This window comes from Geotrypetes seraphini, chromosome 2 (genome assembly GCF_902459505.1).
Source record: "Geotrypetes seraphini chromosome 2, aGeoSer1.1, whole genome shotgun sequence".
NCBI classification, from domain to species: Eukaryota; Metazoa; Chordata; class Amphibia; order Gymnophiona; family Dermophiidae; genus Geotrypetes; species Geotrypetes seraphini.
Window position 1 is genome coordinate 299,780,658 of NC_047085.1, and position 288,358 is coordinate 300,069,015.

The 288,358-nt window shown below is 43.2% G+C and overlaps 3 protein-coding genes across 5 annotated transcripts in view; 2 read left to right on the forward strand and 1 right to left on the reverse strand.

Annotated features, from left to right (window-relative positions):
• Window positions 1-1,161, forward strand: part of LOC117353678 (3-mercaptopyruvate sulfurtransferase-like) — a 9,715-nt gene extending 8,554 nt beyond the window's left edge. For all 3 annotated transcript variants that reach the window (XM_033929880.1, XM_033929883.1, XM_033929881.1), the window contains exon 3: window positions 1-1,161. This exon is cut by the window's left edge and continues 242 nt beyond it. In XM_033929880.1, coding sequence (XP_033785771.1) covers window positions 1-57 — 57 coding nt within the window. In that variant the 3' untranslated portion in view covers window positions 58-1,161.
• Window positions 1,162-56,719: 55,558 nt separating this feature from the next.
• KCTD17 (potassium channel tetramerization domain containing 17) lies at window positions 56,720-173,220 on the forward strand. The gene is made up of 7 exons (XM_033932835.1): window positions 56,720-56,941; window positions 57,050-57,158; window positions 106,642-106,733; window positions 110,785-110,880; window positions 154,625-154,712; window positions 163,266-163,294; window positions 173,113-173,220. Exons 1-7 carry the CDS (start codon window positions 56,720-56,722, stop codon window positions 173,218-173,220), a joined length of 744 nt encoding a protein of 247 aa, XP_033788726.1.
• Window positions 173,221-196,771: 23,551 nt separating this feature from the next.
• The window catches only part of TMPRSS6 (transmembrane serine protease 6), a 105,809-nt gene continuing 14,222 nt past the window's right edge, over window positions 196,772-288,358 (reverse strand). Inside the window, exons 3-18 of the mRNA XM_033932836.1 lie at window positions 288,190-288,332; window positions 283,269-283,336; window positions 275,411-275,592; window positions 266,121-266,162; window positions 265,267-265,471; window positions 254,991-255,127; window positions 251,390-251,502; window positions 241,032-241,141; window positions 228,080-228,222; window positions 226,885-226,983; window positions 219,489-219,602; window positions 218,826-218,942; window positions 212,654-212,822; window positions 206,020-206,291; window positions 203,380-203,516; window positions 196,772-197,641 (exon numbers count right to left, since the gene is read on the reverse strand). Coding sequence (XP_033788727.1) covers window positions 197,483-197,641; window positions 203,380-203,516; window positions 206,020-206,291; window positions 212,654-212,822; window positions 218,826-218,942; window positions 219,489-219,602; window positions 226,885-226,983; window positions 228,080-228,222; window positions 241,032-241,141; window positions 251,390-251,502; window positions 254,991-255,127; window positions 265,267-265,471; window positions 266,121-266,162; window positions 275,411-275,592; window positions 283,269-283,336; window positions 288,190-288,332 — 2,210 coding nt within the window. The 3' untranslated portion in view covers window positions 196,772-197,482. The remainder of the gene's footprint in view (window positions 197,642-203,379; window positions 203,517-206,019; window positions 206,292-212,653; window positions 212,823-218,825; window positions 218,943-219,488; window positions 219,603-226,884; window positions 226,984-228,079; window positions 228,223-241,031; window positions 241,142-251,389; window positions 251,503-254,990; window positions 255,128-265,266; window positions 265,472-266,120; window positions 266,163-275,410; window positions 275,593-283,268; window positions 283,337-288,189; window positions 288,333-288,358) is intronic.

The following is a 288,358-nucleotide window of genomic DNA, read 5'->3' on the forward strand; positions in this document are numbered from 1 at the left end:
TACATGCGTGCCAAGCCTGAGGATGTAGTCTCTGAGGGACGGGGAAAAACTCTGTGAAACAGGCCAGAATGATTTGTGGTTTCCCTTAATTGACCTGTTTTCCAATGATACTCTTCCAGAAAAGGATATTTTATTTGGGAAAATTTTAATTTTTTTTACACAGAATTACATTTCATAGTGTCAAATTAAAGGTGAAAGGAGGAATATATTTTCTCTCTATATATCCTGCCATCAACCTCCTCACTCCCAATTTTCTGCTGCCTCCATTTATGAATCTCCTTACTAGGGCTGCTCTAGCTCTGAATTCACTAGTGTATTGTCCCTAGCCTAGCACTGTATTTGGTCTAGGATATCAATCTATTGTGCTTTGAAAAAGGGACAATAAATATATGTAACCAAATCAAGTGGCATCTTGAGTGTGCTGTCCCTGAGCTGTGCCTTTAAATAACATCCCTTCTTCCATCCCCTCCCCAGAGAATAAAAGATATTGCTTGGCAAAAATGAAATGCAATATCTGTATATCACCTTTCATAGAAAGCAGTGGAATTCTGACCAGTTAACTCATTTTTGTATCTTTTTGCCTATATGTTAAAATAGTTTTCCTACAGATGTAAAATAAGAAAAACTCTTCAGTACAGTAGGCTCTATTTGGGTGTGAACCAATACTGTGAACTATAGTGGTGTTTCTCAAGCTGTTCCTAAAGTACCCCCTAGCCCAGTGGTAGGCAAACTCATTAGTCAAAAGAGCCAAAGATCAGCAGTACAACGATTAAGATTTCTTTGGAGAGCCAAATTTCTTTTTAAGAACCATGTTTTTAGGAGTCGGTTTAAACTAGCTATTAGCATTAAATAAAACTAGATATAATAGTAATTTTATTTATTGACAAAAAAATATTTTTCTACCTTTTATCGTTTCTGCTTTAATCATCTTGTCTTGACTCACTTCTTTCTAGCCAGCATCTGTCTTCTCTCTGTCTTCCATGCAGCATCGGCCCCTTCCATGTCTGCCCTTCACTCCATGACCTCTCTGCTACTGTACTGTCTGCCCTCTCCCCATTCCATATGGCATCTTCCTTTCTATGCTCCTTCCATAAATGTCTATCTTGTGCCCCTTCTCTCCTTTGTACATGATTCATTTCAGCTCTGCCACCTCTCCATTTTTCTCTGTCACCACCCCCTCCCCTATGCTCTGGCATCTCTCTCTTCTCCTTTCCTTCCCACGCCTTGGTCTGGCATCTGCCTCCTTCCCTTCCCTGATTACCTGGCATCTCTCTCCTTTCCTTTCATCTTTCCCTTCCCATCCATGCGCTGACATCTCCTCCTTCCTTTTCCCTTGGTCTGGCATACCTTTCTCCTTCCCTCCATGTCTTGGCATATCTCCCTCCCTCTCTTCCCCCATGCCCTGGCATCTCTTCCTCCCTCCCTCTCTTCACTCCATGACCTGGCATCTCTTCCTCCCTCTCTTCCCTCCATGCCCTGGCATTTCTTCCTCCCTCCCTTCCTCTCTTCCCTCCATGACCTGGCATCTCTTCCTCCCTCCCTCCCTCCCTCTCTTCCCTCCATGCCCTGGCATCTCCTTTCATTCCTTCCTTTCCCTCCAGTTGGGTGCAGCAATTCTCTCCCCCTCTGCTCCCTTTCCTCCTGTCACCCCGTCCCCGGTCGGCAGTGCAGCCCCTAAGCGGGTGCTCCAAGGCGTGGCATCATGAACTTCTTCAGGCAGCAGCATTCACAATTTGCTGCTGTTGCCGGCTTCGGGCCTTCTTCTCTGTTGGGTCCTGCCTTCATGGAAACAGGAAGTAAGCAGGACTCAGCAGAGAGGAAGGCCCGAAGCCGGCAACAGCAGCTAATTGTAAACACTGTTCCTATCTGAAGAAGTTAAAGATGCCAGGCCTTGGAGCACCCAGGGCAGACCGCTTCTCTCCCTGTAGTTGGGGCCCTTCTGAAAAGGAACATTTAGCTCTCCCTCCCATGCGAACCCTGCCAACCCACTGTGAGACGACCGACAAACCTCCTGCCAGCACTTCAGCCGCAGCACTCTAAACAGGCTGCTTTGCAGTTCATGGCCTTCTGCAAGTGATTCCCTCTGCTGCAACACTGATGATGTCATCAGTGACGCTGCACAGGGAATCACCAGCAGAAGGCTGCGAAGCAGCCTGTTTAGAATGCTGCGGCTGCCAACAAGTGCTGAAGGGAGGTTTGTCGGTCTTCTTGTGGTGGGGTCGATGGGGAGTGCCTGGAATGATGACGCTGGGGGGACGACCCAGGATGATGATGCTGGGGGGGGGGGGGGGGCGGGCAATGACTGCTGCAAATCCAGCGAAGGTGAGGGAGATGCCCAAAAGGCTCTAAAGCACTGCACCGGTGGGCCCCCCTGATCATTTTGGGCCCTATCCTTTTATCCGGCTCAGATGGAGCCATTCTCACAAATTGCCAGCGGCTGCCCCGAAGCTTTCCCTCTGCGGCGGTCTGCCCTGTCAGAAACGGGAAGTTGCGGCAAAGGGAAAACTTTGGGGCAGCCGTCGGTAGCTTGTGAGAACAGCTGCTGTGTCGGGGCCCTTCTGTGCAGGAACATTTTGGCTACTGACAGAGCCGCACTCAAGTGGCTAAAGAGCCGCATGCGGTTCGTGAGCCGCGGTTTGCCGACCACTTCCCTAGCCAGTTGGATTCTTAAGATAGCACAATGAATATGCTGGAGAGAGATTTGCATGCATTTTTTTTCCATTGTATGGGAATAAATTAATCTCATACATATTCATCATTGCAGTTATTTTGAAACCCTGATTACACTGCATGAATGTCAGTAGTAACCTTAGCAGAGTGCAGTATAATATTGGAACTGGAAATGCACAGCATTCCATGGACCAGTGTTTCCCAAGTCGGTCCTAGAGTACTCCCTTGCCGGTCAGGTTTGCCATAATTAACATGCATGAAAGAGATTTGTATGTAATGGAGGCAGTGTATAGAAATCAATTTCACGCATATTCATTCTGGATATCATGAAAACCTGACTGGCAAAGGGGTACCACAAAAAAGGGGAACAAAACAAATCCTACTTAAAAAGGAGAAATCTAAATACAATTTGGTGAGTAAAAAAAAGCCAGAATCTGGAATGACTCAAGATAATTTATTAATATAATATAGTTCAAATAAAAATTCAAAATGTAAAAAGTATCTGAAATAGCAAGGAGCCAAATAGCCTTCTTTAGGAGTCTTTGAAAAGAAAAACATAATTATGTTAAAATTATTAAAAACGAGTGTAGCTAAAAATATTTGAATATGAAAGTATGATGACCAAGACCCAAAATGATGAATGGATGAGTGGAATGACAAGTGAAGATTCTGGCCTTTGGCAAAGGGATACTCCAGGACTGACTTGGGAAACTGTAGACCAGCTGTATCAAATAAGTAAAAATATAACTAAAATGATGGACTTAAACTGCTAGAGTGACTGTTCTGAAAATATTTGTAAAATGCAGTATTTAAAAGTGCCAAAACAATGGTTAATGATGTTTTCTCTATGTACTTGGTCTCCTAGGCTGCAGAAAATTCAATCCCAGGCAATGTTTCCCACTTTGAGCTAGAATGTAATTCAGCACAAGTTTGGCAAACACTGCTATAGTGTACCAAAGAAAGCTGCTTCTACTGCAGACATTGATACACATGACATAAATTGTCAAGATATCATACTGCTTCCAAAGTGCAGTATATTTTACTATGCAATAGCAATAATGCAAGGGGTAATCTAAATTAGAGAGTTGTGCGGGAAAAGAAATCAAACCTGTCCTCGCTGAAATCAAATCCATCCCCTTCCATCCCTGTAAGTAATCTCTTCCATCCCCATAAACTTCAGAAGTAGTCATTTCATTTAATTATGCTACTGAATTAGAGGCTCTTGTAGAGACCTATTTACAAATAAGCAAAGACACTTTATTAATTTGGAAATATTGGGAAGAATGCATACTTTGTAAATGGCTCTCTGCCAGGCCTCTTGTAAATATAAATACTCCATCTGAAGATTTCTCTGAAGGTGGCCAAAAATTCCTTTTACCAAGCTTGGCAGGCAGCAGCTATGTCCCTAAGCCATAGATGCTGGCCCCTCTGTGGCTCAAGGATGCTGCCAACGACTTCTACATTTTGGAGGAGGTCCTAAGTTGGCGGTGTTTGGGGATCCTCACCAGCTACAGCAAGGGTCGGCAAGTACTTCAATATTGGAGAAATAAAACCAGAAATGCATTTCCTTTTCTGTTGAACACAATGCAAATACATCTGCTACATACATTTCCCAAAGCTAACATATTTCGGTCAATAAATTCCTTTTTTTTCTTTGTTGTCTGGAGATTTATTTTTCCATTAGGTTGGTTCCAGTTTCTCTTTTTTCTGCATTCCTGTCTTCTGCAAATTCTTCAAGCAGTTGCTGTTCATTGGTTGCTCCTTTCTCACTTGTACAGCATCCTTACTCCCTTCTGTCCTCTTTTTTTCCCTTTCCATCCCTACACAGCATTTCTTCTCTCTCCTCCATCACCAAGTGCAAAATGTCTCCCTCTTTCTCACTGTCCACCATCTCTCTCTCTCATTCCCTCCCTTGCTGCAAAGAAATAAGGGAAAGAGAGAGAAAAGGATCCATCCCCTCTACTGCCCCATCAACATTTCTCCCTCTCTCATCTGTCGGACTGTGTGCAGTATCTTTTGCCCCTGCCCACCAACCCCATGCCCAACATATCTATCATCCCTCTTCGGCACCATGACGTATCTCTCCATCACCATGTCCAGCATACCTTCCTCATGCATACTTTTCTATCTGTCCCGCTGTACCCTCTCCATCACCACATCAACATTTTTCTCTCTCTCATTTCTCTGTTTTCCATGCATCTCTTTATCCCAGGACAAGCAGGCAGCATATTCTTGACTGATGGGTGACGGCACCGACGGAGCCCCGGTACGGACAATTTTAGAGTGATTGCACTCTAAGAACTTTAGAAAGTTCTAGCTAGGCCGCACCGCGCGTGCGCGAGTGCCTTCCCGCCCGACAGAGGCGCGCGGTCCCCAGTTTTCTTAATTCCGCGGAGCTAAGAAGACGCGTGTTTCCAACGGCTGTTGGAAGTTTTTTTCTATTTCACTTGCCTTCCCGCTCGCGCGTAATTTTCTCTTCATATTTTATTTCTTTCCTTCTTTTTTACCTTTTGTGTAAAAAAAAAAAAAAAAAATTCTTATTTTTCCTTTTTTTGTCGAATCTGACCCGGCGGGGCCTGTTGGCACCATCGAAGCCTCGGGCTTCGATTTTGCTACAGCAGTATTTCCCTTCATGCCCCCGTCACCGGATTTCAAAAAGTGTCAGCGGTGTGCACGCCCTATCTCCCTTTCCGACCCACACAAGTGGTGCCTCCAGTGTCTGGGTCCGGACCATAGGGCTGAAACCTGCACCCGCTGTAGTTCTTTACAAAAAAGAACTTTAAAAAATAGACAAATTCAGCAGCGGATCCTTTTCGGTACTGCTATGGAAGTTGCACCGGTATCGACGTCGACGACTTCCTCCAAATCGACTCCGACTACCTCGGCACCGCCAGATCCATCGTCGGTGTCGACTCCTGTAGGTAAGCCGGCTAAGAAGCCTTCCCCTACTGTTCTAGGCCAGCCAGTCGAGCATGCAGTGAGCCAAGTCCTGCAGACTGAGCGCCGGCCCCGTAAACGCTCCGCTCCCATTGAAGTCTCGGCCTCTTCATCGGCATCGACTTCACCCGAGCGTCGAGCGGCACCGAAGGTACCGAGCAAGAAAAAACCGGTACCGGTGCCATCGGGACCAACGTTGGATGAGCGCATTGCCTCTATCCTCCAGGTCCAGCTTAAGCAGCAACTCCAACAGTTGCTCCCGGCTCTCTTGTCTCCGAACCTTCCAGTGTCGGTACCGACTGAGCCTTCGGTGCCGTCTGTCGAACAGCCTCTGTTATTGGCATCGACTGTTTCGGCACCACAAAAATCTTTGTCCATTCCTGTTCTGTCAGCAGAACCAAAACGGCGTGCTACTCCTACGGGGTCGGAACCGGTACTGTTCTCTGAACCCCGTACCGTACTACATTCCCCTGGTACCGTCTCCACTCGGTCTGGTAAATCGGTACGCAAGACTAAACATACTGATACATCGACTCCACTTTCCCAGGGCCGTTTACAATCGGTACGGGACCCTGACTTGTGGGACGATTCGGAGGATCCCCTCGGTACCAAGGAGGATTACACATCTGATGAGGAGGAACCATCGGTGCAGGATACTACTGCTAAGCCAGAGCACTCCTCCTTCACAAAATTTTTAAAGGAGATGTCAGACACCCTGTCTATTCCTTTAGAGTCTGACTCTAAAAAATCCAAGGCATTTTTGGATGCCTTGGATTTTGACCAACCTCCTAAAGAGTTTTTAAAGTTACCCCTCCATGACATCTTGAGGGAAACTTTTTATAAGAATCTTGAAACTCCTTTGACAATCCCAGGAGCCCCAAGAAAACTAGAATCTCTATATAAAGTGATTCCAATCCCTGGATTTGACAAACCCCAACTTCCCCATGAATCCCTGTTGGTAGAGTCAACCCTAAAGAAGACTGCAGGAGCCAGTATGTATGCCTCTGTCCCTCCTGGTAGGGAAGGAAAGGCCATGGACAAATTTGGAAAGCGTCTTTACCAAAATGCCATGCTGGCCAACCGTTCAAGTAATTACGCTTTCCACTTCTCGTTTTACCTGAAGCACCTCATTCAACAGGTGACCTCTTTTCAAAAGTATATTCCGGACCGTAAACTTCCTGCTTTTCAGCAATGTACCTCTAGTCTTCTGCAACTCAGGAAGTTTATGGTCCGTTCTATTTATGATACTTTTGAACTGACATCTCGTGCTACTGCTATCTCTGTAGCAATGAGAAGGTTGGCATGGCTGCGGGCCTCAGAATTGGACGTAAACCATCAGGACCGGCTGGCCAATGCACCTTGCCTAGGGGATGAGCTGTTTGGGGAGTCCATGGATACCACCACACAAAAGCTCTCCGCCCATGAAACTAGGTGGGACACCTTGTTGAAAAACAAGAAGAAACCTCCTCCTCCTCGTCCATTCAGGCAACAATCTTCATATCAAAGGAGGTTTTCTGCTCGGCCGGCCCAGCCTCATCCTCCTCAACCTCGCAGACAGCGTCAGCAGCAGCAACAGGCTCGTCAACAACAGCAGCCTACTGTCAAACCGGCTACTCAACCTAAGTCGACACAGCCCTTTTGACTCCTTTCTCCAGAACATTGCCAGTCTTCCTCCCTCATGTCCTCTACCTCAGCCCATAGGAGGTCGACTACAAGTTTTTCTATCTCGCTGGGAAGCAATCACCTCCGACCAGTGGGTACTTGCTATCATCGCCCACGGCTACGCTCTAAACTTTCAGACTCCTCCACCATTAAGTCTGCCAAAAGAGTCTGCTTCCAACAAGGCTCAGTCCCTCCTCCTCGCTCAGGAGGTTCAATCCCTCCTTCTTCTCAATGCCATCGAACCAGTTCCTCTGGACCAGCAAGGCCTGGGATTTTACTCCCGGTACTTTCTTGTACCCAAAAAGACCGGAGATCTCAGACCAATATTAGATCTCAGGGATCTCAACAAATGTCTGGTCAAGGAGAAGTTCAAGATGTTATCTCTTGCCACCCTATACCCTCTTCTCTCTCAGGAAGACTGGCTATGTTCCCTCGATCTCAAGGAGGCGTATACTCATGTTCCAATTCATCTGATGTCCAGACAATATCTTCGCTTTCTTGTCAACCAACATCATTACCAATACAAGGTGCTACCCTTCGGCCTAGCCTCCTCGCCCAGGGTATTCACCAAATGTCTAATTGTGGTCGCAGCTTATCTCCGCTCCCACAACTTTCAAGTCTTCCCTTACCTGGACGACTGGCTCATCAAGGCTCCTTCTCCTCAGTCCGTTCACAAAGCCACGGATCAGACCATTTACTTCCTTCGACTGTTGGGGTTCGAAATCAATCTACCCAAGTCGCACCTCATTCCAACTCAGCGACTTCAATTCATTGGAGCCATTCTGGATACTGTTCAGATGAGGGCTTTTCTTCCTCCTTCACACCATCCTTCATCTCTGTCAGCAGGTGTTCCAGCAACCTTCCATCTCTGCGAATCACATGATGGCGCTCTTGGGACACATGGCCTCCACAGTACATGTCACTCCCTTCGCACGTCTCCACCTGCGTACTCCTCAATGGACCCTAGCGACTCAGTGGTCACAAGCGACGGATCCTTGTTCACAACACATATCTGTGACCTCGTCTCTTCGACAGTCGCTTCTTTGGTGGTTGAAATCATCAAATCTATCCAGAGGTCTACTGTTCCATCTACCTCCTCATCAACTGGTCATCACCACGGATTCCTCCCCCTATGCATGGGGAGCTCACTTGAACGAGTTCCAAACTCAGGGATTTTGGACCACACAGGAAAAGAAACACCACATCAATTTCCTGGAACTCAGAGCGATGTTTTACGCCCTCAAAGCTTTCCAACATCTCCTGTTTCCTCAGGTTCTTCTCATTTGCACAGACAACCAAGTTGCAATGTACTACATCAACAAACAGGGAGGGACGGGATCCCATCCCTTATGTCAGGAAGCTCTAAGGATTTGGACCTGGGCGACTGCTCGTCACTTATTCCTGAAGGCAGTCTACATCCAAGGGGAACAGAATTGCTTAGCAGACAATCTCAGCAGAATTCTTCAACCTCACGAATGGACTCTCGACCCCTCGACTCTCCAGTCCATATTCTCCCAATGGGGCACACCTCAAGTGGATCTTTTTGCAGCTCCCCACAACCATCAACTGCCCCTGTTTTGCTCCAGACTTTACTCTCCTCACCGTCTGGAACCCGATGCATTTCTCCTGGATTGGACCAATCTCTTCCTTTATGCATTCCCTCCTCTTCCGCTCATGCTGCGCACCTTATTCAAGCTCAAGAGGGAACAAGCCACCATGATTCTCATCGCTCCACGGTGGCCCAGACAGCATTGGTTTTCCCTTCTACTTCAACTCAGTTCCAGGGAACCCATACCTCTTCCTCTGTTTCCTTCACTGCTTACACAGCATCAGCAAACACTGCTTCATCCCAACTTACAGTCTCTGCACCTGACAGCTTGGTATCTCTCGGGCTGACTTCGGCTCACGCTCTCCTTTCTCAGCCTGTCCGTTCTATTATTGATGCCTCCAGGAAACCGTCTACTCTTCAATGTTACCAACAAAAGTGGTCTCGGTTTTCTTCCTGGTGCCTGTTACATCACCATAATCCCATGTCTACAGCAGTGGGACTGGTTTTGGACTATCTGTTGTCCTTATCTGACTCTGGTCTTAAATCCTCTTCGATAAGGGTCCACCTTAGTGCTATTGCAGCTTTTCATGAGCCGATTCATGGAAAACCCCTCTCAGCTCATCCCTTAGTTTCAAGGTTCATGAAGGGCCTTTTCAATGTGAAGCCACCTCTTAAGGCTCCTCCTGTTGTATGGGATCTTAATGTGGTTCTTTCTGCGTTAATGAAGCCTCCTTTCGAGCCTTTGGCCACAACGCATTTTAAATTTCTAACTTAGAAAGTGGTCTTTCTTATAGCTCTCACTTCTGCCAGGAGGGTCAGTGAGCTCCATGCACTGGTGGCTGATCCACCTTTCACTGTTTTTCACCATGATAAGATCGTTCTCCGTACACATCCCAAGTTCCTTCCTAAGGTTGTGTCTGCATTTCATCTTAACCAATCCATCGTTCTACCTGTTTTTTTCCCAAAGCCTCATTCTAATCCAGGTGAACAGGCTTTGCATACCTTGGATTGTAAACGTGCTCTGGCTTACTATCTTGATCGCACCAAACCTCACAGATCATCTCCTCAACTGTTTTTGTCCTTTGATCCTAACAAGTTGGGTCATCCTGTATCTAAACGCACCCTGTCTAATTGGCTTGCCGCTTGCGTTTCCTTCTGTTATGCTCAGTCGGGCCTGACACTGGAAGGTTCTGTCACAGGCCACAAGATTAGAGCTATGGCAGCGTCTGTAGCTTTCCTCCGTTCCACTCCTATTGAGGAAATCTGCAAGGCTGCTACTTGGTCCTCAGTTCATACTTTTACATCTCACTATTGTCTGGATGCATTCTCCAGGCGGGATGGACACTTCGGCCAATCTGTTTTACAAAATTTGTTTTCCTAATGGCCAACCTTCCCTCCATCCCTCTTTTTGTTAGCTTGGAGGTCACCCATCAGTCAAGAATATGCTGCCTGCTTGTCCTGGGATAAAGCACAGTTACTTACCGTAACAGGTGTTATCCAGGGACAGCAGGCAGATATTCTTGCGTCCCACCCACCTCCCCGGGTTGGCTTCTTAGCTGGCTTATCCTAACTGGGGACCGCGTGCCTCTGTCGGGCGGGAAGGCACTCGCGCACGCGCGGTGCGGCCTAGCTAGAACTTTCTAAAGTTCTTAGAGTGCAATCACTCTAAAATTGTCCGTACCGGGGCTCCGTCGGTGCCGTCACCCATCAGTCAAGAATATCTGCCTGCTGTCCCTGGATAACACCTGTTACGGTAAGTAACTGTGCTATCTGTCCCGCTGTTTCCTCTCCACCACCACATCACCATTTTTCTCTCTCTCATTTCTCTGTTTTCTATGCATCTCTACCTCACCCCTCTCCCACCACTATTTTCAACAATTATCTGCCCCCCACCCAACAGTTCTCTTCCTTTCCCCAAGTGCACCGCTGTCTTCCTCTCACACCCATGACACAAAATTCTCCTTTTCTATTCCCTCCCCATCTCAGCATTTTTACCTCCCTCCTATCTTGTGCCAAGTTTGTGCCCCCTCTTCTATTTCTTAATGCTCCCTCCCTCCCTTCTATATCCCAAGTTCCCCCTCCTTCTTTCCAGCCTTTATCCCAAGTTCACACTCCTGTGTCCAGCGCACCCTTCTCTTTCCTTCCTTCTGTGTCTCAAGTTTGTGCCCCCTCCCATGTGTACCTGTGTTCTGGCCGGCTCTTAAGACATCCAAGTAGGCCACCCTCCCTTCTGGGTCCAATGCTCTATCCCTCCTTCCTTCTTCAGCCTTTGTCCCAAATTTGTGTCCCATACCTTTTGTCCCAATGCCCCCTCCCTCCTTTGTCCGAAGTTCATGCCTCTACCTTTCATGCCCCTTCCTTCCCCTCCATTATTTGTACTAAGTTCATGCCCCCTCCCTCCTTCCATCCTTTGTCTAAAGTTTGTACTCTTTACAACACTCCTCTTCCCCTCCCTCCCTTTTGTATCCCAAGTTCTTGCCCCCGTCCGCGGGTGTGTATCTGTGTTCTGGCCAGCTCTAAGATGTCTAATTAGGCCTACTTCTTTCCAGCTTCACTTGTTTCTTCACAAGGCACAGGCAGCAGTTCTTACACGCTGCTTGCAGCTTTGTGAAGAAGTAAGTGTGGCTGGAAGGAAGGAGGAGGCCTAATTGGACGCCTGATGCAGGAGACTGGTACACCATGGGAGCCCCGCAAGAGGTGCTTCCATCCCTGTGGGATCCCCACAGACCCAGGGGGGACCCCTGCGGGATTCCCATTGGCCTCGTTCCCGTACAGCTCTCTAATCTAAATGCAATCTGACCACCAGTGATGGGGAAATGCTACAGAAACACACTAGGGCAGAGCTGTACGTTGTATAGTGAAATGCTGATTCACTCCTTCTGAGTGTGATGGGGTGCAAGGAGTTATGGATACTATTGATTTCTGTTAATTTCTTGCTATTCTGTGATGGTATCCGTGATTAATGCTTTATAAAGGTAAAATTTGTGCAAGTGACGCGTGTCAAGCAGTTGTTTTGAGAGTTGTTGCTTTAATCAGTTACTGCAACTTGGGTTAAGTGACAGTGTGAGTAGCTGCTGTTTTGGGGGGGCAGTATTAAATCAGTTTCCGCCCTGTGGGTGGAAGCAATGAGAGGAGGAGGTGGAGGAAAAATTTGGTTTATATACTGGGTCATCTCCCAGTGGAGTTCGACTCAGTTCACATACAATTAAGACTAGAGCACATAGCAGAAAACATAGGAGAAGGAAGAACTAATTAGAAACTAAAGTACATAAGAAAAGCATAAGAAAAATAACTATAATATTATCATTTCATTGAGGCTGTAGTTAAACCATTTAAAAATTGCAAGAACAACAAAGTTTTCAGGAATTTACGAAATAATTGCAGCTGGCCTAAAAGCCTAATGGAGTCAGGAAGTTCATTCCAAATCTCTACAAACTTTAAAACAAAAGATCGACTGAGCTTCCCAGCAGATTTTATTCACTTAAAGGAAGGGAAGGCTAACTTATATCTTTGTGTGTTTCTCAAATGGCAAAGTCTAAGGGTATTCCAACCTAAGGGGACAAAAGGATCAAATATTCCATAGAAAAGCTGAAGATTATGCATGTGCATTTAAACTGAATCCTAAAATGAACTGGGAGCCAGTGAAGCTTTATCAACAAAGGGGAAACATGATCATACTTTCGTTTCCCCAAAAATGAGCTTAGCTGCAGTATTCTGTATTAACTGAAGTCGTTTTAGACTGCTCTGCTTAATGCTCAGATAAACTGAGTTACAATAATCTAGCTGAGAGCTCAGTCGATTGTACCAATACTGAGAAATGTTCATGATGGAATAGTGATATGACCATCCTCAACATGCGCAGATTAAAAAAAACACTTTTTTTGTCAAGGAATTTATCTGTTCATGAAATGTAAGTGATGAGTCCGAGATGACACCCAGGACACTAGATGAAAAATCTATATGTAATGCAATATTTGTTTTTAATGTAGCAGAGGAAGGGAGGTTTTCTAGTTTTGACCCAATCCAAAGGAATTTGGCTTTGGCAGCGCTCAGTTTCATTTGAATAGACAAAGCCCACAGTTGAAGTTTAGAAATGCAGCAGTCTATACTAGGGACCAAGTTGTTAAGATCAGGATCACCTTCTAATAAACAAAAATATCGTCTGCATAGGTATATATATTATCCCAGGACAAGCAGGCAGAATATTCTCTATGTGGGTAATGTCATCAACGGAGCCCTGATCGGACACTCTCGCAAGCAAACTTGCTTGAAGATCTTCAAGCTTGCGAGTGTACCGCACATGCGCTTGTGCCTTCCCGCCCGAGTCAGGGCGCACATCTCCTCAGCGTGGCCTCAGTTCTTTGTTGTCCACGGAGCTAGAAGCACTGTTCCTCTGCTCTGCGCGATCGGAGTGCCTCTTGCACCTCAGCTTGCTTCATTTTTTGTTATTCTTCCTGGCGAAGTGGCGCTGCATTCTCTTGATTGTAAGAGGGTGTTGGCTTTCTACTTGCAATGCACTCAAGCTCATCATACAGTTCCCCAACTCTTCATTTCTTTCGATCTGAATCGGTTGGGGCGTTTCATATCTAAGCACAACTTATCCTACTGGTTAGCTGCGTGTATTTTTGCTATGCTCAGGCTGGTCTCCCCTGCAGGGTCGGGTCACGGGACACAAGGTCAGAGCGATGGCGGTGTCTGTTGCTTTCCTCGGGTCCACTCCTATCGAGGAGATCTGCAAGGCCGCCACTTGGTCCTCGGTTCATACCTTCACCTTGCACTATTGTCTGGATACCTTTTCCAGACAAGATGGCCAGTTTGGCCAGTCTATTTTGTGTAATCTGTTCTCCTAAATTGCCAACTCTTCCTCCATCCCTTTTTGAAGGTTTAGTTTGGAGGTCACCCACATGTAGAGAATATGCTGCCTGCTTGTCCTGGGATAAAGCACAGTTACTTACCGTAGCAGATGTTATCCAGGGACAGCAGGCAGATATTCTCGCAACCCACCCACCTCCCCGGGTTGGCTTCTTTGCTAGCTATCTGAACTGAGGCCCCGCTGAGGAGATGCGCACCCTGACTTGGGCGGGAAGGCACACGTGCATGCGCAGTACACTCGCAAGCTTGAAGATCTTCAAGCAAGTTTGCTTGCGAGAGTGTCCGATTGGGGCTCCGTCACCCACATGTAGAGAATATCTGCCTGCTGTCCTTGGATGACACCTGTTACGGTTAGTAACTGTGCTGTCTCTGCTGATGAAAGGAAAAAAATTTTCAGAGAAGTCATATACATTAAACAAGATTGGCGACAGCGGAGAGCCCTGTGGCACCCCACAGCTGGATTTCCAAATGGAGGAAGTCTCACCCTCATAAGATCACAATGAGAGGAATTTTACTAAACCAATTCAGTACAACTTGGTTTAAACCAATATCTGATAACATATGACTCAGGATGTCATGATGAACAACATCAAATGCAGCCGACAGATCAAATTGCAACAATACCTCACATTTATTTTGTATCTGTAAATTTTGAATCTTTGAGATTAACGATAATAGGAGAGTCTCCGTACTAAAGTTTAGTCTAAACCAGGGGTCTCAAAGTCCCTCCTTGAGGGCCGCAATCCAGTCGGGTTTTCATGATTTCCTCAATGAATATGCATGAGATCTATGTGCATGCACTGCTCTCAATGCATATTCATTGGGAAAATCCTGAAAACTCGACTGGATTGCGGCCCTCAAGGAGGGACTTTGAGATCCCTGGTCTAAACCCATGTTGAAATGGTAACAAAATAGAAAATTTCTCCAAGTAGTTGGAAAGTTGGCTTGAAATAATTGACTCCATTTTTGTCAAAAGGGGTATATTTGCGATCGGACGATAATGAGAGGGAACTGTAGGGTCCAGATCTGTGCTTTTTAATAACGGTGTCAAAATTATGTTTCCCATACTCAACGAAAAGTAATCATTTTCTTTTTTTTTTTTAATATATTCTTTATTCATTTTCAAGATTACATTAAGTGTTAAAATATATTCAATCACATAAACAATAAATACATCACTTAGAAATAATCATTAACACATCTCACAAATTCTTATCCCCATCCCTATCCCAACCCACCCTCCCATATATTCCATTATCATATAAAACATGTAATAATAAAATCCCCCCCTCCCTGCACCTTAAATTAACAAATAAATATAAGGGAACCAATTTTGAATTAATCTTTACAATACTTCGTTAATGGTTTCCACACATCCTGAAACTTTTTAAAATAACCCCGCTGTACTGCAATAAACCTTTCCATTTTATATATATGGCATAGAGAGTTCCACCAGAAGCTATAATTTAATCTCCTCCAATCCTTCCAATTAAATGTGATCTGCTGAATGGCAACTCCAGTCATTATAAGTAATAATTTATTGTTATTTGCAGAAATCTGACTTTTTGCTCTCATTTCCATACCAAATATCACAGTATCATAGGATAATGCCACCGGATTATCTAATAAATTATTAATTTGGTCCCAAATTGATTTCCAAAAATTCATAATAAATGGGCAATGAAACAATAAATGATCTAAAGTTCCTGCTTCTAAATGCCAATGCCAACATCTATTAGACAAAGAACTATCTATTTTTTGTAATCTAACAGGGGTCCATAACGCTCTGTGCAACAGAAAAAAACAAGTTTGTCTCATAGATGCTGACACCGTACATTTCATCCTCCAAGACCAAATTCATGGCCATTGAGATGCAGTAATTTCATGCTTAATCTCAATACTCCAAATATCTCTTAGACCAGTTTTTAAATTCTTTTTATTAAATCTACTTAATATTTTGTACCACTGGGCGGCCTGGTGACCCAAGAAGTCTGTCTGAAAACACATAAACTCAAGTTCAAGTTCAGGTTTATTTTGATTAATCGCCTATATAAAGCTTTCTAGGCGATGTACAATAAAATACAAGTTAAAAGAAAACAAAACATAATATCACATTAGTATTACAAAACATCCGATACATAATCACAAATAATTATTAATTAATTAAATAAAATAGAGAAAATTTCTCTTTAACCTAACAATTAACAAAAACATAAGACATAACAGGGAGGAAGGGGGGGAAAAGGGTTACTATACTCCATACTATTATGATTATTAAGGTTTTTCCAATCAGGGAACCCCGCCTGAATGGCATGCTTCAGCTGCATCCATCTAAAGTTTTCTGAGTTTTTAAGACCAAATTTATGTTGCAACTGTGAAAACTCAAGTATAGTACCATTAGCAATAACATCATCCAATATTCGTATTCCTGCTATCATCCATTGCTTCCAGACTAGTCTCTCCCCGCCAATTTGGATCTTGGTGTTTACCCATATAGACTGTTTTGTAGATTTATAAATTGGAATAGTTGTTAGGTTGCTTACATATCGCAATGTTTTCCATGTATCTACTAGTATACTATTATCTTTACTATAGCTGGGCATTTTGATACTGAGTACATGGCACAGACGCAAAGGAGACATGAGTTGCCATTCTAACCACAACCAGTCAGGGAGTTTTTCCATGAGTTCTGAGAGGACCCAATACATACCTTGGCGCAAAATATAGGCTTGATGATACCTATAAAAATTTGGAAAATTTACCCCTCCCTCTGAAATGATCTTTGTAAGGATACCAAAGCCACTCTAGGAGTTTTACCCAGCCAAATAAATTTTAAAAGAATGCTATTTAATTTTTTATAAAAGGACCCTTGAAAATATACCGGCAACATTCCCATCTGATAACAAACCACAGGTAAAATCATCATTTTAATAGTTTGGACTCTCCCCCACCATGAAAGGTGTAACGGATTCCATTGCTCACACATCTCCGTAACCTTCTGTAATAACGATTTTTCATTTATTTTCATTGTTTCATCCAATTTATTTTTAATCCAAATGCCTAAATCCCTCCTATTTCCAAAGAAAGGGAAAAGAATCAAACAAACCTTTTGAATAATGAACATTGAGTGGAAGAATTTCTGATTTATTCCAATTTATCTTATATTCTGAAAATTTTCCAAAATTCTCAATAATTTCAAGTAAGCAAGGAACGGTTTTCTCAGGATTTCTCAAATAGAGCAATATATCATCCGCATAAGCCGAGATCTTATATTCCCTATCTTTATGAGGAATACCCTGTATCTCCTCTGTTTGCTGAATGGCTAATAACAAGGGTTCCAATACAATATCAAAAAGCAAAGGAGATAAGGGACAACCTTGTCTAACCCCCCTTTGCAGCCTAAAATCTTCTGAGAAATTATTATTAATATATAATTTAGCAATAGGGGAGCTATACAATGCTTGAACCATTTGTATAAATCCCGAGCCAATACCAAACCATTCCATCGCTTGATACATAAAGGTCCATTCAACACGATCAAAAGCCTTTTCTGCATCAAGTGATACAGAAAAAACTGGATCTTTTAAGGCTTTGGATAAATTCAACATATGTAATGCAAGCCTAGTGTTGTTAGAAGAATGTCTTTGAGCAACAAAACCTGTTTGATGCATACCAATCATAAAAGGGAGAGCTTTAGCCAAACGTATAGCCAAAATCTTAGCTAAAATTTTCCCATCAACATTAATTAAAGAAATAGGCCTGTAATTTGAAACCAGTGTGGGATCTTTATTTGGCTTTGGCAAAACTATAGTTAATGATTCAGCCATGGTACCCATAATACAACCTTTAGTAAGTTGAGTCCGATATAAATTTAATAAATATGGTAACAGGGTAATTTGAAATGATTTATAAAACTCTACAGTATAACCATCTCCACCTGGAGCGGATCCAACTCTAAGGGATTTCAATGCTGCTTGCAATTCATTAACTAATATTGGCTTTTCTAAACTTTCTTTTATATGCTCAGGAATTTTCGGTCCCGTAATTAACTTTAAAAATTCCAAACCATCCTTTTCTTTATCTAAATAAGGCTCAGAAGAATATAGGTTTTTGTAAAAGTTTAAAAATTGTCTTAAGATTGGTCCAATTTGAGAATAACTATTCCCCTTTTCATCTTTAATCATCACTATTTTTGTTTTTCGTTTTTTTACTTTTAGATAATTTGCCAATAATCTTCCCGCCTTATTTGAATTTCCATAATACAATGCCTGTTGAGAAAATATATCTTTTCTAATCAATTTTGAAGAAATCTCATTATATTTCCCTTTCACTTTCATGAGGTCTTGTAATATAGACTAATCCCATTTCTCAACTAATTTTGATTCTAATATCTTTATATCTTGTTCTAAACTCTGAAATTGTTTTTTAATTTGTTTTTTAAGATATGCCGAAAAAGAAATAATTTGACCTCTCATGGTTGCCTTAAAAGCATCCCATAATGTTTCTATAGAAATATCCTTCGTATTATTAATTTGAAAATAATCATTTATTTTTAATTGTATTTCCTCAATAAAATTTGGTTCCACCAGCAATGCATTATCAAATCTCCATATAGGTCTACTATCCTCTTGATCAATTACTTTAAGTTTAATCCACACCCCATCATGATCAGACAAAATAATTGGATCTATGGAGGCTTGTGTTACTTGTTGAACTAATGTATTTGACACAAATATATAATCAATTCTTGAAAAAGATTTATGAACATGGGAACAAAATGAAAATTCCCGATCATTAAAATGAAATATTCGCCATATATCCTTCAAATCACAATTTTGTACCAAATTATCTAATCCTAATGATTTCATAATTCTACTAGGTTTTTTGTCCATTATAGTATCTATAACAGCATTAAAATCCCCAGCCACAACTAAATTAGAAGTAGCCAGTGGTAATAACAATTGTTGTAGGTTTTTAAAGAATTCAATTTGATTGATATTAGGTGCATAGACATTGAAAAGCGCCATTGTAGTATTTCCCAGTGTCATGTCCACATGTATCCACCTTCCTAAAGGATCACCGGATATAAATTTGAAGGTAACATTACATCTTTTATTTACCAATATTGCAACACCTGCTTTCTTCTTTACAGCTGGGGCATAAAAGCAATGTTTTATCCAATTTTCTTTCAGTTTTTGAGACTCTAAAGCTGACAAGTGAGTCTCTTGAATGTAACAAATATCTATATTTTGTTGTTTTAAAAACAAAAGTGTTTTTTTCCTTTTTATTGGATGATTTAAACCATTAACGTTTAGTGAAAGAATTTTAAGCTCCATTAATCAAATTAATTCTTTCACATATGATATTCACCAAATACTTCAACATATAATTTTTCTGCTCAAATCTTAATTCCCTTAATTTATTATAAGGTGCAACCCTCCCTTCCCTTAATTCCTTAAAACTTATATTTCTAAAGACCCAAAACCCCTTCCCTAGTCCCTCCCACAACCCTCCCTTTCTTATTATACAGTAACTTGAAGGCAAAAGATCAGACCAGCACCCATCCCCTCCCAAGCATTTTACTTCATTATTTCCCCCATATTATAAAAAATTGAACATTCCAAATAATTAAATCCCCTAATTTCCACTCTATATATATCCCCAATCTATTACATAGATCTCTACTCATAAATCATACCAAAAAGAACTGTATAATTTAATATTTTATACTAATTGTTTCAAACTAAATGTTTAGACTCTTATAATTTTCTGTAACAATTCCCTTACCAACATTTAATTCAGCTTTAACATGTAAATGCAATATAAATTTCATATACGTCAAAATTAATTAAATTAAAAATTCAATTAGTTCACTTACAAAATATTCAATTTAAAGATTTTCTAAATGAAACACTCCATTTATCTGGATCCCAGTTCCACCTTTTAATCCCCATGTGAAAGGCCATTCACTATTACAAATGGCCTTCATCATTCAATACATAAAAATTAAAAGAAACACTGTAACAGAAAAAATAATACAAACTATTTATGTAAATGTAAACCAAATCCCACATGCCTTTGCACAGAACTGAAATGCCAAGCAAAGTAAAATCCACTATAATATAGAATAGCTGCAAAAGGGAGGAACCATTAAATAAAAGAATTCTGAAGAAATTTAAAATTATAGAAATAAAACCAAAATAAAACAAGTAAATAAAACACTGAATGAGATTAAAAATAACTCAAACATCCCAGTTCCCAATCTTAGATACATAGAATGGTTTTGGGTTTTTTTTGTTTTTTTTTCCTTTTTTCCCATGAGGAAAAAAAATTCCCCAAAGAAAACATTTGAAGATGGTCATCAAAGATTTTTAATTCTAGAATCCAAAATGTGTTAAACTTAGACAAAATTAAATAATATACTAAATACTTATACTCTAAGCCAGGCACTACATTGATCTGTCCACTATCCCTGGAATTAGATGTGCTGGAGACAAGCAGAAGCGGCGAGAAGGGCTGCACCAACTCAAAACTGAAGCCGGGTAATGTGAGGAGAGGCGAAATCATCCAAGGCCAGGGAACTAGCATAATGTTTTGCTGTGAATAGATATATTGGCCTTACTGAAGTTGTAAAACAATAAATGAAAGAAAACCTGGTGATTACCTATCTAACGCGGTCTGAGCAGGAGGAACTAGCAGGAGTATGTCTACAGCCCAGATAAGCGTAAACCACTTAACACTGCAGACCGGATTTAGATGTGCTAAAGACAAGCAGAAGCAGCGAGAACGGCTGTTCCCACACGAGAACTGAAGCCGGATATTGGAGGGGGTGAGGCGGAGTCATCCAAGACCAGGAAACCAGTCATTTCTTAATTCTTCAAACCGCTGAATCATCTAGCGTTTCTCAAGTCCCCGCCTCCACAGCTCATCATGTGATTTCCGGAAGACCTCCTAACAACTTTGTGCTTGACCTGCAGATAGGGAATTGCATTTTAGAATGACGATGGCGACGATCCAACATCCTCCATGCCAGAGAGCTCCTCGATCATACCCAACAGCATCCTGCCATGACCACTCATCACCCGCCTGCCTTTGTATTCGGATCTGGCCAGTATTCACTTTGTTTCAGGTTGCTAAAGTTCCACAACTGCTATTTTCATCACAAAAATGATCCTTCTCCAATCCTCTTCACCGCCATCCTCCAGCTCAGACCACAGGATAAAATCACCACAATCATGCAGGCCCGACTCAACATTCCTCTTACCATCCCTCCTTTGACGTCAGGTAAGTTTGAATATTAACTGCATGTTTACCTTCTCCATTCTTTTGTAGAATTTTAATCATTTTTATTTGAAACTATTCCAGTCATTCCAAAACAGTTAACATATTAATGCCAGCTGCCATCTTTGAATTTAATAAAGTATATGAAAATAATTAAAATTCCTCTTTATATTCCCTCAAAAACAAACTTATCTTCTCAAATTAAACTTATGTAAATAAAATTTTAAAACCCCAATTCCAATCCTCCAAAATCAGTTGATCTTAATTCATAGGAACTTCTAGAGATGACAAAAATTCTTTAAGTTTTCCAGGATCATCAAACTGATGAAATTTCCCCTTGTACGTTACTCTCATTGATGCAGGGTAATATAGTCCATATTTAGCACCTATTTCTCTCAGTGGTTGTCTCAGTTGTAAAAATTGCTTTCTAATTTGAACAGTTTCTTTAGCAAAATCCTGAAGGAAAAACAACTTAGAATCTTTATATGCAAGATTTTTAACTTCCTTTGCAGCTTGTATAATATCCAGTACCTGTTGGAATTTTAGTAGTCTGAATATTATAGTTCTTGGTTTTTCTCCGTTTTGATCTTTCCTCATTCCAACCCTATGTGCTTTTTCAATTTCCAGTGATCCTTCTATTTTTAATGGAAGAATTTTTGGTATTAACTCTTCTAGGAAAGAGATCATGTTTTTCCCTTCAATTCCCTCTTTTAGTCCAACAATTCTTAAATTCTGATTCCTAGATCTGTTCTCCATGTCAATCATTTTTTTATTCATATCCATTAACATTTTATGATCTTCTTTGTATTTCTGTTGAATGTTTTCCACTTTATTTTCAATCTTATCCATTCTGTTGTTCAAAAGATCAAATTTGCTGTTCATGAGATTCATCTCTTGTTTCACTTCCATTATATTTGTGTTAATTTTCCTCAATTCCTCCATAACTTCAATAAAATCCAATGCGTCCATAGGTAAGGGAACCTCACTGGAAGATTGTGAGTCTTCTTTCAGCCTTTTGGTTTTTCCTGTAGATTTTGAAGAAGCTTCTTGCAGCTTTTGTTTATTTGAAGCCATTCCCAGGAATTTAATTTTAAATTCAGAAGAAAATTAGTATTTAAGTTTAATTACAAACTGCCTTCAGGAGGAGCTCAGCAGTTAGCCAGCCATTCTCTCTGGCTTCAAGTTCCGGAATCAATGTCTAAAAGTAACCATTTTCAAGAAAATGATTTTATAATGAAGTCAGCCATTTAATAGTTTGTAAAGGAGTATCCCCGAAAAGATGATAAGGAAATGGGTCCAATTTACAACTGCATTTTTTCAACTTTTCACATAATTTTGAAACATAAGTTTCTGAGACAGGATCAAAGGTGTTACAAAAATGATCCACTGGAATTACCGTCGGCCTATTGAAGCTTAAAAGGAAGTCATCGGGGTTTAGAACCGGAAATGTATCTCTAATGAGTGTAATTTTACTATTAAAATTTTTGCTAACTCCTCTGCAGTTAGAATACAGTTTTGTTTTGAATTTGTGCTCACTAAGGTTAATGAACGCCAGAGCTTAAAAAGGGTATTACTTTGATTATCTGAACTAACTATCCTAACCCCATAGTAATTTTTTCTTGCAATTCTAATTTCTAAATTATATTTCTTGATGTTAACTCTCCAAATCTTCTTGTCAAATTCTGAATTATTTTTTTCCACTTCCGTTCCAATCTTCTATATTCCTGTTTTAACTCTCGATGATAAGATGAAAACCAGGGTGCCTTCCGTGCATAACTCACTGATTTGGTTGTTAAAGGGGAGAACTTAACTCATAAATTGTACATAACTCCTGTGCCTTTCTTGTGCTGCCTGATTACCAGAGTTCAGATAGCAGGACTGAAGCCTAGGGCTATAATTACATCTCACTCTGGTCATGAGTTCACTCTGTTCACAGAGATAATTCCGTGCAAACAGATTTATTGATGTAACAAAAGTTGCAGGTAACAGCAATAAAGTTAGTTATATGTTCTCAGTAATAGTTTCATTAAAAGATTTTACATAAGAGTTGCCTTATTGGGTTGGAGCAAGGGTCAATCTAGCCCAGTAATCCTGCTTCTATCAAGCACCTGGTAGTGTCCTAAAAAGTGGCAAAATTCCATACTGTTTAACCCCAGGGATAAGCAGAGGCTTCCCCAGGTCTACTTTAAGAATGGATTATGGACTTTCCTCCAGGAATTTAGTCAAACTTTTTTGTTAACCATCTATATTAACTGTTTTTACCACTTGATCCAGCAATGAGTTCAAGCTGAGCAGAAGGCATCGTATACTTTTCCTTCAGTTCTTCCTTCCTCAGTGGGATGTAATGCCTCAGTGGTGGCCCTTGACCAAGGGGTTGGACCCAATTGTAGGCTGTCTTTTTCAAGTCAACATCGTTGCTGGAGATTATTATGGATTCACTGTGGGAATAAAATTTTGAAGCCCTGCAGACCTCGGCTACACAGTGCTATGAGCAGCTCTCAGAATACACATTTTTCCTTTGGATCCTGACATTACTATGTTAGTCATGGAGCATTGGGAGACCCTGGAGGGCTCTTTATGGGTTACTAAGACAAAGTCAAAGGTCTATCCCATGGCTTCTGCATTTCAGCTGCTGTTTGTTCAGCTTAATGGCATGCAGTTGCCATACCAGATTATGTCAGACTCCCAGTTGATGACAGGTTGATTATGTAGCAGATGCTTTTTATGACATAATTAGAGTCATGAACAAAGTTTCTGCTTATGCTGTTTGCACTCGCAGAATGCTCTGGATCAAACAATGGCCTGGAAATTTAGCTTCTAAAGCAACATTGAGTAGGCTTCCCTTATAAGGGAGAAATGCTATTTGGTAAGAGACTGGATGATCTTATGGCCACTGTGGTGGATCGTTGCCCTAAAGCTTTGCCAGACAGACCACGAGCCCCTAGAGCAGAGGTGTCTAAGTCCCTCCTCGAGGGCCGCAATCCAATCGGGGTTTCAGGATTTCCCCAATGAATATGCATGAGATCTATTAGCATACAATGAAAGCAGTGCATGCAAATAGATCTCATGCATATTCATTGGGGAAATCCTGAAAACCCAACTGGATTGTGGCCCTCGAGGAGGGACTTTGACACCCCTGCCCTAGAGGGTTGGGTCAAGCTCATTTTTGAGGCTCTCGGCAATTTCGTCAGTACTCTGGAAGATCCTCTGCCCAGAGATCGTATCGGGGATCTTGACAGAACTATGGAAGAGCTGGCAGCCTCAGTCCTCTGGTTCTTGCACCACAGCAGCCTCCAAGAAATCCCAGTGCCACTAGGTCCATAGCTGTGCCTCCACAGATAGGTGGGAGGTTGTTGGCTTATGGGGCAGCCTCTGTGCAGAACTGCTCAGACCGCTGGGTAATGGATATCATTTGAGAGACATACAACCTCAAATTCTGTCACGAACTCCTGGATCTTTTTGTGGACTCTATGGACAGGCGACCAGAGAAAGTGGTTAAAGTTCAAGTGATGGTGATGAGGCAGTTAGATATTCAAGGCATAGAGCCCATACCTCCCGAAGAATTGGACTTGGGCAGGTACTCTATATACTTCATAGTACCCAAAAAAGACTTAGATGACCGGAGACCAATCCTGGATCTAAAGTCTGTCAATGCAGCATTGAAAGTGCCGTGGTTTCGAATGGAGACAATTTGGTCAGTCATTGCGGCAGTAGCACCAGGAGAATTCTTAGCCTCCATAGATTTGATGGAGGCCTATGTTCATATTCCCGGAGCACAGGAAGTACTTAAAGATCCCATATGCTGGAGAGACATTTCCAGTTTGCACTCTCCGGTCTGGCAACAGCACCACACACCTTTATCAAGGTGATGGTTGTGATAACAGTGCATCTCCGCAAGGTGGGTATACAGGTGCATCGTTGGACAATCAGTTGGTCAGAACTCTGTCCAAGTCATAGGCGAGAAAAAGCAGTAGCGAAATTGATCTGACTTGCAGAATCTGGGTAGGATTATCAACTTGGTGTCATCCCAATCCCTGGAGTATTTGGGAATTTGTTTCAGTGTGGCTGAAGGCTGAGTTTTTCTTCCCAAGCCATGCAAACAAAAGATATGGAGACAAGTTTAAGACATCTTGAAGATGCCAACACCTACAGTGTTCTATATTCTTATGGCACTATCAGCAATAACTCTCTCAAGTCCCTTCAGATATATATCACAATCACTACTATAGGACTTGTATATATCACAAGTTTTTCTTAACTATAAAGGACGCCTCAGCCCCACCACTCCACCGCTATATTAATTCTTGTTTGCGGGAAGAATTATGTGGCACTTCATCATTGGCTGTACCTTTATATTTTTATCATTTTTCATGCTATGTATTTGTTCATTATTATTATTTTTTCTTAATAAATAAGTGCTCTACAAAATTTTTTCTTTTGTGTACTTAGCTCTTCCTTCAGCCAACACCTGAAAAAATAATAATAATGAACAAATACATAGCATGAAAAATGATAAAAATATAAAGGTACAGCCAATGATGAAGTGCCACATAATTCTTCCCGCAAACAAGAATTAATACAGCGGTGGAGTGGTGGGGCTGAGGCGTCCTTTATAGTTAAGAAAAACTTGTGATATATACAAGTCCTATAGTAGTGATTGTGATATATATCTGAAGGGACTTGAGAGAGTTATTGCTGATAGTGCCATAAGAATATAGAGCTTTGAGTGAAGTTATATTATGGCCCAAGAAACATTAGACTTTGGTGAACACCTACAGTGTGGCACTTTCATTGCCAACAGTGTGCCTGATTTCAAGAATAAGTGGGATGCCCACGTCGGATCACTACGAGGGCAGTGTAAGGGTATCGCCACCTGAGTGTGATCTAGGAGGGTAGTTAGGGAGGGTTAATAGAGTGGGCAGACTTGATGGGCTATATCCCTTTTCTACTGTCATTTTCTATGTTTCTTTCTATGTTTCTCCAGGTGTTGGGGTCCATGGCAACAACCATAGAGGTGGTTCCTTGGGCAAATACTCATATACGCCCGCTCCAGGACACACTATTGTCTTGCTGATTCCTGCAGACTCATCCCTTTCAGATGCCATTGACCTGGACAGAGGAAGCATGGTACAGCTTGTGTTGGTGGCTCCAGCCAAAATCTCTCCGGATAGCCTTGTAGACAATACTTACCATAGATGCCAGCCTTTACGTATGGATGGCTCATTGCGTGCTTTAAAGCCTTTGTGACAATTTCACTGGTTTATTGTCCAAATATAGCCAGGTTCTTGAAGGGGGCACTCAGGTTGCATCCTTTGGTGAGCCAACTTTTTCCATCATGGAACCTTAACATTATTTTGCAGGGTCTTAGGCTCCATTTGAGCCTTTTCAAGATGCGTCTCTACTGGATCTTATGGTTAAGATAGTCTTTCTAGTGGCTATCCCCTCAGTGAGATGAGTCTCGGAGTTACAGGCACTTTTGTGCAGAGAGCAGTTCCTCAAGGTTACAGAAGGTAGTTTTGGCATTTTACATCAATCGAGGTTCGGCTGCCCGTGTTCCAATTCACGGTTTGAAGAACTAAAACAACGTGTTAAGTTACTGGATGTGCAAAGAGATCTCCTTTGTTATCTTGAAGTGACTAATGACTCGGCTCTCCAATCATCTTTTGTACTAACTAGGATGGCTCGGCTGGCCAGTATCTAAGGTATCTATTTTCAGATGAATTTGCATATTGATTTTGTCAGCTTACATTGACTATAGTAAACAGCTGCCATTATCTTTGAGAGTACATTCCACGAAAAATGCAGTTTCATTGGCAGAGGTCCAGGTGATCCCACCCGAGGAGATTTGTAAAACGGCTACATGGTCCACACTTCATACCTTCACAAAGTTTTAGAGTGGACATAGCTGAAAAGGATACCAATTTTGGGTCCTCGATGTTAAGGGTAGGCTCATCTGTCCCGCCCTAGATTCAAAGGACTACTGTGATAACGTCCCTCTTGTCAGGACTTGTATGCTCTTTTTGGTAATGGGCATACGAGTCCTTACACCCCACCCTATCAGTTAATTATTCACCTGGTCACTATCTCAGACAAGTATGTCAGTCGAGATATCTAAATCTTCTCTTGCCAGTTAGGCATTAGAAGAGCAAAACCATATTATCATTACAAATGCAATTGAGTATACAGTACAAACTCCATAAATGTTAGTGCTAGTTGCACTCTGATAGGCGACCTGGTCGTTCCACTCTGTTTTGTTTGATATGCTTTTATTAACATTATTCATTGTACAGTACTCCCCCGATATTCGTGGGGGTTCTGTTCCAGGAACCCCCGCAAATCTTGAAAACCCGCGAATACGGTTTTTCATAGAGGAGCCTGAAGAGGGCAGCAGGAGAGCAGCCGGAGTGCCGCGAGTGCAGAAAATCACTCGTGGTATGCTCTGACCGCCTCTTCCTGCACTAAGTCGGGCCTTATTCAATCTGGATCTGCTTTGACACGCAGCTCCTAATTGGGTAAGGCCCGACTTAGTGCAGGAAGAGGTGGTCGAAGTGTACCACGAGTGATTTCCTGCACTCGCAGCGCTCCGGCTGCTCTTTCCTGCCTCTCCCGCTGCCCTCTCCTTGTCTGCAGTTCACGGTCGGAAAATACCGCGAATGACCAGGATCCGCGAACCGCCGTCCGCGAATGACCGGGGGAACACTTTACTTGTAACAGAAGTGTATTATTGGGGAAGTTCCCCATATCTCTCCTAATATTTTACATTGTAGTAGATATCAACTGCTTTGGTACAAATTGAAGAGAGGTGGTACAGTCTACTGAGGAAGGAGGCGGAGCTGAAAAAAAAGTATAATTCCTTCTGCACAGCTCACAGTTAAGGGAATTTAACCACTCATCAGGACTCGTATGTCCTGTTACCAGAAAGATTATCAAGGTAAGAAATTAATCTTCCCATACAATGAGTGAAAAATATTTTCTCCTTATTTGTTTGAAATGGAATGTATGTAATTTCATGGAGTATCCCCTGTCTTTGTACTTTAAAAAAGAAGAAATGATCATATCTCATTTTGTCAACCTCTATCTTATCTTTTCTCAGCTGTCTCTTCTCCATACTGAAGAGTCTTAATCTCAAGCTAATATGAGTGGTGTTCTATCCCCTTAATCAATTTCGTTACACTTCGTACTTTTTGGGTTTAACTATTCCTTTATTCAATATGCAGCAACCAGACTTACACTAATAAATTATCCCTATCTAAACCAAGACAAAAGTATCAGTGTGACCCACACTTCATGTCTAACACCAATACTCTGAAAGTGGCAGTTGCTTCTCATTGAGGTAGTTTTTATCCTTCCCACACCAGCTTGAAATAAGAGCTACAGAAAAAAAAGAGACAAAAAAAAGACAAGATAATGTCCAGTGTAGTTGACGAGTCTCAACTGTGTTGACCTGATAGTTTCTGAGTCCTTAACTTTAGAATTAAATATTACATTCTTGTTGAGCTGCCAAGTTACTCATCTTCAAGAGGGGAGATTTTTTGGCCAGTGTTAATTTTAAACTGACATCTTAAAGCAATGTGGTATTTGGAGCCCTTAATTCTAACCATCAAAATCAATGCAGTGGTTCTTAGTACACCAGGTTGAGGCTGTCAGCAATTCGGGACTTATGTTCCCTCTAGCGTGAGCAATTGCTCATAGTTTTTGCAAATGTCACTCACAGATTTCAAACATTTGCTTACATGTGGGGCTGCTCTGCTGTGGCACTCTTTCGACTGTGCCAGTCCTCTGCCCTGGACTAGGAATTGACGTCAGAAGGGACAGAGGAACCGGCACAGCCAAAAGTGCTCTAGAACAGAGCCACCCCGTATGCAAGTGACTGAAATCTGCACAGCAGCCCAATGCAGGTAGGCTGCTTTTAAACTTAGTTTCTGCAGTGGGGTCAAACCCCAGATGACCCAGCATGACCCTTATGAACTGCAGTCATTTAATAAGCCTCTTCTCCAAATATGTTTTCCATGTCCAAGAGAGTTGTCCTCTCAGAAAAAAAAATGAGAGCATGCAATCAGGTGATAGAAATCTATTATTATAAACAGTCTGTAGAGGAGTTAAGAAGCTTGGCTTTTATGAGGAAAACAGCTCTTGCAACAATCAGAAATGACCAAACGCTAGCAATTAAGATCTAAAAAAAAAAAAAAAAGAATAAAAGTGAAGCTTTTCAAGAGGAACCAGACTTTTAATCTAGCTATTGAGAGAAATGTTCTGAGGTACAGCTTCTAGGACAGAGCACAGGATATGACTTAAGGTGACCATACGTCCGTTTTGAATGGGACCATTCTGTTTTTGGATCCCCTGTCCCTTTGTCCCCACACACAGCTTCGAGACACCAAAATGGCCCGTTTTCAGGGACAACGTCCCAAAGCTGTGCGTGGGGACAATGGGACAGGCGATCGCTTTCTGTCCCTCCCTGCTGCACAAAAAAAAAAAAGCCTCCCTCCAGACCCGATTTAGCCTCCCCCCCCCCCTCGGTCCGCTGCTGCTCTGCTTACCTCCCTGCTGCTAATCGCGCCCAGAAGCCTTCTTTCTGACTTCAGAGAGGACGTTCCGGGCCAACCAGTCCTCTCCGACGTCAGAATTAATGTCGGGAAGAAGGCTTCTGGGTGCGATTAGCAGCAGGGAGGTAAGCAGAGCGGCAGCGGACCATGGGGGTTTTAAATGAGGCTTGGAGGGAGGCTTTTATGTGCGCAGCACGGAGGTAAGGAGGTAGGCAGGCAAGCTGCCTGGCTTTGGTGCAGCAGGGAGGGAGGCAGGCTGGCTTCGGGGGTGGGGGTGGGACAAAGTCTGGAAGGCAGTGGAGTCCCGGTACCAATCTAATCCCGGATGTAGCCCCCAGCTGAAAAGGTTCTGGTCCCAATACAGCCTCGCCCAAACTCTGCCGTCTCAGGATGGATGCATCCGGAGACACTCTTTAGAAAGAAAACACACACTCCCATGCAATCAGTTGTGTATCTAAAGAGGTGTCTGTTTATTTAGTAGGCAAGCACATATATTTATAATCCCCCTTTTGTGCATGCACATTCACAAGCTAGTTATGGGGGTCGTTTCTGAAGAAAATTAAGTTTTGTTTCCTAGAAAAACTAAGTTTTATTTCTTATACATGACATCATCTTAAAGGCAAGCAGGGGAGGGGGGAATTCCAAAGCCAGCACAAGCAGACATAGCTACAGATGACAAAGAGAAAAAAAGGTTTTGTGACTTCTTTCAGTACAACAGTATATGTAGCAAAATAAGCTTGCAAAGAATATACAGTATAATCCTACAAGAGGGACATAGGAAGAAGGCTCAGCGGCTGGAGTGTCAGTGAGGGGCGGAGTGCTCTCCCACTCCCGAGGGGATCCTCAGTTGCTCCAGTCAACGCAAAGAAAAATGGCAGAGCCAAAGGGGGAAACTTTTCAAACAGAGGTTTCCCACTGAGCCCTCCAACTGGCTCAGCGGCTGGAGTGTCAGTGAGGGGCGGAGCGTTCTCTCATGCCCAAGGGGATCCTCAGTTGCTCTGGTTAGCGGGAAGAAAAATGGCAGAGCCAAAGTAAAGGGGGAAACTTTTCAAACAAGGGAGATTTCCCGCTGAGCCCTCCAACTGGCTCAGCGGCTGGAGTGTTGGTGAGGGGCAGAGTGCTCTCCCATGCCCGATGGGATCCTCAGTCTCTCCGGTCAGCGGGAAGAAAAATGGCAGAGCCAAAGGAAAGGGGGAAACTTTTCAAACGGGGAAGGTTTCCTGCTGAGCCCTCCAACTGTCCCAGCGGCGGTGAGGGGCGAAGTGCTCTCCCATGCCAGAGTAGACAATAGTACAAGATGCAGGCTAAATTTATTATTTTAACTATTTAATGTGGTTAATGTTACCACCTTTTAACAAACCAAGGGACTCGACACGGTCCGTGTTTCGGTTAACACGCCTTCATCAGGGGTCTTTTTTTTTTGTTACGTAGTGAATTTATACAGAGACTTTTGGTCAACATTTTTCTCAAGATTCACACAGGCTCATGTTTATTCTTTTTGCGGTTTAATTTGATACCTGGTCAACATTTTTCTCAGATTCACACAGGCTCATGTTTATTCTTTTTGCGGTTTAATTTGATACCTTGTCAACCTTGGACCCCTGATGAAGGCTTGTTAACCAAAATACGGACCATGTCGGGTCCATTGGTTTGTTAAAAGGTGGTAACATTAACCGCATCAAATAGTTAAAATAATAAACTTAGCCTGCATCTTGTACGTTTGTCTGCAGTTTTTATTTTGTTCTTTGTGCAACATTTCCAAGGAAACCATCTTTAAGGCAGTAGTATTTCTCTGGGGGGAGAGGAAGATCTACATATTGTGTGTTAGCTTAAGTAACATAGACATGGCCCATTCATGTTCCAAAGATTATGAAAAAAGTAGTGAGTGCATAAAAAGTCACCAGATGGCAGAATTGGTTGAGTATGGACCTGGCCTGATTTTTCTTCTCAGTACATGGCTGAAATAATGTAAAAAGTAGATATGGCCTGCTTTTGCTCATGAACCTGCTTCTTTGGAACAGAAGTGTTCAAACCATTTGGTCATTTTGCAGGCCTCGAGTTTGTTGTAATGGATCATACGTTTTGTAGAAGAAATGGTGAATTACTCTTACCTGTTTAATTTCATTTCTTGATAGATCCGTCCATACCAGTATCTCTCTTCTTTCCAAAAAATGTTCAGGTTGTACAGGTGGACCAAGATAGGCCTGACTCCATAGGCATCTGAGAGAAATCTGCTGGATAAGCTCAGGATCATGAAGGACAACACTGCTCTGAGCTCAGCAGGAGCAAGGTTTGTGAACTAATTAATCCCCAGCATCACCAGCTACAGACTCTACCTCAGGACCACTGGCCTTGTAGGGAGTCAGGCCTAGTCTCATCCTGCTCGATCTGCTTGAGGCAGAGAAGTACTGGTCTGGTCAGGTCTAGCAGAATCATAGGAAGCTCTGATTTATTTTGAATCAAGTTGCAGAACTGATGTACATAACTAAAAAGAGAAAAGAAAAGCTGTCTAGTTCCAGTTGCTAAAGTTGTTTCCACTTTAAGCTACTTTCCTTTTGCAAAGACCTTTACATACTACGTATCAATAACTATACTGTATACCTCCAGGGACCAGTGGGAGTAGATTGGAGTAAAAGGAGACTCAGGCAAAAAGTTGAGAATATACAATAAATCATGTACAGGTGGTGGTACTTTGAAGTGTAATGTAATGTAATTTATTTCTTATATACCGCTAAATCCATTAAGTTCTAAGCGGTTTACAGAGAAATATACATTGAAGAGTATAATAAAATAAGATAAATGAATAAAGAATTGGTACTTTGAAATTTCCTTACTGTCCCGAAGGCTCACAATCTAACTAAAGTACTAAGGACTGCGCCTCACTCTGCCAGCCCTCGCTCCCGTAGACACCGCCTCTCATCACACCACTCCCATGATTGGTGAGGAATCAGGTGTGGTGAAACTTCATCAGGATGAAACAACTCTGCAGACCTCCTATCCCGCTGATGTCTCACTGCAGGCAGAATATAAGGAGCTGCATCCCTGTCGGCTTCAGAGCTTACGCTGAGCACCTCAAACATGGCGCTTTCAGGTCCCAACAGCAACCGCTCCACGATGTTTCAGTACCTCTCATCGACTTCGGCACTGATACTCTCTCGACTCTCGACTACCAGTGTCACTTGCCATGGCTCAATCGTCAGGCACAGCCCGACACTCTTCAGAAGTGCAAGGAAAATGTCCGGTAGGAAGAAGGCTTTTCAACTGTTAGACCAGAAACTAACGGTCAAATCAGTAGCTGTCAGTCCATTTTCACGAATAGAGGCTCAATTCAATAATAATAATCAAAATAAGATTAATAAGGATAAATTAAATAAAGTGAGCTACTAAATGAAATGAAATTAAAATAAACAAAGCAACAGACAAAAAACCAAAAATAAAAAGTAGAGGGAGACAGTGCAATTGATGACTTAATCGGCCGCCATCTTGTTAGAAGTGCATTAATCTAGGCTGGTATTGTGCATTAGTTAAAAGTAATTTAGTCATATTTATTAATGTATACTGGGATCCTAAAAGGGCCTTCTCTTGAGTACTGTAGTTCAGGACTGAGTGCTATTCTCCCTTTTGCTGTCCCCCACAGGCCTTTGGTAATCTGAGTTGCAATGCAGCCAGGGCCAGAGAAACATTTTAAAATGCTAATAATGAATGGCAGGCATATATAGAAAATTTATATATCTGCTGTTGGGAATATCTGTTTTATAAAACTGTTTTCTCACACGAGATTTGCAAGATTTGAGTAAACTACCTGAAAGGCATCTAGCTACGCTTCTTATGAATTTACTGACAAGTCAATAAAAATAATTTATTTCTTATACTAACTCCAAGCTCTAGGAAAGACCTGTTTGTCAGTGATAAATCTGAAACTGAGCTGTGCTGTGTGATAGTGATGGAAAATTACAGCATGACAATAATGCAGACTCTAGGATCTTCAGAGAGACAACAGAATTCTGGAAGATTGAATGTTTTTAACAGCACATCTCAGTCTCTTCTCATTACCCCCCCCCCCCTCCCCCAAGATATTTTGTCTGATTTTAAATTTTATGATTATTTTAATTTTTCAGCCATGGTGTCTTCCATTAATATTTGGGACAACCATGCTGCTAATTGAATTTCTACCTAGTCGCAGCTAAAATATTGCTAGGCTTCTCTTTGTGCTCCCTCCCTCTTACTACTCAGTTAATGGAAGTGCACATCCCATAATACAGTAAGGGAGGTTGGAAAATAAAATGAGATTGTCCCAGGTTATATTTTAAGTTATTTTACCAATAATACTGAAAAACACAATAGCAGATAGGTCTGATCGATTGATTAGTCTGAAGATTAGATCACTTTGTATGCTTCAAAATTAATTTAAGCCCATAGTATAAATATTTTTTGTTTCATATATATCCTCTATAAAAAAAAAAAAAAAAGATGCCTGGCCCCGCCCTGTTTCGTCCCCAGTTCCACCCTGTTCCTCCTCCACCCACACATGAACCTCCTCGAGCTTGAAGGCCACATTTGGAAGCATACATGGATGTCAATGCAATGGCATTACACGTGTGCGCATATGACAATCATTATGGTGATGGCCGCATATGCGCAAAGGTTTCCAGATGTGGCCTCCGAGCTCAAGACTTCTAAAACCTGGACAAACTGCCGGGTTTTGGAAATACCTTCAGGCACCCGGACAGTCCTCTAAAAAGAGAATATGTCCGGGTTTTCCCAGACGTCTGGTAACCCCATACATATGTATATATCATATATAATAAAACCCTAAGCGCGCATGCGCACTCTTGCCGGCATGTTCCATGATCCGTATGTCCGTGGCCGGCAAGAGTGCGCATGCAAGCTTACAACGGCCCGCACTCACGGTCTGGCTGTCGGTGGCAGCTCCTCAATCTCAGCTCTGCAGTCGGGAGACAGGGAAGGCAGCCGCTGCTCCCGGAATCCACTGTTGTTGCCGTTGCCGCCACCGCCTCCTCCCTGGTCTGGGTGTGCAGCGTGGGGAGGGGGCCCGGCGACAGATGCAGCAGTAGTGGCGGCTCAGGGGGGCGGTGATAGCGGCGACACCGGCAGCGATTCCCCCCGCGCGGGGAGTCTCCGGGTAGGTTCAGGGTTGGGCGGGTATGCTCACTAATCACCCATACCCCTAAACTCACACGCAGCTGACCAGCACGGAAGCCCCGCCCCGACCAACTCCTCCAGGCGAACGACGCTCACAGGCCTAAGTTGGCCGGCCAAAGCAACGGATCTGATGCAGCAAAAATGGCAGATCCCCTACTGCGCAAGTAGCCTGCATGCCGCTCCCGAAGCTCTAACCCAGGTTATTTCAGTGAAAGTGTGAAGGAGAAAAGTTGGAAAGAGGAAGGGAAAGATAAAAAGCAGAGAAGCTGCAGAAATCTCTCTCTCTATCAATTTCTCTATTATTAAACAACCTTCAAGATAGAAAGCAGGGAAGCTGCAGAATTTTATGACTTTTAAAATCCTGAACTTTAGTTAAGTCCTTTCTTTGCAGTTTCCAAGTATCTGATCATTTTAATTGGATTATTTTAAGTTTCCTTTTCAGTAGCGAAAGGGGGCCAGGGAGTGAACTTGCTTTGCTTTGAGGGGAGGGGTGTGCTGGGGGCATGGAGCAATCTTTATTTGCTTTGGGGAGGATACAGAAGGGGGCCATAGAGAAAGACAAAGAAAGGCAGGCAGGCAGGGGGCCACAGAGAGATAAAGCCAGAAAGCGCACGATAACAAAAGACAGCGGGCAGGGAGAGAGACAGACAGGGGGCCAGATGGAGAGAGACAGACAGAAAGAAAGATAGACAGAGGGAAGGAAAGAGACAGAAAGAAAGGAAGAAAGAGATAGGGGCAGGGAGAAAGACCGACAGATATATATTCTATACACACATACACATAAAGCATGAAACAAAACATCCTTTTGTAGCATTTCATCATAGAGGTCTTTTTACGAAGCTGCGGTACAAAGTGTCCCTTGTCTACTCTTGGGGCCTGATTCTATAAATGGCACCTAAATTGGCATTCAAAGTTATGAACTGTTTATAGAATTGTGCCTACTGGCACCTAACACATTCCATGCCCAAACTCTGCCCTTATCCACACCTACTTTTCGGGTAGGTGCCTTGGTGTAGATGTCTACATGGGTCCTACCCAAAACTTAATTTTTGTTAAATTGGTTTTTAATGGAGCTGTTCAATTAATAGCGCCAAATGAACTAATTGAAAAATGAAGTTAGGTGCTTAGATCAGCTAGGCACCTAATGACAGGCGCTTCCTATAGAATCAAGGCCTTGGTTGCTTTTTCCCAAATGCTAAGGCCATTTTAACTGCAGTAAAATGGACAATATTTTTTTTTTTTTTTTGCATTAATGATCATGTGTTAATGTCACCATTAGCATGCAGCTATTAAAATATATCACTCCCCCCCCCTTTATGAAGCAGTGTTAGCATTTTTTATCGTCGGCTGTGGCGGTAAAAGTTTTGACACTCAGGAATTTTATGCATGTCGGAGCTTTTACCGCCACAGCCGGCATTAAAAAAACACTATGGTGACTTCATAAAAGGAGGGGGGGGGTTGTTAGCTTACCAATGTCTATTTTGTAAGTGGTAAGGGCACTAGTGTGCGGTAATGTAGATGCACTGATTAACACAGAAACACCAACTCCGAGTCTAGCCTTATCCAGGGCAGGATTAATTATTCGAGGGCCCCAAAGCACACAAGTACAATGGGCCCCCTGGCCATGCCCCACCCACACCCCATGCCCCGCCTACCACCAGCCCCATTTATTTACCTGTTTTATTTGTTTTTATGCTTTTATATTGTACATAATCTAGAAATCGCGATAGGCAATCCAAATTTTAATAAACTTTAAATTATTTCTTTATTTCCATTTGTATTTCTTTTATTTTAAAATTCAAAACAATAGACAAATATAGTACAAAATATAGACAGCAGATATAAATTCTCAAAACTGACACATTTTGATCACTAAATTAAAAATAAAATAATTATTCCTACCTTTGTTGTCTGGTGATTTCATGAGTCTCTGGTTCCACTTCCTTCTGACTATGCATCCAATTCGTCTTTCTTTCTGCCTCCTGCATGCTTCCACTCCTCCAGGCCTCATTCCATTCCCCAACAATATCTCTCTCTGTCCTCCCATGAGTCCAATTTTTCTTCCTCTCTCATCCCCCAGATCATTTTTCACTACTGCCCACCAACCCCATGCCATTTCTCCTATCACCCCTCTCCAACACCATGCCACATCTCTCCCTCCATCACTATGCCTAACATTCCTCCCCCTTACATCCCCTTCAATCTATGCCTCTTTTCCCTCAGCACCATCATATCCAACATTTCTCACTCTCATCCTTCTATTCCCCATGCATCTCTACCTCACTCCTCTCTATGCCCAACTTTCCTCTTCCTTTTTCCCCATGTGCACCATCTCTTTCCCTCTCATTCACATACTCAGGCCCAACAATTGTCCCTTTCTGTTCTAATTTCCTCCCTCCTTCCTATGTCCTAAGTTAGTGCCCCCTTCCTCCCTCCCTCCCTCCCTCCTTCCTTCCTCCCTATGTCCCCAGTCCGTGCCATCTCCCCCTCACTGTCTTCTAGCCTTTGTCCTTCATCCTCCCACCATGACTGCCTGCCTTCCTCCCTCCCTCCCTACCGAGCCGAAGCCTGCCCGATTCCTCCTCCTCTGCCCTCGGTCCTCCGCCGCTCGCTGCATCTTCAAGAAAGTAAGGTAAGGGCCAACGTGCTGCGATTGCACGCCACCGGCCCACAAGCCTCCCCATAATATCAGTTCTGACATCGGGGGAAGGCTTGTGGGTCGGTGGCATGCAATCGCTGCACGCTGGCCCTTACCTTTTTGGAGTTGCAGCGGCAGCAGGTAGCAGCGGGCGGGCAGACGTGGAGCAGTGGCCACAGGTGGGCGGGAACCAATGGAATCATCCGAGAGTGATGACGTACCCAACAAGCCCCCTTGGTATTGGCCTCCCCACACACAGCTTGCAGTGGGCATGCATGCAAACTTTTTCTAGGGCTTAGCGTGGGATGGTGTGATCGCGTCTTGTGCAGGATGCCGCTGGTTACTCTAGTTTTCCGGGGGGGGGGGAGGCCCACTTTGCCAATTTTCCCGGGGAGGGGGGGCATCGCCATTTGAAACCCCAAAAATTCAGAGTTGTCTATTACTTGTTTCTTCAGCGGGCCGCTGACAAGTTCAGGCCCTAGGCACGTGCCTACTGGGCCTATCTGTTAATCCGGCCCTGGCCTTATCCCCTCCATGCAAAAATAAATTTTTTGCACATGGATAATGTGCACAGATTAGGAAATTACTGTAGGCTGTCTGAGTGCGTCCCACAGTAAGACATTTTAAGCTGTGGTAAGTGCATGCTAGTGCTTACTGCAGTTTAGCAGAAGGACACCAGAACATTTCATGGTGTTAACATCAGTTTGAATTTTGAGCAGTAATTTGATAGACTTGATTTTCCAGGCCAGTGTTGTCACTATTAACATGTATAGATTGCATAGGCAGGTCAGTGGTGATTTTAGAAAGCAGCTGTGTGTTTGGAGAGACTACTGGGATGCAGAGATTTCAAAAGGGCCTAGATTAGGCATACTTGGGTGCAGGACAAAAATCTGCATGTGTATTCCCCCATTTTATATGGGGAAATTTTTTTTTTGGTAACAATCCCTATCCGTACACCAACAATTTTTTTTAAGTGCTTGCTTTTTACCAGAATATTAACCCCTGCTTTATTAACGTGCAGCGCGGGTTTAACGCTGGCAGTGGCGGTAACTGCTCCGATGCTCATAGAATTCCTATGAGCATCAGAGCAGTTACTGCCGGTGCTAAAACCCGTGCTATGCATTAGTAAAGGAGGGGGTATATTAGGGATTGAAGGAGTAATTCTTAATCTGCTATTTAGGTCTACTTTAAAAAAAAATCCAAAAAATTAATGGCCTCACTACTTAATTGCCAGTGTATACATACAAAAGTTTGTAAAATAATAATAATAACTTTATTTTTGTATACCGCTATACCAAAAACAGTTCAAACCAGGACAGGCTGCACATATATCAACAGTTACTGTATATACATGGTGAGCTGATGTTGCTGTTTTTTGCACATGTAAATTTGTAAAATGACTTGCTCCCTCTGCATATGCTGGCACATACACTCATTCACTTATTTGTATGTATTTTATAAAAGGCTTCATATTCTGCTGAACCTTTTGTAAATACCACTGAATTTAAGCATGAATCAACCTGGATGTCTGAATTCAGGATAAATCATTAGATTGTGAGGTACCTCAAGGGTCAGCTTTATCACCAGTTCTATTTAATATATTTCTGAGTCCCTTGGCACGATAAATTCAGGAACTAGGAAGTAGTACATATATTTATGCAGACAACATCTTATTAGTCTATAGACTATCACCTGCAACTTTAGATTTAGGTCCTCTTATAGTTGGCTTAAATAGAATAGAAGAATGGTTGAGTGATCATAAATTGATTTTAAATATGTCCAAGGCTTTAGCATGTTGTATCTCAGGAGATAAGACAACACTTCAAATAGATATTTCTTTGAATAATCATAATATAAAGCTAGTAAATAGCTTCAGGTACTTAGGGATTATAATCGATTGTCATCTAACTTTTGAGGAGCAGGTTTCAACCGTTGTTGCTAAAGAATTTAGGGTATTAAGACAGCTTAGAACTATTAGAGATTTTCTGGATGAGAAATCATTGCATACATTAATTCATGCCTTTGTATTGTTGAAGTTAGATTATGGTAATTTAGTATATGCGGGTATTGGGTCAGGACAGTTGAAGCATTTACAAACAGTGCAAAATGCTGCGATTAGATTATTAGGCCGTGCATATATTTGTGATCATGTGACACTTCTGTATTTAAAATTTCATTGGTTACCAATGGAATTTAGGATCAAATTTAAGACCTTGATGTTGGCACATAGAGCGCTATTTCAGCTACAGCCTTCATATCTTTCTAACTTGGTGTTATTATTATTATTATTTTATGCCCCAAGAAGTTTATTACGATCTTTGAATGACAGCGTAGTCGTTCCTCATAGATCAAAGGCACATCTTGCTTCAACTAGAGATTGTGCATTCTTTTATTTAGTTCTGCGGTTATGGTATAATTTGCCCATAGATTTGAGAAAAGAAGAATCATATATAAATTTTAAAAGACACCTAAAAGCACATTTTTCTCAATTGGCTTTCTCAAATTGAATAATTAAGGGCTCCTTTTACTAAGCTGCCTTAGGGCATTAACACGCGGAATAGCGCGTGCTACACGCTAACGGCAGCATTGGGTTGGCGTTAGTTATAGTCGTGAAGCACGGAGTTAGCATGCACTAATCTGCTTTGTGCGCTAAAAATGCTAGCGCACCTTAGTAAAAGGAGCCCTAAGTCTGGGACTGTAATGTGTATTTATATAATGATTAGTTTTTGATATGGAAAATTTTTAATTGTATGTATTAATTATGGTTTTTTGAGATTTGATTGTTTTTTTATTAGAATTGTTATTAGAATTATTATGGAGATGTTAACTGTTTAGTATTTTAGGAAAAAAAAATTTTAACGTTTGCTTTTATTCTTTTCTATCCTATTATTAAATGGAGTTCCCTTCTTAATGAATTTGGATAATATATTATACACCGCTTGGATCCTTTTTTTAGGCTGTTATGAGGTATAGAAAGTTTTTACTAAACATTCTAATTTCACTGTTCTGTGTAACTGTAGTTTTTTCCATGTGCCCATTGGCTAAAGTCCTATTCCTTTCTTACTGTGATATGAACATGGCAGAGGAACAGCTTTTACTTTCCAGGACATGATGCTTGTTTGCTGCCTATTTGCTAGTGACAGAATATTGGTGAATGGCTGTTTTCCCAATAGGATTATGCAGAAAGTTGTCACCGGTGACATAAAACACATAAGCCTATAACAAATAATCTTCTATTCCAGTTGGGGGATCCCCAGCCAGGATATCTCTAATGAATATGCATGAGATTTCTTAGTAGCCAACCTAACTACTCAGATAATTTGGATAAAATATGATTCACTTAATAGCTCCAAACAATGTCTATATCCAAATCTTAAAGAAGCTATTACATATGAGTTCTCATTATTTGCACTTCTTTATTAATAAAAAATTCATATAAATCATCATATATCACTTTTTTTGATATATGATTTATTTCTGTGAATTTTTTTATTAATAAAAGTGTAAATAATGAGAACTCATAATAGCTTCTTCAAGATTTAGATAATGAATATGCGTGAGATAGATTTGTATATAATGGAGGAAACAGGTGTGCAAATATCTGTCATGCATATTTATTAGGGATATCCTGAAAATCCGATTGACTGCGGGTCCCCCAAGACAGAGTTAAGAACCACAAGTTCCTTTTTCTGAAAACTGTTACAGGGGAAAAAGGAATTTGGACCATATTATATTGTCTATAAAAGCACCTAATATCTGAAAGTACTGAATTATACAATAAACAATAGAGTCCCTATTCAAAGCAATTTAAACGGCAAGGAGGGGCTCATGGCTAGTTAAATTGCTTGGGCGATGCTGCCTCTTGATATTCAACAGCACTTAACCGGTTAGTGCCACTGAATATCAGCACTGACCACTACACTGAAATCTGGCTATTTTATGGGCGGTGGGAACAGAGTTAACACTGTTTGGTTAAGTGCCAGTATTCAGCCCTTAACTGCCTAAGTTAAACAGCCAAATCGGACCGCAAAAAGCACAGTCCTATCTGTATGTCACTTTGGTGGCTAATTGCTGAATCACACACTTAACCGCCTAAGAGAGAGCCAGCCACATTATTTTTTTATGTTGTGTCAGTGCCCGGACATGGCCTGGCATTGAATTTTGGGGCATAAAGCTATTGATGGCTAAAAGAAAAAAGCTCACTGACATCTTGATACTTAATGTAGTGGGGCTCAATCATGTAGATAGATTTGGAAATGTTTCTATTGCCATTTTGAAGAGGCATCCACATGAAGAAAACACGTTAAAAAAGGGTGGGATATGCATATTGATGCTCCAGCTTTGCCCAGATACTGCCATGGAGATGAGGCGTGTCAGGGATTAGTATGGGCAGTGCTGAGCTCTAGATATGGATACCCAATTTTGCAATGTGATTTGGACTTATAAACTACCTTTTTTGTAGTTATACAACCACACTCAACGTGGTTTACATACAGGTACTTCAAGCATTTTCCTTATCTGTCCAATGGATCTATCTAATGTACCTGGAGCAGTGGAGGATTAAGTGACTTGCCCAGGGTCACAAGGAGCAGCACAGGGTTTGAACCCACAACCTCAAGGTGCTGAGGCTTTAGCAGTAACCACTATGTCCTCCTAGGACACTGAGGTACAGAGTGGAACATTTAAACCTGACATTTACAGCTGCAAAAAGCATAAACAAATACAGACCTTGCCTGTTTTCTGGGATTGTGAATCATGGGACTAATTGCCTCTCTGTCCACATAGGTGTGTCTTTTGTTAAACTTTTACATTTTCCTGTGTTTTATTCCTCTCAATACTTATCTACCACTCTCCTACGCACATCATTCCCCAAAGCTCTCCCCTCCACCTATGCCCCTCTAAACTTCCATCTGTGTGTTTCTCTGCCCCATTGTATCTTTCTACGTGTGCCTTACTACCTTGTAATCCTTATGTCGGTATGATTGAGTATGTCGGTGTTTGGGTCCCTGCATCTATGGCCAAGTGTACATGCATGTGTTCTAGTGTTAATGGTGAGTCTCGCAGGGTCCTGGAGGAGGGAGCCAAAAGCAGCTGTATAGTAAGGGAGGAAAGGTCTGCCTCGGGCACCGTCTTGATGGGGGTGCCGGCACATCTCCTTCTCTCTGACCACCTGCCCATGTGTGCCTTCCTTTCCCTCGTACCTACTTAGGGCCAGATGCACAAAGTTCTGACACCACAGTAAAAAGTACCATGGAGGAAGCAATTTTTCTTTTACCTGCGATGCTCAGCACAATAGCAGGCAAATTATATTGAGTAAAGAGCCTTGTTATTGCAAGAAAAAACAGAGAAGCCAAATGAGGAAAACTTGGTATTTGTGATGTCATATTCAGAGGCTTCTAAAGTAATAATCTCCTCTGTTAAGAAATTTGTGGTATATTTTACATCTACATAGAGGGTTTGCTGAACTCCCTATGTTTGCCTTAAACGGGGTAGAACTATTAGTCAAATGTTACAACAAAGAGGGAGAGACACACAAGAAAGAGGTACACATGAGGCATGTCAACATTGTCAATGGTATGTTTCCACAACTGAGGGGAATGATTGGAAGGATCCCAAACAGGACGGATTAATAATAATAATAATAATAACAGTTTATATACCGCAATACCATTAAGTTCTATGCGGTTTACAATAGATTAAGCGAGGTACAAATTGATTGAATTTAAGAGGGGGGAAGAGGAGAGTTAATAGGACCGGAAATGCGTTGTTGAGGAGAAAGAGATTAATAGGATAGAGGAATCACTATGGAGGAGAAAGAAGATGAGTGGGTCAGTTGTCTAGATACTTTAGATATTAGGGCTAAAACTAATACAAACTGTAAATCAGCTAAAATAGTTTATATTATAATGTGTCCCTGTAATCTTGTCTATGTAGGATGTACTAAATGTCCTATCCATATTCGATTGAACGAACATCAGTCTCGTATACAGACTGGTGCTTTGCAGGCTCCTTTGGTCCAACATTGGACAGAAAAACACCATTCGATTGCCCAGATATGGTGGAGGGTGATAGAATACAAGTTGGGAGGGAGGGAGGTAATTGGGAAGATAGGCATAACTATTTGGAACTGTAGCAAGAGTTATGGTATACTAATCAGTTACATAAACAAATTACGTGCCTGTTAGTTTTGTCTAGGGAAAACCATAAACGCTGTCAGGTCCAAATTTCTTGGTCTATTTAAATGACACAAGACCCAGGCTAATGAGAAATACTTTTATTATGAAAATAGAAAAATATAATTCACAAGCCAGCTGCAATATCTAAATATTGTTCACAAAATATCTGATTACATAAATGAAACTCAGTACATAATTATCACAATACACTTGTTAGATAACTAAGTAAAACTAATTGTTCACACACTAAACAATTCCTTATAATAATAATAATCCCTGATTATAAGCAAATGATTACAGTCATCACCAAGGTAGCTTTACAAACCTTGTCCTGTATCACAATCGGATATACTTATCTAACCCCAGCTGATAAGATAGTAAGTTCCGTATACTCACCCTCTGATGAGGCCTCTGGCGAAAATTAGGGGAAATGGAAAACTTTCTTGTTAGCTTCAGGAGACGTAAGAAATCCCTTGTTACAGGTACACGTGTTCGTCAGCCCCGGGTAAGGCTATAATTCATTGGCAGTCAAGTTTCCTTTTAGTGCTGGGATTCAGAGCTGTTTAGAGTCCGATTCACTCTCTCTTAGGCAAAGAGTCACACTAGGTAACTGTTCAGGTTTTATTGTTGAAGAAAAGGTTGCGTGCAGAACACCTGTGGTAAGATGTGAGCTTCCTCGCATCCCAACACAGTCTAAAACTAATTAGCACCTTTTCACTTGGATCTCGTCAGATGACTTCCTCGGACCAATCCAGAAACAGAACTTAGATGAATAGCCTTTCTGTGTAAGGTCTCATACAGGCTGGTAGACCCAGGCGCCGTTAGACAGATAAGAACAGGATAGGAGTATAACTCCCCCAAGAATCACACAGTCTAATTATGAAGACACAGATGGATGTCCTTGAGTAGAATACCATTCTGGTACATACCCAAAATGCATCAGGCAGAAACAGCAAAGATGTGTTCTCTCTCTCTTCTGCAAAGTTCATGCTGGAAAGATTTCTTGCAGACAATGGTTCAGGCTTGATGATGTCAGAGAGGCTTAACCTTCAGGTGCACATACGGAAACACCCCTACAGAACAGAGATTGATATACAGTACTCCCCCGAGATTCGTGGGGGTTCCATTCCAGGAACCCCTGCAAATCTCGAAAAACCGCAAATACGGTTTTTCATGGGGGAGCCTTAAGAGGGCAGCGGACAAGGGCAGCAATAGAGCAGCTGGAGCGCCAAAAGTGCAGGAAATCACTCACGGTACACTCCGACCGCCTCTTCCTGCACTAAGTCAGGCCTTATCCAATCAGGAGCTGCTTTGACATGGGTCTGAACTTAGAATTAGAATGGTCCACCTTGCTGTGATTTTCTGGAAGGGAGTCCTCTTGTTTATCAGTCGTGCTATATCTGGATATAGTCCTTTAAAAAGGTCGAGTCTCCAGGTCGGCTCCAGCAAGGCTGATGATGTCATTTTTTACATAATCACCAGCTGGCTCTGAAGCGGGATACTTAAGCAGCAATAAGCACGCTGCCATCTTTGGATGATGACTGTGGTCTTAAATAGTTGCTATAAGCAGAAAGGTGAGGGTATTTTTAAGTAAAATTCTTGAATTTTCTAAATGTTTTAGATTAATTGTAGTACTTTTCAAGGGTAAAGGATACTAAAGCTATATTTTATGTTTTAGGGATTACTGCCTTGAGAAAATTGTAATAGGTGAAACATGTTGGTTTAATATTCCTGCATTTCGACCACTAAGCTAAGTACTTCTATATTCTATATATAGTTGAACAATTAAGTTAAAATAAATTTAAAAAGTAAAAAATAAAGTTAAAAAGGGTCCGATGAAGAGAGGACACTTAAAGCCACGGACTATGAAAGTATTGAGTCCCTGGTGCTATTGCTGAGGACTGTTAGTGATTGGTACTAAGAAATGTAATGGATACTGTTTTAATTTATTAGCACTTATTAGTTAAAGCATGATAAGGGGAGGGGGGAATGCATCAAGGGGCATTAACTGATTTGAAACACGCTAAATGATAAGACATCCGTAATGGACGTCTTAGCATTTAATGTGTGCTAAATCAGCGTGTGCTAAATTGGTTAGCGCCTCTCAATGAATTCCCCCCTAAATCTTTTAGCACACTTGAATAAAAGGACTCCTAAGAAAGGTACACCCTTTTTACACATCTCCACTCCCACCTCCAAATTCTATAAAAAGTGCTAAAAATTGCACACACATATTTGGGCACATGACCAATTTCTGTGCACAATTTAGCTGAATAATGAACCAATTAGCACTGATAGTTGGGATCTTAATGAGCAGTTATTGGCCCTAACTGGTTTTAATTAAGAGTTATGCATGTAGATTTAGGTGTGAGTCCAAAAAGGGGGCACGGAAATGGAAGGGTCATGGGCAGATTGGGGGCATCCCTTCAAGTTATGCACATAGTTATAGATTAATGGGGATCTGCACTTAATTTAGGCACAAGAATTCGCACCACATTTCCATTGGTGCAAATGACTGCATTTAAAGTTAGGTGTGTTTCCTGGTGCTAATCACCATTCTATAAACAGTGTATAAGTGGAGGAGATGAGAGCATTCCAGGGACAGGAAAGACCAAAGCTTGAACTCCCCAAAGTTTCGAGATCCATGACCAATTGGAGGCATAAGGTAGTAGTAGTTGGTGATTCCCTTCTGAGGGGTACAGAGGTGTCCATGTTCAGACCAAACATGATGTTCTGTGAGGTATGCCGTCTGCCAGGATGTTACGGAGAGCTTGCCAAGGCTTATCAAGCCTAGTGACTATTATACAGTGCTGATCATTCATGTTGGTACTAATGACACTGCTAGATACCCCTCCAAACGTATCAAAAGTGACTGTGTTTATGGAAGAGAAAGTGAAGCAGTCAGGTGCACAGATGGTATTCCCATTGATCCTCCCTGTTGAGGATAAAAACCCGGAAAGAGAAGCTCACAACCTGGAGATAAATGCGTGACCGTGTGGATGGTGGTGTTGAGTGCATTTCGGCTTCCTGGACCATGAGATGATTTTCCAAAGGCTGCTGCGCAGGGATGGAATGCATCTATTAAAAAAGGTAAGAAGTTTTTCAGCAGCAGACTGGCTAATCTGCAGAAGAGAACTAGAATCGTTGGGGCAGGGTGAACAAAGCCCCCAGGTGAGTATAAGCCCTTAAATATATGAATCATAAAATATCTCCACACAAAAGGAAAAGGGGCAATATCTGAAAGCAGGATATATTGATGCTTGAAGTGTGGGAAGCAAAGTTCTGGATCTAGAGGCTGTAATAAAGGAGGCTGGGTTGGATTTAGTGGCAAGCACAGAAATGTGGTTCACGGAGAACCATGACTGGGATATAGTTATACCGGGTTATACACTGTAATCTGTTTAGTAAAGACAGAGTAGGAAGAAAGGAGGGGAATGGTGTTATTTGTGAAAGATCATATTAAAGCTACACAATTGCAGAATCTGCAGAGTAAGGAAGAGGCACTGTGGGTCAATCTGGAACGAGGAAATGGAAAATGTATTTACATTGGTGTGATATACAGCAGTAGTTCCCAACCCTGTCCTGGAGGACCACCAGGCCAATCGGGTTTTCAGGATAGCCCTAATGAATATGCATGGAGCAGATTTGCATGCCTCTCACTTCCATTATATGCAAATCTCTCTCATGCATATTCATTAGGGCTAGCCTGAAAACCCAATTGGCCTGGTGATCCTCCAGGACAGGGTTGGGAACCACTGATATACAGGCCTCTTTCACAGACAGTAGATTTAATAGTAGACATTCAGAATATAGCTGTAAAGGTTCATAGACAAAATCGCGCGAGACAACGGCACGCAGACAACTGAGCGCAAGGTTGATGGCGCGCTGAAGAAAAGCACTATTTTAAAGGGTTCCGACGGGGGGTGTTGGTGGGGAACCCCCCTAATTTACTTAACAGACATCGCGCTGGGGTTGTGGGAGGTTTGAGGGGGTTGTAACCCCCCTCATTATACTTGAAACCAAACTTTTTGCCTGTTTTTAGGGAAAAAGTTCAGTTTTAAGTATAATGTGGGGATTTACAACCCCCAAACCCAAACCCCCCACAACACCAGCGCAATGTCTGTTAAGTAAAGTGGGGGGTTCCCCCCCACGTCCCCCGTTGGAGCCCTTTAAAATAGTGCTTTTCTTCGGCGCGCCGTCAACCTTATGCTCAGTTGTCGGCGTGCCGTTGTCTCGCGTGATTTAATCCCGTCACCAGCTGTAAAAGGGGAAGTATTACTAATAGGTGATTTTAAAACCAAAGCAGCTTATTGTTGGATCTTCTAGAAGTAAGGAAATCCTGGATTCTCTTTAAGAAGAGCTGTTCCAGCAGTTAATGGAACCCATGCCAGATGGGTCATACAGGACTTAGTACTTACAAAAGAAAAAAGTATTTCTGATGTTACAGTGGATGTTCACCTGGCATCCAGTAATCAAGCATGGTATGGTTTAATATTAAGACAGGTGTAGAAAATGCTTGTTCAAAAGTGAAAGTTCAAGACTTAAAAAAAAAAAAAAAAAAAAAAGCTGTTCAGATGGAGAATTTTGTCAAGGAATTGTGGTCTGGATGGGAACATCTGGAAGAAGTAGGAAAGAAGTGGGCAAAACTGAAAGGAGCTATTGTAAGGGCAACAAACCATTTTGTCAGGAGAGTAAGTAAAAGGAAGAGGTAAAGAAGGCCTCTTTGGTTCTCAAAAGGAAAAAGAGGTTAGCATTCATAAACTACAAAAGATCACAGAAAAAGGAAGACAGGCTAAAATATCTGGAAAAATTAAGAGAGGCTGGTCAAGTAAACCGCATAGAACTTTATGGTCCTGCGGTATATAAACTTCATTATTATTAAACTTTTTTTATTATTAAGTAGTCAGAAAAGCAAAGATGTAAATGAAAGAAAAAAGAGCTGACACAATAAAATGGAGGAGAAAGACATTTTTTTAGGTATATTAATAATGATCAGAAGAAGTGCAAAAGTGGCACTGTGAGACTCAAAAGTGAAGGAGAGAAAAATGTAGAAGCCGATAAAGATAATGCTGAATTGCTTAACAAATATGTATTTCTGTTCTGTTCAGAGCTGAAGAACCAGGAGCAGGACCACAAAAGACAAACTTAAATAGGGATGTATGTGTATAGACCCTGATTGATTTTCAGAAGATTGTGTTCGTGAGGTGGGCAAAATGATGGGGCCAAATGGTGTACCGTATATACTCGAATATAAACTGATATTTTTAGGTCAAAAAAATGACCCAAAAATAGTATCCCAGTTTATATTCAGGTCAGCGCTGAACCACCCCCTCCCGAACCTATTGCAGGACTCTGCAGTGCCTGTCGTAAGACCTGGTAGTCCAGAAGTAGGCTGGGACAGGAGGGATCCCTTCTGTCTACTGACCTGGCCAATTTTGAACAACTTTTTATTTCCCTCCTACCCCCACCCCACATGTTCCTGTTAAATCCCTGGTGGTCCAGCAGTGGGCCGGGACAGGAGGGATCCCTTCTGTCTCCTGCCCCAGCTGACTTTGAACAACTTTTATTTACCTCCTGTCCTTCCCCCATGGCGTTCCTGTTAAATCCTTGGTGGTCCAGTGGTGGGCTGAGACAGGAGGGATCCCTCCCACCTCTTGTCCTGGCCAACTTTCAGAAGTTTTACGTCCTTCCCCCTCCCCTGCATACTTTTCGAATCCCTGGTGGTCCAGTGGTGAACCATGGCAGAAGTAACCTTCCTTCGCTCTTGTCCATGCAGAGCCACTAGCTGATTGGTTGCCATGAGTTCTCATGGTCCTGCAAGAACTTGCAGCAGTCAATCAGCTAGCAGCTCTGCATGGGCAGGAGCAAAGGAAGGTCATTCCTGCCTATGCAGATGTGCTAGCTGATTGGCTGCCATGAGTTCTCATAGGACCGTGAAAACTCGTGGCAACCAATCAGCTAGTGCTTCTGCATGGGCAGGAGTGAAGGAAAGTCACTCTGTAGCATGAAATGATTTTATAATTTTGATATGATCTTAAAATATATAGCATAATATAGTTAATGTTGCTGGGGTTATGAATTTTGAATTTGAAGTATTGCCTGACCCAAGAGATGATTTATTCTGAGGGACTTAAAATAAAAATGATATGGTTTTATAATTCTGTTTGGAGTTAATGTTTTTATAATTCTGCTTGGAGTTAAGATGGTTTTATAATTTTTAATTTGATGGATTTAAAAGTGAGTTTCTGATGTGCTCTTTGAGCCAGCACAGCCATCTGTTCAGAAAGATGTTAAAAGTCCCATTCAATAGAACACTAAAGGAAGGACTGAGCCATCTGCCTTCAGAAAGTATTAAGTACCTGGCCAGGCTGGATAACAGGATATAGGCCAGAAGACCAAATTCATCTCTGAACTACCCCAATCTGAACAACAGAAGCTCATTTTTGTGTTAAATGCACCTATTACGAAAGAAAGGACTGAGTCATCACCTTCAGAAAGTGTTAAGTACACCTATTCAGATAAGACAAAAGACATGGCCAGGGTGGATACCAGAGCTAAACAGAACTTTAATAGGATGTAGTTCAAACAGAAGCCCTTTACACCAAATTCATCTCTGGTCTGCAAGATCAAACAAGAGCCCTTCACACCAAATTCATCTCTGAACTAACAATAGAAACTCATTTGATTAGATGACCTCATCTGCCTATCCTCCATTTTAAACCACTCAAACATAGATTCATACCTCATCCAGCAAGGACAGTAACAATACTCTGTATTGGGACACCATATTAAGCCATTGTACTTCAATCTAGAGAATGACATGGGGAGCGATCCCCGCGGGGAACCGCGGCGTGGCTGCGGTTTGGCTGCAGGCTATGGAGACTCCATAGCCAAATTGCTGCAAACACGGGGACAAAAGTTTTCACCGCCCGCAAAAACGGTGAAAAGATTTGTCCCCGCAGGCAAATGTATCCCCTTCTACATACCGCAATTTACCGGGTCTTCAACGTGTGTTCGGTTCACTTCGGGATGGGTGTCTGATTTTTTTCCGGCGGCCATGCTTGTCGGCCATGTGGTCTCCTCAAACTCGTCTCTCTCCACCCGACTTGCACGTTGCCTGACTCCGCCCCCTTCAATATTCTGGCTCCTCATTAGTCAGTTCTTTCCTGCTCAAGAAGGGGACCAATCGCTACTGCCACACATGATATTTAATGGGTTGCAGTAGCGATTGGAAATTGGGGGATTTCGGAGCTGAGAGGCAAGCCCAGGATTTTTTTTTTGAGTCGCTGCCTGGATTGGAGAGGAGTCACTGCTGCAGACTTGGAGGAGCTGAAATTTCATTGAAAACTTTGGCGCTACAAGTAGAGGTAAGGTGCACACTTTCCTACTATTTGCCTGCCCAGGGTTGGCGGTGGCGGCAGCAGGGGTGGGGGGGATTCTTTGACCGATTGGAGACGGGAGTGTGGCTGAGCTGGGAGCTGGTTCTTTTTTTTTTTTAATCTGAGTGGGATTCTTTGACCGGTTGGAGACGGGAGTCTGGCTGAGCTGGGAGCTGGTTCTTTTTTTTTTTTTTATCTGAGTGGGATTCTTTGACCAGTTGGAGACGGGAGTCTGGCTGAGCTGGGAGCTGGTTCTTTTTTTTTTTTTTTTTAAATCTAAGTACTAGTGTAGTAGTGTGCTGTGTCCATTCCCATGGGTTACTGAATCCTATTCCTGAACATGTGCTGCAAGAATGGAGGAATCCAGCACATGTTCAGCATGTAACCCATGGAAATATGTTAATAAAGATAAGTATATAAAATCATACCTGTTTGGGGCTTTTATGCATGCTGCGGTGACGGTGACGGGGCAGTGAATGGGATGGCAGTGGCGGTGATGGGGCGGTGAAAGGGATGGCGGTGACGGTGACGGGGCGGTGAAGGGAACGGCGGTGACGGGGCAGTGCAGAGGATGGTGGGACGGGGACGGGGCGGTGACGGGGACAGATTTTTTCCCCGTGTCATTCTCTACTTCAATCATCAACCACCTAGGAACAGAGAATGGATTCCATTTTTAGAACAGGTCTCAACCCTATAAAAATGAAGCAAAATCCTTTCTCAGGAGGGGAAGATTCTCACTTTCCCTCTGGAACCAGCCTGGATCAAGCTGCAATTCTTATCTTCCCTGGATCACTATGCTACTTCACTAGGCCATGTGGCCTCTGCTTCATTTCAAGGACTATTCACATTGTGAGTAACTTTTTGAATCCAGATAAATTATTCCTTCTGCTTTAGCAACATTTGTCTTGTGCAATCTTATTGTCTTTGCTCAAAAGGTCCCATCTGTAACTGCCTACCTACTTTTAAATAAACTTTCAGTTTGCTTATAAATGTTCTATGTCGTGGTCCTTGAATAGATATATATAGATATATATATATATATAGATATAGATATATTTAATTATTAATCAAGTGAGCTAACTTCCCCCCAAATTAATATTTCTTTATAAAATATATTCCTCTCTCTAAGAGTGATATATTTTATTGGTGGCGATTAATAATAATTTTTATAATTCCTGCTGCAGTTCATTGCTGTACCACCAGGGATTCAAAAGTTATGCGGGGGACAGTGGAAGGAGGTAAAACTTCTGAGAGTTGGCCGAGACAGGAGGTGGGAGGGAACCCTCCTGTCCTGGCTCACTGCTGGCCCACCAGGAGTTATGGCAGGTCAGGTGGAAGCTTGTAAGGCATTGAGAGGGAGGTGGACAGGGTACAGAAACTTTCAGGACAGGGAATGAGGGGGCTGGGTGCAGAGCCTGACAGAGCATGGAGGGAGGGGGAACAGGGTGCAGAACCTGGCAGAGCATTGCAGTGCACTTGAATATAACCCCCGCCCCCCGGGTTTATACTCGCAACAACCTTTTCCCTCCTTTTTTGGGGGAAAAAGGGTTATCTTGATTTATATTTGGATCAGTTTATATTCAATTACATACGGTACATCCAAGGGTATTGAAGAAAGTTATAGAAGTTCTGGCGGTTCTGCTAGCTGACATTTTTGATGCTTCTCTAGAGTTGGAAGTGGTACCAGAGGACTAGAGAATGGCAGATGTGTAAATTAATGGAAACAGTTTAAAAACAGAGAATAGTGGCATTTCTGGAATCCAGTGGATTACAGTACCCAAGGCAACATGGATTCACTAGAGGCAGGTTCTGTCAGACAAACCTGATCAATTTCTTTGACTGGGTGACCAGAGAACTGAATAGAGGGAGTGTTCTAGAGGAGGTGGTATTTAGATTTTAGCAAAGCATTTGACAGTGTTCTACAAGGCGTCTAATAAATAAACTGAGTGCCCTTGGTATGGGCCCCAAAGTGATAGACTGTGTTAGGAACTGGTTGAGCAGAAGGTGACAGATAAGAACATAAGAAGTTGCCACCACTGGGTCAGACCATTGGTCCATCGCACCCAGCGGTCCGCTCCCGCGGCAGCCCATCAGGTCCATGACCTGTAATGTGGTTCCTGTCCATTTCTGTAACCTACCTCTTCTTTTATCTTCAATCCCCTTATCTTTTAGGAACTTATCTAAACTTTCCTTGAAACCCTGCAATGTGCTCTGGGCTATCACAACCTCCGGAAGCGCATTCCATATGTCCACCACCCTCTGGGTAAAAAAGAACCTCCTAGCATTTGTTCTAAACCTGTCCCCTCTCAATTTCTCCGAATGACCCCTTGTGTTAGTGGTTCCCCACAGTCTGAAAAATCTGTCCCTGTCCACTTTCTCTATGCCCCTCAGGATTTTGAAGGTTTCTATCATGTCTCCTCTAAGTCTCCGCTTTTCCAGGGAGAAGAGCCCCAGCATCTTCAACCTGTCATCATACGAAAAGTTTTCCATACCTTTTATCATTTTAGTTGCTCTCCTCTGGACCCCCTCAAGTACTGCCATGTCCTTCTTGAGGTACGGTGACCAGTATTGGACACAGTACTCCAGATGTGGGCGCACCATTGCACGATACAGCGGCATGATGACTTCCTTCGTCCTGGTCGTGATACCCTTTTTAATGATACCCAACATTCTGTTTGCTTTCTTTGAGGCCGTCGCGCACTATGTTGATGCTTTCAATGTTGTGTCCACCATCACCCCCAGGTCTCTTTCAAGGTTGCTCACCCCTAGCAGTGATCCCCCCATTTTGTAGCTGAACATCGGGTTCCTTTTCCCTACATGCATGACCTTACATTTTTCTATATTAAAACTCATTTACCACTTTTTTGCCCACTCTTCCAGTCTTGTTAGGTCTCCTTGCAGGACCTCACAGTCTTCTGTGTTTCTAACCCTGCTGCAAAGCTTGGTGTCATCAGCAAATTTGATGACCTCACATGTTTTCCCCGTCTCCAGGTCGTTGATAAATATATTGAACAGGAGCGGTCCCAGCACCGACCCCTGTGGAACTCCACTCGTGAGCCATTGCCAGTTTGAGTAATGGCCCTTTACTCCAACCCTCTGCTTCCTGCCTGCCAGCCAGTGTTTGATCCATCGGTGGATATCCCCCTGCACCCCGTGGTTCCACAGCTTTTTAAGTAGTCTTTCGTGAGGTACCTTATCGAAGGCTTTTTAGAAGTTGAGATAAATGATGTCTATGGATTCCCCTTTATCCACCTGGCTGTTTATTCCCTCAAAGAAATACAGTAAGTTTGTGAGGCACGACTTTCCCTTGCAGAAGCCGTGCTGGCTCGCCTTCAGTTGTCCATTGCCTTCTATGTATTCGCAGATTGCGTCCTTGACTAGTGCTTCCATCATCTTTCCCGGAACCGAGGTCAAGCTCACCGGCCTGTAGTTTCCCGGGTCACCCCTTGATCCCTTCTTAAAGATGGGCGTGACATTGGCTATTTTCCAGTCCTCTGGGATCTCCCCAGTTTTTAAGGATATGTTACATATTTGGTGTAGTGTATCCACTATTTCGTTTCTCAGTTCTTTTAATACCCTTGGGTGGATGCCGTCCGGACCTGGTGATTTGTCGCTCTTCAGTCTGTCTGTCTGTCTGTCTGAGAACATCCTCTTTGCTTACCTCTAGTTGGACTAGCTTCTCATCAGGGTCTCCGTTTATGTGCTCCTCGGGTTCTGGGATATTGGATGTGTCCACTCTCGTGAAGATAGTAGTGGTCAATGGAAATCTCTCTGAGGGAAAGGATGTTACCAGTGGTGTACCTCAGGGTTTGGTTCTTTGGCCTGTTCTTTTTAACATTTATGCAAGCAATATTGCTGAAGGGCTGTCGGGTAAGATTTACCTCTTTGCGTATGATACCAAAATCTGCAATAGAGTAGATACCTTTGATGGTGTGAATAACATGAAGGGAAGGGCCTGTGAAGCGTGAAGAATGGTCTGAAATTTGGCAGCTAAGCGTTTTTTTTTTGCTAAGAAATGTAAGGTCATGAAAAAAACAGAGGAAACGGTACAGTTTAGGGGGTGAAGAACCTTTGTGCACAAAAGAGGAGCGGGACTTGGGTATGATTGTATGTGATGATCTAAAGGTGGCCAAACAGGTTGAAAAGGTAATGGTGAAAGCTAGAAGAACGCTAGGGTGCCTAGGGAGAGGTATGGCCAGTAAGAAAAAGGAGGAAATGATGCCCCTATATAAAACTTGTGAAACCTTATTTAGAATATTGTGTACAATTCTGGAGACCACATCTTCAAAAAGATATAACAGGGTGTGCCTCCTTTTATCTCTTTAATCTGTGCAAAACCCTGTTGCATGACTCATCGTCTACTAACCTCGCTACACTCATGTTACCCCTCTCCTTAAATCACATCCCCTATTACTAATCTACAAGTGTGTTCATTCTGCTGCCTATTAATATCTCTCCTCTCTCCTTATACACCTTCTAGAGAACTCCATTCCTCAGATCAGCTGCTCTTTGCTGTACCCTTCTCATCCACTGCCAATTCCAGACTTCGTTCCTTTCATCTAGCTGCCCCGTATGCTTGGAATAAACTATTCCGCCACTCCACTTCCTTTATCTTGTTTAAATGCAAACTGAAAATCCACCTTTTTATGTAGCCTTCAATCCATAACCCTATTCCCTACTGCTCTAGCCAGCAGATTAACCATTCCCCCTAACTATATTCTTGGCATCCTGTTTGTCTGTCTTGTCTGTTTTGATAGTCCCTGCTCGAAGTAGCTTACAATCTCCTTTGTGACTCTGTACAGCGCTGCGTATGTCTGGTAGTGCTATAGAAATAATTAATAGTAGCAGTAATAGTAGTATGGAGTTGGTCCAGAGGAAGGCTCCTAAAATGGTCTGTGGTCTTCATCAGACATAAAGATCTCAATATGTATACTTTGGAGGAAATGTGGGAGAGGGGAGATATGATTGAGGCGTTTGAATACCTACCTGGCATAAATGCGCATAAGGTGAATCTCTTTCATTTGAAAGGAAGCTCCAGAATGGGAGGGCTTAGGATGAAGTTAAGAGGTGATAGACTCAGGAGTAATCTAAGGAAATACTTTTTTACAGAAAGGGTGGTAGATGCATGGAATAGTTTCTCGGTAGAGGTGGTGGAGACAAAGATTGTGTCTGAAATCAAGAAAGTGTGGGACAGGCACGTGGGATCTCAGGGAGAAGAGAAGATAGTGGATTCTGCAAATGGGCAGTCTGGATGGGCCATTTGGTCTTCATCTGCCATCATGTTTCTATAAATTTGAGTGCTGTTCATAGAATAGTGCTCAGCTTTTTTGGGAACTGATTTTTTTAGGCACCATATATAAAATCCATAATGTGACTGAGTGGGCTTTTCATCGGTGCTTCATTATTCTGCACCTTCACACAATCTTATATGGCTTTGATCAAGAAGTCACAGCCCCCAAAAGATCGATAAGCACTGCCTTACATGATGTGTGTGGATGACACCCATGGGGCTATTTGTAGAGGATTTTTTTTTTTCCAGAAAGTATCACAAGTAGCTTTGTTTTCTTAACATTACAAAAACGATGTAAGATCTGTCACCAGAGAAATGTCAATTCTTCTTCCAGTGGTTTGTTTGCAGTGGGTTAAAAGTGCCTCTGCCCAGTACAATATTGAAAGAGTGTAATGGAAACCTTGTTTATTTTCAAGCAGCATAGCTTGAAGCCACATGAGACCAATGCACCTGCGGCTGGCACAGACACATTATGAACTACAACTTCCAAAACACCCTGTTGCCTTGCACACTAGCAACAATAACTTTCCCCTGTGGGAGAGACAGAGGAATGAGAATGGAGATATCAGAGAAACTACGGGCTACCGGAAAGGGCTGCTACCCCAAAGAAGCACAGAGACAGCTGTGCCCCCAGCAAAGTATCGGTTGCAGGGAGAACAAATGGGTGCGTCTGAATGTAGGGGGGACAGTGTTCGTTACCACCCGGCAGACCTTATGCCGAGAGCAGAAGTCTTTCCTCTGCCGACTGTGTCAGGAGGCGGATCTCCAGTCCGAAATGGTGAGAACCTTGGTATTGGTTGTATAGTGTTTCTTGGTAACCTAAGCCATTTGTTATTTTATTTCAAGTATTGTTGCAGACCCCCCACAAATGTCTTTGTTTCCACAGGATGAGACTGGAGCTTACCTCATAGATAGAGATCCAACTTATTTTGGACCCATCTTGAACTTCCTCCGTCATGGGAAGCTTGTTCTAGACAAAGATCTGGCTGAAGAGGGTGAGTACCACTGAACTTCAAACTCCCTTTACCCCCACATCAGGATTTATACACTAGTCTATTCTGGAACCCCTCATTCTCTGGGAAGAGCATGCCTGACTACAGCTAAGGTCCTTCTCTTTCCAAATATATATATATATATATATATATATATATATACATTTTTTTACAGCAGGATTTGTAGGATCTGGTAATCTTTTTTCAATGCAGTACTTAAAATAACATAAGCTTTTGAGACTGCGCAGATCCTTGTTTCAGTCAGCTCATATACTTTTAATGTCTCGATTGTTCATCTAAGAAAAGCCACTAGAATTCTGCTGCAATTTACTTAAAAAAAATTTTCAGGGTTTTCAGAATTTTCAATTGTAGTCTTTTTTTATAAATCTTTATTGATTTTTAAACTTTGACAATGCAATACAATTATATGAACATAAATATTTCATAAAATGCATTATTAAACATACAATGTATACTTAGAACAATCATTTTCTTCCCCCCTTACCAAATTACTACAATAAGACAAATTATGTAATTATAATATTATAATTAATATTTTAATAAACAAAATATCTTTCCCTCCCCCTTCCCTCCCCTGGATGCGTAAGGAATTCTACCAACCTAAAAATAAATAAATAAATAAATACATTACAATTCTTATGATGTTGCAAATATAGTCAATGGACTCCATTAGTGCATTCAAAGGCTGAAAGTTCTTGACAATGATGGAACAAAGAATGCTGGTAGTGACAGCATCAAAGCACTCCTGTTTGTAGACAAGTGCCACAGTCCCTCAGCACATGTTGTTTGCAAATGGCATCTTTAATGTGTATCCTCTTGAGCTCCTGTTAATTTCTCAGTGAATCAGGCATGGACAATTGTTCTTAATCTTGGCCAATGTATACGAGTTGTCATCTGCCTTACTATATAAATTATGGAAAAAAGCATCTTCTGCCCTTCAGGAGAGTCCCCAGAGGGTTGAGGCTGGTTGGGGTCATGCATGTGATGGGGGCAAGAGAAAGTGATAAGAGTGTGAGCATGTATATTTCAAAGAGAGAGAGGAAGGAATTTAATAAACGGCACCAAAACAATTCATCATTAAACGCTATTCTATAAATTGCACACACATGATAAAGGAGGGGGTGCTGAAAAGTTCTCAGCCCAACCAAGAAGAGAATGATGTGGATATGGTTCAATCAACGATCTGAAACAATGTTAAAATTTCATTTATGCAAATAAGATAACACTCTTTTCAGCTGCAGTGGCAAAATGACGCTCACTTTTCAGCACCCCCTCATAGAATTGCTGGTAGCGTGGATCCAGTGCAGAAATTTTGGGTGCTGGATTTACACCTCCTGAAACCTGGTGTAAATGCTAGTGCCTAAGTTAGGCAGTATGCTATAATTAAGCACGCAACTTTTCAGAATGCCCCTGATATACCCATAGCCATGCCCCTTTTGAGGTTCCATACCTTATAGAATAGCGCACATCCAGATGAGAGTGCCAATCAACATCAATTGGTTGTTAGTACCCAACTGATGATGGTTCAGAACTCATTATCCAATTTATTTGCATGTGATCTCGGAAGCGCACTCAAAGTTGGCACACAGGGAAGTAAGGGCAAGATTCACTAACCTGCCCGATCGGGCCCAATCGGGGCAGGTCTGACGAATTCTCAAAGCCCCAATATGCAGATGGGGGCGATTGGAGGAATGCCTCCATCTGCCTGCACGGATCACTGTTGTGCGATCTGTGTACATGCGCAGACCATCTGTAGATGGTCTGCGCATGCCCATCCAAGGCGGGGCCGTTTTTTTTTTTAACTTTAACTTTTTTTTTTGTTTTAAGCCCTGCAAGCCCATGGGTTTAACCTGCTTTAAACCCATGGGTTAAAACCACGGGCTTGCAGGCCGGGGAAGGGCAGGAGAGATTCAGGGAAGATCGGGACAGAGCAGGGCGGCTTTCAGGGGGAAGATCGAGCAGGGCGGCATTCAGGAGGAAGCAGGCAGGACAGATTGCAGGGCTTTCAGTCAGAAAGACATTTTCGACTGGTCCCCAGCAGTTGCTTCTTCAGTTGATCGTCCAGCCCAGTCGAATCAGATTGATTGTGTTGTGAATCGCTGCCTTCCCTACTTTTGAATGTCCCTCCCCTCATTTTCATGTGCGGATCGGAGGATGGTTGGCAGACAGGTAAGTGAATCGGGCCGGAGGGGAATTTGTGCCAAATTCACTAACCTGCCTGATCGGGCCTGATCCGGGCAGGTCCGATGAATTCTCAAAGCCCCTATGTGCAGATGGGGGTGATCGAAGGAATGCCTCTATCGGCCTGCACGGATCGCTGTTGTGCGAACCGCGCGCATGCGCAGACCATCTGTAGATGGCCTGCGCATACCCGTCCGGGCTGGGGCTGGGTTTTTTTTTTTTACTTTAACTTTTTTTTTTGTTTTTTAGCCCTGTGAGCCCATGGTTTTAACCCACTTTAAATCTATGGGTTAAAACCATGGGCTTGCAGGCCGGGGAAGAGCAGGAAAGATTCGGGGAAGATCGGGGCAGAGCAGGGCGGTATTCAGGGGGGAATATCGAGCAGGGCAGCATTCAGGGGGAAGCAGGCAGGACAGATTGCAGGGCAGAGAGCAGGCCTTCCAGTCGGAAAGAAGTTTTCAACTGGTCCCCAGCAGTTGCTTCTTCAGTTGATCGGCTAGCCCAGTCGGATCGGATTGATTATGTTCTGAATCGCTGCCTTCCCTACTTTTGAATGTCCCTCCCCTCATTTGCATGCACGGATCGGAGGATGGTCAGCAGAGAGGTTAGTGAATTGGGCCGGAGGGGAATTTGGTCGCTAAGTGGTTGCAATCCGATCAGTACACGATCGGTATGCTTTGTGAATCTAGCCCTAAGTGTTGACAGAGGCAGAGAAATCAAGCCTGTCTGGGTTCAGGAGAAAGTTCACACCTCCCCCCACAGTAATCTAGGGGTTCTCTAACCAGTCTTCAGGACACATCCAGGCAGTCAGGATTTTAGGATATCCACAATAAATATGCATGAAGTAAATTTGCATGCACTGCCTCCATTGAATGCAAATCTATCTCATGTCTATTCATTATGGTTACCCTGACTGACTAGGTGTGTCCCAGGGAGAAGCACTAAACTAAATTTAATGTCCCTGTCCTATGTCCCCTCTCCTTCTCAGACAAGCAGGTAAATTATTCCTTTGGCTAGAAGTTTTAAACTGGTAAACTATTTGGTTAAATTTAACATTCTCCATGACCATCAGTCTGGTTTTCGTGCTGGTTTCAGTACTGAAACAGTTCTTGCATCCTTATTAGAATACCTTTATAGGCAACTTAGTTTAAAAGGTTCAAGTGTAGAATACCTTTATAGGCAACTTAGTTTAGGTTCAAATGTTTTGATACTACAATTAGATTTGAGTTTGAGCTGGTCGATCATGATCTATTTGGAGGCCATGGGAATTAATGGGAACGTATACAAATGGTTTAAAGGATTCCTGCAAAGCAGGTCTTATCAAGTATATTCTGCTGGGACATATTCAGCTTCTTGGAGTAATCCATCGGTGTCTCTCAAAGATCCCCATTGTCACCGACTCTTTTTGATATCTATTTGATGTCTCTGGCTAACTTATTGCAAAATCTAAAAGTTAAGTTTTATATCTATGCGGGTGACATTACTGTATTATTGCCTATGTCTTCGTTTTCTGAAGACATAAAAAATCAGATTGCCATAATTTTAGTAAAGATACAATGTTGGATGTCTAGATTTAAACTTAAACTGAATTCAGACAAAACAAAATTTTTTCTTGCTAGTCCTAATGCTTCTATATCAGACAAATACATTTTAATCAATGATCAAACTTTTTTAAATTGTTTCTTTAATTAGGATTTTAGGGGTTACATTAGACTGACGGCTAGCATTTGAGGATCATACAGATCTTATGATAAAAAAAGTTTTACGATCCTCTGGAAACTTAGAACCATTAAAAGATATTTTGATTTTGTTTCTTTTAGACTCTTGGTACAGTCTTTGATCACTTGCACTTACTTTTTAGCTTAGGTTCAAGTGCTATGATTCTGCAACTTGACCTAAGCAGTGCATTTGATTTGGTGGATCATTCTGTTCTTTTGGACTGTTTAGAATCCATCGGAATCTCAGTCAATGTCCTGAACCGGTTCCGAGGGTTACTGGGAAAAAGATCTTACAAGGTGCTAAAGGATGATAATCTTTCTTATGGTTGGGACAACTCTTGCGGAGTACCTCAGGGCTCCCCTTTGTCTCCTACCCTGTTTAACATCTATCTTGTTTCATTGGGTAACCATTTGCAGATTTTAAAGCTTAAATTCTTCATCTATGCAGATGACATCACTATTATTATCCCGCTAAGCTCTCTTATATGTGAGCTTATAAATTCCCTATCAATCATTCTAAGTCAAGTTGAACTCTGGATGTCTGCTTTTAGACAAAAAATTAAATACAGAAAAGACCAAATTCTTTTTAGCAGCCCCTAATGATAAAATCAAGGAAACCATGATACATGTGAATGGGATGAATTATAATATTGAACAATCTCTAAAAATACTAGGAGTAACCTTGGATAAACATCTTACATTAGAAAAGCATTCTGATTTAGTGTTTAAGAAAAGTATTTCAGTGCTCTGGAAACTCCGTACTATTAAAAAATATTTTGACGAAGTTTCCTTTCGTCTACTAGTTCAATCTTCTATCCTGAGTATTCTCGATTATTGCAATATTATTTGTGTAGGCGCTCCCAAGAAAATTATTAGAAAATTAAGGGTGGTCCAGAACACGGTTGTCCGCCTTATTTATGGCCTAAAGAAATGGGAACATAGCAGCCCCTCCTATCAAAAGCTCCATATGCTGCCATTTGAATCCAGAGTTATGTTCAAGTTTTCTTGTTTCTGTTATAAAATAACATTCGGTATGCTTCCGAGTTACCTAAACTCTCATTTTAATCTGAGTTATACAAACAAGAGTTCTTGAAGATTACATCTGTTTGCTTATCCCTCAGTAAAATTTTGCCAGTATAAAAAGTTTTGTGAAAGAATCTTTGCCTTTCAGGCAGCTAAATTAAATATTTGACTTGCCCAGTGTGTGTTAGAAGCCTCTTTTTACCTGGATTTTAGTAAACAGATAAAAACTCAATTATTTAATAGGCCAGGGTCTTAATACTTTTTTATATTTTTATCTTTCTTTGTAAAATTTGCCACATTCTTTTATACTGCATGCATTTTATAATTTATGTATTTCTTCCACTAGATGCCTTCAATTGCTGTTTTTTTAAAATAACTTGTACTGCTTGTATCTTATCCAATTGTTGTGAACCATTTAGAACTCTTGGGTATCGCGGTATATAAAAATACATTTTTTATTATTATCTGTTCTCAACTATTGTAATATCTTGCACCTTTTAAGAAAAATCTATGATGTATCCGATTAATACAAAATACAGCAGTGCGCCTAATTTTTGGTTTAAAGAAATGTGATCATATCAGTCCTTATTATCAATAATTGTATTGGTTGCCTTTTGAGGCACATATTTTTTTAAAGTTTGGCTGTCTTTACTTTAAAGCTTTTTTTGGTTTAGCTCAGGATTATCTAACTTACCAATTTAATTTTTATAGATCATCTAAAAACATAGAAACATAGATTATGATGGCAGATAAGGGCCGGCGGCCCAACAAGTCTGCCCACTCAAGACTACCCTCCCTCCCTGGGGTATCCATTTTTAAGCATAACTCTGTGGTACCCCTACCTGTTTGTCCCATCGATTCTTGAAGTCGATCACACTGCTGGCCTTAACCACCTGGCGTGGAAGACCATTTCATTGATCAATCACCCGCTCGGTGAAGAAGTACTTCCTGGTGTCACCATGAAGTCTTCCCCCCATGAGTTTCAGCGGATGCCCCCTTGTCGCCGTGGGATCCTTTAGAAAAAAGATTTCTTCCTCCACTTCAATTCGTCCCGTGATGTATTTGAATGTTTCTATCATGTCCCCCCTTTCTCTGGTCTTCTCGAGAGAATATAGACACAGCCTGGTCAGTCATTCTTTATATGGGATGTCTTTAAGTCCCGATACCATCCTAGTGGCCATTCTCTGGATTGACTCCATCCTCTTCACATCCTTATGATAATGTGGCCTCCAAAACTGGACACAGTACTCCAGATGAGGTCTCACCATGGCTCTATACAGCGGCAGTATGACTTTAGGCTTTCGGCTGATAAAGCTCCTTCTGATGTATCCCAGCAGTTGTCTGACCTTTGCCGAAGCTTTCTCCACCTGATTGGCAGCCTTCATATCTTCCCTGATGAGGACTCCCAGGTCCCTTTCTGCAGTAGTCTTAATCCAGCAGCTTCCTGCCTATGGGGGAACAGGAAGCTGCTGCTGAATTAAGACTTCCGGGGCAGGCCAATGGCAGAATGCTTATCTCGTGGATGCTGCTCCGCAGCTGCCATAACATTTAATATAACAGCGACCCAGGGGGGCAGGTGTGGGAAAGTCCATAGCTGAAGAGATTGTGCTGCAGGGTCCCACTGGGAGGGAGGGAGGAAGGAAGGAAGGAAAGAAGAACATATGCTGCACACCATGGGCTGGGAGTAGGGGGTTGGGAAGATGGGAAGGACAGATGCTACACGGGCTGGGTTGGGTGGGAAGGCAGGGAAGAACAGGTGTTGCAAGGGCTGAGGGAAATGGGAAGGCAGGGAAAAGCAGATGCTGCTTGGGCTGGGAGGGGATTGGGAAGGACAGATGCTGTACGGACTGGGGAGATGCAGGGAAGGACAGATGTACAGACTGCGAGGGGGTTGGGAATTACAGATGTACGGGGACTGGGAAGAACAGATGCTGCATGGATGGGGTTTTGGGAAAGGAGAGAAAGAGAGATGATGCCAGTGGGGGAGGGAAGAGAAAAAGAAAATTGTTCATAAGTGCATGGAGTGGGAGGGGAAGAGAGATGATATACATGGGGAAAGGAAGAAAGAGGGAGAATTGTTGGACTTGATAGTGGTGGAGAGGAGGGAAAGAGAAATATTACACTGGGAGGGAATACAGATGACTCAAAGAAGGGAGAGATGCCAGATTCTGGAGAAGGATGATGGAAGGGGAGAGAGAGAGTTGTCAAACCACTGGAAGGGGAAAGAGAGATGCTATGCCAGAGAAAGGAAGGAGAGAAGAAAGAGATACCAGACTGCAGGAAGGAAAGGAGAGAGATGCCAGACCATGGGAGAAGAGAAAGATGCTAGACCATATGAGGGGATAAAGGGGAAGACAGAGACTTCAGACCACTGGAGAGAGAGGGAGGAGATGGTGTATGGCAATGGGTGTGGCAGGGAAGAGAGATAGAAGAAATGCTTCTTATGGCATAGATGTGAATAGGGGAGAAGAAAGAGAGAGAAGATGGTACACATGGATAGATGGGAAGGGAAGGTAAGACATAGAAAAGTAGATTTTGAGAAGAAAGCAGAAAAAATGTGAGAAAGTTGAATGTTAAAAGTTAATGCCAAAGATGAATGTAGAAATTTCACACAATTACAAAAACCCAAAGGGGAATATCTCAGATAGTCACGATCAAAAATCCCCAGATAAAAATCAAAAGAAGTGGGTAGCACTACAATATACCAGAAATTATCAAACCATGAAAATTTAATAATAATATTATTTTATGTATGTAGCCCCAGTGCTGTATATTATGCCTCGTTTGGAAGTTAAGGGGACATTTTGAACACAGCTGGATAAAATTCTCCAGGCATTAACTGAAGATAAGTTCCGAGTTATTCACTGTTTTTTGAGCCTTAATCTAGAAAAGTCGATAGCATTGCAGTTTTACTTGCACTTTGTGAAAACTTCACTGATTTTGTATGACATTATAATTATGATTTGTGCGCTTATGTAGGTCTGTGAGGGTGCACAGCGGGGCTTGAAATACAGTCCGGCTACAACAGGTTAAACCTGGAGCACTGATTCACCAGAGCACCATTAGCTTTAACTAATGCACTGAGGCTACATATATAAAATAATATTATTATTAAATTTCTAGTATATTGCAATGCAACCCACTTCTCTTGATTTTTATCTGGGGATTTTTGATTGTTACTAGAGAATGACACGGTGACAAAATTCATCACCGTTCCCGTCCCCGCGGATAACCGTGGAAAACCATCTTCGTGTCATTCTTTAAAGAGAGAGGGAAGAATCAGAGTATGAATGGCCACAACCACTGACCTCAAGCTTTACTTTGAAGAATGCTGGTGTAGAAGGACTGAGGTTGAAATAGACACTAGAAAATGACATGGGATTATTTCCCGCGGTTATCCGCGGGGACGGGAACGGTGATGAATTTTGTCACCGTGTCATTCTCTAATTGTTACTACAAAGATGAATGTAGGGCAGAAAGTGAAGGAGAAAAAGACGACAAATGAATAAGAAGGCCATGGAAACACAAGAGCACAGACAGAAAGTAGTACAACCAGTGACTAGGAAATGATGATTAGATTACCAGACAAGAAAGGTAGGAAATATGATTTTATTTTCAATTTACTGATTTAAATGTGTCAGTTTTGAGAATTTATATCTGCTATCTATATTTTGCACTGTTCAGGAAGAAATTAATTTCTTTCTATTTCTCAGGTGTTATAATGCATGTAGAGTCTGGAAACTTAGGGTTTCGTTTGTGTATATTAGTACATTTAGTTTGTGGTCCTGTGTTTCATAGGGGTTATTATCTGTGTTCTGCATGTGTGACCAAGGCCAGGTGTTCTAGTAGGAATGAATGTTGAGACGCATACAGTGTGCTTTGTGTAGTTTAATTTTGTGGTTAACCATTATGTGTTGTTAATAAGATTATATTATGTGTATATTTGAAAAATGAATGGAAAAAGATGGTATTACAATTAATACTATCATTATTATGGGATGGGGTCAGAGACGGAGCTTGGGTAGAGTCTGGGCGGAGCTTTTGGACCCCCCAAACAAAAAAGTGTTCCGCTACTTATGACTTAGGTTATAAGCAGAGAATAAAACAGGGGAAACAATACATGTCGGGCATAGAGTCATTGGATGAATTTATGAGAGTTTGGAAGAATAAAGGCATTTGAATTTATCAGATGAGTTGAAGGATACTTTTTTGGTGCACACCATTCTGATCAGGACAATTCCACTCTGCTTTTGTGATTAGGTTATAAGCAGTGCATAAATACTAAAATAAATGTTTACTCTTTGCAGTATTAAAGGTTTGGCACAATTTCTGACCTCCTTGCCCCTGCAGAATATACATTTTTCATGTTGAATATAAGACTCCAAACATGTACATACATACATTTCTTCCTTGCTAGTCATCATTTCTGTGACAGAGGTGCTCAGAATTGTAATCTTGCTTTGGAAAAGGGTGACTCACTGGCTTATACGTTTTGCTTATTGATATAGATTTATAGAGATATACAGTACATAAGAACATAAGAATTGCCACTGCTGAGTCAGACCAGTGGTCCATCATGCCCAGCAGTCCACTCACGCAGCGGCCCTCTGGTCTAAGACCAGCACCCTAACTGAGACTAGCCCTACCAGCGCACGTTCTTGTTCAGCAGAAACTTGTCTAACTTTGCCTTGAATCCTTGGAGGGTGTTTTCCCCTATAACAGCCTCTGGAAGAGCGCTCCAGCTTTCTACCACTCTCTGGGTGAAGAAGAACTTCCTTACATTTGTACAGAATCTATCCCCTTTCAACTTTAGAGAGTGCCCTCTTGTTCTCCCTACCTTGGAGAGGGTGAACAACCTGTCCTTATCTATTAAGTCTATCCCCTTCAGTACCTTGAATGTTTCGATCATGTCCCCTCTCAATCTCCTCTGTTCGAGGGAGAAGAGGCTCAGTTTCTCTAATCTTTCGCTGTACGGCAGCTCCTCCAGCCCCTTAACCATCTTAGTCACTCTTCTCTGGACCCTTTCGTGTAGTACCGTGTCCTTCTTCATGTACTGCGACCACTGCTGGACGCAGTACTCCAGGTGAGGGCGTACCATGGCCTGTTACAGCGGCATGATAACCTTCTTTGATCTGTTCATGATCCCCTTCTTTATCATTCCTAGCATTCTGTTTGCCCTTTTTCCTGCCGCTGCACATTGTGTGGTCGGCTTCATCGACTTGTCGATCAGAACACCCAAGTCCCTTTCCTAGGAGGTCTCTCCAAGTGCTGCCCCGGACATCATGTATTTGTGCATGAGATTTTTGTTACCGACATGCATCACTTTACACTTATCCACGTTGAACCTCATCTGCCATGTTGATGCCCATTCCTCAAGCTTGATTATGTCACGTTGCAGATCTTCGCAATCCCCCTGCGGCTTTACTGCTCTGAATAACTTCGTATCATCCGCAAATTTAATCACCTCGCTCGTCGTACCTATGTCCAGATCATTTATAAAGATGTTAAAGAGCACGGGTCCAAGCACCGAGCCCTGCGGCACCCCACTGGTGACGCTCTTCCAGTCCGAGTATTGACCATTTACCCCCACTCTCTGTTTCCTATGCTCCAGCCAGTTTTTAATCCATGTGAGTATTTCACCCTCAGTTCCATGGCTTGCAATTTTCTGAAGTAGTCATTCATGCGGAACCTTGTCGAACGCCTTCTGAAAATCCAGATATACAATTTCGACCGGATCGCCCATGTCTATCTGTCAGTTTACTCCCTCAAAGAAGTGCAGCAAGTTCGTCAAACACGATCTGCCTTTGCTAAAACTGTGCTGATTGGTCCTCATCAGCCCGTGTCCGTCAAGGTGATCAATGATGCTGTCCTTTATCAGTGACTCTACCATCTTTCCCGGTACCGATGTCAGACTCACCGGTAGATTTATATATACACGTCAGCATGCAGTGCTGATACTTGCACCATGCAGGGCATGTAGAACCCCCTCTACGACCCCTCCCTCTTGCTTGCCAAACTCTTCTTGCTTATATTTCTGACAGTCTACATTCCACACTCAGCCGACAGCTCTATCACAGATATAGCCAGAGAATTATTGGCGTTTCCCATGTGTGCTCTTGGATGGCTATTAAATCAAGGAAAGGTCAGAGAGGTGGAAATTGAAAATGCAAATAGCTTTGAAATCCAGATTGTGGTTTTGCTGTTTGGAGAAATTGCTTCTTGTTTTTCATGCATTTTAAAACAGTTTCTTTTTCATGGTAAATGAGGATAGTTTGACCCTGAATATTTCTGTGAGGTCTGTGTCTGTGAGGCTGCCTGACACTGTTGTCTGATTTCCTGAATGTTTGCACATCGGGCTTGATGTATATATGGATGTGTTTGTTAGTGGTATATTCAGAGCTTTTTTTTTTTAATACCAGTGCCTTCCCCCCCCTGCCCCCGATCTGCCAATCTCCCACTGAGCAGCAGACAGCAGATGGTACTTGGTACTTCCACCCCTAACTTAAGTAGTGTGGCATTTCTCTCATCCAGTATCACTCTCCCTCCTCTCTCTACACCCTCCTCTTCACACTGAAGTCCTCCAAACCTTCAGTCCGCTGACAGCATCAGTTATGTAAGAGCTGCCTTCAGCTTGCCCCGGAACCCTTCTCTGTACAGCCATTTCCTGTTCCCATGTAGGTGGGACGCTAAATAGAGAAGGTTTCCAGGGTAGGCCAAAGACAGCTCTTATAGTGGCCTGCACGTTTGGAGCAGTGTTGCCAGTTGGGCGGTTTTCACACCCAATTGAGCTAGTTTTTAAGCATGAAGACAGAAAATAAAGGGCTTGGTTGGGTGGTGGGCTTTTGGACTATTTTTTTTCCTTTAACTGGGCTATTTTGGGCTATTAACGGGTTTGCTGGCAAACTTCCTGATTTTTTTCTTATTGGCCCATTGTGCTGCAGCAGAACCAATCACAAATGGTGTTAGAGACTGAGGTTGTTTGTGATTGGTCCATTGTGTCCTAGCTGAACCAATGAAAATTCACAAATCTCGTTGAGACCAGTCTGGTGGAAACATCCATCCTGTGCAGTGAGAACAAGGCTTATGCTGCTGCTGATTGGTCTGGAGGTGGTCACGTGCAGGTTGAGTTGGACTTAGAGACGCTGGAGGGGAAGCTGCAGAGCCGGTGGTAGGTTGTCGGTGAAATCAGCATCACTTCCGCAGAGGGCAGAACAGGGCAGGAAAGAGGCAGAACTGGGCGGTCCTGGGGGCGTGGCCATGGGTCCAGATTTTCCCGAAGGAAAATCTGGTAGCTCTTAGGGATCACTAGCGTACAATAATAAAAAATCCCAACGCTGAAACTAATAGCTTATATCACTCATCAATTTCTTAGAGTTACCAGTTCTTTTTTTTTTTTATTCATTTTTAAAACTTTCAATAAGTGCAACATAAGATACAATCACTTTACACTTTAACATCACTTAATATTCCATCAAAGTCTAATTCACAACAAATATCCTTCCCCCTTATATCCAACTATTGTTCTTAAGCATAAGAAAACATAAATTATCCCCACCCTGGATGTGTATGAACAAAAGGAAAAAATAATATTCATTCTATACAATATTTTGTCAATGGCTCCCAAACATCCCTAAATTTCTTAAAAAGCCCCTGCTGTATGGCTATTAATTGCTCCATTGTAAAGATTTGGCATAATGAATTCCACCAAAAATTATAATTCAGCCGATCCCAATTTTTCCAGTTTTTCATAATTTGCTGTATGGCAACCCCTGTGCTAATACCCTAAAATAGTATAATTTAAATGTAACTGTTTGCAAACTGGCCTCCCTGTGACAAGTGCTCTCTAATTCTCCCTGTCGTGATGGAGCAGACGGTGTACCTTCTTCTGTAGATCAGTATGTGCCTCCTGCTTTTGGGTCAGATTCCTCACTGTTTCCTATTGCCCCCGATTTCTGCTGTCGATGCTGCACCTCCAATCCATTTCAAAGGGGCGGGATATTTCTCCTTCTTGTCTCCTCCACACCCCCAGGAGGATTCTGACCAATCCATTTCAGAGAGGTGGGATATTTCCCCTTCTCCTCTCCTTCTTTTCCACACCCTCAGGGGGATACTGACCAATTAGTTTCATAGAGGTGGGATATTTCTCCTGTTCCTCTACTTCTCCACGCCCCTAGGAGGATTCTGACCAATCAAGTTTCAGAGGGGTGAGATATTCCACCATCTCCACCACCATCCTTCCACGTCCTCGAGGAGGATTCTGACCAATCAATGGCAAGGATGGGATATTTCTCCTTCTCCACGCCCCCCTGAGGATTCTGATCAATCAAAGGGTATTGTTGAGCCCATCTGAGAAGGAAGATGAGCGACTTGGAATGACGACATGATTGCCGCCACCGCGCTACTCTCACCAGAGCCTATCTGGATCCGCTAGTGACCAACTGGTGCAGGTGCCTCGCACAGCCTCAAGCTCCATCGTCTCCAAATCCCTGGTCCAAGCCATGCACAGTTTGCCCCGCGGCTCGCCAGGGATCCCTGCAGGAGGCGTCAAAGGGCACAAGGAAGAGAAAGTAGCGGCGGCGGAGGGCCAAGCAAGTGAACTTGCGGCACTCACAGGCATCTCAAAGGTACCACATGGAACGAAGGTGGGTAAAAGGGGCGGCGGCCACATGCGCAGACTGAGCGATGATTCGCCTAACCTTAATGCTCTTTAAACACAGTTCCATTCCGTAAGCACTCAAAGAGCATTCACTGCTTACCATAGACCATGCTGCCAGCTCCACCCACCTCCCCACCGTCACTAACCTTCCTCTGATGTGACTTAGTGGGCTGGAACTTCCTTCTCAGATATCGAATTCTCTCCTATCAGAAGGCTTATTTGAATGAAAAAAAAACCCCAACTGTCCTTGTGGTTCTATAACAGTTAAAAAAAAACCGGAGACAGTTGAAACGTCCAATTCCATATAGCAAAATAAATAGTTTAAAAACATTAAACATTAAAATTCCTCTTTAAATCTCCAAAATCCAGAGAAAATTAATAAAGATTCAATTACAGCTGACAGGATTATCCACTCAGTTCATCGGTGTTTGTTGTTGGGATAAAAACTCCTTCTTTTTTTCAGGGTCTTCACACTGGTAAAATTTATCTTTATAAGTAACCCTCATTAGAGCAGGATAGTAAAGCCCATATTGTGCCCCAATATCCTTTAATTGTTGCCTCATTTGTAGAAATTGTTGCAAAGATGCACTGTTGCACTTGCAAAATCCGGGATAAACATAATATTTGAATCCTTATAAGACATTTTAGTCTCCTATGCCACCCTTAAAATTTCTAAAAAGTGCTGAAAACATAGCAGGTGAAAAATTATTGGTCTAGGTCTCGCCTGGTCATGAGGTCTCCTTCCCAGGATCCTATGTGCCCTCTCTATTTCTAGTGGCACTTTTAAGTTAAGGGGAGTATTTTTGGAATGACTTCTTCCAGAAAAGATAATATATTTTTTCCTTCCACTCCTTCCTTTAAACCCAGGATCCTCACATTATTTCTTCTCGCCCGGTTTTCATAATCAGTCATCTATTTTTCCATTTCTTGAATGACCTTATGATCCTTTTTACAGTGCTGCTGCTCAGTCTCCACTTTCTCCATTCTGGTCTCTATCTGATCCATTCTGATGTGGACCATTTCCATTTTGTGTCCCAGATTTGCCACTTCTTCCTTTACCACTATCATCTGCTCTGTGACTTCCTTCAAAGCCGATCTAATATTTCTCCACTCCTCTAATAGCTCAATCATGTCTAAAGCGTCCACAGGCAGAGGAGTCTTGGTAGGGGTGGGTGGATCTTCTTTTAGTCTTTTTGCCTTCCCACCTGATTTTGAAGCTGATTCAGGCTTAGACTGCTTATTAGAAGCCATTAGTTGAAAAATTTCCAGACTTTCTGCCTTTAAGGAGAAAAGTTGTAAAGCTGAAAACCAACAAAAGGGTGCCCAGGGATGGGAGCTCAACAGCTACACAGCCATTTCCTATGTCTCCAAGTTCTGGAATCTTGGAGTTACCAGTTCAATTTTGGCCTTCATATTTCTATTTCTATTTGCAGTCCCTTGTTCTGTATTTGGTGATGGTCTGTCTGTGTTTTGTGTGTGAAGAAGTCATCTCATTTAAAGTTGTTTTTATGTGTGGTAATAATGGCAGGAAGGGAGATCGGGGGCCCCAGCTTGTCTAAAACCGGCTCTTCAGACTGCATGTGGTGAAAGGATACAGATGAGTGTGCAGTGATTTATAATATTGCTGTTTACTTATCTTCAGCCCCTCCTGGGGATTGAAACAAAATGCAGCATCTCAGAAGTGTTCTCCAGATCAAGAAAATGGAAACTTAAGAAAAAAAAGGTAAAATAATTTAATCCTTCGTTTAGCATTATTTCTCAGAAGCAACATGTGTTTTCTATGGCTCTTATGGGAGATCTGCATCTCCAAATGCCTGTTACTTGGCATCATGTTACGTAAAGCAGTCATTTCACTATCTGCCAATTAAAGAGTTAAGCAAAATAAGCACCATTAGAATAGGATGGAAAACGGAGGACTGTACTCAAGCACAGGTTTAACAGACACTTTTGCATGTAGTGGTTGGATGTAGTGCTGTGCTGGGTACCCTTGTTTATAGCAGCAACATGTATTTATTGTAATTGACAGGACAGCTTAGTAATCACAGCACAGGGCTGCAACTGTGGCAAAGGAGGTTTCATATCCTATCTCTCATGGCTCCTGCATTAAAGACAGGCAGGGTTAAACAGTGAACACCAATTTGAATTTTAATGATATTTGAATTAATTGCAGGCAGTTTGAATGAAATGTTGTGGATACAGGACTCTATTTACTAAATATGTGTCAATCAGTTAATGCACGTAACAGCGGAATCTGGATAAGCTTGCTCCCCAAACACACCCCTTCACCTATGCCCCCAACACCCCATTTCTCATCCCATTAACACACAAAACTCTACTAATGGTGAAAATTAGCCGCAGCCTTGTTTATTGAAAAATTATACATTAAATATATAAACAGCATATTAACATCATAACACAATATTCCCGAGCTATCTTAAACAAAAGTTATGGCCCCTCACCCCACCAAGCTAGCAAAGATCCGAGGGGTGCCATGCCCCCCACATGCCCCATTCTCCAGGATCACCTGACCCACCAGGCAAGGCTCCCAGCCGGCCCACTGCTCATCCCCTGATGAGCCCAGCAGCCAGTATCTCGGGATACGACACAGGTTTGTAATGCCATTAGAGCACCCCCCTCCAAAAAAAAAATGAACAGAGCTGCGGCTAGGAGATCACCCAAAGTTCATACCCAATCGCAAAATCATCCAGCAGCAGATCCCATCCCACATCAAACAAGTGCATCCTTGCAAATAATCCTGAATGAGAAACATCCACCCACCCATGTCTGATTTGAAACACACCCCTAGACTCCAACCACCACCCAACTTGACAGTTAACTTTGCGTAACCCCCTGGTCCACCTCTGTGACTTCAGCTGGCGCAGTTGAGGAATAATATCCAACCAAGCTAGCATCATGCCGGGGAACCATTCCATAATCACCCGAAGAATGCCCTGAATAGTGTCTATCAAATGCTTACCCATCTGGGTATCCACGTCGTTGCTACCCAGAGGGTGAAGCCACAAGTCTGCCAGCAGCCGTAACAACTGATGCCTGCGCTGGCCTCCAGGCTGGATCACGGTGCGCTCCCCTGCCCAGTGGATGAAGGAGTGCCCCACAATGCATTCTGCATGTAGTCGATGTACCGCATCTGCAAGGCAAACCAGGAAATCAATACTGACCCCCTATGGGAATGCCGTGTTAGTAGGTGTCGCAGCGTAGCATGCAGCATCCCCCACCAACCTCCCCCCTCTAATCTCTCTGCCTACCACAAACAACCCCACCCTTGGAACCCCTATAGGGCATCCCCGACATGTCAACTATGCCCAGGCCTATCCCGATCCATGCTCTGTGCAGCCTCTCTGGGGTGAATATAACTCCAGTATGCCCACGTGGACCAAGGCCTCAATTTCTGGATCCCCTCCACTGGCACCCCTGCCTTAAAAGCACTCGTGGAAGCTCCTATCCTAAATGAATGAGTGCCATAGCGTGCCGGCTCACCACACCTGCGCAAAACCAACCACAGTACAGCTAAGAATTGAAAACATGTGAGAGGCGCACCATCCACATGTATCAACAAGGCCAGCCCCAACTGAGGACGAAGTGCCATGTAGGCAGACAGCACCGCAATGGGGCATGAAGCACTGTCCCCAATCCAGTTCAACACTACCGTGCGTCCTCTGCCAAGCTGGTCTGTCTTAGATCTGGCAATATATAAGCGAACGCAGCTCTCCCTACACTGAACATGCTGCCGCAAGAGGCCCTGCATGCCTCCAGTGCCAGCTGTGTGCACAAGCAGGTCCCCGATATGGAATGCCCCAAAGAATGCTAGAGAAAACGCAGCTCTGAACAGCAGCTCCTCATACCTCGACCGAGCCACCTCCAGCAGTGCCACGAGCAGCTGCACCAACAACTCATGTGTGATTGGCAGCCGAGGGTCTGGTTGACGCAGAGTCATTTGCCCCAAGGAGGCCTGCATTCTGCGCACCAAAACCCCTGTAGATGTGCACCGCCAACCCAATGCCTTACAGAAGAAGGCAAAGCCTGCCAAATGGCCAGCCACCATTCCCCAGGATAATCCCATGTGAAGGGAATCCAGCACAAATTCAGCAAGTCCTCCGACACCAGCCCTGGGACCCATCCCCGAGCAGAAAGGAAAATGAATAATCTCCCGAATCCAGCGTTGTACCAGGTTCCAATTAGACGGAGCAACTGACAGTCTCAACATGTCCCAGACCCCTTCATGACCAGGCTCCACAAATGTTCTGGCATCTGCAACCCCTCTGCCCATGCTCCAGGTGCCAGTTGACAAAACTGTGGAAAGTTAAAGCGAGAGAGAGCATCAGCAATACAGTTCCTCACACCAGGTGCTGATGTACAAATTGAGCTGCAGACAACACAATACTATCTCTTGCATCAACGTGTTGACCTGCAAGCACCACGCTGCCTACCGATTGACCACCTCCTCCACCACCCCCATACGACACAATCAAAGACTCATCGATCTCCTTGAATGGTCAGGTCTTCCCTATTGATCACTCCACAAAAATTCTGGGAGTGACTCTGGACCTCCAACTTACTCTAAATGCTCACATAGATTTATTGGTTAAAAAATGCTTCTCATTACTATGGAAACTCATAACCATCAGAAAATACTTTGATGCAGCATCTTTCCGCTTACTGGTTCAGTCTTCCATCTTGAGCATGCTCGATTACTGCAACATCATCTACCTGGGATCCTTCAAAAAACCATTCTAAGACTCAGAGACATTCAAAATTCGGCAGTTCGACTGATCTTTGGGCTGAAGAAATGGGAACACATAAGCTCCTATTATCAAAAACTCCAATGGCTGCCCCTGGAGTCGTGAATTCTGTTCAAGTTCTCCTGTCTGTCAATATTTGGTCTGGCTCCCACTTATCTAGTTTCCCAATTTAACCTGGCAAGTTCTATTAGGCCCACACGAAGAACACATCTGTTCACCTAGACGACAATAAAGGCCTGCCACTACAAAAGATTCCTCGAAAGAACCCTTGCCTTCTAGGCAGGCAAATGGAACGATTGGCTGACTAACATCATCACGCACTCCTCAACATACCTCAATTTTAGAAAACTGGTAAAAATGAGTTTGTTCAAACGGTTTGTAAACTATGAATTTTTATACCTCTGCTAATTCAACCAGTAACCTTAAGATCTATATAGCTTTCCACTTCTTCCAGTATGTAAGATTGCATTGATGACTTTGAGAACCTTTTCTTTCATTATGTAGATTGACGACTTTGAATTGTGACCTCTTCGCTGATTGTCCAGCGCTTCTTGTTGTAAACTGCCTTGAACTTTCATGGCTTTGGCGGAATATAAGTATAAAATTATTATTATTATTATTATATTGTCATACCAGAACACCACTCACTTATTGCATAACCACTCAGGCCACAGCTCGCATGCCACCAACAGCAGGAAGAGCTCTAACAAAGTCACATTCCATGTAACTCTGCAACGCTGCCATTCAGCCAGCCATCGCGCAGCACACTAGTCCCCTTGACAATAAAATCCAAAACCTGCACCCCCTGCCACGTCTGATTGCAATTCTAAATCTGATAACAAAACCCTTCTCCATAACAGCCGCCGCCCTACGGTCCCTATACCCACGCAACCATGGCTGGAGGGCCTCCACCCTAATTGGGGTAGGAACCCCGTTGCTCCCCCCTCACTTAGCTATCTCCGCAGGCACACCAGCTCCTTGTTTGAGACATTTGAGCACCAAGTGGCTCTGTCCACACAGAGAACAGACTCGCCCAAAGGTATAAATTATCCTTCCCCTCTCTACACGGTATTCGCTATGTAGGCAAACTGGGAAAATCCCTTCTCTTCAGAATCACAGGTCTTTGGAATGACCTTACTACCCCGCTGCAGAACCTGGGCTTCCTCCAATTATTCCACAAGCAACTGAAAACCTGGCTTTTCACTAAAATGTAATTCTATCCTCCCTTACTCTTCTCTTCTATATATAAATTCATGTAAACCTTTTTTTCCCTTCTCTTCCTATATTTTAAGTTCTTGTAAACTGTGCCGAGCTCCACAACATCCGTGGAGATGATGCGGTATATAAACTTAAGGTTTAGTTTAGTTTAGTTTAGTGCCTGAATCTGCAGTCTGGAAATGGGCATGTTGTCTTATTAAACTTCCAGCAGAGGTCACCCCCAGCTCCGCGTTAGGTTTGCCCGTTGAGACGGGCTCTCGGGCTACCTATTAATGTGAATTAATGTGGCCTATTATTTTCAATGGGGAATATTTGCTAACTATGAGGGTAACTTTTAGCTCCTTTTAAAAAGCTGCAGTAGAGGTTTCTACCGCGGGCCGGTGAGGTAAATGCTCCGATGCTCATAGGAATTCTATGAACGTTTGAGCATTTACCTCACTGGCCCATGTTGGAAACCTCTACCGCAGCTTTGTAAAAGCCAGTATTTAAAAATTTTTCAAAATACATTCACAAGAATGATACAGGATATGGAAAACATTTGGGAAAATGAGAAAAAAATCTCATAGATTAGAGAAAATATTTTTTAAACCATCATTCCATCAAGCCCACATCATGAGAGCTTGAAACTACCTAATATTTCAATATGCAAATACATGGAGTTAACTTTGTAATTTAATTTTCACGCATATATGTCAACACATGTGCATATGCCTCTTATTAAATAACCCATGTAAAAATATGCATGATAGCAAGATCAATCATATTTGTGCATGCACTTTGTGTAGGCATATTCTGTCACAGAGTTTGAGCAAAGTGTATGTGGAGGCAGTGGTGTAGTAAGTGGGGGGGGGGGGGTGGGGGGTACGGACCACACCGAGCGCTGTCTTGGTGGGGAACCAGCACCTCTCCACCCCCCCTATGTCTGTTGGTTGCAAAAGAGAAAAGTTCAATTATATATTTGGGAGCTAAACCAAACAAAGCCTTAAAACAGAAGCAACCAAACTTAAACTTTACCCATGCCTCCATTGGCAGCCAATGCAGTACTCGATAGGAGGGTGTTACGTGATCGTATTTCTTCAACCTAAAAATCAGCCTGACTGCTGCATTTTGTACTATTCGCAATCGTTGCATATTCTGGGAAATTGCCAAACAGGCAATATTGCAGTATTCAAGCTGGCTTAGTATAAGAGACTGTACCAAAACTCTAAATGATGAAACATCAAAATACGCCCTAACGCAGTGGTTCCCAACCCTGTCCTGGAGGACCACCAGGCCAATCGGGTTTTCAGGCTAGTCCTAATGAATATGCATGAGAAAGATTTGCATATAATGGAAGTGACAGGCAAGGAAATCTGCTCCATGCATATTCATTAGGGCTATCCTGAAAACACGATTGGCCTGGTGGTCCTCCAGGACAGGGTTGGGAACCACTGTCCTAATGGACCGAAGCTTCCAAAGAGTAAAAAAAAACCTTTCTGACCAAAGAGTCCACCTGGTTCTTCATAGTCAAGCCCTGGTCCAGTATTATTTCTAAAACCTTAATGGTAGATTAAATAGGATAGCTGAATTTATTTATACGCAATGATGTTTTAGTATCAAACGGGCACAGTGAAGCTACAAAAACCTTCATTTTTTCTGAGTTAAGCTTCAGTCTAAATTCAGACATCCATTGCTCTATTAGACCTAATACTTCTGTTGCTTTAGAAATAACTTCAGAAAGAGAAATAGCAAATGGAATAATGATCGTAAAATCATCTGCATAACTAAACAGCTTTATCCCCGGCTGAGACAATTGTGCACCTACTGATGACATATAAACGTTAAAGAGCAATGGGGACAATGGTGAACCTTGCGGAATGCCAGATGAATTATTCTAAATACCTGAATGATCATTATTGAAACAAACTTGATAGGTGCGAGACATGAGAAAGCCCTCCTCTAATATCAATAGCATCTAAACATTGCAGCAATTTCCCATGGTCCACTAAATCAAATGCAGAACTCATATCAAATTGCATGATCAAGGCATTAAGACCTTTACTAAACAAAGAACGTAAGTTGTCCAAACTAGCCGCAATTACTGTCTTGGTACTAAATAAAGGTCTAAAACCAGATTGAGATTCATGCAAGAGAGAAAATTGATCAAGATATTCCATTAGTTGAGAATGGACCAATCCTTCCATAATTTTTGCAAAAAATGGAATGGATGTTACTGGTCTATAATTAGTGATTAATGCTAATGATTCTTTGGGGGTTTTGGGGATTGGAGTTATTATAATATGGTACAAAAGGAAGTGGGAATGGACAATAAACACTCCACTGAAGATCACTGATGTAAAACCAACTTGTTTATTTCATAAAAGGGCACAAGCAGAAGCTGTGGACCCGACACAGCACTGTGTTTCGGCATCTGAGGAACGCCTGCATCAGGGGTCACTGTAGCATATAAGTTCACAGATGGCAGGTCTGGGATAAAACAAAGCTCGGTCCAACTAACATGCCAGAGTAACCAAAATCACTGAAAAGCTGTGGAAGCATTATTAGTGAGGAATTTTCCATTCTTTAAATTATCAGTCAGATAATTCAACAAATTCAGTTTAAAATCTAATGGAGCTGATTTCATAATTTCCAGTGGACAAGAGTCCAAAACACTATTATTTAGCATATTTGTTATATAATTTAATATAATTATTCCATTCTAAATCATGAAAGGAGCTCCAAATCATATCCGCTTGTATTACACTTCCTTGCATATTAGGCATTTGATATTCATGAGTATGACTTAACAAGCAATTATTTTTTAGATTTTTAATTTTTAAATCAAAATGCTGAGCTAAATCATTTACTAAAGGTAACAATATTATTATGTATAGATTGAGTGTGACATGTGGTAACAAATAAATTTGTAACCAGATTGAACAGTTCTTTTGCATTGATACCCATTGAACCTATATTAGATGAATCAATTTTAGAGGAATAAAATGCTTTACGGTTTTCTTTTATCAATTGTTTGTAAATTTTTTTATGTTGGATCTCCAATTATTCCGCTCTAATAATTTTCCAGTTTTTTTGCCAGATTCTTTCCAATTGTCTTACTAATTATTTCATTTTTAGGAGTTCATTATCAAACCACTTATTATGTCTTGTTTTGTTTGTTTGTTTAAACCTAATTTTTAGCTAAGTATAAATCGCATTGGATTTGGATTTTGTGATCAAATCAAAATATTTTAATAAACTTGAAACTTGATAAACTTGGATAAACTTTATTCGAACCAACCATGCCAAAGACACTAAAAAATGAATTGCTGCAAAAATAAAAGTAGAAAAAAAGATCTAGTTCGGCTTCATAGGTCTAAAAAAACTCCACTTTTCCACCAAAAATACTGAACAAAAATTCAAGTCTTATTTATAAATAATCTTCCCACAAAAATCCAGTTCCTGTTTATAAATAGTCTTTCTGTATGTAGCAAAGAATATTATTTTGCAGTACATTCACAGGGTGTCAATCTATCCATACTCGAGCAAAAACAGTTCAATAAATGCTATGGGGGCTCATAATCGAAATTTAAATACATCTAAAAACCCACCCAAGTCAGCACTTGCACAATCTAAAAGACAGGTCATCCAAGTGCTGATAATCAAAATGGCTTTATGGATCTATTCAGGGACATGTTAGACCTCTGAAGCTCACTGTGCACCCAGAACTGAAAGGGGCGTTTTTGGAGGAGTGGTTAGGGCAAGATGTGGGCCAACCTAGACTTAGTCATCCTGCAGGAATAATTGAATGTTTGATGAGACTGCCTAGACCAAACTTATATGTTGTGAGTTAGATGATGTAAAGACAGGTATAAGTGCCCAAAAGATATAGAAAGTGACCAGACAACTACTGCAGAGACAAAGTAAAGACACCTACACACTCCCCCCTTGTTCACTGACTCTGTTGTATTTACAAAGTTCAGAATAAAAATGTACATGCCTGCCTCTGGAAAATCAGCATAGGAAAGCCTAGTAGAGCTGCACAGAGGAGGCTAAGTAGTCTGAGGGGTGGGCTAGTGAACCATAGAGAGGAAGACCCAGGCTCATAAGCCGCTCTAACCACTACATTCATGGTGGAAAATGTGAGCCCCCCCCCAATCCCCTACTTTACTGCCAAATAGGTGCCACCTGCAGCTATAAGGGCTATTAGGGTTGTAGGCAGGTGGGTATAGTGGGTTTTGGGAGGCTCATCATAACCTATAAAGGAGTTCTGGTGAGATGTTTATGTGACATCTTTTTTGTGAAGTTCAGAGCAGTGCCCTGTAAGATGTCCCACTGCTCTGTTGTCATGTCTGGGGGGCCGGTCCATCACAATACTGGTCCCTCCTATGTCCAAAAAAGTCTTTTTCTGGGTGTTTTGGGACTTGGATGAATTTTTGGTTCTTTTGGGATTTTTTTAATTAGGAATTTTCATTGAATGTAATACACAAAGCTAAGAATATGGAACAATCATAACATATAATTACAAAGAATTGCATAACCATCAAGCCCACATTATTGAGAGAAGACTGTTTCAACTTCAAAGGCAAAAAAAAAGGCAAATAAAAAGAAAGTTTTGCAATGGGACACACTAGTTCCATAGAAAATTTCCTTTAAATTCTTAGCACTGAAATTTTTTTTTTTTTAAAAGACCCTTAGTCAAATCAGAATAATCACTTCTAATTATTTCTCATCACCCTGTAAGAATGACTCTAATTGTGTTGGTTCCAAAAATATATAATCCTTCTTTTGTAACTGTATCAGACACTTACAGGGGAACTTAAAAAAAAAACAGCTCCCAAACCCAGAACTCTGGATTTTAATGCCAAAAAGGCCTCCCTCCGGAATTGCGTGGGTCTGGCCATGTCGGGAAAAATCATAATCTTGTCTCCAGAGAATTTAGCCTCTTTATTTTTAAAGTAAAGTTTTAAAATCAATATTTTATCCCCTTCATTTGAACAGGAGACCAATAAAGTGGACCTTTCCTGTATCAAGTCTTAAGAGTCCTCAAGAAATTCTGTCAAGTTAAAATCCATTCCATGTTCCCCCAATACTTTTTTTCTTTGAGGTATATAATAAATGTTAGGAAAAAATATGGAATCTGTGTTTGCCATACCTAATATCTCCTTAAGATACTTCCTAAGGAGTATCTCTGGGGAGATCAAATGGGTCTTAGGAAAATTTATCAAGCGCAGATTTTTAGCCCTTGCCAAATTCTCCATCATTTCTAATTTCAAATGGATAGCATGTGAATTTTTTACTGATGATGCAGAAAAAGAATGTAAATTTAGTAGTTGTTTTTCAGCTAAACCTGTTCTCTGGTCCAAAATTTTTATATTAGAATCAATATTTTTGAGCTTGTTCACCACTTCTTTAGAAAATACTTGAACTTGATTAATAACTGATTTTAACATATTCTCCATCCGAATATTTTGTTTCCACAAATCTCTCAAAGTAACTTCTTGTGGTGTTTCCTGTTGTTCCTCAGCCCCTTCAGAAAGAATAATAGGTTGTGGAACTTCCAAATATGTTATATTCATGGAGGGATGAGGAGCAAGAGAAATTTGTGAAAACCCCTCCTCTGGACCAGACCTTGGTCCATTGGCCACAGGTGTTTCTGGCGGAGGAGGTGGAGTCCTAACTGGAGAGCTAAGGGAGGCTTCCGATATTGATTCCACCCTATTAGCCTGCATTATTTGTTGCTCTAAATTAATCAAGTGTTGATCAATTGGGCCTGACTGAACTGGTCTAGACACACAAATTTTAGCTTTACGTTTACCCATAATAAACAGTAATAAGTCAATAAACACTGTCCTTTCTCAGGTTGGCTCCTCGTGGTGGTCACATGCCAGTGGCCGCGGTCCACTAAAGTGTCCACTTTTTTACTCCAAAGAGTGAAGCCCCCGCTGGCTGATAGGTGGCTGTTGAAAGTGTCTGATGTTCAAATCGGCACGTTTCAAAGTCCAGGAAGTCAATCCAGGCAGGCAGGCAATCACAAAACTCTCAAGCCAACACTCTCCATTACCAGTGCTGCACAGAAACAGCTTCTCTTGGATTAATTTTTGGTCTAGAATGTGGTATAAAGATAGAGGTAGTAGCATTCTGGATGATCAAACACCTGGACGTATGGATAGACGATTGTCGATAAATGGAATAGTTTAGACATATTTTTTGAGAATGGACATTTTACCAGTGCCAGCATCCTACGTCCAAATCGGATTTAGATGTTTCTTTTGATTATGGCCCTCTATTGTTATAATTATTGCAAATCATGTATACAAGAAAATATCAGACTTAGCAGAATTTCTGTCCTGATCTTTCCCTGAAGTCATGCTACTGAATTCTTCATTCCAAACAACTACCACTGTGTCGAACCTCATTCCACTCGTGGCTAATTGGGCACCAAGACAAATTAACCGACAGGGAAAGTCCCTATTTTGCTATAAAGCTGTGTCAGGAGTATTACTTCTGCATTTCATTCGCACTAAAAGCAAATCATTTTAGTACATTCACATAATGGCGGCAGGGCCTCCAGATGTCAAAGATAAACTTTCTCCTTACTTGTAATCCTGCCCATCTCTGCAGACATCCACCAATTCGGGGTCAGTTGGTATTCCCAGTCTGCTTAGTAGAATGCAGACCATTCAGTTTTGAACATTAAGCCCATTAGGACTGACCATGTTTAATGTAAAGACCCAATGTTATTCTCTCTGCCGCAAAAAGTGGTGCCAGTCTCCCTTTCTAATGGATTGATGACATTTCTCCAAAATGATACACTTCAGTTCATTGAACTCATGATAGTAATGTCAACAATAGACAACCAATGGCTCTTCAATCCTGCCTGCTTGAATGCAGGATTTGAAAATCACCCACTCTTCCCGTTGGGTACAAGAACATGCTGATGTGTCTTTGTATTTTTATTACTGTCAGGATTCTTGAATGCCGCTGCCCTAGATCAGGGGACTTCAACCACCGGGCCGAGGACCATTACCTGGCCATGAGCTGTGCTGAACTGAGCCGCACAAAAATTTTTATTTTATTTACATTACGGACAGTTCTCGGGTTCTGGCCAGCTCCCTCCTCCCAGATGCACTTCTCTTCACAAAGCCACAAGCAGTGGCTCCTACACACTGCCCATGGCTGACTCAGAAGCCTTCCTTCTAGGATCCGGGTCAGCTTCGGGCTGCTTGTAGTAACTGTGACTGAGGCTTTGTGAAGAGAAATGCAGCTTGGAGGAGGGAGCTGACCAGAACAGGTAAACACCCACTGGAGAGAGGCACAAACTTGGGACACAGAATAGAGAGCGGGAAGAAGAGGGGCGTGTTGGGACATGAGAGAGAGGAGGCATGTTGGGACACAGAATGATGGTAGGGAGCACAATCTTCAGACAAAGGATGGAAAGAAAGAAGGAAGGAGGGAGGGTGGAGGCATGAACCTGAGACACAGAATGGAGGGGAGGGAGGGAAGGGAGCATGAATTTGAGACATAGGATGGTAGAATGGAGGGAATGAGGGAAAGAGATTCTGAGGTGGGGGACAGAATAGAAAGGGAGAATTGTTAGGCATGGGTGTCTGAATGAGAGGAAAAGAGAGAAGGTTCGTAACCAGTTCTGAGCTCCCCTGGGAGGATGGGATATAAAACCAAATAAATAAAATCAATCAATCAATCAATAAGGTGCACATGGGGACATGAAGAAAGAGGAGAATTTTAGGCAAAGGGATAGGACGGTATAGTTGCAGAGAAACATGCTCAGGGCTCCCACTGATTCTGCATTATGGTGAGTTGTATTAATATTTTGTATATATTACAGTGTAATAATAATAGAAATAAAGTGCATAATATAAAATGCAATAATTACATTTACATTATATATGTAATAATTAATTACATATTATGCACTTTATTGATTATGTGCTTGAATCCATCCACTCCCACCCCAGTCCGTGGAAGAATTGTCTTGCATGAAACTGGCCCCTGGTGCAAAAAAGGATTGTGGACCGCTGCCCTAGGTGACTACTTAGTTCACTAACATAAAACCAAAATCCATATCTAGCTACAGATGAAAGGTTATGGGGCTCATAATCGAAAGAGAAAAACGTTCAAAAACCGGCCTAAGTCAGCACTTGGACGAACATTTCTCAAAAATGTCCAAGTGCCAATAATAAAAACGGGTTTTGGACGTATTTCTAAACGACCTAGGCCTTCATAGTGCCGTTGAACGACCAAAGCTAAACGGGGCATTTCGGGAGGCGTGTCGAGGGCGGGAGTTGGGCGGGATGTACATCATGTATAACCGAAAGTTTTACAACAGAGCCTAGACGGAGCTTGGACGTTGTGACTTAGACCATGTAAAACATGGTCTAAGTAAAAAAAAAACCCCACCTAAAGTCACCAGATAAGCACTGCAAACACATAAAACAGACCCCCACACACTATCCCAGTGATCACCCCCCCATAAAAATTTTAATCATAACTTTAAAATTCAGCCTCCAGACCATCATCACCTGGCCACCTGGCATAGGAAAGCCTAGTCCAGCCCAAAGGCAGCTTAAATTGTCTTGAGGGTGGATTACGAACCCATAGAGAGGAGGACCCATGCCCATAAGCCCCTGTAATCACTGCATTGATACTTAAACATGTGCACTCCCCTTTACACCCCCAAGACCCTTTTGTACTGGCATATAAGTGGCTCCTGCAGCCATAAGGGCTATTGGGGTGGTAGATAAGTGGGTCTAGAGGATTCTGGAGGTGGTTTGGGGGGCTCACCGTAACCTATAAGGGAGCTTTAGGGAGGAGAAGACATGGCACCCTTTTTGTGAAGTTCACAGCAGTGCCCTATAAGGTACCCCACTATTTAGGTGACATGTCTGGGTGTGCAGTCCATCACTTTGCAGACCCCTCCCACGTCCAACAGGGCTTGTTCTAGGCGTTTTGGACTTGGACGGAAAGTTGGACGAAAATGTGGTATAAAGATAGACAATTTAGTGGCTTGGACGATCAGATCAGCAGGACGTATACTTAGACGATTTTCGAAATGAAAAAAAAGTTGGATGTATCTTTCAAAAATGTGTCTTAAGCTGTTTTTTACTTTGGACGACTTGCGAGATGGACGTAAACGGACTTAGACATCCCTTTCTATTATGCCCCTACACGTGTTTGTAACCCAATAGAGCAGCCGTTCCCAAACCAGTCCTCGGGGCACACCTAGTGCCATTGGGTTTTCAGGATATCCACAATAAATATTCATGAGTTAGATTTCCATGCAAATCTATATCATGGGTTGAGAATGGCTGCAATAGAGGCAGGTACCAACTGAGCCCAAAACTCAAAAATAGCAGGAGGAATCTCCTGGTTTAAAAACAAACAAACAAAAAACATTCATTGATGATTCTCTACTTTATGAGCTATGAAGAAGCAACAGAAAGATGCTCTGAAAGAGTTCTTGAAAGTGCATAGCTGCTTGAAAATTCAGGCATAGTCCTCAATAGTGATGTCCTTCATTGATTTTGTCAAGCTTTAGATTGCAACTCTGGGATTACTCATTTCACTGGTGATGTGAAAATTCACTTAACAGAGTTGTAGTCGGGGACTAGTGGCTGAATCCTGATTTTTATCTCCTTTTGGCAGGTCAGTAAATAAACAGAATAGTTTTGCTAATGCACGGCACAAATTCAGTTCTTTGTTCCCGACAGTGGAGATCTTTCACAGTGGCTGAACAGCTGCATTCAGTATATATACAGCACCTCTGTGCAAGCTTTGGTAATTGGATTACATTCCTTTCATGGCATATTTACTGCCCGCTCAGCTTTCTGCAGGAGTCCAAGGGCCCTGGCTTAACCCACAATAGATAACATGTTTGTGCATTAACTAAGAGACCATGACTCTGCTGCAGGTCTTCTGGACCGTAATAATGGTAAGAAAGTGCACAAGATGGTAGTTCACTTCAGTTCATTTTTTGTATCAATGATCCATTCTGTTCACTTTTGAATACTGACTTCTGTTTCATTAGGTTCCATTAAAGTCAGTGGGGCAAGCAATTTAGCACTCTAACATCAGGGTAAAAATCCATTTTCATTGAAACTTGCTTAAAACTTGGGGTGAGCCAGTGATCCTTTGGAGCAGAGGCTGGTCATTTACAACTGAAACCAAAAATGCTGCAGAGTCAGGGAGTAATTATATAAACTTTGTGTGTGTGTGTGTGTGTGTGAACTTATGAAGGGTTTAAAAAATTCTCCAGGTGTGAATGTTCATATAAAGTAAACACTGCAGTATCTTTGGTTTATGCCTACTTTAAATGATTCACATTGGGTGAATCTCTTCATAAAGGTGGTTACTAAATCCCAATAAATAAATATAGGGTAGGAATTTGGGTGGATCATGGATGAAGCTGCCAAGTATTGTACAATGTCATTTATAACATACACACTTACATGTGTTACTTCATGCATGTAAATTTACACCAGCTCCTAAGTAGGTATAAATGTATGCAGGTGCATTTTATCTAGTTTTTGTTTTTTTTAAATAAATCTTTATTGATATTCAAAACTTCTACGAAGTGCAACAAATATACAATCAATAATATCAAGTAACAGCACTTATTTTCCTGCAAACAACTGAAACACATTAACCCAACCCATCCCCCTTTCCCTCCCTACCTGGATGTGTGTAGAAATCTAAGAAAATCCAGAAATTAAGGATTCAATCATTCTGTTGCCTAACAAATGCCTCCAATGCACTCCAAATATCTTTAAACCTCTTACTATTTCCAGATTGTTCTGCATTCATCCTTTCATATCTATAGTACAAAGTGTTTCCCACCAAAAATAAAAGTTCAACCTATCCCAATTCCTCCAGTTTCTAGTTATTAATTGCATGGCCACCTCCGTCATAATAATAAGAAGGCTATTTTTGTGGGTATCAATTGGACTCTTAAGTTTCAACAATGTCCCAAATAAAACCATGTCATAAGACACCTAATACCATATTGCTTTTGTCCCAAATTGATTTCCAAAAATTGAGTATCAACGGACAATAGAATAAAAGATGATCCAGTGTCCCTGCTTCAAGATGACAGTGTCAGCATCTATTAGACTTTAAATTATCCAACTTTTGTAAATGAACAGGGGTCCAAAATATTCTATATAACAAAAAGAACCAAGTTTGTCTCATAGATGCTGACGCTGTACATCTCATTCTCCAACTCCAAGTTCTACAGTTTCTGCAGGTTTTGTGAGGATATTTCATAAAGACACATATACCATTCAGTCAGTATTCAGCCGATGGCAGTCAGCAAATTGGCCCTGGATATTCAATGCTGGGCCATCTGCAGGAGCCTGCATTAAATATCCAGGCCTGTCCAGACTGCTGCTGGCCGCTGGAACTAATGTGGGTCCTGACTGGTAAACAGCCGGGACCCACTGTATCAGCTGGGATTAATATAAGTAGAGTCAACATATCTCATCGCCCTGCCTCCTCTTTCCTGGAGCACCATGTTTCAATCCTCTTTCCTGTCCCCTGGAGCACATCTGATCCTTTTTCTTTCCCTTCCAAGTACTTCTGATCATCCCTCCTACCCCTCCACCCCCAGGGTATACCCAATCTACCCCACCCCCTAAACACTTCTAATCATCCCTTCTTCCCCCTTGGAGCTTATCTGAACCCCCCAAAAACTTCTGATCTCCCCTTCGATCCCCTACCCCAGCCTCAGAAATCCCATCTTGCTTATTTACTAGGCACTGTAGTTTAACCCCTTGCAGTTCCTAATTGAAAATAGCCGCTATGACTTATAGTGGCAGTCTTGTAGTCCTAGTTCACAGGGTGGGGTTATTAATGCCAGGTCTTGCAGGGGTGAAGGGATTTAGAGCCATGCTTTGACTTGCAAGGGAGAAGGGGGATTAGAGATATGGGAAAGGAGAAGTGGAGTTAGAGGAATGCCAAGACATGCAGGGGAGGGAAAGAAATGCCAGCACCTTGGATAAGGCAGCATCAAAGATGAGGTTAGAGAGATGGGGCTAGACCTGGGGGTGGGAGCAAAGAAAGAGAGAGATACCAGATCTGCAAGGGGAGGAGAGAAAGGAGAAAAGATGATGGGAGTGGAGGTAATAGAGAGAGATTGGAAAGAAGGAGACAGAGATATTAGACCTAGGGGTAAGTGGAGGGAAAAGAGAATAACTGGACCTTGAGAGGGAGAGACGCTGAGCCAGTAGAGGGAGAGAGTGATGACAGCCTGTGAAGGAGAAGAAAGAAAAGGAGAAATAGATGCTGTCCTTGAAATGGGCAGTATAGAAGGAGGGGAAGAAAAAGGTGATAAGCTGGAGAATTAAAGTATATAGCATTGAATGATGAGGTAGATATACGGTAGTAGGCATCTAAGAGACCTGGTGGGAGGAAAATCAATGGACCTCTGTGTTACTGGGTACAAATTATATTGCAAAGATAGAGTAGATCATATTGGATGGAGGGGTTGTACTATACCAGAGTCCTGCAAACATTTTGATGCCATGGCACATTAAACTTGGTGCCATGGCTGGAAGGTCATCCGGAAATGCGTGGATGTGCCCTCCACCTGCGGCCCTGAACTTATTTCTATGTCAGTAGGGGATACTGATGGAGGAGAAGTGCGGGGAAAGGAGGAGAGGTACTGGTGTCAGCTGACAATATACAGGACGTGCCTCTCGCTGCAAGAGGCACATCATGTATAAGCAGTCAGATGGCACCTCTCCTCCTCGCCAGTGTATTGCAGCACACCTGGAATCAGTTTGCGATACACTGGCTTAAAAATATATATAAAAATAAAACTAAAATGACGTACTTGCTGTTAGTTTTCAAGGAACAATCATGTCAACGAATGATGCTTGTCTGGGCGGTTGTGTCCTTACACACACAGATGCTCATAATATTGACAGACTCTTGCGTAGGCGATGTACCGTACTTGTCATCTATTCTAGTGTATACTTACGAAAGGAATTTTTTAAAATAAGTAAAATTCTGGAATCTCTCATGGCACACCCAGAATCTCTTTGGTGCACACCACTGTGCCGTGGCACACAATTTGAGAGGCACTGCCTCAAAATCTTCTGAATACATTTCTGCATCGGGGCAGACTAGCTAGTAGCCTCATTGCCATTCATTTTAACATGCTCTGCGCTGATCTCTGCTGTGCAAATAAATTGCTGGGGCCTGTCTGCATTTTGCTGCCAGAAATGTGTATATGTAGACCTTGTGGTAACTGCATGCACCCACCTGTAGTAGAAATCTGCACTGCAGCAACCCCTTAATGGACTCCTCCAAAGGTGTGCCAAGCCTTCTGCTACCCAGACGATAAGAGTCCCCTAGCTTCTGCCTTGATTGTGTAGCTGTTGTGCCTTCAGCTTCTCTGTTCGCCAGCCACAAGGCAGTGGCGTACCTAGCATATGTGACACCCGGGGCCCATCATTTTTTTGACACCCCCCATCTATATGAAAAATATGATTTTTAGTAACAATCCACATATCGCACAAGAGTGTACCTAGGAAAAGGCAGCATTTTAAACACTGCAGTGAGCACTACAACACCAACACATACATTGTAAAACTAAACAAGCCAGATCCCGCACAGTCAATTGATCCTGCAGTCAATGCCAACTGAAAACTATGTTCTTTTCATACACACAGAACAGAGCTACACCCTCGCCCAATATGTAATAATCACAAACTAAAAATAGAAATATGTAGACAAAAATTAAACTGAACCACCAAGAACCAGACTCTGCATACAATGCAATACCACAACACCACAAAAACAGTAACGCATGTCCTCTAATACTGTGCGAAATATAGACAGTAGATGTAAATTTGAAAAACTGATACATAACAATCACCACTTTACAAATTAACAAATAAAAATAAAACAAATAATGAGAAATAAGAAAATACCATCCCCGCAAACCACCTGATTCCATCCACACAAGCCTTGAATTGTTTTATATTGAACTTATTATATTAAAGTATAAAAAGAAACAATATTCTGTACAATTGTCAATTTATAAATCAGTGTCTTCTCCCCACTCTCTCTTACCCATTTCCCTTCAGCCCACTCTCTCTCCACTTTCTTCAGCGCATGCACATAAAAACAAGCAAGTAATTTTATATCATTTTCATTCTATTCATTCATAGAAATTAAAGTCTAAATAATGCAGTCACATAACAAAACATGATTTTACAAAAATAATTCCCTGCACAGTCAAGCCTGCAAGGATTACTAGATGTCTTTCAGCAGCTCCCCTCCCTCCCTCACCCCTTAACTTTGTAGCCAAGTCAAAATGATCTACCAACAATAAAATTTTAAAAACACAAAGCACACTGTACGCAGAGAAAATGTTAATTATCATTTATATTCCGTGGGTTTTCAAAGAGGTCAAGGCAGATGACTTTATGCAATGTCACCTCAGTAACAACTATAAAAAAATAGACAAATATACCCCCTCCGTTTTTACTAAACCGCGATAGTGGTTTTTAGCGCAGGGAGCTGCGCTAAATGCCCCACGCTGCTCTCAACGCTCATAGGCTCCCTGAGCTAAAAACCGCTATTGCGGTTTAGTAAAAGGGGGCCATAGTGCAAAATTTAGACAGCATATATAAATTCTCAAAATGGACACATTTTGATCACTATATTGAAAATAAAATCGTTTTTCCTACCTTTGTTTGGTAATTTCATCAGTCTCTGGTTGCACTTTATTCATCTGACTGTGCATCCAATATTTCTTCCCTTTTTTCAGCCTCCTGTATGCTTCCTCCCCTCCAGACCTCATTCCCTCCCCAACTTTTTCTTTGTTTCATTCTGCCCCCTTCTTTCTTTCTCTCTCTCTCCATGCCCCCTTTCTTTCTATATGTCTGTCTTTCTCTCTCTCTCTGTGCCCCATTTCTTTCTTTGTTTCATCCTGCCCCCTTCTTTCTTTCTCTCTCCATGCCCCCTTTCTTTCTCTATGTCTGGCTTTCTCTCTCTCTGAGCCCCATTTCATTCTTTTTTCTTTCTTTCACCCTGCCCCCTTCTTTTTTTCTCTCTCTATACCCCCTTTCTTTCTCTATGTCTGGCTTTCTTTCCGTGCCCCATTTTTTCCTTTCTTTCTTTGTTTCATCCTGCCCCCTTCTTTCTTTCTTTCTTTCTCCATGCCCCCTTTCTCTATGTCTGTCTTTCTCTCTCTCTGTGCCCCATTTCTTTCTTTCATCCTGCCCCTTCTTTCTTTCTCTCTCCATGCCCCCTTTCTTTCTCTATGACTGTCTTTCTCTTTCTCTGTGCCCCATTTTTTTTTCTTTCTTTGTTTCACCCTGCCCCTTTCTTTCTCTATGTCTGTCTTTCTCTCCTTGCCCCATTTCTTTCTTTCACCCTGCCCCTTCTTTCTTTCTCTCTCCATGTCCCCTTTCTTTCTCTATGTCTGTCTTTCTCTCTCTCCGTGCCCCATTTCTTTCTTTCACCCTGCCCCTTCTTTCTTTCTCTCTCCATGCCCCCTTTCTTTCTCTATGTCTGTCTTTCTCTCTCTCCGTGCCCCATTTTTTTCTTTCTTTCTTTGTTTCACCCTGCCCCTTTCTTTCTTTCTAACTCCCTGCCCTCCCCCATGCCACCACCATTGGGAAACATGCTGCTGCTACCGCCGCCGGGGAAAGGCTGCCACTGCCGCCATCGGGAACAGGCCGGCGCCGAGTTCTCCCTCCCTGCTTTTCTTCCCCACGGGGCTGACCAACTCTCGCCACCCGACGTCAATTCTAACATTGGAGAGGACGTTTTAGGCCAGCCAGGCAGCGATTGGCTGGCCCAGAACGTCTTCTCCGATGTCAGAATTGACATCGGGTGGCGAGATTTAGTTGGCCCCGTGGGGAAGAAAAGCAGGGAGAACTTGGTGCCGGCTTGTTCCCGATGGCGGCAGTGGCATCCTATTCCACAGTGGGTGGCCAGCTATGCACCCCCTTGGGGCGTGCACCTGGGGCGGAACTCCCCCCTGCCCCCCCTTGGTTCACCTCTGCCTCAAGGGTCATGGATTTTATCCCTGGTGAGCCTCAGACTGGCCAAACAAAAGCAAGTGTTGATTTCCTAGTGCCAGGGACTATAATGGCACCAATAGCAAACAGATTGTTGGGCCATTCAGGACCCATCCCCATCTATACCTGTAGTGATTCTCAATCCAGGCTTTGGGACACACCTAGCCAGTCAGGTTTTCAGGATACTCACAATAAATATGCTTGAGATAGATTTGCGTGTATCACAGGCAAATCTATCTTAATCATATTGATTGTGAAGCCTGACTGGTTGGATATGTCCCAAGGACTGGGTTGAGAACCTCCGATTTAGAGGAAATAAGCCAAAAATGATCTCATTTGGTTCATTTCCCCATTTATTTTCAAACAAATACACATCTGTAATAATTCTCTTTTTGTGTTTTCTTTAGATTCTCTGTCTTTATTTATGTAATTATAAAAATTTATCTGCTGCCATAGTGACACAAAATCATTCAAAGTGGTTTGCGACCCAGATAAAAATGCACTAAAAACAACAGAGTAAAAAATAGAAAGAAACGCAGAAAAGTTAGAGACTTCTTCACCTCAGTTTAGGCAGATATCCAACAATATCCAAAGAATATACATCACCTAGAACAGGCCTCCATCCCTCCCAGAAATGAACAAGCTTTGAACATGCTGATAGGGCTAGCACAGAAGGGGAAGAACAGTAGGAGTATGGGCTCTGCTTCTGAGCAGCTGAGGCAGGGGAGATGGAGCAGGGGCAGTAGCAGCAGCTGCGGTGGGGGCAAGATCAGATGTAAAGATAGAAGGCAGATACTGGGGTTAGAGGGCAGAGGAGAGGATGCTAATGATGGATGGCAAGAGATGAGGGAGGATATTGTGGATGGGTAGTTTAAGAGACAGGGTGAGGATGCTGGTGATGAGGGGAATCCAAAGGCAGGTGAGAGGATGTTGGAAATTAGAATGGATAAGGGACAGAAGAGGTTATTGGGTAGAAGGAGGCAGGGCAGATGGTGGCAAAGAGGTAAAGGGTAAAGGGGATGGAATGGGCGGCAGAATGGGGGAGCTACGGGTACCATGCCACCCCCAAAAATCTCCCCACACCTCCCTACTGCTGCTGCTGTTTCAGCAGTGGCAAAACAAAGATAAAGTCATTGCGGGGCCGCTCTATTCATCCTCGCGGCTGCCGGTAGTGCCCCAGAATTGAAAGTGAGTCAGAATGGGGCAGGGTCAGCAACCGTGAGGATGAATAGAGCAGCCCTGCAACGCCTTTATCTTTGTTTTGCTGCCACCTGAGAGAGGGGAAGAGATACGCTGGATAGATAGGGGGTCAGGTGCTGGATGGATGTGGGAAAAAAGAGATCAGGTTCTAGATAGAAAAGAATGAGAGCGAGAGGGGGCAGGCACTTGATGGAAGGGAGAAGAAAGAGAGAGAGAGAAGAAAAACTCCTTTCAGAACATGGCATTAAGGAACATAAGAATTGCCACTGCTGGGTCAGACCCCAGTGATCCATCGTGCCCAGCAGTCTGCTCACGCGGTGGCCCTTAGGCCTTGGACCAGTTCCCTAACTGAGACTAGCCTTATCTGCATACGTTCTGGTTCAGCAGGAACTTGTCTAACTTTGTCTTGAATCCCTGGAGGGTGTTTTCCCCTATAACAGCCTCCAGAAGAGTGTTCCAGTTTTCTACCACCACTGTCTTCTCTTGTCTCTTCAGCTGCAGGTCCGTGTCCCTGGTGTATGTCCATCTCTCTAGCCTAAGTCTGTGTACTCTGTGCACTTCTATTTTCCTCAACCTGGCGTTGGCTTGCACCAGACTCGTCTTCCTGTGAGTTCCCTCCGCTGTTTCCAGGTGTCGCAGCTGTGTCACCCATTTCTTCCTTATGGTTGTTCTCCAGGTGGTCCTCATTCACTCTAGGTGTATCTTGGCAATTCCACTGTTGCTGGTGATTTTCCATGGCCTCCCTCTATGCCTCCTCGATGAACTTCTTTAACTCCCGGACTCCTTCCTCAATGGCTTCCTCTATCTTGATGTTTTGTGCCTCTCTGTTCTCCTTCTTCACTGCTCGAAATGCTTCTAGTTCCAGTATTCTGCCTTCCAGGAGTCTTTTTTCTTCAGGCCCTCCAGTTCCTCACATTGAGTGCATATATAAGACCGCCTCCCAGAGGGGAGGTTGTCATATATATGGAAAACGGTGTAGAAAACTGGGTAGCTCAACATCCTGCTTCTGTCTGCTGCTTCCATTGCTGTCCGCTTGCCGATCAGCTGTCTGAAGTGGCTTCTCCCTGCTTCCTTCTGTAGCATCCTTGGTGTTACTGTGAGCTCCCTCGCCTGATTTTAAACCTGCTACCCTTGTTTGTTTGTTGCTTGTGTGTCCTCTGTGACTGCTGTGGTTGCCCTCTTCTCTTCTTGTTGTGGCTCGTCCCTTTGCAAAGGCGCGCTTGCTAAGGTGAGTGCCTTTAATGCTGCCTTCGATGCACGCAGAATGGCTGAGCACTGTTGGCCCCTCCCCTTTTAAGGCGGAACTCAGGATCCAAGTTCTTTTCATGTCGGAGGGGTGGGCGGAACTACCTCTCACCACTGCCCCTCACTCTCCTCTGCCTCCTCTATACTCCTCTTCTCTCCTGCCTCCCGACTCTCTGCTGCTGCTTGCCCTGCTCTCAGGGCACACTAGATAAAATTGCCATTGGCCCCTCCCCTTATAAGGCAGAGCTCCGGATCCAAGTTCTTCTGATGTCGAAGGGGTGGGTGGAGATACCTCTCGCTGCTGCCTCTCACTCTCCTCTGCCTCTGTCTCCAGGGCAGTATTAATTCATCGAGGGACCCTAGGCACACAAGTACACTGGGCCCCCTGCCCTGCCCCACCCCACCATGCGCCCAGGCAGAAACAGGAAGCTGTGTCAGAGGGAAGCTTTGGGCAAGCAGCACCGCTTGCACAATTACAGTTCCCATTGCCTTTCTTACCCACGTTGCATGCTTGTCTTACTTTCTGTCGATGGAGGGGGGCTGCGTTGCCGATCCAGGTGGAGCCCGCGTTGCCAATCGATGCTGGAGGGGCCCATCGCCATTTGGAAAAAAACAATGTTGATGCCCTCCTTCATCGGGCCTCCCTGACCATTTCGGGCCCTAGGCACATGCCTACTTGGCCTATTGGTTAATCCTGCCCTGTCTGTCTCCTCCTCTGTACTCCTCTTCTCTCCTGCCTTCCGACTCTCTCCTGCTGATTGCCCTGCTCTCAGGAATGCAGATGTTTCAGTGTTCTTTGTGTAATTTAATGTTGTGGTTACCATTATACAATATATTGTTAATAAGATTATATTGTGTGCATATGAAGAATGAATGGAAGAAATGGCATTACAATTAATACTATTATTATGGGACAGGGCTTGGCGGGGGGAGCTTGGGCACTTCCAAACAAAAAGGTGTTCCACTATCTCTAGGGAATGGGACTTGTATACCACTTTTTCTGTGTGGTTTAAACAATCAAAGTGGTTTACATGGGGCAATGAAGTGTTAAGTGACTTGTCCAGAATCACAAGGAGTTACAGGTAGGAGATAGAAAAGAGAATATTTGGAGGGGTTGGTAAGAAGAAGGTAAGAGGATGCTTGGTGATGGAGGGAGAGAACAGAAAAGCAAGGTAAATACGATGAGATGGGATAAGAACAAACAAAAGAAAAAAATTCAATTACTTTAAAGGCAGTGGCGTTGTGAGGGTAGGAGGTGTCTAGGGCGGTGGGCTCCCCTCCCCCCTCCTTCCATGCCCTTCCTGCTCCTTCCCCATCCCCCATGCCACACTCATGCCCTCCCTCCCTCCTCCCCCGTACCTCTTTAAATCTTTCCCAACATGAGCAGTTTCTCCGGCCTACTGCTTGTGCCAGTGTTGTTTTTCCCTCTGACATCACTTCCTGGCTCCATGACCCGGAAGTGGTTTCAGAGGGGAACCTGGCCGGCACGAGCAGCAAGCCAGAGAATTTGCTTGTGCTGGTGAAGATTTAGAGAGGTACCATGGGTTGGGGAGTGGAGGGAGGGCACAAACATGGTGTGGGGGGTTGGAGATGTTTTGGCGCTCCCACTAAGATGGTGCCCAGGGCAGTGTCCAGCCCATGCCCCCTTACTACCCCACTAACCAAAAGGTCCTTGTAATGATATCCACAAAGGAAGAAAAGAGCAGCAGGAAGAAACAGCCTAATGAATAAAGCAGTGACCTGAGATCCAGGGGAACTAGGTTCAGTTCATACTGCAGCTCCTTGTGACTCTGGGCAAGTCATTTAACCCCCCCTTTCCCTAGTATCTGTATATAATATGTAAACTGCTTTGATTGTAACCACAGAAAGGTGATACATCAAATCCCATCCCATTTCTTCTAGAAGAATGTCTGAAAGAATAGAATAGGTAAGAGAAGAAGGAAATGGAAAATAAACATAAGAAGAAAAGTGAAGAAAACAGATGAAAGGAATTAAGAAGGCATCTTGAAGAGAAATGAACAAAGGACAAGAAATATAAAGACTTGAAAATAGTTTACTGAAATTTGTGTTATTATTTATTCAATTTTCTATACTGTTCTCCCAGGGGAGCTCAAAATAGTTTACATGAATTTTTCCCTGTCTGTCCTTGTGGGCTCACTATCTGTCTAATGTACCTGGGGCAATGGGGGGGATTAAGTGACTTGCCCAGGGTCACAAGGAGCAGTGTGGGTTTGAATCCACAACCTCAGGGTGCTGAGGCTGTAGCTTTAACCACTGAAGGGAGATAGGTTCAAAACAAATGCAAGGAAGTTTTTTTTCACGCAAAGGGTCGCGGACACTTGGAATGCGCTACCGGAGGAAGTGATCAGGCAGAGTACGGTACAGGGATTCAAACAGGGATTGGACGAATTCCCGAGGGATAAAGGGATCGTGGGATACTGAGGGAGGAGCTGGGATGTAACACAAGTATAGAAAGCTAACCAGGTAATAAGTATAGAAACCCAACCAGGTCATGCATGCGCAAGACCAGAGGGTTAGGACTTCGATGGGAAGATAGGACTTCAATGAGAAACCAAGGTGGCAAGGGAGCCCCTTCTGGTGATTCAGACAGGTCGTGACCTGTTTGGGCCGCTGCGGGAGCAGACTGCCGGGCAGGATGGACCTGTGGTCTGACCCGGCGGAGGCACTGCTTATGTTCTTATGTTCTTATGTGCCACACTCTCCTCTTATGAGGGGCTGCTGAATAGTTCTCAGCCTACCCAACAAAATTGGGGGTGGTCTTCATTGAGGGCTATACACTTAGTCCAGAGATTTTCCACTTTATATATTCCGTCGGAAATATAGAACAAAAAAAAAAAAAGGAAAATTGCTGGATGATGGGGCTCATAATCAAAACATAAACATGTCTAAAAACCTGTTCAAGTTGGTACTTGGACGACCTGAAAGACAGGTTGTCCAAGTGCTGATATAATCAAACCTGTTTTTTTGATGTATCCAGGGACTTTTTAGGCCTCTGAATGCCGCTATGCCTCCAGAACTAAAAGGGGCGTATGTGGAGGAGTGGTTAGGGCGTGTTGTGGGCTGACCTAGACTTAGTCATCCTGCAGGGATAATCAAAGGTTTTACGAGACTTCCTGGACGGAACTTATACATTGTGAGTTAGATGATGTTAAAAACAGGTATAAGTGCCCAAAGATTATCTAAAGTGACCAGATAACCACTGCAGAAACAAATTAAAGACCCACACACACTCCCCCAGTGTTCACTGACACCCTCACACACCCCCTACAAAGATCGGAATAAAAATGTGCATACCTGTCTCCAGAGCATCAGCACCTAGTATAGGAAAGCCTAGTAGTCAAGCTATTTAAGACACAGGTGTCTTAAATAGCTTGGAGGTGGGCTAGTGAACCATAGAGAGGAGGACCCAGGCCTATAAGCCACTCTAACCACTATATATATGGTGGAACATGTGCACCCACCAAAAACCCCTAAACCCTGCTCCACTGCCATATAGGTTCCACCTGCAGCCATAAGGGCTATTGGGGTTGTAGACAGGTTTTGGGGGAGTTCTGGAGGGGCTCACCATAACTTATAAGGGAGCTGTGGTGATATGTTTATCTGGCACCCTTTTTGTGAAGTTCACAGCTCCTGTAAGGTGCTCCACTACTCTGTTGCCATGTCTGTCCATCACAATGCTGGCCCCTGTCACATCCAAAAGGTCTTGGTCTGGGCATTTGGGACTTGGACAAATTTTTGGTTGAGAATGTGGTATAAAGGTATACATAGTGGCGGTCTGGCCTGGACATCCAAATGGACAATTTTCATAAAAACATATATCTATCTATCTATCTATCTATCTATCTATCTATCTATCTATCTATCTATCTATCTATCTATCTATCTATCTATCTATCTATCTATATTAGTCATACTTTTTAAGAATGGACATTTTCCTGCTGCTGACTTTTGGGCAGCTAGCGAAACCAAAAAAATACACCTCTGTGGAGTGACAATGTTCCTAAATGGACTTTATTTGAAAGTGTCAAAGTTCCAAAGGTACACTGAAATCATCCACATAAAATAATTTCATCCACATAAAAATAAATCATCCACATAAGAGCCTTAAATGACCTAGTCTGCTAAGGATACAGGACCCAACACGGTCCGCGTTTCGACAAAAAGTCTTATGTGGATGATTTATTTTTATGTGGAAGAAATTATTTTATGTGGATGATTTCAGTGTACCTTTAGAACTTTAACACTTTCAAATAAACTCCATTTAGGAACATCATCACTCCACAGAGGTTTTTTTGGTTTTTTCTGAATTTTCTTCTTTGTGGATATTTTGTGGTCAATTCCTTTTGGGGTTTTTTTTTGGGCAGCTAGCTAGCACCATACGTCCAAATCATACTTAGACTTGTTTTGATTATGCCCCTCTACATGTATAGCCCTCGAAGAAGACTGCCCCAACTTTGCTGGCCCTTCATACACTACAAGATAAATTAGCAGGTGTACCAGAATTAATAAGCATCGAATGTGAGAAAGAATATTTTGATATGTACCTTAATGTGCTTGATTCAAGCTTTCTAATTTTATGCTGACATTTCGTACATGGAATATGGAGTTAAAGGGAATTTTTTCATCCATTAATGCAAAAATCTTTATGAGCAGGCTAGATCTTTTTGCCTCCAGTCATGGTAGATGGGCTTGTTGCGCCACACGGGCTTCTGCGCATCTGAGAAGCTGGAAGCTATGCCATCCGTAGTTTCACTACCGGCAGGGCTTGCCAAGGCAGACAGGTTTCAGTGGAGATGTCAAACTAATTATGTACTACCCATTTGAGCAGCAGCAGATGGGCAGTATTGGAGGCAGAGGATCACGATGGGACCACGGCGACAACATCAAATTTATACCGTGCAAGTCTCAAATGTATAAGTGGTTGTAGCTGAAGCAAGCCATTCAAGAAAGGGTTTCCTGATTGGCAAAATTTTAAAAATCATTATAGCATGCAGGTCCTGTGCTTCCAGACAGATTTGCTAAGACATCAGGCCGCCTGTTGGAATAAAATAATATCTGAATTCCTGAATAAAAACCCAAAAACTAGTCTTAGGGACATTTGGAGCATTGAGATAAAGCAGCATATTTCTGCATCTCAATGGCCACGAATTTGGACTTGGAGGATGAGATGTACAGCATCAGCATCTATGAGACAGACATGTTTTGTTTTGTTTTTTTACATAAAAGTTTCTGGACCCCTGTTCGTTTACAAAAATTAGATAGTTCTAAATATAATAGATGCTGACACTGTCATCTTGATGTAGGGACACTGGATCATCTGCTGTTCTATTGTCCTTTGATACTTAACTTTTGGAAGTCAATATGGGGGACAGATTAATACCATACTGGAGGCATCAATTCCATTGACGTATGAGGTAGTTATATGCGGAACGTTATTGCATATTAAGCCCCCCACGGAAACATTTTTTTTTTTTATTAATCGCTTTACATAAAATTCTAAGCGATGTACAATTAAAATGAGGGAAACTCTTCACACAAGCATACTATTTGCCTATTAGAAATACGGAGCAAAGACAGCAGAAACCACAACTAGATATTTCCACTTTATTGGAGACTTCTACAAAAGACTTGGCCACACCAACAACATTATTGGCAACTGTTGCACTGGCACCAGATAAGAATTTGATTATGAAGATGTTCTTTAAAAATAGAACTAAAGAGTTTCTGGGACAGAAAGTACAGATCTTTCCAGATGTCACCAAAAAGACTCAAAAACAAAGAAGGCAGTTTTTGTTATTGAAATCAGGTATAATTTCAGTGGGGGGAAAGTTTTTTCTTAGGTTTCCCTATAAATGTATTGTTCTTTATGGTCCAGATAAATATGTTTACTTTGATCCGACACACCTAACAAATTATGTAGCTTTGAAACGTCTTGAGAAAGGTGGAACAACTGGAATAATAACTGACTCATGATTAGAATACTCCCTGTAACTTCAGTCACTTTTGTTTACTTTTTAAATGATTTATTTCTTAATTATTAATAACACTCTCTGAAAGTCTTGGATCACAGATAGATAATTGTGGACTATTGATCGCTTAATATTGTAAGGGGAATATGTTATATTTCTCCTTTTTATAAAAATATTTTCTTTTTTTTCTTGTTCCTAACTACAGTCTTACTATACAAGATACTATGCTAGATAATTTTGTGTAAAATGATAAATAATAGATTTTTTTAAAAATGAGGGAAAAACAAGTAATTGTCTAAATTATAAAAAGGGACAAAGACTGAAATCTACAAACTGGTACATTAGGAAAAAAGGGTGAACTACAATTTGTATAGGAAAGGCTTGGCGATCTACTTCTGTATTGTGCCACAAAAACTTGATGATGCTCATCAAGTCGCTAGGACTCGAATACGAGTCGATGGCACCTATCATCATCATCATCAGATCTTTATGCAATTTTAATAAGAAATGTCATAAACTACAAAGATTCTCTTTGAACAATGAGGGAGATTTAAATATCAGATTTAGAAAACTGAATTCAGGGCATAAAAACAGCACATTTATACAGTTGGGCTCATAAGTCCACATAACCGTGGCAGAGTTTTTAAGATGTATATCATTTGAGGAAACTATGGGCTCCTTTTACAAAGGTGCGCTAGCGTTTTTAACGTGCGCTAGCCGAAAAATTACTTCCTGCTTAAAAGGAGGCGGTAGTGGCTAGCGCGCGTGGCAATTTAGTGCACGCTATTCTGCGCGTTAAGGCCCTAACGCACCTTTGTAAAAAGAGTCCAATGAGTGATCCTGCAAAACAACATTTTTTAATTTCAGAATATTGGTCAGGTGAAGCTATTTATCATCACATGTGTCCTTTAGTAATCATAATAACTGAACTCACATAGATTGCCCTAATCAAAAGTTTACATACACTTGAATGTTTGGGCTGATAATATCCACTCAAGTTGACATAAACAGGTTGAGATGGCAGTGAAGGGCAAGTATCCACACCTGTGCCCTGTTTGATTGTGGTTAGTCAAGGACTTTCTTAGCTCTTGAGAAACCGTTGTGCAATGCAACCCTGGATGAAATGACTTTCCTGGTTACTGAAGGATATAAAAAGATATCCAAATGTTCAAAAATGTCAATCAATATTGTTCAAGCTCTGGCCAAGAAATGGAAAATTATGGGTTCTGTTAATACCAAGCCACAGTCAGAACAGTTGCAGACACAACTGCCAGGAAACTTTATAGGGATGCAAAGAAAACTCCACAAGCAGCTTCTATGAGGGGCCACTGAAAGTTCTCATCCCAGCCAACAAAGTTGGGGGGCAATCTCCATCGAGGGCTATACACTTAGTCGAGCAATTTTCCACGTTTTTTGTTCCATATTATTCCAACAGAACAAAAAAAGTGGAAAATCACTGGTATGTGTAGAGCCCTCGGTGGAGACTGCCCCAACTTTGTTGGTTAGGCTGAGAACTTTTCAGCTGCCCCTTGTGCTGAAATACAGGCTTCTCTGAAACAAAGTAGTGTGGTTGTTTCAGCATGCACAATAAGGAGATACGTGAACAAAAATGGACTGCATGATAGAATTGCCGGAAAAAGCCATTGTTGCACCAACACCACAAAACAGCCTGCTTACAATATGTCAAACAGGCCCTAGAGAAGCCTCAAAACTTCTGGAACAAAATAATTTGGAGCGATGAGATCATAATTGAAGTTTCCCTTTTTTGTGTTACCTACCAAATGTGCTCCACGCTAAATGTTTTCTTTCTCTCTTTAAAAATTTGTAATTCATCCCCTTTACCTTCCGTACCAGTTATGTATTAGAATGGATAGAATTTGACTGTAACTATGTAAAAGTTTTGTTCTGCCCCCCATTTTTTAAATGTTATACGCTTTGAAGCTTTTGATATTGCGTGCATAACAAAAATTTAATAAACTTGAAACTTTATGGTCACAACCATAAATGCTATGTATGTTTGGACAGGAGTCAACAAAGCCTATGAAGAGAAGAACACCATCCCCACTTTGAAGCATGTCAGTGAATCTCTGCTGTTTTTTTTATTGTGGGGGGAGGGGGTGGTATGAGCTACAGCAGTACAGGGAATTTGGTCAAAATTGATGGCAGGATGAATACAGCATCATAAGAAAATATTGGAGGAGAATTTGCATTCATCAGCCAGGAAGCAGTACATGGGGCACACTTGGACTTTCCAACATGACAGTGATGTGAAACATAAGGCTAAGTTGACCCTTCAGTGGCTACAGCAGAAAATGTTGAGGTCAGGAGACTGAAGGACATCACATCATTGAGCCACTGTGGGGAGACCCCAGATATGCAGTTCATGCTAAACAACCAAAGAATTTACAGGATCTGGAGGTTGTTGTTTTATTTTGCTCTTATTTCTGAACAGATAAGTGCATATTTTTGTGTTAATTCTTCACCGATTGAAATGGTTGGGTGTTAAATACACTAGCAGCAAAAAAAGTTTTGTCAATCGGGTGGCTGTGAGGGTTTTATGACCTATGATAGAAAACCTGTCCTGCTGAACAAACCATTGCTAGAATTGACTTTCTGTGTATGGTGCAGGCTTCTGAGGTCTTTCCCTCGTATAAAGCATAAGTCAATTGCATGTGGAACCTGTATTATTGTTTTTGTTTTATTTTTTTTGCCAAGAAAAATGTGCAGCTTTATAACATGAGAAAATAAAGGGCTTCATTCACAACTATCAGAAAAGACTGCAAGCTGTCATTGTGCAAAAAGGGGAAAACCACGACATTAAGAACTAAGGGCATGGAAACTTTTAAACAAGATCATTTTATTATTTCCTTTATTGCCACGGTTTGTTTACCCTACTTTTACAAAACTGTAGCGCGGAAACAGCTCCGACACTCATAGGAATTGTATGACCGTCAGAGTTGTTACCACCACAGCCAGCGCTAAAAACTGCACTATGGTTTTGTCAAAAGTGGGGTTAATGATTGTGCTATTCTTTGATGCAGAATGGTTTAATTTGAAACACATTAAAAATAAAAGAAATATGCTTGTCTGATCACTCATATTTTCCACAAATGGTACACATCTTAAACAAATTCTGCCATGGATATGAAAACTTAACGCAACTGAAAGATTTGCATATAAAAGAGATGCCAAAGTTTTGGCTCGAATGAGTCAGCTGTTCATCATTCTGGATGTATTTGATTTTATCTTATAATAAAGAACAATTCAAGAACACTGTATGCCACAGTCTCTGTTCTAATTTGGTATCCCGCTTTCTACTGTGAAACTCTTGGGCCTTCTTTTGTTTGCCTTCATATAATAGAGATGACAGGCATGCAAATATGCCTCATGTATATTCATTAGGGATAGCTTGAAAACCCTACTAGCTGGGGTCCCCCAGGACAGGTTTAAGAACCACTACTCTAGACCAGAGGTATCCAACCTTGGCCCTTGCCAGGTCAGGTTTTCAGGATTTTCCAAATTAATGTGCATGAGATCCATTTGCATACAATGGAAGCAGTGCATGCAAATAGATCTCATGCAAATTCATTGGGGAAATCCTGAAAACCGAACTGGATTGCAGCCCTCGAGGACCGAAATTGGGCAACCCTCCTCTAGACCCTCCCCTTGAAAGGGTTCATCATTTAAATCATTGGTGGTCTGCGGATCTTAAGACAGGAGTGATGCCTAGTTACTCCTGCCTAGACTGGTGTTATCATCATAATAGCACCCCTAACAGTAGTCTCATGTGACTACCACTAGGGGTCATGTTTCTGTATAAAATCATAAATCCTCACATTTTGAGGAATTTAGAAATATTTTATGGTCATCAAGCCATTTTATAAATCTGATTCAGTTTTTGAGCCAAAATCATCCGGAATGCAAGATCCCAAGTATCATGAGCTTTAACCATCTGGATGTCATCAGCATAAAAAGGAGTACACTTGTAAATATGTTGATCTGATCTCTAACTAAATCAGATCTGTGTTGGAACCACATTCAACAGAACCAATGTGAACTTTGGAGGCAATTCAATAAATGGACATATGCATCTTATGCATAGCTTATGCCACATATGTGCAAATATGCACCATGTGCTGTTCTATGAGGTAGTACATACATGCCACAGCAAGCGGGTGAACATGTGAGTGGAGCATAGATGGGTCATAGGTGTGGTGCCAAGCAACTTATAGAATATTATCAATTGCATAGTGCACAAACTGCACCCACTTACACCAGCCATTGACCTGGCATAAGTGATTGTACCTAACTTTTGACACACCACAATGAGTTTATGCTAATGTCATAGGCACTTATTTTATATATATATATATAGTACATTTATTTATTCAATTTTCTATACCACTTTTCCAGGGGAGCCCAGAATGGTTTACATGAATTTATTTAGGTTCTCAAGCATTTTTCCCAGTGGGCTCACAATCCATCTAATGTACCTGGGGCAAGGGGGGGATTAAGTGACTTAACGAGGTTCACAAAGAGCAGCATGGGTTTGAACCCACAACCACAGGATGCTGAGGCTGTAGCTTTAACCACTGCACTGTACTCTCTTGATACCAAGGTGGATTACAACAAACATATACAAAGAATTGGTATTCATTGTGCACCCGTTGTAGTGCTTAATTCTAGGTAATACAAATCAAGAGAATTCTACGTTTATTACTTTAGTCTCTCATTCTTATAGTTTTTTGGCTTAATTCTAGGTACCAAGTTGTGGAATTACCTCTTGTTATGTATGGCCTTGCCTTCTGCTGTGCATGCAAAGGATGGAATTTCTGCATGGAAAGGAAGGAACTGTGTTGCCACTGATTCTGTAGGGATTTTGACAGTATGCAGAGAAGAAAAGGGCTTCCTATTCCTAGAGATCTTTAGTCAGCTTTTGCAGTTTCACCTCAAGGTCCTCCATATCTGCTGGACTATGATTGTTTCGGAGTCCTAATACCACTGGACCAGATTTTCAATCAGTGAAGTGACCTTACTAAGATAAATGAGGACACTGATGCTTAATTGAGTATGTATATTCTGTACTTTTATTATATAAATAGTGTTTTAAGCATATACAACTTGTACTGTGACCATTCCAGCACTGTCTGTTTACTGTAGGCCTTTTCAGAGACTGCCAAACAAACAATATTGATCCTTACCGTGATTCAAAAAGCTCAATACTATTTGTATGCTTTCTTGATATGCATGGATAGGGCAATTGCTTTTAAAAATATTGACCCACCTGTACATTCAACATAACCCTAAGCACAAATTACCTTCCTCTGTCTCCTGCCCCAGTCTGTTGGGTTTTGCTTTTTTTCTTCAGCTTAGTTACCACTTATTTGTCTCACTTTGTTTCTTTTCTTTCCTCTCTGCTGTGTACCTCATTTATTTCTCTCTCCAGGGGTTTTGGAAGAAGCTGAGTTTTATAACATAACGTCTTTAATCAGAATTATCCGGGAAAGGATAGAGGAGAAAGATGCTGAGGTGACACAGGTACAAAGTAATATTAATCACATGACTAATGGTAATGAGGGAAACAAATTTATCATATAAAGTTTCACCAAATTTGTACAGGTAAGTCACTAGTAAAGTGGAAAATTCATGGATAGCTCACAGGCCTGGGGCTTAGGCAAAACATCCTGGCAACCTCTGTAACTGATGTGATGAAACACAAGCCTTTTTAAGCACCTTAAAATGATACTGCTTATGAGGAAAGACAGAGAGTTCTTGGGAATGAAAGGCTGCATCTTCCTAAAATGTGAATTCTGTCCTGGTTCCTTAATTCAAACTCCCCCTCCCCCCACCTCAATTTGGTCTGATGGTTCTTGCTCTGCAACATTATTGTTAGAGTGGAAATTAGAGGTTTGGGGGGAAAGAGTTTAAAAGAAATTTTGCAAGCTGTTCAAGACTTGATTATATATACAGTATAAGCGGTTGATGACACAGTGAAGGTGGTTAATGACACAGCCAAGCGAGGTGTTAAACTGATAACTGACCTTGCCACTGCCATCACCACAGATCCAGTGCAGCGTGAGGCCTTGTTGCAAGGAGTTGAACAGCGTCACAGGCTTTATCCTGACTATCTCAAGGGCCTGATTCTGTATAAGATGCTAGTCTTGTCAGCCGCCTAAGAAGCAGCTGAGAATCGCGTACCAGTGTCCTATACAGAATCGCATCTACCTGAAAAGAAAGAAACATTGCCCTCCCCCTCTCCCAATTCTCTAACCGGTGCCCATGTCAACTGGTTCTGGTTAGAGAATTGCACCTGCCTGATTGCAAAGATAGGTGGCTGAGCCACCTACCTTTGTCGAGGGATCCCCTGCCATCAGCTGACCGTGACATGAGAATCCCTCACAACCACAGCTTCGGGGAGTCCTGCCGGCTCAGCTGATCGGGAGGAAAAGACCCCTGCCACAATCAGCTGAGCTGGCTGTGGCAAATGACCCCCCAAACACCCATCCCCCCAATATTCATGATCAACAGGAGGGATGCTCTCTCCCTCCTACCTAACATCCCTTGATCTCCCGATACCTCTACATCTAACACATTTAATCATCAGGAGGGATGCCAACTCCCTCCTACCTAACACCCGCCGACACCCCACACCTTGAGGTAGTCAGGAGGGATGCCCGCTTCCTCCTACCACTGGGCCCCTTCGATCCCCCAACACCCCCGACATCCCCACACTTCACCCCCAAACACCTCACAACACCCCCAACAAGGTTGCCATTATGCAGCAAAAATTCTTAGATCTTCATTGAAGTTCTGAAATACCCAGCCTACTCACCTGATTTGGCCTCTATGGACTACTATCTCTTTTCTAACCTCAAGAAACACCTCAAGGGAAGAAAGTTTTCAAGCATTGTCCACATTAGCTGTTGTCAAGTGGTTTGCAGCACAACCAAAAAAATTTATCTTGGATGGATTAAAGAAGCTAGAACAACAAAGTCATAAGTGTTTGGAGCTCAATGGTGAATTTGTAGAGTACCATATTTCCCTATGTATAGGCCGCGGCCTATATATGGGTTTTAAAATCCCCTGCACTGGGTGCGGCTTCCTTATAAGGGGTGGCCTATCTAAAGACATCGTAGATAAGCCGCACTATTGGAAGATCAGCTATGAGTCTCATGAGTCCCGCAAGAACTGAAGTAGACATTGAGGAAGTAGCGCGGCACCTGCTGGATGCAGAAAAGAATGCTTCTGTCGACGAGACAGCCGGCGAAAGTATTTACCCGGGGTGGGGGTGGGGGCGTGGGAGGGAGGGATGTATAGGCTGCCTCAGCCGCCCCATTGTATAGGCTGTTTTAGGTTTTAAAATGCTTAGATAAGCTGTGGCTAGTAACATGTGGCGGCTTATCTAAGCGATTTAAAACCTAAATCTACATTTTCTGCTGTCTATACATGGGGAAATATGGTAAATAATTTTTTTTCTATCCTGGAGCTTGTTGTTTTCTTTACAAAACCAAGGACATATCAGCATCCCTTCACATATATAAACACACACATACACATAAAGAACTATTCAGAAATCATGCTCATTTAGAAAACACACTAATGTAGAAAAAAATTATTACCGATAACATTAATAACAAAAATTTCATAGAAATTATCACAAAACATAGACATTTTTAAAGTATATATAATATATGTGACATCACAACTAAAGCATAATAAATAATAATAAAAAAAGAAAATTATAGATCAGTAGTTCTTAAACCTGTCCTAGGGGACCCCGAGCCAGTTGGGTTTTCAAGAGACCCCCAATGAATATACATGAGGCAGATTTGCATATAATAGAGATGACAGGCATGCAGAACTGCATATTCACTGAGGGTCTCTTGAAAACCTGACTGGCTCCGTGTCCCCCAGGACAGGTTTAAGAACCACTGTTCTAGATGATTCAAAAAGGAAGAGAAAATTCTGACCTGTTAGTACTTAGGGAATACTGAGCTTACAGACAGAACAAGACTGTCACAGTAATACATCAGTGATGATGCACAGATGTATCACAACCTGCAAAGGATTATATGACACAAAGGAATCGCATAAAAACACATAAACCCATATACTGACATCCGTAATAGTACACCTATCATGTGCATAGTGTGTAATTTTAAAGTGGGCATTCACATGGGTAGAGCTTGGTGGAGCATGGGTAGCGTGAGCAAGCAGATGTGTGGATTACAGAGTACTCTTAATTTATGTGCATTATTGCTAAATATAAGAGCAAACATTTGAACCAGCTATAGGGCTGATCATGCCTGAAAAGAAGGTGCCATTTATGCTAGTGTTTTCTGAAGAAATGTAGGTGCTTTATTTTCTGTGTAACACAGGTGAAATAGGAACATTTTTGCTGCCTTAACTAGGCACCCAGCTATCAAATTAACATCAATGGGAAAAAAATTAATTTAAGAGGTGCTCAGAAATCAGCACCAAACAAAATGGCACCCAATGCAGGTTCTTTAAAGGTCACTCAAAGGTGAACGCCCATTACACAATAGCATTGAGAGTTGATTTAGGCACCAGAAATTGTGTCTGCTGAAACCAGGTGTAATTCCTGGTGCCCAATCTGGGCACACATCCCCAATATTCTGTAACACTGTGCACAAAATTTAGCAATGCCCCTGACCTGCTCATGCACCTCCCATGTCCAGGGCAGGATTAACCAATAGGCCAAGTAGGCACGTGCCTAGGGCCCGAAATGGTCAGGGGGGCCCGATGAAGGAGGGCATCAACATTGGTTTTTCCAAATGGCGATGGGCCCCTCCAGCATCGATCGGCAATGCGGGCCCTCCCCCACCCATCGACGGAACGTAAGACAAGTAAGCAACGCGGGTAAGAAAGGCAACGGGAACTGTAATTGTGCAAGCGGTGCTGCTGGCCCACAGCTTCCCTCTGACTCAGCTTCCTGTTTCCGCCTGGGCGCATGGTGCGGCGGGGCAGGGGGCCCAGTGTACTTGGGTGCCTAGGGACCCTCGACGAATTAATCCTGCCCTGCCCATGTCCACATCTTCTTTTGGGATGTGGGCTATGGGATTTGGAGGCACATTGTGACAGAATAGCACGTAGCAAAAGGCGCATTCAATTCCAAATTGCTGCCAATTAGCAACTAATTATTGGCACATACGTTGGACTGGCGCCCATATAGAGAATCTGGGAAAAGTGTGGCAACATGAACCATGCTAGATTTTGTGTGAAATTTCAAAACATGGTAGAAAATAAGAAAAACACAAGAAATGTTAATGCCTAGTGATTTGTGTCAGTCAGTAATTTGATAGACTCATAGGAAAACACGGAAGCTCATGTGACTTGTTAGCTAATATAACTCTGTGGATGTTGGTGTGCCAAAACCCAACATTTTTGACAAATATGTAATAAAAATGAATAAAAGTTCAAAACCTGCTGTAGATTGTGCTGCCTGTGCCGTTTTGAAAGAAGTTCAAAATATAAAACCAAAACAAAGCCTGTGTAAAACAATTGAATGCACTAAAAGGTGTATACATAGTATTATGGGACCTTTATGCCTGTCCTATTGCCTCTGTAGGTCCCCCCAAAACATGTGTACCGAGTCATGCAGTGCCAGGAAGAGGAGCTCACGCAGATGGTGTCCACCATGTCAGATGGGTGGAGGTTTGAGCAGGTAATGAGTAGTGGGGCTGAAGGTAATGAATAAGCTTGATTTCTGTGCTCTATCACTCCCCACCAGTGCTACAAGTGTAAGGTGATATCATTTTTGGAATTGGGCATATTTGAGAGGCAAGCGAGGCATTTGTGCCAGGGGCAAGCACCGAAGGAGCATGCCTAATGAGTAGGTCTTTCTCTTTGGGGCACCTTGGTTACTCTTGCCTGTTTACTCCCATCACTCTGTCTCTTCTGAGCTCTTTTGCAGCTTATGCCTTACCTTCTGATCACCCACTTTGACCTCAGTTTGGTGGGGTTGTTGACTAGCTAGCTCATTATCAGATAATAATTATAGCTATAAGAGCATAAAAAATAGTTATACTGGGCCAGGCCAGTGGTCCATTTAGCCCAGTATCCTACTTCCAACAGTGGTCAATCCAAGTCACAAGTATCTGGCAGAATCTCAAATAGTAGCAACATTCCATGCTACTGATACCATGACAAACAATGGCTTCTCAACAGCAAGCAGTATCTAGCTCTGTGTTCCATGTGACACCTTATTCCAGTGAGGAAGAGAAGAGATGCTGAATCACGTTTGACTTTTCTTTATTGGTCCACTCACTGAGTCAATTCATTTATTAGATGATATTTCACACATTGTACGATCCCTGTTGCAAACAATGACTGCTGAAACATGGCCCATGTTGGGTCAATAAAAACATATTCCCAATAGGCTAAGGCTTTGTTGTTTGGTATTTGCTTGGTGTACTTTGACCCTCTCTGTGTTGACTGGCTGATCTCTGCATATCCCACTCCCCCTTTATTGTCCTAGGTGATTTTAACTTCTCCTAATTCTTTCATGGACTTTAATAGACTATTAATTCAGTTTTTAGACTATCGCCTATAATTCTATGTGGATGTCATAAAAATTATGTTCACTGTTCCCACATATGCTGCTAATACATTCTTACACTTGCTTCGGCAAGTTACTCAGTTCCAGGAGGGAAAATTTCTGGCCAGTCCTGCTTTTGCACTTGTCATCTAATGATCCTACCTATTGAAATCTATGCAACAGGTCCTATAATGCTTATGGGGGTTTGAGAAACCCAGGACTTGCCTAAAATCTTCTTCCTAAAACTGAGTAACTTGGTAGCTTTGTACAAAGTTTAATCTGTAGATCTGAAAAACTGTCACCACTCTGCCCCAGCTTACAGTTTGGAAAAATGAAAGATTTTACCAAGGCGTGGATGTTATTTAAAAATACCGTCGTGGAAAGAAGAGGAAATGAGAGCCGGCATGGTTAAAAGGTGAAGTGAAAGAGGCTATTAGAGCCAAAAAAAATCCTTTAAAGAATGGAAAAAGGATCCGAATGAAGAAAATACAAGCACTAGCAAATTAGATGCAAAGCGTTGATAAAGACAGCTAAGAAAGAATATGAAGAGAAACTTGCAAAAGAGGCAAAAACTCATAACAGTTTTTTAGGTACATCAGAAGCAGAAAACCTGTGAGGGAATCTGTGAGACTGCTAGATGATCAAGGAGCAAAAGGGGCGCTCAGGGAGGATAAGGCTATAGCAGAAAAACTGAATGAATCCTTTGCTTCGGTCTTTACAAAAGAATATGTAAGAGATCTACCTGAACTGGAAATGGTTTCAAGGGTGATGATTTGGAGAAACTGAAAGAAATCTCGGTGAATCTGGAAGATGTACTAAGTCAATTCGACAAGTTAAAAAGTGATAAATCGCCAGGATCGGATGGTATACATCCCAGGGTACTGAAAGAACTCAAACATGAAATTGCTGACCTGCTGTTAGTGATCTGTAACCTGTCGCTAAAATCGTCTGTAGTACCTGAAGATTGGAGGGTGGCCAATGTTACGCCAATTTATAAAAAAGGCTCCAGGGGAGATCTGAGAAATTACAGACCAGTAAGCCTCATGTCAATGCCAGGAAAAATGGTAGAAACAATTATAAAAAATAAGATTGTGGAACACATAGACAAACATGGTTTAATGAGACGGAGTCAGCATGGGTTCAGCCGAGGGAGATCTTGCCTCACAAATATGCTTATAAGAAAAAACAGACTGACTCAATAATATACACAGCCTAAGAGGAGGGCTCGCTATACAAAAACTTAGCTCAGAGAAATAAAACTCTGAAGAGGGAGAGGTTACCCCCTCTTGGGAAAAGAGTATTGTCTTCCAATCATTGCTTAATCAATGTTAAAAGCGAGACCAGCTCAAAGGTGTAAAAGTGTGTCAACTAAGTTTGTAACACTTGATTACTTAATTGAAACTACTGTATGCAAATAGGTCAAAATAAACTTTCTTGCAATTCAGGTTGCCACTAATACTTTCAACTTAGCTTAAGAGCTTGACTTGATTCAAATAGCAAAAGCATGAAATACTTTTCTACATTTTGCACGATTTTTTGAGCAGTGCTATGGTTATTACCTGTCTTCAGAATCAAGTTCCTTTTTCTGGCGGGGTCTCCTGAAGCAGACACCGAAACGGGGCCGCGTCGGGACCCCACATAGCTTTTGCTATTTGAATCAAGTCAAGCTCTTAAGCTAAGTTGAAAGTATTAGTGGCAACCTGAATTGCAAGAAAGTTTCTTTTGACCTATTTGCATACAGTAGTTTCAATTAAGTAATCAAGTGTTACAAACTTAGTTGACACACTTTTACACCTTTGAGCTGGTCTCGCTAACCTCTTCAGAGTTTTATTTCTCTGAGCTAAGTTTTTGTATAGCGAGCCCTCCTCTTAGGCTGTGTATATTATTGAGTCAGTCTGTTTTTTCTTATAGTTTAGTGCCTTTTCTGACTCTTAGCAATCTAGTCCCTGCTGAAGTTATATCACAAATATGCTTGACTTCTTTGAAGGTGTGAATAAACATGTGGATGAAGATGAAACAGTTGATTATAGTGTATCTAGATTTTCAGAAAGCTTTTGATAAAGTTCCTCACGAAAGGCTCCTGAGAAAATTAAAGTGTCATGGGATAGGTGGCAAAGTTCAGTTGTGGATTAGGAATTGGTTATCGGATAGAAAACAGAAAGGAGAGTAAATAGTGGAGTGCCGTAGGGGTCTGTACTAGGACCGATGGTATTTAACTTATTTATAAATGATCTGGAAATTGGAACGACGAGTGAGGTTATTAAATTTCCAGATGACACTAAATTTTCGAAGTTGTTAAAATGCATGCGGATTGTGAAAAATTGCAGGTGGATCTTAGAAATTTGGAAGACTGCGCGTCCAAATGGCAGATGAAATTTAATGTGGACAAATACTAAGTGATGCACATTGGGAAGAATACCCTGAATCACAGTTACCGGATGCTAGGATCCACCTTGGGGATTAGCGCCCAAGAAAAGGATATGGGTGTCATCATAAACAATATGATGAAGCCGACCTGCCCTAAATGTCAACAGGGCTGTAATTCATTTTTTCATGCATTTTGGGAGTGCCCTCATGTGAAAGTTTTTTGGAGGGCAGTACTCCACTTTCTGGAAAGGCTTTTTGGCCACTCTCTTCCGCGGTGGACTTGCTTCTGGATCAGTATGAATCTTTGAGGGTGTCTGCTCGGGGACATCGGATGTTGATCCGGAAGGCTGCTGTTATAGGTAAGAAGATCATACTTAGTGCCTAGATAAAAGCAACCGCACCTACTTACTGGACCTGGAGGAATCACTTTCATAATTTGATGCGCTTGGAGCAACGCCATGCCCGCTTGTCGTTCAAACAGAAAAAAGTTTTTTTGCAGATCTGGGACTCCTATCTTCAATCGCTTTCCCTTAGGGCCAGAAGTCTGGTCTTAAACTCGCTTTAGATGATGATACCGTATGCCTTTGGCGGCTTCCCCAGGATGGTTGGTAGGCTCTTTGGCTGAATGTGGATGGTTGGTATGAATGGACGGGTGAGTGTTGTATGTATGTTGGATGGAATGGGGATCGAATCTGTGGGGGTTGGGGTTGCCCTCTTTGATGCTTGCTGAGAGGCATAAGAACAAAGCTTACTCAGCAGTCTCTCTGCTCTTCTGGATATCTTCGGGGTCCTGGATAGGGGTCTGGGGGGGATTCCAGGGTGGGAGAAGTGTTTGCACTCGGGAGTGGGTAGGGGTGGAAACTGGGGTATATTTGAAAAACCTGTTTTGTTGTACTTTTGGTGTTCTCAATCTTGTTGGATTTTTGTTTTGTTTGGTGTATTTACTGATTGTGCATCAATAAAACATGATTTACACTAAACAATATGATGAAACCTTCCACCTAATGTGCAGCGGCGGCCATAAAAGCAAACAGGATGCTAGGAATTATTAAAAAAGGGATAGTTAACAAGACTAAGAATGTTATAATGCTCCTGTATCGCTCCATGGTGCAACCTCATCTGGAGTATTGCGTTCAGTTCTGGTCTCCTTATCTCAAGAAAGATAAAGGTTCAAAGAAGAGCGACCAAGATGATAAAGGGGATGGAACTCCTCTCATATGAGGAAAAACTAAAATGGTTAGGGCTCTTCAGCTTGGAAAAGAGATGACTGAGGGGAGATATGATTGAAGTCTACAAAATCCTGAGTGGAGTAGAATGGGTACAAGTGGACCGATTTTTCACTCCATCAAAAATTACAAAGACTAGGGGATACTCGATGAAGTTCCAGGGAAATACTTTTGAAACCAATAAGATGAAATTTTTTTTCACTCAGAGAATAGTTAACATAGTAACATAGTAACATAGTAGATGACGGCAGATAAAGACCCGAATGGTCCATCCAGTCTGCCCAACCTGATTCAATTTAAATTTTTTTTTTTTAATTTTATTTTGTTTAATTTTTCTTAGCTATTTCTGGGCAAGAATCCAAAGCTTTACCCGGTACTGTGCTTGGGTTCCAACTGCCAAAATCTCTGTTAAGACTTACTCCAGCCCATCTACACCCTCCCAGCCATTGAAGCCCTCCCCTGCCCATCCTCCACCAAACGGCCATACACAGACACAGACCGTGCAAGTCTGCCCAGTAACTGGCCTAGTTCAATATTTAATATTATTTTCTGATTCTAAATCTTCTGTGTTCATCCCACGCTTCTTTGAACTCAGTCACAGTTTTACTGTCCACCACCTCTCTCGAGAGCACATTCCAGGCATCCTCTCCGTAAAGTAGAATTTCTTAACATTGATCCTGAATCAACCACCCCTCAACCTCAAATTATGTCCTCTGGTTTTACCATTTTCCTTTCTCTGGAAAAGATTTTGTTCTACGTTAATACCCTTCAAGTATTTGAACGTCTGAATCATATCTCCCCTGTCTCTCCTTTCCTCTAGGGTATATATATTCAGGGCTTCCAGTCTCTCCTCATACGTCTTCTGGCGCAAGCCTCCTATCATTTTTGTCGCCCTCCTCTGGACCGCCTCAAGTCTTCTTACGCCTTTCGCCAGATACGGTCTCCAAAACTGAACACAATACTCCAAGTGGGGCCTCACCAATGACCTGTATAGGGGCATCAACACCTTATTCCTTCTACTGACTACGCCTCTCTTTATACAGCCCAGCATCCTGGAACGCATTGCTAAAGGTTGTGGTAAGAGCAGATAGCGTAGCTGGTTTTAAGAAATGTTTGGACAAGTTCCTGGAGGAAAAGTCCATAGTTTGTTATTGAGAAAGACATGGGGGAAGCCACTGCTTGCCCTGGATCAGTAGCATGGAATATTGCTACTCCTTGGGTTTTGGCCAGGTACTAGTGACCTAAATTGGCCACCGTGAGAACGGGCTACTGGGCTTGATGGACCATTGGTCTGACCCAGTAAGGCTATTCTTATGTTTTTATGTTGTTAAAGTGATATCAGTACTTTTCTATCTGTAATGACAGTGAGACTTGGGTATTATAATAATCTCAAGAGAAAAAACTGAAAAGGTTTTATATCTACTGCCTTAACATTTCCAGGAAGGAAAAAAAAAAACATTTCTAAATTCCTGAAGTGGCCTCTAATTATTGCTGCCTTTACTCTGCTCAAAAAGATGCTTCCAACGGCTTAGACATCTTATGGACAAGAGCAGAATTTCTAAAGCGTCCTACATGGGAAGTAAGCCTCCGTCAAAAGACCAATCAGTTGCAGTGAAATTGCGAGCAAACCCTTAAATCTCTTTATGTTGACATTTACTTAGGAAACACCTGCTCAAGAATGAAGAGACCAAAACCATAAATTCAACAAAGTCTTAAAAATAATAGAACAGATTCATAAGGACAAAAAAAAAAAAAGACAACAGGGTTGGTAGGAATAAGAAACAAAACTTAGATAGCTATATATTTTTTATCCACTGCTGTCATTAAAAGAGAGACTGTCCTTCACATCTGGGTCCTTGTAGTCACAGAAGGAGATGTCTACCTAGAGACTGAGGTCTCGCTACAGGAAATGGTGCTGAATTCACTAAGCTAAAGCACTCAAAAAACTTTTACTCCTGATGTAGTAAGCTAATGGCATGAAAATTACAGCAGGGTTATAAAAAAAGTGTGCACTCACAGATAAAAGCAGCACACACCAAAGCAGTAATCTATACACACCAATAAAAGCCTTAAAACAAAAGTTCTTTTTCAATGTTGACCACCAATAAAAGTCCTTCGATGAAAATTGGTAATTTCTTCTGCTTTTTCTCATATAAATCACCATCTTCACCCAAAACCCAGCCCTGCTCCATACCCGACGGTGTCCCGCAGGAAGTTTTACCAGGAGATGTATGGGTGGAGGGCCATGGAGTCACAATCCAACAATCACAAATCTGCAGCTGTACAATGTAGTCTTTCCTATCATTACAGGGACTGACTGACATGCTAATTAAACCCCCGCCTCCCCCCAAAAAAAATCCTAGCCGACTAGTCTCCCAACCCCTGCCTCTTGACCCAGGGAACGCGATCTAGGAGTGATCATTAGCGAGGACATGAAGGTTGCCAATCAAGTGGAGAAGGCTTCCTCCAGGGCAAGACAAATGATGGGGTGTATCCGTAGAGGTTTCGTCAGCAGGAGACCTGAAGTTATGATGCCGTTGTACAGAGCCATGGTGAGGCCTCACTTAGAGTACTGTGTTCAGTTTTGGAGCCCACACTACCGAAAGGACGTGCTGAGGATCGAGTCGGTTCAACGAACGGCCACCAGGATGGTCATGGGGCTCAAGGATCTCACGTATGAAGAAAGACTAAAGAAGTTGCGGCTGTACTCACTTGAGGAAAGAAGAGAACGGGGAGATATGATTGAAACGTATAAGTACATCACTGGATGCATCGAGTCAGAAGATGATATCTTCTGGCTCATGGGACCCTCGACCACCAGAGGGCATCCGCTGAAAATCAGGGGAGGGAAGTTTCATGGCGATCCCAGGAAGTACTTCTTCACCGAAAGAGTGGTGGATCATTGGAACAGACTCCCACCCCAGGTGATAAATGCCAGCAGCGTGACGGATTTTAAGAAAAAATGGGATACTCACGTGGGATCTTTAAGGGAGTAAATTCAGGGGGGGGATACTTGGAATGGGCAGACTTGGTGGGCTATAGCCCTTTTCTGCCGCTTTTTCTATGTTTCTAACCCTGGCCCTGTCTCCTTGGCCCAGAGCACCCCTAACCAGTACACCTGCCATGGGAAAACCTTGAAGCAGAGAAAACCTCCAATGTCACTAGGCACCCCACCATTCCACCAGAACAATTTTACTTACCTGGAGTAGACATCCAGTGGCTTCCCTCTCTCACAACCACCTGCGGGAGAAATGGTGGCTCAGCCCCTAATAGAGCATCTTTCGTTTTGATTGTTGTAATTTTCTAAAATTTAATAAAACATTTTTGAACTTAACCCCCCCCAAAAAAAACACACTGCTATGCCTTCCAAATAAGGCAATACTTCCCAATAAAAGTATTAACAGTAGCCTTCCTATTGTGTTTGAAAAGACTGCATAACAATTGTGTTTGGTGTCAAAAATGATTCCAGAGTTATTGCTCTATAAATGAAATTCATTAAATACCTCAAAATGTGTCACTAAAGTTTTTAGTCTAAGCTGAATACACCTTAGAGATATTTCTAGCTTGTTTCTTGCAACAAAATTCATTGAATTTGGACCAACTGCTGCTTTAACATACACAGAGATCCCATCATCCTCATCTCCTTGGTGCACATGGTAATTGACTGTTTTCTATTTTATCTACTCTGGGTTGCCTTTTCTTTTCTTTGTACAACCACTGCAGAGGCTAATGTTCTTGGAAGTCCCATGTGAGCCTCAATAGCTATTTGAATCACAAACTGTGCCAATTTGGTTGAGTCCAATTGGGGCCATATTCTATAAACGGTGCTGTAAATTAGGCGGTGGTAGGCACCCTACCACCATCTAAATTGGTTTAATTGGCTTTAATCAGTGTGGTAATTGACAGCCTTATTTAAAACCAATTAAAATGACATATATATAAAAAAGAAAAAAGTAGGCATTAGGTCATAAAATACAGATGTTTCTTGACCTTTCACGAGAGATGCAAAAGCGTCGCCATGAATTTCTTCTTTTGAAACCTAGGGTTATTTCTTTGGGAACCACATTTTATTTGAGACATCCTTGTATGTGTATTGTGTGTTACCATACTGTTAAATATGTTTTTTTAAAACCAAATCAGTTAACCACTTTTTTGGCGTTATCTCATCTAGATGTAGAAAAATCTTGAGCCCTGTAGATTTAGATTTAAATATGGAACCTTGCTCTCAGTTGTATAGCCAATAGCATTCTTTAATATACAGTATATTTCTTTTTCCTTTTACTCGCTTATTCGATCTTGGACTCGTTTTGAGGACTTGAGCATAAATAGTTATTTTCTTTAATTAATGAATGTTAATTTAATTTGTACACTATTATTGCTTTCTGTACAAGTGTAATACTTGATATTTAAGACTGAAAATTAATAAATAAATAAATAAATAATATATATTTTTTAAAAGTAGGTATCTGCAGGCATGTCCAAAAAGGGTGAACATAAGAATAGCCTTACTGGGTCAGACCAATGGTCTATCAAGCCCAGTAGCATGTTCTCACAGTGGCCAATCCAGGTCACTAGTACCTGGCCAAAACCCAAGGTGTAGCAATATTTTATGCTACCAATACAGGGCATCTACAGTAGTAGCACCTAAGGTCAAAGTAGTTGCCTCTGTAGATGCGATTCACATCAAACATAGATGCCGGGAATGTAGACCTTCAAAACTCTGGCCTACATTATTGGCGCTTACCTTTAATGGGGGCCATGATTCTGCAAATGGTGCCATAGCATGATTTTCATGTGATCGGTAGCATTTTTGTAGGCAGCCACTGATGTTAGCACCATTTGCAGAATCCAGCCCTTGGTGATCATATAGTTTTCCCGTATTTCATTTCAGTAATATTTCTATGTAAACAAAGGCTGCAACATTGAGCATATTGTAAACTGACAAGAACAAAAAACTCTGTGGAGAAGGTGATGTTCAAGATGCAGGCTTTATTAAAAATACAATTCAATAATCCACATGAAAATATATCAAGGACCCAAAATGTTGGGAACTATGGACCCAACAAGGTCCGTGTTTTGACAATGCTGTCTTCCTCAGGGGTCCCTGGAGGTCCTGATACAGAGGTTCGTAGATTAGAAACTTAAAACAATCTTAGCCGCAACTCTGCCATTGAGAAGTCATCCTTTTACCTGAATAGGTTGCAATGACTTTTGTGTTTTGTTGGGTACTTACATGTATAACAACCCTTGACTTCTTTGGGCAATATGGTACCAACATTGTCTTGCAGCTGAAGCCAAATAGTGATGTGAAAGGTTGACAGCCTTTGCCGTCTACAAATTTTCAGTTGCTACATCTGCTTTGTTTTTGTCAATCGTTCCTACCAAAGTGATATCCTTCTTCTTTGGCAATTCTGTTGCCAGTGGCCCTGTTATAAAGAACTTGGTCATATCTGATGTAATGATCTTGCAGGCCTTCAGATAGTGAAGAATAGTCTCATTCCATGATTTTTCTCAGAAATTTGTCCTTCTGATTGCGCTTTCACACACACATCCCCCCTCTCCAACAGGCCCAGTTCAACAAACCTCCCTGTCCTGTGGCCGGTGATGTCTAAACTGCCTTCTTACGGTAGCCGGAGCATTGCAATTGCATAAGGCTGCCGTAAAGGTCGTCTCTGATGCAACCGGAAGTTGCATCAAAAATGACCTTTACAGCAGCCATATGCAACTACAATGCTCCGGCTGCCGTAAGAAGGCAGTTTAGACATCGCCGGCCACAGGGAAGGGAGGTTTGTCGGACCGGGCCTGTTTTGGGGGGGGGATGTGTTAAAGCGCCACGAAGGTAAGGGGGGGTGAAAGCGCCACGAGGGTAAGGAGCAGGGAGGGAGAAAGGGAGGAAAGGTGGGGTGGAGAGGAAAAGACGCTGAAGGGAAATGGGTAAAACAGAGGGGGGAGAAGGACGCTGAAAGCACAAGGGGAAGACAGAGGGGGAGAAGGACGCTGAAAGCAGATGGGGAAGACAGAGGGGGAGAAGGACGCTGAAAGCACAAGGGGAAGACAGAGGGGGAGAAGGACGCTGAAAGCAGATGGGGAAGACAGAGGGGGAGAAGGACGCTGAAAGCATATGGCGAAGACAGAGGGGGGAGAAGGACGCTGAAAGCACATGGGGAAGACAGAGGGGGAGAAGGACGCTGAAGGAAAATGGGGATTACAGAATGGGGAGAAGACGCTGAAGAGAAATGGGGAACAAAGAGTGGGGAGAAGATGCTGGAAGGGAAGAAGACAGAGATGCCAGACTATGGGGGGGAGAGGGGGGAAGAAGATGGGTGCCAGACCAATTTGGAAGGAGGGAGAAAGGGAGAGGCACAGTAACAGAGCAAATGGAAGACGCAGAGAGAAGAGAGACAGTGCATGGAAGGAATTGAATGAGAAGATGAGGAAAGCAGAAACCAGACAACAAAGGTAGAAAAAAAATTCTTTTTTTTTTTTCGCTTCAGGATAAAGTAGCATATTAGTTGTGTTGATAAAAATTTATAAACAAAACCCTGCCAGCTGAACATCTCTTTCTCCAGTTCAGCAGCCAGAACTTTGATTTATAAGGAAAGAATAAGCTAAATATTGCAGTACTGAGGCTTGTATGGATGCTGCGGGGATGGTGACGGGATGGTGAAGGGAATGGCGGTGACGGAGCAGTGAAGGGGACGGTGCAGTGTCGGGAACAGATTTTTTCCCCATGTCATTCTCTAGTGCTCACGTCAAAAGCTTCCTTCTGACTAAGCTTCCTGTTTCCGCTTTTGACTGAGCACCGTGTTGCTGATCTGAAGTTCTGTTGATGCCAGGGGTAGAAGGAGGCCTGTTGCCGATCTTAAGTGTCATCACGGGGGGGGGGGGGCGAGGGCATTGCCGATGTTGTTGCCAAAATCAAAAAGGTGAGGAAGGGAGAAAGATGGGCCTGTGGTGGATGGAGAGATTGAGAGAAGGGGGCAGATGATGGAAGTGGGGAGAAAGGGGAGGGGGAAGAGGGCAGATGATGGAAGTGGGGAGAAGGGGCAGATGATGGAAGTGGAGATAAGGGGGAGGGAGAAGGGGCAGACATTGGATTGTAGTGTGGTGGGTAGAGGGTGAGCCTATGCTGGATGGAAGTGCAGATGGGAGAGATAAGGGAGCAAATGCAGGAAGGAAATGGGAGGAGAGAAAGAGGGGAGCAGATGACAGTGGACAGAGAGAGGAGAAGGTACTAGATGGAAGGGGTAGAGAAAGAGGGCACATGATGGAAGGAGGGGATAAATAAAAGGAGGGCACATGATGGGGGAAAAGGATTGGGTTAGGGAAATACTGGAGGGAGTGAGGGAAAGAGGTGGCGAGCTGTAGGTAGACAGTAAAAAAGGAAATTGATGAGGGTAGTAAGAACGTAATCTAGATGAATGCAGAAAATAAATTGAAAAGGAAAATGAGGGAAGAAAGGGATTGCAGAAGAGAGGTGTGGGAGAGGGAAGGAGAGGAGAGAGATGCCAGACCAATGGGGGTGAAAGGAGAGATGGAAGGGGGAAGCATACAGTTTCTGGAAGGGGCATAGAAGGAGAGAAGATGCCATATAGGGGCAGAGAGATGGCAGACAGTGGTTGGAAGGAAGAGAGTAAGAAGAAGATGAGGAAAGCAAAAACCAGAGAAGACAAAGGTAGAACAAATGTTTTCTATTTATTTATTGCTTTAGGAGACATGTGTCACTGTTTCTATGGTATTGCATTGTATGCAGAGTCCAGCTTCTTGCTGGTTCAATTTAACCTTTGTCTATGTATTTCTATTTTATCCCCCCTTTTACAAAACTGTGGAGCGTTTTTTAGCGCCAGCCGCGGTGGTAGCAGCTCTGATGCTCAGAATTCCATGAGCGTCAGAGCTGTTACCACCGTGGCTAAAATCCACACTACAGTTTTGTAAAAGGGGGAGGGGTTAGTTTGTGATGACATTCCATAATAGGCAAAGGTGTTTTCTGTGTTCTGCGTGTTCGAAAGACATGGTTTTCTGTTAGGATTGACAGTGCAGGATTGATCTGTACTAGTCTGGCTTGTTTAGTTTTACAATGGGTGTATTGATGTACTGCTCACTGCAATATGTAAGATGCTGCCTTTTCCTAGGTACACTCTTGTGTGACGTGTGGCTTGCTACTAAAAATAATGTTTTTCGTACAGATGGGGGGGTGCCAAAAATGATGGGCCCCGGGTGTCACATATGCTAGGTACGCCACTGTCTTGATGAAATACTTGTTTGATTTCTGAGACATGTACTGCTGAAATGGGAATTGGTCCTGAAATCCAACTGGTTGCTTGTTATTTGTGACACTTTATCCAGGATTATAAGTCAGTCAGAGATAAATTACTCACAAACCTGTCCCATATTTTTCTGATTACAGCCAATTTATCTCCACTTTTTATTGGTTTTCTCTAGTTACTTTATTGTCAAATCGAATCACCAGTGACAAGGTATGGAATTGCTGAAGAAACATAGTTGTTATGAGGGGTATTCAATAATTAATAATCTATCAACCTCAGTAGGAAAGAAAAGAGTTGGGTTTTTTTTTAAGTATTTTTCAATTTAGTCCCCTGATAATTCCATATACTTTATATAGTTCCACTTTTCCTGCAATGACTTTTAACCCCTTTGAAAATAATTTTTCTGTTTGACCTTCAAACCAGGATGTCACAGCTTCCTTGGAATCATCATTACTGGAAAACCACTATCCATGGAGAGATTTCTTCAAAACTCAGAACAGGGAGCCAGGTCAGGACTATAGGGTGAATGGTTCAGCTGCTGAAACCCACATTCCCTGATGGCAGCCTGTGATTGTCATGACGTGCACCAGCGCATTGTTGTGAAGAAGCAGCACACCTGCTGTGAATTTTTCTTATCTTTTCTCCTAGATTGACTCCCACAAAGTGATCATGGTGTTGGCATAACTCTCTCTGGTTATAGTTGTCTTGTGTGGCATGAACTCTAGAAGCAAAAGTCCTTCATCAACCCAGAAGACAGTTGCCATGACTTTGCCTGCAGATTCTTCTGTCCTGAACTTTTGTGGGGTGAGGATGACTTGTGCTTTCACTGCATTGACTCTGTTTAGACTCAGGATCTCTGTGATAGATCCAAGTCTCATCTCCAGTCACCAAACAATGAAAAAAATTCACTTGATCTTCATGGAGCATCTCCAAGTTCTCCTGACAGCACTGGAGCCTCATATCTTTCTGACATGGTGTCAGCATTTTTGGTGCCCATCTTGCATTAACATTGGACATACCCAACCTTTCATGAATTATTTTCCAAGATGTCCATTTCTTCAACTAGTTGGGAAATCTTAATTCATCTGTTTGACAAAATTAAATCCTCGACTTTCTTGCACATTTCTGTGGAAGTTGCTTCCACAGGCCGTCCAGTGTGAGGGTCATCGTCAGTGGACTTTCTACCCCACTTAAACGGATTGCTCCAAAATTTTACATTGTAGGAAGATGGGGCAGACTCACCATAAACTGTAGTCATGCATTCATGAAGCTCCTTTGCGTTTTTCCCTTTTTTTGTGAGAAATTTCATCACTGAACAGTGTTGCAAATCTAGTAGTTTCTTACATGATTCGCACAAGGACTCTCCTGATATCCTGTCTTTTGGAATGCTAGACTTGTACTTAGCTACAACTGTGCATGAGTAACCTTGACACATGTCACAGCATGCACAGACTTGTTTCAACACGCTTGCTACTTTCTTTCATACTCAGGTAGATAGATTATTGAATGCCCCTCATAGGCATATCAGTCTTCCCATACCATCATCCGACAGGCTACTACCACTACTTATCGCTACTAGACGTATGCAGCGTTGTACATTAAACATTCAAGAGACAGTCCCCTCTCAGTAGAGCTTACAATCTAATCAAGCAAACAAGACAAGTAGTGGTTTAGGGAGTTTCTTAGAAAGGGAATGTAAAAAAAAAATAAAAAAATAAAAAAAAATATATATATATATATATATATATACATACAGGTGAGTGGGAGTTAGGAGTTAAATGCAATCTCAAAAAAGTGGTCTTTTAGCCTAGATTTGAATGTTACCAGAGACGGAGTTTGAAGTATGAACTCAGGCAGTCTGTTCCAGGTGTAAGGTGCAGAAAGAGAGAAGGGACATAGCCTGGAATCAGCAGTGGATGAGAAGAATACAGATAGGAGAGTCTTACTCAATGAGCAGAGTTCAATACCTCGTTAAAAATACGTAAGTATTGTATATTAAACATTGAAGGTAAATGAAGTAGTAAACTGTTCCTAGAATGGGAACATCTTTTGAAATTCCAAAGCAGATATAAAGTAAGTTGCCAAGTTTCCAAGCATATAACAACCTTACCTCCCCTCTTCGGAACTTGAGCTCTCTCCAAGTTTTCCGCAAACATCTGAAAACCTGGCTTTTCTCAAAAAATGTAAGTCTCCCTCCAACTTAGGAATCAAGGAAACTCTTATATCTTGGCATCCCAAGTCCTCTAAATTTTCTTCACACTTCTACCTCTAACCCTCTGTTGTACTTCCTTCCTATTTCTCCTACTGTAAACCGTGTCGAGCTCTACGAACGTGGAGATGATGCGGTTTACAAACCTAAGGATTAGATTAGGTATTTAAGATTTGATTAATCGCTTACTCAAATTTCACAGCGATGTACATAGTTAAAAATCCATACAACTTTCAGGGGGACACAGCGTACAACGTATAACTAACAGACAAAATTTATGCAGCTTAGGGGAGAAGGGAAAGAAATACAATATTTTAAAGAAAATGAGACATAAAGGGAGAAAAAAACCCAAAAGGGAGGGTGACACTGAAAAGGAGGAAGTGCGTATGTCAGATCCTAAGAAACAATTCCCGTCTAAAGTGCTAACAGTTGAAGGCATCTTTAAAAAGAAAGCTTTTCAACTTACTCTTAAATCGGTCTAGCATGCATTCCTCCCTTAAATGAATAAGGAGGAAGTTCCACAATTGTGAAGCCATAACAGAGAAGATGTATTGTCGGTGCGTATTGATAACCTTGAGAGAAGGAACTGTGAGTAAATGCTGATCATTAGACCTAAGAATTCTTGTAGAGCCATAAGAGATTAAGTAGATAAACAGGAGCTAAACCATGTAATTTATGGAAAGCAATCATACAAAGATTGAATATACAATGGGCATGTACTGGTAACCAATATAATTTTTTTTGAGAAATGAGGTTGCTCAATATTGGCAAGGAGCACCACAAAGTAATTTAGCAGCAACATTTTAAAATCAATATATATGAAAATTCTAGCCCTTTTGTGACCACCTGGTCACAGAAATGTATATTTCTGCTCAGTGGTTGCCAAATATTGGGTAAAGTTTTAAAGAAAAAGTAATCACAGTAAAAAAAAAAAAAAAAAAAAATCTAATTGGTGGAAGTTACATTCTTAGACTGGCACTGTGTGCTAAGCACATTGGCATAGCGAGGGTGAGAGGCGCCCAGGGCAGTGGCGCCCCTCTCCCGCCCTCTTCTACACACCCCCATCCCCATCTGCCATGCATGCATGCACACACCTTTCCCCTTCCCCAAATCGCTTTAACATTCGCGGCGCGAGCGGCAGACCCAACCTGCTGCTCACACCAGCGACGGCTCTTCCTCTGATGTCACTTCCTAGGCACGGGTCCAGGAAGTGAAATCAAAGGAAAAGCCTACGCTGGCGTGAGCAGCAGGTTGGGGTTGCAGCTCCCACCGTGAATGTTAAAGAGGTATGAGAGAAGGGGAGGGTGTGTGTGAATGCAGTAGTGGGGGAGGGGGAAGAGGAGTGGGGGGGACGGAGAGAAGGATGGGTGCCAGTGCCCCCTCCAAGGTGGTGACTGGACCACGGAGGACTTCCCTCCCACCCCCCTAGAATGCCTCTGGCTAAGCAGTCACTTAAAATCCCCTTTCTTCAAGTCCTTGGAGGAGATTATGGGGCTTATTTTCAAAGTACTTAGATGCATTAAACAGAGTTGGTCTGACCGTTTTGATCTGCTGTAGTCCAATTTTTGGCCGATTCCAAAAGGTATATCGTAATCCCCCTTCAATTCTGCTGATGAATCACTGTGAGAGCGACTCTCACACATGTGCAGATCCGGCAGGGAAAGCCCGAACATCTGAGAGGCCAGGGAAGCCCCAAAGCAGCCTCCTGCCACTCAGCTGTTTGGGGCAGAAAACCATTTTTTTAAATTTTGTGTTTTTTTTTAATGAACACAGATATGCTTGATACCCAGGCACAATATCTGTCCACGTTAAAAACAAAAAAGTTGTGCTGCTTTCCCCCATCTGACCACAGCTTTTGCAACCTCTCTGATGCTGATCGCGGATCCCCGAACGTACCCCATGATGATGATGGCCCCACGAGAGATAGGAGGGATGCCCACTCCCTCCTGCCTCAGCAACCTGCTGCAGCAAAAATGGCAGGAGAAATGCCCACTCTCTCCTGCCAAGCAAACTCCCCCCCCACGTCAGCGAAAATGTCAGGAGGGATGCCCACTCTCTCCTGCCAATGGAGGCCCCTCCATGCCAGGTGTCCTCCCCATAAACCATCCCCTTCCCCCCCACAAAAAAATAGGCAGGAGAGATGCCCATTTCCTCTTGCCACTGGATGCTCCCCCGAACCTCCCCCCCTTTGTCTCACATTGAGAGCAGGAAGGAAGCTCGGTTCCTCCAGCTCCAAGTCCCACCAGTCCAAAATGGAGGCGTGACAAGAGAATACAGACCTCATAGGGGAAAGCAGAAGGGTCATCAACCAAAAGTGAAGAGAATGAAGGCCATACGAAGTAGAAAAATGTAGACTCCCAACTTCCCAAGATCAAAAGTTGTGAGAGAAGAGAAAGAATGATGCAAAGCTTTTGGAATAAATAAAGGCAACACCTCTGCACCCTTCAACACCCAAAATAAGAAAAAGTAAAAAAAAAAAAAGGTATGTACTTTATTTCCACTAGTGCCAAACTAGAAACTGTATAAAGGTACCCCGGGGTCAAATTTGACCCCCAACATAATAATAGGGCTAAAGGTGTAGTGCTGTCATTTTGCAAGATGGTGATGTTGAGAGATGGATTCTACTGGATATCTCTACACTGGACCAAATAAATATAATTGGTCTGGTAGGAGATTTATTGACATCAGAAATGGGCTTCCACTTTCTGGATGACCATGCCATCAGTGCTGTGGGCCAGATAGCCTCTTGGTGGTAGAAATTGGGACTTAGAAGAAAAGAAATATTCTCCAAACACCTAGGAAAAATCATTCTAACACCCACCCCAAAAGATCAAAATGGAGAAATTAACTATGTCAAAAATTATAGACCATTAGCTTCAATACCACTTTATGTGAAGCTAATAAAAGTGTGGTAACAAATCAAATCACAAAGTACCTGAAACACCATAAACTATTACATACCATACAAATGGGTTTCATAAAACACTATAGAATTGAAACACTATTCAGTGCCCTGACAACCGAGGTTAGAACACACATGAGCACTAGACAACTAGAGGAAGATTCACAAAACTTGCCGGTAAAATCTAGCCATAGTGGTCATAGCGGGAGCAATTTTTATTTTACGGGTGATTCTCAGCATTATAGAATGCAAATTATATGCACAGTACTTGTGCAGAGAATCGCCGATAAAGAGCTGGAGAACTGTGCCTGGCACTTGCTCATAAAAGCAATCACTAAGCACAGCTGCTCCCTTCTGTAAAAGCTACTGTCCCTGCCCTGATTCGCTGAGCCGCAGGTCTCCCGAGTCCTGTTGGCTCAACTGATTGACTGACAAGGAGAGCAGCAGAGGGAAATGTTCCCCCTCCCACTGACTCCCCCCTCGTGTGCCGCTGGCCAGCTCCCCCACAAGATCGGCAGGAGGGATGCTCCCTACCACTGTCACCACAGCCGCAGTTGGGGATCCCGGCACTTCCTACAACCTTGACAACCTCCCAACACCTTCAGCAGTAGAGATGCCCTCTCCTTCCTGCCGCTGCCATTACCCATCCCCTAATATCCCATCAATGGGGTCTACTCCCTCTGACTGGCAGGCTTGTCTCTTTAAAATGACAGGACTTCCCCTTCCCGGTACATCCTGGGATGCACTGAGGAGGGATAAGGGGCCTCAGGTGCCTGGGCCAATCAGAGCCTTAGACCACTCACTGGCACATCCCAGGATGCACTGGGAAGGGGAAGACCCAGTATTTTGAAGAAGCAGGCCAGAGGGAGTAGGCATGCCTCCGGCCGGCCTTCGTGCTAAAGGAACAGGGGTAACGGGGGGTTGTCAGGGGTATGAGGGGGTTGTTGGGGGAGCGGAGACCCCAGTGACAGGAGGGAGTGGGCATCCCTCCTGCCAGGGGTATCGGAGGTTTGCCAGGGGGTGGGCTACTGCGCTGGCAAAAGGGGGCAGGTATCCCTCCTGCTGGGGGTGTCAGCAGGTTGTTTGGGGGTGGATGATAGTGGTAGGTGGATGGAGTTAGCATCCCTCCTTCTGAGAGTGTTGTCAGGTTGTCGGAGGTAGGCGGCGGCGGCAGCAGCAGGAATGAATGGGCATCCTTACTTCCGTGGGTGTTGGCAGGAAGTTGAGGGGTTGTTGGGGGTGGGCTGAGACAGTGGTGGGAGGGAGTGGGCATCCCTCCAGCCAATCTTCAATTCGGGGGTCTTTTTAAAAAAAAAAAAAATTGTGGTGGGGAGGGGGGTCTGAGCTGTCAAACCTTACTTTCCTGTCAGTGCCTGAGCCAAACAGTGCTCAGGCACTGACTGGAAAATAAGACTACGACAGCTCAGACCCTGCTGGACAATTTTGCCCACAAATATGGTACAATGCGGTTAGGGAATCACCTGGCAACAGTGGCGTACCTAGGGTATGTGGCACCCGGGGACCATCATTTTTTAACACCCCCCCCATGTAAAAAAAAATTTTTTGTAATGACCATGAAACGGAATAAATGGTCAGAATAGAAACAGGCAGTGAAAATTTTCTTATATTCCAAACATAACATAACATAAATTATGTCTGAATTGTCATGACATCAGAAGTACATATGGAGTAGTTGCAGGTGATGCTTGGGACAGTTCTGATTGTGTTAGTTCGGTTTTATGTGTTTTTTGAATAGAAGGGTTTTTATTTCTTTTTTGAAGGTTTTGTAGTCTGTGGTCAAAGTCAATAGGTTGTAGAGTTGGGGGTCGAGTGTTGCAGCTCGAATGGCTAGGAGGTTGTCGAACAGTTTTTTTCTTTTGACGTTTTTGGTTGGAGGGTGTGTGAATGGTGCGTGAGTTCTCCTATGTCTGTTTGAAGTGGATTGAATTATTTAGCTGAAGAAATTAGTTACCCCCTCATCCCACACACATTAATTCTCTTCCATTTTTGTTCCCATTATAAAAAACACTGATAAGTTCCCAGAAAAAAAATACATTAAAATAAGAAGTGAAAACAAAGGCCCCTACAGATGAGAACATAACATAAGAATAGCCTAACTGGGTCAGACCAATGGTCCATCATGCCCAGTAGCCCATTCTCATGGTAGCCAATCCAGGACACTAATACCTGGTCAAAACCCAAAGAGTAGCAACATTCCATGCTACCAATCCAGGGCAAGCAGATATTTCCCCCATGTCTTAATAACAGACTATGGACTTTTCCTCCAGGAATTTGTCCAAATCTTTCTTAAAACCAGCTACACTATTTGCTTTTACCATAACTTCTGGCCACTTCATTTTTAAGTTTTGATCTTTCCTGTCAAACAGAGACCTTGCTAGATGTCAAATACAGCACAAGGTAACTTCACATGGACTTAGCTGTGCAGGAAATGTGAATCTCCTCATACACCCACCATATAGTGCAAAAATGTGCAAAGGACTGCTTTTTTCTTTCGATCACTACATAGCCTAATGCCACACAAGCAGCACTGTTACAAACATATTCTGTAGGTCAATGCTAAGGATAACAAAGTTTCCTTCCTTGGACCAGAAGGAGATACTGATAAACCACTGGAAGAGATCCCAAAACAACACCCAAAGACCCACTCAGTGTGTGAATCAGTTGAGTGGAGTGGACTAACTGGGGGGGTGGAAATGGGCCCGGAGTTTGCTCAGCAGAATTTCCCAGACCACCTCTTCCTCTCAACACATTGACACGCTGCCACCATCACCACTAGGAACACCTCACTGGGTAGGCCAGCTATGCTATAAACTTTATAAAACACATTATTATATTTTCTTATAAAGTACATATTTTAACTGAACTCTCTGACATCCTCAGCCTTTCCATTCACAAAAATAGAAGGAAGAAAAGTTCCCATTTCCTGCTGTCTCATGTCCCCGGCCTATACAATTTTTTTTTCTGCAGACCCTTCAAAAGTCTGACCAAATCCTCGTTTCACTTGCATTATAAAGTACTGAGGATGCCATCTCTCCCCAATCCCAGGTCCTAAAGTCTAAGACAGTAGCGCAAACTAATGCTGCCAGATTCAGGAAAAAAAATTTCGATTCGATTCAGCCTATTGAATTGGTTTTTCAATTCGATTTTCCTGCCCAGTTGGGTGATTTTTTTCAAAACTCCTGGTGGGTTTTATAGCTTTTTCACCCCCTTTGGCTTCTCCTAACCACACTGGCGCTGTGGTGTAAATAAAATAAAGAAACAAAAAGGACTTTTCCTCTCTCTGTTAAATCCTAGCTCACGTTCTGGCAGGATACACATTTCAAATCTGACATATTATAATCACAAAACAGAAAATAAAATTAATTTTTCTACCTTATGTTGTCTGGTTATATTTCAGATCTTGTTGGTCCAAGGCTCTGGTTTTCTTCTGATAACTTGCTTGCCAGGGTCTCCTTCTTTCTGCATGCTAACCATCCATCTGCCAACTCTGTCCTCCCTTTCCATTTCCCTTCCCTTCCCAGGAAGTCTGGTATCTTTCCTTTTTTTCATCTCCCTCCACAGATCCACCTTTTCTTAACTACCCTTTCATCCGGCATCTCTCCCTCCTTCCCCACCACCCCAGAGTCCACCATATCTCCCTTTCTTTTCCTAATTACCCTCCTATCCAGTATCTCTATCCCTCCTCCACACAATCCCTTGTGTCCAATTTCTCTCCCTTTCTGTTCCTTCCCTCCCTAAATCCCATGGTCCATCATCTCTCTCCCTCTCCTCTATTTTCAGACCCATTATTTCTTCCCCCCCCAAAGTTTGGCATATGCATGTCTCTTTGAACATCCCCTTCCCTCCGTGTACTTCTAAACCAGGGTCCCCCCCAAAGGCCTGTCCCCCCCTTGAAGGCCTGTCCCACCCCTTTGTAGGCCTGTCCCCCCCTTGAATGCCTGCCTGCCCCTCCTTGAAGGCCTGTCCCTCCCCCTTGAAGGCCTGCACCCCTTGAAGGTCTGCACACCCCCCCAAAGGCCTGTCCCCCCCTTGAAGGCCTGTCCCCCCTTTCAAGGCCTTCCTGCCTGCCTGTCACCCCCCTCCCCCTTGAAAGCCTGCCTGCCTGCCTGCCCGCCCGCCCCACCCCGAAGGACTGCTCGCCCCCTGGCCTCCCCGCACCATCTATGAAGCAGCTGCAGCAGGATCGCAACATCAGCGATACCTGCACTGCTTAGGCGCTGCTTCCTGCGCCACGGTCCCTCTCCTCCTCTGACGTCAGAGGAGGGGCGGGACCGCGGCGCAGGAAGCAGCGCCCAAGCAGCTCCGGGATCGCTGACGTCGCGATCCTACTGCGGGCTGCTTCACAGGTGGTGCAGGAAGGTCAGTGGGGCGAGTGGTCCTTCGGGGGTGGGGGGGACTGAACGGCAAGGCCAGGAGCACCCCCTCAGGGCTGGCACCCGGGACGCACCTCCCCCCCCCCGCCCCCCCTTGGTACGCCACTGCCTGGCAATGATAGAGAATCACCCGGAGTGCTCCTTTTAATATTCATGAGCACAATTACTACCATTTTAATATTAATGACCTCGTTGTACTACATTTGCATGGCAGAGTCGGAGACTGCTAGGAAGTTTGGAAAAGACCACGGTGAGCTGTTCTGATAATTGGCCAGTAAAATACTGCCCCACTAAACTAGCTGGAGCCGGTTTAGCGACCACCGTTAAAGGCACGGTAAGTTTTGAGAATCTTTTCCCAAGTCCTTGTACTACAATTCCACTTAGCTAGTATATCTGATGTGGTAGATCATCAACTCCTATTACTGATCCTAAATTTTCTAAGAATTAGTGGTAAAATGCACACTTGGCTAGAAGGATTTTTAAAAGAACATACAGCATACAAATGAATGGAGAAAGATCAGAAGAATGGTCGACATCAAGCAGAGTATCCCACGGTTCACCACTCTCCCCAATACTTTTCAACATACAGATGTCAACACTAGGACACTTATTGGACAAGAAAGACTTCACTTATTTCTCATATTACAATATACATTCCTTTCTACATGAAAGAAAACAAGATCAACAAATCAGTAGAGGAAGTCACTCGTCTAGTTGCTGACTGAGCTGATAACATGAAATTGAAACAAAATAAAGAAAAAAAACAATTTTTTACTAATAAGCTCACGCAGAATCACCAACGACGACACTCGAATAACATTGCATAATGCCCTACTGAAAGTGGAATCAGAACTGAGAATCCTAAGGATTCTATTCAACAAGAACCTATCATAGGAGGCACAAATGCGAACATTAACCAAGAAAATACTCACAACACTGAGAAAACAGACAAATCCAGCATTGCTATGCCAAAGAAAACTTTCAGATCTTAGTTCAGTCACTGGTACTATCCCAACTAAATTATTTCAATGTCCTTCATGTAGAATGCAAAAAAGTATATAAGGAAAAAATACCTTAGGTGCCTGGGCCAATCAGGGTCTTAGTTTCATCCCAGGATGCACAGAGAAAGGGAAGGTCCACCATTTTGAAAAGGTGAGCCTGCTGGCAGGAGGGAGTGGGTATCCCTCCTACCATTTCTTCTAGTTAAGGTACGGAGGGGGGCTTATGTGACCAGGTGGGGGGCTGTGAGGCAAGAGAGAGTGGGCATCCCTCCTGCCAATTCAGTTTAAAATGGGGGATTGGGGATTGTCAGGCTCCTGGCATGGGGGGCTCCTGGCCCTGTAGCAAGAGGGAGTAGGCATCCCTCCTGCTGATCTTTAAAAAAAATATGGGGTGTGGGGAAACTTGGGCAACATGGGGAAGGTCCCTGGGTGTCTAAACAGTTGGATGTGGGAGGGATGCTAGATGTAGGGTTACCAGATTTCTTCTTTAAAAAAAGAGGACACTTGACCCTGCCCTGTTCTGCCCCAGCCCCACCCAGTTCAACCCCCCAGCTCCACCCCCAATCCATCCCAGCTCCACCCCAAGCCACCCTCCCACATGAACTTCAGGTTTTCTTCCCCGAGCTCTGGGCTGTGTCTAGAGGGCCTCCTTGCATACGTGGATGTCGATTCGATGGCATCACGCTCATGTGCACATGCATGTGATGTCATCATGTTGACATTTACACATGTACAGAGGCCCTCGAGATGCGGCCCCAAATTTGGGGTCTTCCAAAATCTGGACAAACTGCTAACAAATATCTTCCTATTTGGAGCCATGACACCAATAACGCTTCACAGCATTCGTTCCTAGCAGAATTCCTGGCCTTGGTCACATGTGCAGAACACAGATAAACTCTATGCAAATACAGGACCACAAAGTAAAAGTCCTAATATACACAAACAAAACCCTAAAATGCCAGGCTCTACATGCAGTACAACACCAGAGAAATAGAACAGTGTAAAATATGGACAACAGATGTAAATTCTGAAAACTGATACATTTCAATCACTAAATTGAAAATAAAATCACTTTTCTTACCTTTGTTGTCTGGTGAATTTATTTTTCTAATCATCTTTTCCCAGTCTCTGGTTGCACTTCCTTCTGTCTGTGCTCTTAACTGTTTCCATGGCCTTTTATCCAATTAGAAACATAGAAACATGATGGCAGATAAAGGCCAAATGGCCCATCTAATCTGCTGATCCACAGTAACCATTATCTCTTTCTCTCTCTGAGAGATCCCATGTGCCTATCCCAGTCCCTCTTGAATTCAGAAAGTCTTTGTCTCCACCACTGTTCCATGCATCTACCACCCTTTCTGTAAAAAAGTATTTCCTTAGATTACTCCAGAGCCTATCACCTCTTAACTTTATCCGTTCTCATTGCAGAGTTTCTTTTCAAATGAAAGAGACTCAACTCATGTGCGTTGCTATTTTTTTCTCCTTCAATTTCTGCCCTGTGGCATTAATTTTTAACATTCAACTTTCTTCCATTTTTCTGTTTCCTCCTTAAATCTATCTACTTTTGTATATCTTCCCTGCCCATCTATCCATGTGTACCATTTTCTCCTTTCTTCCCTCCTATTCCCATCTATCTGTAAACTGTATTTCTTCCATTTTTTTCCCTTCCCTGTGCACCATGTCCTCCTTCTCTTTCCCCTTTTCCTCCTTCCCTGTGTACCATCTCCTCCCTCTCTTTCCCTCTCCTATGGTCTAACATTTGTCTTCCCCCTCTTATGGTCTGGGATCTTTATCTTCTCCTTCCCATAGTCTGGCATCTCTCTCCCCTCCCTCCTTCCTTTCCCCTCTCCCCATTTGTGGTCTGGCATCTTTCTGTCTTTCCCTTCTTCCCCTTCCTCCTCCTTCCTTTCCCTGGTCTGACATCTCTCTTCTTTCCCCTCCTCCTGTGATCTGGTATCTCTATTGGATCCTTCCCTTTCTTCCCCTGGAGGTCTTCTAGGGCATCTTTCCTTCCATTTCCTCCCCATTCCCACAGTCCAACATCTCCCCCCCCCCCCCCCCCCCCCCGATGCTGTGCTTGATCACTTGGTGCTGTTGTAACTCTGGTCATAGTCAGTGTCAATGAACTAAACACGCTGTCTTTGGCAACCTATAGAACTCTAGAGTCTCCATTATAAAACCAGGGTGCTACCATTGTTTCTTATAAATGCATTATAGGACACACAATAAAGTTGCATAACTTATGACACTCTAAACCACAGGTGTCAAAGTTGGTCCTCGAGGGCCACAATCCAGTCGGGTTTTCAGGATTTCCCCAATGAATATGCATGAGATCAATTAGCATACAATGAAAGCAGTGCATACAAATAGATCTCATGCATATTCATTGGGGAAATCCTGAAAACACGACTGGATTGTGGCCCTCAAGGAGGGACTTTGACACCAAACTTACTAAGGGGAAGATTTTCAAATGTTTGTGGTAAAATTCAACAGACTGCTGTCACAACTGCTACTGTAATGATTTCAAAAAGGCAAGTCATTTAAAAAAAAAAATGCTTGTGCAAATGAGGTTGGTGGAGGGTTGCTAAATTTTGTCGCAACCCAGCCTGCTAGGATCAATGAAGTCACCCACCACTAGGTGGCACTGTATAACAATAGGTCTGCTTCCCAAAATGGGGGAAGCCCTATTGCTGGCTTTGAGTGATAGCCACAGCACTACCAAAGACAACCCAGAATCCCAAACATAGGGCACAGAGGCAAATGGTTTAGTTTCAAAAAGAAACAATAGTCTTTTAGTACATAAGCCTTCAAGTGTCAAAACAGATACACAAAATAAAGCCAATTCCAAAAACAAAAAAAGAAAACCACAGCATTCAAACACCCTTCAAAGTGGCATGTGTGATCAGCAGCAGCAGTTTGTATTCAGCAGGCTTCTGAGATCTGAGTAGATAAAGACAGGTTGTTCACCTTCTGAGATTTCAGTAGATAAAGGCAGGTTGTTCACCCTCTCCACGTAGAGAGAACGAGAGGCACTCTCTAAAGTTAAAAGGGTTAGATTCCTTACAAATGTAAGGAAGTTCTTCTTCACCCAGAGAGTAGTGGAAAACTGGAATGCTCTTCCCGAGGCTGTTATAGGGGAAAACACTATCCAGAGATTCAAGACAAAGTTAGACAAGTTCCTGCTGAACCAGAACGTACGCAGGTAAGGCTAGACTCAGTTAGGGCACTGGTCTTTGACCTAGGGGCCGCCACGGGAGCGGACTGCTGGGCACAATGGACCTTTGGTTTGACCTGGCAGCGGCAATTCTTATGTTATGGTTGTGGCTTGACACAAGTCAGCTGGTTGTTCCCAAAAAGAAACAAAGAAAACATAAAGCAATGAGTCAGGTTTAAATACAGGTACAATTGCACAGTTCCTTAACAAGCTCTGCTCACTAGCAGTGTAAGGTTTGTAGTCCTTGTCAAATGTCCCAAATAGAAAAAGGTAAACCCCAGGATTCAAAATAACAGTAAAATAAACCAACAAACAAAAAACCCAGTCTTTGGTTCTAGCAGTCCTTCCTTTACTCAAACAGCCTTAAAGGTTTTCCTCATTAGTGCCATCAATTGCTCAACAGTCCTGTTTCACTTATTCCCAAAATAAATTTATTAAAAAACTCAAACTTCTGCTCACAAAAAAGTAGGGCACAACAAGTCTCTTTGCAATAGGGCCAAATTCCTCAGTCACAAAACACAACAAAGATAATAGTGCCACATTTAGCTAGTTTCAATTTCCTCTGCTCGCTCACCTTGAGATGGTAGTTCCTCCACAATCTCTATATGTTTTTCCTGTGCTGTCAGTTCTGCCTGGGTTAGCTGAACAGGTTCCTCCAGCTCTACCATCTCCGCATCAGGTTTTGCTTTGGGTTGGAGTTTGTCCCATGGCCAGGTCTACTTTCCTGCAAGCAGAAGAAAAACAATGAAGGTGATTGATTGGTGTTCAATTTCATTTATTGATTAAAAAGACTCGACACGATCGTGTTTCGGCCCCAGACGGGCCTGCCTCAGGAGTCTGAATGTATAATGAGACTGTATTTTTGTGAATACTCTATCTTCAATTCTTAATTCTGTGTTCCAATCTGATATATATACATTCACTAAGTAATTAGATGGTATAATGAAGTGGAAAAAAGCGACACTCAGTAATGCTCCAAAGTCGCTGCCTGCATCAAACAAAAGTCATACCGTAAGCGGCGTATGAAGCAGGCAGCGACTGCAGAGCATTACTGAGTGTCACTTTTTTCCACTTCATTATACCATCTAATTACTTAGTGAATGTATATATATCAGATTGGAACACAGAATTAAGAATTGAAGATAGAGTATTCACAAAAATACAGTCTCATTATACATTCAGACTCCTGAGGCAGGCCCGTCTGGGGTGAAACACGATCGTGTCGAGTCTTTTTAATCAATAAATGAAATTGAACACCAATCAATCACCTTCATTGTTTTTCTTCTGCTTTCACGTCTGTGAAGGTAGTATCTCCTGTGTTTTTTGGCACAGGTCTGCTTTCCTGCCACCTTCTGTACTGCTGGCCTTCTTCCACCTTTCTCCCCATTCTGTCTGAGGCTCAGGTTTATATTGGTGAAAGCCCTGCCCCAACTATGTGGGATTAGAATTGGCCAAGTCTCTCTCCGATACCTCCTTTGGCCAGACTGAAAATTACTGCTACGGAACTGAGATTAATGCAGATTTAAAGGGTTTTACTTTCTGTCTTGAGTAAGCTCTTCTTCCTGACCTGCTTACCCCATCCTGCCAGGGTTTGAAACCTTGAGGCACTATGACAGGATAGACAGCTTGACCTTTCCGCAAGCCCAGGAAATTTCCCTGGTGAGTTTTCCTGACTGTTGGTACAGTATTCTTTCTGTTTTTAAAATGTGACAAGTCAGGAATAGTGCTGGACTCGACACAATTTGCATGTGCCGATTGCTGGTGATAGTGATCGTCACATGCACAGAATAAATGCACAAATAAAAAATAAATAAAAAAGACCCCAAATCAAAGATCAGCAGGAGAGATACCCTCTCCCGCCGCAGCAGTGGGAGAGATACCTACTCTCTCCTGCTGCCAAGTAACCCTCCCCTGACACCCCTGACAGCGGCAGAGATGCCCACTCCCTCCTACCACCAAGCAACCCTCTCCCGACACCCTTCCCCCTCAGCAGTGGGTGAGATGGCCGTAGGTAAGAGGCATCCCTCTGACCGGCCTTCGTAAACAAGATAAGGTGGTCGGGGGTTTGTCGGGGATTTATCAGAGGCATGGGTGGTCATCGGTGGTACAACAGCGGCGGTGGCGGGAGTGGGCATCTCTCCCGCTGCTTGGAGGGGTGTCTCTGGGGTTGCTTGGTGGTGGAAGGGAGTGGGTATCCCTCCCGCTGCTGTGGGGAATATTGGGAGGGTTGCTTAACGACAGTAGTGGGAGGTAGTGGGCATCCCTCCCACTGCTGGGGGTGTGTGTCAGGGGGAGGGGGTTGTTTAATGGCTGCAGCATGAGGGAATGGGCATTCCTCCTGCTGCCGGGTGTGTGTGTGTGGGGGGGGGGGATTTGCATGACAGCGGCTACATTTTCTGGCAGGTCTGAGCTGTCAAGCTTTACTTTTCTGTTAATGCCTGAGCCAATATTGTTTATGACATTGATGATGTGCTAAGTTTGGGGTGCAAAGGAAGACACCCAACTGAAATATTTTGTGTTTTGAAGTTTGTGGAATAAATAAGAAAAGTTCACACTTATTTTTGCCAGACATATGTTATTTTGAGTTTGCAGTCATGCCTGGCCACTCCAGTTCTGCTCGTCTGATGCAATGTGAGGGTTGAGGTCCAGTCTTTTTTAAATTTATTTATTTATCAATTTTCAATTACAATCAAGTTATCACTTGTACAGAAAGATAAAGTTAAGCAACAAATATGACAAACAATACAAAATACTACTAATATACTACAAAATACTACAAAATGCTACTAAAGGACAAGAGAAAAACATATTACACTAATCTAATAGGCACAGAAACCCAAGATACCAAAAAACTATTCCAAATATTAAAAGACCTAACAGACATCAAATCCTACATGACCACTAACAATACCCCACCCCCCTCAGCCACCCTCTTAGCAGAACATTTCAAGAACAAAATTACAAATGCCAGAGCCACCCTCGATTGTACCCCATCCCACCTAAACGAACTCACAATTCTTCCCACAGATAAAGAATCAACTGCAGCTGACAGAACATGGTCTCAATTCCCCAACATACAATGGTCTGAATTCAAAAAGTACAGCCACACATCCTGTGAACCTTAACCACTGCCCATCATATCTCCGTACAACCTCCAGCACAAAATTCCGTACTCTACTTCTGCAATGGATACAAACCATGCTCACTGACAGCCTTTTCCCAACTGACCTCAACAAAATCATCATCACCCCAATCCAAAAAGATCCAAAAGGACCAACAGACCAACCATCCAACTACAGACCCATTGCCTCAATACCTCTATATGTCAAACTGACAGAAGGACTAGTAACCAAACACCTCACCAACTATCTAGATTAACCTAATATACTTCACCCCACGCAATCTGGCTTCAGATCCAACTTCAGCACAGAGACATTACTAGGCTCCCGCATTGACACAGCCAGACAACACCTCAGCACAGGAAAAAAAATGCGGCTCACACAACTAGACCTTACCGCAGCATTTGACCTGCGGTAAGGTCTAGTTGTGTGAGCCGCATTTTTTTTCCTGTGCTGAGGTGTTGTCTGGCTGTGTCAATGCGGGAGCCTAGTAATTTTGCAATAGGCATCTCAGATAAAGTATACTCTTGGTTTGAAGGCTTCCTAAAATCCAAAACATACAGAGTAAAATCAGATAAAGAAAAATCTGAACCTTGGTCCAACCCTTGCGGCGTACCAAAAGGATCCCCACTATCCCCTACTCTTTTCAACCTATACACTGCATCTCTCGGAACATACTAGATAATCTAGGCATCACCACCTATAGTTATGCAGATGACATTGCCATTCTCATACCTTTTGATCAACCAAAGACCGCCATGACAAACACACTACACCGAACACTAGAAACAGTAGCAACCTGGATGAAAGATCACAAACTGAAACTCAGCACAGACAAAACTAAATTCATCCTCCTCGAAAATGACAAAGTCCCATCCATAACCAAAATAGAAATTAACACAATCAACTATCCCATTCAAACTACCATAAAACTACTAGGAATGACTATAGACCGATGCTGCACCATGCAACCGCAAATAAATAAAACAATACAGAAATCCTTCACAGTGATGAGAAACCTAAGACAAGTCAGGAAATTCTTCAAAAAAAACACAATTCCAGCTTATAGTACAATCCTTAATCCTAAGTCTACAAGATTACGGTACTGCAACATCCTCTACCTCCATTGCCCTGCTACAATGACTAAACAACTACATACAATCTAAAATACAGCTCTGAGACTCATCTACTCATTGAGAAAACACGACCATATTACAGAAGCATACATCAGCTCATATTGGCTACCAATCCAAGAAAGAATAATATTTAAATTCTACTGTATGTTATTTAAAGCCTTAAACGGAGACAGCCCAACCTACCTGAACAACCGCCTCATCCAAACAACCTCAATCAGACATAGAAAAACACACACCCCTCGATCAAAGAAGTAAAATGGAAAAAACTATATGATGGCCTCCTGGCCACTCAAGCAGCTAAACTAGATAACCAAATCTCCAATCTACTGATAATGACACCAGACTACAAGACATTCAGAAAAGAAATAAAAACTATACTCTTCAAGAAATTCCTTAAACAGCCATAACTTCAGAAAAGAAATAAAAACTACATTCTTCAAGAAATTCCTGAAACAGCCCTAACTTCAAACTTACCGTCCTTCCCCCTCCCTCTTCCCGCCACACAGAAACTACATAACCTACTCTTTACCTCTCTAGAAAGGACAAATGTTCTTCCATTATAACCCTCCGTTTTTTATCTCTTTTGTAATCCGCCTTGAACCGCAAGGTAATGGTGGAATAGAAATCTCTAATGTATTGTAATGTAATGTAATGTAAATAAAGAACAATATAAATTATATCCTACTAATCCACTAATTCGATATAACTTATAGCTTAACTTTAACTCAAGTCCTCAATAAGAACCAAGATGTAGAATCAGCAAGATAATAACAAAGAGATAAAAATAAAGATAAAGATTTTCGGTTATTGTTTGAGACTAGAAATCAAAATCTATGAGTGCTTCATGTATCCACTCCTTTTTTCAGGCGAGCAGCTGACAAGAAGTTTGTCAGTTGATTAGGATCAAAGAAAACATATTTTTGCAGTTGATACACTATCACACATTCACATGAGTGACGAAGAAAATAGGTCGCCCCAGAGCATTAATTCCCAGCTTTAACAACAAAAATTCTCGTCGACGTTTTTGTGTATTTCGTGACAAATCTGGATACATTTGTATTTTATACCCTAGAAAGTCTTTCTGTTTATTCTTAAAGAAAAGTCTTAATAACCAATTATTTTCTGCTGTCAAGGCTACTGTGAGAAGAAGTGTTGCTGGCTTTGCAAGTTCGCTATCTGAAAGTTCCAAAATTGTAGAAATATTAAGTACTCATTGATCATCTTCTTCCTTTAACTTTTCTTCCCTTTTTATTGGTAAATAATACACTTGGGTAATTGGCGGCAACAATTCCTCAGAAATTTCCAATACCTCTATCATATAACGTTTCAACATATCTCTAGGAGTTACTGCCGCAACTCTAGGAAAATTAATAAGACTAAGATTGTTGTTCCGAGAAAAATTTTCTAAAGACTCCAATTTTCTCCTTAGATTAATGTTATCTCTCATAAGTGTTTCTGTAATTTGTTTAGAAACTTTCGTTTCTTGGGAAGAGTTCAGTGTTGAATATTTTAAATCTTGTAAGTCGACTTTAATATTCTTAATTTCCTCTTCTTGAGTATTAATTTTGTGCTCTAACTGAGAGAGCTGAGGGTTAATAGATTTAGCCAAACCCGTCACTAGATCCCAAATAGCCTGGTTAAGGTCAAGCCTTATGCTTCCCTTACTCCCCACTACACTACTCATTAACATTCCAACTGCAAATAGAAGAATTCTGCCATTTTTCGACCCTTTCAGGCATAAGAGTTCAGACTTTTTCTAAGGAAAACGGTTTGGCAGCTATGTTAGTCCATGTTTAAAGGTAATATATAGAAATGAAATAAAACATAAAAAAGATAAATTGATACCATTTTATTGGACTAACAATATTTTTTTTGATTAGTGTTCAAAAGTCTTCAAAAGCTAATCAAAAAAATGCATTGTAAGTCAAATAAAAAAGATATCACCTTATTTTTTAAAAAAATATTTCTTAGGCTTTTTCTGTAAATCAAAAGACCAAGTGGTTGGATATATAAGTTAAATAATAAAGCAGATAGGATTGAGTAATCCCATACTTTAAAATCCAAGGTAAAGCAACCTGTTGCAACTTTCCTCTCAAAAACAGAAGCGTATCATTTTAGTACCATAACACCCTCTATTTTTAGTGTCCAAATGCTGAATCTACATCTCAAGGCTAATGGGATAATATGCTGTGAACAAATCCAGAGCAACATCTAATGCATGTGCGTTATATCCTTTATCTAACCATCCCTGCAAATCATCCATCATAGCTAATAATATGACTTCACTGCTGTGACCAGCACTAAAATCACCCAACCAACTGTTTGCAGCAATAAACTGCTCTAACTAGATAGAGTAAGACAGCACATTCAATCAATTTTCCCAGGTAAGGAAGATTAGAAATGGGTCTGCAATTAGTCACTATATCATTCTCCCAAATTATGTTGTTGTTGTTTTAATGCCAGATGACGTACAGCTTCCTTCAATTTGCATGGAAAATTTCCAGACTGCAAAGAAAGATTAATTAAAATCTTGCAATGGTTTAAGTACATTTTTACCACGTTTTAATTAGCCATGTGGGAGAAATGATCCAAACAACAGCCACTCCACTTAGACCTAAGTAGTAAATCTTCAGGCTCTTTCTATGACATGAAATGGGCTTGAACTAAATTAAATTTTGTCTTAAAAAAATCCAGGAGAAATCTTGCTTCTTAATAGGAATAACAGTATGCTCTGCAAGAGAAACATTGCTAACTCCTAAGTGTAGGTCCTTACGATTCTCAAATAATACTTTAGGACAGTGTGCCCACACTTTTTAAAGCCGCGGCCATGGCTGGAGGGCACCCTGAAGTGCATGGACGTTGATGTGATGATGTCATACGCACGTGTGATGTCATCCCATAGACATCCATGAAGGCGCGGATGTGCTCCAGCCACGGCCCTGAGACTCCTATTGCCGCCGGTGGTGGGGTTCTGGAGAGGAAGAGGTGCAGATAGCAGGAGAGGCACTGGCGCCGTCTGACTGCCTAGAGCAGGGGTAGGGAACTCCGGTCCTCGAGAGCTGTATTCCAGTTGGGTTTTCAGGATTTCCCCAATGAATATGCATTGAAAGCAGTGCATGCAAATAGATCTCATGCATATTCATTGGGGAAATCCTGAAAACCCGACTGGAATATGGCTCTCGAGGACCGGAGTTCCCTACCCCTGGCCTAGAGGATGTACCTCTCACCGCAAGAGGCATATCCTGTAAGCAATCAGCTGGCACTAGGCACCTCTCCTGCTTGGGCACCACGTGGCACACTTAGAATCTGCCGTGGCACACAGTTTGCGATACACTGCTTTAGGATGATTTTCAGTCACTATTGCTGGCTACCAAAAAAGATTTTTTTTCTTTTCCAATTTCAATTGCTTTGTTGCAGACAAGCAAATCTTTTTGTACGTCTCCTTATCAACCAAAAATCTTCACCTACGTCAAGCTCCTTCAAATAGGTAGCTTTTCCAGTTAAATTTTGCAAGATATCAATGAAACTAGTTGATCTTTTATCATCATATGTTGAAGCAATGTCATTAATAGTTCTTGATTTTCATACCAATGTTCCACTACCTCATCTATGGTTTGGCCTTGAGAAGTAGAGGAGCATTTTTGAAAGAACAACCATGTCAGATGTGGTACATCCTAGTTATAACATTAAAAAAAAAAGTCCATCTCACAGCTATTCTGAAAGAGGAAAAACATCAGTATTACTTGTTTTAAAATACGTGAAAAGGACATTCTCGCACTGAAAATGTCCAAAATGAACAGCCATTTCTGAAGCAAAACATCCAAAATATGGATGTCAAAAAAGCAGATACAAAAACGTCTATCTGGCATCATTTGTACAAAATTGGCCACACAGATGTCCCTGCAAAGCAAAGGGGCAGTCTAGTGGTCAATGTAGTGGACGTTAAACAATGGAACAAATCCCACCTTAATTTCGCTATACAGTATGTTATTATGAGGACAGACATAAACCTGATTGTACCTACATGTACACCACTACAATAGCTATCATGCAAAAGGTATCGTATAAATTCAGGTACAGTAGGTATTTCTACGTTCCAGGAGGTCTCTCTCGCATATCTGTACAGAAATAAGAGTCAAAGTGGGAGCTACATTATTGTTCAAAGTCCATTACATGGACCATTAAGTTATTCTTTACACTTGCTTGCTGCTGTGTTAGGAATGGCCATAACAGCTGAAACTATTGTAGAGCCTGGTATCCACTCTCACCTTCACTTCTTAGGGCGGTAGGAGGGGGTTGGTAACTGCGAAATGAAACAGCATTGGATAGATTCAAAGGCTCCCTCAAAAGTTTCCTGTATAAGGATGCCTTTGAAACTTACCCCCTCTTTTACAAAACTGTGATAGCAGTTTGTAGCGCAGAGAGCCACGCTGAATGGCCCGCGCTACTCCTGACGCTCAGAGGAACTCTATGAACGTCGGGAGCTCATACTCAAGGACCAAGACCATCGTTTAATTTGTATTTTTCATGTATATTCCTTGATTTCCTTTCTATACATTTCTATTTTTACTTTTCCCCCTCTTGGTTGTGTTAACCCTACATGTTCCTTTCTGCACTATTACTTTTGTAGTTCTTCCCCTCTACTGTTACGTACCAGTCCAGTTTTGTACGTCTGTTTGAAATTGGAAATATTGTATATTATTGTCCCCCCTTTTTAGAATTGCAATCGCTTAGAAATATTTGAGAAGCGTGTATATAGAATTTTAAATAAAGCTTGAAAAAACTGAATTCATCCCTCCAATGGTCAGCTGTTCAATCAGGTCATCTTTTTGTACCCTGGGCGTGATTGAAATATCCTTTTTTTGCCTTAGATGTTTCTTCCTGTTCCATTATCACTGAAAGATATCTTAATTTAGGGCCAGCCCTAGTTCCACTCAAAATCATGCCTCCAGCATGCCTCCTTGCTATTTGGTTGAACTACAGTATAAAACATCCAAATTCTTTCTTTCAAAACTTGTGATTTGGATGATTTCAGCAGATGGATTTTTTTTTTTTTTGGGGGGGGAGAGGGGGAGCATTTCCATCTCCTTCAGAATAAGTGCCACAGTCTTCAGATTTAAAGGTCCTAAAAATGTGGGTACAGTCAGGGGTTTTTTTTAGGGGGTACTCAGGGATATTTAGTACCCAAACACTTTCCATTGCTTGATAAAAATGACTCATGGTATTAATAAAAGAACTCAGGTTCTGCAAACTTAGGGCTCCGTTTACAAAGGCGCGCTAGCGGGGTTAATGCGCGTGACTTTTCATCACGCGCTAACCCCTACACTGGCCAAAAACTACCGCCTGCTCGAGAGGGAGGCGGCGGCTAGCACATCCAGAGGTTTAGCACGCGCATTAAACCGCTAGCGCACCTTTGTAAAAGGAGCCCTTAGTGCTGCCTTTCCATGGATTCTGTGGCTGGTTGCAGGGGTCTGGGTACTGAGGGGTGGGTCCTTCAGTGATCACCCCATTCTTGAAGAATGATCTGGTTTTTGAGTACCAGCACCTTTTTGTGCTTGAAAAAATGCACTGGGTAGAGCAATATTTCTCTTCAAGTGAAACACAGCATTTGTTGTCACATCTTTGTCCACAGGCAATAATTGTTGATTTTTTTAAAGTAAAATAAATGATCTGTCCAAACTAGTAGGGCAATGGGCAAGTTCAAACAATCCAATATATTCCCAAGTAGCTTGGAGAAAACAAACTAGGTCTAAAACACATCCGAATGAAGGTGTAGGGTCAACAATAAACTGTTTTAAACCCTGAAAGTCTAGTAGTATCTCTAAAAATTGGTAAGTTGGGCCAGTTAAAACAGAGTCAGTGGGAATATTAAAATCTTCATCTACAGATAAAGTGGGCATATGTAAAAACATGTTACAGATTATATTAATGATATCAGCAGTTAAAAGATCCAGATTTCTAGGTGCTCAATAAACTAATAAAATCCCCCAATCACTGTCATGCTCTTTACAAGGGGCATTTGAAAAGTTCTCAGCCCAACCGACAAAGTTGGGGCAGTCTCCATTGAGGGCCATACATTTAGTCCAGCAGTTTTCCACTTTTGTCATTCTGTTTTTTTTTCTGATGGAATGAAGAAAAGTGGAAAATCACTGGACTAAAGCCCAGATTCTCTATAGGGCACTGATATCAGTGGTGGTCAATTGCATGTCAATCAAACGACGGCACCGTATATAGAATTGCGCCTCTGCGAAAGATAGACATTGGAAATGTAGGTCAGGATTTTCCAGGCCTACATTTCTGGTGCCTATGTGCTGTGAATCGCGCCTATGTAGGTGCTTTAGGCCGCCTAATGCCACTACTGGCATTAGCCACACCCATAGTGGTGTTCAGCGGCCTACAGCGCCTCTATAGGCGTGATTCTGGCACATATTATTTAGATGCCAGTAGGCACTTTAATGGTGCTATGTTTTGCTGTTTTAAATGGCATTTGTTAATTAACATAGGCACTGTTTCTAGAATTTCTTCCTAAGTGTATATCCCTCAATGGAGACTGCCCCAACTTTGTTAGCTGGGCTGAGAACTTTTCAGTGGCCCCTCATATTAATTTAGGGGGAAATTCAGTATAGGATGCTGGTCTCAGCAGTCGCTAAAAAAGTGGCTGAGAATCGCAGACTGGTGTCCTATACAGAATCACGTCTGCACTAATGGATAGACACCTAACCCTGCCTAACCACCACAGTTTTCTAATTGGCACCCATGTCACAGGTGCCAGTTAGAGAATCACACCTGATCCCTTGCCATCAGCTGATTGTGGCAAGGAAATCTCCCTGTCGCAATCAGCTGAGCAACAGCAGGGACCCCCTGAACTCCTCCGTGAAGTTAGCCAGCAGGAGGGATGTTCACTTCCTCCTGTCGCCACCCCCGATCCTCCCCCTGCGAATGTCCATGGATGGAGGGATGCCCACTCCATCCTGCCACTCCCTGAACCCCCGACAAATCCCCAGGCAGGAAGGAAGCCTACTCCCTCCTGCCAGAACCACCAACAAATCCCCAACAGGATAGATGCCCACTCCCTCCTGCCACCCCACCTAGAACTTCCCCCACCCAGTGACACCCCTCCTCCAAAGCCCCCCATCTGTAGATACCACCCATACCCTCCCTGTACCTCTTAAATGAAAGTCCAGCCTTTCCCTCCCTGGGGGATTTGTTGGATTTGGAGGTGGTGTCAGGAGGGAGTGGGCATCCCTCCTGCCATGGCATTCATGGGGGGTTTGGGGTGGTGTCAGAAATGATATGGCTTCATTCCTGCCACAGACATTCACAGGGGGTTCAGGGATGGCATCTGACTTTGCTGTGGGGGTGGGGTGGAGTGAGGAGGTGGTCCCTGCCACAGCTGCTCAGCTGATTGCAGCAGGGAGATTTCCTTGTCGCAATCAGCTAAGTTCCGACCCTAGGGAGATGCCTAGGGCTGCTTAAGCTCGTCCAAGGCTACTTCCGAGTAAAACCAAGGCCACGCCTAGCCTTGGATGAGCTTAAGTGTCCCAACGCATCTCCCTGTGGCCTACCTCAGGTTTTTAAAAAATAGAAAATGGGCATCCTGATTGGCTGGTTAGACATCAGTAGGATGCCTACTGCTTCCTACAATCGGGACGCTGTTTAAAGAATTTGCCCCTTAGCTCTTATTTATGCTATGGCAAGAGACTAACAGATAACAAAGCACTTAGTAAGATCTTATAACCTGGGAACCAACCTATAACAATTATCCTACCAGAGCCGCCATCAGGGCAGTACTACCAGTCCTGCATTCAGGGGCCCGGAGCTGAGAAGGGGGCCCGGGCTTCCCCAGGGTCGCAAGCATAGTTTCCTCTCCTTCTCCTTACCTGCCCTGCCGCAGCACACAGCCGAACAGAAGTCTTCCCGATGTCAGTGCTGACGTCGGAGGGAGGGCTTAAGCAAAGCCCTCCCTTCCTCCGACGTCAGCACTGACATCGGGAAGACTTCTGGTCGGCTGCTTGCGGCAGGGCAGGTAGGGAAAAGGCAGTCGTGTTCCGAAGGGGGGGGGCAGTCCGCCCCGGGTGCAGCCAAGGGTCACAGCCGGTCAGGTTCCCTTAGCCTTGTGGCGCTTCCCCCGACCGACCGACAACAGGCCCGGCCGACAAACCTCCCTGCCCTGTAGCAGCAAATCTAAATTACCTTCTTACAGCAGCTTCAATACTCCAGCTGCTGTAAGAAGGTAATTTAGATTCGCGGCTACAGGGCAGGGAGGTTTGTCTGACCGGGCCTTTTCTGTTGTCGGTCGGGTGGGGAAGCGCCACAAAGGTAAGGGGCAGGGAGGGAGAAAGAGAGGAAAGGTGGAGTGGAGAAGAAAAGACGCTTAAGGGAAATGGGTAAAACTGAGGGGGGAGAAGGTCGCTGAAAGCACTGGGGAAGACAAAGGGGTGGATAAGGATGCTGAAAGGACAAGGGGAAGACAAAGGGGTGGAAAAGGACGTTGAAAGGACATGGGGAAGATGGGAGGGGGTAGAAGGATGCTGAAAGCACATGGGAAAGACAGAGGGGGAAGAAGGACCCTGAAAGGACATGGGGAAGACAAAGGGGTGGAGAAGGACGCTGAAAGGACATGGGAAGATGGGGGGAGAAGGACGCTGAAAGGGCATTGGGAAGATAGGGGGGGAGAAGGACGCTGAAAGCACATGGGGAAGACAGAGGGGGAGAAGGATCCTGAAAGGATATGAGGAAGACAAAGGGGTGGAGAAGGACGCTGAAAGCACATGGGGAAGACAGGGGGGAGAAGGACGCTGAAAGGACATGGGGAAGACAGAGGGGGAGAAGGACACTGAAAGGACATGGGGAAGACAGGGGGGAGAAGGACACTGAAAGGACATGGGGAAGACAGGGGGGAGAAGGACAATGAAAGCAAATGGGGAAAACAGAGGGGGGGAGAAGGATGCTGACAGGACATGGGGAAGATGGGGGGAGAAGGACGCTGAAAGGAAATGGGGAAGAGAGAGTGGGGAGAAGACACTGGCAGAGAAGAAGACAGAGATGCCAGACTATGGGGGGAGCGGAGGGAAGAAGATGGGTGCCAGACCAATTTGGGAAGGGGGAGAAAGGGAGAGGCACAGTAACAGAGCAAATGGAAGACGCAGAAAGAAGAGAGACAGTGGATGGAAGGAATTAAATGAGAACATACAGAAATCCTTCGCAATAATGAGAAACCTGAGACAAGTCCGGAAATTCTTTGAAAGAACACAATTCCAGCTCATAGTACAATCCCTAATCCTAGGATTGCTAGACTACTGCAACATCCTCTACCTCCCCTGCCCTGCCACGATGACCATGCAACTACAAACAATCCAAAATACTGCTCTGAGACTCATCTACTCACTGAGGAAACATGATCATATCACAGAGGCCTACATCAACTCACACTGGCTACCAATCCAAGAAAGAATATTATTTAAATTCTACTGTATGATATTCAAAACCCTAAACGGAAACAGCCCAGCCTACCTAAACAATCGCCTCATCCAAGCAACCTCAACCAGACATAGAAAAACGCACTCCCCTTTCACACCTCCCCCGATCAAGGAAGTAAAACAGTCAAAACAATACGATGGCCTCCTAGCCACTCGAGCTGCAAAACTGGATAACCAAATCTCCAACCTACTGTTAACCACCCCAGACTACAAGATTTTCAGAAAAGAAATAAAAACTATACTCTTCAAGAAAGCCCTGAAACAGTCCTAACCACACCTACTCTTAAAATCTCTTACTCTTAACAACACTTACTCTCAACAACTCTAGAAATGACAATGGATCGAATCTTTACAACTCTCTTCGAATGATCTACTCTGTACAACGCTAGAAATGTCTATTATTCTTCCATTGTAACCCCCATTCTTTATATCTTTTGTAACCCCCATTTATATATCTTTTCTAATCCGCCTTGAACCGCAAGGTAATGGCGGAATAGAGATCTCTAATGTAATGTAATGTAATGTAACATGAGGAAAGCAGAAACCAGGCAATAAAGGTAGGAAAAAAAATTCTTTTTTTTTTTTTTTGCTTCAGGATAAAGTAGTATATTAGTTGTGTTGATAAAAATTTATAAACATTAGAGGCTCTGGTAGAAACCCGTTTACAAAGTATGTATTTTTCCCAATTAATATTTCCAAATTAATAAAGTCTTTTTGCTTATTTTTAAATGGGTTTCTACCAGAACCTTTAATTCAGTAGCATAATTAAATGAAATAACTATTTCTGTAGTTTATAGGGACGGGCCTGGACGGAGGGGATTCCTCGCGGGGATGGGCAGGGACGGAGGGATTCCTCGCGGGGACGGGTGGGGACGGGTGGGAGTCCTCACGGGGACAGGTGGGGATGGGTGGGACTTTGGCGGGGGACGGGTGGGATTTCTGTCCCCGCGCAATTTAAACATGTACCTTTCTTCCTCCATCCCATGCACCTTTCTTCCTCCATCCCATAACACACACAGCCTGGTGGTGATGATTATCAGATTGATTCATGAATATATAATGATGTTATGAGTGTGCACCTCTTCCTTCCCATCCTCCTTAGCATGTCACATACAGCATATTACATTACACAAAGTCTGTGTAATGTAACATGCTGTATGTGACATGCTGAGGAGGATGGGAAGGAAGACTTGCACACTCATAACATCATTATATATTCATCCATAGCTGCATGTTAATGATGTGCTCATATGCACTTATTCATCATCATAACATATACATCATCATTAACATGCAGCTGTGGATGTGTAAGGACAGACTGAGGAGGATGGATGGGAAGGAAGGAAGGTGCACATATCAACATATCGTACATTTTTAACATGCATGATGCAGCTATAGGCAAGCTGAGGAGGATGGGATCATACAGATGTGTATGTTCAGATATGCGCTCAGATGTGTATGTTTAGATATGCGCTCAGATGTGTAGTTTTTTCTGATATATTTATTAAGCTTACAGTATTTATAAAAACACATTTAATACTTGTTACAAAAAATATTGTGCAATTGTGATCTACTTCTGGCCTACAAAGGTCAAAAGAAATCCTTAACTGAGATTTTACATTCAAAAGTGAATTATAGCTACTAGCACTATTATTTATTAGTTATTTATTATGCAGATGTTTGTTAGTTTGTTATTAGTTCAGTATTAGGCATATGTTAGTTTAGAATAGATAGGTATAGATTAGTTTAGTTTAGGTTAGGTTAGGGCCCTGCTGAAAGAGTCTACCTTGACGTGGTTGCAGGCTTACAAATCTTTTGGTCAAAGAGTGCGGCGACAGAGAAAAGTATGTGTGTATTCGGCCCATGGAAGAAGGGGGGGGTCGGGGGGGGAAGGGGTGCGTGGGGGGCCCAATAGGATTGCTCAGTAAGGGGCCCAGAAATTTCTGATGGCGGCCCTGTATCCTACAAAAGGAGGACAAGTTTTCTATAACCCCATCCTTCTGTCAAATACTCTGATCCCTTAGGTCATGGGTGTCAAAGTCCCTCCTCAAGGGCTGCAATCCAGTCGGGTTTTCAGGATTTTCCCAATGAATATGCATGAGATCTATTTGCATGCACTGCTTTCATTGTATGCTAATAGATTTCATGCATATTCATTGCAGAAATCCTGACAACTCGACTGGATTGCGGCCCTCGAGGAGGGACTTTGACACCCCTGCCTTAGGTTGCCTGACCAACTTTACAGATATCACCACAGACTTAAAACCAATTAAAGCACACTGTTGAACTGAGTTTTAGAAATTTTTTCTAACAAGATAGACTTTGTCCCTTCTTGTTTACACATACCACATTCTCACAGCTCTTGCTGGGGTATGTCTACAGAAACCCTGCCTTTCTCCTTTGTAAACTACAACTCAACACACTGGATGACAGCTTACTGAACTGTATGTATTTGCAGTTGGTAGGACCGCATGTTAAGAGATTAACATATCTAAATCTGATTTTGGATGTTTTGTGAAAAACACCCAAAATTCCTGTAGTGAAAATGGCCATTCTGAAACAAGAAAAACATCCAACTTTTTGTTTCAAAAATGGCCATTTGCTAGATTTTTTGGAGCTCAGTGTATCTACCTTGAAGGACCATTTTCAAAAATAAACAATCAAGGGAAAAATGTATAAAAACAAGCCATTAGGTTATATGGGGGTGGGGGTGGGGTAGCAATAGACTGGCCACACACACATCCCAGCAGAGCAGTGGAGCACCCTCGGAAGCACTGTAGTGGACATTACACAAAATATCCCAGGTTACATCTTACCATTACCCCCTTACATTGTATGGGGAGCCCTCCAAAATCTACCAAAAATCTACTCTACCCAACTGTACAACACAACAATAACCCTTATGTCTGCAGATGTCACTTATAAGTAGGCACAGTAGTTTTTTGGTGGAATTTGGAGGCTCACACTTTCTACTAAAATAGTACTAGTTAGAGTAGGATATGGGCCTGAAACCCCTTCTCTGTAGTCCACTGCACTGACCACAAGGGTACTCCAAGGACTTGCTTGCTGTTCTAATTGGACTGCCCACACATCTGCAGTTGTCATACAGGATGATATATACTGTTTCTTTCAACATCTTTGGGGGATGAGAAGGGGGTCAGTGACTATTAGGGGAGTACATGGGGTTTATTTGTTAATCCCTCCAGTTGTCATCTGATCATTTTGGGCACCTTTTTGGCTCTTGTTATTGAAGCAGGTCTAGCTTCAAATGTCTTATTTTTTTTTTGCCATGGTCATTTTTACAATATTTCATGATTGCAGAAAAAAATCCAAATCATAAGCCCACCCAAAAACACTTCTTCAAAACACCCCCTTAAAATTTAGAAGTACTGCAGATGACCTGTATAGAAAAGTGTCTTAAAAAATGGGTTTTGAAAATAGTGATTTGGACATTTGGGTGAAAAAAACATCCCACTGCCAATTCGAGCCGCTTTGTGGACGTTTTTCTGTTTTGAAAATGAGCCCTTAAGTGGACTAGGGCGTCTTTCTTTCCACAGCTGGTGAACATCGGCTCTTCCTACAACTATGGGAATGAAAACCAGACTGAATTCCTTTGTGTCGTCTCTAAGGAAGTACAGAACTCACCCAATGACTTGGAACACAAAACTGACCTTCATTACAAGGTGAGCTACCATTACCCAAGCATCAAAAGATGCATGTATACAGTATGACCAAATAGTCTGTAGTCAGCACAATAACAGGAAACATGCAAATTTTTTTGTATATTCAGAAGGTTATTCTATATAATAGATGCTAACATCTGCACATCCATTATCCTCCAAATGCTATAAACAGCACTTAACATTGCATGCACAATTAAATTGAGTATCAAGCCAATTAGCACTAATAATCAAGCACAATTATTGACACTAATTGGCACCAACTTGCATTTATGCAATCATCCTAGTTGGTATTTTATAAAGATGCATATGTAAATATTTAGGTGCAAAGGTTTCAGTTGGTCTACTCTACATCCTCTCATCCAAATTTGGGAACAGATCCTGGCATGAAGCGCTATTCTATAAACTGCATCCAACTCGAGCACCATTTCTAGAATAGCACTTAGGCTCTGATTCTATAAAAGGTGCTTAAAGTTAAAGCACCTAAATCAGCGTGCCTAGCCAATCTAGGCGCCTAACTTAATTTTCTTAATTGACTTAATCGGCACTGATAATTGAAAGTGCCATTAGAAACAATTAAAATTTCATTAAAAAATTAATTAGCTGGTAGGTGCCTAACTCGGGAGCTGCCTACCATTTTGAGGTAGGTGTCTACACCAAGGTGCCTACCAGCAAGTTGGCATGGTTAGGAACAGATTTGGGTCATAGTTTGACTTAGGCATCGGTAGGTGCCTACCTTAGTCGCACTCATTTAGGCCAGAAAACCCTGACTTAAATGGCAGTGCGCCTAAGGCTTACCATACCATACTATACAGTTTCTTATACGCAGCAAAATTTCAACACAGATTCAATACCGTTTACAATAAGATTACTGAACAATAAATTTGAACAACAATTTATAGGCTTAATGAGAGAAGGAATAATATAATAATAATTTATTCTTATATACCACCAGACCACGAATGGTTCTAGGCGGTTCACAGCCGATAAGGCTGATCATCCAGCGAATATACAGTTCAAAAAGATACATCAATTTCTAGAATGTACACAACACGTGTTATATTTAAAAAGCATTAGGAAGCTTGGGTTACAAATTTGTCAAATAGTTGTGTCTTTAATAGTTTTCTAAAAAAAATAATAGGATGAGACTCCTGGCATGATTTTGCCAAACCAGGCATTCATTTTGGCTGCCTGGAAAGAGAGAGCTCTCTCAAGAAATCTCTTCAAACAACATGATTTGGCAGTAGGATATGTAAATAACTGGACTCTATGGGGTTCATAATAAAAAAAAAAAAAAAAAAGTCTAAAAAGTGTCCTAAATGGCTACTTGGATGATCAAAAAACCTAATCGTCCAAGTACCCATAATCAAAACTGGTTTTAGACATATCTAAAACCAGCTTAGGCCTTTCCCCTGCCACTAAATGCACATAGAGAAAAGAGGTGTATTTAGAGGAGGGGAAAGGGCGGGCAGTGGGCCGACCTACACCTAGGCATGCAGCAGGTATAACCAAAACCTTAGGCAGGTTGCCTAGTCGGTACTTATACATTTTGACTTAGACGAAGTCAAAATAAGTCTAAGTGCCGAAAAAGAGGCCGCTGAGCTGATCGTGGCCCCAGCAACCTGCCTACCCCCTATAGCAATGATTGCGGCAGGAGAGATGTCTCATCTCCCCTACCGCGATGCCATCACTCCTCTACCCGAACTGCCGCAACCCGTGGCAGGAGAGATGCCCTATCTCTCCTGCTGTGGGTTGCGGCAGTTCGGGTAGAGGAGTGATGGCATCGCGGTAGGGGAAATGAGGAATCTCTCCTGCCATGATACATCACCCCCCCGAGGCTTGGGCTCCCTCTTGGGCTCCCTCTTGGGCTATCGTTGAGGGGTTGTTGGTGCCGCGGGGCAAGAGGGCTTGGGCTCCCTCTTGCCTCGATATCGTCAGGGGGTGCTGCGGGTGCCCAGGGCAGGAGGGCTTGGGTTCCCTCCTGCCCGACTGTAATCGGGGGGGGGGATGGGTTAGCAATCGTGGGGCAGGAGGACTTGGGCTCCCTCTTGCCCCGAAGTTGTCGGGGGTGGGGGGTGGGGGTTGGGGTGGATTCTGTAACCGGTGTTGTTTTTGGCAGACACCGGTTACAGAATCCAGCTTTTAGGCGAAGGACTGGCTCCTCCTTCGCCTAAAAGCCCTTCTGTTGGACTTTTGGGGCTTAGGCGTTTTTTTTGGTTCATTATGGGGTATAAGTATAGATGTCGTGGGGGTATAAGTGTAGATGTAGTGGTAGTATGGGCGTTTAAACAGCTGAATGTAGAGGCAGGCCATTATCAAACAAAACCTTCCTTTGGACGTTTTTTTGATTATGGACATTTTCCCTGCTTCTACTTTCAACATTTAAGGCCTTAGGCCAAAAGGGGAATTAGACGTTTTTTTTGATTATGCCCCTCCACGTGTGGGTTTATTAGAGTGATTTAAAGAGAAATGGGAAACAAGGTAACCTGGGGACATACTGAAGATTGATTTGAAGCAAATACACGTGAATTTGAATAAAACTCTAGCCTCACTCGGTAGCCAGTGTAATTTTTGGTAATAAAGAGTAATATGCTCCCATTTTTTCAGACCGAAAATCAGTCGGACAGCAGTGTTTTGAATCACTCTTAGTTTTTTGAAGATTTGCTTATAGGCACGCAGGTAGATTATATTACAATAATCAAGGATACTCAGTATCGTCTTTCAACATTTTCCTGAAGTGGTAATGTAAGTCCGATTGACTTTGGGGCTGTGGAGTTCAAAGATAGTTCCATACAGTGGTGTACCAAGAGGGAGGCGGGGGGGGGATGATCCGCCCCGGGTGCAGCCTGGGGGGGGTGCACAGCCAGCCCGGTCCCTATCGCGCTCCCACCCTCCCAGCTAGAGCCGCAAACCTAACCTCCAGTAGCGTCGGCTGCTTTGCGGCTTTCTCCTCCCTCTGCCACGTCACTGATGACATCATCAGCGATGCTGCACCAGCAGGAGAAAGCCGCGAAGCAGCCAACGCTACTGGAGGAAGGTTTGCTGCTCTCGCTGGGAGGGTCGGAAAGGTTCACTTGGGGGGAAGAGATAGGAGGGTCAGCGGGGGTTTGGCTGGGAGGGGAGAGAAGCGGTCTGCCTCGGGTGCTCCAAGGCCTGGTGCCATTATCTTCTTCGGGCAGCAGCAGCGTTTACAATTTGCTGCTGTTGCCAGCTTCAGGCCTTCCTCTCTGCCAGGTCCTGCCTACTTCCTGTTTTCATAAAGATAGGACCCGACAGAGAGGAAGGCCTGAAGCCGGCAACAGCAGTGAATTGTGAATGCTGCTGCTGCCCGAAGAAGTTCAGGACACCATGCCTTGGGTGACAGAAGGAGGAAAGGGAGCAGAGGGGGAGAGAATTGGGGAGAGTGTTGCTCTAGCCAACTGGAGGGAATGAAAGGAGATGCCAGGGCTTAAAGGGAAGAAGAGACGCCAGGGCGTGGAGGGAAGGAGGAAGGTATCCCAGATCAAGGGAAAAGGAAGGGGGAAAGGAAGGAGGAGATGTCAGAGCATGGAGGGGGAGGGAGAGATGTGAGAAAAGGAAAGGAGAGAGAAGCTGGGAATCAGGGAAGGGATGATGCCAGACTGTGAGGTGGGAAGGAAAGAAAGGAGAAGAGAGAGATGCCAGAGCATAAGGGAGGGGGTAGTGACAGAGAGAGAAAAACGGAGAGGTGACAGAGTTGAAATCAATCATGTACAAAGGAGAGAAGAGGCACGGGATAGATAGTTTATGGAAGGAGCATAGAAAGAGGGAAGATGCCATATGGAAGAGAGAGAGAGAGAGAGAGGGTGCACACTGGATAGAAAGAGCACAGAAGGCAGTAAATGGAAGGGGCGAGATAGAGGGTGAACAGTAGATGGAAGGGGTAGAGAGAGGGAAACAGACACTGAATGGAAGTGTGGGGGAGAGGAAGGACAGCTGCTGAATGGAAGTGTGAAGGAAAGTGGGAGCAGATGCTGGAAGGAAATGGGGAGGAGAAAGAAAAAAAGGGCACATGCAGGATTGAGGGAAGAGGATAGAGTTAGTTACTGGAAGGAGTTAGGGAAAGAGGTGGCAAGCTATAGGTAGACACAGTGAAAGAGGGAAATTGAGGCCTGAATAGTAAAAAAGAATTTAGACAAAGGCAGAAAATAAATTGAGAAGGAAGACCAGGGAAGACCAGGAGGAAGGGAGCGGAGAGAGAGATGCCAGAGCAGGGGGGAAGGAGAGGAGACAGATACCAGACCAATGGGGTGAAAGGAGAGATGGAAGGGGGAGGCATACAGTTTCTGGAAGGGGCATAGAAGGAGAGAAGATGCCATATAGGGGCAGAGAGATGGCAGACAGTGGACGGAAGGAAGAGAGTAAGAAGAAGATGAGGAAAGCAGAAACCAGAGAAGACAAAGGTAGAACAAAAATTTTCTATTTATTTATTGCTTTAGGAGACATGTGCCACTGTTTCTCTGGTATTGCATTGTATGCAGAGTCCAGCTTTTTGCTGGTTCAATTTAACCTTTGTCTTATGTATTTCTATTTTATCCCCCCTTTTACAAAACTGTGGAGCATTTTTTAGCACCAGACGTGGTGGTAGCAGCTCTGATGCTCAGAATTCTATGAGCGTCAGAGCTGTTACCACCGTGGCTAAAATCCACACTACAGTTTTGTAAAAGGGGGAGGAGTAAGTTTGTGATTACTTATTCCATACTAGGTGAAGGTGTTTTCTGTGATCTGTGTATTCTAAAGGCATGATTTTCTGTTAGGATTGACTGCAGGATTGATCTGTATTAGTCTGGCTTGTTTAGTTTTACAATGGGTGTATTGCTGTTGTACTTATCACTGCAGTATGTAAGATGCTGCCTTTTCCTAGGTACTCATGTGTGACGTGTGGCTTGTTACTAAAAATCATGTTTTTCGTACACATGAGGGGGGGTGCCAAAAAATGATGGGCTCCGGGTGTCACACATGCTAGGTACGCCACTGGATCCATACAACTTTTTTCCGGTAAACATGTGAAGGGAAGATCAGCTTAAAACACTTCAGTGCCTACTGGTGCTTAAGATCACTTAGGCATCGCTAGGCATGTTTCTATAAATGGCATCTAGAGGAAAATTGACAATCATACTTAATGGTGCCTACGAGTTAGGCACCGTTTATAGAATCAGGCCCTAAGTGCTCATTTTTTTGCTCCCAAATTTGAGCACCCTTTACTGAATTTAGCTCTACATGCATGTAGATGCCAGAATTTAGCCTAAGTGCTATTCTGCAAATACCTACTTATTTTACATTTGCAAGGAGGTGGCACTTATAGAAGACTATAATTTATGCTCTCATACTTAACACCAGCTCAATGGATGGCATAAGTGCTCATGTCTAAATATTAGGCACCTACATTCCTTTATAAAATAGGATCCTATGAAGTGCCCTCTGAGGCCCGGATTCTCTAACTGACTCAGTTGTCGGCCGCTGATTGCATGTCAATCACACAATCATGCCATTTAGAGAATTGTGCCTTTGGTAGAAGTAGGCACCGTAAATGAAGGCTGGGGTTTCCAGGCCTACATTTCTGGTGCCTATCTGTGATGTGAATCCATACGTGCCTCCATACAGTGGCATTAGGTGCCATAAAGCATCTACAGAGGCACAATTTTGGTGCCGTTTTTTTTAGGCACTGGTAGGTGCCCTGAAAATCAATTTCAAACATCATTTAAACTACATTTTTCACTGAGCTTGGGCGCCTATTGGCGTCCAAACAAACTGTGACATGTAGAGAATCTGGGCCTGAGTGCCTATTTCTGTTATAGAATTGCCCTGTCAGAGTATTCTTGAGTGGAGGATCCTCTTATTTATTTATTTCAGTTTGATTTACGGACATCAAAGTGGTTCTCAAGATCAGTTCAACAAATAACAAAAAGAATGGGCAAAAGATTTAATGAAAAGGGATGGGCAATGAAGGGTCAAGAATGGGAAGAAAAGTAACAGATAAACCTGTTAACTCCAGGTATTTGCACACTCAACTAGCTCCACCACTCAATTACAACCCCTAACTTTCTTCATAGTCTAGAAAAAAAAAGTTTAAAGTGTCACTCCTTCTGTGGGTCTTACCCACTCTGGTGCTCTTTTGCTCTGAGGTAGGTTGGAGTCATTGGCTGTGCAGTATCTATGCCAGTGGCTGTCAACCTATTCCAGCAGAGGCAGTGCATGAAAATCTCATATTATATGAAATCCTACTGGCTGGGGGGTGTTCCCAGTACTGGGTTGAGAATTCTTAGTTATGCATTTAATTGCTAGTATTCCATAACTTACGCACACAATTTTGATGCTGAACTTTTGACGACCTGTTGTAGAATAAGAGGATAAATAACTTACACAAGAGTTGCTGGGCTTTGAACCCTGGGTTCCCTGGTTCTCAGCCTGCTGCTACACCACCTCCTTCCTCCACACAGGAGCTTTGAACACTGCCTCTACAGAGCACCCAATCCCAGCTGGCATGGGGTGCAGAAGGCCTAATCTTGGAATCTAATCATGGACTCTCTGCATGACACAGTATATACTGGCCTTGTAGGCAGAGTCTGAATGAGTGATACAGGATAAGATGGAAGAATAAGGCAATGCTTCTCCAATGAGCTCACTGTGAAGTGTACCAGGATGTGCAGGATGTCATCAACATCATTATTAAACCATCTGTCTTTGTGTCAGCTGGATAATAAAGCGATTCAAAAAACTTTTCAGAATGGAAAGCAATTATTTGATTGCACAGTGATGCTGTTATTGCCTTAAACTAAAGACATGATTACAGCCTGAGTGGAAGGCAGGTCTCTTGCAATCAAGACAAATGATTCCTATTATAACAGCATTAAGAAGATACTGCAGGTGGTGCTTTGCTTGGCTGGTTACAGCACTCTCATCTGGCTGAGTCAGTCCGTCTTCTGCTTTGTGCTCAGAATACCACAGAGCCACGATCTTACTTTCCAGTTCTCAACTTTTCATCCCAAGCTGAACTTTTCTCAGCTTTGCTTACTACCAGCCTGATGCAGAAAGGTGAGCGGAATCCAAAGAACTTCATCAACCTTGCTTCGGAAGCTGGCACTCGCCCCCATCCAATCTCACCACTTCTTTTCACAGTAGTGGCAGGCCTGTGACTACAGTATTCTCTAACTCAGGAATGGCCAGTCTCGCTCCTTCAGGGCTGCAGCCAAGCTGGGTTTTCAGAATTTCCCCAATGAATATGCATGAGATCTATTTGTTCGGTGCGACTTATAGAATCAGGTCCTTAATGTGCCCCCCTTCATTATTGCACGTAAAAATTAAATACTGCTAAAAACAGATGAAAAAAAGAAAAGATGGAAAGTTTGCAGTTGTACTGTGACAAAATGGCAAATTTTCCCTTCTTCTATCTGCAAATACATCCATGTCTGCTCCAGGACTTTGTGTGAAAATGTTTGGTAAAGTGTTTCATGTTATAATGACAGTGGTTATATTGGGCATGTCTTTGTGTGTGTCTGTCTGTCTACGTATCTTTATGCATATGTTCATGCATGTGGGGGTTTTTTTGGTATGTGTCTTTCATTTTGTGTATGTATGTCTTTCAGGGGGTAATTTCTCCAAATGGGTTATTTTTACACATTACTAAAGTGGGAGGCAACAGAAATTCACAAACACTTTATCAAATCAATGTTGCCCAAACCTATAGAATCCCCCAGGGCTCTACTGGAAACCAGCCTTACAGATGGAGAAAAGAAGCCTCAAGTTAAAGTGACATCAAATGTAGACAAAAGTCAAAAAGCTGCCATAAATATTATCATAGACAAAAAAAAATAAAAACTCCATCACATAGAAAACAGAAAGAGCACTGGGAGTTAAGCATCAGGGTCATGAAATCACTTATCTGCACATTCCATAGTCAGAGCAATTTCAAACAATCCATTGTAATATATCCAACACAATGAAATAAAGGTAAATTCAAAATGCAGTTTTTCGGACAGTGGTAAGCACGAGTTTAATTCCAACTACTGATTATTGCAGTGCTCTTTACTTAGGTTTGCTGAAATGTGTCGTAAGAGCACTGCAATTGGCGCAAAATGCGGCGGCATGTTTGATTATGGGTGTCTCAAAATCAAACATATCACACTTATACTTGTTCAGCTTCATTGGCTGCCTATGGCTGCGCAAATTGAGTTTAAAGTGTTGTGCTTGAGGTTCAACGTGGATAAGTGCAAAGTGATGCATGTCGGGAATAAAAATCTCATGCATGAATACAGGATGTCTGGGGCGGTACTAGGAGAGACCCCCCCCCCAGGAAAGGGACTTGGGAGTTCTGATCGACAAGTCCATGAAGCCATCTGCACAATGCGCTGCGACGGTGAAAAGGGCGAACAGAATGCTTGGAATTATCAAGAAGGGGATCACGAACAGATCAGAGAAGGTTATCATGCCACTGTACTGGGCCATGGTGTGCCCTCACCTGGAGTACTGCAACCAGCACTGGTAACTGTACATGAAGAAGAATACGGTACTACTCGAAAAGGTCCAGAGAAGAGCGACTAAAATGGTTAAAGGAATGAAGGAGTTGCCGTACAGTGAAACATTGGAGAATCTGAGCCTCTTCTCCCTTGAAAAGAGGAGACTGAGAGGAGATATGATTAAAACATTCAAAATACTGAAGGGAATAGACTTAGTAGAGCAAGGCAGACTGTTCACACTCTCCAAGGTAGGGAGAATGAGAGGACACTCTCTATAGTTGAAAGGGGATAGATTCCGTACAAACGTAAGGAAGTTCTTCTTCACCCAGAGAGTGGTGGAAAACTGGAACGCTCTTCCGGAGGCTGTTATAGGGGAAAACACCCTCCAGGGTTTCAAGACAAAGTTGGACAAGTTCATGCTAAACTGGTGAGACTGAACTCATTTGGAGCACTGGTCTTGACCTAGGGGCCGCTGCGTGAGCGGTATGCTGGGCAGGATGGACCATTGGTCTGACCCAGCAGCGGCAATTCTTATGTTCTTATGTTTAAGTTGAGACAGACAAAACAGCCGTTACTGCCGAGTAATTTGCTCATCTCATATCAGCCATGCAGGCCATTGCGGTCAGATAAACAGCTTCAATTAGAAGTTCCATTGTTGAAAAAAGTAAAATTAGTGTTTCATCATCGCACAATTAGTACAGGGGGCTTTGTTCTGGAATGCCCTGCCAATGGAAGTAAAAAGAGCTACCTCATTGATAACTTATAGGAAATTGCTCAAAACTGTATTGTTTGAGTGACACTATTCAGGCATTTAGGAAAGTGAGATGAGATGTAGTGATGATAGGAAGGATTACTGTATTTTTAAGGTTTGTCATTAATATTGCGCTAGTAGATCGCAGTTTGTATTGAGTTTTGTTTTAAGTGTTTATTGTCTATTTGGTTGTTTATTGTTTTAAATTATATATGTATTTTGTAACTCGCATAGAATTGAAGGGTATAGTGAGTAAAAAATGTTTTAAATAAAAAATAAAAGCAAAATAACATTTTCCCAACAATGATCTTTGTTTCACTAGACAAACTAGCTGCTTCAGAGGATAAAACGTTCTTCAAATCTTGAAATAAATAAATGTAGATGTTCATATTTACGCAAGCCATACAGCAGAGCTACTCGATTCCGGTCCTCCATGTCAACAGGCAGGCCAGGTTTTCAGAATATCCACAATAAATATTCATGAGAGAGATCTGCGTACCAAAGAGTCTGTGCATGCAAATCTCTCTCATTGTAGATATCCTGAAAACCTGACCTGCCTGTAGATCTCAAGGACCGGAATTGAGTAACCCTGCCATAAAGCTATCGTTAATATGCATGCATAAATTTAGGCACACAGATGCCAGGTTACACTAGTATTCTATAAGGACACTTATGGTGTAAGTGTCCTTATAAAATAGGTTCACTACCTGTATTATTAAGGCCCCTAAATAGTGCCTTCTTATGTTTATAGACAGATAGGGCCTGATTCTCTAAAAGTGCGTCCCGATTTTAGGCAGCTGTAGGCGTCCTACAGCTGTCTAATCAGCCAATTGGGATGCACGTTTTTAAAAAAAATGCTCCCCAGGCAGGCTGCCTATATTGAAGGCGAGGCCCGCAAGACACCTAGGCCCTGATTCTGAATAGGACGCCCGGGAGAGGCGTCCTATTCAGAATCGGCCTAAACTAAACCCCGATTCTGTAACCGGCGTCCATGTTACAGACGCGGGTTAGAGAAACGGGTTAGATTAGAAACAGCCCGCTACACTTATCGCGGCAAGGGATCTCTCTGCCGCTATAAGTATAGCGGGCCGCGGCCCCCTGACCAGGAGGGTGTCCAAACCCTCTGCCCGGAGACGCACACCCCCCCCCGACACTACCGACCCCCCCTGACATTACCGATCCCCCCCTCCAACAATATCGATAGCTGGCACGAGGGTGCCCAATCCCTCCTGCCCGAAGACGCACCCCCCCCCGGCGCTAACCCCCCCCCCCAAAACCTCCACTCCACCAAACCTGTTCTTAGAAGGGTCTTGCACGTCTTGAGCTGGCAGGCACGCCTCGTCGAAATGAAGCGGGCCCGCCCCTTCCCGGCCCATCCCGCCGAAGCCTTAGGCCTGATTGGCCCAGGCTCTAGAAGCCTGGACCAATCAGGCCTTAGGCATAGCGGGTCCGCCCATCCCCACTAAGTCTAAGGTCTGATTGGCCAATCAGGCCTTAGATTAAGTGGGGATGGGCGGACCCGCTATGCCTAAGGCCTGATTGGTCCAGACTTCTAGAGCCTGGGCCAATCAGGCCTTAGGCTTCGGCAGGATGGGCCGGGAAGGGGCGGGCCCGCTTCATTTCGACGAGGTGCCTGCCGGCTCAAGACGTGCAAGACCCTTCTAAGAACAGGTTTGGTGGAGTGGAGGTTTGGGGGGGGTTAGCGCCGGGGGGGGGCGTGTCTTCGGGCAGGAGGGATTGGGCATCCTCCTGCCAGCTATCGATATTGTCGGGGGGGGATCGGTAATGTGGGGGGGGGGCAGTCGGTAGTGTCGGGGGGGGTGCGTCTTCGGGCAGAGGGTTTGGGCACCCTCCTGGTCAGGGGGCCGCGGCCCACTATACTTATAGCGGCAGAGAGATCCCTTGCCGCGATAAGTATAGCGGCCGCGTCTACTTACAATGTAGGCCAGCATTTTGCTGGCCTACATTTTAAGCTTCTCCTCTACTAGGGAGACGCGTAGGGCCGCCTAGGTTCAGCCTAAGGCCCGCCTAAGGCCCTTAGACGAGCTTAGGCATCTTGCGGATCTCCCTAGGCTCCCGGAGGTGCCTTCAGGCTTGCCTGGGGAGCATTTTTTTTTTTTTTTTTTAAACGTGCATCCCGATTGGCTGATTAGACAGCTGTAGGACGCCTAAAATCGGGATGCACTTTAGAGAATCAGGGCCATAGAGTCTCCCCAGTTAATGTTATCACTTGGGTGGAATGAAAATTGATTACTGTGCACTTCCACTTCTATTACTTTGTTATTAACAAGTTTGAAAAGCTGCCTACAGAAGAGTAAAGTGGATGAGACTTGCTATACTGCTTTTTCTGTGTGCTTGCAATTTTGCTGCAGTGGGAATCAAACTCACAACCTCAGGATGCTGAGGCAGTTGCTCTAACCACTAGACCCCTCCTCCACCATAAGCAGGCCAAAAATCAATTTCAGCCTGTTTATAAAGTCTTCTGGAGTCAAGTGAGGGTAATTGTTTTGTGTAACAAGAATAATCAAATATTGATTTATATTATGTGGGACAATTCTAATAATCATCACAGTGGTAACACATAGGAAGTTCTCTGCTTCTCCCCAAAGTAATTATTGTACAGTATTTTTAATACATTAATTCCTTTTAATAGATGCTGTATTCTCTTGAATAATTGTCGGGCTATTATTAGAAACACCAAGTTATATGAAATCTAGAGTGGGTAATTAATAGAGGCATCATTTATCTCTTCCAGCCCTCCTCCCCATGATGACCAATCTTCTCCTCTATATGACCCCTCATGATAACCACCATTTCTGTCCTCCATCTTGCCTCCTGCAGTAACTGGCGTTGCTTTCCACGGCCTCCTCTCTCTCTCCCCCCCCCTCCCCACCTGGCAACCGGATCTCTTTTCTTACCTCATCTTGAGATTATGGTGTTAGGCTGGTGTGGGGCCTTGAGAATCTGTGTATGCCTAAGGTCCTAAGCATGCGCAGATCCTTGAGGCCCTACACCAGCCCAGAACCATAACCTTGAGTATGAGGTTAGGGTCACCATATGGCTCCAGAAAAAAACGAGGATGGATTGAGACATCTGGGTTTTTCATCCAGTAATGGAAGGAAAACCCGGATGTCTCAATCTGTCCTCCTTTTTCTGAATACCAAATGTCATAATTTGCTGCCCAGTAAATCTATTCTTCCCCCCCTCCAAATATTTTATTGAAATTTTAAAGAAATCACTACAAATTGAAACACAAAGCAAAATTAAAAATAATAATAATATTAAAACTAATACAATATAGATAAGTGAAGGGGGTGTCGTAACTCAATGTACAAAACAGAAAATTTGCAAACATTTACTCCTTCATATTTAGTAACCAGTCACATCCCTTTTTAAATTTCCTCAAGCTACCACACTGAGGAGTCCTTTTATTAAGGTACGCTAACTGATTTAGTGCGCACTAAAGATTATGGGAATTTTCTAAGTTGCCTAAAACTAATAGAATATGCCCTATTGGAAACTGTAGGAGAGACCTACCTAGACACTAGCACTACCAGGTCTACCCACTGCACTCATACAGAGACCCACTCATTCGCTTAACACACAAAACAAAACAAAAAAAGTGGAGAAAAAGCCTCAGTTCATCTTCATATGGCAAAAAACTCCACTTATAAATCACTATTAAGCAAGATCTAAAATGTATCAGTTCACTCAGCAGTTGAGAAACACTATGGTAGCCCTCGTAGAAACCACCTCAAAAAAAAATCTAGCAGTGGGTAGACCTGGTAGTGTCTAGGTAGGTCCCTCCTACGGTTTCCATTAGGGCATAATCTATTAGTTTTAGGCAATTTAGAAAATTGCCTATTAGTTTTAGGAGTTTTGTATGTCCTTCCTGAAGTTTTTTGGGGTAATTTTCTAAGATGCCCATAGGAATATAATGAATGTCAGCATTTAATGTGTACTAATCTTTAGCGTGTGCTAAATCAGTTAGTGCACCTTAATAAAAGGACCCCTTAATTTCATAAATTTTCTCATATTTACTATACATATATTATAATCCAATCTAGAAAAATCCTTCCAATTAGTTAAAATTGTTATCATTATTTAGTTCTTCAATAATTGATTTTTTTTTATTAGTGTTTAGATTTAAGATCATACCCTCCTAAGATAATTATCAAATAAGTTAACAGTTCTGTTATAGAAAGTAAATTTGACATTATTGGCCAAACTTTACTCCAATAAGAAGCAACATATGGACACTTAAATATCATATGTTCTAAAGTTCCAGTTGTATCTTTACAGGTTGTGACGGGGCCAGGGGTAGGCCCAGCGCTGGCAACCCGGCTCCCGCCCCAGGTGCAAGTATTAGTGCTCTTTGGAGGACCACTCTGGAATAAGAACAGCAGAGAAAAAGAAAAGGGGGGGGGGGAAACCTTCCCCCAATAATTGCCAGTTCCAAGTTTTATTATCCAGTTTAATTGCACTGGTTCTGATTCAGCCACACCGGCTGATGATTCTTGGAAAAGGTTTATCACAAAGTTCTCCTTACAGCCATTTTTTGTATCAATCAGAAAAAAGAAAAAACCCAACAAGTCTCTTTTAATCCGGGTTTCGTTTTCACAGTTCGGCTGCCATGCTTTGCACAGTTCTGGGCAGCATTCTGGTTTCAAGAACTTATATACACAAGCCCCCGTGGACCAGCCGGCCCTGGGCTTTAGCTCCACTCTTTTTAGGCTTGGCACAATTATTATATTGAGCCCACTGTTTCTTCAGGAAGTTCTCCCCACCTGACTGCCTGAAGTATAAATACCCTCACTATCCTTCTTATTTCTGGACAGTGGGCTGGGAACCATCCACCTTTGTTTTAATGGTCTAAGATTCCCCTCCCAAAAGTTCCCACTATTAGGGATGTGCAATGTCAGGCCACTGAATCCACTCCGGGCTTTATTTCTCCTTTTAAGGTTAGTTAGCATTACCCATCCCCCACTCACTATGCTTTGCTTGCATACAGGGATTCTGGTTTAATTTCTGCTATTAGGCAATTCTCATATTCACACATCAAACTCTTATTCATTATACAGTCCCTCCTAAGGACAGAAATGCCTCTTTTAAGTACTTTAGACCAGTGGTTCCCAACCCTGTCCTGGAGGACCACCAGGCCAATCGTGTTTTCATGCTAGCCCTAATGAATATGCATGTGATAGATTTACATATAATGGAAGTGATAGGCATGCAAATCTGCTCCATGCATATTCATTAGAGCTAGTCTGAAAACCCGATTGGCCTGGTGGTCCTCTAGGACAGGGTTGGGAACCACTGCTTTAGACCATTGTTATAGAACAAACTTTCATTCCCTTCCCCAACACAGTACCTTACTCACTCATGCTGCATTCAGACATATAGTCTAAGGCTTCTGGGCTGCAATCCATTTCATTCCCCTCAAAGATATCTTCCTCTACCTCCATAAGATGGATTTCCTGTCCTATTAACCCTCTTTCTTCCTCCCCTCTTAAAGTCAATCAATTTGTACCTTTGCTTAATCTTTGTAAACCGCATAGAACTTCACGGTATTGTGGTATATAAGCTGTTATTATTATTATTATTATTATTATAAGATATTCCTCACTCTCTGAAACTGGGTACAAGCTATCCTCTGGAGCAGCATTGGGCCAGCCCTGCTCATGGAGCTTTTCCCTTCCAATTAGCCTCTGCTTGGAAAGCAGATTTTGTCAGTATGGCAGGGCTGCGGGACTGGGGGTTTCTTAGCAGAAGGCAGTAAGATAGAGCTCCTAGCCTTCAGTTTCCTGTTCTGTGATTGCCTGTGGGTGTTCTCAGCTGGCCTTCATTTATTCTGCTGTGTAATTTTCACTGGTGCTCTAGCCACATTTTGCCCTGCCTGTCTGTCTGATCCTAGCACTGGGAACAGGATTAATGGGCAGCTTCCTTGGCTTAGGAAGAGGCACATTTTCTTTAGTGGCAGGGTTTAAAGCAGGTTTTAAGCCAGTGACAGGGGCTTCCCTGTCACAAGGTTCAACAAAGTTTTTCTTTTGGAAATATTTATTTTTGATAATTTAACCAGAGTCCATAACGCATTATGCATTTTTTTTAAAAATGAAGATTATATTAGGCTTGCTGAATGTAATGATGACGTAACTGAAAGCCAAACTGATTTCCACTGGCATATTTCGTCAAACACTTACTCCCTCCCTTACTAACGCATAGCATGGGTTTTAGCGCCCGCAGCGAATATAACTGCTCCAATGCTCATAGAATTCGTATGAGCGTCAGAGCTGTAACCGCCGCTGCCATCTCTAAAACCCATGTTACGCGTTAGTAAAGGAGGGGGTTATAAATGTGAAGATAAAATGTGTTCATCAGTGTTGTTGTGAGACCAATATGGGTACAATCCAAACAACATATCTTAACTACTTCTCAATCATTGCATTATATGAGAGCCCAAGTCAAGCATTTTTTTCACTTTTCATTATAATTGTGAACTCCAAATGAGCACTTAACTTTGAGTTTCTTGGGTCCTGACGTGTTTCACTGAGGCCGTTTTAAAAAAGACCCAGTATGAATACTTTAACGTACGCATGGTCCGTAAAAAACCACAACAGTTTTAGTATTTACCGTATTTTCACGCAAATAACGCGCACCCGTATAAAACGCGCACACGGGTATAGCGCGCAGAAATCACGCTGATATGTACAAAAACTTTGGTATACCGCGCTCACGGGTATACCGCGCATGCTGCCCGACGCTCCTTTCGCCCGCCCTGACTTTCCGTGCGCTGTCCCGACTCTCCGTTCACCCCCCCTGACTTCCGTGCACTGTCCCCCCTTGAAGGTCTGTCCCCATCCTGAAAGCCTGATGCCCCCCCCGACGTCCGATATATCCCTCCCCCCGAAGGACCGCCGATTCCCCAACAATATCGGGCCAGGAGGGAGCCCAAATCCTCCTGGCCACGGCGACCCCCTAACCCCACCCCGCACTACATTACGGGCAGGAGGGATCCCAGGCCCTCCTGCCCTCGACGCAAACCCCCCTCCCCCCAACGACCGCCCCCCCAGCCGACCCGCGACCACCCTGGCGACCCCCACGACCCCCCCCACCCCCCTTCCCCGTACCTTTGGTAGTTGGGCCAGAAGGGAGCCCAAACCCTCCTGGCCACGGCGACCCCCTAACCCCACCCCGCACTACATTACGGGCAGGAGGGATCCCAGGCCCTCCTGCCCTCGACGCAAACCCCCCTCCCCCCCAACGACCGCCCCCCCCCAAGAACCTCCGACCGCCCCCCCAGCCGACCCGCGACCCCCCTGGCGACCCCCACGACCCCCCCACCCCCCTTCCCCGTACCTTTGGTAGTTGGCCGGACAGACGGGAGCCAAACCCGCCTGTCCGGCAGGCAGCCAACGAAGGAATGAGGCCGGATTGGCCCATCCGTCCTAAAGCTCCGCCTACTGGTGGGGCCTAAGGCGCGTGGGCCAATCAGAATAGGCCCTGGAGCCTTAGGTCCCACCTGGGGGCGCGGCCTGAGGCACATGGTCGGGTTGGGCCCATGTGCCTCAGGCCGCGCCCCCAGGTGGGACCTAAGGCTCCAGGGCCTATTCTGATTGGCCCACGCGCCTTAGGCCCCACCAGTAGGCGGAGCTTTAGGATGGATGGGCCAATCCGGCCTCATTCCTTCGTTGGCTGCCTGCCGGACAGGCGGGTTTGGCTCCCGTCTGTCCGGCCAACTACCAAAGGTACGGGGAAGGGGGGTGGGGGGGTCGTGGGGGTCGCCAGGGGGATCGCGGGTCGGCTGGGGGGCGGTCGGAGGTTCTTGGGGGGGGACGGTCGTTGGGGGGGAGGGGGGTTTGCGTCGAGGGCAGGAGGGCCTGGGATCCCTCCTGCCCGTAATGTAGTGCGGGGTGGGGTTAGGGGGTCGCCGTGGCCAGGAGGGTTTGGGCTCCCTTCTGGCCCGATATTGTCGGGAAGTCGGCGGTCCTTCGGGGTGGGGGTGCGAGTGGTCCTGCCGGGGGGGGGGATGTATCGGACGTCGGGGAGTCGGCCGGGCAAGAGGGCTTGGGCTCCCTCTTGCTCCGATCGTGGATGCGGGTGCGGGTGGGAGCGCGTGCGAGCGGTCGTTCGGGGTGGGGGTGCGAGTGGTCCTGCCGGGGGGGGGGGATGTATCGGACGTCGGGGAGTCGGCCGGGCAAGAGGGCTTGGGCTCCCTCTTGCTCCGATCGTGGATGCGGGTGCGGGTGGGAGCGCGTGCGAGCGGTCGTTCGGGGTGGGGGTGCGAGTGGTCCTGCCGGGGGGGGGGGATGTATCGGACGTCGGGGAGTCGGCCGGGCAAGAGGGCTTGGGCTCCCTCTTGCTCCGATCGTGGATGCGGGTGCGGGTGGGAGCGCGTGCGAGTGGTCGTTCGGGGTGGGGGTGCGAGTGGTCCTGCTGGGGGGGTGAATCGGGCGTCGGGCGGGGTGGGAACTATGTTTTAAAACTTTTGTATACCGCGCTCACGCATATAACGCGCGAGGGGTATGCGCGGTAGGTAAAAACGCGTATAACGCGCGCGTTATATGCGTGAAAATACGGTAACTTTTATTCAAAATCTACATAAACCTAAGATATGTTGTATGGGGTTGTACCCCATATTGATCTCACAACAACATGTCTGAGCACATTTTATCTTCTCCTTTTTCTGAAGCCATATGATAACCCTAGATGAGGTAAGAAGAGAGATCTGGTCATCCCTAGAGGGGGCGGGGGGAGAGGATGGAGGGTGAGGAGATCAATGCCAAGTTGGAGGTGGTGATTATTGGGGGAATCATGATTTGGTTTTAAACCAAATTTTCAGGGGGGTTTGGATCCTGATGCAGAGGAGTGGGCGATTACTGGAGGTAGGTGATTATTAGAGAGAATATAGTACTCATTGGGAAATGAATGTAGTGATCTGCATTCTGATTTGTGGTAAAGAAGGAATGCTTTGGCCATATGGTACTCTTAATGTCCATGGGGCTGGTGCAGGGAAGGGGAAGGAGCATAGTTCCCAATGTCAGACCTAAATAATCAACTCCATTTCCTCTGAAATAGCGCCTCTTACAGTATCTTACAGTTTGTCTCAATTCTTTTTCTTTGCATTGCATTCTGGGACATAGAGGAAAGACGAAGAGCTGACTGAGGAAGAGCAGGATCAGGAGGTGAAAGCAGAAGAGGTGATAGTTGAGAAGATAGAAGAAGATGGAGAAGCAATTGCAAGAGCATGATAAGGACTCTAAATAATAATCATAAAGTGAGAATTCTACAGCATAAAGTTTGTGTGGTTAGTTATTTCTTTGTGCAGCTTTGAGTTTCCGATATTTCCATAGCCCACAGAAGTTTTGCAGAGCTTTTCAGGATCAATATTCTCATCCATTGAACCAGGAAGATGTGCAGTAAGTGCATATGTGGATAGAAGATCTGTATTATGCTGGCAAAAGAAAGCCATATCTTTGCACACAGACTTAACTACTATACCTGGGCTTCTAGGATGACTGTCTTCAGCTATAAGGAGTCTTTGAACCAAAGGCCATTGTGTTCATGTCTATATTTGATATGCATATACTAGGGTGACTGTGGGTGGGATGCTTGATCCACTTTGTAATGATCACTTAAGAAAAAGCATGTCCTGGTGGACTGGATAGAGGTGTGTGTGTGTGGTGGGGGTGTAGTCACAAGGACCTCATATGTTGACAGGATTCACAATCTTCTTTCAACAAATAACTCACAAAAGGAAAGCAGGGGAGAAAAAAAGTAAAAATAATCCAGTCACAAAGGTCAAAATACTTAGATGTTATATCTTCTTTCATACCAGTAATATCTTTCTCCGTCTTCTCCTGATGGAGCCTAGTACCCTTCGGGTCTGTTGCCCAGCATCTCATCAAAATGGGCCACAGTTCCCACTTCTTCATCCTCTTCCCCTTGAGAAGAATTGACTCCCCAAGCAGCGACTTAGCGAGGGAAGGAGGTGCCCGGTACCTCCTGTGTACCTCTTCAAATCTTCGCCAGCACCATGTAGCATCTACCTGCTGCTCGTGCTGGCCTCAGCTCTCCCTCTGATGTCACTTCCTGATCCCGCGAGCTGAGGCTGCCTCGAGCAGAGGTAGGAGATGCTGCTTCCTGTTAGCAAATCTTTGAAGAGGTGAGTGGATGGAGAGAAGAGGTGCCGGTGCTCCTGTCAAGATGGTGCCCGGGGTGCTCTGTCCCCCACTCATCCTTGCTATGCCACTGTCTCCAAGTCAGTTTTGTTGGGCCCCTTGAAGGGTTTTCATCCACTTCTTACTGTAACCACTCACAAATAGAAGATACACAAATGTAACAACAGTTTATCCATGGCATCTTCCACCATGAAGCCAGCTGGAAAAGGTACTTGGTGTTTATGAGTTGGTAGCTGCGACTTAGCCAGCAAGCTGCAAATATTTAAGTGCTGGCCAGCTAAATTTAGTGGTCAAATCGGTCCACGTAAATAGCATGTCTGACTTTGTTCGCTATTAACATAACCAGCTAGCTCTGAATATTGATTTAGCCGATTAATAGCTGCCCAAATCCCCAGATAGTGCTTAGCATATCTGATCCGGTCTTCACCCATTAGTGTTCAACTTTGAAGTTCTGATCAGAGAAGTTTAGCACTATCATGGAAATTTAAATTTATTTGCTCCAAAAGATTTGTATTGCACAGAGCTTTGCGGGCACAATAGCAGATAATGTACTGAGGGATGGGTTTTTAATGCCTATGAGGTATTTACCTATAAATCCTCCTATAAATGGTAGAGGTATGGTTTTGAAGCTTCCTTCCCCCCTACTGCCACTGTTTATTCTTCATTTGATGCAATTGACTCTAGTGCAATGCATTAAAACATATTCATTTACATCCACTATAAGGGGTGCATTAAATACACCACCAGTAAACTGTGGCCCACATCATTTTATTTATTTAAAATACCCCGCTTAAACCTAAGTAGTTCACATAATACGTATACAGTCAAATGACAATACAACAATAAATAGCTTATATTCATCTAAAACTCTTCAAAAACAAATTTATAAAAGTAAAAACATTTTCTAGAAAAAGCCTCTGTAAATAAGGTTGTCTTCAACACGCTCTTAAATTTCTGAAAATCAGAAAACAATCTAAGCAGTACAGTCAAATTATTCCATAAAAGCACTCCTGCCACAGAGATTATTGAGATTTTAATTTTTGCATAGCGAACTTTGACAAGCCCATCACTAACCAATCCTAACATCCCCTCCGACCTTAAGGGTCTACATGGTTGATACACTTTCAACACCTGAGTCAGATACCAAGGTATCTCATAATTTAGTACTTTAAAAATCTAACACACTACCTGTTGTTATGCTGTAGTTTCTTGCCAGAAATTTCACTCTGCCATAAAACACATTCACAAATACACTGCATCAATAAGATAAGTACACTGCATCAATAAGATAAGTTCAGTCCTTTTTACAACAGTCTATTTAAAGTTATTTATTTATTTATATATATAGCACAATTGCTGTAGCATAATAATAATAATTTATTTTCTTGTATACTGCCCTGCCAACAGTTCTAGGCGGTTCACAACAGGAAAACTGAGACATTTCAGCACAAGGTACAGTTTCAAAAAAGCGCTTCTACATACATCAGTCTAATACAGCATTAGTTAAAATATAATTTCAAATATTGCTATGAATTAAAACGTGACTTAAAAAGATTTAAAAAACTAAAAACCTCATCGGAAATAATAAAAATCAGCTTTCTTGTTTATCAAATAAGTAAGTTTTTAATAATTTCCTAAATGTAAAGTAAGAGTAGGTTTTTCTGGCTGATGATCGAAGTGTGGGGAGAGCTTAGATCAAGTTTTAGCTCTCACCCTGTGGCTTCAGAGGCCTTTTCCCTTATCTGGCTTTTGTGTTTTATGGCAGAGTGAAATTTCTGGCAACAAAATACAGCATAACAACTGGTGGCGTATTAGAATTATATATTTCTCTTTTACCCCAGTTCCTCCACTTTGGAAGTACTTTAAAAATCAACTCAAGAACTTTATACTCAATCCGATATTTGACTGGTAACCAACGGAGCCGTTTCAGCAAAGGTATCAGGTGGTCAAATCTGCTCCCTCCAGAAATCAATTGTGCAGCCACATTTTGAACAGTCTGCAAAGCCCTAAATGCAGGTCATTACAGCAATCTAATTTTTGCATGATGGCTGTCGGAACTACAATCTCAGGTATTAAATAGGTATTCTATCCAACATTAGTACCTACTACTATTATTAATTCTCTCTATAGCGCTACTAGGAGTACACAATGCTGTAATGAGACCATTAACATAATTATTTTTTACAGGGAGGGGAAGAGTTATTTGCATGCATATTTTGGGGCTGAAAGTACACCCTATTGTAATGCATTCAAACATATCATGCATTTTTGTTTTGACATCCACTATAGGGGGAGTTTTTTTGTATTTGTACTTCGTGTTTTTCCTTGAACCTCTATTGGTTTTTCAGTTTCATTCTCGGTGTATTTAATGCATACATTCAACTTCCCAATCCTGAAACACCATTACTGTCTTCTGTGCCCCCCTCTCCCCCCCCCCCCAAAAAAAAAAAAATCTCTTCAGGTGAAATTGGCTCACCAAGGTTATGAACTCATCCTCCTGAAATGGGTCTTTCCACTCATCCTGAGCCCATAACCTCCCAGAAGACACATGCTTTATAGGGTGGGGGTGAGGAAGAACCCAAATACCCCTGTTGCTTCTAATATAGGATCCACAGCACTAATTTCAAAAGATAGAATCAAGGGCTACATATAATACACTGCTTAAGGATATATATTTAAAACCAAGGCTGACAAAAAGGTTTCCCTTCTGGAGCTGGGCAACTTGGCAGCTCTACTGTACAGCTGGGGGGGGGGGGAGGGGGAGGGGAGCAAGAATTCTTAACACTAACTGATCCTGTGTGACATAGGGTATGTTCTGCCACTATGGTCTCAGAGGAAAACGTGGAACGGTAAAGGAGGAAGTCCTAACTATAAAATTAAACCCTAAGAAGAAGTCAGAAAATGACAAGGAAGGAGCTCAAAGTCAAGCAATTAGGATCTTCCAATAAGAAAGATAGCTGAACTGGTTGCCTCAGCAACTACAAAGGGTAGAACTTGGAGGAGGAGTCTACAGCCCTATATAAAGGGAAAGCCAGGGCAGAGCTAGGTTTTCCTGTTTGGGGAGGCTGAAGAGAGCAGTTTTGCAGACTTCACTGGATGTTTCAGTGTTTAAAGTAAAGGACTGTTTCTTTTGCTCTTGGCTTGGAGCCTATAGATGTAGCTGTTACTAGACATTATAAAGATTATGGCAGATGTGAAGGCTACTTGATGGCCTGATTCTTTTTTGTGTTTTACTCTATTGCTCAAGTAGTAGGATTAAAAAGGAAACTCCTCTCATCCTGTGTGATATTTTTTGAGGGCTCTGAATTAACTACTCTTTGAGGAACTATGCAAATAAGGGGACAAGGACTTGAGGTCATTGGCACTCATCTGTCATAATAAAACCCTTAGTGCGCATGCCCACTTCAAACTTCATGATCCCTGCGTCTGTGATCCGTGCCGCATATGCACAGTGCCTGCCTTCTGCTCCGATCTCTGATGCTGGCTGACTTCCTGCGCTGCCGCTGCCGGGACGCCCCTTCTCATCCCCGGACCAGCAAACGTAGCAGCCCTAGTTTCATCAAGCAACCACAGGGCATTTGCTAGGCTGGCCCACTTTGATATTGCGAGGTGGGCCAGCCTAGCAAAAGCCCTGAGGCTGCCCGGGCTAGCGGATGGTGGACAGGGGGAGCAGGGAAGAGGTGCTGCCGGACAGGGGGTAGATCTAAAAGTAAGGGAGAAGGGCTACTGCTAGACAGGGGGAGCAGGGAAGGGGTGCTTCTGGACAGGGGGAGGTAAAAGGAAGGGGAAAGGGCTACTGCTGGACAGGGGGAGCAGGAAAGGAGTGCTGCTGGACAGGAGGGATAGACAGAAATAAAGAAAGACTGACAGGGGGCAGGGAGAGAGACAGAAAGAAAGACAGACAGGGGGCAGTGACAGAGTCAGAGACATAAAGAAAGACAGACAGGGGGAGAGAGACAGAAAGAAAGACAGACAGACAGGGGGGCCAGGGAGAGAGACAGAAAGAAAGACAGACATAACGAAAGAAAGAAAGGGGGCAGGGAGAGAGAAAGACAGACAGACATACAGAAAGAAAGAGAAAGAAAGAAAGAAATGCCTAAGTCTAAACATCTATTCTAGCACCCGTTAATGTAACGGGCTAAAAAACTAGTAGAATATAAACTGTTACAGTATGAGGGACCAGTTCTGGAGCGGGGGAGGGATGAGGGGAGGCAAAGGTCACCTGACAAAGATGAGGACAGAATATTGTACGCACAAGAATTCCTCTTCTTTTAGGTGAACCAGTCTGTTTTGGTGGAGCCAGTTCAAGTGAGATATGAACGACCAGTAACAAGGAAGTGGTTCACAACATTTCAAACTTCCACACTCCACACTGGGCCACTGGTATTGTCATATGTCGAACGGATTATAAGAGCTTCTCCTATTTGGGGAATAGCAGGAGCTGGATTTTGAGTGCACTTTATGAAAAACTAAGATATTCACAAATTTAAAAACAAAACAAAACAAAAATGGCCCGGTGAGGATATAATGTATAAATCCAACCACTATGAAACATATTTGAGTGGCTGGTGGCATTTCTGAGGGTCAATTGCATTCAATACTACGCTGGGAAAATTACCAGGGGGTCTTAGTAGTGACCAGCCCTTGTATTATGTGTTGATTATTATTTTTTATGACTTGGCTCTACACTGCATATGTATTTTACTCACGCTTTATGTATAATACCGCAGACCACAAATAGCACCTTGTTGGTGATCATTTGATACTTGTTGATATTTTATGTTGTATGTTATGTATTGTTTTCAGAAAAAAAGAATAAACAGTGAGAACAAAAAAAATAATGCCTCTGTATTGCTCCATGGTGCGACCCCACCTTGAGTATTGTGTTCAATTTTGGTTGTCATATCTAAAAAAAGATGTAGCAGAATTAGAAAAGGTTCAAAGAAGAATGACCAAGATGATAAAGGGGATGGAACTCCTCTCATTTGAGGAAAGACTAAAACAGTTAGGGCTCTTCAGCTTGGAAAAGAGACGGCTGAGGGGAGATATGATTGAAGTCTACAAAATCCTGAATGGAGTAGAACGGGTACAAGTGGATCGATTTTTCACTCCATCAAAAATTACAAAGACTAGAGGACACTCGATGAAGTTACAGGGAAATACTTTTAAAACCAATTGGAGGAAATTTTTTTTTTCATTCAAAGAATAGTTAAGCTCTGGAACGCGTTGTCAGAGAATGTGGTAAGAGCGGATAGTGTAGCTGGTTTTAAGATAAGTTTGGACAATTTCCTGGAGGAAAAGTCCATAGTCTGTTATTGAGAAAGACATGGGGGATTGGCCACCCTGAGAACGGGCTACTGGGGTTTGATGGACCATTGTTCTGACCCAGTAATTCCTAGCATCCTATTTGCTTTTTTGGCCGCCACTGCACATTGGGCGGAAGATTTCATCATATTGTCTACGATGATACCCAGATCCTTTTCTTGGGCTCTAATCCCCAAGGTGGACCCTAGCATCTGGTAACTGTGATTCAGGTTATTCTTCCCAATATGCATCACTTTGCATTTGTCCACATTAAATTTTACCTGCCATTTGGACGCCCAGTTTTCCAGTTTCCTAAGATCTGCCTGCAATTTTTCACAATCCACATGCGTTTTAAAAACTTTGAACAATTCAGTGTCATCTGCAAATTTAATCACCTCACTCGTCGTTCCAATTTCCAGATCATTTATAAATAAGTTAAATAACATCAGTCCCAGTACAGACCCCTGCACTCCACTGTTTACTCTCCTCCATTGATAAAAGTAACCATTTAAATCTACCCTCTGTTTTCTATCTGATAACCAATTCCTTTTTTTTGTAGAAATTTTATTATTTTATAAACTACAACAGTGTAGTACATTTGATTGAATACAGAAAAATATTACAGAGATTACACCATTTTATACAATTACAGTATATAGAACCATAACTTTACCCACCCAACCCTTCTATCAATTATTAATAATACAGGACAATTCCCCCACCCCCCACCCCGGATGTGTAAGGAAAAACTTAGAGAAAAATACAGAAACCATTAATGTGAAGCAGCAAATAAAGCCAATGGACTCCATACTTTGTAAAATGAAACACTGGACCCCAAACATTCTGCATTCATTCTCTCATATTTGTATGTATTACATACATTTGTCCACCAAAATGTGTAGTTTAATCTATCATGGCTTTTCCAATTTTTCATGATCAAAACCAGGAAAAGATGGCTTTTATATTTATCAAGGGGAGCTTTAACGTGTAACATAGTACCACAAATTATGGCTTCATATGTTAAGGGAATATCCGATTCTAAAACAATATTTATTTGTCCCCAAATTGACTTTCAGAAACTAAATATCAGTGGACAAAAAAATAACAGATGATCTAAAGTCCCTTTATCAGCATGACAGTGCCAGCATCTATTAGATTTGGAACTATCTAATTTTTGCAAACGAACTGGGGTTCAAAAAAATCCTATGTAATAAAAATAACCATGTTTGCCTCAAAGATGCTGACGCTGTACATTTCAACCTCCAAGTCCAAATTCGTGGCCAACGAGACACAGAAATCTACTGTTTTATCTCGATGCTCCAAATATATCTAAGACAATTTTTTGGTTTCTTATTTAAAAATTCAGAAATCATTTTGTACCACTGAGTGGCCTGATGTCCTACTAGATCTGTCTGGTAGCAAAGGATCTGCAAGCTGTAATATTTTTTAAGTTTTTCCATTCAGGGAACCCACTCTGAATAGTCTGCTTCAACAGCAACCACCTATATTGTTGAAACTTTCAAATGCCAAATGATTGTTGCAGCTATGAAAGATCAATCAGTTTTCCGTTAGACAAAACATCATCTAATGTCCGACTACCTGCCTGCATCCAATTCTTCCAGGCGATCCCAGCACCGCCTATTTGAATCTTGGAGTTTAATCATAAGGACTGCATATTAGATTTCATTATAGGAACATCTGTTAGTTTGTCAATAAATTTAATTGTTTTCCATGTATCCAATAAAATTATGTTATCCTTAGCATATCTAGGTAATCTGATACTTAGTACATGAGATAGCCGCATCGGGGACATAATTTTCCATTCTAAATATAACCAGTCTGGAAGATGCTCCATGAGCTCAGGGAGGATCCAATATATACCTTGACACATTATATAGGCTTGATGATACCTATAAAAATTGGGAAAATTTACCCCCCTCCCCAATACTAGAGCAATTCTCGCATTTTTCCCAAGCCAAATAAATTTTGTCAAAATACTATTTAACTTTTTGTAACCAATTCCTAATCCACAACAGGAAGCCTTGAACCATTACGACAAAGCTGTTCCAAGCTACTTTCTCCTTCCTTTTTGGGAAATTCCTTGCACTCCAGGATCTTCTTTATCCGTTATCTGCGGTCTAACAAAGACACCAGCTTTGACCTTTGCCTCAGATTAGGGAAGATGTCTTGAAGAAGATACTTGAAGGCTGCCAACTCCTTATCTAGAGCTCTGACAAATTGTCTCATTAGGCCAATTTGATGTGCAGTAGTGGCATCAGCATCTTCTGGGGTCCACCAGTGGTTCCCATTTGATATTATTTATCCCCATAGAGAACTCAGTATGTTGTGGCCAGTGCCACCTATGGTAGTGCACCTTTGTGTCCCTGCTGTCTCAAAGATAGCAGGGAAACTTGGTAAAACTACTATGGAGACCCATTAGGAATGCTACTATTTTGAAATCTCCAATCACCTACCAGTGGCATCAGTGGCATACAGTGAGGGCCTTCAGGGGATTCACCCAACCCCCTGAAGTCCCTGATGACATTGCTCTTAATTTGATTGGTTGAGCAGGCAGCAAGCAGAAGCTGCTCAACCAATAAAATTCAGATCAGTACTGTCAGGGCCTTCATAGGGTTGGGTCAATCTCCAGCCCTAGAGCCCTGCTTTTTATGTTTGTTTACTTTTTCTTTGATGCAGTTTCACTGGTTGAGCAGGCTGCCCTGACTGCATGCCACTGACGGACATTGTTATTTAGACCTGGTACTTGTCACATTTAGTTTAAAGAAAGATGCTCTGATTGAGCAGAGATTAAAGCACAACACCTCCTTAATCTCCTAGTGGTTGCTGTCCCAATCCCTCTTCCCTGAATGAGATAGCAGCAAGAGAACAGTATACAGATCTGAGGAGTAGCCTAACCGTTAATGAAATGGATTGAGAACAAAGGAATCCAGGTTCTAAAATACATGTGAGATGAACATCCATTTGTGATGTTCTGACATGAACATCCTTTCTGGAATTTCCTTTCCACTGCATTAACCTTATGAAATGTATTGGGTAAGCAGTTTATTAAGCATCTTTCAAGCAGTATAATCTGTCAGGGAGTTAGTGAAGTTCATTGAGGAGGCATACAGAGAGGCCATGGAACAGCAGAGAAATTTGATACAGTATTGTGATCATATGAAACGAATGGGAGCGGTGAAGGAAGAGAAAGAGTTTGCAGAAAGACTTAACATGTTCTTTTCATCTGTATTTACAAGCGAAGACACAACCAACATACCGGAACCTGAACAAATCTTCAATGGAAATCAAGCACAAAAGTTAACATCCATGGAAGTGAGCCTTGATGATGTGCGCAGGCAGATAGAAAAACTAAAAACTGACAAATCACCGGGTCCGGATGGAATCCATCCAAGAGTCTGAAGGAACTAAAGGAGAAAATAGCGGAACTACTACAGCAAATTTGCAACCTATCTCTGAAACAGGTGTGATCCCAGAGGATTGGAAGATAGCCAACGTTACATCCATCTTTAAAAAGGGATAAAGAGGTGACCCGGGAAACTACAGACCTGTGAGTCTGACCTCAGTTCCAGGGAAAATGGCGGAAGCACTGATAAAAGAAAACATTGATGAACATTTTGAAAAAAACAAACTTCTGATAACCAGCCAACATGGTTTCTGCAGGGGGAGATCGTGCCTGACTAACTTATGCACTTCTTCGAAGGAATTAACAAACAGATGGACAGAGGAGACCCCATAGACATCATATATCTAGATTTCCAGAAAGCCTTTGACAAGGTGCCTCATGAACGTCTACTCCGGAAACTGAAGAACCATGGGGTGGACGGAGACATGCATAGATGGATCAGAAACTTGTTAGAGGGTAGGAAACAAAGGGTAGGGGTGAAGAGCCACTACTCAGACTGGAGAAAGGTCACGAGTGGTGTTCCGCAGGGCTCGCTGCTTGGGCCGCTGCTTTTTAACATATTCATAAATGATCTAGAAACAGGGACGAAGTGTGAGATAATAAAATTTGCGGACGACACCAAACTATTTAGTGGAGCTCGGACAAAGGAGGACTGCGAAGAATTGCAAAGGGACTTGGACAAACTAGGGGAATGGGCAGAGAGATGGCAGATGAAGTTCAATGTTGAGAAATGTAAAGTATTGCATGTGGGAAGCAGAAACCCGAGGTACAATTATATGATGGGAGGGATGTTATTGACTGAGAGTACCCAAGAAAGGGACTTGGGGGTAATGGTGGACATGACAATGAAGCCGATGGCACAGTGTGCAGCAGCCGCTAAGAGAGCGAATAGAATGCTAGGTATAATCAAGAAGGGTATTACAACCAGAACGAAAGAAGTTATCCTGCTGCTGTACCAGGCAATGGTGTGTCCGCATCTTGAGTACTGCGTCCAGTATTGGTCACCGTACCTTAAGAAGGATATGGCGTTACTCGAGAGAGTTCAGAGGAGAGTGACACGACTGATTAAGGGGATGGAAAGCCTTTCATACACCGAGAGTTTGGAAAAACTGGGACTCTTTTCCCTGGAGAAGAGAAGACTTAGAGGGGATATGATAGAGACTTACAAGATCATGAAGGGCATAGAGAGAGTAGAGAGGGACAGATTCTTCAAACTTTCAGAAAATAAAAAAACAAGAGGGCATTTCGGAAAAGTTGAAAGGGGACAGATTCAAAACAAATGCTAGGAAGTTCAACGTGTGGTGGACACCTGGAATGCACTTCCAGAGGACATTATAGGGCAGAGTACGGTATTGGGGTTTAAGAAAGGATTGGACAAATTCCTACTGGAAAAGGGGATAGAGGGGTATAGATAGAGGTTACTGCACAGGTCCTGGACCTGTTGGGCCGCCGCGTGAGCGGACTGCTGGGCGCGATGGACCTCAGGTCTGACCCAGCGGAGGCATTTCTTATGTTCTTATGAATGGAGTTATATTAGCAAGATATTCGAAAACAAAGATTATTAAATTTAAGCGAGATGAGGCTGATTATACCCGTGGGTATATTTATCCTTGGATGGATAAGGGGAGAAAGTACAGGCGTAATCGTCCTAATTCTAAAAAATGGATAACTGTTATTTTTTTACATCTAGTGACTCTTCCATTGACAGTTCTAGTAATTTGTCAGGGGTTGGGACATCTTATCAGAAAGTCGCAGATGTTTATTTACCTTCTTCTATTTTACGTCTACCCTCGCCCGCGGGGTCGACAGTCAATCAACCTGTAATATCCAACAAGATCAAGACCCGCAAAGCAACGAAGAGTTAGGGAACTCTGTTTTCAATTTATCTTCTCGTCATCTTTCTCCTATTGAAATGTCTGTTCTTCAATTGGGTATGTCATTTGTTCCTTTTATGCTTACCAGTGCTTATGACATGTATGGTTATCTTCATCGTTTCTTCAGAAACCTTAAATTGAAGCTATTTTTTGGTTGGGATGTATCTACTAAAATGAATCCTTCATTCACTGTTAGTCACCGGGTACCCTCTACGTGAATGTCCCCTGGTGACCATGATGAGTTTATTTCTGTATTTGAGAAATTGGTTCTTAGGGATGTGGATCAGCTTCAATTTAAGAAGATGAAATTACCTTATAATCTTACTCGTGCTCAGAGCATTGCGATTAAATCTTTGGCTCAAGATGCTACCATAGTCATTACTAAAGCTGATAAAGGGGGGTGGTGTAGTGATTCTCGATTCCATCATGTATCAGACTGAAGATTTCCACCAATTATCTGATACCAACATTTATCTTTGTTTGACTGATGATCCAACAGGTGATTTTCAGAAACAAATATATAATATCTTATTTCAAGCATATAGTGAAGGTATGCTATCGTCTAAGGAGTTTAAATATTTGTATTGTCAGTATCCGGTTATACCTACTATTTATTTTCTTCCGAAAATTCACAAGTCTTTAATTAATCCTCCTGGTCGCCCTATTATATCATGTCGTAAATCTTTATTTGAACCATTATCTCAATTTATTTTATTTTTTTCCTTAGACCTTTTGTTTGTAAAATCTCTTCCTATGTTTGTGATTCCATGGATTTTATCATCCAGTTATCTAGGGTGGTTATACCATTGGACAAGAGGGATTCTATACTTTTGGCTACCATGGATATCTCGTCTTTATATACCAGTATTCCTCAATCGGATGCCTTGCGCATCCTCAGACAAGTGTTATCTGAGTCTGATGATATTGGTAATCGTTTGGATCTGGTACTATCTTTGGCAGATTTTGTTATCAATAAAAATTATTTTAAATTCAATGAGATGTTTTATATCCAAAAGAAGGGCGTTGCAATAGGTGCTACGATGGCTCCTTCCATTGCATGCCTTTTTATGGCTGCTTTTGAAAAACCATTTGTTTATTCTTCAAGGTTTTTTTCGTCTCATGTGCTTGATTTGAAGAGGTATATTGATGATATTTTCATTATTTGGTCGGGGTCCCTGGGTGAATTAGAAGGATTTGTGGTATATCTTAATCAATGCGATCCTAACATTCAGTTTACTATGACATGTCATCCTATATCTATTAGCTTTTTGGACATACAGCTACGTTACTGTAATGGGCAATTTGATACTTCCATCTTTCGAAAATCTACGGATACTAATTCATTACTCTATTATTGTAGTTATCATCCGACAGTATTGCGTAATAGCATACCTATGGGATAGATGTTAAGACTTAAACGCTTGTGTTCTTCTGACATTGATTTCAAAACTCAAATTCACCACATATCTCACCACCACTCGAGTGATAAGACGGGCGTCCAAACGTGTGACTTTTGCTGAACGACAATGGCTTTTTCTCCCTAAACCTCTTAGAGATATGTCTGATCAGAGGATCATTTGTGTGCTCCATTTTTCTCCCCTGTCGTCTTCGGTACAGAATATTATTGGCCAACACTGGCATTTGTTAAGTTTACACCCGGTCTTTGGCAGCAAACCTAGGTTTGCTTTTAAACGTAGTAGGAATTTGGGGGAACATTTGAAACATCATTCCTTCTATTCTACTGGTGATGGCATAATGGGTCATACCCCTTGTGGTAAGTGTAGATATTGTCAATACTCTATGAACACTGAGAGCGTACTGATTCCCAATGTGAATATACAGTTCAAATTACATCAGAAAACTAATTGTAGCTCTTTTCAGGTAGTGTATGGCATTTTTTGCCCTTGTAACAAGCTGTATATTGGGTAGACTAAGAGAGCCATCAAATTCCGTATTGCTGAACATCTCAGCTGTATTAGAACCCAGAAAAGTGATGCGCCGTTGGTGGATCATTGGGATAAATTTCACCATTCCTTATCTGACTTACGTTTCTGTCTTTAAACAGTTTGCTGCTAAAACTGGGGTTGATATTTCTTGTCTGTTAACTTACCATGAACAACGGTTGATTTTTTCATGGCGTACTGTGGTTCCGGATGGTCTTAACAGGGAGATTGAGTGGCTGGTTTTGCATTAAAGGGATTGTTTAAATTTTTCAATGACTGTTCGTAGTTGACTTTTTAATTTATTTAGACGGTGCTTTCGTCATTACGTTTTTGCTTACTTAATGCGCTGCTCTCTCGCTGTCGTCATTATGTTTGGGCGGTGACCCTAACCGTTGCTCCTGGTTAAGTCAGCTTCTATGTTTCTGCCTGGTATGATTGCCTTTATTTTTATTTATATATTTTGTCTTGAGTAGGTTGATATTGTATTTTATGTGGTTTATAGGTGTTATGTTTATGTGCTTCTTGTTTTCCCAATGAGATTCTTCCTCTTGATAAAGAATGCTATCGAAACACAGCTTGTGTTGAGGAGGAGGGAGCTGAATGTTTCTTTGGAAGACGATTTTGTTTATTCATTTTGTGTTTTGAACACTACTGGATCACATTGTTGGATTTTGCACTTGCACTTTGCTCATCGTGATGATTTTGGGAACAGTTTGCACATGACTTTTTGAACTTGTGGACGCTTGATTTTTAGATAGTCTTGGATGGCTAAGGACTTCAATTTGTTCTCGATGTTTCATTGGACTTGACATCAAAGGATGGAAGATGAACTAAGATGAATTAAGCTGAATTAAGCTGAAGTTTGGGCTTATTCGAGATAAGTGACTGATGAAATATCTTATGACAATATATGAATACTATGAATGATTGAATTCCTGTGCCTTGTTTAGTGTTTGTATATATGTTTATATGTATGCCTTTTTAATTTATTGATGGTGATATTTATATTAATAAAATGTTGAACAAATGCTATATTAATGAATTTATATGACCATATTAGTAATTTATGTGATAGTTTATTGGGTTAGTGGATGAATTTGGATTGTGATTTTAAAGAGTGGGTTCGAATGATGGCTATAATTGATACAGCAGAGGAACTGCCAAGATACATCAACAGAGAGTGAGGACCACCTGGAGGAAAATCACAAGAAAGGACTCGATGACAGAGCATCAGGACCTGGAAACAGCAGGGAGAACCTAGAGTAAGACGAGTCCATGCAGGTCAATGCCGGGAAGAGGAAAGATGGAAGTGCACCGAGGACACGGACCTGCGGCTAGAGAGACAAGAGAAAATAGAGAAGACAGCAATTGTCGTGGGAGACTCCATCATCCGACAAGTCGACAGCCACATAGCAAGAAAAAGACAGGATCGACTGGTAAGATGCCTACCAGGAGCCAAGGCAGAGGATATAGTGAGCCGCATCGACAAGATCATCGACAGTGTGGAAGGAGATACGGTGGTGGTGATCCACGTTGGGACAAATGGCATGAGCAACAGGAACTACAGCAGGGAAACACTGAAGGACCAGTTCCGGATGCTAGGAAGGAAGCTGAACATCAGAAAGCCGAGGGTAGCGTTCTCAGCGATATTACCGGTACCCAGGGCTGACGGGAAGAGTCAGACAGAACTACAAGCAATCAACATGTGGATGAAACACTGGTGTGAAGAAGAAGGATGCCACTTTGTGCGCAACTGGTTGGAGTTCTGGTGGAAGAGCAAGCTATACAGGAAGAATGGACTCCACCTCAGCGGAGATGGAACAAGACTATTTGCAAGCAACATCAAGCGAGAAATCGAGAAGTTTTTAAATTAAGAAGGGGAAAGCTGACAGTCGACCAAGAGTCGATGGTTCGGGAAACGGTATATCCAGAGGATACCGTGCAAGAAGATTGCAGGGAAGACTCACTGGATCATAGGCAAGATAGAAATCCCGGCAGATTGAAAGGGACAGAAGCGAAGGAGACAGAAGGTGGTAGAAAGTGCAAGACAGTAACAGGTCGCAAACTTAAATGTATGTACACAAATGCAAGGAGCCTAGAAAATAAAATGGGGGAATTAGAGGCTATAGCACAAAAAGATGACCTAGACATCATTGGCATCACAGAAACATGGTGGAACGAGGACAATGTCTGGGACACTATACTACCGGGATGCAAGCTATACCGTAGAGAAAGAATAGGAAAGAAAGGTGGGGGTATTGCCCTATATATAAAAGAGGGAATTGAGTCTACCAAAGAGAACACACCAAAAACAAACAATAAGGTAGAGTCTCTATGGGCCAAAATACTGGGAACAAATGGAACAGATACGAAGATCGGCATCTACTACCAACTAGAGAGCTGCACGGGAACGGGGACGACGGGAATCCCACGGGACCCGCGGGTTCCCCCCTTGGGTCACGGGGATCCCGTGGGGACACCCCCTATGGTCACGGGGATACCGTGGGGACGCCTCCGAGGGTCGCGGGATTCCTGCGGGGTTGGATCGCAGTGCACTCGAGCCGCGAGGCTAGTCTTCTCCTTACCTGCCCTGCCACAGCACACAGCCGAATGGAAGTCTTCCCGATGTCAGCGCTGACGTCGGAGGGAGGGCTTAAGCAAAGCCCTCCCTTCCTCCGACGTCAGCGCTGACATCGGGAAGACTTCCGGTCGGCTGTATGCAGCAGGGCAGGTAGGAAGAAGGCAATAGCGTACGAAAGAGGAGGGGGCGGTCCGCCCCGGGGAGTGTGCACAGCCAGTCAGGTCCCCCAATCGACCGACAACAGGACCGGCCGACAAACCTCCCTGCCCTGTAGCTGCGAATCTAAACTACCTCTTACAGCAGCTTCAATACTCCAGCTGCTGTAAGAAGGTAATTTAGATTCGCGGCTACAGGACAGAGAGATTTGTCCGACCGGGCCTGTTCTGTTGTCGGTCGGGTGGGGAAGCGCCACAAAGGTAAGGGGCAGGGAGGGAGGAAAGGTGGAGTGGAGAAGAAAAGACGCTTAAGGGAAATGGGTAAAACTGAGGGGGGAGAAGGCCGCTGAAAGCACTGGGGAAGACAAAGGGGTGGAGAAGGATGCTGAAAGGACATGGGGAAAATGGGAGGAGGGGGGGAAGGATGCTGAAAGCACATGGGGAAGACAGAGGGGGAGAAGGACCCTGAAAGCACTGGGGAAGACAAAGGGGTGGAGAAGGCCGCTGAAAGGACATGGGGAAAACAGGGGTGGAGAAGGCCGCTGAAAGGACATGGGGAAGACAGAGGGGGGAGAAGGATGCTGCCTGACAGGACATGGGGAAGATGGGGGGGGAGAAGGACACTGAAAGGAAATGGGGAAGAGATAGTGGGGAGAAGATGCTGGCAGGGAAGAAGACAGAGGTGCCAGACTATGGGGGGAGCGGAGGGAAAAAGATGGGTGCCAGACCAATTTGGAAGGGGGGAGAAAGGGAGAGGCACAGTAACAGAGCAAATGGAAGACGCAGAGAGAAGAGAGATAGTAGATGGAAGGAATTGAATGCAAACATGAGGAAAGCAGAAACCAGGCAACAAAGATAGGAAACAAATTCTATTTCTTTTTTTTTTCTTTTTTTTTGCTTCAGAATAAAGTAGTATATTAGTTGTGTTGATAAAAATTTATAAACATTAGAGGTTCTGGTAGAAACCCGTTTACAAAGTATATATTCTTTCCAATTAATATTTCCAAATTAATAAAGTCTTTTTGCTTAATTTTAAATGGGTTTTTACCAGAGCCTTTAATTCAGTAGCATAATTAAATGAAATATCTATTTCTGAAGTTTATAGGGACGGGCGGGGACGGAGGGGATTCCTCGCGGGGACGGGTGGGGACGGAGGGATTCCTCGCAGGGACGGGTGGGGACGGGTGGGTGTCCTCACGGGGACGGGTGGGGACAGGTGGGACTTTGGCGGGGACGGGTGGGATTTCTGTCCCTGCGCAACTCTGTACTACCAACCCCCAGGACACTCCGAAGAGACTGATGAAGAAATGATGGACAATATTAAACACGAATGCAAAGGGCTACGGACCTTTATGTGAAGAAAATCAATAAAAACAAGAGAAAAAGGAAGCCGATATGGTTCTCCAACCTAGTGGCTGAGAAAATAAAGGCGAAAGAGTTGGCGTTCATGAAATATAAAAAAACCCAAGAAGAGGAGAGCAGAAAGGACTACAGGGTGAAATTGAAAGAAGCCAAGAGAGAAATACGTTTGGCGAAGGCACAGGCGGAAGAACAAATGGTTAAAAATGTAAAAAAGGGAGATAAAAATTTTTTCAGATATATTAGTGAAAGGAGGAAGATAAAAAATGGAATTGCTAGGCTAAAAGATGCTGGGAACAAATATGTGGAGAGTGATGAGGAGAAAGCAAATGTGCTAAACAAATACTTCTGTTCTGTGTTCACAGAAGAAAATCCTGGAGAAGGACCGAGATTGTCCGGCAAAGTTACACGAGAAAATGGAGTAGATTCTGCGCCGTTCACGGAGGAGGGTGTTTATGAGCAACTTGAAAAACTGAAGGTGGACAAAGCGATGGGACCAGACGGGATCCATCCCAGGATACTAAGGGAACTCAGAGAGGTTCTGGCGAGTCCTATTAAAGACTTGTTCAACAAATCTCTGGAGACGGGAGTGATTCCTGGGGATTGGAGGAGAGCGGATGTGGTCCCTATTCATAAAAGTGGTCACAAGGATGAAGCAGGAAACTACAGGCCGGTGAGCCTCACTTCAGTTGTTGGAAAAATAATGGAAGTGTTGCTGAAAGAAAGGATAGTATATTTTCTTGAATCTAATGGGTTACAGGATCCGAGGCAACATGGCTTTACAAAAGGTAAATCGTGCCAAACGAACCTGATTGAATTTTTTGATTGGGTGACCAGAGAGCTGGATCGAGGACATATGCTAGATGTAATTTACTTGGATTTCAGCAAAGCCTTTGATACAGTTCCTCATAGGAGGCTGTTGAACAAACTTGAAGGGCTGAAGTTAGGACCCAAAGTGGTGAACTGGGTCAGAAACTGGCTGTCGGACAGACGCCAGAGGGTGGTGGTTAATGGAAGTCGCTCGAAGGAAGGAAAGGTGACTAGTGGAGTCCCTCAGGGTTTGGTGCTGGGGCCAATCCTGTTCAATATGTATGTAAGTGACATTGCTGAAGGGTTAGAAGGAAAAGTGTGCCTTTTTGCAGATGATACCAAGATTTGTAACAGAGTAGACACCGTAGAGGGAGTGGAAAATATGAAAAAGGATCTGCAAAAGTTAGAGGAATGGTCTAATGCCTGGCAACTAAAATTCAATGCAAAGAAATGCAGAGTAATGCATTTGGGGATTAATAATAGGAAGGAACCGTATATGCTGGGAGGAGAGAAGCTGATATGCACGGACGGGGAGAGGGACCTTGGGGTGATAGTGTCCGAAGATCTAAAGGCGAAAAAACAGTGTGACAAGGCAGTGGCTGCTGCCAGAAGGATTCTGGGCTGTATAAAGAGAGGCGTAGTCAGTAGAAGGAAGAAGGTGTTGATGCCCCTGTACAGGTCATTGGTGAGGCCCCACTTGGAGTATTGTGTTCAGTTTTGGAGACCGTATCTGGCGAAAGACGTAAGAAGACTTGAGGCGGTCCAGAGGAGGGCGACGAAAATGATAGGAGGCTTGCGCCAGAAGACGTATGAGGAGAGACTGGAAGCCCTGAATATGTATACCCTAGAGGAAAGGAGAGACAGGGGAGATATGATTCAGACGTTCAAATACTTAAAGGGTATTAACGTAGAACAAAATCTTTTCCAGAGAAAGGAAAATGGTAAAACCAGAGGACATAATTTGAGGTTGAGGGGTGGTAGATTCAGGAGCAATGTTAGGAAATTCTACTTTACGGAGAGGGTGGTGGATGCCTGGAATGCGCTCCCGAGAGAGGTGGTGGAGAGTAAAACTGTGACTGAGTTCAAAGAAGCGTGGGATGAACACAGAAGATTTAGAATCAGAAAATAATATTAAAGATTGAACTAGGCCAGTTACTGGGCAGACTTGTACGGTCTGTGTCTGTGCATGGCCGTTTGGAGGAGGATGGGCAGGGGAGGGCTTCAATGGCTGGGAGGGTGTAGATGGGCTGGAGTAAGTCTTAACAGAGATTTCGGCAGTTGGAACCCAAGCACAGTACCGGGAAAAGCTTTGGATTCTCGCCCAGAAATAGCTAAGAAGAAAAAAAATAAATTTAAATTGAATCAGGTTGGGCAGACTGGATGGACCATTCGGGTCTTTATCTGCCGTCATCTACTATGTTACTATATGTTACTATCAGCAACTTCAATTATCCGGGGATAGATAGGAACCTAGGCAACTACAGCTGCAGTAGAGAGACCAAGTTCCTGGATGCTGTAGGCAATTGCTTCCTGGACCAACTTGTCTTAGAAAATACGAGAGGAAATGAAATTCTAGACTTAGTTCTAAATGGACTACGGGGACCGGCACAGGGTATAGAAGTAAAAGAGAAGCTGGGAAAAAGTGATCACAACATGATCCACTTCAACCTAGACACAGGCACAAAACATTGGTCCAGAACGACGGCCATGGCACTGAACTTCTGTAAAGGGAACTATAAATAGATGAGAGTCATGGTGAGGAAGAAGATTAGGAAGAGGATAAGCACTGTAAATACGCTAGAGCAAGCATGGTCCCTTTTTAAGGACACAGTCATAGAGGCACAAAATTTATATATACCACGCATCAACAAGGGTTTCAAGAGGAAGACAAAGGAACTGGTGTGGCTCACTGTAGCAGTGAAGGAAGCGATCAGAGACAAGAAGACTTCGTTTAAGGAATGGAAAAGGTCAAAAATGGAAGAAAACGGGAAAAAGCACAAACATCAGGTGGTAAGAGGGGCCAAAAGAGACTATGAAGAAAAAACAGCCCAGGAGGCCAAAAACTTTAAGCCGTTCTTTCGATATATTAAGAGGAAATGACCCACGCAGGAAGCGGTGGGGCTGTTAGATGACCATGGAATAAAGGAAGTACTAAAGGAGGACAAAGCCATTGCCGACACACTGAACACGTTTATTGCGTCTGTATTTACCAAAGAGGATATATCCAATATACCGGACGCTGACAGGCTATACACAGGAAATAAAGTTGGTCAGTCTAGAGCAGTGATTCCCAACCCTGTCCTGGAGGAACACCAGGCCAATCGGGTTTTCAGGCTAGCCCTAATGAATATGCATGAGAGAGATTTGTATATGATGGAAGTGATAGGCATGCAAATTTGCTTCATGCATATTTATTAGGGCTAGCCTGAAAACCCAATTGGCCTGGTGTTCCTCCAGGACAGGGTTGGGAACCACTGGTCTAGAGGAGGTATGCAGACAGATTGATAGGCTTAAAAACGAAAGATTCAAAGAGAGATCTTGGAAACTACAGACTGGTGAGTTTGACTTCGATGATGAGGTCCTTTATCAGTGCCTCTACCATCTTTCCCGGTACCGATCACCTTGACGGACACAAACTGATGAGGACCAGCCAGAATGGCTTCAGCAAAGGAAGATCTTGCTTGCCAAACTTACTGCACTTCTTTGAAGGAGTTAATGGGCAGATAGACAAAGGTGACCCAGTCGACATCGTATATCTAGATTTTTAGGAGGTGTTCAACAGGATTCTACATGAACGTCTACTTCGAAAAATTGCGAGCCATGGAATCGAGGGTGATATAATCATGTGGATTAAAAACTGGTTGGCGGGTAGGAAATAGACAGTGGGGGTGAATGGACAATACTTGGACTGGAAAAGCATCATGAGTGGAGTGCCGCAGGGTTTGGTGCTCGGTCCTGTGCTCTTCAACATATTTTAAAAAATGACCTAGAAATTGGCACGACGAGTGAGGTGATTAAATTTGTGGACGATACAAAGTTATTCAGAGTAGTGAGGCCACAGAAGGATTGCGAAGACCTACAAAGAGACATAAATACACTCGAGGAATGGGCCGCAATATGGCAAATGAAGTTCAACGTGGATAAGTGCAAGGTGATGCATGTCGGTAACCAAAATCATATGCACAAATACAGGATGTCTGGTGTTATACTCAGAGAGAGCCCCCAGGAAAGAGACTTGGGAATACTCGTAGACAAGTCAATGAAACCATCCACGCAATGCGCAACGGTGGTGAAAAGGATGAACAGAAAACTAGGAATGATTTAGAAGGGGATCACGAACAGATATGATCTGAAAAAGTTATCATGCCGTTATACCGGGCCATGGTACACCCCCATCTGGAATACTGCGTCCAACACTGGTCGCCGTACATGAAAAAGGACATAGTACTGCTCGAAAGGGTCCATAGAAGAGCGACAAAATGGTTAAGGGGCTGGGGGAGTTGCCGTACAATGAGAAGCTAGAGAAACTGGACCTCTTCTCCCTTGAAAAGAGAAGAATGAGAGTGGACATGATCGAAACATTCACGATATTGAAGGGAATTGATTTAGTAGAGAAAGAGATTGTTCACCCTCCCCAAGGTGAAGAGAACAAGAGGGCACGCTCTAAAGTTAAAAGGGGCTGTGGTAGAAATCTGGAACGCTCTTCTGGAGGCTGTTATAGGGGAAAACACTCTCCAGGGATTCAAGACAAGGTTGGATAAGTTCCTACTGGAACAGAACATACGCAAGTAAGGCTAGACTCAAATAGGGAACTGGTCTTTGACCTAAGGGCTGCTGCATGAGCGGACTGCTGGGCACGATGGACCACTGGTCTGACCCAGCAGCGGCAAATCTTATGTTCTTATGTACCTCTAGAACTAGTCATTTTATGTCTCTTTCCCAATTTGAGCAATGTTAATTTTATCTCCCTCCTCCTTTACTAACACTTTTCCTCCATCCCACTATGTCTCACATCTTACCCTCTTGCTGTTGCATTCTGGAGCAATGGCTTCTGGACTTCCAGTGAAGATCTGAGACTATCTGGTCAGTCTCTGCTGCTCTGCCAGGCCCTGAACGTTGACCAAACTCCCAGGGATCCTTGCCAGACCCTAAGTGAAGAGCAAAAACTCATGGACTAACATTTATTATCTAATTCACAGATAAGCATACAAACCCTGCACAGAGGAGCCCTAAAGACACTGATACATTTGGTGAAAGCATTGATTAACTACCAAGGAAATGATTGATGAGACTGCAGTGAGTGAGCAGACTGTCGATATTTGTGCTGCCCCTTGAGTCCATTCAAAATCTTATCAAAAGCTTGCTTAAAGCAGAGGCTAGATCTCTTCATGGGATTACAGTATTTTGTTACCAACCTCTGCTCCAGTAGCATAGTAAGGGGGTGCAATACAAGGCTTGAGGGTCAGTAACTTTGTGGTTATTCACGGAGACGGTGACAAATTCTGGCACTGTGTCATTCTCAGAACCCAGGTTCAAATCCCACTTTAGTTTTTGTGAGCCTTTTGGGAACAGAAAAATATCTATGTACCTTAATGTACACCACTTCAGGCTTGCAGATGTCTTATATATTTAGGTATAGCAGGCAATACTCTGTTTCTGGAGGGCTTACAGTTTAAAACCAAAAGCATTGGAGAAGGATTTGACCTGCGTCCTTTGGTCTACATATCCATATACTAACCACTAGGCTACTTCTCAGACTTGCTTCCTATTTGCTAAGAATGCCCATAATATCTGCAGCTGTCATAGACCCTGGTATCCCCTTCCTGTTTCACTTTCAGGGGAGAGGAAGACAGCAACCACTGGGTTACGGTTGCCAGATGTTTGGATTTACCCAGACATGTCCTCTTTTTAGAGGACTGTTCGGGTGTCCGGATGGATTTTAAAAGCCCAGCAGTTTGTCCAGGTTTTGGAAGGTCCCAGCTCCGACAAGAGCTTGGGGCCAAATCTGGAGGGCCTCCGAGCATATGCGGTTGTGACATCATCACATCACATCTGCACATATTTGAAGACTCTCTAGACGCAGTCCTGAGCTAATGGAAGAAGAGACGAGGTTTGTGTTGGGCGGGGCTGAGGGCAGAATGGGACAGAGCTGGGGGCGGGGCTACTTGTTCTCTTTTTTTGATTCAACAAATCTGGTAACCCTACACTGGGGGATTAAAGAGGTGTCATGCCTTTATCCCTCCAGTGGACAGCTGCTCAACAGAGCTCCTTTCTATAACTTGGACATACCATATACCAGGTCTAAATAAGGACACTCTTGTTTTTAGACATGGGTGTTTCTTCCCCTTCAGTAATCAATGCTGGATATCCAGATTTCAGGCCCTTCCCAGTTTCACCAAAACCTGCTCCCTTGCTATTTGGACATACTACAGTGTTGCATGTTTCTATTCTATCTTTAATTTGGACGTTTCAAGCACATGGATGTCTATTTCACCTTTTTGAGACATCCATATGCTTTGAAAATGAGCACAATGATTTTTAGCTTACACTACCCTGAGCTTCTCGATGGTATTCTGAAACATTTTTATTATATACCTTCAGGCAGTAACAGCCTGGACAAAAAGAGATTTCTCCAAATATATTGAGCAATTTTCTATTTCATGGATTTTTTGAAAGGAAGGCTCATTTCCAGAAGCACACAATCTCCTCCACTTCTTGTAATAGGTGGCCTTAAAATTTTACAATGGTTGATAACCACAAGCAGCTAGGCCTCAGCTGTGGCGGATTTTGCCAGTCTTTTGATGACAGGCATGACATGAGGCAGAAGGGTGATAAATTAGTCATCAGCAGGGGTTTCCCAAGACGACCACAACCAAAGTTCTTCACGATATAACTTGCTGAATCCAGTTCACCATCCTGGTAACTCTTGTGTACACACCATAGTATTTGGGATGACCACAGCTGGCCCCCCAGCTCACAACTCCTGCTAGAAACCATTTGCCACTGGGCTCCTTACAGACAAGGGGACCACCGGAATCTCCCTACAAAAAAAAGGAACAAAGAAACTTAAGTAGAAACAGATACCAATTTTAAACACAGTCTATCATCCTGACTTCTCCTTTTTATTTTTATGTTACTGTAATTGTATTTTAAATCCATTTTTTAATTTTTGTGTCTCCAGGTTAGTCCAACAGAATTGAGCCAGTCCTGGCATGGAGGGACTTGTAATTCCGATTTTCCATTTGTATTCCCTAAGAAACGTAAGCCTTTCCAGACTTTTCAAGGAGAGGGCCACATAGGATATTTATGATTTGTGTTGCTGTAAAACATGAAGTCAAAGGGCCTGAAGACTTAAACAATCAAGATATCATTTTTAAATTCTTAATTACTTTTCAAATATTTCTATAATTTTTTTTTCATACTCCTACTTTAAGGGCTCTTTGTACTGTAACCACTGTAGAATCTACAGCTACTGTGGTTTAATGTGGGGATTTTTCCACATGGGAGCTGCAGATTTAGGACTCCTTTTTACAAAGCTGCAGTAGCGATTCTCCCGTAGCAAATACACCGAAGCCCATAGGAACTGAAGGGGCCCTTAATGTAGCATGCATTGATGTTCATATTAATCTGTGGTACCTGGTTCATGATTAAAGTGGAAACACCTAGGGCCTGATTCGTTAAAGAGCGCTTAAAGTTAGGCGCCCCTTAGATGCCTAACTTAATTGGCAAAATCCCCTTAATAGGATCAATAATTAGAAAAAAAATTAAATGGGCAATAGGCTCCTGCCCAGTTCTATAAAAGGTAGGCGCCTATTACTGTTTTGCATTCCTTCATATACAGCCTTGCTTTTCTTCTATTTTGCTTTTTCACTTGTTATTAGGAATGGCAAGTATAACAGTCCTAAATGAGTTGCAGTAAACATACCAACACATTTAGTTTTGTAAACTGCTCAGATCAGACAATCGTGAGCAATATATCAAGTTCTTAAAAAAAAAAAATAAACATGTACTGAATTCCATCCTAACTGCCTAATGCGGAGTTAATGCAGGACTACTTACCGCTTGCTAAATAGGAAGTGCTAAGGGGCTGATTCTATAAATGGCACCTAAATCAGCCGGTACCTAGAAAAATGACACCGGCCACATGTCAGTCATGCTTAGGCACTATTTACAGAATCATGGCTAGTGGTGTCTACATAAAAACTTAGGCACCTGAAATGTAGGCCTACATTTCAGGCACCTAAGTTTTTGGAGAATCATGCTTAGCAGTGCCAAAGTCACGCACCGCCCATAGAAATGCCCACTTAGGCATTAGGCGCCATTAAACGTAGTTACTTACCTGTAGCAGGTGTTCTCTATGGATAACAGGATAGTCTTATATGTGAGCGATGTCATTCTGACAGAGCCTGCATGGGAACACTCCCTAGCTTATTTGCATAATTTTTGGAATGTTGCATCATGCTTGTGCACAGTTGTCCGAACCTGCTGCTGTTGCCTGGGAGCTAGTTACCCAGTTCCAAGAGGGTAACTTTTGGCCAGCCCTAGATTTAAACTTACATTCTAAAGGAATATAGTATTTGTAGTCCCAGATTCTATCCATTGGAATGAATGCTGCAGGTCCCATTATACATTATGATGAGGTTGTCAGAAATCTCAAGTTTCAAGTTTTTAGTTTCAAGTTTATTATAATTGTTGATTAATCGCCTATCGCGATTTCTAGGAGATGTACAATAAAAAGGGGATACTTGTAATCATTAATATTAAAAAAAACATAAAAATAACTAACATGGACAATAACATATACAATACAAAACAAAGTGGGAGGAAGCAGAACTATAATAATTCAAGAAAAGCAAACATAAAAGGTAAAAACAATAGGAAGTGGGGGGGGGGGAGGGAGGGGGGGAATGTTTGAGTTGTTAACCAGAGAATGGATAAGAGCTGGAAAACTGGAGAGGCTGAAGAAAGCCTAAGACTCAAAGGCATCTTTATAAAGGAAACTTTTCAGTGCCCCTTTGAATATGTCTAGATTTTTTTTCACCTGGAATTGGGTAGGGTAACTTGAAAGTTCTGAGGGTAGAGGAAGGTATGTAAGACTATTTACTTATCTTGCTGTTCTTAGAGAACAGCCGCTATAGGTAAGTGACTCTTCTTTCTCTGAGGACAAGCAGTTGCAGTTCTTACCAGTTCTTACCTAGCTGCTGCAAGTTCCCGCAGTTTTACGAGGTTGCCATGGGAATGCGCGGCAGCCATTTTTATCATGGTTCTGCATGGGGCAGGAGCATAGGAAAATTGTTCCTGCCGTACTTCACCACTGGACCATCAGGGCTTTAAATGTAAGAGGTAGAGGGGTCTGGGATTTGGGGGGGAGGCAGGGTGGTTCAAGTTCAACTGGAACAGGATACGGGATGGATCACTCCTGTCCAAGCTCACCGATGCACCATCAGGGCTTAAGGCAGACCTGAAGGAGGCCTGCAGTGGGCATTAGGGGCTGGAAGCAAACCTGGGTAGGAAAGGAAGGAAGGAAAATAGGAGGGAAGGAAGAAGGGCTGGGTGCAGGGTAGGGCACTTGAATGTACAAGTTCCAGGACAATTTGAATTGCGTGCCAATGGGAAGTTCTTTTGAGACACGCTAGGCAGCGCTGAGTAGCTTGAAATCTCATGAGTAACCTCCTTTTTTCTGTTTGTTGATATCTGTTTTTGTCTCCGAGTTACATCAGTTTTAATGAAAGTGGATTTTTTAAATCATGTGCAACTTCCATGAGCAGCACTACAGTGTGAAGTTCTGTTTTAAATTGGGTAAGACTGCTACAGAAACTTATGAAATGTTGAAAGTGGCTTATGGGGAACATGTCATGAGTCATGGAAGGTGTTTTGAATGGTATTCATGCTTCAAAAGTGGTAGTGAATCAGTGAAAGATGATTCACGAACTGGAAGATCATCAATGTCAACTGATAGAAACATTGAAACATGATGGCAGATAAAGGCTAAATGGCACATCTAGTCTGCACATCCACAGTAACCATTATCTCTTTCTTTCTCATGATGATCATGTTGATCAAGTGAGGGTCCTTGTGCGCCCTAATCAGCAATTAGCTGTTAGAGAATTGGCAGAGGAATGCAACATCTCCATTGGTTCATGCCATAACATACTAACAGAAGTTGGGGATGTCTCACGTTGCAGCAAAGTTTGTTTCACGGTTGATAACTGACAACTAGAAGAACAATCGTGTCATGATCTGTCAGAATCTTCTTGAGCAGGCAAATGAAGACAAAACATTTCTTGATAAAGTGATAACTTGTAATGAGACATGGGTCTATGGTTATGACATGGAAACCAAAGCATCATCAAGACCGAAAAAAACTCGGGAAGTTTGATCGAACGTCAAAGTGATGTTAACAGTTTTGTTTTGTTTTTACAGTCACGGCATTGTCCACTATGAATTTCTGCCACAAGGACAAACTGTCAAGCAAAATTAATATCTGAAAGTGTTGAAATTACTCCATGAGAGAATCAGGAGGAAGCAGCCTGAACTTTGTAGGGAGCAGTCGTGGTTCCTGCATCATGACAACGTACCCGCTCACGCCACAATCAAAATTCACAATTTTTGTTAAAAAAACATGATGACAGTTCTTACTCTCCTGACTTGGCCCCTTGCTGGCTTTTTTTTTTTGTTTCCTAAACTTAGATCCATGCTGAAAGGAAAGCGATTTGACACCATTGAAGACATAAAGCAAAATTTTGACGCAGCAACTTTTGGCAATTCTTGAAGATGTGTTTAAGGACTGTGTCCAGAAGTAGAAACGACATTAGGAAAAGTGTATATGTAGCGAAGGGGAGTACTTTGATGGGGACCCAATGGAATAAGTTGTAAGATTGTTTAATAAATTTATATAAAATCAATCCTGGAATTTTTTGAACAGACTCAAGGTAACCTTTTTTTCCCCCTTTTTTGGGAGAGAAAAAAAAGGTTACCTCGGTTTATATTTGGATAGGTTTATATTCAAGTATATTTATTAATGATGATATGAAGATTTTTGTGATTGTGATAATATGTTATCCTCTGGGATGGACCGGAAAGGGGCAGGCCTGCCTCATTTCAATGAAGGCGGGCCTGTTGGATGGACGGTGGGAAGACCCATCCATCTGGCCAACTTTCAAGGTTAGCAAGGGGGTCCTGGGAGGGTTTTATTTTCATTGGGGGGTCCGGGGAGGGGGGTTCATTGAGGGGGTCCGGGGAGGGTTTCCACAATCTTTAGGGGGGGTGTATTCTGGCAGGGGGATTGGGCACTCTCCTGCCAGCGATCTTAGGGGAGGTGTGGGGGATGTTCGGGGGGTGTTCCAGCAGGAGGGATTGACCTTCCTGCCGGCAATCTTCAGGGAGTGGTGGTGGGTGTTCCGGCATGAGAGATTGGGCACCCTCCTACTGACGATCTTTAAGGGGAGTGGGGGTGTTTTGGCAGGGGGGATTGGGCACCCTCCTGCCAGCGATCTTAGGGGAAGTGTGAGGGATGTTCGGGGGTGTTCCAACAAGAGGGATTGACCTTCCTGCCGGCAATCTTCAGGGAGTAGTGGTGGGTGTTCTGGCATGAGGGATTGGGCACCCTCCTATTGGCGATCTTTAAGGGAGGTGGGGGGGGTGTAATGGCAGTGGGGATTGGGCACCCTCCTGCCAGCGATCTTAGGGGAGGTGTGGGGGATGTTCGGGGGTGTTCCAGCAGGAGGGATTGACCTTCCTGCCGGCAATCTTCAGGGAGTGGTGGTGGGTGTGCCGGCATGAGGGATTGGGTAACCTCCTGACGGTGATCTTTGGGGGGGTGCGGGGTGTTCCCGGCAGAAGGGACTGGGCATCTCTCCTGCCACATTCATTCAGGGGGGGGTACTGGCGGCTGCAACCGCAGTTGCTATACTTATCATGACAAGGGATCTGTATCGACCACGTCTTCAATAACCTGATTCGGTAACTGGCATCTGTAACATGGACTTCGGTTACAGAATCGGGTTTATTTTAGGCGGTCTTAGGCCTGATTCTGGATAGGACGCCCATCGGCTTGATACGGGCATCCTATATAGAATCCGGGTCATAGTCTCCTTCCCTAGCTAATCAGCCAAGGCTTCCCTTTTCTCTTTGGAAGGCTCTGGAATCTTGCATTCATTCATTGGGCAGACTGAATGGACCATACATGCCTTTATCTGCTGTCATGTATTATGTGGACTATGGTACTCTTTCCTTGATGGTTCCAAGAGGTTGTGCTTCCAAGGTTTCCAGCTCTACAATTTGAAATGTAAAGTAGCAGAAATGCAGTGGCCAGCTAGTCAACAGTAGCCAAAAATTCTAAATTGGTCATTGTTTTTAAGCTATATATAGACATGTGACCATTGCAAGGCAGAAATAACAGGGTGGTAATCCAGCAATGACCACAAGCATCGGTGTTTCTTCCCCTTTAGTAATCAACATTGGATTCTAGATTTCAGGCCCTCCATAGTTTCACCCAAAACTCAACATTTTGATTTGATCAACATTTTTCATTAGCAGGTGCCCAAATGGCTACCATAAAAAGAAATCTTTGATTTATGCTAAAGTATGAAATCTTATTTCAGATGCTTCCCTCAAACAAAAATTCTATATCACATAGGGCAAAGAGGGATCCAAATTGACTGCAACCATCAGAAAATTTGACCCTCTTTGTTCTGTAGAAGCTATATAGATGGCAAACCTGAACTCCACAAGCTCCACCAGGGAAGATACATGAGGCAAAGCAATCATGATACATCACCTGACATGCATCTTTTTTGCCTTCGGAATAACCAGCACAGAGCATTCTGGGAGAGATTTGGTAGCGATAGGCTGCAATACAGCTATCCTGTTGAATCAGCTGAACATCCACTTTTCTGAGAATGTTGCTGATGGGTCCTGTTCAACACAAGACAGCACAATAAATAAACAATGCAAGAAGCCAAAAAGTGCATGAAACCTTTTTGTTTAACATCTATCGCTATCCCTCTCTGCTACTGAGTGAGAAACCCTTCTTGACAGGGAATTATTGGTTTACAGCCTTTAGTGTACTAAACTATAACTGTCTGTGATGCAAATGCTCATTACTCTATGTTTTTTTAGCAAGTAGTGTAAGGTACCTTATGATCCTTGATATTAACAACAACCTCTGCATTAGAGAATGACACGGGGGGAAAATCTGTCCCCGTCACCAGACAACCGTCCCCTTCACCGCCCCGTTTCCGCCATCCCCTTCACTGCCCCATCCCCGAACCTGCCATCCCCTTCGCCTGTCCCTGCAGCATCCACCCTTCCCTCTCGCCACTTCATCGTCCTTTAGTGGCCTGAGATTCTCCCTCCCTCCCCCTTACCTTCACGGCGCTTTAGAAAAGAAACTGATGCCGGCGAAGCCTGCCTGTGCCGCCCTGCAGTCGTGTGTATGTGGGCGGAAGCTTCTGGCAATTGTCATTTTATAAACACAAATAAAACAGAGCAAGGTTCAACAAAACCTATCTCTCCTCCCTTTCACAAATATCCCCTTCACTATTAACATAGAAATAGAAACATAGAAATAGACGGCAGATAAGGGCCACGGCCCATCAAGTCTGCCCACTCCAGTGATCCTCGCTATCTATCTTTGCGGATAGATCCCACATGTCTATCCCATCTGGCCTTAAAATCCGCCACACTGGTGGCCTCAATAACCCGAAGTGGAAGACTATTCCAGCGATCAACCACCCTTTCAGTGAAGAAGAACTTCCTAGTGTCACTGTGCAGTTTCCCGCCCCTGATTTTCCACGAATGCCCCCTTGTTGCCGCGGGACCCTTGAAGAAGAAGATGTCTTCTTCCACCTTGATGCGGCCAGTGAGATATTTGAATGTCTCGATCATATCTCCCCTCTCTCGACGCTCCTCGAGTGAGTAGAGCTGCAAATTCCCCAACCGCTCCTCGTACGGGAGCTCCCTGAGTCCCGAGACCATCCTGGTGGCCATCCTCTGGACCGACTCCAGTCTCAGCACATCCTTGCGGTAATGCGGCCTCCAGAATTGCACACAGTACTCCAGGTGCGGTCTCACCATGGATCTATACAGTGGCATAATGACTTCAGGTTTACGGCTGATGAAACTCCTGCGTATGCAACCTATGATTTGCCTTGCTTTGGATGAAGCTTGCTCCACTTGGTTTGCCGACTTCATGTCTTCCCTGACAATCACTCCCAAGTCTCTTTCTGCTACAGTTCTTGTCAGGATCTCGCCATTTAGGGTGTAGATCTTGCATGGATTCTGGCTTCCCAGGTGCATGACTTTGCATTTTTTTGTGAAAACTGAACAAACCAAATTACTACAGAATGCTACATAGAAAAATCAAGCAAACAGAATACTTTAGTCATACATGGCAAGAATAATGTTAGGGGAGAGCAACTAGGGCAACTGCCCCCTGGTCAGAGAGAGAGCCCTAAGCCAGTTGGAAGCAAAAGACAGCCTGGACTCTGCAGTCCCCAGTTATGTCTAATACCAGCTCTAGCAGGATACATATTTCAAATCTGAAATATTCTAATCACAAAATATAAAATAAATTTATTTTTTTTCTGTTTGTTGTCTGGTAATTTTATTCTTCAAATCACATTGCTCTCAGGCTTTGGTTTTAGGTTCCTTCTGTCTTCATTGTGGCATGGCTGGTTCCTGAAGATAAAATGGGCGCAAGAGGAGCTGGGGAGACTGACACCGAGTCTGACACGGATGCAATTTTTTTTACCACAGAAGTAACACTTTCCACCGCTCCCAAAGGGCGGTAAATGGTCTTGTCCCCATTCCAGCGGGGTGGTGAAAGGTCTGGTCCCCATTCCTGCGGATTTACTGTGGTGACCCACGGTTTACCGCAGTAAATGGTCCCCGTGTCATTCTCTACTCTGCATATCACTATTTCTCATGTGAAACTATGCAAATAATGGCAACCAGTGCCTGCATTTACAGATTATGGGTGAACTGTGAGGCCGAAGATCAAAGGATGAATGACTTCACTACTCAATAGTAATGTGTCAAAATCCTTTGGTGAACAACTTGAATTGCTACTGAGATTTCTAAAATAACTAGTGACCAACCTTTTTTCTTTTCACAAATTTTGTTTTTAAATAAGAAAGTATCTTTTAATCCATTTGTATTGAATGCACAATGGAATCAGATGAATTTCATAGGTTGCAGTTCATACTATCTGTTATGAAGGTCTATGGCAGCTATATGCTAAGATGATATAATTTTATGATTTTTATTGATGTGATTTCTTAAGATGTTTAAATTTGAATTGTGTATGTGATACTGTGAGCTGCCTTTGATAAAGGCAGATTAGAAATGTCATAAATAAATAAATTGTTGGCTGTATTATTCTGCTTCTCTCTTCCTTTGAAGAATTGATTTTTCTTACCGTCCTCTTTGACAGCTCCCCATCCAGTCACCCAGCACGGGATGCCTGACTTGAAAAGGTGGGTGCTGGCAGGAAGGCAGACAGGTTGAACAAAAGGTGACACGATGACTGGGTGGTCGAGCTGCACTAGGGCCATGTCATAGTCGTGGCTGTCTTCTTCAAAGTATGGATGCACAATGATCCTGATCACCTTAAATGAAACCTCATTCCTGCTGGTTGTACTCTGCTTGAATTTGCCGAGATAGACGGTCCAGATAGAAGGAGACGCCAGGCTGATGTGAGAAAGAGATGTTGGTAGACACAAAAGATGATTGTCTCATTCCCTTTCAGCAGCATAAGCCTAGTATTGTATCAATCTTTTTGCCCAAAGAGACCAATGGTTTTTTTTTTTAGTTAATACGTGTCACTTAAACACTTGTACTCTTTAGTCTACACCAATGTTTCCCATCAGTCCTGGAGTACCCCCTTGCCAGTCAGGTTTTCAGGATATCCACAATGAATATGCATGGAAGATATTTGCATATAATGGAGGCACTGTATGCAAATCAGTCTAATAATGCATATTCATTGTAGATAACCTGAATACCTGACTGGCAAGGGGGTACTCCAGGACTGTCTTGGGAAACACTGGTCTACACTAAACCCCCAGATTCTATATATGGCGGCCAAATTGTGCATCAAAACCAAAGGAAGACTGCAGAGATGATGTACAAGGTTCAGAAACTTTTATTAGGTCACTACAATGTTGTTTTCCAAAGGATGGTTCGCATTCATAGATGGGAACGGACATTGAGCACTCCACTGAAGAACACTGATGTAAAACCAACTTGTTTATTTCATAAAAGGACACAAGCAGAAGCTGTGGACCTGACAAAGCACTGTGTTTCAGCGTCTAAGGAACGCCTGCATCAGGGGTCACTCAGTCTAACTAACATGTCAGAGTAACCAAAAACACTCATAAGCTATGAAAGCATTTTTTTTTTCAGTTCAATAATCTTTATTAGTATTTTGAAAATATAACAGTCATAGACCCATTTCAAATGATTTTACACAATAGATTATAAATATATAGGGTCAATGACATATTCATAAGAACAAAAGTGAAAAATGTAATACAATTTTGAAAATGCTTCCATAGTTTTTCATTGTTTTTGGTTATTCTGGCATGTTAGTTGGACCGAGTGACCCCTGATGCAGGTGTTCCTCAGACGCCGAAACACAGTGCTGTGTCGGGTCCACAGCTTCTGCTTGTGTCCTTTTATGATACAAACAAGTTGGTTTTACATCAGTGTTCTTCAGTGGAGTGCTCATTGTCCGTTCCCACTTCCTTTTGTACTGTTTTATACCCGTGGGTTCTCTGTCCTGTTGGACTTTTTGGTGTTTACTCGCATTCAAAGATGACAGAACCCGACACGGTCTGTGTTTCGAAAAACACTTCTTCCTTAGGGATCCATGATACTCAGTACTGCTTTAATCAATAACTATATGGAGTTCAACAATTTGGCATAAAATCCGAAATGAACAGGTGACATAAAGCTCCTGTCTGGTGCAGCTCAGTGAAAACACTGGATGCAGGGAAGACTTCCGGGTCAGCAGGCCAGCGAGTTCGACTTTGCAAGACCAGGGGACAACTTGTTGGAGCCGCCGCTTGTGGCTTTGACAACAGAAATACGACTGGGAGGAGGGAGCCGGCAAGAAGAGGTGAGCGGGGGAGGCACAAATTTGGGATGCGGAATGGAGGGGGGACGATGAGGGATACTTTGTAACATGGAAGGGAGGAGGTGAGTCATGTTGGGACAAGAAGGGAGGAAGAAGGAGCGCATTGGCACAGGAAGTACATTGGTTTGTAAGTATGAGTTTGACGTAAGTCGAGCGTTCTTAAACCAGGGACTGCCTTTAGTTAGCACATTAATGGTTCAGTTAACACACTCAAACTACTTTATGGGTTAGCTTGCAATAGTTTCAATGCAAACTATACACTAATGAGGTAATATGATACAAAAAAATATGAAAAATAGTTATTACCGTGGCAAAGGGACATCTAATGTGTGATCCCAAGGACCAAATGTGGCCCACCTGAGATTATTTTGCTGCTGCTGCTGCTCATCTAAAGAAGCGGTATACATATAAAATTGGATTACATAAACTGTTACAAACAGACAAACGTATGAAAGGGAAGAGTGGGGAAAACAACATGTCAAAATAGGATAAAGAGCCATATAAGGGTAGTATAATAGGAGGGGGACCCATCTGTAGATTATGGCCTGGGGAAGATTGTTTTTAGATTAGAGATCAAAGGCATCTTTGAATAAAAATCTGGCAGAAGAAAGATGGGGAAAATATGCCCTGGCACGCCAGTGAGATTATTGTGGCACCCTGGGGTGCAATGGTGCACAATTTAGGAACCCCTGGGTAAAGACAAATAACTATCACATAAATGAACCCTTAAAGGAGAACAACCTAGTGACAGAGTCAATGAAAAGTGAAGGATGTACAAAATTAGCATTTTGTTTAGTTTCCCATGTTTTTTTTACAGGAAATTTTTATTTATTTTTTTCTTATTTGGGGGGCAATGTCATCAATAGTACATGCTATTCAGAACATAGGAAACCCCCCCCCAATGGGATTTATTCTCATTTGAGGCTATAAATAAATGCATATCCCTAAAAAAAGTCCTCATGTAGTATTTTATGGAATTTACAGACTATCAAGAAATTTGTCAAAATAAGTAAAATCATTAACCTAGATGTCTTATGAGCTGAGGATAAAGATTGAAAATTTCATTATTTTACTATTTATTTAACAAATAAACTGATACATTTTCATAAATAGTTATATGTTTACAGACCATGACTGCCCCCATTCAAAGGTCTATAGAGACCGTGCTGTATATAGTACCTAGAAGAGTTAGAGCCAAATAATGGCAATATTCAGCAGTTATTCAGATAGTCTATGCCCTCATTACCAATCCTTAAGGGTCACCAACAGGTCAGGCTTTCAAGACTTCCCTAATGAATATGCACTGTAAAAACTCTAGAGCAAGCTTGGTCCTTTTTAAGGACACAGTCACTGAGGTGCAAAATCTATATATACCGCGTATCATCAAGGGATCCAAGAGGAAAAATAACAAAGAACTGGTATGATTCACTATAGAGGTGAAGGAAGCGATCAGAGACAAGAAAACTTTGTTTAAGAAATGGAAAAGGTCAAAAACGGACGAAAACTGGAACAAGCACAAACAACATCAACGCATGTGCCATAAGGCGGTAAAAGGGGCCAAAAGAGATTATAAGGAAAAAATAGCCAAAGAGGCGAAAAACTTCAAGCTGTTATTTTGATATATTAAGGGGAAACGACCAGCGAAGGAAGCGGTGGGACCGTTGGATAACCATGGAATAAAGGGAGTGCTAAAGGAGGACAAAGCAATCGCCAACAAACTGAACACTTTTTTGTGTCTGTATTTACCGAAGATTTACACAGCATACGAGAACCATCAGGCTATATGCTGGAAACAAAGATGGAAAGCTGACAGGATTGACGGTCAGTCTAGAGGAGGTGTGGAGGCAGATTGATAGGCTTAAGAGCGATAAATCCCCAGGACCAGATGGCATCCATTCAAGGGTCATCAAGGAACTGAAAGGGACCATAGCTGGACTGCTTCAACTAATAGCCAATCTATCGATTATATCGGGATAGATTCTGGAAGACTGGAAGGTGGCGAATGTTATGCCGATCTTCAAGAAAGGTTTGGGGGAGATCCAGGAAACTACAGACCAGTGAGTCTGACCTCGGTACCGGGAAAGATGGTAGAGTCGTTGATAAAGGACCACATCATTGATCACCTTGACGGAATCAGGATGATGAGGATCAGTCAGCATGGTTTTAGCAAAGGCAGATCATGTTTGACGAACTTGCTGCACTTCTTACATGGGAAATGTAAAAAGAAAATACCACCCAGCTGTGTAAATCCTGCTTTCATCAGAAGAAATTGACACCTACGGTTCTGAGTTTCTCTACTGACATCTGGAAACATTTGAATTTTCAAACCCAGAAATTCTTTATTCTTCTTCATGTAAGTGTATAATAAGGTATCGAGATAATAAATATGTGTTTTTTGAACCGGCTCAACTTACAACTTTCTTGACGCTGAAACGTTTGGAAAAAGAAGGAACAACAACATAATAGTAACAACAAATGGACTTGACTAATAGAATAAGCTCCTTAATCCAGTCATTAGATACCTTTTTCTTGTATAGAATTTATTAATTGATTTCCTTAAAGTTCACTCATATTATATCTTGGGTCACATTATTGAGGACTTGAGATTGTATGATTAGAGATTTTCAATATTACGTAAATTATTTCTTATTATTTTGTGTATGATCTGATAATCTTTCTGTACAAAACGTTTGATTTTGTTAAAAATCTTAAAATGATAAATAAAGAATTAAAAAAAAAAAAAAAACTTGCTGCACTTCTTTGAGGGAGTAAACAGACAGATAGACAAGGGCGACCAGGTCGACATTGTATATCTGGAGTTTCAGAAGGCATTTGACAAGGATCCGCATGAACGACTAATTTGGAAAATTGCGAGCCATGGAATCGAAGGTGAAATACTCACACGTATTAAAAACTGGCTGGAGCATAGGAAACAGAGAGTGGGGGTAAATGGACAATACTCAGACTGGAAGAGTGTCACCAGTGGGGTGCCGCAAGGCTTGGTGCTTTGACCCGTGCTCTTCAACATCTTTATAAATGATCTGGACATTGGTACGACGAGTGAGGTAATTAAATTTGTGGATGATACGAAGTTATTCAGAGTAGTGAAGACACAGGAGGATTGCGAAGACCTGCAATGTGACATAAACACGCTCGAGAAATGTGCCGCAACATGGCAAATGAGGTTTAACGTGGATAAATATAAGGTGATGCATGTCGGTAACAAAAATCTTATACATGAATACAGGATGTCCGGTGCGGTACTTGGAGAGACCCCCCAGGAAAGAAACTTGAGAGTACTGGTCAACAAGTTGATGAAGCCGTCTGCGTAATGTGAGGCGGTGGCGAAGAGGGTGAATAGAATGCTAGGAATGATTAAGAAGGGGATTACGAACAGATCGGAGAAGGTTATCATGCTGCTGTACTGGGCCATGGTACGCCCTCACCTGGAATACCACATCCAGCACTGAAAGGATTCAGTACAATTCAAAAGGGTACAGAGAAGAGCGACTAAGATGGTTAAGGGGCTGGAGGAGTTGCCGTACAGTGAGAGTTTAGAGAAACTGGGCCTCTTCTCCCTCAAACAAGAGAAAAATCCAAAAGGAACTGCAGCAAATCCAAGCGAAAAGCAAAAGGCTTTTCCACTGAGATTGCTATGCTTCTTACAATCCAGCACTACACTCGTTCGGGCACTTGATTTTCCCTTTAATGCTGTTTGTTGCAAAACCTTATCTACCACGGACTCCTGAGGAAGGTGTGTTGTCCGAAACACGGACCATGTTGGGTCCCTCGGTTGGTAATAAGGTTGTATATACCATTAGAGTCTGAAATAAACAGTGCCTGCATCTTGTACATAGTCTGCAGTTGTTTTTGGCTTTTCCTCTTCTCCCTCAAACAGAGGAGATTGAGAGGGAACATGATCGAAACATTCAAGGTACTGAAGGGAATAGACTTAGTAGATAAGGACAGATTGTTCACCCTCTCCAAGGTAGGGAGAACGAGAGGGCACTCTAAAATTGAAAGGGGATAGATTCCGTATGAACATAATGAAGTTCTTCTTCACCCAGAGAGTGGTGATAAACTGGAACTCTCTTCCGGAGTCTGTCATAGGGGAAAACACCCTCCAGGGATTCAAGACAAAGTTAGACAAGTTCCTGCTGAACCAGAACGTATGTAGGTAGGGCTAGTCTCAGTTAGGGTGCTGGTCTTTGACCAGAGGGCCGCCGCATGAGCGAAACCCTGGGCACGATGGACCACTGGTCTGACCCAGCAGTGGCAATTCTTATGTTCTTATGTTCTAATTTGCCTGCCAATCAGTCCCACTGAATGCAAATCTCTCTTGTGAATATTCATTTGGGGGATCCTGAAAATCTGACTTCTTGGTGGTCTTGAACACTGGGAGTGAAGAGGCCCTGGCCTAAGCCAGCATTTATTAACCAGTATATCTCTGAGGTGCTTAGTGGACTGGTGGAAACACGGCAGCATCTGTTGAAGGGAAAGGGACAACAGAAAATGCATCCCAGAGACTGGAGACATAGCTCACATACCCCAACTCTGTGTTCGTTCCTCTGGTTGCTGTAGGCAAACCATGCTGAGGTGCCAGTTTATAGAATTGCCCTTTATGTTTACGTATTGAGTTCTCTTGGTTCTCACTGAAAACAATTTAAGGGTTGCACTGATTAAATTTTTTTCTGAATACATTTCTTCTGAATAAAATATTTGTATGAGAAACAGAAAATAATTCCCATGAATCATGCCAGGGCTTGGGTTTGTGACCTAATATAACATGAATAGTGTGAATGATGTCCCTTGAAGATTCAGCAGCTTCCTCAAATCCCAGAACTATTAAAATAATGCAAATTGTTACTTGACTGTCTCAACAAGGAATAATGCAGCACTCCTCTGTATCGCTTACCTGTCTTCGTTGAGGCAGTGAGCAGCAGTCACTACCCACTGATTCAAGATTAAAGATCCTCCACACATATGGCGACCACGAACCTGCAGGCTGGCCTGCCATGGCCACTCCCCTTCTACTGAATAGACCCCACCTACAATTCTATTTACAGGGGGCTGAAGTCCACAATCTGAGAAGGGAATAAAGAAATTTAAATAGTCTTGAATTGGAGCACACTTGCCCCTACACATTCATACATATACACTTATCCATTTACCTTACACATCAGACTTGACCAGTTAGCTTTCAATAATCTAGAACTCCATAGTGACTAAGCATTGTATTTCTTTGGGAGATACAACCTAGTATAGGGCTTTCCAGACGTGCTTTAATGTTGCCACAGCCTGTTGGGTTTTTCAGCTATTCAAAGAGATAGCCATGAGGCAAATTTTGCATATGCTGAGTCCCTTGATATTCAGTTTCAAATACAAAAACTTGTTTCATGGTCAAAAAGTTTCATGTCAACTAACAGACACAGGAGCAGAGAAAGCTATTTTTGGCAATGAGGACTGAGACAATAACTTTGGGTGCAACGTTTCTTCTGGCTTATCCATGTAAATGCATGGTTAAATACTTGGGTTTGAAATATATATATATATTTAACCCCTGAACAGTTACGAGCCTTTCTGGATTTGAAGAAATTAGCAGCTGGAACAGCTGTTAAGTTTATTCTTGATATGTAATACCTATGTTTGAATTTCTCTTCGCTCTATCGTGACCTTCCTTCCTCCCCAATTATTGTGGTCTAGGGAAGATATAGTTGAATGCTTCTGATTGTTTAATTTTGCATATTTCTTTTTATGATGTTTCTATCTGTTTTTCTTGAGCAAGATTTCTCTTGTGAAACATGTTAAATTGTATTAAAAAAAAAAAGAAATTCAAAAACTTGACTGACAGTGGGGTCACCAGCACATGTTTGGAAACCTCTATCCTAGTCATTAGAATACAAATAGTGAATTCTGCTGTTTTGAGTGCATTAAAACTAGTCTGTTTTTTAAAATTTATTTATGATTTATTTATAATACAGCTCATACAGAACGGTATAGGATGAAGATAAACATTCTCACATAATATAATATAAACTATAAACCAATTACTAAACAATAGAATCTTCCTAGCCCACAGCAGTGAGGGAGTTAAAGGCAATATAAATAATAAATTTATAAGGAAAATATAAGCTCAGAAGCCCTGAGCTAAACCTTCTTAGTGCATTTTATTTCTTCTAACTCCAATCCAAGATCAGCCCTTATTATTATCCTGCCTTGTTCCCGTGATTTTATTCCTTGTTCACGTAAATCTAGAAATTGTTGTAAGTGTGTAGGATCCCAAAAAGTAAAATCTCTATCTTTATAACACACTTACAAGGAAACTTTAAGAAAAATAAAGCATTCAAGGATAATACACAAGTCTTTAAATTAAGAAATTCCTTCCTTCGATATTGAGTTACCTTAGCAACATCCGGATATACTGATACTAAATCCCCACAAAACTTCATAGATCTATTTCTAAAATATAATCTCATAATCATGTTTTTATCCAATTCATTTAAGCATGTAATCAACAAGGTAGACCTAGTTGGTATCAAATCTTGAAAATCTTCAAGAACATTAGTTAGATCAAACTCCATAGGTACCAATAGGTCTAACCCCTGATCAGATGTCAACTTCTTTTTCTGAGTTATATAATAACAGGTCAGTATCTGAATAGTCTCCACATTTGTCAATCCTAATACCTCCTTAAAATATTTTCTAAGTAAAATTTTAGCCGATATTAAGTGGGTTTTAGGAAAATTAACAAAGCGGAGATTTTTCACACAAGCTAAATTTTCCATATTCTCAAGTTTCGTTTGAATAACACAAGTCTTTAACTGCAGACACAGAAACCTGCTGCCATGTAGAAACCTGTGTTTCTACTGTTGTTGCCCTTTTATCAAGTAAAAACAAATTAGAATCAACATTCTCAAATTTTTTGACAGTTTCTATCTGGTAGGCTCCGGTCTTCACCACTAACCTCCAACCCTGAAATAACTTTAGGAAATGAAGTAAATTGTAATTTAGAGGAAGTAGTCAAGTCTAGTTGTCCACCTACAGATATTAGGGGTTCCACATTGGGCCCCATATTCCTGGACATTGGTAGAGGAGGAGGAGTTCTGTCAAGTGGACTTAATGATGACCCCGATATTGAAACAGAATTATGAGTCAATGGTGGTGCCGGCAAGGAAACCAAATGTCTATCCATAGGGCCAGCTGAAGCTGAGGTAGAACTTATGGGTTTTACCTTCCTCTTACCCATAGAAACAAAATAATAAAATTCTTACCCGCAAAAGCTCTCCACAGTCTTCGCGGCTCCTCACAGTACCAAAGGGGCACCTAAGGGGCTAAGCATGCCTTTTAGGGCATGCTCCTTTGGCCACTCCCTACACCCGCGCGCAGTAGCTGCAGTGTTCTTTTCAGACGGAGGAGACGGACCCCGATGACATCACAGTCCATCTCCTCAAGTTCCTGGCCGAAAATGGCACCAGTTCCAGTCAGGATAGACCCCTAGAGCATGGAATAGAGCTGCAACTGCCCTCCGAGGTCAGGAAAAAGTCCACCTTACTGCCCCCCAGTCTGGTTTTAAGGAAAGATCATGCTAATTAGATTACAGGATGAAAAATATGGAAATGTAGCCATTAATTTTCATTAAGTAAATCCTTAAAAACAAATCACCCTAGCTTCTATCTGATTCCCAACCTTTGTCCCTCAGTGCTGATGAAGATGAATATTCCTCTTCTTCCTTGATTGATTCTAATGCTTCTACAGATGCTTGAAGTCAAGAGTGGTCGATACTATCTTGATACTGATATGTCCCCAGTGTTTGATACAACTCTGGGAGCCTTAGAGATCTGTGCTTTCAATGTCAATGTGCAGGATTTATTGGTGGCCAAAATTTATTTTCATTGCTTTTCACCACCACGAATCCCTCTCTTTGACATCTGCCAATACTGAACACAATGAGAAGGATCATAACCAGATCCCAGGTATTTCAGTCACCAAGAATGGGTATTTATAATGAATATTGTCTTTTTGCACTGGGAACACTTTTTTTTTCTGGGATATATCCAGAAATATGAAAAATGCCTGACTGGGTGTGAAAGTCCTTTGAAGGCCAAAAGAGGACCAACAAAAACAAAAAGAAAACTTAGAACCCCCCCCCCCCCACACACACACACACACACACACACCTAAAAAAAAAAAAAAAATCCTAACTAAGGCAGTTATTAGGAAAAATGGACCCCCAAGGGGCAGTGACAGAATGCTCACAGTAGAAAAAAACACACCAAAAAACCTGACAAAAAATGTTTCAACGACAAAATAGACCCAAGCTGACAGGAAAGAACTGAAGAGTGCAACTGTTAAACTCTGTGGAAAAATGGTTACTGGCTAGGTCTTGAGCAATAGTAGCAGGTGGGAAGGTACATGCAAATATGGCGTAACACTTTCTAGAGCTTTGTGCAAACAAAAATGAGAGTGGTTTCTGTGTGAATGCTCTATTGGATAAAACCATCTGCAAGGGAAACTATGAGGGATCTTCAAAAAAGTTTCCACACTTTTATTTTTTAACACTATTTATAACACTTCAAAAGCAAATTGCATCACTTTTCCACACAATCACCCTGTTTTGTCTGACTAGTCACATGGCATTCTACGATACACCCTCTTACCACTTCTCCAGTCCTAACCATTTCCTGCAAAAATATGAACATGAAGAAACTTTTTGAAGAACCCTCATATGTTATCCTGCTTATCCTCTATAATAAAACCCTAAGCGCGCATGTGCACTCAGGGTTTTGTGATCCCTGCCACCGTGCTGTGCCCGTCTGTGCTGAATTTGATTTCCAGCGCGTGGGGTGGCTTGCGATGTCGATTTCAGCAGCGGTTTGACTCCTGTGCTGCCGGGACGCCTCTTCTCACCCCCTGACCAGCAAACGCAGCAGCCACGGGGCATTTGCTAGGCCGGCCCATTTCGATAATGCGAGCTGGGCGGGCCTAGCAAAAGCCCTGAGGCTGCCCGGGTTAGCGGATGCTGGACAGGGGGAGCAGGGAAAGGAGAAGGCCTACTTCTGGACAGGGGGACCAGGTAAGAGGTGCTACTGGACGGGGGGGGGGGTAAAAGAAAGGGAGAAGGCCTACTGCTGGACAGGGGGAGCAAGGAAGAGGTGCTTCTGGATGGGGGGGGGGGTAAAAAGGAAGGGAGAAGGGCTACTGCTGGACAGGGGGAGCAGACAAGGGGTGGTGGTGGACAGCCGAGGAAAGAGAGAGAGAGAAAAGCAAAGAAAGAAAGACAGACAACGGCCAAGGAGAGAGAGAGAAAGAAAGATAGACACATATCTATTCTAGCACCCATTAATATAACGGGCTTAAAGACCCTGAATAAAATGGTAGATCCATGCTGCCTTTAACCTTACATTCTTTATAGCTCCTTTTACTAAGGTGCACTAGTGTTTTTAGCGCACACACAAAATTACCGCATGCTACGCTTCTAGAATAATGCCAACTCAATTAAGGTCTAGCGCGTGCTATTCCGCGCATTAAGGCCCTAATGCGGCTTAGTAAAAGGAGCCCTTAGTTTTATTCATTTCAACGGACTCTTTCCTTGTTCTCTCTATTGTCCAGCTACTATGATACCTAGGACAAGTGCAGTGAAGAAAAGAAGATATAACCTGCTGATCCAAGCTGAGGCCCATGGCTAAAGCAACGGAGCATACCTCATAGGTAAAACCCAACCACTTTTCTCATCCAAGAGTTGAAGTTTCTAAATGAGGAGTGGGATCCTGAAATTGAAAGTGTGCAAGTTTCCAAGTTTATTAAAATTTACTTCTAAGTGTTTTACATTAAAAATGGGGGAAACCATCGAGACAAACTAAAACAATGCAAATAAAACAGACTATATAACAAATCAAACAAATATGACGTACAATGAAACAAAAGAAAAGAGGGGAGAACTACAATATTTAGAGAATAGAACACATTAAAGGTAAGAACCGAGGGGATGGGGAGAGATCAGAGTTTAAATAGAACAGAATGCTACGTGGACCAGAACAGATTTCGTAAGCGTCTTTAATTTCCTCTGAATTTTTCTAGATTATTTTCTGCCCTTATGTGGGTTGGGAGGAAATTCCAAATTGTAGGAGCAGTAATGGCATATTAGGTAGCCCTAAGGGTACTGATGATTTTTAAAGAGGGAACATGAAGAAGATGTTGAGTGGTGGATCTTAGTGTTCTAAGCGGATCGTGTGGGATAAGATGCTTGTGGAGAAATGCAGGTTCTATAGTTTTTTGAGCTGAAAATATCTATTATTAGCCTTTCCTGGGAGAACTTGAGATATGAGTTCTTGAAAGGTGAAGTGGGATCTTAGAAGTGGTAAGTTCTTGGTAGAATAGGAAACTTAAATGTATCTGAATGCTCACCTGAGCAATGAGCATTATTATTTGCCTGCTAATGTTTCTTGGTCCTTGCCACAGTACCCCAAATGTATGCATCATTCCAAACAGATAACAGAATCAAATGACAAAACATGACATGCAAATCATTCATTCAAAATTTCAAAAATTAGCCAATCTAAATAGTGAAGATGGTCCATAGCTCACTATAAAGAACCATAGACCAGAGGAGGGAGTTTTTGTTGTTTAATGACTTAAAATTCTTTTGTTCTTAGATGTGGCATGTGCAATAAAGGGCTCCTTTTACAAAGCCATGTTAGTGGTTGTTGCTGCGCTAACTGCTCCAACATCCATAGGGGTTTAATGGGCGTTGGAGCGTTTGCCTTGTGGCAGCTAATACCACAACTTTGTGAAAGAGGGGGAAAGTGATTTCATCTTTGAGCACAACTTCTGGCTTAATTAATTAATCTAACTTAGAGCTCCTTTTACTAAACGGCGCTAGAGGTTTTCAGTGCGAGCCAGCGAGGTAAATGCTCCGACGCTCATAGAATCCTATGTGCATCAGAGCATTTACCTCGCTGGCTCTCGCTAAAAACCTCTAGCGTTGTTTATAAAACCCAGTGTTAATTCCATAGTTTATTGGCTATGTTAGTTATCCACATCACTCTCCTCCCCCCCAACCTCCATTAGTTACTGCCCGTCTTCTTTACCACAGTGTTTCTCATCTGACAAATCTGAACAGTCCGCGGTAAGGTCACACTCGGCATTGACTTTCTTCACACAGGTCTTGTCTCCACAGCGGTAAGTGAAAGAACCACACTGGACTCCTGTAAACATCAAAGGGCAAAAGTTGACAGCAGCAACAGACTGCAAAATATCTCCTTGCTCACTTTCAGGTGACACCCCCGCCCCCATCTGTCAGGTTTCAATGGCCCAGTTCAATGAGAATTGTGGGCTGGGATGAGATTTGCAAGGAAACCAAGTACGCTGGGAGGCAAGTGATCTGCAAGAAAGCAAAGCAGCAAACACAAAGCTGCAGGTCTGCTTCATGTTGTTTGAAGAGGAGGAAAATATAGTTTGCTGGTGGGGTTCCAAGTTTCTGGCCTGAGCCCAAAGACGTTTAACACCAGCCCCGATTGTATTTATTAGTTTTCCTCTCTTTTGGCATATCTTTCTGTCTCGGTCTCTTACTTCTTTCTCCCTGCCTCTATCTTTCCATTCTATCTCACTTTTCTCTTTCTATCTCCTTAGTTCCTCAGATGCAATAAAGTGAATCCACTTGCCCAAACTACGCAAACCCTATTCTTTTTTTCCCCCTGGCCCCCATGTTTCTGTTCGCCTGTTGTCCTATCTTTATCTTCCTCATCCCTTACCTTCATGACAATGATTTTCATCACTTCCATTGCTGCAATCCAGATGCTTATCACAGACCCTATATAAATCCAGGCAGGTGCTGTCTTCTTGGCACTGAAATGCTGCTGAGCAAACTGAGCAAGAAACAGAAACAAGAACACAAAATAACAAAGAGGGTTTCTCCTGTGAATACAGCCTGTTTGCTATGTTGATGTTTATGGATACAGGCAGCTGGCCTGGCTTTGATAAATATTTGGGACATTCAGAGCCATTTGTCTATAATGAGGCCATTTTTTCAGCCAAAGCGGTGACAGGATTAAACTAAATGCCAGTGCCATTATTAACTTAGGACTTGAAGCTGTGTTAGTCTTTTTTAACACCGGCCGTGACAGTATTAGCGCCGACCCTCATAGGAATTCTATGTGCATCGGAGTTAATACCACCACGGCTGGTGATAAAAAAAAGCCTAACGCAGCTTTGTAATAGGGGTGGGGATAATCTATATAGGTAGTTGCATAGGATAAACAAATAGTCATAACTCCAGCACTATCTGTTTAATTTAGAACTCCTAGGTATATGTAAGATTGAAAAATAGGCGCCATAAAAAATCAATGCACCTTTTATAGTATAGAATTGAATGGGGTTTGCACGCCCAAATTTGGATGAAACCCGGTGTAAATTTGGGTGAAACCTGGTGTAAATTTGGGTAAAACCTGATGTAAATCCCGGCACGCATGCTGGGCATGGTTCCCTGGAATTTTGTAACTCTGCGCACATTTTTTCGTGAATGTCCCTGACCTGCACATGTCCCTCCTGCACATGCCACTTTTGGATTGCACTCAAGAGGATTGAGGCAAGGACTTTTATAGAATCACGTGCAGCCAGATCCACGCCCAAATCCAAATTAGTGCCAATTAATGTCAATTGCTCATTAACAGCCAATTATTGTCCGCTGACGGCTTATCTAATTTATTTGTGTTTGGATTTCACATGCATATTTAGGCATCATTTATAGAATCCAGGAGACAGTGGCTTGATATCGCTTTTATATGAATAATATTTTCATCAAATGCCCTTACCTAATACAGATTATATCAGTTCATATAGCAATTCAAATGGCCTGATACTGTATACATAAGTTTTAAGCATATATGGATAAGCAAGTTAGATGTTCCCTAGTTAGTGATCAATGTATAGCTAATTTTGATTAGTAGCCTGAATATTTTTTCTGGTTTCTGGTAAGTGACAATTTTGCATTTTTCCTCAGATAGTACAGATTAAAAAGGCCACAAGGATTAGCCTAATGGCCCAAATGACAGTTGTTCTTGCTGCCATGCAGGAGACACCATCCAATTTCAAGTTTATTAAAAAAAATTTTATACCGCTTAATCAAATTTCTAGGCGGTGTACAGAAATAAAAAAAATATCTTAAAAGAAACAAAACAAGTTGGAGTTAAAATACTATACAGAACCCGGTTAGGTTAGTAGACACATTCAAAAACATATATACTAACTGTACCACAATTAGGAAAGAAGGGTAGAAGTACAATCTTTGAGAAAAAGCACACTTAGGGGTAAAACAATAGGTGAGGGTAGAAGCTGTAATTATTTTAGTCCTTAAAAGGACAGTTTTTATCCAAAAGCATCTTGGAATAAGAATGTTTTTAGTTTTGCTTTAAATTGCTTTATCGTGGATTCAATCCGTAAATGATTAGGCAGCGAATTTCAAAGAGAGGGTGCAGTGACAGCGAAGTTGTTGGATCTCAACGTGTTAATTAGTTTTAATGATGGTACAACAAGGAGATTCTGTGATGTAGAATGAAGAGATTTAGTGGGATAATAGGGAATTAGGAGTCTATCAATAAACTCTGGTTGATTATTTGAGCGAGTTGTAAAATTCCTGGATGTGACTCCTGTTTCATGAGTAGTATGGCGCTGGGCTGTTGGGTAAGCAATGGCCTCTGGGATGGTGCCCACCTGAACTGCCTGAACAATCTTGTTTGATGGGCAAGTTTGATGGGCAGAATTTCAGAAGTCAAAGATTTTTCCAAAGTTAAGTGGACAATCTTTTGGTACTGGCTTGTGAATCGTCATGCATTGTTTCCACCACAAATTAAACATATCCACAGAAATACCTCTTTTATTTATAACCCATGCTGGTGTATATCAGTGTTTTTCAACCTTTTCAAGCCAAGTACCCCCTAAGCCTAACAAATACCAACTGAGTACCCCCGCCCAAGCTCCACCCACCCAAACTCCGCCCCTGACTCCACCCCATAATAATAATTGTAATGCAATAACTTCCATCCATTTTTCATATACACACAATATACTCTTATTAATACATAATGGTAACCACAAAATTAAAAAAACCCACAAAGCACACTATACACAGAAAAAATGTTAATTATCATTTATATTCAGATATTTTTCAAATATGTCATGGCAGATGACTTTAAAATATGCAATGTCACCTAAGTAACAATAATAGAAAAATAGACATATATAGTGCAAAATATAGACAGCAGATATAAATTCTCAAAACTGACACATTTTGATCACTAAATTGAAAATAAAATCATTTTTCCTACCTTTGTTGTCTGGTGATTTCATGAGTCTCTGATTGCACTTCCTTCTGACTGTGCATCCAATATTTCTTTCTTTCTGCCTCCTGCATGCATCCTCTACTCCAGACCTCATTCTATTCCGCAACCAACATCTCTCTCTGTCCCTCCAGGAGTCTAACTTTTCTTCCTCTCTCATCCCCCAGATCATGTGCAACATTTTTCACTAATGCCCACCAGCCTCATGCCCATTTCTCCTTCTATCACCCCTCTCCAAAACCATGCCACATCTCCCCCCTCCATCACTATTCCCAGCATTCCTCCCTCTTGGATCCCCTTCAATTAACCCTCTATTCCCTCTCTACCACCATAGCCAACATTCCTCCCTTTCATCCTTATCTTCCCCATGTATCTCTACTTTACTCCTCTCTATGCCCAATTTTCCTCTTCCTTTCCCCATGTGCATCATCTCTTTCCTTCTCACTCACACACTCAGGTCCAACAATTGTCCCTTTCTATTCCCTCCCTCCCTCCTTCCCATGTCCCATGTTAGTGCCCCCTCCTCCTTCACTGGTGTAAAATGGCCACATTTACTGTTTTTCCTATTAATGCCCCCTCCCTTCCTTCTGCCCTATTAATGCCCCCTTCCTTCTGTGTCCCGAGTTCATGCCCCCTTCCCCTCACTGCTTTCCAGCCTTTGTCTCACCTTCTTCTTCTCTCCCTCCCCTGAAGCTGATCCGTGCTGAAACCTGCCTGCCTCCAAGCCAACCTGCCACCGATTCCTCCTCCCCCCTGGTCCACCACTGCCGCAACCTGCCACCTGCCAGCTCCATTCAATTATCCCCCGTCGCAACTCTGGGGAAGGAAAGGCCAGGCGCGTGCAGTGATTGCACGCTACCGGCCCACAAGCCTTCCCCCCGACGTCAATTCTGACGTCAGAGAGAAGGTCCAGGCCAGCCAGTGACTGCAAGATTGGAAGAAAAGAGCAGATATCAGTAGCTATCCAAAACTTACTCAGCCAATTAGTAATATATCTCCTACTCAGTGATTCTTGGGCTTGCTCAGTTGTGAGGGATAGCAGATAAATTTTTAGATTTTTGTGCTTATGGTTCGACGCTTATCTTTTCGTTGCTTGTTCTTATTTGTTTTCTTCCTAGTATCATCTCTTCTGAAATTTCCATCCCTTTCTTCCTCCAACCAGATCTTCTCTCTTCTTATAGCCCTTTTCTCCCCATCAGCTTCATCCTCTTTGAATAGTACAGAGTTTCTCTCCCAGTCCTCTTCGGTTTCTCTTTCTCCAGTCCATTCCTTATTCATTTATCTTTGTATCACATCCCATTTCCTCTCACCCAGCTTGCATTCACTTCAATTCTGTTCTCCCTTTCACAGTCCATATCTCTTTCCTGAGCTTCTTTTCCTCTTACAACCTATCAGTGTCTCTGTCTACTCTTTCCTTGTCCTGCTTCTCTATCAATTCTTTATTCCTTTTCTAGTGCTTCCCTCAACACGTCTCTTTCTATGGTAGACTAAAGGCAAGAAGCCTGTCTGAGCTGCTCCCTGTCTAATAAGCTGCAAAGGACGCAGGACCAGTAGTTTAGGAGACACCAACCTTAAGTCCTGCTTTCTCCTGCAGCCTATTCCTAAGCTACTGGTCCTGCCTCCTTTGCAGCTTATTGGCTGGCTAAGGAATGTCTGACCAATAGGCTGCATGGGGAGGAGGAAACAGTAGCTACAGAGACAGTCTTTCTTCTTGCTTTCTCCTGAAGCTCTGCAGTTCTGATGTGTGGGCAATGCTGGAAGAAGTTGAGGGTCCTCTAGCACCCACAGAGCTGGCGCCCAGTGGCGTACCAAGGGGGTGACGGGGAGAGAGGGGGGCGATCCGCCCCGGGTGAACGGCCCAAGGGGGTGCACAGCTGGCCACTCACCGGAGAATAGGCTGCCGCTGGGGAAAGGCTGCCATTGCCATCATCAGAAACAAGCCAGCGCCGACTTCTCCCTCCCTGCTTCTCTTCCCCGCAAGCTGACCAACTCTAGCCGTCCGATGTCAATTCTGACATCGGAGAGGACATTCTGGGCCAGCCAATCGCTGGCTGGCTGGCTGGCCCGGAACGTCCTCTCCGACATTAGAATTGACATCGGGCAGCGAGAATTGGTCGGCCCGCGGGAAAAGAAGCAGGGCGAACTCAGCGCCAGCCTGTTTCCAATGGCCAGTGGCAGCCTATCCCCAGCGGTGGTGGCAGCAGTATGTTTCCCAATGGCGGTGGCATAGGGGAGGGCAGGGAGAAAGAAAGAAAGGGGGAGACAGGGAGCCAGAAAGAAAGAAAGAAATAGGGGGGGGACAGGGGGGAAAGGAAGCCAGAAAGAAAGAAAGGGGGCAGGGTGAAAAAAAGAAAAAAAATGGGGCATGGGGAGAGAGAGAGAAAGACAGACATAGAGAAACAAAGGGGGCATGGAGAGAGAAAGAAAGAAGGGGGCAGGGTGAAAGAAAGAAATGGGGCACGGAGAGAGAGAGAAAGACAGACATACAGAAAGAAAGGGGGCATGGAGAGAGAAAGAAGGGGGCAGGGTGAAAGAAAGAAATGAGGCACAGAGAGAGAGAGAAAGACAGACATACAGAAAGAAAGGGGGCATGGAGAGAGAAAGAAAGAAGGTGACAGGATGAAACAAAGAAAAAGTTGGGGGAGGGAATGAGGTCTGGAGGAGAGGAAGCATACAGGAGGCTGAAAGAAGGGAAGAAATATTGGATGCACAGACAGAAGAATAAAGTGCAACCAGAGACTGATGAAATTATCAAACAAAGGTAGAAAAAATGATTTTATTTTCAATTTAGTGATCAAAAGTGTTTGTTTTGAGAATTTATATATGCTGTCTATATTTTGCACTATGGGCCCCTTTTACTAAACCGCAATAGCAGTTTTTAGCGTAGGGAGCCTATAAACATCGAGAGCAGTGTGGGGCATTCAGCGCAGCTCCCTGTGCTAAAAAACGGTATCGCGGTTTAGTAAAAAGGGAGGGGGTATATTTGTCTATTTTTGTATAGTTGTTACTGAGGTAACATTGCATAAAGTCATCTGCCTTGACTTCTTTGAAAACCCGCGGAATATAAATGAAAATTAACATTTTTTCTGCATACAGTGTGCTTTGTGTTTTTAAAATTTTATTGTTGATAGATCATTTTGACTTGGCCACGAAGGTAAGGGGGAGGGAGGGAGGGTAGCTGCTGAAAGACATCTAGTAATCGTTGCAGGCTTGACTGTGCAGGGAATTATTTTTGTAAAATCATGTTTTGTTATGTGACTGGCATTATGTAGACTTTAATTTCTATGAATGAATAGAATGAAAATGATATAAAATTACTTGCTTGTTTTTATGTGTGTGCGCTGAAGGAAAGTGGAGAGAGAGTGGGCTGAGAACGCTGAAGGGAAATGGGGAAGAGAGAGTGGGGAGAAGACGCTGATTTATAAATTGACAATTGTACAGAATATTGGTTCTTTTTATACTTTAATATAATAAGTTCAATATAAAACAATTCAAGGCTTGTGTGGATGGAATCAGGTGGTTTGTGGGGATGAGGACCGAGCTTACGGGGATTAGTCCAATAAAATGGTATTTTCTTATTTCTCATTATTTGTTTTATTTTTATTTGTTAATTTGTAAAGTGGTGATTGTTATGTATCAGTTTTTTCAAATTTACATCTACTGTCTTTATATTTTGCACAGTATTAAAGGACATGTATTACTGTTTTTGTGGTGTTGTGGTGTTGCATTGTATGCAGAGTCTGGTTTCTTGGCAGTTCAGTTTAACTTTTGTCTACATATTTCTATTTTTAGTTTCTGATTATTCCATATTGGGCAAGGGTGTATCTGTCTGTGTGTATGAAAGGGACATGGCTTTCTGATAGCATCGACTGTACAGGATCAATTGACTGTGCAGGATCTGGTTTGTTTAGTTTTACAATGTATGTGTTGGTGTTCTAGTGCTCACTGCAGTGTTTAAGATGCTGCCTTTTCCTAGGTACACTCTTGTTGTGTGATATGTAGATTGTTACAAAAAATCATATTTTTCATATAGATGGGAGGGGGTGTCAAAAAATGATGGGCCCCGGGTGTCACATATGCTAGGTACGCCACTGCTGGCGCCTAAGGTGTATACTAGCAGATCAGCAAAAAAAGGTCAGTTTTCAGCCAATCCATTTTATTTGAATAAATGGATTTGATGGTCCTTCTTTATTCCATCAGCTGAAAAAAAATGTTCCTGCTGAGTCTGAAGATAAAGAGAAATAAAAGCCAATGATTTCCTAGCTTCAGACCCCAAGTATAATCTGTGGTAGTACATATGGATGGGCATTCATTTGCAGTGATATAGGAATGTCAACAGATATAGGAATGTGAACAGAAAAAAAACTCCTGTTTTATCATTTGCCAATAATAGTGTATAGTCTTTTCAGAAAGTGCACACTATTTGCAAAGAGGGCGCCCATTGTGCATGCATAGTGTGTGTTTTCAGAAAAAGTGTGCCTGCTTTGTACATTGTCTCTTTCAAAAAAGCGCACACTCAACAATTTTGCTTCCATGACAAAAAAATGGTCAGATGAAAACAAATAAAATGAACATTCCCAGAAATATGGGGAAACAACACAAAATGAAACTTGCTTGTTGCTGGTCCCTAGTAGTATGACTTTATCATGTTCAAACTGGCTGAACATTCTACAAGTCAGAGTTTGATTTCAGAAATGGTTGGAAAAAAATGGGGAGGGAAGGAAGTCCAGGGGAAGAGGAGAATGTTTCAGTGATGTAAAAAGTAAGTGCTCTTAAAGGAACAGGGATAAAAGAAGTACGTGAGATAGCATACCACAATTTCTTTCATCAAGTCCATTTGAACAATCCTTTACTCCATCACAGGCAGGGACGCAAAGTCCATTCACGACACATAAGAATTCTCCTGGACAGGCTGAGAAAAGGAGGATATATATTGTTAGACCCATCTCTCAATTCTCCCTTGTTGCAGGGATAATAACCCCACAAGGGGACAATCCCCCTCCACACCTTGGCATCAACATCTTGATTCATACTAGATTCAGTAAATGTTACCCAAATTGGGCAGCAAAAAAAGTGCACTGAGCATGATTCTATGAACAGCGCTCAGAGTTGGTCATCCTTTTACAGAATAGTACGTAGTGCTGGGATCCACACCTAACTTTGTGCACAGGAATGTATACTTAATGAAACGTAAATTAGGCATAGATCCCTCAAATCTATAGTATAATACAGCACACAAAAGTAATGAATGCTCTTGACCAAGATGCACTGGGAAGGGGCAGGCCCGCCAATCCAGTGAATGCGGGCCTGCTGGCCAAATGCAGGAAAAACCTGTCCGGCCATCTAAAAAAAAGTTAGGGGGAGTCCGAATGGGCTTGGGGTGGTGGGTACGGGTAGGGGGGGTATGGTGGGGGTCGGCTTGGGGGCTCATGTGGGCTACCTTTGGGAGGGTGTGGGTGTCCAGCAGGAAGGACTGGGCATCCCTCCTGATGGTAGTCTTTGCTGGGGGGGGGGGGGGGTGAATGGGTTGCTGCTAAACTAATCACGGTAGCTACGATCAGCTCAGTGGCAACCTAATTGGAACTTATACCTGTTTTGACTTTGTCTATGTAAAAACGTATAAGTTCCATCCAGGCAACCTCATCAAACTTTTGATTATCACTGCAAAATGACTAAGTTTCGGACTTTAGACCATTCTTCCAACTTTTGAAGATCCTTTTTCATGTTCTCCACTCCCTCTGGGGTGTCTGCTCTGTTACAAATCTTGGTATCATCTGCAAAAAGGCAAACCTTACCTTCTAACCCTTTGGCAATATTGCTTACAAACATTTTGAACAGAATTGGCCCCAACACCAGTGCTGTTCAGGCCCGACAGAGCCCTACAAAAGAGGACTTGTTTGGAGAAACCAGGTTTGGAGAAACCCGGGAGAAACCCAAGATCTTAAATTTCAGAAAGCACTTGAAAGCAGAAAGGATTAGATGGCACTGAAGGCCACACATTTACTCACGATCTGTTTGATTGTAGAGGCTGTAAGAAGCTTGCACTCCTGGTCCGGTTAGGATGATCTCAGAGTTGAATGATATGGTTATACTGGTAGACACCATGGCTATCCTTTCAGCATATGGCTGCAGGATTCGTGTGCCACACAATCTGAAAAAAGAAAAATAAAGATGATACTACTCAACTGAGTAAAAGAACTGTTATCATGAATTACCTCAGCAAAACTGTGACCCTCCTCCAGGAGAATGCCTCTCCTGCAGAGCACAAGGTAGGAGGTTCTTCTGGGGTCATTATGGTGACAGAAACTGATGAACTGCCTTAGGTGGGTGTAGTTAAGAAAACTGATAAGTTGGAGATGTTTTGCAAATATGGCTGACTGTGTTTATGCATGGAATTGGGAGGAAATAAAGCTCTCTGCTTTACTGAACACATGGTCTTTGGTTGCCCCATATTCCCTACCAAGACTCATGGAGTGAACAGGGTATGCTATGTGGCATCCATGTTGAGAACAAGATGATGATGATCTCTGCTGGAGTAGCAGAGCTGGGGGGAGGAGAGAATGAAGACCCCATGAGCAGAGCAGGAGAAAATTGCCTGTTGTGGTCAGGAGGTGGGTGAGAGGAACCATATCTCCTGAGAGTGATGACAGACAGGGAGGTTTGGTCCTGAATGCGAGTGGGACACCTGCAGCCTTCAGTTGAGTTGCCAGACAGGATGAGAATGTGGAGCCTCTAAGTGGCAAGAAGTCAGAAGGAAGTCAGCATTTATAGTGGACTGAAAATGAGGTATGTTTGTGTGCAATGAACCAATATTTATAGTCTATTAAGGAGAAATAACCAAATTTTCAGGTAAAATTCTAGTTTTTAAAGCTATTCTTGAAGTAGGAGGGCATTTTTTCTTTTCAGGACATTGCTACAACTATACCTTAAATCACACGGCCTACTGGGATTTAGCCTGGCCCCATCCTGTGTCCAGCTTGACAACCTTAACTCTATTGTATACAACTGGTCCCAGGTATCTGTCCTAAAGAGCTTAGCCTGTGCCCACAGAATCTGAGTGAGACCAAGATTACAACTATAATGAAAACACATGCTTCAGACAGGAAACACAAAGCATAATAATAATAATATAACAGTTTATGATCCTGGGAAAGCCACAGAGATACTCTTCTCAGGCTCAAAGTAGACTGCTGGGTAGCTACAGCTGGGGCTGTGAAATGCTAACAAAAGTCTGATAAACAGGTCTAAACCAGACCAGGAAATAAGACGAGAAAACTTGGGAAAGCTCTAATACTGGGGCTGCCAAAAAGCCATAGTGGCTTTTTGCATTCATATTGGAAGTTATTCTGGGAAAGAAAGAACAAATTCAGTTTAAACTGGCTGAGGGAATCACTGACCAGGATATAGGGTTTTTGGGGGGGGGTTTTCTTTATTGAAATTGTTAAGCAACTGTGCAAACAAGTATGCCAAACATTACTTCATGAGTTGTGATTCTGTGGGTCTTTCAGAGCCGACTCAGTCTATAATTAAATAGTCCTTCCCAAAAGAGACCAGTGTCCAGATGACTAAACTTTGATGCTGTGACTGCTATTCAGTTCAATTTAGGGATTTATATTCCACATTTACAACATCAGGACTAGCAAGGTGCATGGGTGTGGGTATATGTGCATTTTTGTGTGCGTGTGTACATGTCGTTGGGGAGTGGACTGTGTGTGGATAATTGTGCATGCATGGTGTTGTGGGGAGGAACGTGGATGTGGATGATGGTTGTATGGGGTGATAAGCACTGTCTTTCCTCCTTCTTTTGCCCATCCCATGCTCTCTTCCATTCTCTGCCTCCCACTTGCCCTTGTCATGTTTTCTATCCTTCTTCCCTTCACATTCCTACTCCTCGTCCACATCCTTTACTCTGTCGCCTGTGGTCCTGCCCCTCCCTCTTCCTTCTTAAAGCTGCTATTGCTTTTGCTTTATTGCAGCCAGTAGTCTCATTTCTTATGGAGGTGGGGCTGGGATCCTATCACCCTCTTGCTTCTTGTGCCGTTACCATCACCGACCTCATGACTCCAAGGAACTGGTTTCACTAAGTTTCCAAGTTTTATTTAAAATTTGATAAAACGCTTATATAAAATTTTCAAAGCGATGTACATCAATAAAAATACATAGGTAGAACATATAATAGACAGACTTTACACATGACAAAACTGAAATGAGGGGGAAATAGGAGGATCTACAATTTTTTAAAGAAAAGAATAGGGAGTGGGAAAACATCAGAGATGGGGGGTCGCTGGTAATTAGAGCTTATTCTTATACCTTGGCACTCCACTGATATTCTTTAGTTGCTACCTGTTCCTCTACAAGTGACAGAACATGAGCACCCTGATATCCATAGTCTCTATTCAATGTTGTAGTAAGGGGGAAGCGGTCTGCCCCAGGTGCTGTCTTGGTGAGGACGCCAACTCCATTCCTCGTCTCCGCCCTCCCGCTCCTTCCCGCTCCTTCCCACTCCTCCCCCCCCCCACCATGCATGCGCCTTCATTTCCCCCTTCCCCCCACATCACACCACTCTATCTCTTCACCGGCGCAAGCAGCAACGCCAAGGAAGTGATGTCAGAGAGAGAGAGAGCCAGTCTGATGAAGGCAGCGAGCTGTGGAAGTTAAAAGAGGTACAGGGTAGGGAAAGGGTGCATGCTACGCCACTGCTTCTGTCTGTACTCCTGATGTCACAGGAGCCTCTCAAAAATACACCAAAATCTGGAAATCTAATACATATGTTTGGAAGTGTGTGACATGCTTCTTAATGTTGCCACCAGAGTGCAGTGGTCTCTGGTAGGGGAGAAGCAAAAACCATGACATTTGAAATCATTGTTTTATTATGGCAGTTCATGGCCATCGATGGGGAAGACAGTGAATACAACCTACTGCATTTGATTCGTTAATGTGTGCCATCTCTCGCTGAAATGCAGTTAAAATGTCCTGTTTGTTAGCAAAGTGTTTCCCACGCAATGGCTTCTTCTCTTTAGGAATTAGATCGAAGTTACATGGACTAAGGAGACTAGGGAGGGTGTTGCAAGATCTCTCCATCGATGGCAACGAATTGTGGACAACCTGGGAGACTACTTTGAAGGATATTAACACTTAAACAGATTGTACTTTGTTGTTCATGTTATACACTGAATGCCATAATAAAATGATAATTTCAAATGCCATGTTTTTTGCTTTTCACCTACCAGAGATGCCTGACCTCATCATCTGGTGGCAACATTAAGAAGTAGTACATGTCACACACTTTCAAACGTATATTTTCGATTTCCAGTGTTGGCACATTTTTGAGAGAAAAAAACCCCAGTTGCTATGACTTATGAAACAACCCTTGAATAATATTGTAGTTTACCATTTGTTGTGGATCTTACTTTAAAAGTGCATATTTGGAGATTCTTTATTGACAGGGAGCACATTGAGGGTCAGCCCAACCACTAGGTACATAAGACATCCACTGAGCATGCCACAATTTGGTTGGGGAGGCAATCAAAGTGTTAGTTAGTGTGCCTTTGGAAGACACTGCATCAGGGCCTTAAGAACATAGGAATAGCTATACTGGGTCAGACCAATTATCCAACTAGCCCAGAATCCTATTTCCACAGAGGCCAATCTTAGATCACAAGTACCTAGCAGAAACCCTTCAGTATCTGTGCATGATCAAGATCCCAAGATCTTGCTGTCTCCAAACTTTTGTTTCAGAAGGTACAGGGCCTGGCAGGCCTTCAGCTTGCATGGATGCTCAAGGCTTCATATTGGTCTCAAGTAATGTTGTGTTGGGCAAACTGACTACCGCATTGGTGCCACCCCAGATAGGGTAATGTAACCAAGGTTAAAAGTTTAAAAGTTACCTGAGTGAGAAAAACAGGGTTTAAAGAAGATTTTAAAGGGTTTTTAAAGAAATAAAATCTGGAATTGTAAGGCCTGTGGGTTTTTTCCTATTTTGAAAAGTTTGGTTTGTGTATCTTTTGTATTGGTGCAGTTTTGGTATTATGTTGGTGATTTCCTGCACAGGTGTGCTATCCTAGTGCAGAGATCAGCATCAGATGCTTGAACATTCTAACTGTCAGATTTGACAGTTGGGAAGGTGACTTGGATCTGTGTGCAGGTAGTTTGGTTTCTGTGCCTTGTGAGGAGGTAATTATAGCTGGTTTTATTGAATTTTGAATAGGAATTAGAGGTTTTGGTTGAAGTTGAGGTTTCATATATAGATTCTGGTATTTATCCAAGGGTGAAAACATAAGAACATAAGAATTGCCGCTGCTGGGTTAGACCAGTGGTCCATCGTGCCCAGCAGTCTGCTCACGCAGCGACCCCCAAGTCAAAGACCAGTGCTCTAAATGAGTCCAGCCTCACCTGTGTACGTTTCAGTTTAGCAAGAACTTATCCAACTTTGTCTTGAATCACTGGAGGATGTTTTCCCCTATAACAGACTCCAGAAGAGTGTTCATTTTCCACCACTCTCTGGGTGAAGAAGAACTTCCTTACGTTTGTACGGAATATATCCCCTTTCAACTTTAGAGAGTGCCCTCTCGTTCTCTACCTTGGAGAGGGTGAACAATCTGTCTTTATCTGCTAAGTCTATTCCCTTCAGTATTTTGAATGTTTCAATCATGTCCCCTCTCAGTCTCCTCTTTTCAAGGGAGAAGAGGCCCAGTTTCTCCAGTCTCTCACTGCACGGCAACTCCTCCAGCCCCTTAACCATTTTAGTCACTCTTCTCTGGACCCTTTTGAATAGTACCGTGTCCTTCTTCATGTATGGCGACCAGTGCTGGATGCAGTATTCTTGGTGGGGGGAGTACCATGGCCCGGTACAGCGGCATGATAACCTTCTCCAATCTGTTCATGATCCTCTTCTTTATCATTCCTAGCATTCTGTTCGCCCATTTCGCCGCTGCTGCACATTGCTCGGACGGCTTCATCAACTTGTCGATCAGAACTCCGAAGTCTCTTTCCTGGGGGGTCTCTTCAAGTACCGCCCTGTATTCGTACATGAGATTTTTGTTACTGACATGCATCACATTACACTTATCTACTTTGAACCTCATTTGCCATGTTGATGCCCATTTCTCGAGCTTGATTACGTTGCAGATCTTCACAATCCCCCTGTGTCTTCACTACTTTGAATAATTTTATATCATCCACAAATTTAATCACCTTACTCGTTGTACCGATGTCCAGATCGTTTATAAAGATGTTGAAGAGCACGGGTCCAAGCAACAAGCCCTGCAGCACCCTACTGGTGACGCTCTTCAAATATGAGTATTGTCCATTTACCCCCACTCTCTGTTTCCTATGCTCCAGCCAGTTTTTAATCCACGTGAGTTTTTCACCCTCAATTCCATGGCTCGCAATTTTCCAAAGTAGTCGTTCATGTGGAACCTTGTCGAACGCCTTCTGAAAATCCAGATATACAATGTCGACCGGGTCACCCTAGTATATCTGCCTGTTTACTCCCTCAAAGAAGTGCAGCAAATTCTTCAAACAAGATCTGACTTTGCTGAAGCCGTCCTGGCTGGTCCTCATCAGATCGTGCCCGTCAAGGTGATCAATGATGCGGTCCTTTATCAGCGCCTCTACCATCTTTCCCAGTACCGAGATCAGACTCACCGGTCTGTAGTTTCCCGGATCTCTCCTTAAACCTTTTTTGAAGATCGGCATAACATTTGCCACCTTCCAGTCTTACAGAATCTTTCCCGATTTGATCGACAGATTGGCTATTAGTTGAAGCAGTTCAGCTATAGTCCCTTTCAGTTCCTTGATGATCCTCAGATGGATGCCATCCGGTCCTGGGGATTTATCGCTCTTAAGCCTATCGATCTACCTGCATGCCTCTTTTAGACTGACCGTCAAGCCTGATGGGTTTCGGTATGCTGTGTATATCCTCTTAGGCAAATACAGATGCAAAAAATGTGCTCAGTTTGTCGGAAATTGCTATGTCCTCCTTTAGCACTCCCTTTATTCCATGGTCATCCAACGGTCCCACCACTTCCTTCGCTGGTCATTTCCCCTTAATATATCAAAAGAACGGCTTGAAGTTCTTCGCCTCCTTGGCTATATTTTCCTCGTAGTGTCTTTTGGCCCCTTTTACCGCCTTATGCACCTGCGTTGATGTTGTTTGTGCTTATTCCAGTTTTCGGCCATTCTTGACCTTTTCCATTCCTTAAATGAAGTTTTCTTGTCTCTGATTGTTTCCTTCACCTCTACAGTGAACAATGCTGGTTCCATGTTCTTTTTCCTCTTGGATCCCTTGTTTATATGCGATATATATAGATTTTGTGTCTCGGTGACTGTGTCCTTAAAAAGGGACCAAGCTTGCTCTTGCATTTTTACAGTGCTTATCCTCTTCATAATCTTCTTCCCCACCATGAGTCTCATCACTTCGTAATTCCCTTTTCGGAAGTTCAGTGCCGTGGCTGTCGTTCTGGACCGATGTTTCGCCCCTGCGTCCAGGTCAAAGCAGATCATGTTGTGATCACTGTTTCCCAGCGTCCCTTCTCCTTCTACACCTTGTGCCGGTCCTCGCAATCCATTTAGAATTAAGTCCAGAATTGCATTTCCTCTTGTATTTTCCTTGCCAAGTTGTTCCAGGAAGGAATCACCTATAGCATCCAAGTTTCAAGTTTATTAAAAAAAATTTTAGACCGCTTATTTAGATTTCTAAGCGGTTTACAATATAAAATTACATAAAAGCACATAAAAACAAGGGATACTAGATAGCGTCCAAACATAACAGAAGGTTTTGATGTAACGTATGGAACAACTTCAAACATTAGGGTAGTGGGGAAGAACTACAATTATTTATAGAAAAGGAGCAACATAAAAGGGAAAGACAATAGGTTAGGGTAAAAAAGCAGTTATTTTAAATTTTGCCCTTAAGAGGACAGTTGTTATCCAAAAGCGTCTTGGAACAAGAATGTTTTTAGTTTTGCTTTAAGTTGTTTTGAATCAGATTCACAGCGCAAGTGGTTAGGCAGCGAATTCCATAGGGTAGGGGCAGTAACCGCAAAGTTATTGGAATGCAACGCATTAATCGATTTTAAAGAGGGTATGACAAGGAGATTCTGAGAAGTTGAATGGAGGAATTTTGATGTGCTATGGGGAATTAGAAGTCTGTTGATGGAATCCGGTTGATTATTTAATTTTGTTGTGAGTGTTAAGAGTAAAATTTTATAGCTAATTCTATGTTCAACTGGTAGCCAATGTGCATTGAACAAAAGGGGTGAAACGTGATTGTATTTTTTTGCACCACAAATGATCTTAATAGCTGTATTTTGCACAATCTGGTGCCTAGGTTGCAGTCTATCCCTGGATAGTTGAAGTCACCCATGATAACTGCATTGCCTCCCTTGCAGTTGCGTTTAATCTCTTCCGTCATTTCTCCATCAATTTCTTCGGACTGCCCTGGGGGTCGGTAGTAGATGCCGATCTTTGTTTCCTGTCCATTTGTTCCTGGAATTTTGACTCATAGAGACTCTAACTTATCCGTATGTTGTGGCAGTTCTCTCCAGTAGATTCAATTCCCTCTTTGACGTATATGGCAATACTCCCACCTTTTTGAGCCACTCTATCTCTGCGGTATAGTTTGTATCCTGGTAGCACAGTATCCCAGACATTTTCTTCAGTCCATCATGTTTCCGTGATGTCGATGATGTCCACATTATCTTTTTGTGCCATAGCCTCTAATTCACCCATCTTATTTCTAAGGCTCCTTGCGTTCGTGTACATACACTTGAGTTTGCGGCCTGTTCCTTTCTTGCATTTCCTTCCCTCTTATGTCCCTTTCAATCTGTCTTGCCTGTGATCTGGTGAGTTTCCCCTCTATCTTCCTGCACGGTATCCTCCGGGTATACTGGTTTCTGAACCATCGACTCTCTCTCTCTCAGTCGACTGTCGGCTTTCCCCTTCTTCCTAGTTTAAAAACTTTTCAATTTCTTTCTTGATGTTGCTTTCAAGTAGCCTCATTCCATCTCTGCTGAGGTGGAGTCTGTCCTTTCTGAATAGTTTGCTCTTCCCCAAGAATGTCATCCAGTTGTGCACAAAGTGGAATCCTTCTTCCTCACACCAGCACTGCATCACGCGTTGACTGCTTTCAGCTCCATCTGCCTCTTCTCATCAGCCCTGGGTACCGGCAGGATCTTCGAGAATACAGTGGTGCCTCACACAACGGACGCCTCGCACAGCGCACACTGCGCACAACGAACTTTATGTCTTGATTCGTACAACGAACTTCGTTTCACACAACGAAGTCGCCCGAGCTGCATCCTTCCGCGCAGGTACTGCGCTTAACTGCCCTCTCTCCGCCTGGCTCCCTCTTGCCCCCCCCGACTCCCCGACACGATCGGGGCAAAAAGGAGCCCAAGCCCTCTTGCCCCGCCGATTCCCCAACTCCCCGACAATATCGGGCCAGGAGGGAGCCCAAGTCCTCCTGGCCATGGCGACCCCCTAACCCCACCCTGCACTACATTACGGGCAGGAGGGATCCCAGGCCCTCCTGCCCTCGACGCAAACCCCCCCTCCCCCCAACGACCGCCCCCCCCAAGAACCTCCGACCGCCCCCCCAGCCGACCCGCGACCCCCCTGGCCGACCCCCACGACACCCCCAACCCCCTTCCCCGTACCTTTCTGTAGTTGGCCGGACAGACGGGAGCCAAACCCGCCTGTCCGGCAGGCAGCCAACGACGGAATGAGGCCAGATTGGCCCATCCGTCCCAAAGCTCCGCCTACTGGTGGGGCCTAAGGCGCCTGGGCCAATCAGAATAGGCCCGGGAGCCTTAGGTCCCTCCTGGGGGCGGGGCCTGAGGCACATGGGCCCAACCCGACCATGTGCCTCAGGCCCTGCCCCCAGGAGGGACCTAAGGCTCCCGGGCCTATTCTGATTGGCCCAGGCGCCTTAGGCCCCACCAGTAGGCGGAGCTTTGGGACGGATGGGCCAATCCGGCCTCATTCCGTCGTTGGCTGCCTGCCGGACAGGCGGGTTTGGCTCCCGTCTGTCCGGCCAACTACAGCAAGGTACGGGGAAGGGGGTTGGGGGTGTCGTGGGGGTCGGCCAGGGGGGTCGCGGGTCGGCTGGGGGGGCGGTCGGAGGTTCTTGGGGGGGGCGGTCGTTGGGGGGAGGGGGGGTTTGCGTCGAGGGCAGGAGGGCCTGGGATCCCTCCTGCCCGTAATGTAGTGCAGGGTGGGGTTAGGGGGTCGCCGTGGCCAGGAGGACTTGGGCTCCCTCCTGGCCCGATATTGTCGGGGAGTTGGGGAATCGGCGGGGCAAGAGGGCTTGGGCTCCCTTTTTCCCCGATCGTGTCGGGGAGTCGGGGGGGCAAGAGGGCTTGAGCTCCCTCTTGCCCCGATCGTGTCGGGGAGTCGGGGGGGCAAGAGGGCTTGAGCTCCCTCTTGCCCCGATCGTGTCGGGGGTGCCAGGGACCACACGGAGTCACCCACCGTACCACCCGATTCGGGTAAGCGCAGGTATCGGTGGGTGGCTTATTTGCGGGGGGATGCCTTATTTTACATTTTTTTCTAAAAAGGGGGGGCTGTCTTATTTGATGGCCCTGCCTTATCATCGGGGAAACACGGTAGAAAAAAAAAAAAAATGAACAGTTAAGTCCCAGTTTTTGCCGCTGAGACTCTGCCCTCTCTCACTGTAAAATTAGACTCTACTTAGTCTGTCTTTAAATTTAAAAAATGTGTGTTGTTTTAAAAAACAATTATGTTTTTAGATGTATCTAAATAAAAATAATAACCAAAAATTTATCTTTTTTTATGTCATCTTAGCATATTTTATGCTACAGAACGAATTATTTTTTTTAACATGTATTGTTATGGGAAAACGCGTTTCACATAACGAACTTTTCGCATAACAAACTTGCTCCTGGAACGAATTAAGTTCGTTGTGTGAGGCACCACTGTACTATCCTCTGCATTCTGATCCTCAGCTTCCTTCCTAGCATCCGGAACTGGTTCTTCAGTACTTCCTGTTGCTCAGGTTGTTTGTCCCCACATGGATCACCACCGCCATATCTTCTTCTTCCACACTGTCGATGATCCTGTCGATACGGCTCACTATGTCTTCTACCTTGGCTCTCAATAGGCAGGTCACCAGCTGATCCAATCTTCCTCCCGTTATGTGGCTGTCAACTTGTCTGATGATGGAGTCCCCCACGACGATTGCTGTCCTCTCTATCTTCTCTTGATTCTCCAGCCGATGTGAAGAATTGTTTTATCTGTGAAACTATTTGATGCTAGAAATAGTCTGTGAGAATCTTCTGGGAAGTGTTTTGAGAGATTCTCTGAGTGACAAATCTGTGGTGCTGATTTTTGGAGAAGATTTTATGAGAGGTCCTGTGTGAGATTCCTATGTAATGTTATGAAAGAAATATTGGTGAAGCAAAGTTGTGAACTGCTTTTGAAACCTGATTTCTGGAGAAATTTTCAGTCTCTGTGTAAGAAATCTGTGGTGCTAATTTCTGGAGAAGTTAATGAGATGTCCTGTGACAGATTTCTGTGGAATGTTGTGAGAGACTATTAGTGAAGCAAAGTTGTGAAACTGCCTTGGAAATCTTTTTCTGGGAATCATTTCTGTATAGATTTTTGGGATTTTGGGAAAAGATTTATATGCATGAAATGTTTAGAGGAAGGATGAGTTTTGTGATTATATAAAGGAAATTTTAGGGACGGAAATAGTATAGGGAACATCAATTTTCTGTTTTTTGACCCTAGCTTAGAAACTATTTTAGGCAACTGTGGAGTTATTAGATTTAGGATCGGGTTTTTCTTATTGATTTGGTTTTAGTTAGAGTAGTAGGTTGGTTCCAGGGAGAGAGAGATCTACTAGCAACAGCGCACCAATGTGGTACCCCTACACAGAAAGGACAAAAAGCTTCCAATATACTAGCCCAAGGAAAAAAAGGAGAATTTGGAGAAGCTGGAGGCTGTAAGATACATTATTTAAAGAAAGTGTTCTTAGACCCATCAGTTAGTTTTCCCTGGATAAAGGATTTCAAAGAATAAATAATACTTATAAGAAATCCTGCATAGTAATTGCTGATGGTGAAACACAATTAATGGGATCAAAGAAGATTTTATTGGGACATTCAAAGAACGGAGCAGAAGTGAAGCTAAATTTCTTGTTATACCGCATTTGTTTATTAAATTTTATTTCTATTTTCAATTTAGAGTCCTTAGTGCTTCTTTATATCTATTTTGTTAATGGTTTAATTAACATTTTTATTTCCAGGTTACATTACATTTTGTTATTACATATATTATTTTTTTATGTAATTCACTCCTTCTCCTGGAGAAAGGTATCAATTTAACCCTCAGTGTTCACGACTACAAAATAAATCTTATTTCAAGAGAGATACCTTTTACCTCAGTCAAAGAAATAGGGGGTTACAGTAAGGAAAAACACCTTGGGGGGTGGAAGGGGTGGAAGAAGAGTGATGCTGAACACCATGAGGAGGAAAAGGGAGAGAATTGCTGGATATCACTTGGGGGGAAGGGAATGTAGGGAAAGAGAAATGCTGAGCTATGGAGGGGTAGAGAAGGAAAGAAGAAATGCTAGACATGAGGAGGTTGAGGGAAGGGCTTTGAGCTACCCTAGGGTAGGTGGAGGAGGGAGGATCACATGGCATCTAATATGGCAGATAACCTTGGGACAACCTGGGTACAATAGAGAGGGTAGTGGGATGCAAGTTATTGGAGGGGGGAGGGGAAGAAGGACATTGGACCTATATGGCCTTTTTTCAAATATTGCTGGTGTGATGAGGGTCCTGACTCTTTTATTGTGTTTTGTTTTTTTTAGTTGTTGTTTGTTTCATTTAAAGAAATGAAATAACAAAAGCAAAATAATAGATAAATTAACTAAAATAATTGCAGATGAATAAAACATTCAACAAATGTTGAGTCAGTATATCCCATTCATGAGATTTAAAGCATTGACGACAACTCTAGCCTTTACAGAAACTCATATTAGGATTTGACTGTTCCAGAGATAATTTTTCTTGTAGACTTAAGTTCAGGGGTAGGGGTGATTCTTTTTCTTTTCCAAATTGGTTTCTGTGCAAGCATTAATCTCTTAGTATAGGGCTGCCCAAGTCCGGTCCTCGAGATCTACTGGCAGACCAGGTTTTCTGGATATCCACATTGAACATGCATGAGAGAGATTTGCATACCAAGAAGGCAGTGCAGGCAAATCTCTCTCATGCCTATTCATGGTGGATATCCTGAAAACCTGGCCTGCCAGTAAATCTCGAGGACTTGGGCAGCCCTGTCTTAGTAAATTAACTATCACTCTCCATCTACCAGATCTCAAATACCTGATGATAATGGATCTGTTTTTGATACACCACTAGCTGCAGACAAGATTCTTTTTCTCCTTAGCCTGCTTGTACCGGATGAGTACATTGGGGGGTATGACATAGGTTAGTGATACTCTCCTGTCTCCTCATCAAACATAGAGGCTGTTGCATGGAAGCCCAGGAAACAGCTGAGAATCCTATGCTGATCCTCTGTATCAGCAATGAGGAATATTATCTACCTCTCTTCATGTTGTGGAATCAAGACTTTTTTTTTTCAGGGAGGAGAGTTCCTGCTCTCCCCTCTTCCCTGTAAGCTACTCAGTAGAGATGTCTTTTAGTCCTCTCTCTGAGTCTGCATCTTTTCCTGGATGTGCTTGGAAATCAATATGGGTCTATGTATCTCAATCTAAGAAAATAGTGACTGAGTTCAAAATAAAGGGTTGGCTTACTAGCTTAAGTATTAGGAAAAACCATTACAGATCCCTTACTAGGGACAGAAATTTAGTGGGAAACCCAATGGGATCCCTAAAATGCTAAAGATCATTTTCTGGGACTAAACAAAAATGTGGTGGGAAGGGCTAAAATAGAGGGAGAAGAGAAGGGAAAATAAGAGCCAGAAACCCCTTTGTACCTCCTGCCTTGAATCAACCATTGTCCTTGAGTGCAAGGTGTGTTATAATTCCTTCTCTTCAGCATATAAGCATCAAACCATAGGACGACACCATAGTCAAGAGAAGGGACCTTGGGAATGGAGAGAGACAACGAAAAGAAGAATATGAAACATTAAACACACATAATTCTCCCATTAAGAAAAACTGGCAGCTTATACCATATGTCCTGCTAAATACAATGAATTTCATTTATAAAGGAGATATTATTGTAGCATACTTGTACTATGATATAAATATTCTCTCTCATTATGGAAAGCATGCTTTTTATTGCTCTCTTTTAAACTTGAATGCATTTAAAAGAGTTGGCATGCAAACCCAAAGGTTTCAGGAGAAGGGTAAAGCAACAAAGACATTGGCAGGAAGACCCCAGATCTTCTGGCAAAGAAGCATCATCAACAGGATAGATCCAGGTCACAGTTTTGTCCAAAAACGGAGCTTATTTGAAAGGTCTTTGAAGGAATATCCAAGTGTCTTCATTGAAAGACTGGAATACAATGTAAAGGTTTGTCTGTATTGTTCCTCTGTCAAAAGGGAGCTAATATACACCAGTCCTAACAGTGGCTTACCAAGAGGGGGGGGGATTATCCGCCCCGGGTGCACGCTTCAAGGGAGTGCACAGCCGGACGGGTCGGAACCTCCTGCGCTGCTCAAAATGGCACCTCAGCGCGGCTGCCGTACTTATTCCAGAAACAAGCAAAAACCTCCCAAACCCCAAGAGTAAACAATGATAGGGGAAAGAGACAAGGACAAACAAAGGACTAAGCTAGCTTTAATGTGATATAAATTATTGGAACGGGAGAGCCCTCAGTCACACAGCCACCACTGGGAAATCCCAGGGAAAGGCTGTCACGGGTTTACACCCAGAAGAGTGTTAACTGTGAAACATCCCCAGGCTCTCTCCGCGTGAATGAATAAATAAAGTGCAAGAAAATCGTGCAAAGTAAGAAAAATCAAAAAAACACACTCAAGTAACTAAGTTTGAATTTGTCTCTGTCCCCTAACCAGGGGGCCAAAAGGAAAAACAAGTGTCCAAACCTAGCCAAGCCAAAACACAGTCTGGAAGTACTTAGCTTCTCCGTGTGAGAACAGCCAGCAAATGGTGACTTCGTCCTACGGGACTCCGTTTTTGGGGTGCACACCCCCTTCTTCAGGAACAACTTGGCTGCGCTGAGTCTCTCGATTCCTCCGACACAGCTAGAAAGCAAGGTAGAAAATGGCACTCAACTGAAGAGGACGCCTCCGATTTAAACTGCAGACGTAAATGTGATTGGTTGAATGCGTCAGCTGACTAAGACAGCTGACTAGTCAGATCCACATCTGTTCAAAAACATGAAAAAATGAATGAAGTAAAATACGCTGAAAAAACTCTGTGAAACTACTGAAAACGAGAAAGAAAAACTGAAAATAAAAAAGGTAGGTATCTGCCATAACAGGAACAGTACAACCGAAACTGAACACATAAGAAACCCATACTAGTAAGTATATTGCCATTCGATGTAATCATTAAGTCCACTGGGGGTCAGAGCTTGGAGTTCAAAAATCCAATACTGTTCCCTCCGTTGCAACCAAGATAATTTGTCCCCATGATAATCGTCAAACAATTGTTCCATAATAAACCAGCGAAGATCTTGAAAAGCATGGTTAAGCTGGATACAATGTGGAACCATGGGGGCACTCATCAATTGAGTGTTTAGCCGTGACCGATGCTCAATTAAGCGGGTCCTAACAGTTCTCTGAGTCCGACCCACATATATCATGCTGCAGGGGCATATGATGACATATACAGCCCACTTGGATTTACAGGTGGTGACTGATTTGAAAGTGTAAGATTTGTTAGTTCTAGGATGTTGCCATCTCTTGCCTTCGATAGTAATCTTGCAGATATCGCAAGTATCATTGCATTTGGAATGTCGACCATCGCGGTAAGTGATCCTGCTACGAGTGGTGTAATTAGGGTGAACCAAATAATCTGACAAATTATCTTGGTTGCAACGGAGGGAACAGTATTGGATTTTTGAACTCCAAGCTCTGACCCCCAGTGGACTTAATGATTACCGTATTTTCACATAGATAACGCGCACCCGTGTAAAACGCGCACACGGGTATAGCACGCGAAAAACACAAATCTATGTACAGAAATTTTTATATACCGCGCACACCCGTATATCGCGCATGCTGCACGACTCTGCCGTCGCCGCCCGACTCTCCTTTCGCCCGCCCCGACTCTCCTCTACCCCTTGAAGTCCTGTCCCCACCCTGAAAGCCTGATGCCCCCCCCGACGTCCGATTCAACCCCCCCCGCAGGACCGCTCGCACCCCCACCGCGAAGGACCGCTCGCACGCACCCGCACCCCGAAGGACCGCTCGCACCCCCATAGGCTCCCGACCCCCCCCCATCATGTAGAAGCTCCTACCGGTGTCTTGCTGCTTCCTCTTGGCTGTCCCGACTCCCCGACACGATCGGGGCAAGAGGGAGCTCAAGCCCTCTTGCCCCAGCCAACCGCGGCACCCCCGACATGATCGGGGCAAGAGGGAGCTCAAGCCCTCTTGCCCCAGCCAAACGCGGCACCCCCGACACGATCGGGGTAAGAGGGAGCTCAAGCCCTCTTGCCCCAGCCAACCGCGGCACCCCCGACATGATCGGGGCAAGAGGGAGCTCAAGCCCTCTTGCCCCCCCGACTCCCCGACACAATCGGGGCAAAAGGGAGCCCAAGCCCTCTTGCCCCGCCGACTCCCCAACTCCCCGACAATATTGGGCCAGGAGGGATCCCAAGTCCTCCTGGCCCTGGCGACCCCCCCCCCCCCCGCTAGTTGTTCGGGCCAGGAGGGAGCCCAAACCCTCCTGGCCACACGACCCCCTACCCCCAGCCCGCACTACATTACGGGCAGGAGGGATCCAAGGCCCTCCTGCCCTCGACGCAAAACCCCCTCCCAACGACCACCCCCCCAAGAACCTCTGACCGCCTCCCCAGCCGACCCGCGACCCCCCTGGCCGACCCCCATGACACCCCCACCCCTCTTCCCCGTACTTGTGTAGTTGGCCGGACAGACAGGAGCCAAACCCGCCTGTCCGGCAGGCAGCCAACGACGGAATGAGACCGGATTAGCCCATCCGTCCCAAAGCTCCGCCTACTGGTGGGGCCTAAGGCGCCTGGGCCAATAAGAATAGGCCCGGGAGCCTTAGGTCCCTCCTGGGGGTGGGGCCTTGGGCACATGGTCGGGTTGGGCCCATGTGCCTCAGGCCCCGCCCCCAGGTGGGACCTAAGTCTCCCGGGCATATTCTGATTGGCCCAGGCGCCTTAGGCCCCACCAGTAGGCGGAGCTTTGGGACGGATGGGCCAATCCGGCCTCATTCCGTCATTGGCTGCCTGCCAGACAGGCGAGTTTGACTCCCGTCTGTCCGGCCAACTACACAAAGGTACGGGGAAGGGGGGTGGGGGTGTCGTGGGGGTCGTCCAGGGGGGTCGCGGGTCGACTGGGGGGGGCGTTCGGAGGTTCTTGGGGGGGCGGTTGTTGGGGGGAGGGGGGTTTGTGTCGAGGGCAGGAGGGCCTGGGATCCCTCCTGCCCGTAATGTAGTGCGGGGTGGGGGTAGGGGGTCGCTGTGGCCAGGAGGGTTTGGGCTCCCTCCTGGCCCGAACAACTAGCGGGGGGGGGGGGTCGCCAGTGCCAGGAGGACTTGGGCTCCCTCCTGGCCCGATATTGTCGGTGAGTTGGGGAGTCGGCGGGGCAAGAGGGCTTGGGCTCCCTTTTGCCCCGATCGTGTCGGGGAGTCGGGGGGGCAAGAGGGCTTGAGCTCCCTCTTGCCCCGATCGTGTCGGGGGTGCCGCGGTTGGCAGGGGCAAGAGGGCTTGAGCTCCCTCTTGCCCCGATCGTGTCGGGTGTCGGGACCGCCAAGAGGAAGCAGCAGGACACCGGTAGGAGCTTCTACATGATGGGGGGGGTCGGGAGGCTGTGGGGGTGCGGGTGGGAGTGCGTGCGAGCGGTCCTTCGGGGTGGGGGTGCATGCTAGCGGTCCTTCGGGGTGGGGGTGCGAGCAGTCCTGCGGGGGGTGAATCGGACGTCGGGGGGGGGGAACTATGTAAAAAAAATTTTGTACAACGCGTTCACGCTTATAACGTGCGAGGGTATGCGCGGTACGTAAAAACCACGTATAACGCGCGCGTTATATGCAAGAAAATACGGTACATCGAATGGCAATATACTTACTAGTATGGGTTTCTTATGTGTTCAGTTTCGGTTGTACTGTTCCTGTTATGGCAGATACCTACCTTTTTTATTTTCAGTTTTTCTTTCTCGTTTTCAGTAGTTTCACAGAGTTTTTTCAGCGTATTTTACTTCATTCATTTTTTCATGTTTTTGAACAGATGTGGATCTGACTAGTCAGCTGTCTTAGTCAGCTGACGCATTCAACCAATCACATTTACGTCTGCAGTTTAAATCGGAGGCGTCCTCTTCAGTTGAGTGCCATTTTCTACCTTGCTTTCTAGCTGTGTCGGAGGAATCGAGAGACTCAGCGCAGCCAAATTGTTCCTGAAGAAGGGGGTGTGCACCCCCGAAACGGAGTCCCGTAGGACGAAGTCACCATTTGCTGGCTGTTCTCACACGGAGAAGCTAAGTACTTCCAGACTTTGTTTTGGCTTGGCTAGATTTGGACACTTGTTTTTCCTTTTGGCCCCCTGGTTAGGGGACAGAGACAAATTCAAACTTAGTTACTTAAGTGTGTTTTTTTGATTTTTCACACTTTGCACGATTTTCTTGCACTTTATTTATTCATTCACGCGGAGAGAGCCCGGGGATGTTTCACAGTTAACACTCTTCTGGGTGTAAACCCGTGACAGCCTTTCCCTGTGATTTCCCAGTGGTGGCTGTGTGACTGAGGGCTCTCCTGTTCCAATAATTTATATCACATTAAAGCTAGCTTAGTCCTTTGTTTGTCCTTGTCTCTTTCCCCTATCCATTGTTTACTCTTGGGGTTTGGGAGGTTTTTGCTTGTTTCGTGATTTTTCTACCTCCCTTACTTTAGGGTTGCTATTTTTGTACTAATTCCAGAGCAGAGTTGGCAGCCGCGCTGAAGTGCAGGAAGGTCCCGCGATGACTACTTCTGCTGCCTCTTTTCCGGAAGAAGTAAGTGACGTTGGGGGGAGGGGTGTGGACTGGCAGCCGCAGTCATCGTGGGATCTTGCCACAACTCCCTGCATCTGCTGGCCCAGCCCCCCTCCAACATCACTTACCTCTTCCGGAGCAGAGGCAGCAGAAGTAGTCATCGTGGGACCTTGCTGATTTGGATGGAGAGAGAAAGGAGCATAACAGGGTGGTGGAAGGAGAAAAAGGGGGTCAGGGTGGTATGGAAGGGTGGTATAGGGAGAGAAAGGGGGTCAGGGTGGTATGGAAGGGTATGGAGGGTAAGAAAGGGGGTCAGGGTGGTATGGAAGCGGGAAGGGTGAGAAAGGGGGCAGATGCTGATGGAATCGGAGGGAAAGGGGAAAGAAACATAAGGGGGAAGGATACTGCATGGAATTGGGTTGGAGGGAGAGAAAGGGGGCAGATGCTGATGGAAGTGGGGGAAGGGAGAGTGAAATGCCAGACCATGGGGGTGTGGGAGAGGGAAGGAGAGGAGAGAGATGCCAGACCATTGGAGGAGGGAAGGGAAGAGATGGATCCCCGACCAATGGAGGTGAAGGGAGAGATGAAAAGGGGAGGCATAAAGTTTCTGGAAGGGGAATAGAAGGAGAGAAAATGCCATATAGAAGGGGCAGAGAGAGGGTAGACAGTGGATGAAAGGAAGAGAGTGACTTACCCTTGAAGCACACACCAACCTACTGGTCAGGAAAGGCTTCTCCGCCTTATGGAAATTAAGAACCATCCGAAATACTTCGATGCTACCTCATTCCGCTTACTGGTGCAATCCTCCATTCTAAGCTTACTTGACTACTGTAATATCATCTATCTGGAGTCTTTCAAAAAAACCATTTAAAGACTCCGAATCATCCAAAATTCGGCAATACGTCTGATATATGGGCTAAAAAAATGGGAACACATAACCCCCTACTACCAAAAACTACACTGGCTATCCTTGGAAGCAAGAATACAATTCAAGTTTGCCTGTTTCTGTTTCAAATCCATCCTTGGTTCGGCCCCTTATACTTAGTTCCCCACTTTATCTTAAATCGCCTTTCCAGACCCACTCGCAAAACCCATCTGTTCAGCCACCCAACTCTAAAGGGCTGCCATTACAAAAGATACCTGAACAGAACTCTTGCCTTCCAAGCAGGTCAACTAAACAATTGGCTGGGCAATATTATCTCGCACTCCTCATCCTACCTAGACTTCAGAAAATTACTAAACACCAACCTATTTAACTGATTCATAACCTAATTCCCCTATGCCCGTCCTCTTGCTCCCTAGTTCCCTTAGTCTCCCCCCGCTCCCTGCTCCCCTTACTATATCCTGTTTCCCTTTAATTATATCTTTGTTGCAGATTGTACCAATATTAGCTGATTGCCCAGTCCCTCACATATTATATTGTACCTATATCCTGTCCCACTAAGCACTGATTATGTCTTCCCTTTAATTGTATCTGCATTCGCTGATTGTACCAATATTTGCTGACTGTCCAGTCCTTCTTATATTATACTGCACCTGCATCCTGTCTCAATATGCGCTGATTGTCCAGCCCTCTTAATTGTATCTTCTTTCTCTGATAGTACCAATATTCGCTGTTTGTCCAGTCCTTCTTTATTGTAAACCGCCTCGAACTACTACGGCTTTGGCGGTATATAAGAAATAAATTATTATTATTATTATTATTACCCCTGGTCTAGGAGGAGCAGCAATCATTTTGCCTTATGTACCATGGAGGGAAGATCACTCTACGGCACTGCAGACAGAATAAGGTAACACCAGCAACAATGGAATGAAGACAGAAGGCACCCAAAAAGGTAAAAATAGGCAGAGGAAAAAGACCTGCATCTACCCACAAGGCAGAAAGATGACTATTTAGAAAGATAATAAAGATTGTTCAGGTCACTAACATAATTAATCATATTTTGTCATCGTAGGTAGGAACTGCAAGATCACTCTTGTGAAGAGAACATAATCTTAAAAAAACAAGAAACACCCCCCCCCCCCTCAAAGATGGCATGAAAATATTAGAGTCAAGAGTATATATCCATGTAGAACACCCAGTGGATTTAAATCGAAAGCATGGTTGCTTGACTAGGAATGGCAGATCACCTGGGTCATGTGCAAGCAATGTTAGGAAGTGGCAGTGATGTCACACAGGAGAAGCTTTTTTACTAGCTATTATATGGGGAGAGCCTGCAAGTAAACGCTGTGATCTTGTGCCTTTACCACAGTCAGTTCCAGGGCTACCAAACTGCAACTTGAAATTCATCTCTTTTTTTTTAATCTCATTGTGTGTTATGTTTGTTTTTTTTGTGCTGTTTGTTTTTTAATTTTTAAAATTGCTAAGTGTTTTTGTTTTAATTTTAGTATAAATGAATTTATTATTTTTTGTAGTTTTTAAAAATATATATATATATATATATATATAAAAGAATTCATGATTGGCTGAATAAAAATAAATTTAAATCCCCTTTTATCAAGCTTTTTATCAACGGTCACTGCAGTAAAAGCTCCAACACGCCTAGAATTCCTATGAGAGTTGGAGCTTTTATCGCAGCGGCTGGTGTTAAAAAAAAAAACCCTAATGCAGCTTGAAAAAAGGGGACCTCAATAATGATTCTGTCCTTCCCTTCTCTTCTCTTCTTGGTTTCACATCTGCCCTTGGTGGAAGACACAAACTGAAGCATATCTTCCTTCTCCTCCTCTTAGATAAAAAAAAACTGGCTGCTCTTTACTCTAACCTTTGCATTTTTAGACAGTGTGTATATATATCACTTGGGGAGGGAGACACATAGGGAAAGGGAAATGCTGGACTATAGAGGGATCAAGAAGGGAAAGTGAGATGCTAGGAGTGGGTGGAGTGAGGGGAGTGCTTTGAGCCACCCTAGGGTAGGTGGGGGGAGAAGCAAATGGCTGAAGTTTTACCTAGCATGTGAGATACCCTTGGGTCATCCCTGGGTACAAAATGTTAAGTAGTGAGATGCAGAAACTTGGAGAAGGGGAGAAGAGCAGTGGGTCTATTATGGCCTTTTTTAAACTATGGGGCTCAGAATCAAAACATCTAAAAACCCGCCTAAGACAGTACTTTGACGTCCTAATATACAGGACGTCCAAGTGCCAATAACCAAGCTGTCTTTCTGGATGTGCAGCGGGACTTTATATGCCTCTAAATGCCGCTGTGCTCCCAGAGCTAAAAGGGGTATATCTGAAGGAGTGATCAGGACAGTATTTGGGTGGGATGTAGACCGACTTAGACGTCCTGCTGGGATAATTGAATGTTTTACTAGACACCCTGGACGAAACTTAAGTGTTGTGAGTTAGATGATGTGAAAACAGGCATACGTGCCAATAAGGTATCCAAAGTGACCAGATAACCACAGCAGAGACAAAGTACAGACCCTCACACACTCCCCCAGTGTTCACTGACCCCCTCATACACCTACAAAGATCAGAATAAAAAAAGTACATACTGAATTGTCTTCAGAACATCAGCACCGGGTATAGGAAAGCCTAGTAGAGTTTCACACAGGTGTCTTAAGTAGCCTTGTGGGTGGGCTAGTGAACCATAGAGAGGAGTAGCAAGTCCCATAAGCCACTCTAACCATTATATTTATGGTAGAAAATTTGAATCCACCAACCCCCCAACCCTATTCTACTGCCATATAAGTGCCACTTGCAGCCATAAGGGCTATTGGGCTTGTAGACAGGTGGGTATAGTGGGTTTTGGGGGCTCACCATAATCTATAAGGGAGTTCTGGTGAGATGTTTATGTTGCACCCTTTATGTGCAGTTTACAGCAGTGCCCTGTAAGGTGCTCCACTGCTCTGTTGCCATGTCTGAGTGGCCAGTCCATTACAAGATTGGCCCCTCCCACATCCAAATGGTTTTGTTCTGGGCTCTGGGTTCAGCAAATTGGACTTTGTTCCCATTCTGGTTTCAGGGGTGTTTTACCCAAACAGGAGAACAGACTCCCAAATGTTCTCCCTGTTTATCTCTTTATTAGTGTTTTTATAGAAGTATGTGCTATTTTGTGCTAGCTTTCCTTAGTGCTTTGTGTAGGAATTTGGGCTATAAGAATATTGTTTTTTTGTGTGTAACCTTCATTCTTTCAATGTGTGTATGAAAATATAAGAATAAACAGAGATAAAAAGAGAATAGAATTGTATATGTTCACATATGTGGTATGTGTGTTTATATTAGCCTAGTTACCTTTAGGGCTTTGCAAGTTTAAGTAAGACTACATTATCGTTATATATTCTACTTTTTGTAATAATAACTTTTTCTCTATAAGTATGTGTGTGTGGATGTATTCTAACCAGAATAAAGATAACAAACTGCTAACTGTGCACAGTGTGTCATGAGGAAGTTACTTTGCACTGGGTGCATATAAGATTAGGTGTTTGGGCTATAGGGTAGCTGTAGGACAATTTAGCCCTTTGGAGGGTGCTCTGGATACAAACAGGGGTTGTTAGCATGAATGTTGAAATCACCAAAGATGAGGGAGGGAGATGGATGTTCAACTAATGTTAATTGTCACCAATTTACATTTGCACATGTATCTTACTATGCACTATTCTATATCACTACGTGCCCAAATCTCATAGTGCACAACCCCAAAGGGAGCGTGGCCTTGGGAGGGACATGGGTGGGTCAAGGGCATTCTGGAAATTTGCATGCAGTGTTATACATTACTGCAAATGTGCACTATATTGGGCACTAGGAATTGCTCCTGGTTTCAGTAAGTGTAAGTTTTGATGCCCAAATGTGAGTGTGGAATCAGCACTATGTGCTTTTCTAGAAAGGGTTGTTCAAGCCAAACGCCCTTTATAGAATAGTTCTGGATGCTGATTTCTGAGCATCATTTACTGAATCTGATCATATGTGCAAAGAGGGCATACATTTTTCCCAATAGGATATGCGTGCTCAATAGTTCATGCCTGCACAGTGGTTTAACTATCTGGAAAGAGTGTGATCATTTTTATTAGACTAACTTAATACAGTTTTAAACTAGCTTTCAGGAGTTAAAACCATCTCCCTTAGGTCTTTACAGTATAAGCAAAAGATACTAGAATATATAAGTGAATCGTAAACATATTCCAATGCTAATCTGAAAGGAAAGGGCAAGGGGGAGGATGGAGAGATAGATGGGGGATCATAAGGTGATATGAAAGCATAAAGCTACTGAAAACTCACCGTGATGTACCAGGTGCAGTTGGTGTTTGGGGAATAGTAACTTGGATAGTATGGGGTCTTGATGTTACCCTGCATCTCAAGTCCTGCTTGCAATATGATGTTTTCTTCACAAGCTGGAAACGCAGAAATGAGCCACAATTAGTTCCCTCCAATGCTAAGAAACGTGTAAACTTTAAAGCTAGAGATAGTTACTATGCAAAACAGGATATAAAATAAGTAAAAGCAATTAGTTACTGTACTTAAGAAGCACAAGAAACATTTGATACTTTTACTGAAGTAATAATTTCACCAATTTTTACAACTTCTTAGTTATATCTGATGTTTGCTGTTAAAAGTAAAAAGTATAAGTGGAAGTGAGATGTAAATGATGATTCCTCAGTAAACCAAATGAAAAAGTAAAACCTGGAATAGGATTTTGCTATTGCAAACCTTGTCACACAAACAGTGGATGATCACATCTTAAATTTTGCTGTTCAATGAAATATAGCCTATGAGAATAGTGAAATTGCCTGTGTTTGTTGAATTGGTTACTGGTTTCCAGCCAAATAGAAAAGTGATGAGTTGGGTCACTTTGAAGTGAAGCTGAAGCTGGTAGCAATTCGTGGTGAACAGACATAGAGTATGTCTCTATCACAACAGACTTGTGGTCATCCCATGGAAACTTTTAGGGTGACTGTTCACTGGATTGATATAGTCTTTATAGAGGAAGTCTCCTTGTCTAGCTTTAAGAAGAATGAAGGGTTTGCACACATTTGACATTCTGTCATCAGTTCTCAAATATATTCTATTAATTTCGGCTCACTGGTTACCAATTACGGTACACACCGGTGACATTCAAAATTTTGCTCCTTACATTTAAGGTTAGGCAAGACCACACTCCAGCATTCCCAGACAGACTACTTATTCCTGATGGCCTGGATTCTCAAAACAGTGACTCTGTATTCTACAACCAATTGTGAATCTGTTGGCGTAATTTATGTAGTTAAGTGTCCTGTGATTGCATTTATGTGGGACAAATGTCCAGAACATTTAAGACCAGAGCAATTGAGCACAGATCCTGTTTGAACAATAAAAGTTTGGAAGCTCCGATGGGCCAACATTGTGTCATGCTAGGACACAGGTTTGTGGATTTGAAATGTATAACTATTGAACAACTGTGTTTGGGCAAGAGAAGGGGGGATTATAAAAAGAAACTGAGACAACGGGAAGAATTCTGGATATTTAAATTACAAACCATGGAACCCAATGGATTAAATAATGCCATTGCATGGTAGGCATTTTTTTGAAAGCCTGGTAGCATGCTGGCTTGCTAGTCTCTTTGTTAAAGTGTTTGGATAAATAAAGTTTTTATTTCTGCTGATGCTTTGCTGATGTCATCAGACATGATTCAAGCTGATTGGCTGTTTAGTGTGTTTAACCAGGTCTCCATTTGATCCATGATCATAGTACAATAAACTTTCCTATGTATCAGTGGAGCATTTTTGTTTTAGGTTGGAGTGTCCTTTCTTCCTGAGGCAGAAGATTTTCAACGAAACAAGGCTCTTGTTGGGAGAAGGAAAACATTATCTGACCAAGGACTTGTTTCTCTTTGGCTCTGGGTTGAATTTGACCTGCAGCGTGGGACAGTCAGAGACAGTGCCATTGTGCAGTACTGGGATCCCAGAGGAAGGAGCTGCCGAATGCACCCATGTTTCTGGAGCTAAGTTGAACAGTTTTCCCTCTTTTTTGTGGGTGATTGGTATTTTGCACTTCATTTGGGTTACATTCTGTATCACTGGAAGTTTGGAACATTATTTACTCTACCACTGAAGGCGATGCAGGTTTTTCTCATATGGACGTTTAGTCCATGAGGTTTTTTTTTACTGCACCTCTCTCCATTGGTAAGAGGAGCCAATGATTTTTAAACCTGTGAGTCTTTTATGACTTATTGTGTATGCAGTAACATGGTTCTTCTGCATTTTTCTGAGGCTCATGTTAGTAATATGATTACTGTTCCATTCCTGTGGCAATGGTAAACTTCTCATGCCAAGGTTGGGAGTACTTTAAGGTAACTGTGTTACTGACAGGTCTGCTTGTTTGTTTGTTTTTTCATTTTTTTTCAATGGCACAGATATTTTGTATGTATTACACACAAAAAATACCTGTCCCATTAAATAAAAGAAGAAAATAAGTCCCCCACCACTGATGACAGCCCTCTTCAAGGACCCCTGACAAATGCAGCCCCCCGAGTCATTGTTCCCCCTAACCCAGGCAATCCAGAGTCACTGCCCACCGAACCCCCCCAAAATGGCAGAAAGGATAACCACTCCCTCCTGCAACCAGACGCCCCCTACCACCCAAACCCCCGAAAGATGTCAGGAGGGATGCCCACTCCCTCCTGCCAATGGACTCCCCCACCTCCCCTGAACCTTCCCCATACCTTTTTAAAATGTTGGAAGCAGGAAGCCTGCTCTCAGGCTCCTGCTTCGGGCCTGCCTCTCTAGATGCCTTCCTGGTGCATCATGTGATACATGGAGAGGGGCTAAAGGCCCTGATTGGTTCAAATGCCTAAGGCCCCTCCCAAGGGGTGGGGCCATAGGTGTCTGAGTCAATAAGTCCTTAGGCACCTCTCTGTATCCAGGATACTGAGGGAGGAGCCTAAAGCCCTGAATGGGCAAGTCAATCAAGGCCTTAGGCTCCTCCCTCAGTACCCTGGATACAGAGGGAGGTGCCTAAGGCCTGATTAATTCAGATGCCTTTGGCCCCTCCCCGTGCATCACATGATGCACCGGGAAGGGGAAGGCCCGTCATTTAGACAGGTGGGCCTGAAGCAAGAGCCAGAGAACGGGCTTCCTGCTTCCAACATTTTAAAAAGGTACAGGGAAAGTTTGGGGGGAAGTTTAGGGTAGGGGCATCCAGTAGCAGGAGGGAGTGGGCATCCCTCCTGCCATTTTGGGGGGGTCAAGGGGGACGGTGGCTGGGAGGTATCTGGCACGGGGGTGGTCTTTTTTATCTTTTTATTAATGGGACAGATTGTGCGTGTGTATGTAACACACATACATCTGCCCCTCCCCCCAAAAAAAAGCCCTAACAGCAGTGACAGGGGGCTGCTTCCTCTATCACTGCTGTTAAGGCTCTGCAAATGACAGCGCATTGATTGCTGCCAGGGAATCGGCAGGAGAATTGGCGAATAGCGATCGAGTGGATATCTTTAGTGCATCTAGCCCCAATGTCTAGTGGGCTGCACAGATAACTGGAACTGAGGGAGCCCTGCTGCTCTAGAAAGCTTTGGCCTGCACTCTGACAAATTATGTGCCCTCTTGTGAGGAGACTGATGTAATTCTTCTTCATAGAAAATGTCTTTCATTATAGCCAGTGCAGATTCCTGGAACTTCCTGCCAGAACCAGAAAAATAGGAATATTTTCCTTCATCTAACTCCTTTTATCTAACTCCTTTCAGGAAACAATGATTATTCTTTCCCTTTACTCATTCCTTCATTTTCTTCAAGATTTTCCCTAGAACATTCTCATCTCTATTTGTTTACCCTTTATTCATTTCATTTCTATAGTTAATCCATCATCAACACTCCACCCTTTCCTCCATCCTGCCCTTATCTCTTACCTTGCCTGCGTACGGCTTGGGCTGAAAGGATAAAGGGGTCATAGTAGCTGTACAATCCCTGCCTCCAAACCACAGACATAGTGTTCTCTGAAGATAGGACTTCAACCACTGGCTCCTGACGACTGCATCCATAATGCCTGCAGGTGAAAATAGATCAAGGTACAGCAGAATATGGTAGAAGAAAAGGGAGATGAAAGAATAGATAAAAGAAGAGATTATGAATGTGGATTTTTAAATAGAGGAAAATGACAATAACAAAGACAGATGCAGAGAAAGAATACAGTAAGTGATGTTGGGAGGAAGAGGGAGAGAGATAAAGATGGGAAGGTTAGAAAGAGAAAAAAGAAAGAGCAAGAAAAAGATAGAAAAATATATAAGAACCGAAATGGCATACATGCTTCTCTTTAACTCAGCGATTTTCAACAGTCTTTCAGACATCCATCCAAGTCAGATTTTCAGATTACTCAAAATGAATATGTATGAGCTAAATTTGCATGCACTGCACTACAAATCAATTCTATGCATATTTGTTGTGGATATCCTGAAAAGCTGATTGTGGAGGACTGGGTTGAAAACCCTTGGCTGACACTAATAAAAGATGTCGCTTAAAAGTTTTATAGGTGATATAATCAAATTTTAAATAAACCTGAAGGAGTCACGTGACGCTATGCGCCGATAGAGACACGCTCTCTCTCGGCTCCGGGACCCCGCTCCTCCACACGCGGCTGTAACTAGCCGAATCGGCGAAAAAAAGTGAAATTTCGGCGGCGGCACTGCGCGGGCACGTATGGAGAAGTACGTGACCCGTTCTCAAGAGTCCGCCCAAAAGAAAACTGCTGCCTCCGACCGCCCCTCCTCGAAGCCTCGGGACTCGAAAATGGCGGCTGCCACAGGTACGGCTGTGTCTGAATTCACAGACACAGCGTTAGCCGATTTAAAAGGCGCCATTGCTCAGGTGCTGGGACCACACATTGACACTCTCACCTCACATATATCAAAACTAGAACATTTACTGACTGAAACTGCAACCAGAACTACTGAATTAGAACAACGGGTCTCCAACGCTGAAGATACTGTTAACTCACATGAAATGGACATTGCGGCCTTGCAAGAAACAGTGCAACAGCAGGCTGACAAGCTTGATGATCTTGAAAATCGGTCTCGCCGCAGCAATTTGCGATTCTTGGGCGTTCCTGAGACTATTCCAGATGCTCGCTTGCTTAAGGAACTGGAGGACTGGCTTGAGCTGGAATTTCCTGATACCCTGACCTCAGGCTCGCTCTGTCTGGAAAGGGCCCATCACCTGGGAGTGCGGCCTGGTCGCGACGCTAGACCCCGTGTGATGATTGCCAAATTCTCAAATTACAGATACAAGCAGGACACTCTTCGTCAATACCGGCTTTTGAAAGAGCCCTTGAAATTGAGGGATTCTGTTATTCGTCTCAGTCAAGACTACTCCATGGCACTTACTAACCGACGCAAAGCTTTCTACCCACTTTGCACCAGGCTGGTGGAACTTCATCATCGGTTCTTATTTGTATATCCAGCTTTATTGAAGATTCAGCATAACGGCATATGGCACTCTTTTTCGGTAGCCACGGAGGCACAGGATTTCATCAATGTACACCTTGGCTCTTCTAAGGACCCTCCCTGACTGTGCTAGGGTCTGTTGCCCAGTTAGATTGCTGTATACATTTCTCCTGTATTGATATTTTGAATTGATGTTGGTGTTTAAGCTCACTATATTTCGTTTTATATTGTTAGGAGGATTGGGGTCCCGTGAGGTGTCTTCACGGACCTCCTTCATATTCCTTCGGGGATATGCTTTCTGAGTTTTTTGGGGACTGGGATGGGGGTTGGGGGGTGGGTTGGGAACAGTCTTTTGCTTTATTTTTTTGGTTACTGGGATTATTGTGGTTTCCACTGCATTTTTGTATTTTTTCTTCTGCTCCACAAGTTGGGTATTATACGACATGCACTTGGGTGAGGCTGGGCACCTGGGTGCGGACTTCACTAATACTGTGTTGTTTGCACTGTTTGTTCGAGCCTCCTGGGTGACAGCACACTTCGTATTCTTTCTTGGAACGTTTCTGGTATTACATCACCGGTGAAGCGTTCCAAGTTACTGCGACAGTTAAAACACCATCAAGCTGATTTGGCCTGCCTTCAAGAAACTAAATTGACCGTTGAGGAACACAAGAAGCTGCAGAGGGGATGGGTGGGCTCAGTGTTTTATGCGTCCTCTGGGGGGAAGCGGGCTGGGGTTTGTTTACTGGTTCGTAAAGGGTTGAAGTGTGCTGTTACTGTATGTCACCAGGATCCGCAGGGTCGCAACTTACTCTTACATGTTTCCCTACAGGGTTCCGATTTTAGACTCTTGATAACATATGGGCCTAATTCATACTCACAGACTTATTTTGATTCTTTGATAACTTTAGGTCTATTGGATACTTCTTACCCCTTGATAGTGGCAGGAGATCTGCTCCAGCTGCTTCCCCATCGGGTACACAGACTAAGGGCATTCCTTTTTTGTGCAAATCTCTGGGTCTGATTGACCCCTGGCGGCTCCTTCACCCCTTTGAGAGAGATTACACACATCAGTCTCGGGCGCACGGGTCTTTTTCTCGGATAGATTACTTCCTGACTTCTGAATCATTATTTTCCAGTATTACAGAGGCTACTATAGGGCCTTTGGAAATTTCGGATCACTGCCCTCTGTGGATTGATGTGCTTTGGGGTTCTCCTCCTATGGGGTCCTCCCAATGGCGGTTTCCTTCCTATTTACACACCGACCCTGACTTTTTGAAGTATATGCAGACCCGTTGGGAAGATTTTCTTCTTACTAATGGTCAACACCAATCCACCCCTGCTCTTTTTTGGGATACGGCAAAAGCGGTCCTTCGGGGGGCTATTATATCTTACGTTTCAGCCCGCCGTAAACGAATATCGCATGGTATTTTACGTTTGGAGAAACAATATTCCCGTATAAAACATAAATTCTTGCAACACCCTACTCGGGCCCTTCGGGAAGAGCTGCATTCCACCCAGGTGGCACTTAATGCTTTACTCCACGACCGGATTAAACGCTCCCTTTTTTATAGGAAATATCGGCTCTATCGTTATGGAAATAAAACGGGTAAATTGTTGGCTCACCTGACCAAAAATTGGCAAGACAATCGTTATATCTCCCGCATACGGGCGCCTAATGCTTCTTATCATACTAAGCCTGCGGATATTGCTGATGCGTTTTTCCAACATTTTTCTAACTTTTATGCTTCCCCTGGCCCCTATACTGGTCCAGATATTACCGATTACTTAGAAGATGCTGGCATGCCTAAATTCACTGCCTTGCAGAAGTCGGCTTTAAGTCGGCCTATTCAGGGCACGGAGATCCAGAAGGCGATTAAGAATTTGCGACCTTGCACGGCTCCGGGCCCTGATGGGTTTACAACTGAGTTCTATCAAATGTTATCTTTACAGGTATGTGAACCTCTTCTGGGCTACTATGGGGTGGCATTGGAGAAGGGTTCCTTTCCCATCCATGTCAACCAGGCCACTATTACTCTGATTCCCAAACCGGGTAAAGCTAGAGATGAGGTAGAGTCTTATCGCCCCATCTCTCTCCTCAATGTGGACTTAAAAATACTAGCCCGTTTGCTGGCCAACCGTTTGACCCCATTGTTGCCTACAGTTATTTCTCCTGCACAGGTTGGGTTTGTTCAGGGAAGGCATTCGGTGGTGAATGTTCGGAGGGTATTGTTGGCGGCGTCCAAAGCTCAAACTACATCCACTTTGGGCATTTTGGCGAGTTTGGATGCCGCCAAAGCATTCGATCAGGTTAATTGGCATTACCTTTTTCGGGTTCTGGAATATGTGGGAATAGGGGGTTGGTTTTGGACTTCTCTGCAAGCGTTGTATTGTGCACCGACTGCTTCAATTTTAGTAAATGGCTGCCTCACTCGTTCTTTTCCGGTAGGACGAGGGACGCGTCAGGGTTGCCCTTTATCCCCCTTACTCTTTCTACTCTATTTAGAGCCCTTCCTTCGCACTATTCAGCGTGATGATGTACTAGTAGGGTTACTGGAAGGTTCATCTCAACTCCGTGTATTGGCTTTTGCTGATGATTTGTTGCTCACTTTAGCTCAACCTTACAGGTCATTGCCGCGTGCACTAGAGCTTTTGGACGAATTTCATCTTTTTTCTGGCCTTACTCTAAATACTCAAAAATCCCTGGTGCTTCCTCTGCAACTTTCCGTTCGAGACTCGTGGCCGGGGGTTTTTCCCTTGGTTTGGGCCTCCTCTTCTATTCGATATCTCGGTGTTCTTATACCCAGGGATCTGTCCACTCTATACACTATTAACATTATCCCAATGCTGTCGAGGACTGATCAGTATTTGAAAGCTTGGCGCCATTATCCTTTGACATTGATGGGTAAGATAGCCCTATATAACATGGTGATCATTCCTCGATGGCTTTATCTTTTTCAAACGTTACCTCTTTTTCTTCAGCACAACCATTTTTGGTTACACCAACGTTCCTTGCTTTTATACCTATGGGGTGGTAAGCGATCCCACATATCTTTTCATGCTTTATCTCTTCCTCTCACACAGGGTGGATTGGGGTTACTACACATTGGTCGCTTTAATGTAGCCTGTCAACTTCGTCATGTACATGATTGGTTTTGTGAAACTGATTGCTTTTCTGCTAATCAGATTGAATGTTCAGCTTTTGTTCCATATCATTTTAGTTATCTGATTCATGTACAATGTCTACCTACAAGGGAACTTCACTATGGGGATTTTTTACTCTTTCCTATCCGAAAAGCATGGAAATATCTTTGTACTCAATTAGCTCTCAGACCCGATGTGACCCCTTGTCTCCCGATCGCTGGTAATGGGGATTTTCTTCCGGGAATGGGACTGGAGTCACATCCTCGATGGGCTGGAAAGGGTCTCTTTTATTTATACCATGTACTACAAAAGGATGGTTCTATCCAGCCCTTTCAGCAGTTATGTGACTCTTCTGCCTTTGGTGCTGGTGACTGGTTCCCTTACATTCAACTACAACACTATGTCCATTCCCTTCCTGGATCTGCGTTGACTGAGACTGTACAAGAGCAACTTTCAGAAGCTCTGTGTCTTACTGCACAATTGCCTATCCCCTTACGATTTTATCATCATAATCTGCAGGACTTGGCTGGTGATTTGGACTATGCTGCGTTAGCTGTTAAATGGACTCAAGACTTACATATCCCTATTTCTGCTGAAATGATAAAGCGGAGTGTTGCATTGGGACCGAAATGCTTGGTGTCTGCAGTGGAGAGAGAACGTTACTACAAATTCCTGGTCCGGACATATTTTGCTCCAGTTAGAGCCTTTCATGCTCGTCTTTGCACCACTGATCATTGTCCTAAGTGTGGAACACCTAGAGCATCCCTGGGTCATATGTTCTGGCTTTGTCCGGGTATACGGGCTTTTTGGACATGGGTGTGTCACCACCTTGCATCTTTTTGGACTTGCACTTGGACTCCTACGGACACTTTTCTCTTTACGCTGAAGCTGTCCTTGCACCCGGTCCGTCTGGGTATGGCAGCGTTTGCTCGGAAAGCTGTAGTTATGGGCATCAAGACTATCCTACAATGTTGGTTGTCTTCCAACACTCCAACTGTGTCCCATTGGAGGACTCAATTGATTCAGCTGGCGGGATTTGAACGCTTGGCCATTTTTAATATGGACTCTAAAGCAGGCTCCTCTTACCTCACATGCTGGATGCCTTTTTGTTCTACATTACAACCCTCTGTACGTAGCAGGTTGCTCAATTAATTACCTGAATGTTAGCGGAGGCATTGACTGTTCCCATGGGTGGGTGGGAGGGGGGTAGGGGGGTGGGCATGGGAGGTGATTGTTCTTATTCACTGTTTCTGAGTATTTGTTTCCTCGCTGTTTTTGAAAACTAATAAACAGATTTAAACATAAATAAACCTGAAGTCCTTGTTTTCTGGATGTCTTTCTCAGGGTCCTATGTATTTAAGATAGATCTCTGCAATCTTTGAGGTTTACTTTCATCAGTTGCAAACTTTGTTATCAGTTAGGGAGAGTGAGAGAAAAGGGTAAAATGTGCACACCGTTAATTTCTGTCTGCTGCAAGATTGGAGCGGAACAGTGTCTGGTTATAGCATGTTGAAAATATTACTTCAGTTCAGAAAGAAGAGACTTCAGTGTTGGCTTTAGTGAGACACAAGATCCCATCATCTCCCAAACTCAAAATATAATTAAAAAATGCTTCTTCCAAAGTTTTTACTTTGCTGACATAAAAAATTACTTTTGTTTCAAAATCGTTCATTTTTGTGACAAGGCAAGAGTTCAACATAGTAGTATAGTAAATGACAGCAGATAAAGGCCTGAACGGTCTATCCAGTCTGCCATCAACTGAGGCCAGTGGTGGACCTAGGGTATGTTGCACTTGGGGGCCGATCATTTTTTAACGCCTCCATATAAAAAAATATTTTTAGTAATTTTATTTTCAGTGCAATAGGTGAGGCATTCTAGTAGGGTTTCCAGATTTTCCTTCAGGACACTCTGAACCCATGGCCATGTCCCCAAGGACCACCCAGTTCCACCTCTGTGCCGCCCCCACCCTGCCCCCAGACAGCATCCGTGCATGCATGGACACGATGCGGTGATGTCACTGTGTTGTGTCAATGCATGCGCGGATGCCCCTTCCTGACACAATTATGTTGGGAAGCTTTTCAAAAGCCGTCCAGGGAAATCTGGACGTCTGGTAACCCTACATTCTAGACCAGTGGGTAGTGTCCCCACAGCCGCATGCCATCTGTAGAAGGAATTCAGTTTGAATTTTTCTGTGCTTCTTCTGTACTTCACTGAGCTCCTTAGCTCCACCTACAGTTTATCCCTTCTGCACACAAGCCTGCAGGAGTGTGTTTGTTCTGCTCTCCACATTTTATTATTTATTTAGTAGCCTATGTCAATTGCCAGGGAGGTGCCAGTAGCAATTCTCTGGCTCAGGAGGCTTGCTTTCTCTTTCTGTGGGCAGAAAGCCGCCTTCAGGTGCTCTTGTGGAAGGAGTTGACATTGTTCAGGCTGACTTCCTCAGCAGTAAATTAATTACAGTAAGATTTAAGTAAAACACTGGGGAGGAGGTAGAGATAAGTATCAATGATTAAGACTCTAACCCATTTAGTCTTGATATCACACACTTATGTGTTCAATCAAGCGGGTTTCTGAGACCCTTTACTCTCCTTTCTCACATCTGACACTCTAAAGCAGGATACACACCATAAGGTCCCAGAGACCCCCCTCCCTGATATTTAGCCAGTGGCGGTCAGAATTTTTTTAAAACTCTGATTGTCGCCAGTTTACTTATGCTACTACTAGTCGTTCCTCACATCTCGAAGGCACATCTTGCGTCAACTAGAGATTGTGTGTTCTTTTATTTAGTTCTGCGGCTATGGAATAACCTGCCCATAGACTTGAGAAAAGAAGAATCCTATATAAATTTAAAAAAAACATTTAAAAGCACATTTTTTTTCAATTGGCTTTCTCAAATTAGAATAGAGTTAGGGACGGTGATCTGTGTTTATGTAATGATTGATTTTGCAATCGAGAATTTTTTAGCTGTATGTATAAATTATGGTTCATTGAGATTTGAATGTTTTATTGTTTTGCCATTAGAATGGTTCTTTATGAGATGTAGTTTGTTATAATATTTATGAAGAAACAAACAAAAAATAAATTACCTTCTGTTCTTAATCTTTCCTTTTCTATTTTTAATGGCGTTCTTTTCATGATGAATGTGATTTAGGCATTGTAAACCGCTTGGATTCTTTTAGGCCGTTATGCGGTATATAAAGTTTTTAATAAACATATTTATCAGTTCTATTACTACTGAAAGGTGTAAGCAGCACTGCACATTTAACGTATAATAGATGGTCCTTTATCAGAAGAGCTTACAATCTAATTTGGACAGATGGATAGGAAGTATAGAGGTTGGGGAGTTTCTAGTACAGAGAATGATCTAGGCAGTGGTATAATAAGGGGAGGCAGACTGCCCTGGGCACTGTCTTGGTGGGTGCACTGGTACTTCTCCGCCCCCCCTCCCCCCTTCCCTGGTACCGTTTTAAAATCTTCACCAGTGCGAGCAACTTCTCTAGACTGTTGCTTGTGCAGCCTGGCTCCCTCTGAAATCACTTCTACGTCATGTGGCCAAGAAGTGATGTCATAGGGAAAGTCAGCACAAGGAGCAGGCTGGAGAAGCTGCATGCACTGATGAAGATTTGAAGAGGTATGAGGGTAGGAAGGGAAGGTGCAAATGTGGCATGTGGAAATGGAAAGACCAGGGGGGCGGTGAGGAGGGCACGGGGAGGCACCACTGCCCCTGGAGCCTCCTACCCTCACTATGCCACTGGATCTGGGTCTTGTCTGGGCACTGGTATTGAATATCAAGGCTTAAGTCTTGGCAGCCTAGCCACCCAGAGCTTATTTGGGCCTGGCTGATATTCATCCAAGGCCCACATAAGTGTTATGTAGTCCCAGCTCAATATCGGGCTGAGATTGTGCAACTTATTGTGGTATTAAAAAACAAAATGGAGCCCCTAATCCCCCTTCCCCAGGCTGCTGCCAAACCTCTCTCCCCCTAAGTCTAGGTAGACCCCCCCGGCCTACCTAAATACCTAGTAGTCCAGTGGAGGCATTGGGGGCAGGAGCACAGTCCCCTCACTCCTGCTCCTTGCCTGGACCTGAGAAAATGGCAGGCGCGACCCCTTGCTGTAGCTCATGGTACTTCATGTATTTATTTATTTATTTAACATATGTATATACCATTTATAGCCTAAGTGGTTTACATTCAGGTACTCAAGCATTTTTCCCTATCTGTTCTGGTAGGCTTACACTCTACCTGGTACCCTGTAGTACCATAAGGTGCAATGAGAGGTCATGACACCAGTTTTCCTAGGCACCTTGCAAGGGGAAGGAGCAAGGAGGTCACACTTCTGTCCCCAATGACACCTCCCCAACTGGACCACAAGGTATAGGTCTGGGGGGCCTACTTAGACATGGGTGGGGGAGACCTGTTGGGGGGGAGAGAGGTTTGTCCACAAGCTGGAGGAAGGGGATTGGAAGCTCCGGGGGTCTTTTTTTTAAACTAAAATATCTTATGCGGGACCCAGCCCATATTCACAGCCCATAAGTTAAGCGGATGAATTTAGGACAGCTTTCCTAAATTCACTTGCTTAGCTTATGCGGACCTTGGTTGAATATTGCTGGTGCCCACATAATCTCCAGATCTTCCTCAGTACCGCCCCCTGACCTGCCCCTGAACAGGCCATGTTTTTTTGGACTGGTCAGAGCAAACATACAGTGGCACTGCCCAACTTAGTGCCACAGAATATCAGCAGTTGGGCGGCGACAGGTGATTTAAGCTGGCCAGAGCCTCTCTAGCTCACTTAAAGCCCAATCCCAAGACTCTTAATGCAAACCACTCTTCCAAGGAGACAAACATATTGTGCAATACCAGTATAGTTCAAGTTGCCACTCAGGGTATGCTGCAGGATGCCATGGTTGGTGAGCTTTCTCTCATAACTTATGAGGAGGACAGAATTATGTCCAGAAAATGTAAGGTGATGTCAATAATCATCTACAGCTTGTCTGCTATCTGCTTGATCATAATTTGCAACAGTGGCATGCAACAGAGGCATGTTGAGAAACAGCCTGGCTTTTGCAGAGGTGAGCAGTGGAGAAAAGGAAGAAATTTCTTAGATTCTAAAAAAAAGTTTTGATTTGGTGACACAGCATGACTTAACAGAAAATCGGTGCTGCAAATATCATGGCTCTAAACCAGGGGTAGGGAACTCCGGTCCTCGAGAGCCGTATTCCAGTCGGGTTTTCAGGATTTCCCCAATGAATATGCATTGAAAGCAGTGCATGCAAATAGATCTCATGCATATTCATTGGGGAAATCCTGAAAACCCGACTGGAATACGGCTCTCAAGGACCGGAGTTCCCTATCCCTGCTCTAAACCTATAGATTCCCATAACATTAGGACTGTAAATATCACAATAAGTTGGTATGGAATTTTAAAAACCAGGAATAAACTACAAACTGATAATCACATGGACTTGCTATGCAGAAATAAATTATAGCTTCTCTCCACATTTTACTCCCACATGTTCTGGTCAATATATAACCGAAAAAGGCACCAAGAGCTTTTGTTAGTGTTCTTTGATTGCTGTAAACCTGGCCTGACATATAGCTACCTACGAGGTCAGAAGATGGCTCTCCAGTGGTATATGTGCATCGTACATAGCCAGCCGGTCCCTGCAATCCCAGCGAGTCCATTCCAGATGCAGCCTGATCATGTGAGTTTTAGGACCCTGGAGATGCCACAAGCAGCTGGATGACAAATAGTCTGGGCCCTTCAATCTTAGGATTTCCTTTTCCCTGAGATAACTGTATCTATAGCAACCTATTAGGACAAAAATAGAGACCAAGAAGGCAATGACTGTGGGTAATATAAATCAGTAAAGATCAATATTCAAAAGGCTTGTTTGGCTCACTGCTGGAGTGAGTTGGACAAATCTTCAGGGTTAAAGTTTTACTCCTACCTCCTGCTGTCCAGCTAAATTTGGAGCAGAGAAATAATAATGCATACATACAATTTGCCTGGAAAAAAATAACAGTATTGGGGATTTTTCTGGAGCACTATTTCAGCGTAAGCCAGAAAAAAATTTAGTTGAGTTACTCTGTGCAAATATTAGTGATCTTTGTCACTATGCATTATGTTTCTGCTAATATCATTCAAAGTATTAGCATATTTTAGTGATTTCACAGCAGAAGATGGCTATTCTTTTATGACATCATACTTGCACATTACCTTATATTTACATGAAGGCATCACTAATTTTAGGTAATAACACAGCTGTGTATCAAGGTGGCACAGTCATTTATTATAGCACTGTTTTCATGAAAACCACATATTATTCTGGTGGCAGCTGGTTACTACCAGGCTTGTTCTTCTAGCGCTTAAAGACAGTAATTATTAAATTAAAACAAAAGATAATGTACATATAAATCATAATACAAACAAAAATATAAAATAAAACAAAATTTCATACCCAACGCAGAGACCAAAAGGCTTTTGTCTTTCAAACTTGCTTCTGAAAAAGTAATTTTATAAAATAATAAACCAAAATGAAAAAGAAGAAGAAAATAATATGAGAGATTTGTCCTTTGCCTCCCCCCACCCCACTCCAATATCACATGTTGGCTGGTCTCCATCTAATCATGTCATGTAAGGAAAGAGCACAGATTGAAGTTCACAAACTTTCCCCAAAATGTTTCAGTCATAAAGTAATTCAAATCAGGTGCACTTTTTACTATTATTTTATTTAGAAAATGACACGGAGACAAATTTCCCTGTCCTGTCCCCACGAGTTCTGTCACTGTCCATGCCCCATTCCTGTAAGCTCTGGTTTAGCCACACAAGCCTCGAACACTTATGATTTTAAAGTGTTTGAGGCTTGTGCAGATGAGGTTAGAGCTTGCAGGAATGGGGAAGGGACAGGAGAAAAACTCGCCGGGATGGGACGGGGAAATGAGTTCCCGTGAGGATGGGAAAACATTTGTCCCTGTATCATTTAAAGCACTTATATCACGTGAAATGGATAGAAAAATGCTAAATAGTAACCAATTAAAGGACAATTTTCAAAACCATTTCCACAACATGACCACTTTTACTCACATGTAGCAGAGGTGTCCCTGGGAGTGGGGTAAAGGTGGGTATTTTAAAAGCACATATATTTTTGTAATGTCAAAGTACATTCATTACCATGACTGGATAAAGTACCTGCAGAAAATGTAATTTGGAAGTTTTCAAAGCAAAATGTCATATCTACTTCCACTACTGCGGAGTTTGCAGACTATATAGCTCAATGGGAAGTGTGATATTGCCCCTTGATAACCAGCAGAAAGGAAGATGGATCAACACACAATAGAATACAGATTAGTTTCAAGTACCGTATTTTCACGCATATAACGCGCGCGTTATACGCGTTTTTACCTACCGCGCATACCCCTCGCGCGTTATATGCGTGAGCGCGGTATACCAAAGTTTTAAAACATAGTTCCCACCCCGCCCGACGCCCGATTCACCCCCCCAGCAGGACCGCTCGCACCCCCACCCCGAACGACCGCTCGCACGCGCTCCCATCCGCACCCGCATCCACGATCGGAGCAAGAGGGAGCCCAAGCCCTCTTGCCCGGCCGACTCCCCGACGTCCGATACATCCCCCCCCCGGCAGGACCACTCGCACCCCCACCCCGAACGACCGCTCGCACGCGCTCCCACCCACACCCGCATCCACGATCGGAGCAAGAGGGAGCCCAAGCCCTCTTGCCCGGCCGACTCCCCGACGTCCGATACATCCCCCCCCCCGGCAGGACCCCTCGCACCCCCACCCCGAACGACCGCCGACTTCCCGACAATATCGGGCCAGAAGGGAGCCCAAACCCTCCTGGCCACGGCGACCCCCTAACCCCACCCCGCACTACATTACGGGCAGGAGGGATCCCAGGCCCTCCTGCCCTCGACGCAAACCCCCCTCCCCCCCAAGAACCTCCGACCGCCCCCCAGCCGACCCGCGATCCCCCTGGCGACCCCCACGACCCCCCCACCCCCCTTCCCCGTACCTTTAGTAGTTGGCCGGACAGACGGGAGCCAAACCCGCCTGTCCGGCAGGCAGCCAACGAAGGAATGAGGCCGGATTGGCCCATCCATCCTAAAGCTCCGCCTACTGGTGGGGCCTAAGGCGCGTGGGCCAATCAGAATAGGCCCTGGAGCCTTAGGTCCCACCTGGGGGCGCGGCCTGAGGCACATGGGCCCAACCCGACCATGTGCCTCAGGCCGCGCCCCCAGGTGGGACCTAAGGCTCCAGGGCCTATTCTGATTGGCCCACGCACCTTAGGTCCCACCAGTAGGCGGAGCTTTAGGATGGATGTGCCAATCCGGCCTCATTCCTTCGTTGGCTGCCTGCCGGACAGGCGGGTTTGGCTCCCGTCTGTCCGGCCAACTACTAAAGGTACGGGGAAGGGGGGTGGGGGGGTCGTGGGGGTCGCCAGGGGGATCGCGGGTCGGCTGGGGGGCGGTCGGAGGTTCTTGGGGGGGAGGGGGGTTTGCGTCGAGGGCAGGAGGGCCTGGGATCCCTCCTGCCCGTAATGTAGTGCGGGGTGGGGTTAGGGGGTCGCCGTGGCCAGGAGGGTTTGGGCTCCCTTCTGGCCCAACTACCAAAGGTACGGGGAAGGGGGGTGGGGGGGTCGTGGGGGTCGCCAGGGGGATCGCGGGTCGGCTGGGGGGCGGTCGGAGGTTCTTGGGGGGGAGGGGGGTTTGCGTCGAGGGCAGGAGGGCCTGGGATCCCTCCTGCCCGTAATGTAGTGCGGGGTGGGGTTAGGGGGTCGCCGTGGCCAGGAGGATTTGGGCTCCCTCCTGGCCCGATATTGTTGGGGAGTCGGCGGTCCTTCGGGGGGGGGGGAGGGATGTATCGGACGTCGGGGGGGGGCATCAGGCTTTCAGGATGGGGACAGACCTTCAAGGGGGGACAGTGCACGGAAGTCAGGGGGGTGAACGGAGAGTCGGGACAGCGCACGGAAAGTCAGGGCGGGCGAAAGGAGCGTCGGGCAGCATGCGCGGTATACCCGTGAGCGCGGTATATCAAAGTTTTTGTGCAAATCATCGTGATTTCTGCGCGCTATATCCGTGTGCGCATTTTATACGGGTGCGTGTTATTTGCGTGAAAATACGGTAAACCCTGAAGACTGTAACATGGGTGAGTCATACATAGGCTGGAAGGCAATGATTGAATGAAGAGCAAGGAGAAAAACAGCAGTGACCAAGTAGAAGTTGCAGATCATGAAATTGGGTTATCATGAGGAACAGGTCAGGCAATGAAGAGACGAAGATGAAGTGTAAAGGGAGGCAGTAACTTGCAAGAAATCTGGAGGCCTGAAATTCACGGTATATTTTGCAGTGCACAGAATAAGAAGGTGGAATTTCTGTCTAAATTAAAAGCGAATCAACAAAACAAAGTGAGAAGGTCAAGATGTTCCAGTAGAGGTCTTTATTGTCAGTAACATAAAAACATTCAGCAACTCAACGCTGTATGCGATTTGGTACTCAGGGTACCTTCCTCAGGAGTCTTGAAATTTGTTGTTTAAAAACCAAACGGTTATGTCTTAAAGGTATGTTTTGAAAAAAAAATATTGCTTTTACTTCAGAAACACTGACTGAATCGCATTTCTGACATGAATATGATCCAAGTAATTGAAGAGCCTACTCACCTGGCAAGGCACACTCTAGATATTCTTATTATTCCAAGAACATTGCTTGACCTTTCCTTACCCCCTCATATCTGTCTAGTTCCCTGGTCTGACCATCATCTGATCTTGACTAAGTTTAAACTTAATATTACCCCTGAATCATTTACCCCTAAGACTATTTCTTTTAGAGATCTTAGTAAACTTAACATCTCTTCAATTTCTTCATCCTTTCAACTATAAAAAGGCAATCTTACCAATGACTCCACGGAGGAATTAAGGGCTCCTTTTATCAAGCCACACTAGCGGGGTTAATGCGCGCGACGTTTCATTACACGCTAACCCCCGCGCTGGCCTAAAAACTACCTCCTGCTCAAGAGGAGGCAGTAGCGGCTAGCGCGGCTGGCGGTGTAAAGTGCACTATTACATGTGTTAAACTGCTAGCGCGGCTTGATAAAAAGAGCCTTAAGTTCCAACTGGGAAAAAGCCACCAAATCGCTTATGGATAAATTTGTATCTTCAATTATGCGCACAATTTCAGCGAGGAAAATTCAAAACGCCTGGTATACCCCTGAACTAGGCCTAATAAAAAAACAACTATGTTCACTAGAACGAAAATGGCGTCAAAATAAAACACCATCTAATCAATCTAAATATTTAGAGCAGGCAACGTTTTATAAAAAGAAAATCATTATGGCTAAAAGAAATGTTTATTTAAAGCAAATAAAAAATGCAAGAAATTCATCCACTCTTTTCACGATTCTGAAATCTCTAACAGAATTCAAACAAAAATCAACTCCTGAAGGTGATCTTCTGCCCTCAGCTCAAGAGTTAGCAGACTTTTTCATGCAAAAAATCTACAAAATTCATCACCAAATTTCTAACGAACCCAGGTGCGATGATGAGCTACAAGAAACAAATAGCTACATATCCCTTGAAAAATGTGCCAATTTCTCCATTCCATCAATTAGTAAACTTGAACAACTATTAAAGAGTCTTAACATCAAAGGTAACTGCGTCAATCAGGGTCTCCATCTGGGAGCACCTGGCTTGGCCTCCGCGTGTGCGGGTCACCGGAATAGATGGACTTAAGGTCTGATCCGGTGAAGGCGTTTCTAGTACAGTATTGGGGTTCAAGAAGGGATTGGGCAATTTTCTGAAGGAAAAGGGGATAGAAGAGTATGAATAGAGGATTACTACACTGGTCCTGGACCTGATTGACCTCCGCGTGAGCGGACTGCTGGGCATGATGGACCTCTGGTCTGACCCAGCAGAGGCACTGCTTATGTTCTTATGTTCTTAATTCCCCCTTCTATTTTGAAGCGCTTCTTCTCTTTCTTTGGTCCAATCATCCAAACAATTATCTTACATAGTCTTACATCCGGATCACTTCCACAAACATGGAAGGAATCACTTATTCACCCCATCCCAAAAAGAACCAAAAAGCAACCATAGCGACTGCTCAAATTATAGACCTATAGCAAACATTCCTTTCCTTGCAAAACTAACAGAAAAGGTTGTGTTCAAACAAATTTCTGAGTTTGTCGAAACAACTAGAGTCCTTCATCATAACCAGACAGGTTTCCGCCAAAATCATTCCACTGAACACTCTTTGATTGGCATGACTTCATCAATTCTTTACTTACTAGACCATCACCAATCTGCTATTCTTATTCCACTGGATTTGTTGGCCACATTCGACACGATCGATCATCATCTTTTACTAAAAAGGCTTAAATCAATTGGCATAAGCGACTCATTTTTGGCATGGTTCAAATTGTACTTTTCTGAATGAACCTCTAAGGTTAGATTTAATAATTCCACTTCAAAAATTTCTATTAACAACTATGGAATCCCTCAAGGCTCAGTCCTATCTCCTCTCTTATTTAACATTTTTACAGCCCCTCTGTTAACCTTATGTCAGTCCATAGGGTTCTCAGTCTTCGCTTATGCCGATGATTTTCAAATCCTTCACCCACTAAATTCAGATTCAAACGAGGAGATATTTAACATCAATCAAAAATTGTCTAAAATAAAACAATTGCTTCAAGATAACATGTTATCTTTAAACCTAGAAAAAACTAAGCCCTCTTGCCCTGCGGCAGCCTAGACCCCCCCCCCCGACACGATCGGGGCAAGAGGGAGCCCAAGCCCTCTTGCCCCGTGGCAGCTGTGACCCCCCCGACTCAATTGGGGCAAGAGGGAGCCCAAGCCCTCTTGCCCCACGGCAGCCTAGACCCCCCCAACACGATCGGGCCAGGAGGGAGCCCAAGCCCTCCTGGCCCAGGCGACCCCCTACCCCCACCCCCACTACATTATGGGCAGGAGGGATCCCAGGCCCTCCTGCCCTCGATGAAACCCCCTCCCCCCAACGTCCGCCCCCCCAGAACCCCCGATCGCCCCCCCACCAGCCGACCCGTGACCCCCCCGGCCGACCCCACGATCCCCCCACCCCCCACCCCCCTTCCCCGTACCTTTTTTACGTTGGCCGGACAGACGGGTGCCAAACCCGTCCGTCCGGCAGGCAGCTCACAGAAGAATGCGGCCGGATTGGCCCAGCCGTACCAAAGCCCTGCCTACTGGTGGGGCCTAAGGCACCTGGGCCAATCAGAATAGGTCCGGGAGCCACATAGGAAATTATGTAACAGATTGGAACAACAATAGGTAGGGGTAAAATGTACTAAACAATTCTTTTCCATTTTACCCCTACCTATTGTTGTTCCCTTTTCTGTTTTCTTTTCTCCACAGATTGTAGTTCCTGCCATCTTCCCTATGTTTGGCGTTCGTGTATATGTCAAGAAATTTTAAATAAACTTGAAACTTGAATTATGAAGGGATGAGACACATGGTGGGGAAGAAGATTAAGAAGAGGATAAACACTGTAAAGATGCTAGAACAAGCTTGTACTCTTTTTAAGGATATAGTCACCGAGGCACAAAATCTATATATACCGCATATCAACAAGGGATCAAAGAGGAAAAAGAATAAAGAACCAGTGTGGCTCACTGTAGAGGTGAAAGAAGTAATCAGAGACAAGAAAACCACATTTAAGGAAAGGAAAAGATCAAAAATGGACGAAAACTGGAATAAGCACAAACAACATCAATGCAGGCAGTGATTGGCTGGCCCGGAACATCGTCTCCGACGTCAGAATTGACGTCGGAAACTCTTCTTGTCGGCGGGGGGAGGTAAGATTGCAGGTATGGGCCGAGGGAAAGGAAGGGGAGAGCCGCTTTTTTTTTTCTGCGGCAGGAAGGGCAAGATGTAGTCAGGCATGCTGGCTGGCTTTAGCGCAGCAGGGCGGGAGGGAGATAGGTAGGCAGACAGGCATGCTGGCTTTGGGGGTGGACAAAATCTGGAAGGCAGTGGGGGGACATAAGGAGGCACTGAGGACACTAAAGACACAGGAAAGAAGCACTGGGGGCACTAAGGACACGGGACGGAGGCACTGGGGGCACCATGGACACAGGAAGAAGGCACTGGGGGCACCATGGACACAGGATGGAGGCACTGGGAGCACTATGGACACGGGAAGGAGGCACTGAGGACACTAAGGACACAGGATGGAGGCACTGGGAGCACTATGGACACAGGATGGAGGCACTGAGGGCACTAAGGACACAGGACGGAGGCACTGGGGGCACTATGGACACAGGACGGAGGCACTAAGGACAGAAGGAGGCACTTGGGGCACTGACAGAAGGAGGCACTGGGGGCACTAAGGACACAGGACAGAGGCACTGGGGGCACTAAGGACATGGGAAGGAAGGAGGGAGGGAATAGAAAGGGACAATTGTTGGGTCTGAGTGCAGAAAGAAATAAAAGAAAGGATACACAGTCAATTAATAGATGTCCCCTTTTGATGAAAAAAATAAATGGTCACGTTACCTCTGACTTACTTTCTCTGCAGCAGAGTCGGCAGCTGCGCTGAGGTGCAGGAAGGTCCCGTGATGACTCATCTGCTGGCTCTGCTCCGGAAGAAGTAAGTTACATCGGAGGGGGTGGACCCAGCAGATGCAGTCATTGTGGTCCTTTGCCACAACTCCCTGCGCCTGCCGGGTCCACCCCCTCCGACTTAACTTACTTCTTCCGGAGCAGAGCCAGCAGACGAGTCATCGCGGGACCTTCCAGTATGCGGCTGCTGAGTCCATTCCAAAGCAAGTACGTCGGAGTGGGGTGGACTGGCAGCCAGCAGGCACAGTCATCGTGAGACCTTGCTGCATGAAGGGAGAGAAAGGAGCAGGATTGCTGGAATGGAAGAGTGGTAGAGGGAAAGAAAGGGAGCAGGGTGATATGGAAGGGTGGTGCTGATAGAATTGATGTACAGAGAAAGGGGAGAGACATAAGGGGGAAGGATATTGGAGGGAAAGAAAGGGGGCAGATGCTGATTGAAGAGGGGTGGATGGCGAGAGAAAGGGCAGAGATTGGATGGCAGTGGGGAGCCTATGCTGGATGGAAGTGCAGATGGGAGAGATAAGGGAGCAAATGCAGGAAGGAAATGGGAGGAGAGAAAGGGGAGCAGATGCTGGATGGAAGTGGACAGAGAGAGGAGAAGGTACTAGTTGGAAGGGTTGGAGAAAGAGGGTACATGATGGAAGGAGGGGATAAATAAAAGGAGGGCACATGATGGGGAGGAAAGGATTGAGTTAGGGAAACACTGGAGGGGTGAGGGAAAGAGGTGGCAAGCTTTAGGTAGACAGTAAAAAAGGACATTGATGAGAGGGTAGTAAGAACGTAATCTAGACAGATGCAGAAAATAAATTGAAAAGGAAAATGAGGGAAAAAAGGGAAAGGGATTGCAGAGGAGAGGTATGGGAGAGGGAAGGAGAGGAGAGAGATGCCAGACCAATGGGGGTGAAAGGAGAGGTGGAAGGGGGAGGCATACAGTTTCTGGAAGGGGCATAGAAGGAGAGAAGATGCCATATAGGGGAAGAGAGACGGCAGACAGTGGATGGAAGGAAGAGAGTTACAAGAAGATGAGGAAAGCAGAAACCACAGAAGACAAAGGTAGAAAAAAATTTCTATTTATTTATTTCTTTAGGAGACGTGTCACTGTTTCTGTGGTGCACTGTATGCAGAGACCAGCTTCTTACTGGTTCAATTTAACCTTTGTCTATGTATTTCTATTTTATCCACCCTTTTACAAAACTGTGGAGTGTTTTTTAGCGCCAGCCGTGGTGGTAGCAGCTCTGATGCTCAGAATTCTATGAGCGTCAGAGCTGTTACCACCGTGACTAAAATCCACACTACAGTTTTGTAAAAGAGGGAGGGGTTAGTTTGTGATTACATATTCCATACTAAGCGAAGGTGTTTTCTGTGTTCTGTGTGTTTGAAAGACATGGTTTTTTGTTAAGATCGATTGCAGGATTGATCTGTACTAGTCTGGCTTGTTTAGTTTTACAATGGGTATATTGATGTTGTACTGCTCACTGTAGTATGTAAGATGCTGCCTTTTCCTAGGTACTTATGTGTGACATGTGGCTTGTTACTAAAAATCATGTTTTTCGTACAGATGGGGGGGGGGGGTCAAAAAATGATGGACCCCGGGTGTCACATATGCTAGGTACGCCACTGCTGCTAGCAGCATGTTGAAACCGCTGCATGTGCCTCTTTAAGAGGTAGGAGGGAATCAGAAGAAATGCTGCATAGGATGTGGGGGATGGGGGGAAAAGGACAACTATTATATAGAGAATATTGTATGGGGGCCCCCTCAATATTTTTGCCCACAGGTTCCCGATGTTCTAGCTATGCCACTAATTGGGGAGCAGCATTTCAGTACCAGAAAAGCAAGCGTACTTCTATTTCTTGCACATTGTCCCAAATTTCTCAAGAATACCAGAAAATAATGATTATCTTCAACAGATCCGATAGTCTTGCCCCCCAGGATTATCAGAGCCTGAACCACAGATCCAACAATACCGTATGTATACTCAAGGTAATCAAATATCATTAACAAATTTACTGCAGGCCCAGTGAAAACAACTAAAGATAGCAGTAGTGCTTTAAACTATTTTCAAGCCTAATAATGCAAACTTAGGATGACTACAGAGGCCAGACTCTCCCATTCCACCCTCCTACATAGATACATTATACTGACCCAAAATAACCAATGAGCTGGGATCAATTTTGTAGTCTGCCTGGAGGATAGATCCAGTGCTATTGGCGCTAGTGTGCAGTATGTCAGAGAGTGCTGTTTTCATCTGGGCTCCGTTGATTTCACCCAGTCGATTCTCTGGGACTAGCAGTTCAATCCAGAAGAAAGCTTTCAGGCTCCCTTCCCTAAAGAAAAGAAAATATCAAAAGCCTCAGTTCTTAGTAATTTTTTTCATTATGTTTACAGTTCAACATGTATGGAAAAAAAAAAAAAGGAAGCCTCTTCGGTAATCCTTTAATTCTGGGGTATCTAAATGCGGGCAAAAACTCACCAAGCATTGTGTACTTTAGTATCTCTCAAACTGTGTGCCATGACACAGTGGCGTGCCCCAAAGAGATTCTGGGTGTGCCAATAGAAATTCCAGAATTTTACTTTATGTTTAAAAATTCCCTTCATAAGTACACACTAGAATAGATGACATGTACGTCTGTCAATGTTATGAACGTCTGTGTGCTTAAGGTTACAACTGCCTAGACGAGCATCATTCTTTGATGTGATTGGTCCTTGAAAACTAACGGCAAGTAATTTTATTTTTATTTTTTATGCAGTAGTTATCCTAGCATGAGCATCAAATCAATCAAGGCTTTGTTACTGTTTGGATCTTCTTATTTTTGTGAACTTGGATTTTCAGCTCTGACAGAAATTAAATTTAAAAAAAGAGAACGACTGCATGACATGCATGTTTGATTGTTATCCATCGAGTTAATTTGCACTCAAAAACAAGCACATCCATCGCATTTATTAGCAATTCTATTCTATCTACTTTAGTTTCACCGTTGTTGCAATCGCCCATACATAGCTTAAAGAATTTTAAATAAATAACTCAAATTAAAATTTTTGTTGTTTTGAAATTTTATAATTTCAATTATAATGTGCCGCAAAAAACATTTGCTTCATTTACCCCCTCTTTTACAAAGGTGCGCTATGCTTTTTAGCGCGCGCTAAATATTATCACGAGCTAAACACACGCTAACGTATGCATGTTATCCTATGGACGCGTTAGCGGTTAGCACACGTGTTGATTCAGCGCATGCTAAATCCGCACTAAAACGCTTAGCACACCTTTGTGAAAGAGGGCCTTAGTGTGCTGGAGCTAAAAAAGTTTGAGAGACGGATATTGCCCATTCTGTTATCTTGAAGTACTTGAGCACATACCACAGCATAGGAATGCAAAATTATTAGTCCAGGGGTCAGACACAAAAGGAGTGTGGAATTGTGGACTATGTAGACAAACACAATTTAATGGTTCAGAGTCAGCATGTATTTAGCCAAGGGAAATCTTGCCTCACCAACTTGCATGACTTCTTTGAAGGTGTGAATAAATATGTGGTTAAAGGTGAGCCAGTTGATGTAGTGAATCTAGATTTCCTGAAAGCTTTTGATAAAGTTCCTCATGAGAGGCTCATGAAAAAGTTAAGAGTCATGGGATAGGAAGCAATTTTCATTTGTGAATTAGGAATCGGACAGAAACAGAGGGTAGGGTTAAATGGCCATTTTTCTGAATGGACTAAGGTACCGTAAATACTGGAGTGCCAAAGTGATCTGTACTGGGACCGGTGCTATTTAACTTACATAACATACGAACATAAGAATTGCCATACTGGAACAGACCAGAAGTTCATCAAGCCCATTTCCAACAGTGGCCAACCCAGGTCCCTAGTACCTAGCTAGATCCCAAGTATACTGTATATAAAAACGATGGTACTGTTACCTTTAGAAGATTTAAGTGTTAGAGATTGAATAAAATTGGGATTTTATATTCCCCATAGGAACTCATAGGCGTCGGCATGGGGGAGGCCACAGGGGCCTTGGCCTCCCTAAAAATTGGTGCTGACTCTGCTCCCCTACCTCCTTTTCTGGCCGCTGTAATTTTAAATCTGCGGCGTGTAGCATATGTTCTTCTTTCCTTCCACCCCTCCCCCAGTGGGACCCTGCATTATGACCTCTCTCTTCAGCTCCCCATTTACCTCCTTACTGGCCGCTGTTAAATCTTCGGGCAGAGTAGTGAAGACACAGGAGGATTGCGAAGATCTGCAACATGACATAATCAGGCTCAAGGAATGGACATCGACATGGCAGATGAGGTTCAACGTGGATAAGTGTAAAGTGATGCATGTCGGTAACAAAAATCTCATGGACGAATACAGGATGTCCGGGGCAGTACTTGGAGAGACCTCCCAGGAAAGAGACTTGGGAGTTCTGATTGACAAGTCGATGAAACCGTCCGCGCAATGTGCGGTGGCAGCGAAAAGGGCAAAATAGAATACTAGGAATGATAAAGAAGGGGATCACGAACAGATTGGAGAAGGTTATCATGCCGCTGTACTGGGCCATTGTGCGCCCTCACCTGGAGTACTGCGTCCAGCACTGGTTGCCGTACATGAAGAAGGACACGGTACTACTCGAAAGGATCCAGAGAAGGGCGACTAAGATGGTTAAGGGGCTGGAGGAGTTGCCGTACAGCGAGAGATTAGAGAAACTGGGCCTCTTCTCCCTTGAACAGAGGAGATTGAGAGGGGACATGATTGAAACATTCAAGGTAGTGAAGGGAATAGACTTAGTAGATAAGGACAGGTTGTTCACCCTCTCCAAGGAAACAAGATACTGTCAGGGCAGGATTAATTCTTTGGTGAGCCATAGGCACCCAATTACACTAGGTCCCTGGACCCACCCCTCCATGGCCCTGCCCCCTCCTGCAACAGTGTACCTCCAGGCCCAGCTCCAAAAGTAGCACCTTCTCCTTTCTTCCTTTATTATTCAGTGCAGCCAAACTCGCAGTCTTCAAAAGGCCACAGGCAACGGTTCCTAAATGCTGCCATGGCTGACCCGGAAGCCTGCCCCTAATGTAAAATCTCAGTGACCTTTTGAAGACTGCGAGTTCAGCTGCATTGAATAATGAAGAAGGTAGGAGGAGGCAGTACTTTGATGTCTGGAGCCGGGTCCTGAGGCAGATACACTGATGTCTTTGGAGCAGGCAGCATTCTGCGGCCCCCCCTAATCTCTTCGGGCCCGAAGCATGTGCCTACTTGGCCTACCCTTTAGTCCTGCTCTGGATACTGTGCTAGATGGACCATTGATCTGACGCACTATTTCTTTTTTTATGTTCTTTGCAGGGCTTTCTATTACTTCTTGATGTATCTTGATGTACAGTTTTCTGTAGCAGTTACTGAGGAGACATTGCATATTTTAAAGTCATCTGTCTTGACCTCTCTGAAAAAAGCGGAATATAAATGTTAATTAAAATTTTCTCTGCACAGAGTGTACTTTATGTAGTTTAATTTTGTGGTTACCATTATGTATTGTTAATAAAATTATATTGTGTGTGTATGAAGAATGAATGGAAGAAATGACAGTACAATTAGTACTATTATGGGAATAGGGTCTTGGGCAAAGCTTTTGCCACCCCCTGAAACAAAAAAGTATTCCGCTAACTATGGGGGGGGTTGGTTCGGGGGGGTCAGTCATGGGGAGTGGTCATCGTGGCATAATTAGTGGGGGTGGGGGGGTCTTTGGGCAGGAGGGGTTGGGCTCCCTCCTGCCTGGATCGTGTCGGGGGGGTCTTTGGGCAGGAGGGGTTGGGCTTCCTCCTGCCTGATCTGATTGGGGGGGAGGGAGCTGAGTCGGGGCAGGGGGCCTGAGATCCCTCCTGCCCGATCTGATCAAGGGGGAGGGGGGTGGAGGGTGGATCACAGCAGGAGAGATTGGCTATCTCTCCTGCCATGATAGCCGATCACCCCTCTACCCAAACTGCCACAAACCGAGGCAGGAGAAATTAGGCATCTCTCCTGCAGCGGCTCATGGCAGTTTGGGTAGAAGGGTGATCGGCTATCGCGGCAGGAGAGATAGCCAATCTCTCCTGCCGCGATCGTTGTGGTGGTAGGTAGGCAGGTTGCCGAGGCTGCTGAGCTGATCGCGGCAGCCACGATCAGCTCAGCGGCCCCTTTTTCGGCACTTATACCTGTTTGACTTGGTCTAAGTCAAAACGTATAAGTTCCGACTAGGCAACCTGTCTAAACTTTTGGTTATACCTGCTGTACGACTATGTCTAGGTCGGCCCACCTCCCACCCTTTCCCCTCCTCCAAAAACACCTCTTTTTGCTCCATGCATTTAGAGGGGTAAGGCCTAAGCTGGTTTTAGATACATCTAAAACCAGCTTTGGTTATGGATACTTGGACAGGCTTTTTGATCGTCCAAGTACCCTTTTAGGCCACTTTTTAGACATTGGTTTTTTTTTTTGTTTTTTTTTAATGAGCCCCATAGGTTATAAAAAAAACAGCATTTACATATGTTTGGCACCACTAATTAGTAATTATTTGCATAAATGCTAGGCACTATTCTAGAACATATGTGCTAAAATCACAGGCCTATAGTCTAAAAACAGCACCGTGAGGCACTCTACCGGTGCCTAAGTTAATGTTTTAATTGGCTATTAATAGCGTGGTAATTGACCATTGTTATATAACAAAAGTAGAAAAAACCTGATGGTTACCTATCAATCTAATATAATAAAGCTCTAGCCGCGCATGCGCACTTCCACCTGCGTGCGCCGGTTTCCCGTGAGCTGTAGGTCTCTTGCAGGTAGGAGTGCGCATGTGCGCCTAGCTGTGCCAGTGGCCTGCCTGCTCTCCACCTCGCGCAGTCCGGAGTTTATTTTAAAAGAACACGCCACGACGGCTCCTCCCATGAGCCACTCCTGCATCGGAGAAGGCTTTCGACACAGGTGCGATCGTGAGAGAAGACACCCGGCACCCTCAGACCCAAAAATGTGTCAACGGGACCACGGGAAGGGGGGGCGGGGCAGCAAAGGACACAGGGAGCCACGGCACTATCCTGTCAGCTCCCACACACAACCTACTCCTCCCGTGGCCCGGACAACGAACTCCACAGATGCAGTGTGCCAAACCAGCTCCCCGCGGCCCAGCAGAGGCCCCACGCCAGATGAAGAAGCCAGCTCCCCCGGAGCCCAAATCCCAACAGCGCCAGACGGAAATAGATAAGGTAAAGGGGAAATGGGATCTTGAATATGCTTAGGTAAAAGCAAGGGAGAATGGCTACTGCTGGACAGGGGGAGCAGGGAAAGGGTACTACTGGACAGGGGGGAAGTAAAAGCAAGGGAGCAGGGCTACTGCTGGACAGGGGGAGCAGGGAAGTTGTGCCGCTGGACAGCGGGGAGAGAAAGAAAAGAAAAGCCTAAGTCTGCACATATATTCTAGCACCCATTAATCTAGCGGGCTTAAACACTAGTTAAATATAATATATAGAACCACCAAAATAAACCAAAATGACACTGGAGATAATTTCTTTTTTTCTTTATTTATAGACGGGAACAAGCCTCAGAATATTGAGTGTTAAATTTTCACTCATGGTAGGGAGGATGGGTTTAAGCCAGTGATGTGAATGTGAGTAAGAGAAAAGAAGTGTCTTTCTCTGTGAAAGAACCCTGAATGGGTGAAAATTTAACACTCAATATTCTGAGGCTTGTTCTTGTCTATACATAGAGAAAAAAGAAATTATCTCCAGTGTCATTTTGGTTTATTTTGGTGGTTCTATATATTATATTTAAGTGCTAATTGACCATGCCATTAAAACTCAAAAACAAAAAATTAAAATAAAAAAATAGGCACCACAAGGCATCTAGGAAACACGGTGCAGATGTGTAACAGCGCAGAATTTCAAAAGAGGCATGGTTATGGGCAGAGTTGACGTTCAGTGCCACTAAGCGTGATTCTGCATTGAAGGTAGGTGCTGAAAATGTAGGCCTTTAAAACTCTGGCCTACATTGCTGGTGCCTACCGTTGACACAGGCTGCGATTCTGAAAACATTGCCATAATCTGTGTGACACATGACTGGTGCCTGCTGATTACAAGCACCGCTTTTAGAATCCGGCCCTTAGTGCATATGTATGAGGGGCTGCAAACATGTCTCAGAGTTATACACATAACTTAGAGAATGGAAAAATTATCTTTTACCTGACAATTTTCTTTCTATTAGTCCTTCACAGTAGTCCAGAATGTGTGGGAAGTTGTGTTCATCAAATAGCATGTGAAGATAGAAATCACAGTACTAAGCTGTGACTTATAAGCCATGTATGGCTTCACAGGTCTTCAGTATTTACATAGAGGAGCAATGTGGAAAAGACTCAAGCACAACAATCTTGAATAAAAACAACAATAATGTGAATGCAACAATAACTGAGAGAAAACCAAGCCTACTCTCATACTGCCCAGGTATGGATCACAGAAAGAGCTAAAAATCAAGAAGAAATCCACACCTCATGGATATTCTAATTCTTACTTCATCCAGGAACATCAGGATCCCAGGTAAACTTCTGGAATAGTGATGGATATTTGTTTTTGTTTTATTTTATTTATAACCCGCTTTTCCCAAAGCAGCTCACAATGTAAACATATGTAATAAAAAATACATAAAATACATGTAAAAACACAAACAAAATAAGTGACCAGCGCTTACACAAATGCAAATGCCTTAATGCCCATATTTCATATTACAAAATAAATGTCTCTTCAATAACTTCTTAAACGTTTCAAGATTACATTGCTTTCTAATGTACAAGGGTAGTAGATTCCATTCCTGGGGTCCCCTACATAGTTACGCATGTGAGAAAGAGGAACCCAAACTATAGCTATGAGATGCTGGGTTCTGTGTTAGGAGTTACTGCACAGGAAAAGGATCTAGGTGTCATTGTTGAAGATGCGTTGAAACCCTCAGCTCAATGTGTGGCGGCTGCTAAGAAAGCAAATAGAATGTTAGGAATTATCAGCAAAGGAATGGAAAATAAAATGAAAATGTTATAATGTCCTTGTATTGCTCTATGGTACGGCCGTACCTCGAACACTGTGTGCATTCCGCTATATCTCAAAAAAGATATAGCGGAATTAGAAAAGGTACAGAGAAGGGCGACAAAAATTATAAAAGGGATGGGACGACTTCCCTATGAGGAAGGGCTAAAGCGGCTAAGGCTCTTCAGCTTGGAGAAGAGACAGCTCAGGGGTGATATGATAGAGGTCTATAAAATAATGAATAGAATGGAAAGGGTAGATGTGAATCACTTGTTCACTCTTTCCAAAAATACTAGGACTAGGGGACATGTGATGAAACTACTAAGTAGTAGATTTAAAACACACCGGAGAAAATATTTATTCACACAATGTGTGATTAAACTCTGGAATTCGTTGCCATAGAATGTGGTGAAATCAGTTAGCTTAGCGGGGTTTAAAAAGGTTTGGATAATTTCCTAAAAGAGAAGTCCATAGGCCATTATTGAGGTGGCTTGGTGAAATTCACTGCTTGTTCCTAGGATGAGCGGTATGGAATCTGTTTTGCTACTTGTGATCTAGCCAAGTGCTTGGGACCTGGGTTGGCCACTGTTGGAAACGGGATACTGGGCTTGATGGACCTTCTCTCTGTCCCAGTATGGCAATGCTTATGTTCTTATGTTATTCTGTAATGGAATCTTAGTGGCAAGATCATGTTATAGAATTAGTGCTAAGCGCAAGGCATTGGGGCACCTAAAACTTGGTATCAATCTATTGAATTTCTACCCTAGGAACTGGTCCTGAGTTCTAGCTACTAAGCAAAATGGTAGAGTACTAGCATATGCAAATGTTGGTTGTCATGTAAATTCTTCAAGTATCTTGAAATCAAAGAGGAAATTTGGCTGTCTAAAGCCACTATAGATTTACAAGCATTGCTAAATAAGGCAGCAAAGTACCTTACATAAAGTACCTTATGGCAGCAAAAAAGGCTATATTATCTATATCAGAAAGATAACACCTTACCCAAATGCATAGACTGTAGAAGAATTGAAAAATGAAGACAGCTCTGAGGACTGGACCAGATTTGTTACCTGTAATATATTTTGAGTTATTGTTATTCAGTTTTGACAATATCTCCCCTATTGCCTGATTGGTTAAAGATCAAATTAATTGACATTAAATACTACTATTAACTCTTTTCTACCGAAAGTAATGAACAGTACTTTGTCAATGTTAATCCTTATTTATTTGGTGGCTTGATATTCAAAGCGATTTAACCAGGAAGGAGAGTGTCCAGTTAAACTCCACTGAGCTAACCAGCCTTCAGTATTCAGTGGCATTTAGTTGGGTCATGCCATGTACTAATTGGTCATTCCCTAACCGTTAGTTTTGTTCAAAGTACTACAAGGGGGTGCTGGAAAGTTTTCAGCCCAACTAAGAAGAGAATGGTTCAGTCAATGATCTAAAACATAGAAGTTTAGTTCTGCAAATTGGCACTTAATGAAATAAGATAACATTCTTTTAGGTTGTTAGGAATGAGAATTTTTCAGCACCCCCTACATTTCCTGAACAACAAAAAACGATGAGGTGTGCATTAGCAAAATCCTTTTCCATTTTTTGCTGCTTCATTTGCGCTAGGTTCTACTAAATAACTTAAGAGCATTTTATCCTTAGACAAGCAGGCAGCATATTCTCACATGTGGGTGATATCATCCATGGAGCCCCGGTACAGAAAGTGAAAAGTGTAACATCACTTTAAGCTTTTGCAAGCTTTTAGAGTGCCAACACAGCACTTTTCACTGTCCGTACCAGGGCTCTGTGGATGACGTCACACACATGTGAGAATATTTGCCTGTTGCTCTTAGATAACACCTATTTCGGTAAGTAACTGTGCTTTATCGAGGGCTGGCAAGGTAAATGCTCTGATACTCACAGGAATTTTATGAGCTTCGCAGCTTTTACTGCAGCGGTTTGCAATAAAAAACCATTACACAGCTTTATAACAGGGGGGGGGGGCCTAAGTGAATAAAGATCTGACAGCAAAAAACCTGTGCTCACTTTATGTGCTGAGTTAACCAGGCACCAGTCTAAATATCGTCCACTATCAAGTTAAATTCTAGGTGAGCTCACATACCCAAATATTCAGTGTTGGGAGCCATGCATTGCTTAGCATTCAATATCTGATTCCAATGTTGTAAACAAATTATGCATATCACTACAGGTCATTGACCTGGGGGGCCACCGCGGGAGCAGACTGCTGGGTGTGATGGACCTATGGTCTGACTCAGCAGAGGCAATGCTTATGTGCTTATATATTAGTATTTTGCCGGTGAATGATCTGAGATTAATTCAGCTTGCATCTGTGAGTGGCTTATAAGCAGCTTACCATGGTGGGCTGAATATTGGATTTTAATTCATGTATTTTCATTAGTAGCTGAAAACAAGTTACACTAAGGTACAGTCAATATTTTTCTATTCACAATCTGAAGTAATGTAGTGATTTGCCCAATATCAGAAGAAGCAGCAGCATGATTTGAACCATGGTCTCTCACCCCAGGCTACTCCTCAATTGAGTTCAAATAAATTCAAAGCTAGCAAACATCTGATGTTGCAAAGAAAAACAACAACATCCCTTCACCCCCCAAAAAACTAAAACTAAACTAAAACAAAAAACTAAATCTGAAAAAATTTCAGCAATTTGACAAGCTGGATAGACAGAAGGGGACAGAAAATTAAAATTTTGGGGAGGCAGTGCTATGGCATAAAGATATATTAACATGTCCATACCAGGTCAGTTAACTATATTTATAAGTTGCAAGTCAAAATATATACAATTTCATTGCTCAATATTTCATTAATTTACATAAAGATAAGCAGATGACTTTTCTGCCTATCTGTGATGTTAGATATTCAGCAGCCTAATCTGTTTAAGTATGACAAATATACATCATAGCCCTAAACTTAAATGGATAAGTTGACTAGTTAATTTAAGACTGCTATGTGTGTTCCTAATAAATATAGGGCTCCTTTTACTAAGGTGCGCTAGCGTTTTTAGTGCACGTAGGATTTTAGTGCGTGCTAAACCCGCGCACTTCTAGAACTAACGCCAGCTCAAATGCTGGCGTTAAGGTCTAGCGCGCGGGGCAATTCAGTGCGCTATTCCATGCGTTACAGCCCTAACACACCTTTATAAAAGGAGCCCATAATAAATATCTGAATGTTAACTGAATATCATTGGTATATGGATCATATTTTGAAGCTGATACTGAATTACTTATCACTCCTTATCTAGAGTGGCTAATTTTTAGCCATACATTGAATTGTCCAATCAAATGTAATTCATTAGCTGGCCCTTAATATTTTTTTCAAAAGGACATATGTTGCTAACATTTTAATATATATGTCATAACTTTGTTAGGGAAGCCTTCCTGTTTTGAAAAACATTTTTTTTAAATAAGCTACAGTGCACCATACTGTATTTGGAAGATTTAGGATGAATTTGAAAAATATACCTACGTTATGCTTATTTTATAGAGGCCTGCACAGTAACCAGGAGACAGTTTGATTCTAGGGCATAGCTGGATGGAACCTTGAACAACACTTGTTCTCATATAGGCCTCACTATCAATCATATAGAAGACCACACCACATACAATATGTAAGAGATACCATGGAGCTTATTTTTAAACATATGGATGTCTCAAAATGCCCAGATGGCTGACCATTGGCTTGAAATGTATAAATCCTAATTTTGCAAGGAAGAAAAGGGACGTCCATTACTGCAGTACATCCAAATAGCAATGGGGAGTATTGCGGACATGTATGAGGCAGGATGAAGGAGGGCCCAAAATTAGGACATCCAATATCAATTACTGAAGCAGAGGAAATGTCCAAGCCTATAAAGAAGGGCATTTATGTTGGACTTGTTTCAGCCAAGGGTACAAAATGAGCAGCTGACCTTTGGAGGGAATATAGCATTACTTCTCCTTAATCCCCCTATTGTTGATGTCCTCCTCTCTCTCTCTCTCTCTCTTGAACGTGAAACTGAAAGGTGATACCAGAATCCATGACAGTTTTAGGTATTATGGACATTTTTAGTAGAGCAGAAATCAAGACTGAGGAGTAGCCTAATGGTGACTGCATTGGACTTTAAACCAAGGGACCCAGGTTTAAGTCCTATTTTAACTCTTTCATTTTTTTTCCAGAAACAGAAAATCAGCTGTTGTACCTAATTATACTGTGCTTTGATTCATAAGTCATGGCAACTAATTTTTTCTCTTGAAAATGTGCTAACACTGGAAATCTAATATATACATTTGAAAGTGTGTGACATGTACTTCTTAATGTTGCCACCAGATGAGAGATGAATGCAATTGTCTGGAATTGAGCACTCCCCCAATGTCAATCTTTTGGTGAAAGTAGTGCATAAAGCACAGTTACTTACCATAACAGGTATTATCCGGAGACTGTAGGAAGATATTCTCATATCTGGGTGACATCATCCATGGAGCCTGGTACAGAAGCAGACTGAGAAGATGTGGCTTTTATGGAGACTATAAGTCCGAAGTGTTGCTGTTACAACTACCAGACATTTTGTGAAAACTCTTGAAGAGGATGCTAGGTCGTAAGGAAGAACTTTCTACTGGTAATGTTGATGAGCTATTCAAAAGCAGAAAAATTCCCTGTGGTCTGGATGTAAGGAGATGTGTGTATAAGCCTCTTGAGGTCTAGAGAACATAGCCATTTGTTTTGATCTAGAAGGGAATTTAATGTTGCAGGAGATAACATGCAGAACTTTTCCCTGACTAGATATTCGTTGAAATTTCAGAGGTCGAGAATTGGGCGTAAACCTCCCGTCTTCTTCGGAATTAGAAAATATCCAGAGTACAACCCTTGATTTTTCTGTAGGAGGAACTTCCTCTTTGGCATTGAGTTGAAGTAAAGCATCTATTTCCTGAAGAAGAAGGGACATCTAGTGAGATGTAAGAGAAGACTCTCTTGGAAGGTAATTTGGATTTGAAATGAAGAGAGTACCCCTCCTTTATGATTTTTAAGACCCACATAATGATGGAAATAAGTCCATCATGGGTAATAAGATTGAAGACGACTTCCGATTCTCTGTCTCTTCTGAGGTGATGGTTTGGCCGAAGAAGAAGCAAGATAATGTCTTTTATAAGTTTAAAAAGTCAACTTCTAAGCAGGTTTAATAGATTGAGCAGGACTAGATTTATTAAAAGTATTCCAACTCTATTCATGCTGAGTAAGTTTTTGTGTGGAAGACTCTACTTTCTCTCCAAAAAGCTCTTCTACCCACACATGGAATGTTTGCCAAGATTTATGTCCATTTCAGACATAACCAGGCCAATCTTCTCATAGCTATGGCCATGGCAGAAGCTCTGGATGTCAGCTCGAATGCATCAAAAGCAGTATGAATCATATATTTCCTGGTTTGCAGCAGAGCATGATTTGAACTCAGGAAGATGAGCCAGTGGAATATATTGCTCAAATACTGATATCTTTTAAGCAACTGCTTGAAATAAAAATACATGATATCCAGTGCTCATAGAGTTCCTATGAGCGTTGGGAGCTGCATGGAGCATTCCATGCAGCTTCCTTTGCTAATAACTACTATTGTAGTTTAGTAAAAGGGGAAAGGGGTTTATTTCCTATTATTTTGGAAGCTGTTTTGGACAGGAACTCATTGAATCTGTATAACAATGTTCCAAACTATGTGGAATATCATTTAGAATGATGGGCTAAATTCAGATGAAACTGAAGCTTCTCAATCTCATTGTATCTATAAAAAATAGCAAGCTGAGAACCACAATAATTTCTTAACTGATAAGATAAATAAGTAGGCTGCTACTACTGAATAATGCATTAAACCTGATAATTAGGTATAATGCAAAGGGGAATCAGATTGAAAGCCCTTTCTCTAACATACCATTTTTTGGACTTTTGCAGCCTCGGACCGGAAAGCACTGGACTCTTGGCGACTGAGATCCTGGGTCAACTCTCGATTTAGGATACGGAGGCTGCCAGTAAAGGTGTGACTGACAGTGGGCACCAAGTAGCGAGACCGGTATTCTGTTTCCAAAACAAGAAAAGAATGC

Bases quoted from the DNA above. Each gene is read 5' to 3' on its own strand.
- KCTD17 (XM_033932835.1), top strand. From the start codon at position 56,720: ATGGAGATATCAGAGAAACTACGGGCTACCGGAAAGGGCTGCTACCCC. The intron at 57,159-106,641 runs GTGAGTACCACT...TTCTCTCTCCAG, and splicing joins CAAAGATCTGGCTGAAGAGG to GGGTTTTGGAAGAAGCTGAG. The intron at 110,881-154,624 runs GTAATGAGTAGT...TTCTTTCCACAG, and splicing joins ATGGGTGGAGGTTTGAGCAG to CTGGTGAACATCGGCTCTTC.